Source organism: Physcomitrium patens, chromosome 1 (assembly GCF_059467195.1).
Source record: "Physcomitrium patens ecotype Gransden chromosome 1, ASM5946719v1, whole genome shotgun sequence".
In the NCBI taxonomy this organism is placed as follows: domain Eukaryota; kingdom Viridiplantae; phylum Streptophyta; class Bryopsida; order Funariales; family Funariaceae; genus Physcomitrium; species Physcomitrium patens.
This window is the reverse complement of record NC_143410.1, coordinates 18,867,114-19,155,471: the sequence shown is the minus strand read 5'-3', so window position 1 is coordinate 19,155,471 and position 288,358 is coordinate 18,867,114. Positions and strand designations below refer to the sequence as shown.

At 34.3% G+C, this 288,358-nt stretch overlaps 15 protein-coding genes and 4 long non-coding RNA genes across 43 annotated transcripts in view; 12 read left to right on the top strand and 7 right to left on the bottom strand.

Moving 5' to 3' along the window:
• Positions 1-27,511: 27,511 nt before the first annotated feature.
• LOC112279675 (uncharacterized) lies at positions 27,512-32,755 on the top strand. Of its 6 annotated transcripts, XM_090252398.1 has the most exons (7): positions 27,512-27,864; positions 28,247-28,346; positions 28,471-29,331; positions 29,471-29,854; positions 30,161-31,270; positions 31,423-31,818; positions 31,944-32,755. In XM_090252398.1, exons 3-7 carry the CDS (start codon positions 28,998-29,000, stop codon positions 32,663-32,665), a joined length of 2,946 nt encoding a protein of 981 aa, XP_090108524.1. In that variant the 5' UTR covers positions 27,512-27,864; positions 28,247-28,346; positions 28,471-28,997; the 3' UTR covers positions 32,666-32,755. The 6 variants fall into 6 exon arrangements, with proteins under 6 accessions (XP_090108524.1, XP_024370129.1, XP_090108534.1 ...); XM_024514361.3 differs by having other exon boundaries at positions 27,593-28,346; positions 29,519-29,854; XM_090252408.1 differs by lacking the exon at positions 28,247-28,346 and having other exon boundaries at positions 27,594-27,829.
• A 30,350-nt stretch (positions 32,756-63,105) lies between these two features.
• On the bottom strand, positions 63,106-66,390 carry LOC112280042 (polygalacturonase). 3 transcript variants are annotated; one of them, XR_012218071.2, is made up of 5 exons: positions 64,845-66,390; positions 64,554-64,672; positions 63,948-64,274; positions 63,627-63,782; positions 63,106-63,422 (listed from the first exon to the last, which is right to left on the bottom strand). XR_012218071.2 is itself a non-coding variant. In XM_024514977.3 (3 exons), exons 1-3 carry the CDS (start codon positions 64,924-64,926, stop codon positions 64,017-64,019), a joined length of 459 nt encoding a protein of 152 aa, XP_024370745.1. In that variant the 5' UTR covers positions 64,927-66,387; the 3' UTR covers positions 63,600-64,016. The 3 variants fall into 3 exon arrangements, 1 of the variants encoding a protein (XP_024370745.1); XR_016504425.1 differs by having other exon boundaries at positions 63,627-64,274; positions 64,845-66,387; XM_024514977.3 differs by lacking the exon at positions 63,106-63,422 and having other exon boundaries at positions 63,600-64,274; positions 64,845-66,387.
• Positions 66,391-70,611: 4,221 nt separating this feature from the next.
• Positions 70,612-73,290, top strand: LOC112288201 (uncharacterized). 2 transcript variants are annotated; one of them, XM_024532178.3, is made up of 6 exons: positions 70,612-70,797; positions 71,184-71,681; positions 71,842-72,119; positions 72,208-72,586; positions 72,768-72,820; positions 72,991-73,290. In XM_024532178.3, exons 2-6 carry the CDS (start codon positions 71,184-71,186, stop codon positions 73,091-73,093), a joined length of 1,311 nt encoding a protein of 436 aa, XP_024387946.1. In that variant the 5' UTR covers positions 70,612-70,797; the 3' UTR covers positions 73,094-73,290. The 2 variants fall into 2 exon arrangements, with proteins under 2 accessions (XP_024387946.1, XP_024387937.1); XM_024532169.3 differs by having other exon boundaries at positions 70,612-70,857.
• Positions 73,291-76,663: 3,373 nt separating this feature from the next.
• Positions 76,664-81,198, bottom strand: LOC112272726 (DEAD-box ATP-dependent RNA helicase 20). Its single transcript, XM_024500823.3, has 8 exons — positions 81,073-81,198; positions 80,512-80,720; positions 79,363-79,980; positions 79,036-79,127; positions 78,703-78,802; positions 78,124-78,378; positions 77,571-77,737; positions 76,664-77,132 (listed from the first exon to the last, which is right to left on the bottom strand). The coding sequence occupies exons 2-8, from the start codon at positions 80,659-80,661 to the stop codon at positions 76,841-76,843; spliced, it is 1,674 nt and encodes a 557-aa protein (XP_024356591.1). The 5' UTR covers positions 80,662-80,720; positions 81,073-81,198; the 3' UTR covers positions 76,664-76,840.
• A 1,059-nt stretch (positions 81,199-82,257) lies between these two features.
• LOC149989922 (uncharacterized) lies at positions 82,258-83,562 on the top strand. 2 transcript variants are annotated; one of them, XR_016504392.1, is made up of 3 exons: positions 82,258-82,764; positions 83,065-83,173; positions 83,417-83,562. It is a non-coding gene; the product is annotated as an uncharacterized LOC149989922 (long non-coding RNA). The 2 variants fall into 2 exon arrangements; XR_016504396.1 differs by having other exon boundaries at positions 83,036-83,562.
• A 16,350-nt stretch (positions 83,563-99,912) lies between these two features.
• Positions 99,913-110,390, top strand: LOC112283214 (protein TPX2). Of its 9 annotated transcripts, none has more exons than XM_024521677.3 (24): positions 99,944-100,076; positions 101,454-101,566; positions 101,746-101,923; positions 102,284-102,369; positions 102,791-102,926; positions 103,542-103,764; positions 104,229-104,337; positions 104,447-104,566; positions 104,702-104,797; positions 104,969-105,063; positions 105,412-105,490; positions 105,806-105,868; positions 106,118-106,201; positions 106,335-106,417; positions 106,566-106,644; positions 106,890-106,955; positions 107,064-107,135; positions 107,256-107,333; positions 107,652-107,771; positions 107,985-108,151; positions 108,523-108,631; positions 109,161-109,220; positions 109,533-109,627; positions 109,857-110,390. In XM_024521677.3, exons 3-24 carry the CDS (start codon positions 101,749-101,751, stop codon positions 109,924-109,926), a joined length of 2,265 nt encoding a protein of 754 aa, XP_024377445.1. In that variant the 5' UTR covers positions 99,944-100,076; positions 101,454-101,566; positions 101,746-101,748; the 3' UTR covers positions 109,927-110,390. The 9 variants fall into 9 exon arrangements, with proteins under 9 accessions (XP_090108493.1, XP_073391980.1, XP_073391975.1 ...); XM_090252372.1 differs by lacking the exon at positions 99,944-100,076 and adding an exon at positions 100,181-100,320 and having other exon boundaries at positions 104,972-105,063; positions 106,338-106,417; XM_090252369.1 differs by lacking the exon at positions 99,944-100,076 and adding an exon at positions 100,181-100,320 and having other exon boundaries at positions 106,338-106,417.
• A 2,640-nt stretch (positions 110,391-113,030) lies between these two features.
• On the top strand, positions 113,031-116,909 carry LOC112283246 (uncharacterized). The gene is made up of 9 exons (XM_024521720.3): positions 113,031-113,615; positions 113,727-113,941; positions 114,134-114,317; positions 114,449-114,608; positions 114,864-115,130; positions 115,257-115,427; positions 115,705-116,053; positions 116,168-116,331; positions 116,446-116,909. Exons 2-9 carry the CDS (start codon positions 113,782-113,784, stop codon positions 116,740-116,742), a joined length of 1,752 nt encoding a protein of 583 aa, XP_024377488.1. The 5' UTR covers positions 113,031-113,615; positions 113,727-113,781; the 3' UTR covers positions 116,743-116,909.
• A 596-nt stretch (positions 116,910-117,505) lies between these two features.
• On the bottom strand, positions 117,506-121,162 carry LOC112283253 (uncharacterized). Of its 6 annotated transcripts, none has more exons than XM_090252323.1 (5): positions 120,143-121,162; positions 119,000-119,881; positions 118,503-118,814; positions 118,246-118,339; positions 117,506-118,074 (listed from the first exon to the last, which is right to left on the bottom strand). In XM_090252323.1, the coding sequence occupies exons 2-5, from the start codon at positions 119,245-119,247 to the stop codon at positions 117,988-117,990; spliced, it is 741 nt and encodes a 246-aa protein (XP_090108449.1). In that variant the 5' UTR covers positions 119,248-119,881; positions 120,143-121,162; the 3' UTR covers positions 117,506-117,987. The 6 variants fall into 6 exon arrangements, with proteins under 6 accessions (XP_090108449.1, XP_090108453.1, XP_024377548.1 ...); XM_090252327.1 differs by having other exon boundaries at positions 119,000-119,772; XM_024521780.3 differs by having other exon boundaries at positions 119,000-119,312.
• A 25-nt stretch (positions 121,163-121,187) lies between these two features.
• Positions 121,188-124,133, top strand: LOC149989921 (uncharacterized). The gene is made up of 2 exons (XR_016504386.1): positions 121,188-121,498; positions 121,754-124,133. It is a non-coding gene; the product is annotated as an uncharacterized LOC149989921 (long non-coding RNA).
• Positions 124,134-137,350: 13,217 nt separating this feature from the next.
• On the bottom strand, positions 137,351-137,923 carry LOC112284686 (uncharacterized). The gene has a single exon (XM_024524778.1). It carries the CDS (start codon positions 137,921-137,923, stop codon positions 137,351-137,353), a length of 573 nt encoding a protein of 190 aa, XP_024380546.1.
• Positions 137,924-149,591: 11,668 nt separating this feature from the next.
• LOC112284592 (uncharacterized) lies at positions 149,592-151,188 on the top strand. The gene is made up of 3 exons (XM_024524513.3): positions 149,592-149,962; positions 150,134-150,334; positions 150,639-151,188. The coding sequence occupies exons 1-3, from the start codon at positions 149,678-149,680 to the stop codon at positions 150,966-150,968; spliced, it is 816 nt and encodes a 271-aa protein (XP_024380281.1). The 5' UTR covers positions 149,592-149,677; the 3' UTR covers positions 150,969-151,188.
• Positions 151,189-153,498: 2,310 nt separating this feature from the next.
• Positions 153,499-158,903, bottom strand: LOC149989920 (uncharacterized). The gene is made up of 3 exons (XM_090252356.1): positions 157,477-158,903; positions 155,420-155,616; positions 153,499-155,252 (listed from the first exon to the last, which is right to left on the bottom strand). The coding sequence occupies exons 1-2, from the start codon at positions 157,703-157,705 to the stop codon at positions 155,540-155,542; spliced, it is 306 nt and encodes a 101-aa protein (XP_090108482.1). The 5' UTR covers positions 157,706-158,903; the 3' UTR covers positions 153,499-155,252; positions 155,420-155,539.
• Positions 158,904-185,988: 27,085 nt separating this feature from the next.
• LOC112280535 (uncharacterized) lies at positions 185,989-187,428 on the top strand. The gene is made up of 2 exons (XR_002969348.3): positions 185,989-186,626; positions 187,041-187,428. It is a non-coding gene; the product is annotated as an uncharacterized LOC112280535 (long non-coding RNA).
• Positions 187,429-189,221: 1,793 nt separating this feature from the next.
• LOC141045704 (uncharacterized) lies at positions 189,222-193,007 on the bottom strand. The gene is made up of 3 exons (XR_012218067.2): positions 192,912-193,007; positions 191,820-191,880; positions 189,222-191,706 (listed from the first exon to the last, which is right to left on the bottom strand). It is a non-coding gene; the product is annotated as an uncharacterized LOC141045704 (long non-coding RNA).
• A 2,420-nt stretch (positions 193,008-195,427) lies between these two features.
• On the top strand, positions 195,428-200,786 carry LOC112278753 (uncharacterized). Of its 2 annotated transcripts, XM_024512469.3 has the most exons (8): positions 195,428-196,117; positions 196,843-197,036; positions 197,251-197,400; positions 197,672-197,734; positions 198,455-198,640; positions 198,950-199,300; positions 199,501-200,242; positions 200,429-200,786. In XM_024512469.3, exons 2-8 carry the CDS (start codon positions 196,845-196,847, stop codon positions 200,614-200,616), a joined length of 1,872 nt encoding a protein of 623 aa, XP_024368237.1. In that variant the 5' UTR covers positions 195,428-196,117; positions 196,843-196,844; the 3' UTR covers positions 200,617-200,786. The 2 variants fall into 2 exon arrangements, with proteins under 2 accessions (XP_024368237.1, XP_024368247.1); XM_024512479.2 differs by lacking the exon at positions 197,672-197,734.
• A 2,300-nt stretch (positions 200,787-203,086) lies between these two features.
• Positions 203,087-216,443, bottom strand: LOC112284630 (uncharacterized). Its single transcript, XM_024524657.1, has 6 exons — positions 216,336-216,443; positions 205,297-206,473; positions 204,826-204,905; positions 204,214-204,620; positions 203,702-204,017; positions 203,087-203,401 (listed from the first exon to the last, which is right to left on the bottom strand). Exons 1-6 carry the CDS (start codon positions 216,441-216,443, stop codon positions 203,156-203,158), a joined length of 2,334 nt encoding a protein of 777 aa, XP_024380425.1. The 3' UTR covers positions 203,087-203,155.
• Positions 216,444-271,982: 55,539 nt separating this feature from the next.
• On the top strand, positions 271,983-274,637 carry LOC112288629 (glutathione-independent glyoxalase HSP31). The gene is made up of 8 exons (XM_024533071.3): positions 271,983-272,102; positions 272,558-272,655; positions 272,830-272,921; positions 273,048-273,107; positions 273,392-273,469; positions 273,778-273,941; positions 274,064-274,180; positions 274,398-274,637. The coding sequence occupies exons 2-8, from the start codon at positions 272,564-272,566 to the stop codon at positions 274,494-274,496; spliced, it is 702 nt and encodes a 233-aa protein (XP_024388839.1). The 5' UTR covers positions 271,983-272,102; positions 272,558-272,563; the 3' UTR covers positions 274,497-274,637.
• Positions 274,638-276,502: 1,865 nt separating this feature from the next.
• Positions 276,503-280,341, top strand: LOC112289759 (putative inactive purple acid phosphatase 2). Of its 2 annotated transcripts, XM_024535335.3 has the most exons (3): positions 276,503-277,016; positions 277,579-278,659; positions 278,799-280,341. In XM_024535335.3, the coding sequence occupies exons 2-3, from the start codon at positions 277,877-277,879 to the stop codon at positions 280,077-280,079; spliced, it is 2,064 nt and encodes a 687-aa protein (XP_024391103.1). In that variant the 5' UTR covers positions 276,503-277,016; positions 277,579-277,876; the 3' UTR covers positions 280,080-280,341. The 2 variants fall into 2 exon arrangements, with proteins under 2 accessions (XP_024391103.1, XP_073391955.1); XM_073535854.2 differs by having other exon boundaries at positions 276,503-278,659.
• A 3,718-nt stretch (positions 280,342-284,059) lies between these two features.
• The window catches only part of LOC112286474 (uncharacterized), a 5,379-nt gene continuing 1,080 nt past the window's right edge, over positions 284,060-288,358 (top strand). Inside the window, exons 1-7 of the mRNA XM_024528389.3 lie at positions 284,060-284,874; positions 285,007-285,296; positions 285,538-286,276; positions 286,401-286,773; positions 287,085-287,164; positions 287,310-287,504; positions 287,687-288,358. The exon at positions 287,687-288,358 is cut by the window's right edge and continues 21 nt beyond it. Of these exons, the coding sequence (XP_024384157.1) occupies positions 284,632-284,874; positions 285,007-285,296; positions 285,538-286,276; positions 286,401-286,773; positions 287,085-287,164; positions 287,310-287,504; positions 287,687-288,358 (2,592 nt within the window). The 5' untranslated portion in view covers positions 284,060-284,631. The remainder of the gene's footprint in view (positions 284,875-285,006; positions 285,297-285,537; positions 286,277-286,400; positions 286,774-287,084; positions 287,165-287,309; positions 287,505-287,686) is intronic.

The following is a 288,358-nucleotide window of genomic DNA, read 5'->3' as shown; positions in this document are numbered from 1 at the left end:
TACAAGAAAAATTAAGATTATAAGAAATCCAATCTATTTGAGAATTATATTTTTTTAGCCATGATAATCCTAAAATAATTGAATTAAAAAGAGATCTAATGACAATAAATATTATTAAGTTAATATGACTACTAATTGGTACATCTAAAAGAACTTGATCTACTTGCTACTCTTAAGTACATAATTTTTTAGTACATACATTAAACTTCATTGTTAACTTCTTTTATAGGTGTAGAAATTATTAGACACCATACATAAGAGAAGGATTCAAGACCAAGGAATAGATCTAATTTGACATTAAAACAATAATTAGATATAAGGCAAGAAGGTCATGGCTAAACCACAAGAAGTGAATTTTCAAGACTAAGGATCTCCTAAGCATCGACTCTTATATATACTAAGTCCTAGAAAGCTTCTAGAAAAGTTTCTATGAAGCTTGAGAATAAAGTAAGCCTAAGTTCTTTTTTTAGTAACTTCTTAAATCATCTAAAGGCTCCTAGAACCTTCTAAAAACTCCTATGACCTTCTAGAACTTTCTTAGAATCTACTGGAACCTTTCAAAACCTTTTGGAACCTCTTAAAACCTTCAAGAGCCTTCTTAGAATCTACTAATACTTTCTCGATCTTTAAGAACCTTTTGGAACCTTCTTCAATTGTATGTCCATGACATGACATCTTCTTCTAGCTTTGAGGTCTCTGAGAAGCAATGTTACAACAAGCTAGTATATATGCAAGAAGTTGAAGATCTGTCACATAATATTTGCTATATATTGCAGTTGTTTTTTACAAGATAAATGCTTCATAGGTCCTTGTAGCCATTGATAGTACTCCAAGCCTTCTATTTGTGACTAAGCATGAACTTTGATATCTTTATTATAAAATTATCTAGTAAATACTCCTTCTACATGTCCTTCGTAGGTAAGTTTTATGTCAAACACAATTACTAGTGACCTATTATTAGATATCCTTTGACATCTTCATAATTCAAGCGGCTCTTTATCTCGGGGTTGTCTCCGCGAGCTACTTAGTTGAGTTGGTATGACCAATAAGACATCTATCTCTTAACTATTTATATCATATAAAGTAAATAAGACCAAAAGAATATAAACAGGCTATAGTTGTGAACTCAAACTATTGACTTATACTATTTTAAATATTTGACAACAATTGCCTCATCAAAGGTTGCATCTTCCCCTTCTTTATGAAGCGAAGAACTAAGAATCTTTATGATGAAGCTATCTTACCAAGCAACTATTCTTCATTTTTCCGCTTTTGGTCTAGATAGATATCATTGATGGAACCTTTGAACCTTCATTTGTATATTTATAAGATTTCTAGCTGGTTCCCACATATGATCGTTGATATCATATCCATGCCAATGGACCAGATATTCAAGCCTTTTATGTCTTAACCTTGAATCTAATACCTCTTCTACCTCAAATTTAACATGATCATTGATTTCAATTATAAGAGGTGGTAGTTGTCTTCGACTTGGTATGTTTGATTCTTTATACCTTTTCAAAAGTGAAATATGAAAGATTAGATGAATCTTTATGGATGAAGATAACTCCAAGCAATAAATTACGTAATTAATTTATTTTTGAATCACAAATGGTCCCAACCTTTAGTAGTCCAACTTATCATATGGCGTGTTGGTTTTTATATTGTACCAAAGAAGCCATAATTTGTCACCAACTTGGAATAGAGGATGTTCCTTCCTGAATTCATCTGCTAGTAGCTTATAACATTATTGAGCCATTTTTATGCGAGTCTTCATGGTTACTTGAAGTTTGGCCATCTTCATAGCAAACTCTTTTGTTGCTAGATTTTTTGACTTTGAAGGATCTATCATATTCAACTTTGGATAATGATTGTAATTTGAGTAGAATGGCATTTGTTGTATAGATGCATGGATTGTATTGTTATATGCAAACACTGCCAATAACAAATAGGAAATCTAATCATCTTGTTGATAGTTAATGGTACACCTCAAATATTGCTCAAGGATTTAGTTGATCCACTTTGTTTGACCATCAATTTGAGGGTGGAAGACAGAGGAAAGGTTGATGTCAACCTTAAGAATCTTGAAAAGTTCCTTTTAAAATCTTGATATAAATTGCGGCTCACGATTTGACATAATATTATTTCGTAACCTATGATAACAATAGACATTGTTAATAAAGAATCTTGTCATCTCTTTACTAGTAATTGACTTCTTGTAAGGTATAAATGTGCCATCTTAGTCAATCAATCATTAACTATGAAGATAGTGTCAAATGAGTTTGATGGTGGAAGATCTACAATAAAATCCATAGAGATAGATGATCATGGTTGTCTTGAAATAGGAAGGGATTGAAAAAGTCCATATGGACGATGTCGAGGATTCTTTGATCTTGAATAAGTATCACATGATAGTACAAATTTCTTAACGTCCTTCTATATTTTATGCCACCAAAAGTTTTTAGAATTTCTAATAAAATTTCTAATAAAATTCTAAAGACTTTAGAATTTCTTAACAAATTTCTTAACGTCCTTCTATATTTTATGCCACCAAAGGTCTTTTTGAATCCAAAGTATTCAACTGTAAGAAAATCATGGCATATTTGAAGAACGCGCAAGTGAGTTGGTCCTTTAGGAATGAACAAACATTCTTCAAAGAACAAGAGATTATCTTCATACTTGAATTTAGAAGACTCTTCAAGAACGTTGTTGGCAAGCTGCTTGATATTAAGAACAAGAGGGTCTATGTTTGAGGTTTTACGAACCTGATCAAAAAATGATAAATCCACAGGCATTGATACATTAGTTGCTTGAAGATGAAATTACTCAAGTTTGAACAAGGTTGCCCCTTATTGATCATATGTTGCCTCGCCTTCTTTTAGTTGAAGTTAGGAATGTCTTAATGATGCATCTAATAACCTTTGTTGACTCTCGAGTTGATATGTGATGTAAAAGTTAGATTATAATAAAGATATATTCTAATGTATTTGGCGACGATTCAATACTTGGGCTGACATGAAGTATTCAAGATTCTTGTGATCTATTTATACAATCATCTCATGAGAGGAGCCTTCAAGAAAGTGGCACCATTCTTGGAAAGAATCTACGATAGAAAGTAGCTCTTTATTGTGGATTTTGCAATTAATTTTTATTGTTGAAAATTTTCTAGAATAGAATGCAACTAGATGAAGTTTGTCATCTTCTCCATATTGCAACAAGATTGCTCCCAATGCAAAATTTGAAGCATCCGTTGTCGTGTTATAACATGACTATATGATAAAAGATGATAATATGGATCTTATTATAAAAGAGCCAAGTTAAAAGATAAAGTAAAAAAATATGAATAAAAGATAGGAAGGTAGTAAAATTTTTAGTAGTACTACTACTTTTTTACAAAAATAACTTCTATTTACTTTATAGGGCCATAAATAAGACAAAATAAGATAGATTAGAAAAATAAATGATATAAGTATCTTTAGGAGGAAGTTAAGAGGAAATTCTAACAAAAATTACCTAAAAAAACTAGATATTAATACCCGATAAAGGCCGGTTATTAACTTAGGTCGAAATCAGACCTTGAGGCACAAAACTGAGCACCTATGTCAACTTAGAGGTTCTTTTGCAGATTGAAGAATAGGATTTGATAGCAGACTAAATAGGTTTTTTATGAACATTGGTTTTGAGCAATTTGGATTTTTAATGATTTTATAAGAGCTTTACAAATTTAAGTTTTTTTTTGGATGACTTGGATTTTGTTAAATAAAATAGGATTGACGTTGTCGTGTTGTAACACGAGTATACTATGAAAATATAAAGAAAGAAGACTTTTATTAATGTTTAGTTACCTCAAATATTGGGAGCAACGACCAATTCCAGTGCAAATACTGAGAGGCTAGGTTCAGTCACCCCGTTACAGTCAGCCAGGGCATACTGAAATGCTTCGTTCGATTCCAATAACGGGAGTCAGCACAAAGAAAAAGGACCAAGTCAACGACGGGTGAGACTGGTTCGAAGAGCCAATTGGATCCAATTTCAAGACATCCAATCTAGATCCTATTACGGGCCTCTTATCCAATATGAGACCTGACTTGGTCGGCAATCCAATGAATCTAATTACGGGAACATCCAAGTCTTACTACATGCCTCTTAGAAGATATGAGACCTGAATTGGTCGGGCGATTCAATGTGGTCCTGATTATGGGACTCCTATTCTGTTTTAGGCTGTTCCGTTCTTTGTGCCGTTCCGGGAACGTCCTTTCAATAAAAAGATCTCTTAAAGGTAAAAACGGAGGAGAAAGCTCTAACGGCAGGAGCCAATTTCGGATCCAAGACGGAAGATTGAAGAAATTCAGAGGCTAGGATTTGAAAGAGGAGAGAATTAGGTTTAAAGGAGAGGATAGGTTAAGAAATGAGGGGGAGAGAATAAGGTTTTTTTTGGGAAGAAGGGTCGGAGAGCTAGCTTCATGCTTCGGGGCGAGGAAAAAAGACAGAGAATTGGGGTTTTATTTCTTCATAGGATTTTGGAAAGACTGAGGCAATCATTGCTGAAGTCAGTGTTGTAGTAGTAAATCAGGATTTTAATGAAGTGGGTGTGATTACTCTTGACTGTTTTGTGAAATCGAGTTACGTCTATGATTGAAGAATTAAAAGGGTGTCTATAAGATTAAGTATGCGGAGTGAATGAAATTTATTGGGTTAATCTAACGAGACAGTCAGTGGATATAAGATCATGAGTATAAAGCGGTATCGAAGATTAGCAGTTTGGGTTGTTCGGGGTTCTCTGTAACGTCTAGAGACCTACTGACCGGGACAAAAAGGACTTCGGCGAGCAGTCGAAGGGCATCCGTATAGATTTATGGTATATTCTTGCAGTCGTTTATATTCCAACAATCAAAAATTGATAGACTGCTTGACTATTGGCGAATCTCCATACTACCTTCTACAGCCAGACGTCCAGCGCATTCTCGAGCAGAAAAGCACGTAATACGACATAAGTGGTGAACCTGACGTGAAAGCTTGAGGTGGAAGGTATTGGATTTTGTTTGATTTTATTTTTATTTTTATTTTATTGAAAACGAAAATAAAAATTTTGAAGGATTTTTGGCAAGAGTTTCTGGTGGGGGTTCTTCTAAAGGACAAGGTATGCACATGGATCCATCTATTGCTAGTATGTTTCAAGCCTTCTCATTATCAATGCAGCAACAGCAAAGCAATGATCGAAAGGAAGCTTTGGCAACCAAAGCATTGCAAGCAGTGGTCAATAAAATTGATCAATTTGATGGAAAGAATATTTCAAGGTATTTAAGATGTTATGTTCGTGAAATAGAATTAAATCGGGTTTCTGAGAAGAAAATGGTTGAATTATTTGGACTTGCCATGATACCGGAGATAAGAGACCATATTACATCGATTATGGATCGTTATGGGAATTCATGGGAGATTTTTTCACATGCATTGAAAGACGAATATTTCTTGGAAGATGCAGATCGCATTAATAAGAAGTTGTTTCTGAAATGGATTCAATGGCCCAATAAGAATTTGCAAGCAACAGAGCTACTAAGGGAATTTGAGAGGCAATACTCTTAATTGTCGAAGGTAGAAAAATTGACATTGGAGCCGAACAAAGTTGATCTATTTCTTCAAGCTGCTGATGGAGAATTGCAAAGAAAATTAGAACTCCTCCTTGAAGACAAAGAAGAAGATGAAGGATTGACAACAAAGTGGAAGAACATTGAAGACGCGGTGGGATTACTTACAAAAAGAGAAAGGAGGAAGGATAGGAGCAATATTCCGAAAACAGTACAAGCACCCAAATCTCTAGTACGTACAAGACCACCAACAATACCTACAGTTCAACCTTCGACATCCTTATCAAAGAAAGCAAATATAGGGATGGAAGAAATTATACGAGAAATGCGAGATCTTCAAATCAAATTGGCAAGACTTGAAGAGAATACTTCTATAAACAATTCGAAGAATGTTTCAAAACAAGGATATGTACAAAGATGCATTTGGTGTGATGATGCTTCACACACTAGAAAAGATTGCAATGAATTTAATAATATGATTAGGCAGGGAATTATTTGCTAGAAAGATGGAAAGATAGCATTGAAAGATAGGGATGATCTTCTTCAAACCAATTTTGGCAACAGAGGAATGAAAGCATTGGTTCAAGATTACCTAAAAGAGCATGAAACAGCAGCATGAGAAAGTACAAGTTATGGTGCTAGAGTAGATGATGAAATTGGTGGAAATACGGAAACTAGTGAGTTTTGGGCTTCTGTCGTTTCTACAATGCAAGAAGGGAAATTACCTCGAAAAGCGTTATTGAGAACTGTAGCTACAATACGAGGTAGAACAGGTTAGGAGGATCCTGTTGAGTCTCTTTCAGTTCATGCATATATTGCTAAGAGCCAACATGAAGCCTTGATGGAAGAAAAGAGACGAGGAAATTTTGATGATACTAGAGAAGGAAATTCTTCTAAGAGGCAAACTCGAGGAGACAAGGCTCGGGACGAAACTTCACAAGAATTGCTTGTAAAAGATACCTCAGCATCATTGGGAGAAAAAACAAAGGAGACAAAAGATAAGGGCAAATCAATTGCTTATAAGCTACTTTCTGACATTGAAGATGCAACAAATTTGAAAGGGGTGTTGGAAGAACGTATATTAAATGATAAGGTGGAATTCACATTGAAAGAAGTCTTGAGAATTGCAAAGAAGGAGTTTCATGATGTCATCATTTACAGCATTAAGCGAAAGAGGTAATTAATGAACGAAACTGGAATGAGTCATGCTATTGATGCAAGAATATATAAAGATGAAGAAGAGGTTGATATTGGTTACAAGCAACCAATAAATGAAAAGAATGGGTATAATCAACGAGTACCTTTCGAAGATTTTAGTGACAAGGAAATGGGAACTTTGAGCCATTATACTCGAAAGCATTGGGCAAGGGCAACTACTGAGGTATTGGTGAAAGTAGGAGATATAGAAGAACCAATTGTTGCTTTAGTCGACCATGGTTCTGAAATAAATCTCATGTCTAAAGATCTTTATAAGAAGCAAAAATGGCCGATTGATATGGAACATGGATGGGCAATTCGAGCAGCTAATAATACACGGGGCGAATTATATGGAGCTTGTCCTGATGTCAAAATTCAGATTGGGGATGTTGCGACGGAGTAACATTTCTTTGTTCAAGATACAACGTCTTATCCGTTGATTTTAGGACAACCTTATATTACGGCAACACGGATGGAAACAAAAGTACTGGACGATGGTTCTTCTTATGCAAGGATACAGAGCAAAGATGGGAGGAAAGCTATACAATTTCTAACAGTACCTCCTAACCATGAACGGAATCGAGATAGGTTGAGGGAGAAACCATTGCCAAAGATTGTTGAAGGATTTAAGGATTTTGGGGAGGTACCACTGTAAAGCGAGATTATGGAGGTACAAAAGAGGAGGTACTCTCGCGAGATGAAGGTGCCTTTGATGCCAGTTTTATTGGTATATCGGAGAATGGAATTATTATGTATAAGAAAGTTGATGATTTTAAAAGAAAAGAAAGAAAAAGATTATATGATATTGAAGGACAATTATGCAAGTTAGGTACATTGCAAGATGATGAGAGGATTTTAGGTGTTTATGAAGAAAATGGACTGGAAGATTCATTGGAATTGATTACATCTATTGGGTTAGGGGATAATGATAAGATTGTTGAGATTCATTCAAGAGAGGTTTATACCATGCTTGAATCTTTTCAAGCACCAGAAGTCACTGTAGAGACGAGATATAAAACAGTAGATAAGAAGGTAAAGCCTGTTGCCGGACCATTACCAGAAGATTCTAAAGAACAAATGGGAGAAGCATCAAAAGAAGCAAGTTTAAAAGATCCAATGAGTATTGGACATCAGTTTACTAAAGAGACTTTTGAAGAATTGAAGATTGGTTCTGATGGTTCTTTATTATGGGAGGAAATTACTTGCTTCAAAAAGATGTTGGCTAAACAAGGTAGATCGTTTGCCTTCGAATCTTATGGAATTAGGTGTGTGGATCCAAATATTATAACACCTATGGTTATCTTCACTGTACCGCATGTACCTTGGAATCTAAGACCGATTCCAGTACCGAGGGCATATTTACCTAAATTGGTGGAACTATTAAAAAAAAAAGATAAAGATGAAAATATTGGAACCTTCATTTGTGTCGTATTCTAGTCGATGGTTTACGGTACCTAAGAAGAATGGGTCACTACGGTGTCGTATTACATGCTTTCCTGCTCGAGAACGAGCCGAGCGTCTAGCTGTAGAAGATAGTATAGAGATTCGCCAATAGTCAAGCAGTCAATCAGTTTTTGACTGCTGGAATATAAACAACTACAAGAATACACCGTAAATCTATACGGATGCCCTTCGACTGCTTGTCGAAGTCCTTTTTTGCCCCAGCCGATAGGTCTCTAGACGTTTCAAAGAACCCTGAACAACCCAATCTGCTAATCTCCGATACCGCTTTGTACTTACAATCTTGTTTCCACTGACTGTCTTGTTAGATTAACCCAATAAATTTCATTCACTCCGCATACTCAATCGTATAGACATCTTTTTAATCCTTCAATCACAGACATAACTCGATTTCACAAAACAGTCAAGAGTAATCAAACCCACTTCATTAAAAAATCCCGATTCACCATTACAACACTGACTTCATCAACGATTGCCCCACTCTTCTAAAAACTCTATGAAGAAAAAAAATCCAATTCTTCATCTTTTCTTCTCCGACCCGAAGCATGAAGCTCCTCTCCAATCCCCTTGATCTTCAAAAAAAAAAACCTCCCAAAAACTTATTCCCCCCCTAACCTTATCCTCTGAATTTCTTGAATCTTTCGTCTTGGATCCGGAATTGGCTCCTGCCGTCAGAGCTTAGATCCGAAATTGGCTCTCGCCATCAAAGCTTTCTCCTTCGTTTTTACCTTTAAGAGATCCATTTACCGAAAACAACGTTCCCTGAAACAGAGAATAGAACAGCCTGAAACAAAATCGAACCCCGTAATCGGGACCACATTGAGTCGCCCGACCAATTCACGTCTCATATTGGATAAGAGTCCAGTAGTAAGACCCGGATTTTCTCGTAATCAGACTGCACTGGGTTGCCCGACCAATGCAGGTCTCATATTGTGTAAGATACCCATAGTAACCTGGATGTTCCTGTAATTACTCTGCATTGGGTTGCCCGACCAATACAGGTCTCATATTGGGTAAGATGCCCGTAGTAACCTTGATGTTCCCGTAATTAGACTGCATTGGGTTGCCCGACCAATACAAGTCTCATATTGGGTAAGAGGACCCATAGTAAGACCTGGATTTTCTCGTAATTACACTACATTGGGTTGCCCGGCCAATACAAGTCTCATATTGGGTAAGATGACCCGGATTGGATTCTCGAAATTGGATCCAATTGGCTCTTCGAACCAGGCTCACCCGTCACGTGAATTGGTCCTTTCCCTTCCTACTGACTCCCATTATTAGAATCGAACGGAGCATTTCAGTATGCCCCGGCTGACTGTAACAGGGTGACTGAACCTGACCACTCAGTATTTGCACTGGAGTTGGTCGTTGCTCCCAATATTCGAGGTAACTGAATATTAATAAAAGTCCCCTTTCTTTATATTTTCATGGTATACTCGTGTTACAACACAACAACGATTTATTCAAGATATGCAACCGGTGAATGCAGTAACTGTCAGAAATGCAGGAATTGAACCTATTGTGGATGAATTTGTTGAGACGTTTGTTGGAAGGGCGATCTATTCAATAGGTGACTTGTATTCAGGTTATGATCAATTTCAACTTGCCGAAGGAAGTAGGGATATGACAACAATGAGGACACTACTTGGATTGGTTAGGATGTGCATTCTTCCTCAAGGCGCGACCAACTCAATTGCGCATATGATGAATGGGATGAATAAGGTATTGAGAGATTTTATTCCGAAAAAGACTATGCCTTTTCTGGATGATGTTCCTATAAAAGGATGCAGAGAAGGAGACAAGGATGAAACTTTAGATACAAGGGGGTGTCGTAGATATGTTGTTGATCATATACAAGATTGTGAAAAGATTTTAACTCGGCTTGGAAAAGTTCATCTTACATTATCGGGTATGAAGTCCGTATTTGGAGTACGAGAGGTTGTAATTGTTGGACATTTATGTGGATCTTACGGAAGAAAACCAGATCCGACTAAAGTTGATGCAATTGGAAGGATGAAAGAGGATTGTGATTCTTTAACAGAGGTTCGCAGGTTTTTGGGTGCATGTGTATTTTATCAAATCTGGATCCCTCATTTTGCTCACATAGCGGATCTATTATATGAACTGTTACGCAACGATTACCGATTTAAATGGGAAGAAAGGCATATTCAGGCAATGCAAAGATTGAAGAAATTATTGATGTCACCTCTAATATTGAGGAAGGTTGATTATAAGTGCAATAGACTAGTGATTCTTACTGTGGACGCTAGTCCAATTGCCATTGGATGGGCTGTGGGTCAAGATGATTCCAGTGGGAATAGATTTGCAGTTCGATTTGGGGCTAAAGTTTTAAGTATTCGTCAGCGTGCATATTCGCAAGTCAAAAAAGAACTTTGGGGAGTCGTTTTGGCTATGAAAGCTGAAAAGGACTATTTGATTGGAGCAGTAGTAGTAATTGAAATAGATTGCTTGCCATTGCTTGGAATGATTATTAACTGTTCAATGCCAGATATTGCAATGTTGAGATGGATTGCTTATATTAAGTCACTAAATCCGAAATTTAAGCATGTTACTCGGAAGGACAATTTAGTAGCAGACATGCTATCTCGAGCAAGATACGAGAGGGAGGACGAAATGGTTGAAGACATTGATGACGTCGGATTAAAATTCTATTCAATATCAAATCTCAACAGAGAAGACAAGCTATTTCTTGAAGAATCTTATGAAGGAGAATTATTGGATATTGGTCATTACTTGAATACCTTGACTAAGCACGGGAATTGGTCTACAGAAAAATTCAAATAAATAAGAAATAAAACATATGGATTTTTACTTCGAGATGGATTCTTATGGAAGAGACCGAAGAAAGGAATTGGGATGCTACAATGAGTGATAGGCAAAAAGGAAGAAAGACTAAAATTATTAAAGGAGTTTCATGATAGTTTATGGGCAGGGCATAGAAGAATCTGGGCTACTTTTGCTAAACTCAAGGAACGATATTGGTGGAAAAATATGTATCGAGATGTGCTCTCAGTTGTAGAGTCATGTGTAATCTGTCAATCGTATTCTAATATCCGACACCGAGATGGTCTTCATCCTACGTATCCTCTGGCTTTTCATTATAAATGGATTGTTGATTTGATTATTATGCCGGTTGAGTTATGACAGATGAGATATTTGGTTTTAGCTCGTGAAGATTTATCAAATCAAGTAGAAAGAAGAGCATTGAGGACAAAATCTACAGAGGGGATTTGTAGGTTTTTGCTTGAAGATGTCATTTGCCGCTACGGATGCGTAGGAAAAGTCACTGCAGATCGTGGAGAATTAAATGCACAAGAAGCTCGTAAGTTCTTTAAAAGATGTGGAGTTAAACTATCACTGACTACTGCATATAATCCGGAAGGGAATGCAAAAAGCGAATGCGGTCACCCACCGATTGTGAAAGCATTAGTTAAAGCTTGTAATGGGAAAGTTAAAGAGTGGCCACGGCTTTTGTCATTTGCATTATGGGCTGATCGAACAACACATAGTTCGGTGATAGGATATATGCCAGTAGAACTTATGACACGTCAAAAACCAATTATACCGATTGAAGAAAAGGTACTTACTTGGAGTATGTTACCATGGAAAGATGGATTGACAAGAGAAGAACTTCTTGCTATTAGGATTCGACAATTGGAGCAAAGAACGGAAGATGTCTACATAGCATTGGGAAGGTTAAAAAGAGCACGGTTACAAAACAAGGCGCGATTTGATAAGCAACATCGATTGAGACCAAAAGCAATCGAGGAAGGTGACTAGGTGCTTGTTTATGACAATAGTCTGGATAATCAACATAGTACTTTGCAAAAATTTTCAAAACGTTGGTTTGGACCATATGTAGTAACAACTGTTCATGATAATGCGACTTACTCATTACGGGAGTTAGATGGTACAAAATTGAAAATACCAATTGCAGGGAAGCGAATAAAAATATTTAAACGAAGACACGCAGAGATGAATATGGAAGACCTTAATGAAGGTATGGAGATTCCGCAGCAAGAAGATGAAAGTGATTTGGATAATGAAGGTGACGAAGACGAATTCGACAAAGAAGTAGAGGATATATTCTGAATCAAACAGCAATTGGGTAAACTGGTGCATACCGGAGGATGCACAAGTTCAGAGGGGGTGGATGTCGTGTTGTAACACGAGTATACTGTAAAAATATAAAGAAAAGGGACTTTTATTAATATTTAGTTACCTCGAATATTGGGGGCAATGACCAATTCCACTGCAAATACTGGGAGGCCAGGGTCAGTCACCCCGTTATTGTCAGCCGAGGCATACTGAAATGCTCCATTCGATTCCATAAACGGGAGTCAGCAGAAAGATAAGGGACGAATTCAACGATGGGTGAGCTTGATTCGAAGAGCCAATTGGATCCAATTTCAAGACATCCAATCCGGGTCATCTTACCCAATATGAGACCTGAATTGGTCAGGCAACCCGATGCAGTCTAATTACGAGAAAATCTAGGTCTTACTACGGGCCTCAGCCAATCTGACGCGAATGATCAATTTGATCCAATTACGGAAACATCCAGATCTTACTACTCGACTCTTACCTAATATGAGAACTGAATTGGTCGGGCGACTCAATGTGGTCCCGATTACGGGGTTCCGATTCCGTTTCAGGCTGTTCCATCCTTTGTGCCATTCCAAGAACGTCCTTTCGGTAAAAGGATCTCTTAAAGGTAAAAACGGAGGAGAAAGCTTTGACAACGAGAGCAAATTTTGGATCCAAGCTTTGACGACAGGAGCCAATTTTGGATCCAAGACGAAAGATTGAAGAAATTCAGAATTAAGGTTAAGAAATGAGAAGGGGGGGAGGGAGTTTTTTTTGGGTTTTGAAGGATCAGAGAGCTAGCTTCATGCTTCGGGGCGGGAAAAAAAGATAGAGAATTGGATTTTTTTTTTTCATAGGATTTTGGAAAGACTGAGGCAATCGTTGCTGAAGTCAGTGTTGTAATGGTGAATGGAGATTTTTAATGAAGTGGATTTGATTACTCTTGACTGTTTTGTGAAATCGAGTTACGTCTGTGATGAAGAATTAATAGGGTGTCTATAGGATTGAGTATGCGGAGTGAATGAAATTTATTGGGTTAATCTAACGAGACAGTCAGTGGATACAAGATCGTGAGTATAAAGCGGTATCGAAGATTAGCAGTTTGGATTGTTCGGGGTTCTATGTAACGTCTAGAGAGCTACCGGCCAGGATAAAAAGGACTTCAGCGAGCAGTCGAAGGACATCCGTATAGATTTATGGTGTATTCTTGCAGTCGTTTATATTCCAACAGTCAAAAATTGATAGACTGCTTGAGTATTGGTGAATCTCCATATTACCTTCTACAGCCAGATGCCCGGTGCATTCTCGAGCAGGAAAGCACGTAATACGACAGCGGAGGATGACCTTTCCCACATAACCACCCAAAAGCAAGCCTAGTAGAAAACCCCAAATAGAGAAATCCTTATTCATTGGAACAAGAGCGTTTATAAGATCGTCCAAGGAAGGCACACCGTTTGTCATTTATGCAGCTCTAACTACTAGGGAGAAGATCTCGACAGCAAGTATACCGGAGCAATATAAGGATTTTAAAGACGTATTTCAAAAGAAAAATCCTGACATGCTACCAGAACACAGACCATATGATTGCGCCATAAACTTACAGGAAAGAGCACAACTGCCTTTTGGCCTAATCTACAATCTATCGCAGACGGAGTTGGTGAAGTTGCGGAAGTACATCAATGAGAATCTAGCCAAGAACTTCATCCGTCATTCAAAATCATCAACTAGAGCACCCATCTTATTTGTGAAGAAGAAAGATGGCTCATTGCAGATGTGCGTGGACTATCGAGGCCTCAACAAGGTAACAAAGAAGAATCGTTACCCGTTACCTTTGATTTCTGGTCTCTTAGAACAACTTGGACGTACAAGGATCTTTACAAAAATTGATCTAAAGAGAGCTTATAACCTCGTACAAATCAAGAAAGGAGATGAGTGGAAGACAGCGTTCTATACAAGGTATGGCTATTTTGAGTATAATGTCATGCCCTTTGGTCTTACTAATGCTCCAACGGTCTTTCAACATATGATGAATGACATTTTCCGAGAGTACCTTGACAATTTTGTTGTCATCTATTTGGATGATATTTTGATATTCTCCAAAAATGAGGAAGAGCATGAAAAGCACATTCGTTTGGTCTTGGAAAAACTATGCAAGCGAGGACTATATGCGAAGTTAGAGAAGTATTTATTTCACTAAATATAAATGGAGTTTTTGGAATTTGTTGCGACTACGGAAGGCTTGAAGATGGATCCCAAGAAGGTGGAAGCAATCATGTCCTGGGAGGTTCCAAAGACGATGAGAGACGTACAATGCTTTCTTGGCTTTGCCAACTTCTATCGAATCTTCATCAAGAATTACTCTCAAGTTGTTGCTCCTCTCACTCGATTGACATGCAAGGATAAGCTGGAATGGAGACCTCTAGCGGAAAAGGTGTTTCAAGACCTGAAAATCACATTTACTACGGCTCCAATCTTGGTACATCCAGACTTTACAAAGACCTTTTATTTAGAAGCTGATGCTTCGGATTTTGCTTTGAGAGCTGTACTTTCATAAATGAGAGAAGACAAGAAGCTCCATCCGTTTGCATTCTATTCTCAAAAGTTCTCTGCTGCTGAAATCAATTATGAGATCCACGATAAGGAACTTTTTGCTATAGTAGATTCTTTCCAAAAATGGCATCATTTTCTTGAAAGAGCTGCACACCCAGTGACCGTATACACAGATCACAAGAATTTGGAGTATTTTATGTCGGCTCGAGTTTTAAATCGACGTCAAGCTCTGTGGAATATGTTGCTATCTAGGTTTGATTTTGTTATCACTTATCGACCTAGAAAGTAGCAAGGACTATCTGATGCCTTATCGAGGAGATCGTATCTTGTACCAAAGGCTAGAGAAGCAGCGTTTGATCAACAATGTATGACGTTGTTGAAGCCAATTTTGGCTTTGCGCTATTATTGTACCAATTGATGCTGACTTCTTGAATCAAGTCCGTGCCGCAACCATTAAAAATTTAGTAGCCACTGATATCAAGCAATGTACCAATGATGACAAATTCAAGGTGGAGGGAGATCTTTTATACTTTGAAGAGCGGTTGTATATCCCAAAAGGACCAGCACGACTCCGAGTTCTTCAATCTCGCCACGATTTTCCAGCTGTGGGGTATTTTGGATTCAACAAGACATTGGAACTTATTTCTCAAGATTTTTGGTGGCCCCAAATGTGGAAGGATGTGAAAGATTTTTTCCTCTCCTGTGACATCTGTTCAAGATCCAAAAATCCTCGGCATCGCCCTTATGGACTACTACAACCATTATCGATTCCACGTCGACCATGGTCTTCAATTTCCATGGGCTTCATCATGGACCTTCTATCATCGAACTCATTTGATAGCATCTTTGTCGTAGTAGATCAGCTTACAAAGATGGCGCACTTTGTTCCTTGTAAGAAGACATCGTCTAGTGAAGTCACAGCAAGGCTCTTTTTTGATAATGTGTATCGATATCATGGACTACTACATGATATCGTATCAGATCAAGGAACTCAGTTCGTATCAAAGTTTTGGAGATCTCTCTTTGAGATACTGAAGGTGGATATCAAGCTTTCTTTGGCTTTTCATCCTCAAACTGACAGCCAAACGGAACGGGTGAACCAAGTCTTTGAACAATACTTACGATGCAGCATCAACTATCAGCAAGACGATTGGACCACATATTTGTCGCTAGCCGATTTTACATATAACAACACCCTCCATGCGTTGACTTAATATACACCATTCTTTTCCAACTATGGGTATCATCCGAAGCTTGATTTATTGAGTCCATCAACAAATAACAATCTAGCAGCTGAGAGATTTACGAAACAATTATCAGAGCTTCAAAATATGTTGAAGCTTCAATTACAATCCGCTCAAGAATCCTACAAGGCGTCTGCAGATAGATTTCAGAATCAAGCACCTACTTTTAAAATTGGAAATAAAGCATGGCTTCTTTGATGGAATATCAAGTCCAAGCGACCATGTGATAAGTTGGACTATCAAAGATTGTGACCATTTATCATCCAGAAGCAAATCAATCCAGTGGCATACCGTCTGGAATTACCGGCTTCTATGAAGGTACATCCAGTCTTTCATGTTTCTCTATTAGAGCCTTATCGAGAGTCGTCTTTTCTTGGAAGAGTACAATGTCCGCCACCTAGTATTGAGATCGAGAACCATGAAGAATATGAGGTTGAAAAGGTACTGGATTTACAATGAAGGTGGGGCAAGTTGGAGTATCTTATTCATTGGTGCGGCTACGACATTAATGAGCGAAAGTGGGAGCCAGCTGAAAATCTTGCCAATGCGTCGCAAAAGGTACAGGAGTTTCATCAACAACATCCTCATAAACCTAAGCCGGTTCGACGATAGCTTCCTTCTGAAGCTTGCTCACCCAAGAATATAAGAAAAGAGGAGAGCACCACCAAAATTTGTAGTTGATGTAGTTATTTTCTCCAAGATAAAATAGAATTTTTTCAGTAGCCATAGTTTGATCTTCTGATATGGATAGCCAACAGATAGATACTATGCCAGTCAGATTATCTCAACTGACTAGTTCACGAAGGCGACCCCGAGATGAAGAACCACCTACACCATGATGACGACAGAGGATACCGAATAATCGATCACTGGTGATTGTATTTGAGTTCGAACCTACTTACGATGGTCACCCAGAAGGCGTGTTTGCAAGAAAATTTCACAATGAGGACATAGAAGTTCATGTTTGGTCAAAAATTGAAGGAGTCGACCACTATCGTTGGCTTCAAGGGCCAATGAACCACTTACCTTGTGAACAACAATTGGAATTCATAGTAGACGTTATGTGACAGATCTTCATTTTCTTGCGTTGGTACTGATTAACAACAACATTGCTTCTCAGAGACCTTGAAGCTAAACAAGGGGATGATGTTAGGGACATAATCCTTAGAACCTTCTAGAGATAAATTTCTAGAATCTTCTAAAAGCAAGTCTCTGGAACCTTCTAGAAGCTTCTTAGTTGGTAAAAGATGTTAGAGATATAGTCTTTAGAACCTTCTAGAAGCTTCTTACTTGATAGAAGATGTTAGGGACATAGTCCTTAGAACCTTCTAGAGATAAGTTTCTAGAACCTTCTAGAAGTAAGTCTCTGGAACCGTCTAGAAGCTTTCTAGTTGATAGAAGCTGTTTGAGAAGCTTCCTAAATAGGAGTATATATTGGAATCGAGGTTGAAGAGTTCTTCAGTCTCAACAACACATCTCTTGGAGCTCTAGCTCACCTCTCTAGTATAATTCTCATCTGATTAATCTAGTTCATGTCAATTCTTCTTGAACTTCTTGTTATATCTCGAGTCTGTATTTCTGTGTCCGTGACAGGACCAAAAAATGGAGTTAACTCGATATTAAAACAACAACTAGATACAATGCAAGAAGATCATGGCTAGACCATAAGAAGTGAATTGTCAAGACTAAAGATCTCCTCAGCCTCGACTCCTATATATAGTAGATCTTAGGAAGCTTTTTGAGAAGTTTCTATGAAGCTTGAGAATAAAGTAAGGCTAAGATCCTTCTTCAGTAACTTTTTAAATCATTTAAAGCCTCTTAGAACCTTTTAGGACCTTGTATGATCTTTTAGAACTTTTTAGAATCTATTGGAACCTTTCAAAACCTTTTAGAACCTCTTAAAACCTTCAAGAGCCTTTTTAGAAGCTATGAGTACATTTTAGAACTTTTTGGAACCTTTTGGAATCTTCTTCAATTGTATGTCCATGACAGAAATAGTACTTCTATGATTTATATTAAAAATATGTTAGATTTCTATCCTAAGAGTATCAATAAGCTTATGAAGATTTACAATAGTTACAAATTTATTCTTATTTTGACTAAAAGTAGTATCTATAAATTTTTTTTCCATAGACAACTCAAATAAATTCAAAAAATTAAATTAGAAGAAGATAATCTATAATCTTTGATATTAAATAAAAAAATTACAAATAAAAATAATATTTTTTTAAGAAAAAAATTAATATAAAATAATTATAGCTTAATTTAAAGATTATCATCTACAACCTTTAAAAATACAATAATAGAAGTAGAATAATCTACTCACTTCTAAAAAAAAATAAGAATAATGAATTAGGAGTCTTGTCAAATTGTCAAGGACATAGATCTTAATAATAAAAAATCTCAATATACTCTTATGTTATTCAAAAAGATTAAAAAAATATTCAAAGATAATAATATACTAAATTAGAATGACTATTACTAAAGAAAAAAAACTAAAAAGTCTTAAAAGAAGACCATGGACTACAAAGGCATTGACAAGAATAAAAGAAGCTTCAATCTTGCGTCCATATATACTATCTAGTTAAAAGCTATATAGTTACATTCTATAAGATCTCTAATACATCTCTAAATTCCAAGATACATATCTTAACTTGTAAGGCAATTTTTTTTATATGTGTGCCATATAATTAACTTGTTCAATATGATATCAATACATGCAATTTAAGACAAACTTGTTGACCAAGTTTTTAATCTATCAATCAACTATAAACATGTGTAAAATTAAAGCCACATCTATGAAGCTTCTTTATAAGATATTATTTAATTAATCTATTTTTATCTATTTTTACCTAATTATATAGGAATTTATTAGAATAAATATTTATATTTGTGATATCTAATTATTTTATTGCTTATCATATATATTAGAATCTATTGATGTATGGCTTTGTTATCTCTAAATATAACAAAGTCTATTGATGAAGACTACCTATGTTTTCTCTTCTTCTTACATTAATTAAAATTGAGCTTGAATTTCCTTAAAATTAATGATGTATCCATGTATCTACATGTCTCTATATTTTCTTAAGCTATTTTGGTGTAGATTTGTTCCCTTCATCTTGTTGAACTTATAAGCCAATACACATAACATTAAGTTGGTATCATAATTTATTACATAATCATTCTTTATGGCACAATGAGAGTAAATATATAATATATTGAAGAAGTATGGTTTAAGTTATAGAAATCTTATTCTATACTATAGTTCATTTTTTACTTTGGTATTATGATGAGGTAATGAATTCTAAATTTGAATGCCATTTCTTTCTCATATATGGTTGAAATTGGCCAAGATAATATCTTAATATCAAATATAAGTTGAAGGTGCTTGATTCTAGTGCATTAATTATCCATTTGATTATTAAGATTGATATTATGTTAATAAAATTAAAAATATTAATTTCTCCTTTATGCATAGATTGACGATATTATAGTCATGCAAGTTTGGTGTGGACATGTTATGTAGTGCTACTTGCCAAATAACTCCCAAAGAAGGTTTTAATATTTATTATGTCTCTCTTTATTTCTTTCTATAAAGCAATAAAAAAAAAGTTATAGAAAGTAAGATAATATTGATAATAATTCCTTTGCTTGTTACATTAACCATTAATAAATTCTAATATTTAAGTTTTTTATCATATTTTTTCTATAAAAAACTATTGAAGATTATAAATGTAATTGAGAGCCAAATAGTGCTCTTAATAGCTTGCTAATATTTTCTTTGTTTTTCCATATAATATCCATTTTATTAGTCTATGAGAGGCAAGTAATTATCTATGGATTTTTTTAATACTTGCTTCATTTTATCCAATTTGAAATAAGGCTTGAACTTAAGAAAAAGATTTTTAAGATACGAATTGCACAAAATATATTTTTTTCTATACCTAATAGAGTTAAAGAAGTGTTATCAGCATATTTATTGTTTACACATCTTAAATAATTGTATACCTTACGTATCCTCCCTTTCATTTCTTTTTATGATCATAGAGTTGAAAACTACTACCATAATAAGAAATAAGTATGGTACCAATGGATAGTCTTATCTTATGCCTCTTTTAATCACAAACAATTCAAAGAGTAAGCCATTGATCTTTACATTAGCTTTAGCATTGATAAATAATAGTTTTATCATAAAATTAAATTTCCTATAAAATTATATTTTTTCTAAAATTATAAATAAGAAGCTCTATTCAACTATGTCATATATTTTGAAAAAATCTAGTTTTAAGAACAAAAGAAGTTGACTTGATTTCTTTGTCTATGCTATAGTTTTATGTATTAAAAATAAATTATTTAAGACATGTCTATTAGGTAAAAATTTCAATTGATCTATGCTAATCATATGCATGAATACAAGTTGAAGCCTAAATTGCAAAGCCTTTTTATATATCTAATCTTCAATATTTAATAAAGTGATTAGCCTCCAATTGAATAAATCAAGCTGAAGTTTGTTCATATGTATCAATGTTATCAATCCTTGAGTTATCTCTTGAGATAGGTGGCCATTAGATATGTTCTTATATATCATGGCTAATTAATTTGGACCGAGTATATCTCAAAAATATTTATAAAATTTCAAAATAATTCCATTTGAATCAAAGGATTTTTCACATGCATATCACTTATTCCTATTATAAGTTCTTTTAGTATAAGTAGTTTGCTTAGCTTATATTTCACCTCTAGATCAAGCATGTCGAAAATGCATATCTTAGCTTGTTATCTTACTTCCATGGTTGTTGGTCTAATATCACAAACTCAATATAATTCATTGTAAAAATTTCTACATATGTATTCCATCATTATGGAATCGTTATGGTCCTATTCACATTCATCTATTGATTTTGTAATGTAAGAAGAGATGGATTGTTTCCAATGTACCTAAAAAAATTTCTTTGTAAAATCATTTTTTATCTTCTTCTACTTCAGCTATAATTACAAAGCCTATCCTTCCATATTTTTGAACTTTGTAAGTTTGAAGCAATTGGCATGATTGACTACCTTGATTTGGTAGCTCTTCTCTTTTAGATTTTATTACAATTCTTCTATTGAGGTATGAAGTTCTTATTAGAGGCAATTCTCTTAAGCATGTCATTTTATTACCTTTTGTACATAATAGGTTTTATAAAATTAGATGCATATATACAACTTGCTATAAAATAGAAGTATAGTGTATATCCTTCAAATCTAGCTAATGTGCCTCTATACATCTTCTAAATCCAAAAATTGTGCACTCATTATGTATCTCAATTTTTTGTGTGGTTTTGCTTATAAATTCAATTGTCTCTATATTGCCATGTAATTAGAGTGAGCACTATCTCCTAAGATGCCATCTAATCTACAAGTTGTTAATTGAAGGTCCATGAATATCAAATATATAAGTTAGATCAAGGTAGGCCATGATATATAAGTCATTCTTCTTTTTATTGTCTCAACTATATCTTAGAATATGTGACAATAAAAAATTATCTACAATTTGTAGGTTAGATAGTAAGATATGAAACAATTTATATTCTTTATCCATGAGTATTATTTTTTGTCTATTTGATTTATCACCACTACATTCAATAAAATTTTAGTTCTTTATAAACATCCATTGATAGTCTTTGAGTAAAATATCAATTAACTCATATCATAGTATTTACTATTTTCGAGTAATATGTAATATATAAATATTCAAGATGGAAATATCTTCCTTTGACACAACTTAAAGCCAAATCTATTGCATTCTTTCAGATCTCAAATAGCTTAAAGAAGTGACCAAATGTGCCAAAATAGAGAAGAACTACATTTTAATCCCTCCTTTGTCAACTCCTACTTCATCTACTATGTGATTATATGTAATATGTACCTCTTATCTAAAAAGCTAGGCTTTCAACTAGATCTAGTTTTTAATTATTATTAAATTGAGGCTTGTTAATTTGTGCTCTTATAAACACAAAATATCAATTTTGTATCAAAGTTTTGTAAAATAGCTGTAATTTTTTTTTTTTTATCTTAGCTAGATCATTGAAGCTTTGAATATTTTGTATGAGTATATATAGCTTCATGATTTGGATTAAAAGAAAGGAAACTCAAGACTCTTGGCTTATTATCTTGTAGGGCCGAATGTAGTTTGGGTGTCTCTTTCAGTTGTACAGAGTTGCTTTTTGATTTTTTCTTGTTCTTCATTTCTTTTCTGTTATGATTTGAATTGAAAAGAGAGGTAGGTCATTTTCCTAGCCTTATCTTCTTAGCCACTTATTGAAAGAGGGTACTAAACAAATAGTACACTTTCTATTTGTTTTATTTATTTTATAAATTATCTTCATAGGTGCACCAAGAGATTAAAAAGTTCCTTCAAACCACACCTCATTTGTATTCTATTGTGCCAAGTAAGTTGTTCCTAATTTTTTGTCTTAAGAATATAGTTATATATCTAGTGGCATTGAATATGATGAGTTTTCTTTCTTGAAGTCAATATCAATTTGATTGGATTGATATCGTAATACTTCAATTGTTTATGCATGTGATGGTTCTTATACCATGATGGTGATGGTATCATTATACCCTTAATTCTTTTGAGCCTCTATCTCTATTTGTCCACTCCATCTAAGCCAAGGTGAGATTATGGTCCATGTTTGGTTTTTTTTTTTTTTTTTTTTTTTTTTTTACTTCAATAAAAATAAAGTCAACCATAGTGGACTTATGTAATTCATGTTAGTTTCTTTCTATAATATTTACTTAGTATAAATCAACTAGAGTTATCTCTCTACTTTCTTTTGCTTGATTTTGGTTTTTTTTTTTTTATTCACATAGGGGAGCCATAATCAAGAAGTAGATTCAACTAGCTTGATTTGTTGATTGTTGATTGTTTATATTCAACTTTGTCATTCTTCATTTGGACCAATCATTTTTTACCTCACTTAATTCATTAATATATGAAAACTTTGAAGTATTGGGAGATGACTCTTTGGTGCAATCATGTTATTTGCCAAGCTACAAGGCTCAATCTAGGCTACTTTGGTATGAGTTATTTCTATTCACTCTATCTCCTATGATTGGATTTTCTTGTGTACTATATAGATAGCCTCCTTACTCCAATTTGTCGGAGCTAGCAATTGATTCAATTATTAGTATTTGAAAAAGAAAGCTTGTTATCTCTTTTTTTTTTTGATAAGTGGAGGTAAATTTTTGATACAATAGAAGCCATCCTTGCCATATTCTCTATTAGCAATCTTCTACTTTGTATTATAAGTTTGTTTGGATTTGATATTTTTAGTATGTATCTCCCATCATGGTCTTTTTATCATTGGCTAGATAGTGAGGGATAATCTTAGACAAGATGTACTATGGATAAATAGTATCTACACCCAATGGATAGATTTTTTATAGTCCACAAAAATATGAATCACCTTTCCTATCATCATATTTAAATATCTCGATTGTAAGAATATATAATGCTCTACTTGTTAAAGCTACAAAGAACTTCTACATATATTACCATTATGAAAGCTGATTACCTATCTTCATAGCATAGCCATTGTGATGTAAGATTACACATACTTATACTGAAATCCTAAAGTATAGCATAGTTCCAACTATGTGTTTCTTTTGTTGCAATTGTCGCAAAAGGTAGTAAAGAGTAGATCCGATTATATTCACACTTTTTTTACACATGTGTTTGAAAAATTGATTATCTAAGGACTCCAATGTATGAAGGTGATTATTCTTCAAGTTCTCCTTCTTTGTGGAATAAAGTGCTTTGGAGCGTCATTGTGTCCCTCTAAAGCTATTTCATTTTGACTAATATCACAAACTTCTAACTCCTTCTTTGATAAGGTGAAGCATCACATCTCTTAATTATTAATCCACATGATCTAAATATCAAAATCCTACTAAACTTGTCCTTCAAAATTTTGATATCAAAAAATATATATATATATATATATCAAACCATAGAGGTTGATGTCTCTCAATATATTTACACAAATATAAGAAGCATTTTTTCTGCTTAGAGTCTTTTTGAAAGAAAAAAATAAAATAAAATAAATAATACTAGTAGGTCATTGTGACTTCTCTATGACAAGTGTCATTATTGAGATGAACAATCTACATAACTCACAAGTCTATATAATAAATTAAACCATTGATTTGAAAGAAGTCCCATGTCTCCACTCATTCATCCATTTCAAAAAAATTCATCTATTATCATACAATGGGTTTCATTTGTGTTATACGACATACAAGATAATTGTTGCACAATATTATAATGCACTTTTTATTTTTATTTTTTTATGTTTAATAGTCAGTTTTCAAAAAGAAAGTATAGGTATCACTTTAGGGTTTAGTGAAATGAAATGTTAGGTGCATAAAATTAAAAAATTTAGAGGTTTGGAAATATCGAGATTTGAGTCTCTAATGTTGTGGTTTTTAACACACATATATGTCTATATATATATATATATATATATATATATTCAACTTATAAGACCAATTTGATAATAATAACATACTTGAAAAGAAATGTGGGTTTAAAAAATAGTGCAATAATACCAAATAAACACCATCAACAAAATATGTCTACACTATAATTCTGTATTGTATAATAATAAGTTACATGTTTCGATGATTTGAAGGTTGATTCAAACTTTTAAAAGTAACACACTTTTGGTAAACTGAAGTTTCACAAAATTTACTAAGTATCAAATGGACATTGGCACCATTCTTACCATAATTTTTTCGTGATATCTTTTGGTTTTCATTCTAATAAAATCTGGTTGTAACAATTTCAAATCTGATTTTTACTCAGACTTTTACAGGGAAAAGCAGCAGCAGTTGCACAAGCTTCTCAAAGAAATAATTTACAAAAAAACTTAATAATGTCCCAAACCTCAACTAATTTAGCCATCTTTGGTTCTTAATCTTCATCATTTACTCATAAATACTAGTCAACTGCATAAACTACTAATTATAAAATAAATAAATAAAATTAGAGCAGTTGCATTCAAACAGTGAACAGTCTGAATTGAAAGATGCGTTGTATAGGATTAGAAACAAGGGAAAATGAGTGAGGTCAGTCCATCCACTCTTTCCCTGGCCCTTCACTGCTCCAGCCCACATGCATCAGTACCCTACAGGAACCAGAAAAAAGCAACTCAGTCTCAAAGCCCAGCCCAGACACACAGAGACACACACACACAGAGAGAGAGAGACAGACAGACAGACACACAGACAGAGCATTTCTGCCTAAACCCTATTCACACAGTAACAACAAGCCCAAGCAAGCACAAAGTGCGACGAACGTTCTGAATTCAGCACGGAGTTCATTCGTTCGATCACGGAGGGATGAGAATCATTTGGAAGTGGGAGAGTGTGTATATGTGTATTTAAGTATTTTTGTTAATGCGTAGATACCATGAAAATGGGGTATTGTACACAACCCCACATTCTGTTCACACTGACACCAAACCCTATGATTGAAGTCCTGCATGGTAAGATTTAGTCAACTTGTCCTTTAACTGCACACAGAACTCTGTTTACTCCCAATGCCATAGTTCAATAAATAAATAAAATCCAATATAATTTATTTCAATCTACCTTGATAGTGTAGTAACCATAAATTTCTCTTCATGGAATTCTTTGCTTTGGTGCAAGTGTATGAGATTGAACTAAAAATGAGTGAATTGAATTGCGTCTTCATTTATACATCAATCATGAGAATTGAATTATATTATGATTACTCTCTATTTTGTAAAAGAAAAAAAAAAGGACCCCCCAAATTCAAATCCAATCCAATCCAATCCTGCCCTCAATCAGTCAATCACATGAACGCTTAAATAACTGAAAGCGTCTTCTGCATTACCACATTCACTCATTTATTTTAATTAAGGCTATTACATATGGCTGAATTATTTCTTTATTTTTTACTCTTCGCCAATTATGTGAAAGTTTGTTTTGACCACCAAATTTATGTTGTGTTTGTATTTGCTTAAACTTAATTGAAAAAATCAGCACAATTCAATTTCCACTACAACAATGTGCTTTTTGAAGTGCTTGGTAAGGTTTTTTTTTAATCAAATATTAATTCCATATTAAATCCTACACAAAGAAAATGTAAATTTGTCTTAAATTGTTAAGTGACTTGGTTTTCAAGATAAAACAAAAGACAAAGGTAGAGAGAGAAGTAAAGCACGGCAATGCAATGAATATTCTTAAGACAAAACAACAAAATTGAAACAAAGACAAAGAAATTTATTTTTTGACTCTTACTTAAATTTACTTATTTTCATATTTGCAGTCATTGTCATTGAGGTGTTGAGGAAACTTCACTTAGATTTCATTGAAAAATAAAACACACACACATACAAACACAAAAAAAATGATTTAAAAGTTTGTTTGTAACTGTAGACAGTAGTAGAAGCAGTTGTCAATCAAGAATAATTTATAAAATTAAACCCAGTAAAATTTTGTGCTTAACAATGTAAAGTTTGGCTTGAAAACATATATGTATACAAATGAATGAATGAATGAATGAATGGGATTGAATTAATGGCACCCCTTATTACAGTTGGTTGACTCTAGCAAAAGCAGTACTTCCCGAAGAGTCCCCTTTCCCTTTCATTATAAAAACTGAGACATTTATGGAATTTAAAGAAGGGAAAGGGAAGGAGAGATTGAGGCTTGCCAACCACTTTGCACCCACAATGCACGGACCTCATGCTCTTCTACTCCCCCTATCCCTATCCCACTTGCTCACATATACATATTCACAAATATATTTCTTCTTAGCTACAGTGACTATTCATAACATAAGACACATCTAATCACATACCACTGGGGTGGTTGTCATGGACAACAAGTTTTTATCATGTGAACTATTTTATTTTATTTTATTTTATCATGGATGTTAATTTAGTGCAAAATTATCATTGTTGGTGGAAATTATAATAACCATGATAGCGAAATCAATCATTCAAAACAAAGACGTGATTTACGGTTTGTTTTTAGTTCCTTAGAGGAGAAGGAAATGCCAACAGACTTAGTTTTATGTGGAACAATGCACCAGAAGTTTACAAAAATAAAAAACAAAAGCAAGGGGAATGAATTAGACCAACGAAAACCTTAAATTAATTAAATGTAAAGAGGAAGTTAGATGAAAGGAGACCAAGCAAACCTGGAACAACAACAAAGAGGGGTACCACCCACAAGGAGGGGAAACAGCAACGGTGAACATTCAGAGGGAATGTGGAAACATGCGGCGCTAGGCTCCCTAAGCTTTCTAATCAACGCCATGTAATTAACACCGCTAATTGGATTGCACTGGATCTTTTGCTTTGACTACCAACGCCTGAGCCTCTGTCGCACTCTGTCCGTCCGGCTGTCTGTCTATCTGTCTGTAAGTTTGTGCGTAACAGTGTGTGTGTGTGTAAGACTGTGTGTGTATGTGAAAGACTGAGTGTGTCTGAGCTCCATGACACTGGCAGCATCCGGTCGAGGTTTGCAGTTATTCAAGTTCGAAGGAAGCTCAGCAATCCAGTCGTGGCGCGCAGCAACTCTGCAGGTGGTCTGATCCCAAGAGTATCATTCCAAACGGACGTGGGTCACAGCTGCAGCATCAGCATCAGCTGCAGCTTTGAGGTTTGCTTGCCGCATCTCGGGGCTCTCGCCTTTCGGTAATATCTAGATCTCACATTCCGCATTGTTTTGTCGCAAGTGTGCATCGCATATGTGTGTGTGTGTGGGTGTGTTTAGGATCGAATAAGCTGCAGTTTTCTACACTGGTTTAGCTAGCAGCTGGTTTTTAGCTAGCTTGTGTAATGTGTCGGTTCCGGGGTTGTCTCGGGGTGAAACGGAGAGTTAGGTGGTGGGTTGAAGAGCGATGGGGCACAGAAGATTGTGGCTCTTCGCAGCTGGTCCCTTCCGAAATGCCTCTCGTGTTTACTGTTCGACTGTTGCGGTATTGAGCTGAGAGCTTTAACATGCAGCTTTGCTGTTTATGGCATTCATCAGTAACGTCGCATTGTTTTTCGTTGTGTTTTGATGCACACGGTTCAGGTAGCTAGATCTGCTGAACAGCTAGAAAGGGTTCGTGTACCGACATTGGTCAGTCAAAGCTGTGGCGCTACGATACTCAATTTCATTCGAGCTTCAGAATGTAGGGTATTTAAACACTACGCAAAATTTGTAAATTACGTGCGTCGGTCAATGACGATTTAATTCCGGACATGCAGTTGTCAAGTTGGTATAGCTGAATCTTAGTTTTGCGGTTTTTGATGCAGTGAGAGCTCGACGGAAGTGCTTGCTTCTCGGCTGAAGCTCGTGCAAGAATAGGATGACTGGGTTCACAAGATGGACAATGCGGCAGAGAAGCAGTTGCAGAATGTTCAGCCTGGCCGTGCCAAGAAGATTAATCCAAATCGCTGGGAGCGCTCATCATCTAGATATACAGCCCCCATCTGACGATTTGGATAATTACAGTACAATATTTTTCTGAATGCAGTCAACAGTAATATCGTTAGGAGTTTCTTGTGATTTGAGAATAACCTTGCTGTAGCCGCCATAACTTTCAAGTTGCATGATCGGGATTGTTGACTACTGCTTTCAACTTTGAACCTCACAAGCTCGACATCCTTCCTGAAAGCAATTGTCCTGACATTGAGACATTGAAACTTCTGAGACGAAAAAATATATCCGGAAGCAGCCCTCGCCCTCATTTATGTGGACATGGATCACCTACAACATCTCACTTCTTAAGGATGTGCTATGGTAACTCTCTGATCAATGAGGGTTTCTTCAAGCTTCAACCATGGGGAAGCCAATCTCTGGTAACACAGCTCAAGCGCCAATATCTCTGTCTGGGGGGAAGCGCCAGCAGTCGCTCTCGATGGTCTCCTTGCAATTTGAGCAGCTTGGGCAACTTGGAAGTATCGATTGCGGGAAAAGAACGTCGGTCAGCGCACTTAACAGTCCTAAGGTCATCGACAAGTCTCTTTCATCTTTTCTCGGTGCTAGACAGGGTTTATGGAGAAAGCCGTCGTCTCTCAGTGGCACCGAAGAATTTTTGAAAGGTCTTGAGCTTGATGGTGGGGCTTCGTCTACGGATCAAGACATGAAATTTCCAAGCCTTCACATATTCCGAGGTGGGTTCAATCTTAACCCTATCTTCCTCAGACTAACAATTTTTCCCGACCTCTTCTTGTGAGTTGGAGTAGTTAGTCGTTGGTTTTGCAGTTCTGAACTTAAAGTCTAAACTATGGAACTGGACAAATGACCCACCAGATCAAAGGGTTGGTTCAAATAACATCGTCAAACCTTTTATACCTTCAGAGTCGCCGAAGGCAAAAGTGTCAAGCTCGTCTCCAAGCAAGCTTCGCAAAGACGCAGATGCCAAAATTGGAGGCCCACATTTCCACTCTAGCACAATGCTTGAGCGCTCCTCCTCAATGTCGAGGATAGCTCAACAAGACAAAGCAGATGTGGAGAAAAGACGACACTCCGGACCTTTATCTGTAGAGGAACTCATTCTATCTGGCAAGCTACAGCGAGGATCATTATCCCTGCAACTAGATTCTCAATTGACACCGAGCAACGAATTACAAAAATCCAGAGCTGTAGACGGTGGCAACGAAGGCAGATCTGATGCTTTGGCTGTGGACATAGATGGTAAAGTATACTTCCCTGCATGTGTAGACCACCAGAAGTTGAGAGATTCGCGAGGAGTTTCCAAGGTAGGGAAGCATAATTAGCATCAAAGAATTGCGGTAACATCGGAACAAGAATGGGGACAATACAGTACTATGCAAAGGGCTTGGGTTCATAGATTGTAAATTGGAATCAATTCGATTTTCCTATGAGTTATCATCTGCTGATGGAGAGTTTGCCCGTTTTGTCGAAAACGCACCAGAACCACCTACTCAGACTACCCCTAATTCGTTGAGGTGTTCATTTCTTTATTTGCTGTCTTCTCAGAGCCAACAATCTCTCTGACCACAAACGCTTCATCTCCCCAAACGTTGAAGGACGAGGGAGAAGCAAATCAGTCTACCAGCGCAGTTGAAGATGCTCTCACTTGCTCAGAAGATGCTTCGAGAATATCTTCAACTCATTCTCTGTCGGCTGTTGACGACACTGAAGGCAAACCCATTATTGAAAGAGATTCAAGTGATCAAGAGGTTTCGTCTTTAACCAAAGAACCGTCTTCCTTAGCCACACATAGCCCACAGAGTTTGACGTGGCCAGAGGAAGATTATCAACCTTGTGACATCACGTCGAAATCCAAGTTTCTGCCTTCTATAGCGAGCCCTGCATTGGGGTCTTTCCACTTTGAGCCAGGGAAAATCATATTGCCTCAGGAATTTGATTCTCATGACTGCTCTGCAACATCAACAAATAAAACTGTTGCCGAGAATTGTACAATCAAAGGCATCCGATCGAGCCCTCTTTTTGTTTCTGGTAAAGTAACTGAGGAAGAACTCACAGAGGCTGCAGTATTGTCCAGCCTTATGAGCGAAGATTCAATGAATAATGAGGGGAAAAACATCTTATTAGAATCACCAAGCACATTTAATGAAACGGATTCGGAGATGACATGCAAATCTGATGATTGTCTGGCTAACAGCTCCTTTGAGACTATCGTGGGAGGTAAATCTGACCGCGCGCAGTTGAAGCTTAAACGAAAGAGAAGACGGAGTGTCTCTGCCTCAGGATTTGGAGCCATGCTACTGAAGGTCGTGCGAGTCGCAGACTCCGGATCTGTGGTGATGAAGAGAATGCCCACAGGGGGACCTGAAATGATGTCTAGGGTAGATGCATCGCGGGCTAGAAAGTTTGTTCTTCAGAAAACAGCTCAATTTACTGTAGGACCTGCTCCTGCTGGTTCATTTTCTTCAGCTTCTGCTCACGACGGTGTGGATGGCATGGGTGAGTTTGTCATAAACACTGAAGCTGAAACCCAGTCAGAAAAAGTTGGGTTCTCTGTCGTGCAATCAGTTGAACTGAAGAGTGGCACCCAATTTGAGCACATAAATGGAGATGAGGATTTGAAGCAATTAGATTTATCTCCTGCAGAAGTCACCCTTGGTACGTTGTTTAAATGCCAGTTCGACCAATCTGCTGCGCTGTTTGCTACAAATTGCATAGTTATTCTTGTTGTAGGTGCTAAGAAAAACAATTGTGTTCGCCTCTTTAGCTTCTTCTCACATGTCCAATATTTTTGTGACGATGTTATGAAGGCCTTCAAGTAGCTACAACTCGTGAAACTGGGAGCATTGACCATCAAGCTAAACCACAGCACCTATCAGAGATATCGTCACGGCAACTTCTCGGCTTGGGTAATAAGATCGCCGAAAACACTTGCACACATGAAGAGCCAACTCCTACTTTGACGAAGGTGGAGAGTTGCGCTCAGGAGTTAGTGGAACAGGTAGACTCAAAATTTCCCAGGCCGACGGCTGGTGGCAAAAGTGACAGCCAAACCAAGTCTGGTATTGAAACCGGAGTCGACACAAACATATCCATGAACAACGCAGCAGGAAATAATGAAGATGGCAGGCATGGTGGAGGGTCGGGTGCTAGGAAGAAGTCGTCCAGCAGAGGAAGAAACTCCTACGACCTGGACTCTTTGGCAGGTGATGTTTCGTTACTGATACTGTGTAGGCTGCTCAGTCAGAGTGACTAGAAAACACAAACGTCATCCCAGTCGAGGTTAGACAATCAACAAAGTAACTGATTCTGGACATTGATACTTGCGCAGGGTGTCTTCAAGCAACGAACGGGAGCATGGGTGCACTGGAGCAAGCCCCGACGAGGACCATAAACAGAACCCCCATAACACGAGAGAGATCACGAAGCTTTGTATCCAGGCTGCAAACTCCTTCCGGAGCACTGCCCTTTGTGGACGTGTACCCTGTGACCTCGTCCGTGTCCATTTTGGCCAACCCATCGTACTCCAGCTCTCAGTGCCAAGACAGAATCTGGGAGGAGCAAGCAGAGATCTACTCCAGCGGCGGACGCGGCACTCCCGGACGTGAAGACGAAACCACGACTCCAAACTGTATGCTTCATTCACCATCTCCTAGAGCTGGTGCTATCTCCTCCGAAGATCATCAGGTCCCTTCTGCATCAGTGTCATTGAGGAGAGGTCCCTCCCACTCCACCGGCAGACTTCCCTCGACAATCCTCGGAGCCAAGGAAGCACAACAGAAAGGCAAGAAGAGAGGCCGATCACCTCGGACACCGCTTCAAAGCTTGTTGGGTGATGGTGCTCACAGCAAAGCAGCAGCAGCAGCAGCAGCAGCAGAACCAGGCTGTGCAATGAGGTCACCAAGGTCACCCACTGGTGCTCATTTCATACAACAAATCATGTCTAGAATCCGAGGCAACTCTCCCAAATCCTGCAGCTCTTCAAGCTTACAGCCTGCCATCGCCAAAAGACGCAACACCTGGAGCAGCTGCATCTGTTTTTCCATCAAATGAAAGCCTCACTTCCTGTGCAGCTTCTGTCTGTCTGTCTGTCTGCCATGAACCATGTTTGTTGCAATGAACCAAGACGGGATTTGCCACTCACTCTTTTGTGTCTTTCTCCTTTGTTTTCTTCATTATGAATGCTTACTATGGGCTTTATTTTCCACCATGAATGTATGAATGAACACAGCCAGTGTTGTTATTGTTGTTGTTGTATGTGTCCTCAGCTTCTGCAGAGTTGCTTGAGGTTTCATGCTAGTTTTTTGCACGTTGTGTTCAGGTTTCTGTTGATGATATTTCTGTGTATATGTATGTATATACGTGGTACAGGAGGAATTGTACACATATATTTTTTTATTGTTCATCTGTGTCAATTGCAGGTAAGGTTTGTTGAGGTTATGTTTCTAGAATGAATGATTGACTGTTAGAGTATCAGAATTATAGAAGTTGTTATTATGGACCCATGTGCACTATACCTTTCTAGAAGCTCAGCCTTCACAGAATTGGATGAAGAGTTTATCTATGTTCTGTTTTTGTGCATTTTGTGCATTGTTGTCCATATGGAACCTCTTGGAATAATTTTTACATATGAAAAAAATGCAAATATAAATGAAAATGAAATGCAATAATAATTTTTCTTTTCTATAAATTTAAAGAATTGAAGATATTTTAAAACATCTTATATCAAACATTAGACACTTAAGACATTTGCCAATGTTGTATTTCATCTAAATGCTTTCTTGTTTTACAAATCTATTCTATTCATGTATTGTATTTTTAAAAAAAATTCTCTAATTAATCATTCATAAATATTCTAAATATCAATTTCTTCAAATTTTATATTTTCTTCAATTTTTTTGATTTTTTGATTTTTTTAAATTATAATTTTAAAAATCAAATCATTCAATGCATAATAAAAATATTTTTACTTGCTTAATTTGGTCATTGGATGGAAAAAAGAGCATACTAATTGGTGAGACAAGTAGGAATCAACTGTTGTTGGAGTTGATGGAGATGGTCGCCACTAGCATAGTAAAAGAACTCACACCAAGGATGAGGGCAATAACAAGCAACTACATAGCGGCTCCCATATTGAATTGGTCAAGGTGTAATGGATGCAAGAGTATAAAATAGGCTCTACTTTATCTATTAGTATTGGTTCCTTAGATGGAGAAAAAATCAAGTTGGCATCCTTGTCTATCTTATAAAGAAGAAAATTGTATGCCATCAAATAAAGTTTCAAGTTTGAAATTTATACTATATAAAAAGAATATAAGCATTGTCGTATTGTGGTTTGACTACCATGTAAAAATAATACATATATATATTTAATATACAATTTACTATACAATGTAGTAAGAACCATGTAATTAGATTTTAGTTGATTACAAAATATAATTAGATTATTACTTAAAAGTAGTTAGTTTAAAAAGGCTATTATTAAGGTTGATTTTATACCAAGAATAGTTTTTATATATTTAGAGCCATCTTTATTAAACATTGGTGACTTTTGAAATCTTGTTTTATTTTTTTATTTGATATTTAGGGCACATACTAAACAAAACTTATTAAAAAATGATTAGAAAATGATTTTTATATAAAAAAGAATAGTTATGCCAACCATATAGATGAATGGTAATGGATGATAAAAATCTCCATTTTTATTAGCCAAAATTAATATCCAATAGGCTCCAAGGAGCTGCTTGAGGCCTTATTAGGAATTAGGATTATTTTTTTGATGCCATTTGAATTTGACGAGTTAGAATCATGAAGTTTAGGATTTTGGCTATAGGTTTGATATAAATTTTGAGTGATTTGAAGTTTTCATGAAAGAGATATAAGTGCTCAAAGTTAAGGTACATATTTTATATTTATTGCCACTCTTTTGAACATAACACATGTATAGAGAAAGCAATGAAGGATCAACGATTGAGATTGAAGAGAAAACTTTTTTGGCTATACTTTTTACATACTATTTAATGGATTTTAAATTGGAATAAAGAAGACATAGGAAGTTGAAGTCAGTGCTTGCAATCTATTAGCAGTAGGTGACTTGATTTATTGGTGGTTGTATTTTGAACTATATCTTGAGCAATTTGACAAGATTTAGCTCAAAATTTTCAAAAATATGTACTATCATGTTTCTAAACTTCATACAAAAAATTTGTGGCATTTAAAATTTGGAATTTTGAAATATAAAGAAAATAGTATTTAGGTGCTTATAAATTAGGAATTAGAGCACATGCTAGAGTTTTTAAGATGACAAAGGATCTATAGTAGATTTATCATTCATTTTTTTTGTAATAAAGCTTAGGAATAAAATCTATATTATTTGGGAATTTAAAAAAAAAAAAAAAAAAAAAAAAAAAAAAAAAAACTAAATGGTTGAATCAAGAGATATAAATTTCTAAAATGTGAAGAAAAAAAATCTTTCGCAAGAAAAAAATATTTTGAAAGGCTTTTGCTACAATTTGGACATTTTATACAAAGTAAAGGGAGTTTTGGAAGCTAAGACTTTATATATATATGTGAAAGATGGAGATATAGAGCTATGACAAAATTATGATACAAAGATGGATTTTTAAAATGAGATTATAGATTTCTTTTGGCTTATTAAAAATCTATGTGACTTGCAGATATTTAATTATGATTTGGTATCATGGACATACTCATGTAAGCCAATAATTACATATATAAATAGGTAGAAGTAAATAAAAGTAGATAAAAGTAAGTTAATTCTATAGTATTTGATATAGAAGCTTCCTAGAAGTTGTATAGACGTTGCTTTGACTTTATAGGTGTCTTTAATTGACTTTTTGGATTAAAAACGTGGTCAATAAGTTGGCCATGTGCCACACATGTTGTTAGCTTGAAGACCAAGCTAACAATGTTGCCCACACATAGAAAAACTTGCCTTGTAAGTCAAGGCATTTGTCCTATAAAGTCAACACTTATTAAAGGTCCTATAGAACGTCGCCATGTACTCCCTAGTTAGATAGTATATATAGAGACAAGAGTGAAGCCTTCTTTACTCTTGTCAACTCCTTTCTTGCTTCTAGTCTAGCTTCAAGGATCTCTAGTTTTCTTGTCTTTTGGCAATAGCCATTCTAGTTTCTCTTTCAATATACATACTTGTTTATTTATATTTTGTTACCTTTTTTTGAGTGAAGGATCACTTATCTGAATTACTTTTTCATCAAGTTCTTGTCCTTAACAGATTGACAAGAGTACACCTACAATATCAGAGCTTTTTTTAATCTTGATTAAGAGTAGATTATCTCTTTTTTTTTATAAGATATAAGCATATTAGAAGTTGTGGATTACTCCCTTTTAAATAGATATTGTCTTTAGTATTTTCTTTGTTCTCAAGTCCTCTCTTCTATTTGTCTTCAGCGATATTAGACATCTTCTCTTTTCTAAGTGTTATCATAGTAGAACTTGTTGAAATGAAGAGTGCAATGGCATAAATGTAAGAACAATTGAAAAAATTAATGCTTGTGATGCATCAACTTAATTTACCACCACAAAGAGCAATAAGATTGGCAGGAAGTAAAGATATAGAAATGGTTGGAGCTGCTTCAACATCTGCACCTAATCATGTCTTTTCTCCTATGGTGGAATGCCCTTCCAATATTAAAGAACCAAGAATTATCCTACTTGAGAAGTTTAATGGTATCAGATCCAAGTTTCAAGATTTATCAATCAAGTGCAACTTGTGATTGAACTTCAACCCCACAGCTATCCAAATCTAAGATCGTAAGTTAGATTCATTAATACGCTTCTTTCAGGTTCAGCACTATTATGGTTTTCATCTTTTCTTGAACAACGAGATCTAATATTGGATAATCTAGAGGCTTTTTTAGCGGAGTTTCGATCCATGTATGGAAAACATGATGCAATTTGTATTGCAACCAATAAGATCTATATTATACGACAAGGCAATTGATCAGTAATTTTGTATGCTTTACAATTTTTATAACTTGCAACTGATATCAAGTTGGATGATATTGCACTTATTAGCCAATTTCTCTACGGATTACAATATGAGGTAAAAAAATTAATGCTCAACTTACTTGATCCTCAAACATTGAGTCAAGTAATTGACTTTGTTGTGAAGTGCAACAATCACCTTTTTGAATTTTGATCTGAGAATCGTATAAGTGTACCTCAACATTACTACAATTCAATGGCAATACCAACACCTCTTCAACACATACATTCGGAAGTAGAGGATATGCAAATTGATGCAGTACATTTCAAACTCTTACTGAGCAAGAAAAGACTCGTCATTGTCAAGAAAGATTATGTTTATATTGTAGAGAATCAAAACACACTGCTGAACATTGTCCAAAGAAACGACGCAACCACAAAATGAAGAGTATGGCTGTCAAAGAAGATAATATGTCAAAAAATGAGTTTGTCCAATTACAATAGGGACCGTGCCACTAAAATCTTGCACAACGTCTAATAAAGGTCCTATTCTCTCCTCAGAGCCCTCTCCTTATTTTACATTAAATATTATTTTAGGACCTAAATATTACAAAGCCTCTTCTTTGTTAGATTCAAGAGCCTCAACGTATTTCTTAGATGAAGAATTTACTAAAAGACATAGCATATCTTTAGTAAAGAAAACTAAAACTGTTCATGTAGAAGTCATAGATGGTCGTCCATTATCTTGTGGAGATATTACTTACAAAATCCTTCCTATAGAAGTAATAATCAATGGTCATAATAGCTTTGTAGTATTTAATATCATTAGATCTCTCTCTAATCCAATCATTTTAGGTTTATTATGGTTAAAAAAATACAATCTTCAAAGAGATTGGATTTCTCGGACTCTTACTTTCTCTAAAAGTATAACTAACAGTGTAGTTAATCAAGTAGAGAGTCATAAGTCCAGTTCAATTAAACTCGTATTTATAGGTGCAAAAGCTTTCTTATATACTGCTATGAAAGAATCACCATATATTATTTATGCCACACCCGTTTCTAATGGTGCAAAGTCTTCACATGGCATTCCATGCCAATATCAAGAATTTCAAGATGTATTTGAAAAAAAAAATGTGGATACACTTCCGAAACATCGTCCCTATAATTGCTCAATTGACCTTCAAGAAGTAGCACAACCGTCATTTGAACCAATCTATAGTTTATCACAAAATGAGTTGACTGAATTCAAGGAGTATATTGAAGAAAATCTAGCCAAGAATTTCATATGCCATTCTAAATCTCTGGCATGAGCTCCAATTCTATTTGTGAAGAAAAAAGATGGATCATTGCAGATGTATATTGATTATCAAAGATTCAACAAGATTACCATCAAGAATAGGTATCCACTACTTTTAATATCTGGACTTCTTGATCAGCTGAATCAAGCTAAGATCTATACAAAAATAGATCTTCGGAGAGTATACAATCTAATACGCATTAATGAAGGAGATGAATGGAAGACTACGTTTCAAACTAGGTATGGACATTTTGAATACAACGCCATGCCTTTTGCACTTACAAATATACCAGTAGCTTTTCAACATTTAAGGAATAATATTTTTCAAGAGTTATTGGACGATTTTGTGGTGTGTTATCTAGATGACATCGTGATCTATTCTAAAAATCCAAAAGAACATGAACCTCATCTTTGTCATATATTACAAAAATTAAGAGATGTGGGACTCTATGCCAAGATAGAAAAGTATGTATTTTATACTACTCAAGTCGATTTCTTAGGTTACATCATTTCAAACGATGGACTTATGATAGATTCTAAGAAAGTTCAAACTATTATAGATTGGAAGATCCCAAAAACGGTAAGAGATGTCCAATGCTTTTTGGGATTTGCCAACTACTATCAAATCTTTATCAAAGACTTCTCTCGAGTTGCAGCTCCACTTATACATTTGACTTGTAAAGACAAACTCCAATGGAATCAAGAAGCAGAAGTTGCTTTTGAATCTTTGAAGACAACGTTTGTTTATGCACCAATCTTGTATCGTGTTGATTTTTCCAAAGCATTCTTTATGAAAACAGATACATCAAACTTTGCTCTGGGTGTGATTTTGTCACAAATTGGAACAATTGACAAACTTCATCTTGTAGCCTTTCATTCAAGAAAATTCTTAGCAGCAGAAATCAATTATGAGATCCATGACAAAAAACTTCTTACAATTATGGATTCTTTTTAAGAATGGCATCATTATCTACAAGGCGCTTTCAATCCAGTCACCGTATATACGGATCATAAGAACCTCGAGTATTTCATGTCAACATGCATATTAAATCATCGTCAAGCTCATTGGAGTATGTCTTTATTAAGATTCGAGTTCATCATCACTTATCGACTAAAAAAATAACAAGGTTTGTTCGATGCCTTGTCTAGACATTCTTATCTTGCACCAAAAGAAGGCGATGTAGCTTTTGAGCAACAAAGAACAGTTCTTTTGAAGCGGGAGCAATTTCATCTTCAAGCAATAAAATCAACATTGACTGTTGATTTAACTTTTCTCAAGCAAGTCCAATTAAGTATGTCTTCAGATCCTCTTGTTTATGATATCAAGAATAATTCTTCTAAATCTCATGATCTCTCTAAATTCGAGTTCAAGAACAACCTACTCTATTTTGAAGGATGCCTATATCTTCCAAAAAGAAAAGCATGTTTATGTCTTCTTCAAGCTCGTCACGACTTTCCAAGAGTAGGACATTTTGGATACAATAAAACTTTGGAGCTGATATCCAAGGATTTTTGGTGGCCTCAAATGTGGAAGGCAGTCAAAGATTTTGTACAATCATGTAATATTTGCTCAAGATCAAAAACTCCTCATCATCAACCTTTTGGACTTCTTCAACCATTATCTATTCCAAAACAATCATGGTCTTCTGTTTCTATGGACTTCATCACGAATCTTTCAATTTCAGGTTCTTATGACTCTATATTCATAATAGTAGATCGTTTTACCAAGATGGCACATTTTGTACCATGTACAAAATCTATCACAGGTGAAGAAACAGCTAAGCTCTTTCTTGACAATATCTATTGTTATGATGGATTACCCAAGGATATTATATTAGATAAGAAAACTCAATTTGTATCAAGATTTTGGCAGACTCTTTTCAAGATTCTAAAAGTAGATATAAAACTATCTTCGGCATTCCATCCTCAAATTGATGGACAAACGGAGCATGTTAATTAAGTTTTGGATCAGTATTTAAGATGTACCATTAACTACCAACAAGATGATTGGACAACTCTTTTGCCATTGACAGAGTTTGCTTATAATAACATGGTACATTCTTCTATAAAATAAACACCTTTCTTTGTCAATTATGGTTATCATCCACGACTTGATAATTTTGATTTTTCAAAAGATGATAATCCTGCTGCAAAAGATTTGGCAATTCATTTGTCAAAGCTACATGCAACGATGAAGGCACAGTTAAAAGAAGCTCAAGAACAACAAAAGGTGAATGTGGATGTCTATCAAAAGGAACAACCACCATTCCACATGGGTAATAAGGTATGATTACTTCATCACAATATCAAGACCACTCGTCCTAGTAATAAGTTGGACTATTAAAGGCTTGGACCATTTTTTATTTTTACACAAATCAATCCAATTGCATATTGTTTATACTTATCAAAGTCAATGAAAGTCCATCCAGTATTCCACGTATTTTTTTCTTGAACCATACAAAAGAGTAGACATATCAAAAAGAAGACAAGCTCTACCTCCTCCCATAGAAGTAGATAATAATAAAGAGTTTGAAGTGGAAGAAGTTTTAGATTTAAGGCGGCGCCGAAATAAATTGGAATATTTTGTCCATTGGCATGGATATGATATTAGTGAACGCACATGGGAGCTAGTAAAGAATCTTACAAATGCAGCAAAGGCAATGGAAGCTTTTCATTGACAACATGCATCAAAATCAAGATAAAAACCTTCTTTATAAAAGAAACAACATCTAGGCAAAATAACATTTTACTTTCAATCATTGTTTATAGCTTCTTTGTAGTTGTGATGTTGAGGAGATGGAGAACCAACAACCATCGGATTCGACTCAAGAGGCTTCATTTGCTAACCTACCAAACGAGACATTATGATTGTCACAACCTTCAAGATGACGCAATCAAGATGAAGATTTTCAAGAATGACATATTTTTCATCGAATAGATGGTAAGATACAATGCGTTTGGTATCACAACTTGGGAAGGGACTCCCGATGTTTGGTATTTTTACTAGAGGTAGGAACAACTCCTGATGGTATTCCAAATATTCTATTCGAAAGAAGTTATGAAGGCCTCAATAATGATCAAATAATTTGGTGGTCTTTCTGCCCTAGTATGGGACACTATCAATGGTTGAGAGGCCTTATCAATCATCTTCAAAGAGAACAAAGATCAAAGTATGTGGCAAATATAATTCGTCGCATCATAGAATTCTTCAACATATGATGACCGCTTCTTATGGAACTCGTCTCTAGAAGGGAGGATAATATCATGGACATACTCATGTAAGCCAGTAATTACATATATAAATAGGTAGAAGTAAATAAAAATAGATAAAATTAAGTTAATTCTATAGTATTTGATATGGAAGCTTTTTGGAAGCTTCATAGACGTTGCTTTGACTTTATAGGTATCTTTAATTGACTTTTTTGATTAGAAACGTGGTTAACAAGTTGGCCATGTACCACACATGTTGTTAGCTTGAAGATCAAGCTAACTATGTAGCCCACACATAGAAAAACTTGCCTTGCAATTCAAGGCATGTGTCCTACAAAGTCTACACTTATTAGAGGTCCTATAGAACGTCGCCACGTTGTCAGGGTAGAGAGAATTTGTCTCAAGAAAATGTTGGGCTTCTAGCTGTCACTAATTATTCAATTAAGCTTGAAAATAAGAGAAGCCCTAAGTTTATATATAATTTTTCCCTTTTGAGTAATTACATCTAATACACAATCCTCAAGTAATCCACAACTTCCAAAATATGATAAAATCTTCTAAAACCTTATTTATTCTTGTGTGGAGATTTTCTTGAACTTCAACACCTCATATCTCCTAATCCGACCGTCCAAACAAACTAAAATTTTACATGAGATACTGATGTATTCTTAATAACTTCTACAACAAATTTCAACTGCAAATTCGTTGCAGATCTTGAGATATCTTGAAAATCCTAACAGTCGCTTCAAACCCTTGTCTTTATACATTTGCATACAATTTTCTTCATATCTCACAAAATATAAGCTCAAATGCCACGAAATTTGTATGTATAGCTATTTAACACAAAAATTTACATTCTCCAAAAATTTTGAGCCAAAAATTCATCCAAATACACAAATTATGGCTCCAACTATTACAACAAACAAAACCGCTTACTTACTACCTTTGATTTAGAAGCGCCGCCTTCAACTCCTTCCAACTCCTTCATATAAACCCCAAAAGAAAATAATTCTTTCGTGAAAGATGTAGGCCTTAAAATTGCCGTTCCAGTCACACCTTCCGATCTTCAAAAGCTACTGTAAAACTCCTCGTACTCTCAAAGGAGTAACAGTATGTCTTAAATAAACATCTTAACTTCAAATGGCTATAACTTTTTTATCCTAACTCCAAATCTTCTAATTTTTGCACACAAATTGTACTTCAAATCCTAAACTTTATAATCCTATCTTATAATCTCCAAATGCCCTCGAAAGAAGAACCCTAATCCCTAATAAGGCCTCGGGCAGCCTCCTTGAAGTCCATTGGGCATGGTATTCGACCAATAGGGATGAAGTTCTCCATTCCTTGCCTTCATCCGACCATGCCTTGCTTTCAATCCTTTCAATTAGCCTCCTACTAGTTTAGATTTTCATCCTTAGGTTTCCACCTTCTCCCAAGGCTTCATACTAAACATTTAGGTCCTATATATATATATATATATATATATATATATATTTTTTTTTAATATCAAAATCAAAAGAAGTAAAGAAACAAAGTAAAGTTTCTTATATCAACTCCTTTTAATTTAATATACTAGCCACTCTAATATACATTTAGATTTATCAACATATAATATGTTTTAGCTAATTTTTACATACTGTAAGTATTTACAGAATAACAACGTAGCCCCTAGTTAGATAGTATTTATAGAGAGAAGAGTGAAGCCTTCTTTACTCTTGTCAACTCCTTTCTTTCTTCTAGTCTAGTTTCAAGGGTCTCTAGTTTTCTTGTCTTTTGGCAATAGCCATTCTAGTTTCTCTTTCAATATACATACTTAGTTATTTATATTTTGTTACTTTTTTTGAATGAAGGCTCACTTGTCTGAATTGGTTTTTCATCGAGTTCTTGTCCTTGATATTTGGTATAGCAATAGATGTTAAGAAATTTTTAAAAGCTTTAGAAAGCCTTATATATAAATCTTTTTAAATATAAAATATTTTTATTATTAAAATATATTTCTATATTTCAACATTTATTTATCTTCTATAATAAGATTAAATCACTTATTGGGGCTTAGCCAATAGGTTAAAGCTAAACTCTCTACAAATAAGTACTTAGTATATTCCTAATTAGAAAATCATATGATATGATAGTATCAAGTCAAGGGTTTTAGCGATACATAATATTAGGCCTTGAAAATAAGAAATGAGGCAAAAATATATTTAGTTTTGAAATTTATTAAAATTTCAGGTATTAACGGGTAAGTTTCATGAGGTATGGATAAGATAATTATATTATTGATGCATAAAGATAGGTAATCGGAGCCATTTTTGAAAAGTTTCTAGAAGTTTTTAAAATTGGGGCCAAATTAGTGGTCTATGTGAGGCTCACTATGAAACATCCTAAAAGAACCAACGGTTTTTATCTAGGTGGGGTCTATTTCTAAAATCTTCTAGAAGGACAATTATCTTGGTGGAGTCTATTATTAAGGACATTCTAGAAAGTTCTAAGATAATTGGACAAAGTATAAATAAGACTAACCAAGGACATTTAGAGCATTTGATAATGTATGGCTTTGGTTTCTTTCTCTCAATAAGGTTTGGTTTATATTTTATATTTTATTTCTTTTTATTTCTTTTTATTTTTTTTTGCCTTTCATATTCTATTTTTTTTAGTTCTGTTTAATTTTGTTTCAATTCGTTGTCATGTTGTGGTTCGGCTACTATATAAAAATAATATAATTATGTATTTAATATATAATTTATTAAGTAACATGATGAAAGCCATGTTAGTAAATTTTAATTGGTTGTAGAATATAATTTGATTATTACCTTAAGAATAGGTTGTTTAAAAAGATTACTATATAATTTCTATAATTTTAATTTCTTTTTTTATAGTGGCTTTTAAGTTTGGTTTTGGTTGATAGTAACTTCTAAATATTTAGAGTCACCTTTGTTAGACATTCGTGACATTTAAAAACTTATTTTGGTTCTTTTATTTGGTATTTAGAGTATAAATTATATAAATCTTATAAGAAAAAGGATTGGAGAAGGGTTTTGGTAGCAAAGGAAGTAATTAAGGCACCAATATAGATGAATGGAGATGGATGATGAAAATCTCCATTTCGGAATCATTTGAGCTTTGAAGGCTAAGATCAACAAGTTTAGGTTTTTGGCTATAGTTTTGGTACAAATTTTATATGATTTAGAGTTTATATGAAGGAGATATAGGCACTTAAAGTTAAGGTGGTGATTTGGAAGCTACTGTCACTCTTTTTGACATAACGCACGTGTACAGATGGCAATTGAGGATCGGTGATTGCAACTGGAGAGAACACTTTTGCAGCTATACTTTTTATATACTACATGCTGGATTTCAAGTTGAAATAAAGGAGTTATTAGATTTTGAAGTCAGTGCATGCAATCTAAGGGTAGTAAGTGACCTGATTTACTAGTGGTTGTATCTTGAGCTATATCTTAAGCAATTTGACAAGATTTTGGCTCACAATTTCAGGAAATGTGTAATTCCATGTTAATAAACTTTGTACATAAGTTTGATGACATTTGAATATTGGATTCTTGAGATATTAAGAAAATAGTACTCAGATGCTTGTAAATTAGGATTTAGAGTATCTGCTAGGGTTTCTTAGATGCCAAAAGATTGGAAGTGAATTTGTAGTTGGTTTTTTTTGTGATAAAATTTAAGGATAATTTCTATGGATTCTATAAATTTGAAACAAATTGAATTATTAGATCAAGCGTTATGAATTTCTAAAGTTTGAAAAGAGAAAACCCTTTGCAGGAAAAAATTGTTTTGAAGGGATTTTGTTATATTTTGAGTTTTAGATAAGACAAGATTTATATAAAGGTTTAAGCTAAACTTTCTATAGCTAAATATCCAATTTATTCCCAAATAGCAAATCACGCCATAGGACAGACTTGGTGAACTCGACCTGAAAATTTTTGGAGTATATAGTTTTGAAGAAATATTTTTGGCTTTCTATTATGGAAGGAGGACAAGGAAGTGGTAATAAGAATTGCACTGAGAAATCTCCATTGCAACTTGATCTTGCTACAACTCAAATATTTTAAACATTTGTACTTTTTATGCAACAACAACAAGCAGTGGAACGCAAGGAAGCAATGGCTACTAAAGCCTTGTAATCTATTATTGGTTTATTGGATCAATTTCATGGTAGAAATATTTCTAAGTATCTTAAGTATTATTCTTAGGAGATGAAGCTCAATAAAGTGATGAAAAAAGATATGATCCTAATATTTGAGCTTGTAGTTGTACCAAAGCTTCGTGAACATATAAAGGAAATTATTAAAATTCATGGAAAAAAATAGGTGGATTTTATCCTTCAGCTTAAAAAAGAATATTCTTTCAAAGATACAGAAAGAGTGACAAGAAAATCATTTATAGAATGGATCAATAAATCCAACAAGAGGTTGGTTGCAATAGAATTATTTCGAGAATTTGAAAGATAATTTCTTCAATTGTCTCATGTGGAAAAAATTATACTTGAAAATAATAAGGTGGAGTTATTTCTTCAATCAACTAGCAATGATTTACAAAGTGAGTTGAAATTACTATTGGAAGATAATACAAAGGACAATGGACTTTCTATTGATTAGAAGAAAGTCTCTAAAGCTATGGACATACTTGCTAAAAGAGAGTACCAGAGGAGTAAGGTGGTAGTAAGGCAAGAGACTAGACCTTTACCAACTACAATATCTCGTAAGCAACTACCAAAATCTGCTATATCAATAAGTACTATTCCAATTCCTATGTCTACAATTACACTCCAAAAAGATGCAATTGATGAGTGGATAAAAGGAATGAAAGACTTACAAATCAAATTAACAAAACTAGAGGAGAAAGAAGGATTATTTTAGAGCAAATCTGTATGAAAGGCATGATATATACAAAGATATATTTGGTGCGATAGGATGGAGCATCCTCGAAAGAAGTTTAGAGATTTTGCTGATATTTTGCAACAAAGAGAAATTTTATGGAAAGATGGAAAAATTACGTTGCGAGATACAGGTGAATTTCTCAAAACCAATTTTGAAAAAAGATGGATGAAGAAGGTTTTGGAAGAACATTTATTTCAACAGGATATAGCATCAAAAGAGGCTATTACTTATGGCATTGAGGCTGTAAGGGAGAATGATGATATTTTTGAGAGGAATATAAATACATGAAATCTATAGAATCATACTATTATCAATATGAATAAAAAAAAAAAAAACAAGGTAAAAATTACTTAATACAGTATCAAAGACAAAAATATGATAAAAATAAATAAACAAGTGAGACTTTTCTCAAAGAAAGATGACAAAATAGAAATAACTTGATATGTATATTAAGAAAGAAACTGGAATGGCTGTTACCAAAAGTCAAGAAAACTAGAGACCCTTTAAACTAGACTAAAAGCAAGAAAAGAATTGACAAAAGTAAAGAAGGCTTCACTCTTGCCTCTATATATACTATCTAATTAGAGGCTACATGAGGATGTTTTATAGGACCTCCAATAAGTGTTGACTTTGTAGGACACATGCCTTGACTTATAAGGCAAGTTTTTCTATGTGTAGGCCACATAGTTAGCTTGGTCTTGAAGCTATCAATATGTGTGGCTTATGGCCAACTTGTTGATCACATTTTTAATCCAAAAAGTCAATTAAAGACACCTATAAAGTCAAAGCAGTATCTATAAAGCTTCTAGAAAGCTATCATAGGAAATATTATACAATTAACTTACTTTTACTTAATTTTATTTATTTCTACCTATTTATATATGTAATTATTGGCTTACATGCGTATGTCCGTAACATTATTCTACCTTTTAGAGATGAGTTCCTCGAGGAGCGGTCATCATATGTTGAAGAATTCTATGATGCAATGAATTGTATTTGTCACATACTCTGATCTTTGTTCTCTTTGAAGATGATTGATGAGGCCTCTCAACCATCAGTAGCGTCCCATACCAAGGCATGAAGACCACCCAGTAATTTGATCGTTGTTGAGGCCTTCATAACTTCCTTTGAATAAAATATTTGGAACATTGTAAGGAGTTGTATCTACCTCTAGTATAATCACCGAACATCGAGAGTCCCTTCCAAGGTTGTGATATCAAAAGTATTGTATCTTGCTATCTGTTTGAGAAAGAATATGATGTTCTTGAAGATCTTCATCTCGATTGCATCATCTTGAAGGTTATGACAATCGTAATGTCTCATCCAGTAGGTCAACAAACGAAGGCTTTTGAGTCAAATCCTATGGTTGTTGGTTCTCCATCTCCTCAACATCACAACTACAAAGAAGCTAGAAACAATGATTGAAAGTAGAATTTTATCTTGCTTAGATCTTGTTTCTTTTATAAAAAAGGTTTTCATCTTGATTTTGATGCATGTTGTCGATGAAAAGCTTCCATTGCCTTTGCTGCATTTATAAGATTCTTTACTAGCTCCCATGTGTATTCACTAATATCATATCCATACCAATGGACAAAATATTCCAATTTATTTTGGCACCGCCTTAAATCTAAAACTTCTTCCACTTCAAACTCTTTATTATTATCTACTTCTATGGGAGGAGGTAGAGCTTGTCTTCTTTTTGATATGTCTACTCTTTTGTATGGTTCAAGAAAAAAATACGTGGAATACTAGATGGACTTTCATTGACTTTGATAAGTATAAACAATATGCAATTAGATTGATTTGTGTAAAAATAAAAAATGGTCCAAGCCTTTAATAGTCCAACTTATTACTAGGACGAGTGGTCTTGATATTGTGATGAAGTAATCATACCTTATTACCCATGTGGAATGGTGGTTGTTCCTTTTGATAGACATCCACATTCACCTTTTGTTGTTCTTGAGCTTCTTTTAACTGCGCCTTCATCGTTGCATGTAGCTTTGACAAATGAATTGCCAAATCTTTTGCAGCAGGATTATCATCTTTTGAAAAATCAAAATTATCAAGTCGTGGATGATAACCATAATTGGCAAAGAAAGGTGTTTATTTTATAGAAGAATGTACTGTGTTATTATAAATAAACTCCGTCAATGACAAAAGAGTTGTTCAATCATCTTGTTGGTAGTTAATGGTACATCTTAAATACTATTCCAAAACTTGATTAACACGCTCCATTTGTCCATCAATTTGAGGATGGAATGCCAAAGATAGTTTTATATCACTTTTAAAATCTTGAAAAGAGTTTGCCAAAATCTTGATACAAATTGAGTTCCCCTATCTAATATAATTTTCTTGGATAATCCATTATAGTAATAGATATTGTCAAGAAAGAGCTTAGCTGTTTCTTCACCTGTGATGGATTTTGTACATGGTATAAAATATGCCATCTTGGTAAAATGATCTACTATTATGAATATAGAGTCATAAGAACTTGAGATTGGAAGATTCGTGATGAAGTCCATAGAAATAGAAGGCCATGATTGTTTTGGAATGGATAATGGCTAAAAAAGTCCGTGAAATCGATGACGAGGAGTTTTTGATCTTGAGCAACCATCATAAGATTGTACAAAATCTTTGATTGCTTTCTACATTTGGGGCCACCAAAAGTCTCTGGATATTAGTTCTAAAGTTTTATTATATCCAAAATGTCCTGTTGCTGGAAAGTCATGACAAGTTTGAAGAACATGTAATCGAGCTTCATCTTTTAGAACATATAGGAGTCCCTCAAAATATAGTAGATTCTTCTTGAATTCAAACTTAGAAGTATCATGAGACTTTGAAGGATTTCCCATAATATCATAAATAAGAGGATTTGAAGATATACTTGATTAAACTTGCTTAATGAAAGTTGAATCAACAGTTAGTGTTGATTTCATTGCTCGAAGATGAAGATACTCTGGCTTCAAGAGAATTGTCCATTGTTGATCGAAAACAAAGCTCCTTCCTTTGGTGCAAGGTAAGATCATATAGAGAATGCATCTGACAAACCTTGTTATTTTTTTAGTCTATAAGTAATCTTGAATTCGAATCTTGATAAAGACATACTCCAATAGGCTTGGCAACAATTCAAAATACATACTAACATAAAATATTTAAGGTTCTTGTGATCCATATACACTAAGACTCGGCTAGAAGCACTTCTAGATAATGGCATCATTCTCTAAATGAATCCACGATTGCAAGAAGTTCTTTGTTATGGATCTTATAGTTGATCTTGGTTGCTGAAAAGTTTTTGGAATGAAAAGCTATTAGATGAAGTTTATCATCTGTTCCCATTTGTGACAATACGGCCTCCAAAGCAAAGTCTGATGCGTCTATTCCATAAAAAATGGCTTAGAAAAATCGATGCAATACAAGATTGGGGCAGAAACAAAGACTATCTTCAAAGCTTCAAATGCTACTTTCGCTTCTTGATTCCATTGAAGTTTGTCTTTATAAGTCAAACGTGTAAGTGGAGCTACAACTTGAGAGAAGTCTTTGATGAAGATTCAATAGTAGTTGGCAAATCCCAAAAAACATTCAACATCTCTTACCGTTTTTGAGATCTTCCAATTCATAATAGTTTGAACTTTTTTAGAATCCATCATAAGTTCATCATTTGAAATGATGTATTCTAAGAAGTCAACTTCAGTAGTATGAACTACACACTTTTCTATCTTGGCATAGAGTCCCGCATCTCCTAGTTTTTGTAATACATGACAAACATGAAGTTCGTATTCTTTTATATTCTTACAATAGATTAAGATGTCATTTAAATAATAGACAACAAAATTATCTAAAAACTCCCAAAAGACATCATTCATTAGATGTTTGAATGCTATTGGTGCATTTGTAAGTCCAAAAGGCATGACGTTGTATTCGAAATGTCTATACCTTATTTAAAACGAAGTATTCTATTTATCTCTTTCTTTGATGCGTACGAAATTGAATGCTCCTCATGGATCAATTTTTGTATAGATCTTAGCTTGATTCAACTGATCAAGGAGTCCAAATATCAAAGGTAGCGAGTACTTGTTTTTGATAGTGATTTTGTTGAGTCCTTGATAATCAACACACATCCGCAATGATTCGTCTTTTTTTTTCACAAATAAAATTCGAACTCATGCTAGAGATTTGGTGTATGAAGTTCTTGGCTAAATTTTCTTCAATATACTCCTTGAATTCAGCCAACTCATTTTGAAATAAATTATAGATTGGTCCAAATGGCAGTTGTGCTCCTTCTTAAAGGTCAATTGAACAGTCATACGAACGATGTTTCGAAAGAGTATCTACATTCTTCTTCTCAAATATATCTTGAAAATCTTGATATTGGCTTGGAATGCCACTTGAAGTCTTTTCACGAGTAGAAACACGTGTGGCATAAATGACATAAGGTGATCCTTTTTTTGTAGCATGCAAGAAAGCTCTTGCACCTATAAATATAGGTTTAATTATACTAGACTTATGACTTTCTACTTGATTAATTCCACTCTAAGTTATACTTTTAGAAAAGTCAAGAATACGAGAAATCCAATCTATTTTAGGATTATATTTTTTTAGCCATGATAAACCTAAAATGACTGGATTAGAAGAAGATCTAATGATATTAAATATTACAAAGCTACTATGACCATTAGTTGCTACTTCTATAGGAAGAATTTCATGAGTAATATGTTTTGAAGACAACGAACAACCATCTATGACTTCTACATGAACAGATTTAGTTTTCTTCACTAAAAATATGCTATGTCTTTTAGCAAATTCTTCATCTAAGAAACATGCTGAGGCTCTTTAATCTAGCAAAGCAAAGGCTTTGTGATATTTAGATCCTACAATAACATGTATCATAAAACATGGAGAGGATTTTGAAGAGAAGATAGGACCTTTACTAGACGTTGTATAAGATTCCAGCCGCACGGTCTCTATTATAGTTGGACAAATTCATTTTTTGACATGTTATCTTCTTTGATCGCCATATTCCTCATTTTATGGTTGCGTCATTTTTTTGAATAATATTGAACAGTATGCTTAGGTTTTCCATAATATAAGCACAATTCTTCTTGACGATGATGAGTCTTTTCTTATTCAGTAAGAGGTTTGAAACGTACTGCATCAATTTATATATTCTCTACTTCCAAATGTATGTGTTGAAGAGATGTTGGTGTTGCCATTGAATTATAGTAACGTTGAGGTTCACTTGTACACTTCTCAGATCAAAATTCAAAAAGATAATTGTCACACTTTACAGTAAAGTCAATTGCTTGATACAATATTTGAAGATTATGTAAGTTGAGCATTAAATTTTTTACCTCATATTATAATCCATAGAAAAATTAGCTAATAAGTATAGCATCATCCCTCTTGATATCAGTTACAAGTTATCAAAATTATGAAGCATACAACGTTACTAATCGATTACTTTGTTGCAAAATATGGATCTTATTGGTTGCAATACGAATTGTATCATATTCTCCATATATAGATCAAAACTTTGCTAAAAAAGCCTCTAGATTATCCAATATCGGATCTTGTCGTTCAAAAAAAGATAAAAACTATGATAATATTGAATCTGAAAGAAGCGTATTAATGAATCTAACTTGCGATCCTAGAGTTGGATAGCTTTGGAGTTGAAGTTCAATCACAAGTTATATTTGATTAATAAATCCTCTAAACTTTGATCTAGTGCCATCAAACTTCTCAGATAAGACAATTCTTGGTTCTCTAATATTGAAAGGATGTTCCACCATAGGAGAAAGGATATGATTTGGTACAAATGTTGAAGCAGCTCCAATCATTTCTATATCTTCACTTCTTGCCAATCTTGTTGCTCCTTGTGGTGGTAAATTGAATTGATGCATTGCAAATATTAACTCCCTCAATTGCTCTTGCATCTGTGCCATTGCACTCTTCATTTCAGTAAGTTTTGCCATGATAACACTCAGAAAAGAGAAGATATCTTATATCACTCAAGAAAAATAGAAGAGAGGACTTGAGAACAAAGAAAATACTAAGAACAATATCTATTTAGAAGAGGATAATCTGCAACTTCTAATATGCTTATGTCTTATTAAAAAAAAGAGATAATCCACTCTTAATCAAATTTAGACAAAGCTCTGATATTGTAGGTGTACTCTTGTCAATTTGTCAAAGACAAGAACATGATAAAAATAAATAAATAAGTGAGACTTCTCTCAAAGAAAGATGAAAAAATAGAAATAATTTGATATGTATATTAAGAAAAAAATTGGAATGGCTATCGCCAAAATTCAAGAAAACTAGAGACCCTTTAAACTAGACTGGAAGCAAGAAAGAAATTGACAAGAGTGAAGAAGTCTTCACTCTTATTTCTATATATACTATCTAATTAGGGAGTACGTGGCGATGTTCTATAGGACCTCTAATATGTGTTGACTTTATAGGACATATGCCTTGACTTACAAGGTAAATTTTTCTACATGCAGGCCACATAGTTAGCTTAGTCTTCAAGCTATCAACATGTGTGGCACATGGCCAACTTGTTGACCACGTTTCTAATCCAAAAAGTCAATCTAAGACATATATAAAGTCAAAGTAGCATCTATGAAGCTTCCAAGAAGTTTTTACAGCAAATATTATAGAATTAACTTACTTTTACCTACTTTTACTTACTTCTACTTATTTATACATGTAATTACTGGCTTATATGTTTATGTCTGTGGCATACAGCTATAATAATTAGAAATATCATAGAATGGAATGACCCTGTAGATATTATGTGTGTACATGTTTATTTGGTAAAATTCCAACATGAAGCTCTAATGGAGGTAAAAAAGAGAAGAAATGAAATAGAAGAAAAATTTGAAGAGCCAACCAACAAGAAGAGTTCTCAAAGGCATGCAAAAATAATATAAAATAAAGAAATATCTATATCATAGGCTAATAGACCATCTAGGGTTGGACCATTGACATTGCACCTTGAAAAAGCACCACTGCCAAAAGAGAAATGGAAAGAAATGTTAGAAGTTGATAAAGACAAAGGAAAGAGTAAGCATGTTACTTATAAGCTACAAACACATATTAAGGCAGCCACAAATTTGAAAGGAGTGTTGGAAGAGAGAGTATTCAATGTCAAAATTGAATTTACTCTACAAGAAATTTTACGCATTGCAAAGAAAGAGTTTCATGAAGTCATTATCGACACCATTAAACGAAAGAGGTAATTGATAGGAGAATTTATTGTATCTAATGCTTTCAATACAATCTTTACTAAAGAAGAAGAACATAAATTGGCAGAACGTTGTATCAATAAAAAAAAGACAATTTGATTTGTATGAATACAATGATGATGACAAGGACCCTAGACACTATACCAAGGGACATTTGAGAAGAGCCACCACAGAGATTTTAGTAAAAATAGAAGACTTGTTAGAATCAGTAATTGCTTTCATTGACCATGGATTTGAAATTTATATTATGTCAAAAGAAGTCTACAAATGTGAAAGGTGGCCCATTGATATTAACCATAGTTGGGTGATTTGGGCAATAAATAATACGCGAGGAGATCTTTATGGTACTTACCCAAATATGAAGCTAAAGGTTGGAGATGTGACCACAGAACAAAATGTTTTTGTTCAAGGCACTACTTTATATCCAGTGATTTTTCGTCAACCATATATTACAGCTGAGAGGATGGAGACTAAGATTTTGGATGACGGATCAGCATATGCCCATATTAAAAGTCAAGATGGAAATAAGATAGTACAATTTCTAACAATACCTGCAAACCATGAGTGCGATCGGGATTATTTATAAAGTGATTTATTACCAAGGATTAGTGAAGAGTTTACGGATTTTTGCAGGGTACCACTATAGAGCAAGAATGTAGTAGTACATCAAAGAAGGTACTCTCGCATGAAAAAAAAAATACCTTTTCTACAGATGTTGTAAAATTATCTAAGAAAGAATTTGCTATATATACACAACTTAATGATCTACCAAAGTGAGAAAAAAAATTGTGCAAAGAACAAAAAAAGACCTAAAAAGAGTAGATGTGCTTGATAGAGATGATAAGATAGTAGGAGTATATATGAAAACTGGTTTAGAAGATTTTATGGAAGAACTTTTAGAGGTTGAACAAAGAAATGAAGATCAAGTGGTGTAAGTATATTCAAGAGAGTTCTACTTAGCTATACAAGAATTTTAAGATTACGAAGTGAAAGTTGAAACTAGATACAAAAATGTAGAGAAGAAAATAAAACTTGTAGCTATACCATTACCTAGTGATTCCAATCATCAAGTTCAATAAGCTTTGAAGGAGAAGGACTTACGGGATCCTAAAGAAATTGACTACAAGTTTATCAAGAATACACTTAATGAATTGAAAGTAGGATCTATAAATTTTCTATTACCTGTTGAAGAAATAGAATTTAGAAATATATTAAATATGCATGGAAAGGCTTTTGCTTTTGAACCTTTAGAAATTGGATGTGTCGATGCAAGTGTTGTGGCACCAATGATTATATTTATAGTTCCACATATTCCTTGAGATTGAAGACCAATTTCAGTGCCTAAAGTGCATCTACCTAAACTTATGGAGCTCTTAAAAGAAAAGATATAAATGAAGATCCTAGAGCCATCATTTGCACCATATTCCAGTCATTGGTTTACAGTACCAAAGAAAAATGGAACACTACGGTTTATTCAAGATATGCAACCAGTGAATCAAGTGACCATTGAAAATATTGAGATTAGACTAATTATTAGAGAATTTATTAAGGTATTTGTTAGTAGAGCTATTTATTCTATTGGAGATCTCTATTCTGGATATAATCAATTTCAACTAGCTGAAAGAAGTAAAGATATCACTACTATGAGAACACCTTTAGGATTGGTTAAGATGTGTACATTGCCACAAAGAGCAACAAACTCGGTAGCTCATATGATGAATGGGATGAATAAGGTTCTTCATGATTTCATTTCAAAAAAGACTATGCCTTTCTTCGATGATATTCCAATAAAACGATATATGGAAGAAGAAAAAAATGAAACAATGGATCAGAATGGGTGCTGTAAATTTGTATCTAATCATATTTTAAATTGTGACAAAATTTTATCTCGACTTGAAGAGGTTCATTTGACACTATCAAAAGCTAAATCTACCTTAGGAGTTCAAGAAGTTGTTATTGTAGAGCATTTGTATAGATGGTTTGGTCACAAACTTGATTTTAATAAGGTAGATGTCAAACAACGAATGAAGGATATTTATAGCTCACAAATAGAAGTACAGAGGATTTTAGGAGTTTGCATATTTTATTGTGTATGGATTCTTCATTATATACATGTAGCTGATTCTCTTTATAGTTTGCTACAAAAAAAAAAACAGATTTAAATGGAAGAAGAAGCAAATAGAAATAATTCAAAAGCTAAAGCAATTATTATCTTCTCGACATGTATTATGAAGGATAAGTTATGAGGATGGCAAATCGGTGATACTTATAATTGATACTAGTCCAATAGTTGTTGGTTGGACTTTAGGACAAAACGTTGAAGAAGGTAATATGTTTGCTATTAGATTTGGAGCTAAAGTATTAAGTGAACGACAAAGAAACTATCCACAGGTAAAACAGGAGCTATGGAGAATAGTTACAACTATGAAAAATGAAAGAAAATATTTAATTGGGACACTAGTGATAGTAGAAACAGATTGTTTGCCACTATTCAAAATAATTATCAGCTGTAACATCCTTGATATTGCTATGCTAAGATGGATTGCATATATTAAATCTTTGAATCTTCAATCTAGGCATATAGCAGGCAAAGACAATCTTATAGCAGATATGCTATCTCGAGCTAGATATGAACAAAAAGAAGATTTGATTGAAGATATTGAATATATAGGTACTACCTTTTATTCTAGGACACAACAAGTAGAGGATGAATATCCAAGACCATTTACAAAAGAATTATATGAAGAAGAATGGATTGATATTGAACACTATTTAAGTACAATATCAAGACAATCAGGATGGAGTGATACTCATTTCAAATAAATTAGACAGAAAGCTTATAACTACCTCTTACAAGGTGGTTACCTATGGAAGCAATGCAAAGAGGATACTGGAATGCCACAGAGACTAGTTTGCAAGAAAGAGATGCAAGAACAATTAATCCATGAATTCCATGATAGTTTGTAGGCTAAACATAGAAGTATTTATGCCAACTTTAACAAGTTCAAAGAAAAATATTGGTGGCGTAACATGTATAGAGATGTGGTGAAGTTTGTAGAATCATGCCAGACTTGTTAGATATACTCAAAGATTTATCATAGAAATGGATTACATCCTACATATCCACTTGCAATACATTATAAATGGATTATGGACCTAGTTACTATGCCTATGGAAATATGGCAAATGTGGTACTTGACTCTAGTACGAGAAGATTTATCTAACCAAATAAAACAAAGAGTTCTACAAATAAAATCTATTGAAGGATTTTGTAGATTTTTACTAGAAGATGTGATTTGTAGATATGGATGTATTGGAAAAATTATTGCTAATCGTTGAAAATTGGGTGCACATGAGGCTAGACAGTTCTTTGAAAGATGTGGAGTCAAGCTAGCTCTTACTACATCTTATAATCTGGAAGGCAATGCTAAAAGTGAGCAAGGTCATCCTCCTATTATAAGGGCCATTGTTAAAGCTTGAAAAGGAAGAATAAGAGAATGGCCATGGTTATTACCATTTATTTTTTGGGCTAATCGTACTACTCACAGTTCAATGATAGGATATACGCTGGTAGAGTTAATGCAAGGATAGAAGTCCATTATGCCAATTGAAGAGCAAATACCTACTTGGAGTATCTTGCCTTGGCAAGACAATATATCTAAAGAACTTCTTATACTTTGAATTCATCAACTAGAGAGAAGACTTGAAGATATGAAAAAAGAAATTATAAGGCTGAGGAAGTCGCACTTGAAGAATAAAGATAGATTTGATTAGTGACAAAGATTGAGGCCAAAAGATATTCAAGAAGGTGATTGGATTTTGATACATGACAACAGCTTAGATAATCAATATAGTGCTCTTAAAAAGTTCTCTAAGTATTGATTTGGATCTTATGTATTTGTACATATTTTAAATAATGCTACATATGCATTAAGAAAATTAGATGGAACAAGATTCAAATTTCCAATTGCAGGAAAACATATATAACTTTTCAAACAACAAGATCAAGAACTAATCCTTGAAGATATTGAAGAAGAGTTTGATCTATCTAAGTATGTGGAAGAAGAATTGGATTTTGAAGAATACATTATTGAAGAAGTGATATGAAGCCAATCAAAACTTTAGTTCTTCTTGGAGCATACTAGAGGATGCACAGGTTTAGAGGGGGTGGATGTCGTGTTGTGGTTCGGCTACTATATAAAAATAATGTAATTATGTATTTAATATATAATTTATTAAGTAACATGATGAAAGCCATGTTAGTAGATTTTAGTTGGTTATAGAATATAATTTGATATTACCTTAAGAATAGGTTGTTTAAAAAGATTACTATATAATTTGTATAATTTTAATTTCTTTTTTGATAGTGGCTTTTAAGATTGGTTTTGGTTGATAGTAACTTCTAAATATTTAAAGTCACCTTTGTTAGACATTGGTGACATTTGAAAACTTATTTTGGTTCTTTTATTTTATATTTAGAGTATAAATTATATAAATCTTATAAAAAAAAGGATTGAAGAAGGATTTTGATAGCAAAGGGAGTAATTAGGGCACTAATATAGATGAATGGAGATAGATGATGAAAATCTCCATTTCATATTGATCAAAGCTTTGAGGAGGCTACTCGAGGCCATATTAGAGATTAGAGTTAGATTTTCGGAACCATTTGAGCTTTGAAGGCTAAGGTCAACAAGTTTAGGTTTTTGGCTATAGTTTTGGTACAAATTTTATATGATTTAGAGTTTATATGAAGGAGATATAGGCACTCAAAGTTAAGGTGGTGATTTGGAAGCTACTGTCTTTCTTTTTGACATAATGCACGTGTACAGATGGCAATTGAGGATCGGCGATTGCAACTAGAGAGAACACTTTTGCGGCTATACTTTTTATATATTGCTTGCTGGATTTCAAGTTGAAATAAAGGAGTTATTAGATTTTGAAGTCAATGCATGCAATCTAAGGATAGTAAGTGACCTGGTTTACTAGTGGTTGTATCTTGAGCTATATCTTGAGCAATTTGACAAGGTTTTGGCTCATAATTTCAAAAAATGTGTAATTTCATGTTAATAAACTTTGTACATAAGTTTGATGACATTTGAATATTGGATTCTTAAAATATTAAGAAAATAGTACTCAGATGCTTGTAAATTAGGATTTAGAGTATCTGCTAGGGATTCTTAGATGCCAGAAGATTGGAAGTGAATTTGTAGTTGGTTTTTTTGTGATAAAAGTTAAAGATAATTTCTATGGATTCTATAAATTTGAGACAAATTGAATTATTAGATCAAGCGTTATGAATTTCTAAAGTTTGAGAAGAGAAAACCCTTTGCAGGAAAAAATTGTTTTGAAGGGATTTTGTTATATTTTGAGTTTTATGCAAATCAAAAGATTTTTGGAAGCTAAGACAAGATTCATATAAAGTTTTAAGCTAAACTCTTTACAATTAGATAGCCAATGTATTCCCAGATAGCAAATCATGCCATATGACACTATTTTATACTATTTTGTGATAAGATTTATATTACTATAGATTAAAGGGGTTTTAGATCTTTAAGAGAATTTAGTCCTATTTCATTGATATTAGAGCGATTGTTAGTTTGTTCTTTAATAATGTGTTAGTAGTCACTATCTAATTAGAGGCTAATTACTATAGTCATATCAATTATTGTTTTGGAGCTACTATGAGCTAATTTTAAAAAGTCAATTGGAAGAGTAGAAGGCATTACATTAGCAAAGTTTGGCAAAGAAATTGTAAGATGGGAGATATTGCAAAGCCATCCTGAATAGAGGCTTAGGTACAATACCTCGTAGATTAAATAGCTACTCTACAAAGATAAATGAAAGCTTCTAAGGCAAGATAGTTAACATCTGTTAGGTTAAAATTAAGCAAGCTTGAATCATATTCTCGAACTTCAAGGCAAGAAGATATATGTCAATGGCTCTTCAACATGCGACAATACTTCCAACTATTTGGAGCAAGCACCATTCAAAGAATTATGTATGCAGCTAGTTATTTGAGAGGTACAACATCCATTTTATAGCAATATCAAGCTCAAAATTATGGAGCTCAAAGTGGATTTTGTAACTAAGAGGAGTTTGAGACCAAACATATGAATCAATTTTGATCCATCAATGTAGAAAAATTACACACAATCAATTGGCTAACCTTATGTAATCCAGATCAATACAAATTTATGTCTCTTGATTCAAGTCCCTATGTCTTTGAATTCAAGTCCTTCTATCTCTGAAAAATCTACTTTCACTATGATAGCCTCTTACTTTGAAGTTAGAGTCATGTAGAAATTCATCCTGGAATTAAAGAGCATAAAAATCAAGGATTTGAATGTTGATTCTTTAGTGGAAATAAATTATCAAAGCCTCCTTATTTCCTAGTTGAAATGTTCTATACTCATGTCGAGGTACTTTTATAAGTAGTTGTTAAGAATATAAATCTCAAAGAAAAAAATCTCAATATACTCTTGTTTCACTTGAAAAGACTAGGCAATCACTCAAAGATTGTAATATATTAAACTAGAATAGCTATTGTCAAAGACAAGAAGACTAGAAAGTCTTAAAACAAGAGTAAGGACTAGAAAGACGTTGATAAGAGTAAAGAAGGCTTAACTCTTACTTCTAAATATATTTTTTAATTAGAAGCTATGTAGAGATATTCTATAGGACCTCCAACATATATTGACTTTGTTAGACACATGATTTAACTTAGAAAGAAAGTTATCTATATATGCACCTTATAGTTAACTTGTTCTATAAGCTACTAATATGTGTGTCACGTGGCTAATTTGCTGACCAAGTTTCTAGCCTATGAATTAACTACAAACATGTGTAAAGTCAAAGGAATATCTATGAAGCTTTTAGGAAGCTTTTTTAGAAGATATTATGAAATTAACTTATTTTTATCTACTTCTACTTAATCATATAGATGATTATTGGAGTAAATATGTATGTTTGTGACAATAGCTTGATTGTCAACTATTCAAATATTAAAATTGTATCAAGGTTATTCAAGGTTTAAAGAATACCTTCATAACTTTTGAACAATCCATTAAGTACGAACTTAAAGATGCTCTAATCAAAAACAACTTCTGCTATAGATAGAAGTTTATTTCTCATATTAGTTGTTTTTTTGACATAATCTTCTATAGACCTTCTTTTGCTATTTTCAATGTGTGAAGCTAACTTATGAGTATTAGCAATTGTAATTGATTTTCAAATATCAATTTTGAATAGAATCTAGCCTATATACAAGCTAGATTATTGAAAGTTGCAACAAAATCAAGAAGACTATTATTTATTAAGAGTTGTATTTTTGATAAGATAAGATTTTTTGCCTTTGTCATAGATTTTTTGATATACTGAGTGCCTACAATTGTTATAAGAAAACTTCTAGGTTGAAAGTGATTTTTTGTTAAGTCCTAGACATTCTCTTATTTAAATATGGCCTTCATTTTGAGTTGCCATATGTAATAATTATTAAGTCCTATTAGCTTAATGGAGTTTCTATGACTTGCGTATTTTGTCATCTTATCTCTCTAACCTCTAAACTATTAAACTATTAAACTATTAATGTAAGAATACTACTCGCTTTGTTATATATATTAGACAAATAATATAACTCATTTGTGTCTAAATCTTCTCTATTAGTTTAGGAACATTGCTCACTAAGACTATGTGCTTTAATGACCCCATCCTAAGACATCTTATTACTTTAATACCATGTCAATAATACTTCCTCAATAGAAGATCTGTATTAAATCACATAAAATAGAAATAGTTCCAATATAAGTAGAATACTTGAATTACTAATTTCTAAACATGATTCTATCTTCATGAATAATATAATAATGCAAGGTTCTATAAGTGGTGTTAATATTGATATATTTGTAATATTAAAAATATAGTGTCAAACTTATTTAATTTGATTTTGGACCAATTTAGTAAATATACTAAAATTCAATTTTTTTTATATTTTATTTTTTGAATTTAATCAATTTTATTTATTGGTATATATTAAAATTTATAAATTTTTTTTCTTAATTTTTTGAAGTATTTTTTACAAAATCTTCAAATTTAATGTTTGTACATCTATAAGCTATTATTATGAAATAACTATCTAAAACTATACATCTTAGCTATATTTTGTAACAAAAAAATTGTCAAAATAAAAAATATTATGATAAACAAAAGAAATTGGTGAACAAAATGTAATAAGTTAGATTTATTTTGAAAGAAATTTTAACATATATATATATATATATATATATATATATATATATATTGTTAAATTGATCCAAGTATTTATTGAATTGACTCACCTATCCTAACCACTATCAAAAAACTCTCCTTTGCTAGATTTGTATTGGTCAAAAACCAATAATAAAATGGTTGAATCCTCAACCAAAGATGATAGGTGGATCAATTTAGTAAATGCCTATGTCAATTTAACAATTTTATGTTTGTTCTTCATTTATTGGTAGATAATATCATAGTGAACACTTAGTAATTTTAAAAAAATATTTGTTTCAGTAACTTAAAACGGATGAATAAAACAAAGTCAGATTGAATGGTTAATCAACCAAGAACAACTTGTTGTTGGGTTTCATTTACTTGATTTTTCAATTCAAGAATGTCAAAATAAGTTTATTAAAGTGACACCAATTAAATTTAGATTTTTTATCATTTTAAATAGATTCAATAATAATAATAATAATAATAAAAGCAGCTATATTTACAATTTGATTTTGAATCATTCATGAAAATATAATAAATTTAATGCACAAGCTTACAGAAGACATTTCTTAAATTTAAGTAAACTATTTTCATCCTTGTATATACATCACAAGTTTGACAAGTGATAAATGACAGAAAACAATATATTGTTGCATTCATTAGTCAATTCTTTTAGGTTATATTATCAAGTATAAAAATCATCTTCACCAAAGGTCAAATAACAACTACTACCTTTTGAATCTCTGAACAAATGTGGTATAAATCTAAATCGGAGTAATTTTGAATTTTCAAAGCAACACATTACTTGCTACCAAATGAATTAAAATTATAAAATCATAATAATCAAAGTCATCAAATAATTCAGTGAGCAGAGTCTAGTTTAGCTGGGCTGTCTCGTGTCGGACTCCATGGACGAAATCCAACAATCCGACGGAAAACTGAACTTGGACGAACTTCAAAAACTGGACGAAACCCTAAATCCTGCACAGTCCCGAAGAGTCTTTCGCGACAGAGGATCGCAGTGGAAGCTTGCAGGCTGGAACTCGCGAAGTCGGAGCATCGAAAGGGTTGCAGATTCCGATGGGGGAATCGCCGTAACTCCCGCTGCCAGATACTCCACCACACGAATCTGCTTCCGGGAATATTTCTGCAGCATCACGCAACAACCTAGTCGCCCAATCCTCCACGCCAATATTCCCCGGACGGTGGGTGAATCGAACCTTTGTGCCATCATGGTTGATTTGTCAGTCTCGCATCATCTCTTTCACTCCCTGCGCTCTCTCCATCTATCCCGGTGCGGTTGGAATCCGCTGTTGTAATGAGAATCGTGATTTTCAATTTAAGTCGTGTTAGGGTTTTTGAGATTCCAGTGCCAATGAAACCCTCGATTCAATCTTACCTGTAGTTGGGTGCATGTGTGCGAGGCAATCATGCTCACGATCATGCTGTTCAATCACTGAAGCAGCTGAAAACTGTGGTCGCAAAAGCAACCCCTTGCAACGTGTTGAAGCAAGTTCAGGCAGCAGACAATATTGTCTCTGATTTTGCGAAGAGTTGGACTCTAGTAGTGGAAAGTCGATGATGGGCATGATTTCAAAGAGTGTTGTACAGATGGTAAAAAGAATGTGGGCTGTTGGAATTGAAGGGAATTTTTATTTTTTTTAAGTTTAAAAATAAATAAATAAATTCTGTTTTAGACACAGTCACGGTGAAGTTGAATAAAAGAAGTGCAGATTGGAGGCATGATTGTGTCAACAAGGGAGGAGCAGAGCACATTGACTGCCCCGATTCGTTTGACTTGGTCCATGCTGTGCAGTCCCGACGGAGTCACTCTGTTCCCTGATTGGGGTTGTCGTAACTGGGACGATGAATGCCTCAGTACAGCTTATTTTGTTGTGCATGTCTTCAAGCATTATTTGTCGCTTACTGCTCAGTACTGTGCACTGCAAAAAGCAGTTCCCATGAGTCACTCAGTCCACATTTGGAATCAACTGGGTTGCCACACTTCAACCAAATCAATGGGTTCGACCCGCTCAGTAGCAGACGCAGTGATGATCGTTCCAGCAGTGCATCATCACTTCGAATGCAAACCAAACAAGGCTGTACTTGCAAAACCAACCTGAAAGAAAAAAAATTGTGGCTCGTACCGTTAACTATGAGGTGGGAGTTTTGTTCACAACATTGACAGGCCCAATTTTAGGCATTGCCGCATCGATGCTGTACCCAACCAAACGACCTGAATATACATAGTATCTCTATCCGGAACTTGATGAGCATGGTGAGAACCATGAGCCAATCTATCCCTGAAACCCAAGCAATCCTTGCATCAGCTGTGCCCCAGCACATCTTTCGTATTCAATCTCAACTCCTTTACTTTACATACCGGATCGAACTCAATACTGTACAAATCTCTCAATGTCTACATCGTTTTTTAAGGCTAAACGTGGTGTTTCGGATGAGCAAATTACTTTGAAAAAGCTGCTCTTCAGGTTACAATGAACTGGAATTACAGGGCCGCATGCAGATGGCGACTGGCTCTAAGGCATGAAAAAATGGTTGCCGCATTTGCATCTCCAGACCTCGGGATAATACTCTTGCTGCGTGATTGACCCATGCGGACCGCCGAGGGAAACGTGGATTGGGCTGCAGGGAACACACACTCCACACTTCCCTTGGCAAGACGGGGGAGCTGAACCCAGCAAAATCCGGTGGCCGAAGATTGAACGGTCTCTGCCGACGACCTTGACGTTACCGTGACGAATATTGGCTCTTTGAGAAGACCATGGACTCAAATCCTGCAATAAACGCATGGCAGTGTTGACTTCAGCGGTCCAACTACATGTCTTGACGAGTGGAGTTACCCCGAGAAACAGGAACTTGGACTCAAATTCATCTTGGACACTAACCATGTTATTTTATGCGCGTGAGAATGGGCGTGTGTTCTCAGTGCTTAAAACGCTTACAGAAATGCCCTGAAGAATGTCAAAGGCGTTGACGGAAGAATGTTAGATCAATTTAAACACCGTACATTGGTAAATACCTGAATGGTTTCTTCATAAAGAACTGATATTCACCTGATATTGACGGTCACGATTCCAGATCACTTCTGCAATTTCCATTTCTTCCTCAGATTTTGGATCCCAAGTTAACTCGACTTGGGGTGTAGCTGTGGAGCTTGCAGTCAATGGTGGACCTGAGATCATGAACAATGACCCTCGCGTGTCAAATTGACTAGTGCTGAATGAGGCAAAACAATACCCCGATGGTCACAGCGACTTCTTCTGCGAGCTGTGTCTTAGTTACACCTCTCCAAACTCTAAACCATGCAAGTGAAGCGAATTGCTAGACCCAACTGCAGAGCTCACCAGGTATGAAGCGGCCGGCGACGGCCAGACGAGAAACCATTGTGAGAAGAAGAAACAAAATCTGAAACCTGAGAGTTCGCATTCTTCAAGTTGTTTCACGAAGCTCTCACACCAGCTGGTTCACGTTTGGCGACGGAATAGCTGCAACAACAGCTGCAGATCACTATAATCAATCACTTAAAAGAAAGAACGCATGCGCAGTACCTATCGGAGGTCATCATGGATTCTCTGCATGAAACGGCCTGGCTATCTTGGACAGTGAGGGCGAAGCAGCAGGCACAATCTGTTCCTGGGGCTGCTATTGCAAGGAGTAAATCATGCTGAGCAGATTCCAAAGCTCTTTTCAAATTACGTCACTCAGGAAAAAGTGATCACGTCATCCTGGAAATTATTCGCCTGAGTGTTCCAATCATCCTCAGAAATTGTTCCGACGAACCCTCTCGTCTCAGAAAACCTGCAGCTCCTAATGGTTGTTCAAAACCATGAGACTGGAGTTGCTCCGAATGGACTGGAATGTGGCAAGACAAATAGTGTTGTATCGTCGTGATCAAACCTCGCTCAAATTGCCACACACATCATAACCAAACAGCAGAAACGGATAATGTAATCACAACTCCCGTGGAGACACTTTGAAATCATCCCGCAGGCCATAACCAGCCATAACCAAGCTACCCCGCCGTCCTTCCCCTTCCGCTCACGTCCCCCTCCTCTCAATACGCAATCGATGCATGTGTCTGCCTGCGTCGCGTTGTCCAGCTTCTTATCCCAAGATCTTTCTCTCATCACTTCATCCAGGCTTTCCTCTCCTCAAACAGTGTCAGTCTCTAGTGGACTCTCACTCTCTCTCTTTCTCGCCCTCTCTTTCTCGCCCTCTCTTTCTAGTACAAAACATGCATGGACCTTAGCTGCACGCTACAATCCCACCAACAACATTCAACCGAGGACCCTTCACAATGCCAATCGGCCAGAATTTCCCATTCCAACTGCCCGGCTACTGGGTCCGCTCAGCTACGGTCCGCAATGCAGTCAGCCACCTGCAGTGATCGTCTGCTCGACTAGGCCGGCGCTTGCTCAAGGCCTGAGCTCAAGGGGAGAGCAGTACCGGATTGGAGGCTGTATCACTCATGGAACCAACCAGAACAGACCGCCCCTCTGTCTCTGACATTGCCCCACTCCAATCCTGTACTCTTGTGCTGTGGTACCAGCCAATACTTGTCCGCATTCTTGTCTACCGCTCCCTGAAAGTTACCTCTGCCTTCTCTCGTTTCACTTCTACCGCCCCCGGCGTCTATTTCACACGGTCTCTGCTGCAGCGCATGGGGTGCAGATTGCTTGTCCAGTCCGCTGGACGTTGAGCGCTCAGGATACCTTGGCGCAGCCCCTGATGTGGTGGTGCCCTTTCAAACGAGGAACTGGACAACGAGTTGTGCGAGTACACGAGAGCAACGCTTCGTGCAAGAGGGTGTTTTTTCTTCTTGTCTACTAGACAAAGAAAGATTAGAGGTCGCTTTCCCTACTGGAACTCGAATCCCCCCAACCTTGTCCAACCTTTCATAATGAAATGCATTTTCGTCCTGATTATATACTAACCGACGGCGTCCTTTGGCAATCTGGTAAGTAGATTTTTTTTTCTCTTCATGACAAATGCCCACTTAACTATCCAACAGCGTTCGGTGTACTCAACATTCGGTGATTGAAAATTGACCTAAAGCAGCGGTACTTATTGTTCTAGCTCCCTGATTTTCAATCTCCAATCTTCCATGCGCCCAGCTCCTTCAAACTTTTTCTTTTTAGTAACAATAATAAGAATAACAACAACAACAACAACAATAATAATTTGCTTTTCTGCTTTCTGCTGGGACCATGGGATCTTCGCGATGTGCCCAGTTCCTCGTTCATGTTCCAGGCTCTGATTTCTATCCCCAACGTTTTCAGTCCTCTCAATATATCACAACCATTGTTTAAAGCAGGTACACTAAAGCTCAAGTACTGAGAGCATCAAGCCACGCCTACATTTTAGAATTCCGGTCAAACAATGAAATCATGGGCATCGCATCACCTTCGCTCGCTTCTCCGTCATCAAGAATAAGTCGGTGGTTGGGTGAGGGCGGGGGCAGCACACCATTTGCGTGACCAACCCGACCATCATTTTGTTCCAAATGGTTGCAACTCCTGCAGTCCATCACTCGAGGATATAAGACCCCCCCCCCCTTTTGCATTGTGTGCTGTCTTAAAAAAGCTTCAGCATCCTCCCTCCCTCCATCCATCCATCCACAACACCGCACCGCGTGCGAAGAATCTCCTGGACATGGAACGGGACTCACATCAAGCCGCAGCCCTCACGGGCTACACCAGTCCAATCTCGATTCATACCTCCAAGCGCCTTCTGCAAGCCTTACAATAAAAATCATAGCCAGAACACCGAAACTCCGCTCGGTGTGATCAGTGGGGTGCCTGTGGTACTCTATTTGTTTGTTTGTTTGTTTGTTTGTTTTTTGTTTTGTTTGTTTGTTTTTCTTTTTTCTTTTTTTTTTTTGCAGTGTTTTCTCCCAGAATTGGTGGTGAAGCCCATGAGTGCAGCATGATGAAGCACTGATGGTAGAGGAAAGCTGAAGCTGCACAACAACAACACAGACACGACGACGATGAAGGTGAAGAAAATCATTGCAGCTCAGCGGGACCACCAGCACTCCATGGCCCACGAAGCTCATCATTTCACCTCCATTTCTAGACACAACCACCCACTCAGTTGTTGAAGAATCCGGCAGACTCCGCGAGACTCCACAACCTCTGCCGTTGCATGTGTTTATTTTTCCCCTTTTTTACTGTTCTTTTCTTTTCTTTTCTGTTACAAAACAGGGAGTTGTTGATTCTGTGAGGGTCCATAGAATAGAATGCTTCCCACCCGCCGTCGACAACAACGGGGCAGAATATACAGTTGGATGAGATTTTAAAATTTTAATCCTTTTAAACTTTTTTTTAATTCAGTAAAATTGAGTTCTGGTTTTTGGGTGAAATGGGTACATAAGTAAATGAATGGCCCTTTGAGCACAGCCTGACTGTGTCCCACCAATCATGTGCGTGTTGACCCTGTTAACAAAGTATGCTAATAGTGTGGCTCTTAGTGAACGTATTCCCAGGGATTAATAAAATAAATAAAAACGCCCACTCTATGGTTGGTTTCTTAGCTTTTTCTGTTTTGATGGCTATTTTCATGTTCCCATTGAACTTTCTTTGACCTCTGTTCTTTCTATAGTAATCGAATTTATGGTCCCACCTTCCACGGTGGTGGGCTATGACCACGTCCCACAACAAGTTTGTAAATGGTTAGGAATAAAAGAATTTGAGGAACTTCTGGGACAAATTGTTGTGGTTCATATGAAGGAAAAAAACTTGGTTAGAGTGTAAGTGTGTATGTGACATTCTCCATTTTATAATAAACAAAGATAGCAATGTAAAAAATGATGGTTGCATTTGATGCAAGTAGCATACTATATGTAACATTGATAAATATATAAATGTGTAAAAAGATGACCAAATTGAGAGAGTAAGTTAAATCTAGAACAAGTATTTCAACATTATTTAAATTTTCAAAAAAATTGATGCTGTACACTATAAATAAGGCTCAATTGTGTTATTACTCAATAATATGATATGCAAAAACTTTGTAAAATTCACATATATAATAAGAACAATAGTTAAGAGAATTTTTTTAAATACTATGCCAAAAGGAATTAAACTAATATGAGTAAAGATCTTATGAATTCGTTTCTCATGATTTAGCTGTTTAATAAAATTTTAAAAACTCAAAAATAGTAATAGTAATAATAGAATACAGTATTTTATAATATTGAAAAACGTATAAAAATTATCTCTAGGTTTTTCCCATACGTGAGATTAAAAAAGATACCAAAAAATATAAATAAATAAATAAATAAATAAAAACGCAGTAAAACAGAAATAAAAAGTAGTAATTCATTTGGTTGTAAATAGATGAAGACATTGCAAAGTAACAATATGGTTGGAAAGTGATGTGAATTTTACTACACGTGGCCTAAAATATGTAAGATGTCATAATTTAAAGCTAATTTGAGCACCAAAATCAACTATTCAAAAAAAAGATCACAAAACCATACACGTGTCTGATATGTTCTGAATTACAAAAGGGTTTAGGTTAAGTTTAAGGCTTGAAAGGATTATTTTGAATGTTTTTTATCATCACATTTTATGGGACTAAGTTGTAATAATGTTCTAAACACAGTGTTGAATTTGTGGACAAGAGATTATTTTGTTACTTCCTCTTCAAAGAAAACAACCATCATTAACAGTTACAATGTTTTTTAATATGTGATATTTTCAAAATTTAACTAATATATATATATATATATATATATATATACATATATATATATAACCATATATTTTTTTCTTTAATATATATATGTATGTATGTATTTATGTAGTTAAAAAAAACCTTGTTTTCATGTTTTTAAATTTTTTGTTTGGGAAATTAAGGTTTTTATTTTAACCGATTTATTTCATTTAAAAGTTCACATCTTAAATAATAATTAAATTTCCAAAATTTCCATGAGAAATGAATATAATTTCATAATATTTTCAATTTTAATTTCATAAATAAATTTTTTTAAAAAATGGTTGATTTTAATTCTATGAAAAAAGAGTTAGTACGGGTGCATCTCGTCGGGAGGAGCCGTACTTACTTACGATGGATTAACTGTTACAACGAACAGAACCTCATCCAAATATTAATCCATCCCGCCAAACCATCCATCCATCCACACATCCACACATCCATCCATCAACGAAACCATCCATCCATCCACACATCCACACATCCATCCATCAACGAAACCATCCATCCATCCACACATCCACACATCCATCCATCAACAAAACTATCCATCCATCCACACATCCATCCATCAACAAAACTATCCATCCATCCACACATCCATCCATCAACAAAATCATCCATCCATCCACACATCCATCCATCAACAAAATCATCCATCCATCCACACATCCACACATCAACAAATTCATCCATCCACCAATTAATTCATCTATCTATCCCACACATCCATCCATCCATCGACACGTATCCATCCATCCATCCTCACAGCCATCCATCCAACCACCCATCCATCCATCCACCCTTCCTTTCTTCCAGCCATTTATCCAACTACCCATCCATTCATCCAACTATCCATCCAGTCATCCACCCATCCATCCAGCCAGCCAGCCATCCCTCCATCTAGTCATCCATCCTTCCAGCCATCGATCTACCCATCCATCCAGCCATCCATCCACCGAAAATGTCAAAGAGATAGGCCTGATCCACATCAGCAGGTCAGACTTTACCCTGGTATCTGACATGTCACAGTTCGAGCCAATAGGACATCCGCGTCGCAAGGACACCCTGTCCTGCAAATAAGGTCCGCCCACATCAGTCTCCACGTCGGATTTTTCAGGGGGTGGGCATGTCTACAAGGACCACGTCGGCAGAAAGTATCGGAAAGTTCAAGAGCTTTTTTTTGCATGCTTTCGGGAATTCATCGCCCCGAGCGCGAGGGACGATGACCACAGATCGACGGTGCCTTTCGACCCAATACAGAGATCGACGGTCCTAAGGACGCTCACGGTTATAGGAGCCGGGGATGCGCGTCGCCCTTCGCCGGAAGTGGAGCGGAGAGTAGGGTTTGTTTATAATCGCTCGGCCTGACAGCGATCGCCTCTTCCTACTCTCTCTTCCTCGATTCCTTCACAATCTGCGTCGTAGGAGCTACGTTGTGTGTGAATTAGAACTCTTCGTCGTAGAATTTGTGTCGTATTGTCACAAAAATGGCCGCGTCTTGTTCTATATAGCGTTTTTGGGGTGTATCGGCGTGCGTGGAAGCGGAGCAGAGCTTTGCAGATTGCTGTGTTGAAGTCGGTGTGTCGTGTGTTCTCCCTCTTGCCGAGTGGCCCTGCACATTCCTTTTGTAGATCTGAGGTCTGTGATGAAGTGCTTCTTGTGCTTTTTTTTTGTCTCTTTTTGGGATTGTTGTTGAGCCTGTTGATGCATGAGCGGATGTGATTTTTTATTGCACATGTCTCGTAATTGGCGGGATTTAGATTGGATGACGTCTTGTTGGAATGTAGTGTTTCGGTATTTGGTGTTATTTCCTCTTGGGATACCGTTAGGTTACTGAAATGCGCTTTGTTGCCTAGATCTGAGGCTTGTGGTGATTTTTTGTTGTGGTGTTTTGGCTCGCGCTTGTGGAGAACGTAGGTATTGTGCTGTGCATTGATGCTTACGTTGTGAAATTTGGTTGTCAGATGTCCATTAATGACATTTCGACTTGCCTCAAAGGAGGTAAGAGCTGCGGCGGTGGACGAGAAGAGGATGCGAGCAACTTGCTATGGTGCCAGCATTGTGGTATAGCCTTATGCTTTGACTGTGACACATACTTGCATAACTTAAAGAGCTCCAAACACGGGCATCTTCGAGTTTTGCTGCCTGCTTCACGGACTGCGTCGGTGCGAAAATGTGAACATGGGCTAGATGGCGGCAGCAACGTGCGCATTGATTTGATTCAGAAACCTTCTCTCTCTAAGAAGAAGAACAAGAAGAGAGCTTCGAAAAGTAAGGTGAGAGGTTCCTCTGCAACCTCTAATCCAGAGACAGGACGCAGATCTGCTTCTTCTCAAACCGATATATCAGATGGGGGGTTTGCGATCACGTTATGCGATGTTGGAGATCTTACCGTCCAAGAGTCGGAAACATCTGATTCCTCATCAGATGCGCTCTCTTCGTATTGCGAGAAAACGGCGTCGGTAAGCGTTGGTTTCTTCCTTGTTTTCTGAATAACAACGGAGATCCGCTTTCATATTGTAATGCATCTAGCTCAGTGTTTTCTTCAAACATGTGGTCTAACATAGTAGGATGAGGTTTGTGGGCGGTATCCTTACTTAGAATGGTTACGTTGATGTGCAGAGCTCGTTGAAACTTCGAAGGTCTGCCTTACGAGGTGGGCATGAGGAAGCCGGTCTGGGGCCACGTCCAAAACTGTATGTGACTTGGCATCCAGATGTAACTGATCCTATATGCAGTATAGTTTCACATACTGTTGGACATAGACATGGTCCTGCTTTCTTGTCACGTCGAAGTCAACAAAAGCACATGCGTCAGAAAAACAAATCCTCGTCGAAGTCTCAGGCTCGAGCGAAGAAGCAGGAGAAAAAGCTCAAGAAGAGCGAAGTTGTACATACTGGGTACGTTGTTCGTCGATACCATTTTCGTCTCTTGCTGTAATAAAAATCACCTGATTTGTAGTCTTTGACACGCCACATTATGTTGCAGGTCTGAACTGCCATGCGATTCCATGATGAACCGGGAGACAGAACCTGAATCAAGTAAAGTATCAAGCCCCTGTACCAACGAGAAGTCGACTGATTGTACAAGGAGCTGTTGTGCATATTGTATAGACGGACAGAGCTTATGTGATTGTGTACATATGCCCTGCAAGAGCAATGATCGTAACCTAAAACCCACACTTCCTAAGGATGTCATAAACTCAGAAAATCACACCGACAAAATTGTTCAAGATCCGAGCACGATGGAAGTGGAAGAGCAGAAGTCCATGTTAGCGACTGAAGATGGGAGTCGTAATGAAACTCTCCCAGAGGACTACCGCCGACTGCTTGCAAGCATGCTTCATGCTGCCACATCGCTCGGACAGGTATTGGTTTGGTCAATGTAAACATTCACGGATTCTTCTATATGTTTGTAAACCGGAGTGTCCAAATGTCCACACTAATTGTGTTCGAATGAGAGGAATTTATTGTATTTTGGTAGGTTTTGACCTTGTGCTCCATAGATTCTTCGGAATACTAGTTGACATCTTTGGTTTGGCTCTGCAGAATCAGTCATCCAATGCTAATACGAAATATGAAGCAGTTGCGGGGCTTTTCAGGTTAGTAAAACCTTACCTTTTTACGATCATCAAGTGATCATTGCTAGTTATAACTGCTTTGGTGCAGCTTTATTTGTTTTTCTCACTCCTGGTCCTCGTAAGATTTTTTTGTCGCCTACGTCATGTGATCATCAAGTGATCATTGCTGGTTGAATGCTTTACATATGCAGGGACATGGAGATGCATGCTTCTGGTGCCAACTTGTCCAGACCTGAAGTGGTGTTTAAGCAATTAACACGAGACAAAATCTCAGCGTGGATCTCTGTTGTCTGAGTGGGTGGAGGATTGTGATTACTTTCATGCGACGTAGATTAGGATGCGGGAAGTGCAGGTGCTAGCAGAGGAAAATACCAGTAGTATGCATTTATATTTCGATGTATACAGGTGAATGCAGCTTATACTTTGCTAGCTCGGAGTATCACATATATGGACACATTCTCCTTTTCAAGTATTCCACAAATTCTGAATGATTTTTTTGATGTCTCCCTCCAGTCCCGAACAGTTGCTGAAAAAATGATGTGGCCTTGAATCCATGATCTTGGTTATCCTGGATCCGAATAACCTTGGATCGCTAACTGGATTGATACCTCTGGTTCCATTTCTATCCGAATACGCAATTGCACCAGACCTCGGATGCAACCATCTATCACTTACCGCCCCAGTGTGATTTCGACTTCGGGTGGGCCCCCTACGCAATGTTTTAGTTTAGGTTGCTTGGCTTTTTGTATAACAATATAGGATCGGCTCACATAGTTTTCTCTTAAAGGAGCTGCCCTCTTTTTAACAGAACTCATTTACACAAAGAAACACTAAATCCTCTTTCTCATGCTCTTGAAATCCGTGGATACAAATAGGCCGGGTATACTCTTCCTGGCTGGATCATAAATGTGTGCAGACTCCCAAGGAATCCTACTGACAAAGCGTCAATACTTTTAGCATGAGGTACTGATGCGCATCTTTTGTGGAATCAGAGTCCCATGAAAAATGTGAATTGCTTGTCCCGTTGGGGCCATTTTTAGAGGAAGGTATTTTTGGAGAAAGTAGTGCCTGTTTTCGTGGTAGGATTTGATGCTCTCCTCGGCTACGGTTCAACATTTAAAATTCAAAAAGGTCGTGACTGTAATAAGATATATTGATGCCACTCTGTTTGAAAACCCGTTTTATCCTTATGCCGGGATAATGTGGAATTTTTGCAAATTTTGTTTAATTATTTCTAATCCTTTATTTAGACTCCATGTTGGTTATTAATTGGTCTTTACAATCCAGTCACTAACCTCGTCTAGTTATCCATTGGCACATCATTCACTCCTCTTTTATCCCATATATACCGTTGTTTTTGTTTTGACGAAGATTCTAGTGTTACTTTGTTACTAACTAAATTTTATTTTTTTGTTTGCTGAAATGTTTTGTAGCTAAAGAATAAAGAATAGTTTTAACCTTTTAAAGATGCCCAAGTTACTCTAAAACCAAATGCAGATACTATAAAATATATTTGAGAACTTGAAGTTGTAAAGCATAATGCACAAAGATATAAAGTATGAAACACAAAATGAAAACATCAATCACTAAATGATTTCTCTTACATGCACCTTTTTTTGACACTGATATATATTGTTCAAATCAAAATAAGAAAAAAAATTATTATATGTTTATTCATGTTTTTTTTTTTTTTTTTTTTTTTTTTTAACATCATACGTATTTTTTAATAATTAAAAGAAATCATTGTAACATTGAATTTATACATGACTATTTGCCTTACTTTCATGGTCATGAAATTAGAAAAACTTGTATGGTCAGATACTTTTTATTGTCTTATTCGAAAAAAATTATATTGAAAATTTATATTCAACATTTTATTTATTTACAATATGTAAATTTGTATATATGATTTTTCATCTATATATGTATGTATATATGTATATACACAAATGTAAATATTGTTGTATAGTATTATATATATATATATATAATTTTTCAATCTGAAATTATTAATAGTACATTGAACAAATTAACTTATTAGATATTTTTGTTTGTTTTTAAATGATACTAAAATATTTCTTACTAACAACAAGAATTGCAGTATACCAATTTCATCTGGAAACTTTAACCATGCAAATTATGTGCTGGGAGCAATATGCTAAACTTGTTGATCATACTTTTAAAAATGATGTAGTTTATTGTTTTAAAATCTTATAAATTAATGTAATAACAATCCATTTATATAAAAGTTTACACACTTGTTTAAAACCAAAAATGAAAATTTGGGTATTGCAGGACTTTTCTTATTCACTGTATAAACATGCTTTGATCAATGCACATTCAGTTATTTTTAATAATATTTGTGTATTAGACTAACACTCCAATTGTAAATTTCTTTACTTTTAATTATCTTTGATATTGTTAGTGTTTCTACCTTAGATAATAGTTCATTTAGAGAGTCTTTATACTTTCGAGAAAATTTGAAAAACCATAATTTTAAAATTTTTAGATTGACCAAAATCTAGAGATTTATTTAGTTTCAGCAAATTAAAAGGGCTTAAAAGTTGCACCCTTTCACCTTGTCTCCTTGATATAAAGACCTCTTTACTCTTTAAAAATCATCAAAGTAGAATATTTCTGTTAATTTTATTCTACATACAATCATATGTTTAACCTCTTAAATAGCTCAGTACTGATGCAAAAACTAACTTTAAAATCATTTCACAAAAATTTCCACTATTGTATATCTAAATTGAACAAGATAGTTATTTCACACAATACTAAATTTTAATAAATACCTACAAAAACGATGCAAAATTTAGCGTCTTTTATATATTATCAACCTACCTTATTAACCTATTAATCCTACAATCAATTCAAAAATACATGTCACATTCCACAACTAGTGTATACAATCCTCCCAATTCCCGCACAACACATCTGGACTTTGTAGGTCTTAGAAGCCTCAAATGTACAACGGTTTCATTATAATGCACAACAAGCCTTTTAACGGTTTCATTATAATGCAAACCAAGACGATCTGCATGTTATTTCTCTTTTCTAGTTAAAACCATTATCAAAGGGTTCAGGACAACAATTCCCAAAATCTGGACGAGGCAAATGACCGTGTCATGGACAGTTGGTAGAGGCCCCACCCAACCGACAAATTCTGATACGCCAAAGAACTTTTGTTGACAAGTAAGCAACCTTCCAGAAGCATGCGAGGGTGACGGACATATTCAGGCTAATGAACTGAAGTTTAATGGTTCACTACACCCATGAGCAGACCCATCTCGGTGGTCCTAAGTTGAGGATTTAGAGTTGCTCAACAGCGACTTCCACAGTACAACGATAGAGTCCCCACACACAGTATACTAATTTCGTTCGAGGCTTTGTCGTCTTCAAGAATCCAGATACCACCAATCAGGCTGTTTTACCATGCACGTATATCATTGGCGTCCCAACTGCAGTCAATAAAAGTGTAGTTCTCCTTCACAACTTGGGAAGCACATATCCAAGCAATCCAAATGGATGTAAAGACAGCGTCTGTGGTTTCAAGAGTCCATCCATTCTCAAATTGATAGGAGGTTGGGTTGATCCATTCAAGGATCTTTTCAGTTCAAGCATTCAATCCGTCGAATGCTGAAAGTGGCAGTTTCTCCAATGTCGAGTTCGGATTCCTGTGAAATCTAAGCCTACTGCCCCAGTTGAGTTTCACAAAGAACCTGAGCTAAGTAAACAGAACATTAGCCGTATCCTCCGTGTTCCATAAGCAAAATGAGCTGGTAGTCAAACAATCTCACTCGAGTTTTCACCAATACTCTACTTGCAGGATGGACGTAGTCAAGACGAAGGACAACGAAATACAAGAGAGTCAAGAAATCTGTATTTGCTGATAGAGATGGGTTAGATTATAATTACTCTTTCTCAAAACCCTTGATCACAAATTTTAAGATGTGACAATCATTAAACTCGCTTCAGGATGTATAAACCTGAAAAAAATCATCCAAACAACTTCGAAAATTGGGTCTATAGTACACGTCATTTACGTAAGAGGGCGGCTGCTTGAGCGAGTAGAAGCAAAGGCCTGGGCACCGACTGCCCACAGGTCTCCAATATTTCCACCAAACTATCAGCATGTAATGCAGCCGCTCCACTGCACAATGTCTCAATCCTGCCCTTCACACTACTCCGCGCCATCCCGGTCAAAATTTGTGTGTAATGATGTATGGGCCAACTAAAATCGTAATTAATGGCCACTTCTACTTTTGACAGCACTGATGGCTCAATTTTATCATCAAATTTTGCAACCATTATACTCCGTTTTTGTTTCCTGTCATCACGAAAATCGTGACACCTTGTTATTAATAAATATCATGGTGCTGAAGAGAAAATAAGGAGCCAATCGAACTTAGAAGGCGAGACTTAATTGGACCCTCTCCTGATGACTCCTACAATAGAGATTGAAACCATTCCTCCTGTTAAGCATGATTTTAAGGAAAAAAATGCGAACGAAATCTACATATTGAAACATTCACAGGAAACACTGTATAGAACAAAGATGCATCTTGCTTGTACAAACTTCAAGAGAGAAAATAGAAAGGAATGCTATCACCCAAGAGAGCCACATCGGCTCTGAAAGCATCAAGTGCAAACCACTTCAGACCATGTTTCATCTGAATTTTACCGGTGAAATTAACTAAATTTCTGAGGAAAGGGTCGCAAAAACGATCAGGTGATTAAAAAATTAACAAGAGAGAAGTATTTTTACCTTGGTACACCAGCAGATTCGTTGATAAAATGCGGGGTCAACTTGTGTTTTAAAAGCAACTCCTTCAAAACTGGAAACTGTTCACTGCCCTTTATAAGAATTAACACACTTCCTAGGATGTGGTTATCCTCTAGATTCTTTCGTATCTGCTCAAGAATCTTGTTGAACTGGATCAATAAAATGGCATAGATGAGATTAAATTCATAGAAGCGTAGCACTACTTTCTCATTTAGATCTGAGCGTTTGGGATTACTAGGAGACGATCAACGTTACTAAAACAGACATTTAATGAACGGGGATGTCCAAATCAAGAATAGATAAGTATGCTACAAATCAAGTTCACAACAAAATTCACAGTAAAAGAAAAGAATTGTTGATATCCTTGTTTGAGAGGATACATGATGTGAAAATTTGTCCACATTGTGATGACGGAGATGCTCCTATAGTGATGGCTGGCAAAGTAACCTCTAGTTTCCTAAATCACTTGAGATTGTCCAAGACTAATGACATAGATATTAATACAATAACATTCAGTCCATGACGTGAGTATTACCTTAGTTAACTTCGACTCCTCCGTCGTAGTAACAGAGACTGACTGTAAAATACAAGCGCTGCTAGCTGGCACATTTTTGTCTAATACAGCTCTGGCAACAGGGTGTTGAAGCCAATTTCCAGCGGCACTAACCACATCCGCCGAGAACGTTTTACTGATAACGCCAACTTGTACGCCCTTCTGGAGTTGTTGCTTGATGTTATCCAGTTGTTCTCTATAGCCTTCATTGATAAGGTCATCTAAGCTATCCACGACCTGAGACATGAATATTATTCTGAAATAAGTATCCCGGTGTATTGACATTGACGACAGTGGGGACGACCAGTCAACCCATGTGCACTGGTTTTCAAGAAGTAAGGAAACTCTCAGAAGAGACGGACAATGGCAGAATGTACGTACAACGACTTTACCAGAAAATTCGAAGAGGAAATTACACAATAGGTGAGGGCAAGCGCTCACCATCCTGTGCAATAATATATTTTGAAGCACCTATTCTTACTTAAATTGGTAATAACTCATTTCCGTTCAAGAACACAAACAGAGTTGACAATCAAAAAGAACAAGACATATTCCACGTACCACATATGAAACTGACGAAAGGCTGAAAACGCTGAGGGTGAGCAGCTGACAAAGACGGTCAGGCGTTGCTACTACGATTCCTGGTGTCTGCATAGCGAGCCTGATTCCCAAAACCCAAGGTATGAATCTCATGATTGGTCACATCCTGCACTCTCCAGCCCAAGTAACTAAGAGCTCTGTCACCCTCTCACACACCAATCCTGACAGGTAATTTAAAGGAGAAAAAAAGAAAAAAGAAAAAAAGAAAAAACTGAATAGAAATCTGCAGAATCATAATTCCGTTTCAATCAATACTTCATTAAAAAGAATAGATGATATGATAAGTTGACCTACCCATTAACTTGGAGCTCGATGGATTTCTCAGAGTGCAAACTAACTGTGTGAATGTTTAAAACCTTCTTCAGAAGTTTGCAAATCTGGCGCACCTGCAAACAAAGAGATAAGGAAAAATAAATGACATAGCGTATAAATTGAACACAAATCTGTCTATAATAGAAAGACATTCAATCGATACGGTCACAACTGAACACCTATAACATTCTAAAAACATTGTAGGAAGTCTCCTAAAAAAGTAAACGATTGCATTTAACTCTAATAACCTGAAAGCTTATTAGAAGATACAAACGGGACCCAAAGACGGATCATGATTAAGAGACTCACAGACTGAGCTTGGTCCTTTGACTTCACTAATATTAAAGCAAATGGACCCTGCGCCAACCCAGAAACCTTCTTTTGAACAGCAACATGAGGAGCAGCCCCAACTGTGTACGCTTTGATGCAAGGAGTGCCACAACCAGTTCCAAGTACGTCTACTCCTTGTGCACATGCTTGCCACCATTGTTGCTCGAAGTTGGTAGCTGCAGCTGCACGCGGCTTTGAGGAACTTCCTTCAGAATATCTGTCTTCAAAAAGGGCGGAAACTGCCAACTGAAAGGCATTATTAGCTGTACACAATGCATCACTGATCCCGGCTTTTGGTTCCGATGATTTGCGATCACAGTTTGGATCCCAAACAACTTTCTTCAATGGTGCTGAAGTGAACTTATTAATGTCTTCCTTACGAGAGCCATTGGCTTGAACTTTTTCGGGTTTGACAACATCAGTACTCCGCGACATCACGTTCTCTGTGGATTTCTCGTGTTTACGTTCAGTATCGCTTCTTCGTTCCTCAACTTTCCAATTGGCAGAACCATTTGTCTGAAAGGAGTCATGATTCTTACGGTGTATCTTCCTATCCAAAAATGGGTCGTCTGGCGTGGGGAGTGAGTAGCACATTGACTGCAGATAAACACATGCAAAATCTTAGACGTGACGAGCTTCAACTGAGTTTTTTCTGGTTTAAAAATGTGACTCCACAAAAATTTCTAATTCAATACATGGGATATAAGATAACATGCAGTCTAGGTTTCGAGATAACAACTTGGGCACACGAAGAATTGCGGTAGGGACCAAATAATAGTTTTAACTTTGAGGATTCTTGAAGACCAAACAAATAGTCATGTTGTTCATGGCAACGAAGAACTCGTTTGAGATAACAATTCTTCCAAGTTTTCCCAAAGATCTAGTGCATTTCTAAGCTCAAAAACTTGTGGTTTCGGCCAATTACGGGACCAAGAAAACCGACGTCTACTAGTCAAAAAATAATCGCGCGGCTCAATTCTCTTCTATTACAAAACACCAATACCATGGTTAAAGTGCAATAAATCCATCCACATCAAGCAATAACAATAATAATAATAATAAAATTAATTAACACGAGGAACGTAATTCTATGTTTAAACCGCAATGGGATGAAAAGCGTGTAGGTACCTCACACACTCGACGAGTCCCGGCTTTCCGACGGCGTTTGTGAGACTGGACTCCCTCAATAGCCTCAGTCGTGTTAGCTCCAGCTCTTCGGTTGCGCTTACGAATGGCCTTATTCTTCTTCTTCGCCAAAGCATCGTCTCCTTTCGCCATCTCTACTCCCTCCTACGTTCAGTACTCACCCTCCTTGTGTGTCCTGTGACCTTGGCCACCTACATTTGCCCGAGAGCAAAAAAACATATCTTATTCCTTGAACAAACAACAAAACGCAAAAACGTTTTGAGACCTAAGAGGATACACCCAATCCAAAATCATCACCTCCACTGACTCTGACAGCCCTAATTACAGAAGAAAAAAAAACGGCAACCGCCAACGCATTTCATGAATTAAAAAGCCAAAACCTCGTGTGTAGATAACCTGGTGTCTAAACTTCCCCTAGAAACAACGCAACTCCGTTCTCTTCGTGTAGTTAGCGAAGTCTAGCAGATAAACCAGATGCAATATCTTCATCCTGGAAAACGAATCAGTAAAATTATGAAGAAAGGTATAGCAACGCTGCATTACCTCTTTTGTGATTTCAAGTGAGCTTCGTAAGGTGTCCAGAAATCCAACAGAAGTTAACAGCTTCAGAAATTCACCGAAGATACCGATGTAGGTGGTGCTGAAACAGAGCCTTGTGCCCTCGGAGACAAGGCCACAAACCCTAAGTGCTAAACCCTAAACCCTAAACCTCCATAGACCTGTTCACACCTGAAGTTCATTGCAACTTCTGTTCTTTTTCAAATGTCTAATATTAGGGGGTTATATGTCTATATTATTAGGTGGGTACATAAGGGACCTTCTTCAATAATGAGAATTTTATTTTATTTCATTTTGTTTCATTATTTCATTAAATTAAACCATGCTACACAAAGCCAACAATAAATACATAAAAAAAAAGTACCTTAACGAAAAAGTGTTTTATTTTTTAAAAAAACTCAGATTGAATTTTGTGTGCATAACTATGATTCAAATGCATTTTATTTTAAATATTGAATTGGAAGATTGAAGTAGTAAAAGAAATAGAAATAAATTTAGGAATGAGAAATGGGTAAAAAATAGTCTAATCAGGAATACTTCTAAAATCAAAATAAAAATGAACAAGGATTTGATGTGACAGATTTAATTTACGTCACAGAATCCATGATACTGCATTCGTTGTTTTTAATATTGTAATTCTTATACAACTTGCACTGTTGAAGGAGTATTCAAAACATAGAGTTATAAATAATAAAATATTAGATAAATAAACAAAAAGAAAAACTTCATAGTATTCGTTTAGAGTTGAATGATGGATATATTTTCTCTGGTGCAAATGATGTTTCTCTTGGACATAATATGAGCTATAAATTTTTAATAAATTAGAAATAGATTATGTTGTAATTATATTATAAAGTGCTAGTTATTTATTAAAATGTATAATTTTAAATGTTTTTCTCATGGAAATAAAAATAATGTGCTCAAATTTGAACTTATATATATATATATATATATATAAATATATATTAAGATCGCTCAACTAGACAGGTGCGAGGAGACAAGTGGTGGCTCTCCTTCACCGCATGCTCTCATTTCGTTTTCATCAAAAAAACTTCACTTTATGTGGAGAAAACAAGACCTTAACAGAACTAATAACTTGCTATTTCGGGATAACGTGTTGTGTCAATACGTTCCGTGTGCCGCCTCCTGTACTCAGAGCATTCTTCTGCATTCTTCTTCTCGAGTGAATGGAAGAGCAGGTGGTAGTCGCTACGCGTTGCAGATGAGTAGAGAGCTTTATACAACGGTATTGAGCTACTGCGTTCAGGTGGCTGGTTGGCTGGACGTCGTCGTGTGTGGTTGTGTGGCAAAGCACTGAGGCGAACTGGATGGATCGGAGCAAGGCCGGGGAAAGATCCATGGCTTGATGATCCTGAATGCTGGTGCCGCTGGGAGTGGGGAGCCGCTAGGAGTGGAGAATGCAAGGGATTCATCACAATGATCTCGGTGGTGGGTAGAGAGCTCTACACGACAGTATCGAGCTGCTGCGTTCGGCTGGCTGGTTGGTTGGATGTCGTCGTGTGTGGTCGTGTGGCAAAGCACTAAGGCAAACTGGATAGTTCGAAGAAAGGCCGGGGAAAGATCCATGGCTTGATGATCTTGAATGCTGGTGCTGCTGGGAGTAGGTGCAGCTCCAGCTCTTGCCAGCTCCAGCTAATCCAGTGCACACCTCAAGAGGTAAGCCGTGTTGCAGGTGGATCGACGGTATAAAAAATTGACAATATGAAAAATCGATCCATATATGCATATATAGGAGGTAAGCTACGCGTTGCAGGTGGATCGACGGTATCGAGCTGCTGCGTCCGACTGGCTGGTTGGCTGGATGTTGTGTGTGGTCGTATGGCAAAGTACTGAGGCGAACTGGATGAATTTTACGAACTGGATTATTACGAGTGAATTTTATTGCTTGAATTTTATCGCTTGCTGGTACCGCTGGGAGTGGGTGCAGAATGCTGGTGACGCTGGGAGTGGGTGCAGAATGCTGGTGACGCTGGGAGTGGATGCAGAATGTTGGTACCGCTGGGAGTGGGTGCAGCTCTAGCTCTTGCCCCAGTGTTGGAAGCTAATCCAGTGCATACTTCAAGAGGTAAGCCACCGTAGGCAGAAGCCACACCTGAGGAGGTAAAACACAAGTCGTGCAGCTCTAAGTCTTGCCGCGATGTCCACTGCACACCTCAGGAGGTAAGCCGCCATAGGCAGAAGCCACACCTGGGTAAAACACAATTACACCTGAGGAAGTAAAACACAAGTCGAGCAAGTTTCTAAGTTTTTTATTTTTATTTTTTACATTAGTTTGTTTTATGGGTACTGATTTTGTTCGTGCCTTCAGTTGTAGGTTTTATCAGATGATGAGAAGAAGCCATTGTATATGATCAGTATCATTTTACAAAGAATTAAGTTTTGGGCCATCTTGTTCTAGAGCAAGCAAATGAATTCATTTGCAATATTTTTATGACAATCAAAGTTAACTTTATGAATTCATTTTACTACGAAAAAAATATGAGATTTTTTATATTCAACTTCATATGTATAAATATATACATATATCTATTTAAATACAAAAGTAAGTAATGATATAAAATGATATAATAATAAATATTTATTATTGTACTTATTCATTTTGATTCATTTTGATTCATTTTGATTTGTGAATCTTCAGATAATTCTTCACATGAATGGTGCCCATTTGGAAACTGTTTAATCCAGGAATGCCATGTAGGTCATTTGGAGGCATCAATATTTATTATTCTACTTAAATTCATTTTATTACAAAAAAAAAAACTCTTTGATTTTATTATGATCAACATTGAGTTTCATTATTGGACCATCTTGCTCTAAAGCAAGAAAATGAATTCATTTGTAATATTTTTATGAAAATCAAAGTTCACTTACTCTAGCTATGTCAAATTTATTTTTAATTCATGCCAAAATTATACTTTACAAATGACAAGCTGCTGGTAATGGAAAGGATAATTGAATTGCAAAGCCGATTGGAAGGAAAATTCAAGCAATTATTATTTTTTAATCCTTTGAAGTATAGGCATGAAGACTAAAAAGTTTGAATCACAACTTTTTGCAAGCCTTCAGTAAAGAAACCATAAATAGAAGAATTTTTTACTTGACTTTTTTGATTCTACACTACACGCATTTCACATCCTTTGGCTATTATCTTTCTTTCTTCTATAACAAAAGCTAGGATATTATTGTTAAACACAGATTTATATAGGAATTTTCAAATAAATAAAGTCATTTTAATATTTTAATAAATTTTATCTTTATAGTTGTATTTGTAATTTTTTATTATATTATATTTCATATTATATCTTCATTATAAATATGGGTTCTTGATCAACAAAGTTTTATTGGAATTTTACAAGTATTTTTAACTACAACAAGAATTGCTATACAAAAATTAAATTATAAGAATTTCATTTCTTCATCTTATATGAGATTTTTTATATTCAACTTCATATGTATATATATATATATATATATCTATTTGTGTATATAAATAAATAATAATATATTTTTTTAGTAAATATAGAGGTATAATTTATAGAGGTACAATTTTATAGAGGTATAATTTAGATGATTCCAAGCTTACTCCAATTCTCTAGTGAAACCCGTGCAGTTGTGAATGATCCGACTTTAACAATGAATCAAAGAGCAATTGCTCATCAACAACGTAGGAAACATGAGAGGGCACAAAGAATAGCTGAAATAGTTACAAGTACTGAAGCCATCCATGCTGTTATGAATAGTCCAGCTTTAATAATAAATCATAGAGCAATTGCTCAACGACAATGTAGAGGATGTGAGAGAGTACAAAGAAAAGCTGAAATAGTTATAAGTACTGAAGCCATACATAATCTAGGGAAGATGAATGTTTTATGTCCTCATTGTAACGCATTGCATTAGTTTGATGAACATTTAGCCCAGTCGCCAAGAAAGTTGCCATTATTTGGACAATGTTGTCATCAAAGAAAAGTTTCTCTACCATCTCTACATTCTTTGCCTTTGCTTTTGAGACACTTATTCGAAGACCAAGATGCAAGAATAATGGAGTTCTAAGAAAATATCCATTAATACAATGTTGCACATGTGTCTACGTCCTTAGGTGCAAATATTGATCAATCTATGCTTCAAGAAAATGCTCCATATAGTTTTAGAATAAATGGAGAGTTGTGCCATTTAGTGAGAGGGTTGTTACCAGAAGAAGGTAACGACCTGATTTATGCACAGTTGTATATCCATAATGCATCATTTGTACAAGATAGAAGAATGAGACATAATTGTGGTTTATTGAGTCAAACTAAATAGGAAATTGCAGAAGTTTTGAAGAAAATTAATCCGTTTATTGGATTATATAAACAGGCACATGAAATACTATCTCACGTGTAGAATGAAGGAGTAGTAGAAGTAGATCTTATTATTCCTTTTCATTTTATGAATGAAAGCAATAGACGCTAATATAATCTTTCCACCACTTTTGAATAAATTGCTATTATATTACTTGGAGACGGATTGGAGCATAATGCACTTCATATTATTATTCACCTATGTAGTAATGGATTATTAGAAAGGATTCATGAGGCTCATCTAGCTTATTTGCTCCTTTCATTATGTTCTGTTTTTTTTGCATGGAACCTTTGGATGGCATCCTAACCTAAGGGCACAAAATGTAGTGATGGATATTGTTGAAGAAAGAAAAGATGCTGGATGAGAGGATTAGAGAGGCAACAACCTTATATAAATGGATTATTTTTCTTATTGACTTTTTTTAAGGCCTACTAGATATTCCACAATTTTGAGTAGAAGAAAGCTATTACAAGAAGTTATGGTTGACAGATAGATAATAATTGAGCAATCACGTTTGCAATATCTATGTTACAATCAAAGAAATCTATGTGCTAATTTATACCAAGGATTAATGGATGCTATTGTAACTTATCAAAATATTGGGCATGAAGAAAGATGACATGAATTAAATAATTTAGGATGTAAGATCTTACTTCCATCATCATATATTAGAAGTGCAAGACATATGATAGAAATACTTTAAGATTCTATGATAATTACAAGGTTTTATCAACATCTTGATATTTTTATGACAGTGATAGCAAATCTAACATGGTCTAAAATTCAAAGTGAATTGCTGTCACAGACATATATTTATTATAATTATTATCTAGGTCATATGAATAGGTAGAAGTAAGTAAAAATAGATTATTTTCATAATATCTTCAAGAAAAGCTTCCTAGAAGCTTCATGATGCTACTTTGACTTTACATATGTTTATACTTGATTGGTAGGTTAGAAACTTGGTCAACAAATTAACCATGTGCCACACATGTTGGTAGCTTGCAAAACAAGCTAACTATATGGCGTCCACATAGGAAACTTACCTTGTAAGTTAACATACATGTTGTACAAAGTCAACACATTTTTGGAGGTCCTATAGAATGTTGCCACATGGTTCTTAGATAAGTATATATTGAGGCAAGAGTGAAGCCTTCTTCACTCTTGTCAACTCCTTTCTTGCTTCTAGTCTAGTTTCAAGGATCTCTAATTTTCTTGGCTAGTGACAATAGCCATTTCAATTTCTTTTTTAATATACATATTTAGTTATTTTTATTTTGTCATCTTTTTCACTTATTTATTTGTTTTAATCAAGTTTTTATCTTTGACAGATTGACAAGAGTGCACTTATGATATCAAAGCTTTATCTAATCTTGATTAAGAGTATATTATCTTTTCTCTTGATAAGACATAAGCATATTAAAAGTTGTGGATTATCCTCTTCCAAACTGATATTGTTCTTAGTATTTTCTTTGTTCTTAAGTCCTCTTTTATATTTATCTTCAACGATATTAGACATCTTCTCTTTTTTAAGTATTATCATCGTAAAACTTGTTGAAATAAAGAGTGCAATGGCACAAATACAAGAATAATTGAGGAAATTAATGCTTGTGATGCATCAACTCAATTTACCATCACAAGGAACAACAAGATTGGCAGAAAGTGAAGATATAGAAATGATTGGAGCTACTTCAATATCTGCACCAAATCATGTCCCTTCTCCTATGGTAGAATACGCTTCTCGTATTAGAGAACCAAAAATTACCCTACTCAAGAAGTTTGATGGTACCAAATCAAAATTTAGAAGATTTATCAATCAAGTACAATTTTTGATTGAACATCAATTCCAAAATTATCCAACTTTAGGATCGTAAGTTAGATTCATTGGTACGCTTCTTTTAGAATCAACATTATCATGATTTTCATCTTTTTTTGAATGATGAGATCTAATATTGGATAATCTGGAGGCTTTTTTAGTGGAGTTTTGATCCATGTATGGAAAACATGATGCAATTTGTGTTGCAACCTAGAAGATCCGTATTTTATAACAACATAATCCATTGGTAATATTGTATGTTTTACGATTTTGACAACTTGCAATTAATATCAAGTGGGATGATGTTGCACTTGTTAGCCAATTTTTCTAAAAATTATAATATGAGGTAAAAAATTAATGTTCAACTTATCTGATTTTCAAACATTGAGTCAAACAATTGAATTTGCTATGAAGTACGACAATCATCTTTTTGAATTTCAATATGAGAACCGTACAAGTAGACCTCAACATTACTATAATTCAATAGTAACACCAACATCTTTTTAATACATACATTCGGAAGTAGAGGATATGTAAATTGATGCTATATGTTTCAAACCTCTTATTGAGTAAATAAAGACTCATCATCGTCAAGAAGGATTGTGCTTATATTATGGAGAATCTAAGCACACTACTCAATATTACTCAAAGAAGCGACATAACCATAAAATGAGGAATACAACTATCAAAGAAGATAGCATGTCAAAATATGAATTTGTTTGGCTACAATAGGGACCGTGCGGCTGGAACCGTGTACAACGTCTAGTAAAGGTCCTATCTTCTCCTCAAAATCCTCTCCATATTTTATAATAAATATTATTCTATGACCTAAATATCACAAAGCCTCTTCCTTGCTAGATTAAAGAGCCTTGACATGTTTCTTAGATGAAGAATTTACTAAAAGACATAGCATATTTTTAGTGAAGAAAACTTAACCTGTTCATGTAGAAGTTATAGATGGTCATCTATTGTCTTCAAGAGATGTTACTCATAAAATCCTTCCTATAGAAGTAGCAACTAATGATCATAGTAGCTTTGTAATATTTAATATCATTAGATCTCCGTCTAATCTAATCATTTTAGGTTTATCATGGCTAAAAAAATATAATCCTAAAATACATTAGACTTCTCGTAGTCTTGAATTTTCTAAAAGTATAACTAAGAGTATAGTTAATCAAGTAGAAAGTCATAAGTCTAGTATAATTAAACCTATATTTGTAGGTGCAAGAGCTTTCTTGCATGGTACAAAAAAATGATCACCTTGTGTCATTTATGCCACACTTATTTCTACTAGTGAAAAGACTTCAAGTGGCATTCCAAGCCAATATCAAGATTTTCAAGATGTATTTGAGAAGAAAAATGCGGATACTCTTCCAGAACATTGTTCCTATGACTGCTCAATTGACCTTCAAGAAGGAACACAACCGCCATTTGGATCAATCTATAATTTATCTGAAAATGAGTGGGTTGAAGTCAAGGAGTATATTGAAGAGAATCTAGCTAAGAATTTCATACGCCATTCCAAATCTCCAGCAAGAGCTCCAATTTTATTTGTGAAGAAAAAAGATGGATCATTGCAGATGTGTGTTGATTATCAAGGACTCAATAAAATTACTATCAAAAGCAGCTACATGCTATCTTTGATATCTAGAGTTCTTGATCAGTTGCATCAAACTAAGATCTATACAAAAATAGATCTACGAGGAACATAGAATTTGGTACGCATCAAAGAAAGAGATAAATGGAAGTCTCCGTTTTGAATAAGGTATGGACATTTGGAATACAACATCATACCTTTTGGACTTACAAATGCACCAACGGCATTCCAACATCTAATGAATGATGTCTTTCGGGAGTTTTTAGATGATTTTGTTGTCTGTTACCTAGATGCCATCTTAATCTATTCTAAGAATACAAAAGAATATGAACTTCAAGTTGGTCGTGTGTAACAAAAACTAAGAGATGCAAGACTCTATACTAAGTTAGGAAAGTCTGTATTTCACACTACTCAAGTCGACTTCTTAGAATACATCATTTCAAATGATGGACTTATGATGGATTCTAAAAAAGTTCAAACTATTATGGATTGGAAGATCTCAAAAACGGTAAGAGATATCCAATGCTTTTTGGAATTTGCCAACTACTATCGGATCTTCATCAAAGACTTCTCTCAAGCTGTAGCTCCTCTTACACGTTTGACTTGTAAAGACAAACTTCAATGGAATCAAGAAGCGGAAGTAAGATTTGAAGCTTTGAAGACAGCCTTCATTTCTGCCTCAATCTTGTATCGTGTCAATTTTTTTAAGCTATTTTTTATGGAAACACATATATTAGACTTTTCTTTGAGTGCCGTATTATCACAAATGAGAACAAATGATAAACTTCACCTAGCAGCTTTTCATTCCAAAATTTTTTTAGTAGTTGAGATTAACTACAAGATCCATGACAGAGAACTTCTTGCAATCATGGATTTATTTCAAGAATGGTACCATTATCTAGAAGGTGCTCCTAATCCAATCACCATGTATATAAATCTCAAGAACTTTAAATATTTTATGTCAGTATGTATTTTGAATCGTCGCCAAGCTTGTTGGAATATGTCTTTGCCAAGATTCGAATTCAAGATCACTTATCAACCAAGGAAACAACAAAGTTTGTCAAATATACTCTTTAGATGATTTCACCTTTCACCAAAAGAAGGAGATGTTGCTTTTGATCAGCAATAGACAATTCTCTTGAATCCAAAGCATCTTCATCTTCAACCAATGAAATCAATACTAACTGTTGATTGAACTTTTATTAAGCAAGTTCAATCAAATATGTCTTCTGATCCTCTTATTCATGATATTTAGTGAAATCCTTCAAAAACTCATATTACTTCTAAGTTTGAATTCAAGAAGAATCTACTATATTTTGAGCGACGCCTATATGTTCTAAAAGGTGAAGCTCGATTACGTGTTCTTCAAACTTATCATGACTTTTCAGCAACAGGACATTTTGGATACAATAAAACTTTCGAACTAATATCCAAGGATTTTTTGTGGCCTCAAATAAGGAAGGCAGTCAAAGATTTTGTACAATCTTGTGATATTTTCTTAAGATCAAAACCTCTTCATCATCGACCTCATGGACTTCTTCAGCCATTATCCATTCCAAAACAACCATGGTCTTCTGTTTCTATGGATTTCATTATGGATCTTCCAATCTCAAGTTCTTATAATTCTATGTTCGTGACAATAGATCGTTTTACTAAGATAGCACATTTTGTACCATGTACAAAATCAATCACAAGTGAAGAAACAACTAAGCTCTTTCTTAATAATGTCTATCGCTATCATGGATTATCCAAGGATATTATATCAGATAGGAGAACTCAGTTTGTATCAAGATTTTGGAAGACTCTTTTCAAGATTCTAAAAGTGGATATAAAACTATCTTTGACATTCTATCCTCAAACTGATGGACAAATAGAGAGTGTTAGTAAAATTTTGGAAAAATATTTAAGATGTACGATTAACTACCAACAAGATGATTGGACAATTCTTTTGTAATTGGCAAAGTTTTTTTATAATAACACAATACATTTTTCTACAAAACAAACATCTTTCTTTGCTAATTATGGTTATCATCCACAACTTGATACTTTTGACTTTTCAAAAGTTGATAATCTTGTTGCAAAAGATTTAGTAAATCATTTGTCAGAGCTACATGCAGCAATGAAGGCACAATTAAAAGAAGCTCAAGAACAACAAAAGGTAAATGTGGATGTCTATCGAAAAGAACAACCACCATTCTACATGGGTGATAAGGTATGGTTACTTCGTCGCAATATCAAGACCACTTGTCCTTGTGATAAGTTGAACTATGAAAGGCTTGGACCATTTTCTATTACTGCACAAATCAATTCAGTTGCGTATTATTTGTACCTACCGAAGTCAATGAAAATCCATCCAGTATTCCACATGTTTCTTTTTGAATCATACAAGATAGTAGACATATCAAAAAGAAGACAAGCTCCACCTCCTCTTATAGAAGTAGATAATAATGAAGTGTTCGAAGTGGAAGATGTCCTAAATTCAAGGCGGCGCCAAAATAAATTAGAATATCTTGTCCATTGGCACAAATATGATATTAGTGAATGTATATGGGAGCCAGTAAAGAATCTTCCAATTATAGAAAAGATAGTGAAATATTTTCATCAATGACATCCATTAAAGTCAAGATGAAAACCTTTCTTATAAAAGAAACAAGATTTAAGTAAGATAACATTCTATTTTCAATCCTTGTATGTAGTTTCTTTGTAGTTGTGATGCTGAGGAGATAGAGAACCAACAACAAGCGGATTTGACTGGAGAGCCTTCGTTTGCTGACATATCGGACGAGACATTTTGATTGTCACAACCTTCAAGACAATGCAATTGAGATGAAGATCCTCAAGAATGACATGTTTTTCCTTGAATAAATGGTGAGATATAACGTGTTTGATATCACAACCTTCGAAGGGACTCTCGATGTTTAGTGATTTTATTAGAGGTAGAAACAACTCTTGATGGTGTTTTAAATATTTTATTTGAAAGAAGTCATTAACGCCTCAACAACGATCTAATAACTTGGTGGTCTTCTCACCCTGGTATAGAATACTATTGATGGTTGAGATGCCCTATCAATCATTTTCAAAGAGAACAAAGAATAGAGTATGTGATAAATATAATTTATTGCATCTTAGACTTCCTCGACATATGATCACCGCTCCTTGTGGAACTCGTCTCTAGAAGGGGGGTTAATGTTACGGACATATATTTATTGTAATTGTTATCTAGGTGATATGAATAAGGAGAAGTAAGTAAAAGTAGATAAATTTCATAATATCTTCTAGAAAAGCTTTGTAGAAGCTTCATAGATGCTACTTTGACTTTATATGTGTTTATATTTAATTAGTAGGTTAGAAAATTGGTCAACAAATTAACCACGTGACACACATATTGATAGCTTGTGGAACAAGCTAACTATCTGGCGCCCACATAGAAAACTTGACTTGCAAGTTAACATACATGTTGTGCAAAGTCAACACATTTTTGGAGGTACTTTAGAATGTTGCTACATAGCTCTTAGGTAGATAGTATATATAGAAGCAAGAGTGAAGCCTTCTTCATTCTTATCAACTCTTTTCTTGCTTCTAGTCTACTTTCAAGGATCTTTAGTTTTCTTATCTTTTTGGCAATAGCCATTCTAATTTCTTTATTAATATACATATTTAGTTTTTTTTTTTTTTTTTTTTTTTCATCTTTCTTTGAGAAAAGTCTCACTTAATTATTTGTTTTTATCAAGTTTTTATCCTTGACAATTGCTTTAAAGACAACAAATAAGTGACCGGCCACATTTGGTAGCCTGTGTATTTGAGCTCAAGAGATGTGCAATTATGGAAGATAAAAAGAAAGGAGTTGTCTTTGGTTATGTTTTTGTACATATTTATACCATTGAGTTTCAAAAGAGAGATCTATCTCATATGCACATATTGATTTTTTTGGATAGAAAAAATGTGATTAGATACATAGGAGATGTGGATTGTATGGTTTTTATAAAATTTCCAAATAAAGACAATCATCGAGAGTTATTTGAAGTTATTCTATAATGCATGGTATATAATCTATGTAGAATGTGAAATCTTCAAGTACTTGCATGGAAGATGGTCGTTGTACAAAGAGGTATCGAAAGGTGTTTGTGGAAGATACAACAATGGATGTTGATGAATATCCTTAATATTGATGAAGAAATGATAGAAGAATATTTGAACTACAATGAATGGTTGTTGATAACATGGATGTTGTTCCATTTTGTCTACAACTATCTCGGAAGTATAATTGTCATATTATTGTTGAAGTTTGTCTATCTATTTGTGCTCTTAAGTATATCCACAAGTATATATATATATATATATATATATATATATGGGCCATGATCGCATTACAATGGAATTTGAAAATCAAGAAGACGAGATCAAATAATATTTGGATGCAAGATACATTGGAGCTCCGAAAGTTGTTTGGAGACTATTTGGCATGTGGATCCATGAAAAAATGCCAAATATTGTATGTTTGGCCGTTCATCAACCAAAAATACATCAAGTGGTATATAATCCAAATGACGAGGTAGCTATAATTTTAGAAAGTACTGAAAGACAAAAGACAATAATAACTTCATTTTTTGAGATATATAGAGCAATTTTAGTGGCTAGATATTATACATACCAATAATTTCCACAACATTTTATTTGACATAAGACTAGAAGGATGTGGACGTTAAGAAAATGTGGATTTGCTATTGGAAGATTATATTTTGTAAATCTTGCAATGGAAGAAAGATATTATTTAAGGCTTCTCTTAATCCACATTAAAGAGCTACAATCATTTGAGCATTTAAAGACTATTCATGGAATTTTCCATACAACATTTAAAAGTGAATGTACAGCTTTAGGATTGCTTGAAGATGATGGAGAGTGGCAACAATGTTTAAAAGAACCATCAAGAATACAAATTGGATCTCAATTGATGGCATTGTTATTTTGCTATTGCATAGAAATCCGCTAAATACATTAAACCTATAAGAAAGATTTAGAAAAAGCATCTTGAATGATTTCAATGCCCGTTTGGAAAGAAAATATGGAATTAACAATCTAACAAAGGAATAAATTAAAGATTTTGGATTTTTTTTGCTAGACAAGATTTTACAAGACTCCAATAGAATGCTTGCAAAATTTCCTCCAATGCCATTATTAAGAAACAATTGGAATGCAACAATTAATAGAAATCAATTTATTGTTGAAGGAAGAGCATGGAACATTCAAGAATTATAAGCAAATTTGGAGTAGTATGTTTCACAATTGAATCTTGAACAAAGAAAGTCATATGATGATATTATTGCCTCTATAATGGAAGAATATGAATGCATGTTTTTTTCTAAATAGACTTGTAGGAACTAGTAAGATATTTGTTTACAACATTGTGGCAACTAAAGTTTGATTGATGCAAACTGCCCATTCTATGTTCAAGTTTCTATTCAATTGTAATGAAGTCTCTTTTTTTTTAATTATTAAGAATTCTGACCATGCTCAGTTTATTTGCCAAACTTCTTTTATTATTTGGGATGAAGTTCCAATTCAACATCGTTATTGTCATGAGAAAATTAATTGTTTCTTTAGAGACATTCGGAATATTGATCATCCATTTAGAGGAGCTACAATAGTTTTTTGGGGAGATTTTTGCCAAATATTACCAGTGATTGTGAAAGAAACTTGAGAAAAAATTGTAGCAGTAGCTTTTTGACATTCAACACTTTGGCCTCAAATAAAAATCCATAGATTAAAAGAGAATATGAGGTTGAATTCAAGAGCACTTCAAACAAATATTGAGTTTACTAATTGGCTTCTTTAGGTATAGAATGAACACATGTGTTATATATATAGATGGTGGTGCATTTGATTTCTTTATGGTTGCATTATTATTGACTAATATTTCTATTTGCCACTTGTCAGATTGGAAATGGTACAAACTTATTGTCCAATAATATAGTTAAGCTTCCCGATCATATGATTATTGATTAACAATTAATATCTTTAGTAAATGTTGTTTATCTAAGACTGGCAGAAGACATTGTAGCAAATGATGCCTTCTTTAGAAATAGAAATATTTTATTTGCTCAGAATGATGATGTAGAGGATATAAATGAGAAGTTTATGGCCATATTTTTTTTAGAAAAGAACAAGAATATCTAAGCACTGATGAAGTTGTTGTTGAAGATGGTATCAACAACAATAATTTTTATTTAATCAAATTCATCAAGTTGCTTATTCCATCTGAAATGCCTAGATCGAGGCTTTGTCTTAGGATTGAAACTCCGATGATGCTACTAAAAAATATTGCTCCTCGCCAAGGACTTTGCAATAAAACTCAATAATAATAATGGAACTCGATAATAATTAATGGATCAAATTTTTGAAGCAAGAATTCTTAGAGGAAATTTTTTTGGCAACTTGGCGTTTATTTCGTAGATTACATTAACTTCTACAACAAAAAAACTTTATTTTATTCTAAAGAAAAAGTAATTTTCCATCCGTCTTGCATTTGCAATAACAATAAATAAATCCTAACGGCAATCCGTTAAGCTTGTTGGTTTGGATCTATGACAACATATTTTTTTTCCATGGTCAACTTTATGTAGTACTATCTCAATGTACTTTCTCCCATTCTATCAAGATTCTTCTTCCTAGAAACGATAATTTAAATTCCACATTGAATATTGTTTTTCTAGAAGTTTTAATTATATAAATATTAGTAATTTATTTTTTATATTTTATATTTTAATTAATTTATTTATTAACTTTCATACATCTTTGAATGTCTTATTATACTTTTATGATTTAATGTTTTATAATTTAATATTTTTTTTATATTTTCACAAGTAGTTCTTAGAAAAAAATTAAATACTTTTTTTGTATATTATCCACGACAATGGCATAGATTTATCTATCCTACTTCATACCTAAAATCTCAATTGTGTATTTTATTTCTTTTTATTTGTATTATATTATATTTATATTTGAAAAACATTCTTTGGCTTACAAACATATCTTTTAAAAATAACTTCATTTGAGTCACACTTTCCATGAAAACAACACAAGTTTATGATATAGTACTTTGTTTTTGTGTTTTTGTTTAACTTTTTGACTTTGTTTGTTTGTTTATTATTTGTTTTTGTTTTTGTTTTTATTTTTATTTTTTTTTGATGTTTGGATTTATTGTTGGATTAATATAATGTGGATTGGACCAAAGTAGTGTACATAAAATTGGATTTTTGAATTTTATTATTTTCAAAAACTATTCATTATTTATAATATTTTATAATTTTAAGATTTTAATATTTATAATTTTTAATATTTATTTTTATCTTTAAGAGAATATTTTATTTTATTATAATTTTGTTATTCTAAAATAATATCCTCTTTTTTATTATTTTATTATTATTATATTTTATATTTTATATTTTATTTCTTTTTTATTTTAAAGAATGTTTTAGTAACAATTAATTTTTTTATATTTTTTATCTTTATAGTTGCATTTATAGTTTTTATTCGTAACAACAACATGGATTTATTTATCCTACTTCATACATGAAAGCTCGATTATGTAATTTTTTTCTTTCTATTTCTATTGTTTTGTATTTGAATTTAAAAAATATTCTTTGGCTCACAAAATAGCTTCATTTGAGTCAAACTCTCCATGATAATGACACAATTTGATATAGTATATATATACATATACACAAACACAAAGATGTAATTGAATACTTTTGGTTAACAATTAAAACGTTCTTACAATATAGTAGTTTACAATCCGAATTTTTAATGTTATCAATTTTCAAAACCATATGATTTTTATTATTTATTATAATCATCTTGATACAATTCAAATATAATTTGATTTATTTAAATATCAAGTAAACATAATTACATATTTGATGAATCTTGATTCTAAGTAGTAGATTGCTATATTAGTGGTTTATTTAGAAATTAAATTAAATATGGTTTTGAATTGATAGTTTCATATAATAATGAATTATTTGAAATATGTTGGATTTTATAAAATATTAAAAATATTACTTGTATGTCCACTTATTTTTGTTATTTTTGTTATATATATATATATATATATATATAGTAGTGGAAACCTATGCTGTTGGCTACAAAAAAGGTGTAAAAGTTTAGTTTTCTATTTTTAAGTAAAAAATTTACTACTTCCAAAGAAATGTTGACCAAAAAAAAAGAAAAAAGAAAAAAAGAAAAAATGTATGCATAATAGTAGAACTATTTATATTTCTTCTCTATAATTGATAAGCATGAATTTTATTTATTACAAAAATAAAATAGCTAAGTTAAAAGAACTACTAGATAAATTATATTTATGGTAATACTTTTGTCTTAATTATTTTTAGGATATAGGATCTTGATCATATTTAAAGACGTTTATTGTGAAAGGGCAACATACAAATATCTTTATACAAATAATGAGGTTCTAAGATCTATCCCTACATTCTTCAACAAGAGTCATTGAGATTTATTAATGGTTATTGCAAATCCCACTTTTATTAGAAGTTGCCTTTGCTGCAACTTGAATGAAATCTTTGTAGATGATGGACATAATGTGATTCTTGAAGAAAAGCCAACTATTCCATGTAGTCTCCAAATAAAGTTTTTGTCTTTATAATTTGATTAGTGAGCTGTATAATAATTAGGTGTGATCCATTAAAAAGTCCTTGACATAGAGCAATATTTTGCAACAACACAATAGAACATCTAGCTTTTAACTTCAAGCTAAATGTTGGCAATCTAAATGAACTTAAGCTATTCAAATACTCTGTTGGATAATTAAATTATTCAATAAAACCATATTCCTCAAGGTTACATAGTACATGTGAAATAAAAATCAGCATATACAACTTAAAAATTATTTACTGGTTTATATACACAAATAGATATATGTATATATTTACACATATGAAGTTGAACATAAAAAAATTTACATGAATGATTGAAATAAAATTCTTATAATTAGGTTTTTTTTTACCATAATTGTTATTATGGTTGACAATACTTTTAAAATTCCAATAAAACCATATTACTTAAGAATATTGGTGAAATTTTTGTTTGTAATTATTTCATGAATATTTAAAATAAAGATATAATGAATTTTTGTAGCTTAAATTAATATTGATTAAGTTGCATGATGTTTTGTTTCTCTCTTGCTAATGCATTTGAGAAAGATATCATTGCCATTTAAGGTGAAATAATGCACCATGAATGAAAAATAAAATGTACAAAAATAAATTCAAAAATCTAGTTTTTGAAATACAAATGTGCTTTTTGATTACTAAAGTCTCATGTTGAAGTAGCAAAATGAATGCTGCAACATGCTTAAAGAGCAATTAAGGAACTCAAATACACTATGAAAATTTTGCTTGGATTGCATGAATTCTACATCACATAGAATTTCATAAGCTCAACACGGGTTTGTTGTATACAACATGGGCTCAATAATTTCTTTAATAAAAACTTCATTACAAATAAAAATGAGTGCAAGACATAGCTATAAATTTTAAATAATTTAAAAAATATATTATCTAACTTTCTTTTTTAAAGATTCTAACATGTTTTGGTCCACTCAAACCCAATGAAGAGACTAACATGTTTTGGTTTGTCCATTAATAGCTATGATAGTTGGAAATTCATACATCCTTACAGTGAGCTTGGAGATACAATCTACAAAAATAAAGCAACAAAAACCAACATCAAAAGACCACAAAAGATATAATTGATCATTGCATTGCAAACATGTTAGTATAAATAGGAAGTGCAAATCATGATATCAAAATGCAATGGGACAATTTTTATATTGTTGATGTCTATTTTTTTGTAAAAGCCATTAAGTAGATAATGAATCAACTCCAATCCTATCGAATTTTTTGGCATTTGAGTTGTCTAAATATACTGCTGCCATCGATACTTTGCAAAGGCTTAGCTGTTAGAGAAATAGAACCAATTGCTTGATAAAGGTTCATTCCTCTCTAAAGAAGCATGCAAAGACTATTGCCAACTACTACATGAGGAATTGTTAAATTAATCCAAGCATTTACTAAATCAATCCATCTATCCTAACCATCATTAAAAACATTTCTGCTATCAAATCTGCATTTGTCAAAAACCAATGAACAAATAGTTGGATCCACACTCAATAATGATGGATGGATTGATTAAATGCATGGGTCAATTTTTAAATTTTCTTTATGTATCTAGATATGTGTATATATATATATATCTTTAAAATTTATGTTTCTGATTTTTTCTTGAAAATTTCCACTAATTGAACAATGATACCAATTGTTCTTGCCCACATTCACAACCAACTTGTCTGATTGACATAAGATACAATTCTAAACTCAAAAAGTGCTTATTAATTACAAAATGTACATTGCTTTTTAACGAAACTGAAGGGGGTTCTGGTTATTCCTTATTCCAAATTTCCCAGTCAGATATTTGTTTTCGAATTCAAAACCATGAGAAAAGTGCGGTTATTAACAAAAGGTCTAATAAATCAAAACTTGTCGGTACGCCATCACAAATAAGAAGACAAAACTGAAGATATCTCCATAGCGACAACCCTATTCACACACATCCGCACACATACTTTTCAGAAGGGGTTGATTGTTCGACCTACGTGGCAAGCACGTATTCCCGTGTTTCAAGTGTTCAAAATCGCACGGGCGAGTCAGGGTCCGGGTTCTCCGCCCGGCCCGCTCCCGCACCCCGTTTGAGTTTCGCCACTCGATAGGGCTCCCGCTTGCTCTCATGTTGAACAGGCGACTTCGTCTCCGTGCTTTCTATGTTTCTCTCTTTCTGGCTCGTTGGGAGGGATTCGGCATGAATCTGTCAGAGGTCGCTGGGCTGTCGCGATTCTTTTGTCAGAAGCGAGCACATGTGATGCCAAAGGAGCTATCGACGATGGTGATATTCGGGGGGCAAATCCAGAGCACGGTGCATTATTATCATTGTCATGGGAGAGCGTGTCCGGAGGCGTGTAGGCACTGTCTAATCAGATTGTTAGCACGTTGTCGTTATGGCATCCATTGATTGCGGACATTCAAAAGTGCCAAGGGGACTTTCATCACGGTGTCAAGACGTTTGAAATCTGAAGAGAGAGAGGGAGCAAAGTGGAGCGGAAGTTGTCTCTCTTGATGCCCGTGTTCACGCCGTAACAAGTATACGGTACGAGACGGGGATGCACGGCCGACAAGTAGCTTGCTGTGCTTGTATAGAGGTGGTATTTGACATGACTAGGTGATGATTGTGAGTCGTGCTGTCCGTGTCGATGCGCCGCGGGTTAATTGGCGAAGTCTTCGAGCGGATTGCGCGTTGCTGGTGATATGGAATTCTAGTGTGCATTGCGTCGTAGTGACGGGGATTATCTTGGAGCTGCACTTGTTTGGAGGTTAATTTGTTCAGGAATATTGTACGTGAATCGGCCGTTTTTTTCCTCCGGGTCATAGAACACAGTGTCATGTTGCGAAGCTGGTCAGGAGCTGTGACTGTCAATTTTTACTTGTCGTTAGGCTGCGGGCATTCATATAATAATTCTCTCTCTCTCTCTTTTTTTTTTTTTTTTTTTTTTTTTTTTTGTCTCGTCCTTCTGCGTTTCATGTTCACACATCGAGGTGTTGGTCTCTCTCAATGTGCTCAAAATTCCTATGGAAAGTTTAAGCTGATTGTGTAATTGAGAGCCTTGCAACTGTTAACTGTTTTCCTAGCAGGGTATTTGACATCTTAACACTATTAGCTGCGCACTTGGTAGATAACTATCGCTTCAATTACAGTCCCGACTGCCGACTTTGAGCGTTGCCGATGTTTGCCGACCTAACTCGTCAAAGACTCATCACCTTGAGGCCTCAATTCTGCTTAATCACATTCTCCTCGCATTCTCCTGTCATTAAATGTACGCGGTCGGATGTCGATATCTCGCCGGAATCGTCGTTGTCCCATAGAACGATGGAGATCAAACTCGCGATTACAGCAGTTACAGCTAGAGGAACTATGTCAGCTATAATTGCAGGTGGAATTCAGGCGGTGAAAAATAAGGCGGGTGTGTATTATCCCCACGAAGTTAATGCTCACCCAAGAGTACGAGAATGTCGCAGCATGACGCCTCACTCATTGGAACTCCATGTCATCGCGGATATTAAATCATAGATATTTGTACATTTGCTTCCTTGTGTGTGCCTACACATTGGCCGTGTTTGAAACTCTCAGCAGTTACGGATAAATGCGATCGTGAGTGTACCTTTCAGCGTAAATTGCGTTATTCTAAGAGGCATAAGTATTAACCAGATAGGTCGGCGAATGCAAGGTTTCGTGATGCAAGGCATTTCGATGATAAAATACACATCTGCTGTTTCCTAACATGCTTATGAAGCACACGTGTTTAAAACGATCATTTCTGTGCATACTGTTTTCTTTTTCAATGGTGATTTTAAAACACCATTCGGATCGTAAGGCGCGTGAGCCAACCCAGAGTCTGAAGCTCCTCAATTGTTCTTTTCACTTGGGTCCAAGGAAGATTTATGAAATATTGTGTGCAATGTCTTACAGGGGTGACTTTTAACAGCTGAGGTTGAGCAGTTTCTAATGTGATTTTGACACTAACATCATCGACCACAGAACTAGAGGGAACAGGAAAATTCCTTCAAGCGAGCCACAAGATTGTTAGTAAACGATGTCATCAGCATTGATGTGTACTTGTGTATCGATGTTTTCTTGTACCTTTATCGCCTGCGGAAAAGTAGACAATAGGATCCAGAGTTACTGGAAATCAGTTTAAAGGGATTATTTTTGTTCCTTGGTATTGTCCTCGAGGTTAATTCATTCATCATGTGCCATTCAGGAAATGATGGACTATTCGAATGAGGCAGAGGCTTGTGCAAAAGACCCTTCTAAGAACATTGACTGGTCTTACGAATTCTCAGCTCCGAAGTACCATGATTTCACCTGTGAAGAGTCCGAAGCAGTCATATTGGCAGCAGAAAGATGGTTCGACATTGCGATACCTTGTGAAGCATCTCGTACGTGTTCATGCTTTTCCTATCAGTTCGTGTTATTGTGATCTTTTGTGTACTTCTGAACTGTCATTGATAGATTATCACGTTCAACTTTAGAAATGCAACCAAATTTAAATATTGAGACGGAGTGACGGTCAGTGGGAATGAGTGTCATGTTAACATGTTTGAGCGATCCAAGGATTGAATAACTGGCACACCAGTTGCATTCCAACTTGCCAAACCTGTAAGACTGCACTGGAAACTGCCACATTGCAATGAGACATAAATTTAAATTCTTCTGATATTGTCATCAGTTTATGTTACTTGTGATAAGAAAATCGAGGTAACAGATCCCTTCTCACTGTTTATTGTGCGAATTGGCAGCTCATGTTTCCAAAACCAATTCCATAGCGGAGTTACGGTCAACTGCAATGGGTAAAAATCATGGAAGCAAACTTGAGGCGTTGCAGGTCCGCACTCTTTTCTCATTTCACCCTTCCTCCCTCACATGTAGACATGCCTTGGGTCACAATATGCCAACATTTCCCTTTTTTCACTTCAGGTAAACCAGCAGCAAGTTCAACTTGTTTACCCCAGCGAATGCATATCGGCTAAAGGGTTATTGAGATGTCTTCTGAATTAAAAGATGTCAGTGATTACAAGTTATAGTTTGGCGATGACCTGAATGTAAAAAAGATGCCTTAAAGTCTATATTTGACTGTTTTTTCAGGAAAGATAATTTGTTCAGTAACACTTTTAATCTGTGTTCGCCAGACGAATATGTTCCAGTCTGTAGTAACATCGGACTTCGTTTTAGTGATAAATCTATGTTTCTTAGATAATCTACTGTGAAAGTCAGCTGATGTATGAATGCAATGCAACTGATGACAGATTTTAGCTCATGTGTCACCACTGCCAGCCAATAGACATGCATTCAAGGACGCCGAAGAACTTTCGGCTGGTTGCGAAGAGGAATTCAACCAAAAAATTGAGGATTGTGAAGGAAATACTGATATGTCATATGAAGGTTCGCAATTCTTCACGTAATCCCTCATTCACATGAAATCTGCCAAGTCGGGACTCGTTACAAATTTGAAACACCTAGTAAAATCGACTGGTAATTACCATCACGGTGGGTTGCCCCACACTATGACGTTCTGAATCATTAAATACATCTCTGGCGGATCCATCTTGCTTTATCTAGATTTCATGAAGTTTGGAAGCTTAGTTGCTTAGCCGCTTAGCTCTTAAAACCATCAGCCTGCATGTAGATTTATCGCTTGGTTCGAATTTCGTTCAGGTTGCAATTTTCTCGGTTTTGAAGAAATATTATACTTGCAGAAGACTTCGTCCGTCTGTACCATTTATGTGGTGGTTCAAGTAAACCACTGTTGATCAGCTTGCTGAAGCCTTGATGGGTGCAGGATAGTTAGGAATAGTCAGGGCTAACTGTTTTTCCGGCTATGGCTAGTTGTTAAGGTTTCAAGTTTTTGTTCAGAATTCCATTTGCAATGGACTAATTTTGAGTAGTAATAGTTCATCTGCTGCGTGAAACCTTTCCCCTATACACGTTGTTCTGAAATCTGATACGATGCTTCTGAACATTGACACCCGGTTCATCTATTTGAATTTGTTGATTCAGTCCCAAGTACTAAATGCTTGCAAGGAGAACCTTGCACACCTGTGGGTCGCGCAATTACTGGGGCGATCGAGAACACTATCAATCGGACACCTCCTTCTGCCTTGGCCGCCCTTGTCATATCTCCAGGGAGTTTGCCAGCTAAACGGCTGTATTCAGATGCATGGAAGGAGGCATCTCCTCTTGAGCAAGAACCTCGCTCACTATCGAAGAAAAGGAATTCTAGGTTAGTCGTTTTCTTCTTCAACTTCATTAGTCTAGGCTGTGTCGTGTGATACTTGTCGTTGTTGGCTTGTCTTGCTCTGCAGTACACAAAGGTGAGATCCGTGTTTGCCTCTGAGTTACTCTTAAAACATACCCGCAATCAAGAAGTTCAATCCATACTAAGTATTCATTTCTATCGGGGTTCTTCTAAGATGAATTCTGCTTCTATCTTTGTATACATTCCAAAACAACTTCTAGTATTTCTCGGTATTCGATAAGAGTGCGGAATCTCCTTGTTCTTTGATTAACCATGTGTTCATGCCTTCTTCTAGTGTTCTGTCATCATAGCTCTCTTACTCGTAGTTGATAAAAATTTGGACAACTTCTTTGAATACTTGGTTTGTAAGTCTGATGTTGAATCCGTGGCAACTTATTCTCGACCGAATAACCTGAAATTTTTTTTGAATGTTCTTTTGAACGCAACAGTCGCGGTGGTGTTAAAATTTCAACCAAGAAAAAACCCATCTTTGCTAGCTCGAAGCGTGGTAATCGAGCCGAGAAGAAGCAGAAACTAGAGGGAGGGAAACCCCAACAGGTATCCTCTGGTTTTTGCGGATGATCATCTCTTGAATGACTTTATCTGTTCAAACGAAATTCGTTGCTGGTTGCCACTTGTTAATCCTGCTGTATGTTACTACCTGCAGATATCGTACATGAAAGACAGGTTGCCAAGACCAAAGAATCTTCTAACTCTGACAGTGCCTGATAAGTTCCAGCTTCGGACAGAAACAAGGGCGCCTATTCACCACGAAGATTCTAACAAGGTTCACCCCAAAAATTGAAAAGTACTTGTGTCTACATGCTTCATTTTTCAACCGTGTTTGATATTCAGGAAGTGATGAATCATGCACATTCTGTCCATACTTAATATTTATTCGAATTTTTCACTATTTGTTCAGAGTTCACCCTTTATTTCCATGGCGGAAAGAGTTCGAAGATTTCATATGAAGTCTTCAAAACGAATCCATATCCCCAGCATGAATGGGGGTACCCAGGTAAAGATTTGTACAGTTTCTACAGCTGCATTATTAGTTACATCAATGCTGGAGCGCTTTAAAAATCATATTCAAGGAAAGCCATTAAATTCAATTTTTTGGAATTCATTGTTGATGCTGTTTTGTTCGAAAAGTGAAACGAACCTACATTAAGTGAAGGTAATGTTTTAGCAGGAGAAAATGCACGACAATAGCAAAGGAAGACCGAAGTTAACAGTTGCTAAGTCTCCGGCATTTGGAACGTCTCAGAGAGTTCGACCTCCAAAGTTTGTTACCATTCATCAACTATTTTGTTTTTGTCTGAAGAATGTACTGATATCTTCCTATCCACTTTCTGATGTTCTCTCAAAACCATATTAAAAATGGATGCTTGCCATGCTAAAGCAAAAATCTTAAATTTAAATGAATACTTCATAAATGAAAAGTAGAGTAGAAGCTGATGTTGTGGACATTGCTAGCAGCAACTCCTGTATGCATCAAGGAAGCAAGAGCGCGACTGCAAGATTATGCAGAGAAGGATATTCTTTCACTCAACATTTTTCTCACAATTAGGATAATTAGGTGTATTCGTCAGTTTTTTACTGGGATTCGGTGTCGTTGGATATGCTCAACAGGGTCAAAAGCGCTGCAGAGCTTGAAGAGGAAATGCTCGCTAAGATGCCCAAGTTCAAGGCTCGCCCACTACCAAAAAAGGTGACTGGTTATCCTACAGTGATAAGGGTGTTTTATTTCCAGTCGTCTCAGGAACTTACTCTCGTCATAATTGGTGAAATCACAGTTTCAAATAATTAACTGCTGTTGATAATGTCCAAGATTTTACAATTTTACGCAGCGAATAACCTAGCAAATGTCTGTAATTTTGATTGAGCTTCAGAGTTCCTTCTTTGTGAGTATATTTTGATACCTCGTATTAACACGTAAGCAGAAAAACGTCTCGAGGGATTTTTGAAAAAGACACAAGTTTCCTACTCTTAAACCGCTGTTTCTGCATTGATGGTTTTGATGCAGATTTTGCAGGCACCTGTGTTGCTCACCTTTACGAAATCGACTCCGCAAGTTCAAGAGTTTCAGGTACTCTTCCATCTAAATTCAAATATATTAGGTTCCTGAACCGAAGAATTTCTCAGAGGTTTAGGACTTGATCAATGTACCTTCGTCGTGTCCAGTCGTTTTAATTGGTAGTCGCTTTTTCAAGGTCTGATTTTGTATCCTGATTCTTGCGTTCATCCCACATAGGTGAAACTATTATGCTGTTCCGTAATTATTTGATTAATTCTAATTTTCCAGTGATGTCTCATAGTTGACCTCTATCATCTACAGGAATTTCACTTGCATACCATGGAGCGGGCACAGCATCATGCAAGCTCATCATCTATCCTATCTGCGGACTCTCTCTCTACCTCGGTGTGTATCGAAACTCGTGTATTTTAAACACTAAAGAGTAGAAGTTTGAGTTCCATCAAACTACTGCTAGTCTCTTTTTCCAAGAATGTGTCGTTGACTATGACGTGCTGACAAATAGCATGAAAATGTGAAGCAGAATGTGCCGAAGGTAACAAAGGAGATTTCTAAACCGCGACCACCGCAATTCGAAACAGCTAATCGTGCGCGACCTTCTACGTATGATCAGCTACCGTCAGTGGTTGAACTTTGATTGCTATTGATGGACCTTTAGGGGACCGGAATGGCTGGCATTTTTCCTCCTGTTGTGTTAATTTTCGTTGTGCGACCTTCCACTGACCAGTCTCCGATCTGGATTTATATGTAGGGTAAAAAGCCGGGAAGAGCTAGAAGAAGAGGAGCTTGCAAAGATACCCAAGTTCAAAGCACGTGAACTCAACAAGATGGTCAGAACTCTGCAATACACTCTTCCTGACATGTCGTCAAATTGATACAATCAACCTGATCCTTCTTTTCATAGAAATCACAATTGCAAATGAGCTTCCTGATATGTGGAATAGAAGGTATTAAAGAATTTGTAGTTCAATTAATGACTTTCCAGCAATAAAATCATCAAGTTATGCTTCAAATTCTGCTCAATTTAACTCGACACCTGGTTTTGAATATTTTAAGTTCATTTTTGTACTTGCAGATTTTTGAAAGCAAAGACGATCTCGGTCTTTATCGGAATCAGAAACGAGAGGTTACTGTACCCCAAGTAAGTTGTTAATTAATAAATTCACAAGGTTGTGGAGGCAAAACTTGCACTGGCCGGGGTTTTGGGTGTTAATTTCAAAATAGGCTCGGATTTATTTGTTCATTTTAGGAGTTTCACTTCAAGACCGATGAACGCGCACACACCCGTGATCCAGACGTTCTTGTCGACCAAATATTGAAAGTAAGTCCTTATTTCAGATTCAAAGGGTGCGTTTGATACGTTGAAGTCGCAAGTTGTGAGCTTCTCAAGCATATTGATAAAGGTACTAATTGTCTAACTTTGACTGTTTTGCACACGTAGCTTTCCTTAAGCAAGCCGAATGAGAAGGACGCAAAATTACGACCAACGATACCAAAGCCTTTCCGTTTGGCTACCGATGTAAGCCTATTTCAAATTCATTCCCATACACCAGTGCATTTTTAAAAGAAAGAATTAGTCCAATGCTCAGGGACCACCTACTTTTTGTGCTTCTATCTTGTTAACTATGACTATTGATTGCTCTTGTGTGTATTCCGTGTATTATCTTTATACAATGCAAAGGTACCTTTTCTTCATACTCTAATCCTACTCAATATAGAGTTACATTGATTGTGTAACTTCTTTTTAGAGCTTCGACCGTAACTTGAAAACCTTAGATGCAGTTCGAAGAAATGTCCATGTATTACGGCTGATATAGCGATTTCATGGTTTCAATAGGACCGAGGATTGGCAAAGGAAATGAGGGAAATTCAGGTGAGAATTCAACAACAACAGGAAGAAGTAAAGGCCCGCATACCGATAGCCCACCCGCTTCCTTGGACCACCGAATTCCCAGAGGTAAGTGTAGTCAAAAGACATTCACTATTGAATACTCGTGATTCCATGTCTATGTAGATGCGTCAGAGATCTTGAAGTCGCGTGAGACTAGTTTAGCGCTCTTTGACTGCTTCGTATCCTGGATGTGCTTCCGACATTTATGGTACTTGTCAGAACTGTTTTTATACCCCGGCAGTTGGATTAGGAGGTGATATGTTTGATCCTTCCTTCCAGGTACCTCCGAAGCCCCTTCCCAAAGAATGTACGAAGCCGGAGCCGTTCTACTTAGAAAGCTTATTGCTTCATAAGCAGGAACAAGAACGGATGATGCGCCAGCAAATGCAAGCTGAACAACTCGAAACAGCACTGAGAGAATTCCGTGCACAGCCTATCCTCTCCAAGTAAGACCTGTAGCGAATCTCTTGGTCACTTTCAATTCCTCCCTCTGAGCCACATGTATTTTGGCGCTAGTTCGCTTTAAGTCTTCCTAACTTTTCATGGGATAATCAATATTGGGAATGATGAATGAGTATTTGTGTTGATGTTAGATCCTCCAGAAGACCAGTTATTAAATGATTTCTTGAGCCCAGCTCTGTCAGTTTTTTGCTACGGTCAAAGTTTGCAATATTTGATGGGTGTATTGTAGGATGGCATATGAATGACATTCTTAGTAGTTTTCTCTGTGATGAACTCTTTTGGTGACGGTCATCTTTGATCTCTATTACCTGCATGTGTACCTAGAGAGCTAACGTGTCTTTTGGTCGGGGTGCAGCGCACAAAGTGTTTTGCCAGAGAAACGGAGAAAGCCTCTTACTGTTATTGAAGATTTCCATCTCAATGTTGAGCAACGCGCTATGGAAAGGGCAGAGTTTGAAAAAATGGTAAAGCTTAACGTTCTCTTTATGCAATGTATTTTTGTTGTAAGTTTTAAATTTCTTTGATTCATGTGCAGTTCGTATGATCTTCAGAGTTTTCTATACTTTTTCTTAAATACCTGTACAGTGTTGCGATTGGTAGCGCATTTCATAACTTGTGCGGGATATTAGCGTAACACTGCACAGGTCATTGGTCCATTTCAATACCAAGGTCAAAGTACTTTTTGAATAGATTTGGGAATCAGGTGGACTCAACTCGTAAAGTACTGTCATGTTAATGGCATGAATGAACCTAGTTTTATCTCTGGTGAAAGCAGAAGTGAAAGCACTGTGATGTCGACCTTCACAATGAACGCTTATGACATCGCCAAGATTCTTTATGCAGGCTGTGTGCTAGATTCGTGAAGTTCTAACAGTTACTCCCAGTGTAGCTGAGTTTTTCTTACAACTACTAACACGTGAAGTTGATTTTGAAAGAACAACGAATCACAAAATAACTGATTGCTAGCTATTTCACTTTTCCTGCGTCTGACAGGTGGCTGAGAAGCAGAAGCAGTACAAGGCTTATCTTGAAAAATATGAGGCTGGAAGAAAGGTAAGTCTCATTCCGCCTTTCTGGCATATCTTTGGGCAATGGATCCATTGGATTGTCTTGATAAGTGTACAAAATTCAGTATTTATATTTTCAAGTTATAAATGATCAAAACTTCGGGTTATTTTCTAGATCTCCTCTTGGATTGACTTGTGATGTTGACGAGCAATCCTGATTTTCCTCGCATCGACTAGAAATAAAATCAGTCTATTGTACATTCACTAGCGTTTAATATTTATCATTATGAAGAGCTAGCAAGACAGTTGGTGTTTCATGTGATTAACAGCATGGAATTTGAATAACTTTTTTAAACAGGCTGAAGAGGAGAGGTTCTTAAAGGCCATGAGGAAGGAAATGGTACCAACAGCCCGTCCTGTGCCAGCATTTCCTCGACCACGTTTACCATTGCGGTACACTCCAAGTCCTCTTTTAATTTGAAGAGTATGAACACCTAATGGATGCACCTCTCCATGTGATGTTTTTACTATTTAAAACTCATAATATTGATAGACCACTCTGGGATCCTCTTGATGTGATTTGAAGGATGCTTTTTTTTTCTAATTTTTAATTGAGTCTAGATCAATTGGCGTAATCATACCATGTGAGAGGTATATATTAGTTGGGTTTCTACTTGTGCAGGTCAACGAAAGTACCCACAAAACCAGTGTCTCCTCAATTTTCAAGAAAACCACTGCTGCTGGAACGTTGACATTAAATGCTTTTTTTTTTTCAACCCCAGCATGGTCGGTTGCACCTTGAAACGATTTTTTTCAACAAAAAAAAGAAAACCATCATATTATGTTGTACAATATATTTGATAAGCTTCAAATTGTATGCCAAACGTCGCTCCCCTCAATGTAAGTTGGCGCATCCGGAAAATTAACTTTGCCTTTGGCAGTCGCGTTGCGTTCATGAAATGCAATCATTCATCATTTTTGAGGATTGTCATGTACAGGCCTCACACTACATTGGCAGGAACTGAGTGATCCTTTAGACTTGAGGAGAGGATCTCATCCAGCTAGTGGGTTCGTAACATCTGAGCACTTTCTTACGAAGGATTTTGTAGACTAATAATGTATGGAAGTTTTAATCTTCGAAACTGATAATGTAACTATTGCAATGGAAAAGATGCTGAGAATAACTCAGACTTCTTCAATGTTCATTCTTTGCGAATCCGCGTAAGTGTATTGTGAAACTGTTGCGTCAGTGATTGCCTCAAGGTTGTATATTCCAATGCAAGAGTAGGTGGAAACTGACGAATTCGGTGCTCGAAGACAGCGAGTGCAAATTACATGGCCGCCACGTGGCAGCACAGGCGCGCTTCGAGGCTCACCGAGTCCTTTCGTGGATTCGGCAGACTGTGATTAAAAATTGGGTCGATTCTGGTGCAACCAGGTGGCCGATTCCGAGAACAGGTGGCTCGGATTGGAGTCTGAGCAAATCCTTGTTTTGAATCCGTCAAGCTGCTGCAGCAGCAGCGATCGGATCAATCACTATAGCGGAAGAATTAGCAGCAGGCAAGAAGGAAGGAGTGATGGGAGCGGGAACGATGATAGAGTGACGATGGCAATTTCAGCTTGCGACGAGAGACTCGCGGGTAGTTGCCGAACTGAAGCTGAGCATGGCGACGCAATCTCGTGCACATGATCCTGGCGTGGCGCCGAAAGCGGGACACTCGTGGCGCAATAATTTTTGGGACAATTTTACGGAGACGGGATGCTTGGAGAAGAACTGGCGGCATCCGATGGGGAAGGGGAAGTGGAAATGGGATGCGAAGTCGAACAAAGAGATTCACTGGGAGCCCGCGTGCGCGCAGGTGGTGAACGATGCCCGCTTAGGGAAGTCGGTTCTGCGCGTCTGCGTTTTCTCGGATTGGTTCCACAGAATTGATCGGCTGGCCACTAAGGAGAAATTTGGGTATGGATATTACGAGACGCGGTGCCGGTTCCTGGGAGCGGAGGGAATGCACTGTGCGTTTTGGCTGCTGCCGGATGGGATGTGGGACAAACCCGTGCCGCCAGGACAGATTGACGGGGGAATTGAGATCGATGTTGTGGAACACCGGGGGAGGGATGGGAGTGGCGCGGATGTTTCCCGGCAGGGGAACACGGCGGTGCACTGGGGCGGCTATGGCGCGAATCACAAGTCCGTCGCGTACAAGCAGATGAATCTTCCTGATGAGCCGTCTGCGTGGGCGACGTATGGTTTGTTACATGAGCCGGGGGGTTTGAAGTGGTATTGGAACGGCAGGGAGGTGAATTCTGCACGCGTGTGGTCGCCAATGCCGAATGGTATCTATTTCTCGACGGAGGTGAATGAGAGCGGGGGTTGGGCGGGTCAAGATTTGTCGAGCTATGGTCCGCTTCAGAGTCCCGCTGGGTACATTGAAGTTGACTACTGCGGCTTCTGGGAGCTCTGTGATTATGCTACCCAGTTAAGTGCGCCCCTCCCTTGCGAAGACACTGCAGTTTCGACAAATTCTGGAACTAAACAGTCATCTCATGACCTTTTGTCGCATACTTTTACAGTGCGCCACACATTGCGTTTCGACGATCTGGAGCGCCTTCGTGGGGAGGGCGATGGCGAGCAGTTCTGGTTCGTGCCCTTTCCTGCTGGTCGCACTATTCGTAATCCGCAGAAAGCGCAAACGCTCCTCTCGGTTGAGACGAAGCATATCGCGTCTTTGATTACAGAATGGAAGGGAATACAGTTCGCTCACGAGGATCACACCCTTGAGGTGAAGGAAGTGTGCGTGGATGGCTTGCAGTTGAGGTATGCTAAACGAGCGTATTCCAGTCCGCATATCCTCGTTATCAACGTGATGGTGCACGATAGTGGCGCCGCGGAGGAGGAATCCAGACAACTACGCGACAAGGTAGCCGAAGTTGAGCGGCAGGGCCGTGAGACGGCGAACCGGTTGCAAGATCGCATTGGCCATCTCGAGCACCAGCTTGCAACGGAGTTAACTCAATTAAAGGAGCTTGTGCAAAGCTCCGTGTCCACTACGCAATCGTTGCACGAGCATGTGTACCGGGATGATCAAAATTTACCCGATGGCCTTAGCTCCAAAATCAGTGCCGTTAGAGAGAACGTCAGTAAGCTGTATCGAGGTGTGCATAAGTCTTGATCGGAGGTTTATCTTCGTTCCAACGACACTAGGTAGCAGTGGAGATTTGCATCAGGGACCCTGCAGCCGCGTAATAGGTCGATACTGTTTTTTTCACGGCTGCACATTATATAAATTCATACCATAGTTTTAAACTAAACCCTCTCGTAATTGCACATAGTATATTCTGTGAAGCCTCACTTAAATATCGTCCACTTGACAAACATCTATTTTTCTCTCGATCTGTTAGGTTCAAATTTTGAGTCAGCGACTGGTAGACAGTCTTCAAGTATTCCTCGACGATTGGATTTCTATCGGTGTACTGCTGAAATTAATACATTGAAAAATACATTTTCCGAATCTAGACTTAACTTTCGGTGTGGCGGCCTTGTAGCCACCTACTTTCAGAAGCACCTCTCGAACGGCGACAGTCGCCCATTTCTTTCTAATTTCCTCGGGATCAATGCTTTTGTACCTTAGTTTATTCTGGAATTGTGCAGTCTTGATCTTATCTGCTTATCCATCATTCGTGTGGGGTGGACAATTTTGTCACTCCGTTATTCTTTCCACTGTGGAAGTCCTTGAACAACGTTTTACAATTGTATTTTATCATCGAAGGGTTGGGTGATGCCTTTTCCGTCAAACAGGTGTGAACAAGAAACTAGTATTTTAGGCGAGAAATGAGTGATAAATACAGTTCGAAGACTCATCTCATTTTCTCAATATTCTTGGAATTGTTGGCAAAGATCCCCTTTTCTGTAAATAAGGATGGAGCTTTTTCTGCCTTGTTCAACAAGACTGGGTGTGAAGCAACCACACCGACGAAGCTGGGAATCTCCTAGTTTGTTGGTCCTGGATTACACAAATATGAGCTCATTGGTTTAGCATGGGGGAGTTTTCGTTAGTCGGAGGAATTGATGCTGAGCGTCACTCTCACCGAGAAGAACTTGCATTATTGAAAGTAGGATTCATTCCGCACTGTCTGAGATCACAACGCGCATGTTTAATGGTTGTAGCTTCTGACACCTAGGTGTCGTTTCCACAAACTGGTAGCCTCGTTTTTCGTCAGTGTAGACCTTCAACAGATGTAGTACGGTGATACAATTGCAGTCACACGATTCTAGTTTCTGACTTCCGCACTCGAAATTCATTTTGCACCGGATTCCAAAAAGAAGCAGTGTGCAATTGAGGCAAGGATTGTGGCAGTGCGCTAGCAAGGGTGTAAGTCGGGATGCTTTAGGAAATTGTACAAAAGTGGCAATTCTAAGGTGTAAACAACAGATATCTCTCAGGCAAGTGCACTGTTCATTTCTGGCGCTAGTCGGTTCCAGCTGCAGAGTTGCACTGCAATCGAGTTTCTCAATGATTGACACTAGTGTTGCAAATTTTCCAAATGTGTGCAGACCACTACAGCATCTGTACTAGAACTAGTCTTCCTTGGAACAACTTGGGAGCGCCATGAGTGGACATTGGGTCACTCTGCTCATGGTCTGCATCATGTTCCTGGAGTGTTCACTTTTAGTGGCCGCAGATGAAGGGAGTGATCTTTTGGATGCGACAGAAATCGATGTTGCGAGGATAGCTGATCAGGGAATTATAAACTTCACTCAGCAGTGTTGTACGTTTTGGCACATCTCTGAGCCATTCTATTCAAATTTTGCTTCATACTGGAGTGATGTTGAGTGTTCCATTTGTTGGTAAGCGCCCCATGCTCGAAAGTCGAGCTCATAGTTGAGCAGAGGCTGACCAGCAGATCGGTTTTTCTAGAATCTTCGAGCCCATCTGAACAATGATCGTGTGTATTTCGCAGCATTGCTCGCAACTTGTGATGCACCTTCAAATTGTTCGCACGATGCTTGTTTGCTGCAATTCAGCGAAAGAGAAGGGGATTTCCACTGTATGGCTGTCAACAACAATAAGCATTGCCACCTTCAAGGATCGACCAACGACACCTGCCACAGAATGAACCTTGATTACAGTGGGGGCTATGTCAGGTTCTATCAAACTCGACAGTTGTCAATTGAGTTTACCGTCTGTCGCTTGTTAGCCCTAGTTTTTGCAATCTTCAGCGGATGAGAGTTTAGTTGTCTGATGCACACTCTTGGTGGGCTACTCTTCTCGGCAGACTGGGACAAAATACGGATATAAAGAGCATCGACACAATGCTGGCTATTTGCAGTCAAAGAATGCTCGACCCTTTGTTCAAGAATTTGTCCAAACCCAATGTTCTCTCTCGGGCATTCTTTGCTCCACTGGATGGTAGCTGGCGCATATTTCCAGGATCGGTAACATCCTGAACTCTCTGTACCGTGTCTCCTCTATTAGTATTTCTCCACAGCTGAGCCTCTTGAGTAGCCTGGCTGAGGCTTTTAGTGCGTGCAAGAATGCCATTCCTCATTCTCATTGCAGACAAGATCACTTGCATTTTGAGAGCATATGAGTGCAATTTAGACACACTGATCACTGACTTCGCTGGAAGGTATTGAGATACTCAACGATAATTGACTGACGAGAGAGTGTGTGTTCCACGTCGTGAACAGCCGCAGAATGCCAACGACTGCAGATTATTTGATCCTCGTGTCCGGCCATGGTTAAGGACATCAACGTCGGTAACAAAGGTCGTTGTGGTGTTAATCGACGTCGGTCCAACCATGCTCAACATTCTCCCTCCAGACATCGGAAGCGGGACGATATTTCAAGCGGCGAAGAACATGACAAAGCAGTTGTTTACGACTATAAGTGAGACAGACTACATGAACATAATTGTTTTTGATAGTTCAAGAGCCGAACCGTTGTCTCCAGCAGCGGTAAATGTCAAATCGCAGACCCCCACCTCGATCAGATTTATTGGTTGAACCTCGTCGCTCAGAAGCTAGTATTAGTCCCGTTTTTTACATTTCGACATCTTAACATGGACTGAGATATTGGGACAGGTATTGGTCCACCGCAATGGCAGTGGCAGTGATGAGGATCCCGGATTAGAGGGTTTGAAGGCCAAGTTGGATCAACAAACCATCGAGGGCTCATCCAAGCAGTCAAATATTTCTAATGCTATTCTGACGGCCTTACCAATGTTCGAGGCTGCAAATTCGCAGGCTGCCAGGGTATAGTCTCGATTCTTACTACCCTCATCTTTACCAATGTCTTCAAATCTAAAATTCAGTTTCCATTGTCTACTTTCCGAATTGCTGCTTAGGAATGGTCTCGTTAGATTTAAAATGCTGATCCCATTCACCTGATGCGTATTCCGTTCGCTAGGATTTCCGAAACACGTGGTCTTGGAAATCTCTAGTTTGCTTTTTTCCAGCAGAAACATCAAACCTCAAAATTTGTGATGTGCAAGCCCAGAACTGATGATGTAGGCATCGTTGTTCATCGCAGGTGATCATCGTGCTCACGGACGGTGTGTTCGCAACCTTAGGAAACGTCACTCTCCCAACTGCAGAGCTGAGTAGCAAGAAGGTTAAAATCTTCCTCTACAAATTGAAGCCTTCCAACGACAACGATGTCTTTCTGGAAAAAACTACTCTCCCACAGCAGCTCTGTGACGTCGGAGGTCATTTCGAACCCATCCTAAAGAACGTAAATAATGGGCTCCTGGCGTTCGCCAAATACTTCTCGTATTTAGCGAATCTGAGGAGAGTTATAACCGGAGGGAAACCTCAGTACAGTTACGTGTATCGAGACTTCGAGCAGATCGGTGGTAACATCATCACCATCTCTAAATCAGGTACAACGTTAGTCCACCGCAGCTCACAACTCACTTTGTTTTTTGTGCAGTAGATGTGTGGATGCTACAAGCTACACATGATGATGCTCACATTGAATCTTCACGTGCGTGTAGCTTTCTACCAGGGAGAGCTCATCGGTGTTGCCGGGATTACAATATACATCGACCTGCTTGGCCCCCTCACGGATGCAGTGAACGTCGCATTGGGAAACAGGGTAACTGGTTACTCTGTGAATCTAGATGTGAATGGATACGTCAACCTGACTTGCAGCGTCACGGTAAGTGATCATCTCCAACTTTTGAAATCGGTTCGTAGCACTTGTGCAGTTCCAGTTTGTCGATGTTTGACTGTGTACCTGTGCTGATGGACTCACCTTCTTTAACCCCCTCAGAATGAAACATTACAACCATGTGGATCGGATCCCAAAATCATGCCTGCGAACGGAGGACTCTGTCCCAAAACTGATGCTCCAGTGCACACAATCACAGACGTCGTGTGTTGTGATACCTGCAAGGCGCCGCCTCCGCCACCAGTAAAGCGCATTGTTGCCACTACAGTTGGCTCAGTAGCTAGTTTGATTATGTTAATCATCGGTGTTTTCTTTATCAAGAGATGGTGTGACGTAAGGGAGCAAAAAAAAAAAAAGAATTTAGAATTTCTTCACTTCCAAAGGCCTCCCGACGAGTGAAAGAGTGGGAAAAGAGCTAGAAATGATGGCGATCTCTAGAGGGGTGTTAAGAGTGCTTGGATATGGCCTTCTGAAGTGGCTCTTCACGCCTTAGCAAAGCTTCTTTGCTCTTGCAACATAGCAACTTCTTAACAAAAATTCGTCCACATCGTGATTATTTCAAGTCATTTTTTCAGAGGGATCACATTTATAGATCGATGAATGGATGGATGCCGTTGCAAAATTGCCTCAAGAATTTCATTTTATGATGAGAATAGTAATGGTACTATCTGTGTTTTATAAATTTATATAAAATAGATTTAAAGGCTGTTGGAATAAAAGGCAATTGAAGAATTTAGGTGATTTCTTTAACATAATCCCATTCAGATTGTTAAACCCTAAACATGAGTTATGTTAAAGACCTTGCACAGTGGGATTGTTAAACCCTAAACCCTAAACAGATTATGTTAAAGACCTTGCACAGTGCAGTCATACACAATGTGGATGCGGAGAGTTTAACCTGTGTTTGGATATTCTAAAATCTCTTGTGGCTGCAGCCACGGTACTCATTTGCGAGTCTGGTTCTCAACTCAGCTTTGCATCGAGTCAATTGAAGGTAGTCCTCTCCTGTGTGTAATTCTTCCCAATGAAGACAAAATTACAAAATAAAAAAACTTACTCTACCCCCATCACAGGAGTTAATTGAACTTGACTGCGACTTGGCTGCTCTGCGTTATGGAATGAATGTGCTAATGCAGAGTTTAAACTCAGACACATGTCAAGATATTGCAATGAGTGTCTCTCATATTTATTATACCAAGATACAGTCCCGAGATCAGAAACTTCATGGTAAATTTTACCAAAGCCCCAGTTCTCATTCCTTGAGAATGACTTGCCCGAGATCTTCATTAAAGAACATAAAAGCAACACAAATAAGGCAGTACTCTACAGGTTCAGTCCTCAAACTTACCACACGGTAATTGAAAAGCATCTACAAAGTGGGAATCCAAAAACCTAAGAGGGTTTCTTGAAGTGTACAACTTCGAGAACAATCTCAATTTGTTCGTGGTCTATCCAATGGCGTCCCTCCAAATTCAGAGAAGAAATGCGGACTTGAGTCCACATAGGACTAGATTCGGGTGCACAATGCTCGACAAAATAGGTCATAGATTCTGAAGCTGAAACTGACTTACATTAATTACGCTTGGAGCGCTTCACAAAAACTCCACCCTCAAGACTAAGTCTGCGGGGTGAAAGATCAATGTCTCATAGTTCAGTCCTAGCTCCAACCAAGTGATCGGAAACTTCATTGCCGTGGCGATGCCACAGGTAATTCCTAGCCTCACCTCGGATCTGCAGAGGAATTTGTAAGTTTTATAACTTTTAAAAAAATCAACCGTCTTCACATCTTTTGTGGATTTGAATACTGTAGGTTGCAACACAAATAACCAAGGTGTAACACGAGAAGGTTCATTTGCGTCCAAGTCATGTTGGAGGTCTAAGAAACAATAGAATGTTGCGCACCTTGTCAACTAGGACTCGAGACAACACTTCATTCCACGCATTACGCTGAGAAAGGGAAATCCAATACAAACCTAACCGTGGCTCTGCTCGCACCCTGCACGTACAGCACACTAATTATCCTTGAATGAGAACAAAAGAAAGCTCGTGAGAAATATATAAAAAAATGCCTATAAGTTCCATCAATAATTTGTGAGACAGGGAACTTTTCATCAGTTATGGATGCAAGGTACCCATTGCATGATACAAATGAACGTTACCCGATGAGCATAAAGTGAACGTTCTCTGCGTATTTCTTGATCAAAGCCAAAACAGCAGAGTTGCGAAGAGATCCCTTCTCTCCAATCTCTTCCTTGCTCAAAACAGCTTCCATCGGTGCCAAATTGACCATAGTTAGCACAGCTTCCATCTGAGCTTCACTCGTAACATCTGATGCATCGAGCTGCTGTTTAACATACACGGACAGAAGGTGGCGGTCCTCGTATGGAACTACCGTCTCTGCTATTACTACTGTTTTGAGCTCCAATGTAGAATGCTCGTTCATTGTCCTCATCATTTCAGAGTCGGTATCTCTACGCACGAAAAAATGAAAGTTGCAGTCATGAACATTACATATCACATACACTAACCACATACATTCGTAGCACTGAATATTAGATCACAAAGATTTCAGTGCACCGTTATCTAAATTAAGGAAAACCAGTTCTTTAATAAAAAATAAAATGAAATAGTAGAGGCATCATAGTAGCATACTTACAACATCTGTACTCCCAGCGTTTGCCCCTTAAGCAGGTCTTGTAGTGGCGAAACGCTCACAGAGTCGTTATTTGCCACCATCACACGGCCAACTGTGCTTCGACAGGTTGTATGGGGTAAAAATAGCAACGTCGCGCACAATAGGCTCGTCAGCAACATCAACTTCATTAGGTGCCAGATCAGCCGCAAGAAGTCATGCGAGAGGGAACCACCCGAGCTCACCATCTTTTCATCCTGTACGTGGCTCATCTTCGCTGTCTAGTGAGTTGAATGTTTTTGTCAGAAATTGTAGCGTAGACCGAAATTAAGTGACACTGCAATCGTGGTTACAGTGATTAACAATGGTGAGAATACTGACATGAGCCTGAGTTATTCCAACTAAATGTCGAAGACGAGTTTGGTTCAGGACAACCTTCGCTGAGCATTGGTTTTCCTAAAAGAGACTGATTGCTCTTCTCATTTGTATACAATCCAAATTCTGTGGTTCGAATCGACTATGTTTAAACAGAGAAGTATGAATGAGACTGGCATTTGGTCGTCTTTCAGCAATCACAGCAATGACCCAGAATTAGAATTGAAAACTGTTTTGCAGAGCTCGAGTTGTGGTTCAAGTTGTCAACTTAGGCCACATACTGATAGGATCCACAATTTTCAGGAAACCTTTGAAAAAGGACTTCCCGGGCGGCTTCAAAGATAGTCACAATGCCAGCGAGCGCTTTTAATAACAGGGAAAAAACCCTCGACAAAGACAATACTCCCAATTGAATTTAAAGTCTGTGGCAAAGACAGAAAATGCATAGGGGATGAGGGTGATGGTTCCAGAGTTCTTCGCAGCAAACCAACGAGAAAATTGACCCATTTCGACCAACAAAACCCTCGTAATCTGCGATTCCAGCAGGATATTTGCTAAGGTACAAGAAAATTACAGCAGACGGGAGCTTGTCACGACAAGCAAATAAAACATTCAGTCTAGATCTGAACGTAACGCCAAATTCCCATCAGCTGAAGACAGCATGACAGAAACTATATGCCTTGGAAAAGTTACAACATTTAAATATTTGGAAATTTCAATTAAGAACAGTTTAATAGCAAGAGGAAACGAGTCCATCAGTGATTTCACATGAAACTGAGTTGAATCACCAACCTAGTAGTTATGTAACCGCTAAAGGTGTAGTGCACATGAGCAGGGACAGTATAATTCAATTCGAGTACTTTCTGGATAGCCCCAGGCAACGCCGAAGCTTCACGAATACGGCACGGGAGGCAAGCAAGTGGACAGGGAAAGGGAATCGGTATAAAATTAGGACCGAGTAAGGAAGAGTCGGTTAACGATATTTGATTCCATGATCAAATGGTTTCTAACATGAGACGTTCACTATCTCAAAGGATGTTGAAGATCGAAATACTCAGTTGGCTTAAAGATGAAGAGCACAGTCCAGAGATTTCGCAAACCCAAAAGCTGCACATTCGAAAACTGCTTCAAAGATCAATTCAAGTTTTTCACTCCGCTATATCTTGAAACCCTCGCCATTATGCGTGCCACGATTCGTAGGAAAACTCAAGAAAAACCGAGAAGGGATCCTTGTTGAAACAGGAAAGTACCAACACAAGAGGCACGAGCCGCATTGCTGGTGACAACTTTCTCAAGTAAGACATCTGTTCAGACGTGAGAACTACAGGCGATAGTCCAATTGACACATTTAGGAGACTCAATTCGCTGCTTGCATGAGAGACCTTATACTTAGACCCCCGAAAGACCATGAAAAACGACCAGCGATTTCCGAACCACCCTTTCAACACCCTCTAAACAAACGCAAACCTCAGAAAACCATGACCAGAGACGGCCACAACGACAAACGACAGAAAAAAAACACAAAAACATCACAAACAACGTTCACACGATTAGAATCGCAACTACACGCACACATCAGAGATACAAATCGCGGAATTCGCCAACATTTAACAAACAATTGGGAAACTCGAAACACTGTAAATTACATCTGAAAAACTCGGGAAACCTCCAATTCAATCGATTTTCCCCTTCAGAAACAACGCAGGAGTCATGAGATCGGCGCGATCAGCACAGACACAAGCAAAGTTGCTCGCAATCGGACGACTCGCACCACAAAATGTCGACGCAGCAGGCTGGGATGCATCGTGGTCATGAACGAGGACGAGCCCACGGTCATGCGCGGACTTGTCGGTCTTAGGCTCTCTCTCCGGCGGTAGCCCACCACCACACCTGCATTGGGGTTGAAAACCAACACTTGAGACCCTTTTTTTCTCCCTGTTTCATCCATTCTTTCTTTCCGTTCTAGTGCCCTTAAAGTAGAGTTTGCTGAAGTAATCTTTGCCATTGAGTTCAAGCTACTGTACCAAAGTATTCTATATATGAAGATCGCTCAAGGAGACAAGTGGTGGCTCTCCTGCACCGCATGGATGGGCCTTCGTTTTCATCAAAAAGGTTCATGTTTTGTGGAGCTCACAACCCGTTTTACAGGTGATCGGGGAGTTCTACAGGGTGTTTTTCATGGTGTTTCACACTGATTTTCTCCTCCTCAGATTCATGCACTTCATACTGTAATGCAATCATATAGACGCTGGAAAGGCAAATACATCGGGGAAGGCTCAGCATGTGTTTAAGTTATGTGTTTCGAGTAAGAGCAATGTGTTCTGTGTGTTTCAAACATTGGTTTCGAACATTGGTGTTTTGTCGAATTTATGAATTATGAATTACATTGTGCTTTGCAATCAGAATTTCAGAAGAAATTCATCGTGGATTAACAAGACGGGTTCATCGTGGATCCTGCTTTTGGGAGGTTTCTTTGTTATCCCATGAGGGAAGAAGCAACAGCATGGGCTTACGATCTTGCTGCTCGAATCAACTTTTGTACTTATAAATTGCTGTTGTTATGGATGTATTCATTTACTCCAATTGTCTGGTGGAACTTTCTTCGAGGAGGCTGGAGTTGTAATTTTATGATATTTATGATATTGCAGTAAAATATTGCGGTGAGTATTGCTGAAATATTGAAAAATTTGAAAATATGTAAAAATTTGTAGGGATGTAGAAAGTTGTGCCGTTTAGCAAGAGCATTGTTATCAAAAAAAAGAAATTGATCCAAGTTATACACAATTATATATCTACAATGCATCATTCGTGCAAGATAGAAGAATGAATTATAATTGTAGATTATTGAGCCAAACTATGTGGAAAATTGGAGAAGTTTTGAGGAAAAATAATTTGTTTATTGGATCAAATAGACAAACACATAAAATACTATCTCAAACATGAAATAAAAGAGTAGTAGAAGTAGATCTTGTTGTTTCTTTATACTTCATGAATGAAAGCAATAGACATCAATATAATCTTCTCACCACTTTTAAAGAATTTGCTATTATATTGCTTGAAGATGGATCAGAGCATAATCTACTTTGTGATATTATTATTTGCCTATGTAGTAATGGACTATTAGAAAGGAGTTATGAAGCTCATCCTGCTTATTTGCTCCTTCATTATGTTCTTCTTTTTCCACATGAAATCCTTGGATGGCATCTTGATCTAAGGGTATAAAATGTAATGATGGATATTATTGAAGAAAGAGAAGGTGCTAGATAAGGGGATTGGAGAGGCAACAATCTTACATAAATGGATTATATGATAATTTTTCTTCTTCAATAAGATAATTTTCATGCTTTTATATCAATTTAGTATTTTGAATATGAGCGATAATAGTGATTCATTATACATGCTTTCTTCTATTTGCACTTTTTAGAAATTTTTTTATTTTAATGATAGAAGATGTATTTCATGACCTTGGTTTGATTCACAATTATGAAATGTTCTAATGTTTTGTAATCTAATGCTTTTTGCATGGTCACAAGAAACTCACCATTACTATTTCTATTATTCAAGCTACATTTTTGGAGCAAGCTTGTCTTATAATTCATTATATTAAATCACCTCATAACTCATATTATACATATGCATAACATACATAACCTCCTAAAGTCCAGTTCCATGTTTTCTTAAAGAAAATTAATGCTTGTAAGATCACCATCCATCACAAATACTATTACAGTAGAACTCTCGAACAAGTATGAGCATATCACATATAATTTTTTTGGGCCAAGTATCACAACAATCTAGAAATGATGAGATTCTATTGTCATCTACATTTGTTTTGAAATCCAATTCCAACAATTTTTTGCTTCACTTGTAAGAAAGATGCACATAAATTCATAGATACTTAAATTTAACCTAGAATGATTCTTTCTAAATAGCCAATTAAATGTCACAACCAAGTTATTACAACTACAAATTGTGATGAACCCAATCTAGATGAATTCAATATAATGTAAATTATTCACTAATTTAGATTAAATTGTTCATCTATTATAAATTGTTCACCAAAAATTCACAATTGCCTTGAGTTTTGAGTACTACGTGTGAAATTTGTATTCTTTAGTGGCCAAAGGCTCTATCCTATTGTATAATTACAAAAGAAAAACAAAGAAACAAATTAAAATAAAAACAAAGAAGTTAGTTCTAAAATATTTGCAGGAAGTTAGTATGAAGTGAAGGAAAACAATTTAGGACAAGGAACACCAAAATTGCAAATGAGCATGATAAACTTTGAATCAACAATACCAAAATTGATAAGCTTTAAATTTTTTGAATCAATTAGTAATTAAAAAACTAAGACAACTAACCATTAATCAAAGAACAAATGTAATTAAAAATCTCCATTTCAATGCGCTATGTTGATCTATGCCTTTCATTCCTAATATTCATTTCAAGTACTTGATGATAATTTCAACCTTAACATCTTGGATGTACTTAAATGTCTCCAAATGTTTATCGAGAAGTTTCAACATAACTTAGACTCCATCAAGCTAAGCTTGAGCAAGTTGAAGGATAGCATTAATACCTCATACTTACAATCTATACTCAAATCTCGTACATCAAAGTCCATTACACAATCAAAACCACCAGCAACCAAACCACACCTAAGAAAATAAGCCACTATTGTGGCAAAGAAAATTTGCCTTAAGAAAGTGCCGAGCTTCTAGTTGTCACTAATTGCTCAGTAAAGCCTCTAGATAAAAAAATAAATAAAAAAAAAACAAAAAAATACCAAGTCTATATATAATATTATCCCTATAAGAGAAATTACATCAATACATAAGCCTTAAGTACCATAGATCACCAAAAATGTAATAAAATATTATAAAACCTTATATATCCTTAAGGTGAATTCTTTCTAAATTTCAACAACTCATATCTCATGATCGGACTATCCAATCAAATCCAAATTTTTTATGAAATATTGATATATTTTTAACAACTACTATAAAAAAATTTAATTGCAAATTTGTTACAAATCTTGAGATATTGCCAAAACCCTATGTCACGGACATACATATAATTACCTATATGAATACATCAAAGTATGTAAAAATAGATAAAAGTAGGTTAATTATGTAATATCTTCTAGAGAAGCTTCTTAGAAGCTTTATAGACGCTGCTTTGACTTTATAGGAGTCTATAGTTGACTTTTAGGCTAGAAACTTGGTCAATAAGTTAGCCATGTGCCACACATGTTGGAAGCTTAAAGAACAAGCTAACTACGTGGTCCATCCATAGAAAACTTGCCTTGCAAGCAAAGGCATGTGGCCTAGAAATTCAACATATATTGGAGGTCTTATAGAACATCGCCACGTGGCTTCTAGTTAGATAGTATATATAGAGGCAAGAGTGAAGCCCTCTTCACTCTTGTCAACTCCTTTCTTGCTTCTAGTCTAGTTTCAAGGGTCTCTAGTTTTCTTGTATTTTGGCAATAGCCATTCCAGTTTCTTTCTTAATATACATATTTCTATTTTGTCCTATTTCTTTGAGAAAAGTCTCACTTACTCTTTAGCTTTCATCGAGTTCTTGTCCTTGACAGATTGACAAGAGTACACTTACAATATCAGAGCTTTGTCTTTTCTTGATTAAGAGTGGATTACCCCATTTTCTTGATAAGACATAAGCGCATTAGAAGTTGCGGATTACCCTCTTTTAAACTGATATTGTTCTTAGTATTTTCTTTGTTATCAATTCCTCTCTTCTATTTGTTTTGAGCGTTATTAGACATCTTCTCTTTTCTAAGTGCTACTATGGCAGAGCTTGTTGAAATGAAGAGTGCAATGGCACAGATGCAAGAACAATTGAGGGAGTTAATGCTTGCGATGCATCAACTCAATTTACCACCACAAGGAGCAACAAGAATGGTAGGAAGTGAAGATATAGAGATGATTGGGGCTGCTTCAACATCTGCACCAAACCATGTCCCTTCTCCCAGAATGGAACACCCTTCGAGTGTTAGAGAACCGAGAGTGGCCTTGCCCGAGAAGTTTGATGGTACCAGATCCAAGTTTCGAGGATTCATCAATCAGGTCCAATTAGTGATTGAACTTCAACCCCAGAGCTATCCAACTCCAGGGTCACAAGTTAGATTCATTGGTACACTTCTTTCAGGTTCAGCATTGTCATGGTTTTCATCTTTTCTTGAACGACGAGATCCAATATTGGATAATCTGGAGGCTTTTTTGGCAGAGTTTCGATCCATGTTTGGAGAACATGATGCAATTCGTGTTGCAACCAACAAGATCCGTATTTTGCGACAAGGCAATCGATCAGTAACATTATATGCTTCGCAATTTCGACAACTTGCAACTGATATCAAGTGGGATGATGCCGCACTTGTGCGTCAATTTCTCTACGGATTACAATATGAGGTAAAGAAATTGATGCTTAATTTACCTGATCCTCAAACATTGAGTCAAGCAATTGACTTTGCTGTGAAGTGCGACAATCGACTTTTTGAATTTCGATCCGAGAGTCGCACAAGTAGGCCTCAACGTTACTACAATTCAATGGCAACACCGACGTCTCCTCAACACATACCTTCAGAAGTAGAGGATATGCAAATTGATGCGGTACGTTTCAAACCTCTTACTGAACAAGAAAAGTCTCGTCGTCGACAAGAAGGATTGTGCTTATATTGTGGAGAACCTAAGCACACTGCTCAACATTGTCCAAAGAAGCGACGTAACTACAAAATGAGGAGTACGGCTGTCAAAGAAGACAGTATGTCGGAAAACGAGTACGTCCAGCTACAATAGGGACCGTGCGGCTGGAATCTTGTACAACTTCTAATGAAGGTCCTATCCTCTCCTCAGAACCATCTCCTTGTTTTATAATAGATGTGTGTTTAGGACCTAATAATTACAAAGCCTCTGCCTTGATAGATTCAGGAGCCTCAGCTTGTTTTTTAGATGAAGAATTTGCTAGATGTCATAGAATATCATTAATACAAAAAACTAAATCTGTACACGTAGAAGTCATAGATGGTCGCCCGTTGTCTTCTGGAGATGTAACTCACGAAACACTTCCTGTAGATGTAGTAATAAATGGTCATAGTAGTTGCGTAATTTTTAATATAATTAGATCTCCCTCTAATCCAGTAATTTTAGGCTTATCATGGTTAGAAAAGTATAATCCTCGAATAGATTGGATTTCTCGTAAACTTGATTTTCCTCGGAGCATTAGTAACAGTTCTATTAATCAAGTAAAAAACCATGAGTCTAGTATAGTAAAACCCGCACTTATAGGTGGAAAAGCATTTATACACGCAGCAAAAGAAGGATCAACTTTTGCTATTTATGCTGCACCTATTTCTGAAAGCGTAAAGACTTCAAGTGGCATTCCAAGTCAATATCAGGATTATCAAGACGTTTTTGAGAAAAAGAATGCAGATATTCTTCCTGAGCATCGCCCATACGATTGTTCAATCGATCTCAAGGAAGGAACTCAGCCACCATTTGGACCAATTTACAGTTTATCGCAAGATGAGTTGGCTGAACTCAAGACATATATTGACGAGAATTTAGCGAAGAATTTCATACGCCATTCAAAATCTCCAGTAGGAGCTCCAATTTTATTCGTAAAGAAAAAAGATGGATCTTTACGAATGTGTGTTGACTATCGAGGACTCAACAAGATCACAATCAAGAACAGGTATCCATTACCTTTGATATCAGGACTCCTTGACCAGTTAAATCAAGCTAAGATCTATACAAAAATAGATCTAAGAGGAGCATATAATCTAGTACGGATCAAAGAAGGAGATGAATGGAAGACTGCGTTTCGAACCAGGTACGGACACTTTGAATACAATGTCATGCCTTTTGGACTCACGAATGCACCAGCTGCTTTTCAACATCTCATGAATGATGTATTTCGTGAATTCTTAGACAATTTTGTCGTCTGCTACCTAGACGATATCCTGATTTATTCTAAGAATGTTGAAGAACATGAAATACATGTTCGTCAAGTATTACAAAAACTTAGAGATGCAGGATTGTACGCCAAGATAGAAAAGTGTGTATTTCACACTACTCAAGTTGACTTTTTAGGATACATCATTTCAAATGATGGTCTTATGATGGATTCTAAGAAAGTCCAAACAATCATGGATTGGAAGATTCCAAAAACTGTAAGAGATGTCCAATGTTTCTTGGGATTTGCCAATTACTATCGGATCTTCATCAAAGACTTCTCACGAGTTGCAGCTCCACTTACACGCTTGACTAGTAAAGATAAATTTCAATGGAATCAAGAAGCGGAAGCAGCATTTGAAGCCTTGAAGACATCGTTTGTCTCTGCACCAGTCTTATATCGTGTTGACTTTTCCAAGGCATTTTTTATGGAAACAGATGCATCAGATTTTGCCTTGGGTGCAGTTTTATCACAAATGGGAACAGATGACAAACTCCATCCAATAGCTTTTCATTCAAGAAAATTCTCAGCAGCCGAGATCAATTATGAGATCCACGATAAAGAACTTCTTGCGATCGTGGATTCCTTTCAAGAATGGCGTCATTATCTAGAAGGCGCTTCTAGTCCAGTCACTGTGTATACAGATCACAAGAACCTCGAGTATTTCATGTCAGCACGCGTGTTGAATCGTCGTCAAGCTCGTTGGAGTATGTCTTTGTCAAGATTCGAGTTCATTATCACTTATCGGCCAGGAAAACAACAAGGTTTATCCGATGCCCTATCTAGACGTTCTTATTTTGCACCAAAAGAAGGAGATGCAGCTTTTGAGCAACAAAGAACGGTCCTCTTGAAACCGGAGCAATTTCATCTCCGAGCAATGAAATCAACATTGACTGTTGATTCAACTTTTCTCAAGCAAATCCAGTCCAGTATGTCCTCAGACCCTCTTGTTTATGATATCGAGAATAATTCTTCCAAGTCTCATGATCCTTCTAAGTTTGAGTTCAAGAATAATCTATTATATTTTGAAGGACGCCTATATGTTCCAAAAGGAGAAGCACGTTTACGTGTTCTTCAAGCACGTCATGACTTTCCAGCAGCAGGACACTTTGGATATAATAAGACTTTGGAACTCATATCAAGAGATTTTTGGTGGCCACAAATGTGGAAGTCAGTGAAAGACTTTGTACAATCATGTGATATTTGTTCAAGATCAAAAATTCCTCGTCATCGACCTTACGGACTTCTTCAGCCATTACCTATACCAGAACAACCATGGTCTTCTGTTTCTATGGATTTCATCACAGATCTTCCAAGCTCAAGATCTTATGATTCTATATTTGTGATAGTAGATCGTTTCACCAAGATGGCACATTTTGTGCCATGTACAAAATCTATCACAGGTGAAGAAACAGCTAAGCTTTTCATTGATAATATCTATCGCTATCATGGATTACCTAAAGATATCATATCGGATAGGGGAACTCAATTTGTGTCAAGATTTTGGAGGACCCTTTTCAAGATTTTAAAAGTGGACATAAAGCTATCTTCGGCTTTCCATCCTCAAACTGATGGACAAACAGAGCGCATAAACCAAGTCTTGGAGCAATATTTAAGGTGTACTATCAACTACCAACAAGATGATTGGACAACCCTTCTGCCATTGGCAGAGTTTGCTTATAATAATACGGTACATTCTTCCACGCAACAAACACCTTTCTTTGCCAATTATGGCTATCATCCACGACTTGATACTTTTGATTTTTCAAAAGTTGATAATCCTGCAGCAGAAGATATGGCAAATCGGTTGTCAGAGTTACATGCAATAATGAAGACACAATTGAAGGAAGCTCAAGAACGACAAAAGATAAACGCAGATCTATATCGTAAGGAGCAACCACAAATCAACGTGGGTGATAAGATATGGCTACTTCGTCGCAATATCAAGACTACTCGACCTTGTGACAAGTTGGACTATCGTAGGCTTGGCCCCTTTTCTGTTTCTGAACAGATCAACCCAGTTGCATATCGGTTACATCTACCGGAGTCAATGAAGATCCATCCTGTATTCCACGTATCTCTTCTTGAACCATATAAGACAGTGGATATACAAGGAAGAAGACAAATGCCACCGCCTCCTATAGAAGTAGATAATAATGAAGAATTTGAGGTAGAAGAGATATTAGACTCAAGGCGGCGCCGAAATAAGCTGGAATATCTTGTTCATTGGCGCGGATATGATATTAGTGAGCGCACATGGGAGCCATCCAGGAATCTAGCAAATGCATCAGCTAAAGTCAAAGTTTTTCATCAACGACATCCATCGAAACCAAGATGAAAATCTCTCTTATAAAAGAGACAAGATTGAGGCAAGATAACATTCAATTTCCTATCCTTGTTTGTAACTTCTTTGCATTTTGTGACGCTTATTAGATGGAGAGCCAACAACCAGCGGATTCAACTCAAGAACCTTCGTTTGCTGACTTACCGGATGAGACATTGCGATTGTCACAACCTTCAAGACGACGCAACCGAGATGAAGACCCTCAAGAACGACATGTTCTTCCTCGAATAGATGGTGAGATACAACGCGTTTGGTATCACGACCTTGGAAGAGATTCTCGATGTTTGGTGATATTATTGGAGATAGGAACGACTCCTGATGGTGTTTCAAATGTATTATTTGAAGGAAGTTATGAAGGCCTCAACAGTGATCAAATAACAGGGTGGTCTTCTCGCCCTGGAATGGGACACTATCGATGGCTAAGAGGACCCATCAACTATCTTCGAAGAGAACAAAGATTAGAGTATGTAGCAAATAGAATTCGTCGCATATTAGATTTTCTCAATATATAATCACCGCTCCTCGTGGAACTCGTCCCTAGAAGGGGAGGTAATGTCACGGACATACATATAATTACCTATATGAATACATCAAAGTATGTAAAAATAGATAAAAGTAGGTTAATTATGTAATATCTTCTAGAGAAGCTTCTTAGAAGCTTTATAGACGCTGCTTTGACTTTATAGGAGTCTATAGTTGACTTTTAGGCTAGAAACTTGGTCAATAAGTTAGCCATGTGCCACACATGTTGGAAGCTTAAAGAACAAGCTAACTACGTGGTCCATCCATAGAAAACTTGCCTTGCAAGCAAAGGCATGTGGCCTAAAAATTCAACATATATTGGAGGTCTTATAGAACATCGCCACGTGGCTTCTAGTTAGATAGTATATATAGAGGCAAGAGTGAAGCCCTCTTCACTCTTGTCAACTCCTTTCTTGCTTCTAGTCTAGTTTCAAGGGTCTCTAGTTTTCTTGTATTTTGGCAATAGCCATTCCAGTTTCTTTCTTAATATACATATTTCTATTTTGTCCTATTTCTTTGAGAAAAGTCTCACTTACTCTTTAGCTTTCATCGAGTTCTTGTCCTTGACACCCTAATAGTAACTTCAAATTCTTGCTTATATACACCCATTCACAATTTTCTTCATATCTCATAAATTAATTATTTAAATATCTTAAAACTTTAATATATAGCTTCTTAACCTTATAACACATACTTTTAAAAGTTTTGAGCTAGAAATTCATCTGAAAACTTAAGATATGGCTCCAATCATTACTATCAACAAAACAACTTGTTTATTGCCTTCAAACTACATGTACTATCTTCAACGCTCTATAACTTCTTTACACAAATTCTAAGTGCAAAAATACTTTATAAAAAATATAGATCTTAAAATCACCTTTGCAATTACATCTTTCAATCTCCAAAAACTATCATAAAATTCCTTGTATTTTCAAAATAGCAACAATATATCTTAAAAAGACATCTTAATTTCAAACAATTATAACTTCATCACCTTAACTTCAAATCTTCTAAAATTTATATACAAATTGTACTCCAAATCCTAAATCTTACAATCCTTACTTTAGATTCTCAAAATGCTTCTTTTGAAGTTGTCAAAACCCTTATTATAGTTACAGATAGCTTGCTGAATGCCTATTGGACATGGCATTTGACCAATATGGATGAAGATCTTTACTTTTAGCCTTCATCCATCCATATCTTACTTTCATCCCTCCAAATAAGTTTCTTAGAGATTTGGATCTTCATCTTTGAATCCCAATCTTCTCTTTAAATTTTATATTAAATATCTAAATCTTATATATTTTAAAATTATAATCAACATATGTAAACCTCAAAATAAATTTTCTTACATCAAGTGCCTTTAAATTAACTTACTAACCACTTTAAAGTACATCAATATTTATAAATATAATATCTATTTTAGTTAATTTTTACATACTATAAATAATTATAATATAATATTGTTATAAAAAAATATCATTGAATGGAATTTAACCACATCAATGAATGGAGTATCTATGCTAGATGCAATCATAGAATAAGCAGAGAGAGGCACGCCATCTTTGTAGTTTACTATTTACTTAATAAAATAATTAATTCTTGACAAACTATAAAACACTCTAATTAAACTGCACTCTTTTATTTTTTTAATATAATAATTAGTTTGTAATGAATTATAAAATATCTTTATTGAATTATAAAAGAAATTATGCATTCTATAAAACATGAAGTTTTTGATGAAAACAAAGAAAGATTCATGTAATAAATAAAAGCCATCACTTGTTTCTTTGAGCAATCTTAATATATATTTGGATTTAAAGAAGAAAAATATGAATTAAATATTTTAGAATGTAAGATCTTGCTTCTATTATATATTAAAAGTGTAAGACATATGATAGAAATACTTCAAGATTCTATAGTAATTATAAGATTTTATCAACTTCTTGATATTTTTGTGACAATGACAATAAATCCAAGATGGTCTAAAATCCAAAATAAAATACTTCAAAGACAAAAAACAGGTTATTGGCTAAATTTGGTTATTCATGTATTTGAGCTCAAGAGACATACAATTAGGAAATATATAAAAAAAAGAAATTGCCTTTAGTCATGTTGTTGCACATATTTATACTATTAAGTTTCAAAAGAGAAGTCTATCTCATATGCACATCTTAAATTTTTTAGATAAAAAAGTAAGATTAGATACGTTGGAAATGTAAATTATATGGTTTCTATAAAATTCCTAGATAAAGACAATAACCAAAAGCTATTTGAAGTTATTCTACAATGCATAGTACATGATCCATGTGGAATGCAAAATCCTCAAGTATCTTACCTGGAAGATGGCCATTATACAAAGAAATATTTAAAGATATTTATGGATAAAACAACAATAGGTGTTGATGGATATCCTCAATATCTATGAAGAAATGATAGAAGAATATTTGAAGTTTGATGAATGGTTATTGACAATAGAGATGTTGTTTCATTTTGTTCAAAATTATCTTAGAAGTATAATTGTCATATTAATATTGAAGTATGTGCATCTATTTGTATTTTTAAGTATATCTATAAGAACATCTATAAGGGCTATAATCGCATTATAATGCAATTTGAAAACTAATAAGATGATACCAAATAACATTTGGATGTAAGATACATTAGAGTTTTAGAGATTTTTTAGAAACTTTTTGGCATGCAAATCCTTAAAGAAATACAAGGTATTATTTATTTGGCCGTTTATCTTCCAATAATGCATCAAATAATATATAATCAAAATGACAAGGTAATTGCAATTTTAAAACGTGCTGAAAGATAAAAGACAATATTAATTTTATTTTTTGAGACAAGTGCAGTAATAGCAATGGCAAGACAATATATATACTAGTAGTTTTTATAATATTTTATTTGGTGCAAGACAAGAAGGACGTGGATGTTAAAAAGTATAGATTTACTATTGTACGGTAATATTTTATAAATCCAACAATGAAAGAAAGATATAATTTGAAGCTTCTATTAATTTATGTTAAAGGTCTATAATTATTTGATCACTTAAAGATTATTCATGGAATTTTTTATCCAATATTTAAAAATATATGTATCACTTTAGGATTGCTTAAAGATGATAAAGAGTGGCAACAATATTTAGAAGAGGCATCAAGAATATAAACTAGATCTTAATTAAAGATATTGTTTATTATTTTGCTACTATACATTAATTTGTTAAATCCATTAAATCTATAAAAAAGATTTTTGGAAAGCATCTTAAATGATTTCAATGCCCATTTGCACAAAAAACATGGTATTAGCAATCCAACAGAGGAATAGATTAAGGATTTTAGATTTTTTTTATTAGATAAGATTTTACAAGACTCAAACAAAATGCTTGCGAAGTTTTTTCCAATGCTATTACCAAGAAAGAATTGAAATGCAATATTTAATAGAATTCAATTTATTCCTCAAAAAAGAACATAAGACATTCAACAATTAGAAGCAAATTTGGAGCTATTGATTCCATAATTGAATCTTAAACAAAAAATATATATAATATTGTGGCTTTTATAATAGAAGAACATAGATGCATGTTTTTCTTAACAGACCTAAAAAAATTGATAAGACATTTGTTTATAATATTTTGGAAACTAAAGTTTGATTGATGCAAAAAATTGTCATAAATATTGCATCATTAGGAATTGCTACATTGCTACTTAATGGAAGAAGAATTGTCCATCCTACGTTTAAGATTCTACTAGATTATAATAAAGATTCTTTTTATTCAATTACTAAGAATTTTGACCATGTTAAGTTTATTTGTTAAATTTTACTTATTATTTGACATGAACTTCTAATACAATATTATTATTGTCTTAAAGAAGTTGATCATTCTTTTAAAAACATTGAAAATAGTGGTTGCTTATTTGGAGGAGCTACAATAGTTTTTGATGGAGATTTTTTCCACATATTATTAGTGATTGTAAAAGAAACTCAAGAGGAAACTATAGTACCATCTTTTTGATGTTCAATACTTTGGCCTCAAATAAAAATCCATACATTAAAAGAAAATATGAAGTTGAATTCAGAAGCAGTTCAAGGAGATATAAAGTTTGTTAATTAGCTTCTTCAAGTATAGAATGCACACACATATTGTATATGCAAATGGTGGTGCATTTGAATTCTTTATGGTTATATTATTATTTACTAATATTTCTATTTTCTACTTGCTAAATTAAAAATGGTATAAACTTATTATTTGATAATATAGTTATGATTCTCAATCTCATGATTTTTGATCAGCAATTAATATCTTTAGTGGATGTTGTTTATCCAAGGCTAGCAAAAGACGGTGTTATATTATATGTCTTATTATTTGAAAATATATTGGATACATGGCTATGGAAGGTGAAGTCATATGTTGTAATTATCTAAAAATTCGTAATAGGTTTTAACCATTAAAAAATAAGAAATTTGAATTCTAATATAAAAGAATTTAAGGCCAATGCAAAGTAGTCAAAAACAAGCTTTTTAATTACCTCAAGCAAATACAAATCCTAATTGTCTTGTTATTTGTATTTCTTTTTAATTTCTAATTTTTTTTCCAAATCCTAACTCTAGGTAGTAAGCACCAATTAATTATAATTCCTAATCTAATTATCTAATTGACATAAAATTTTACATATTAGTTAAATAATATATCTTCTATATACTTAAAAAATTTCAATCTAATCGAATGTACAAATTATAAAATAAATGCAAAATAATTACAAAGGTATTCCTTTACCGCCTATTTGAAGGTTGATAATGAAGTTTGAGCAACTATTTTTTAATCTTCAATTTTTAAATTTAACTCTAAATTAGTATATACCTTGACATATTAGTCTTCTAAAACCATGCCAAATTTCTCTTTTTTCCAATAATTAGATCTTCAAATATTACAAAAATCCTATCCAATCCTAAACTATTAACTTCTAGTACCTTCTTGTACTAATAACTAAATATCTTCTAATTGCACTATTAGAATAATACTAAATTTTATTCATTATTAGTACACCTATTTAACTACATATTAACAAAATTTGAACTATAGATATCATATGCATCTTACAAACCAATTGATAGTACTAGCTTTAATTTTATTGCATAAATCCAAAGTCACCAATATAAACCTTGAATTTGCACAACAATTGCAAAGTCATCTCAAAACTTATGAAACAAGCTTTACAACTTTGGAACGAGTTTTAAGCCAATTTTCTAATCCAACTCTCTAATTTCAAAAAATCTCTCCTACTTTGTCCTAAGCAATCGCTTTAGTGGCTAGATGTTTGATTTTGATCCTGATCTACAAATTGTCATCTCTCAAGTATCAATCCAACCTTTCCTAAGGATTTTTTAGCACAAACCTATCTTTAACTTTATTCTAGAATTTTCTATACTAAATATTTATCTAATCTATTTCATTTTTATCAATTTATGGCCTTTTTGAGGTACTAGAATATTTTTTTATAATCTAGAAGATATATTTGTTAACCAAACTTTAATCTATTAGATATTAAAATAAAAAAATAACTAAGAGGCTTTCATAAAAGCCTTGCTTAAATTTTTAGAATTATTTTTAAACCAAGACAATAGAATAAAAATCATAATATCATTTTTATTCATATTTTTATTATATAGTTGTATTATAACACGACAATGGTGTAGCAAATGATACCTTCTTAAGAGATAGGATCATTTTATTTGCATAGAATGATGATGTAGAGGATATTAATGAAAAGATTATAACCATATTTTCTAAAGAAGAACAAGAATATTTAAGTGCTGATGAAGTTATTGCCAAAGATAGTATCAACAACAATAATGTTTATACACTCAAATTCATTAAGTCCCTTAATCCATCCGGAATGGCCAAATCAAGGCTTTGTCTTGAGATTAATATTTTAGTGATGCTACTAAGAAATATTGCTCCTTGCCACGGACTTTGCAATAGAACCAAATTAATAATTATATGACAGAGCATCTCCAACGCTGGGCTATTCCGAGGTCTATTCTATATAGACCCGCCACGGAGTTCCCCAATGTAGTTCTAAAAGCTATCTATTCGATAGACCGTTCTATTTTTGAAGGAAATAGACCGCTGGCTATTCAAAGGTCTACGGAGTTGCATGAGTGTCGGGGCTGGGGTTCAATTCTCGTAGGGGTAGAATAGAGTAGTTTATTTTTTTTGCGAACTGTAGTTTCATACTTCGATATTGTTCTTCCTGTCTGCAATGCTGCATCGATAAATGCCATTGGACGCGGGAACAGCTGGAGCTCCGATGAGGACATGTTCCTTGCCCGCTCAGTGGTCCATGTGAGTCATGATCCTATAGTAGGTGTTGACCAGAAGAGCTCCAAATTCTACTACCGTGTGTTGTAGCAGTTCCAGGTATTCGTTCCTGATTCCAAACGAACCTCTGATGCACTGTGCAACCGCTGGAAAGAAATTCAATCGTCTTGCTGGAAATTTACAGGACATTTCGCCATGTCATTGGCGGATCCAAAATCGGGACAGCAAGAAGACTATTATATTGAAGAGGCCCTTGAAATTTATGTCAAGATTGAGAAATCTTCCTTTAAATTCCGCCAGATCTGAAAATACCATTGAAAGCACGTTCCAAAGTTTGAACATGGACTGACTGTCAAGGCTAATCGTTCCAAACACATGCGGCCAGACAAAGATGTTGTGGATTTATCTTCAGATGAGGGTCAACCTACTCCATTGAAGCGTCCTATGGGAACCAAAAAGGCTAAAGAGATCGTTCGAAAGAACGTGGATGAAGATGACGAGTTAGCTGGTATTCAGCGCTCTTACGTGGTTGAAGCACGACGTCTAAACGATTTGATTGAAGCACAGAATAGGTTGGCTCTTTTCTCGGTAGATCTGATAGCATTAGATGATATTGCCCGCTAGTTTCATGACGTGAAACGAAAAATTGAGTTGAAAAAAATTAAAACAGCAAGCCCAAGAAATGGGAATTTATCCAAACTAATACATCAAAAATGAGATTTCCTATTGTTCATTTCCAGCCTTTTGCCAGATGTGATGACGTCTAAATGATTTTTAGCCCTTTGCCATTTGCGTGATCATGAATTGTTTGCATACGAGCCACCTTGATGGCAAGAAACTATGCGGGCAGATCTTCAATGGCAGTACGATAGATCTCAATTGGTTGCACTATCCTTCGATGGCAACGGCATCGGCGAACCGGACGAATCTCGCCTGTCTCAAACTCTTGGTCTGAGGCAAAATCCGGAGAGTACCTTTCATCTTCAACAATCATGTTGTGTAATATAATGCAGGCCCTCATGATTGAGGACAGTTTCTCTTGATACCAACTACGGGCTGAGTTCCTAACAATGGCAAATCGCTTTTGTAAGACACCGAAAGCTTGTTCGACATCTTTACGGCACGCTTCTTGCACCATTGCAAAATGTTTCCTTACGGCTCCTTGAGTATAGGGAATGGATTTCATGAAAATCGGCCAGTTTGGATAGATTCCATCAGCTAACCAATAGGGCATGGAGTATGGACTTCCGTTGACCACGTAATTGACTGATGGCATCTTGCCTGTGATAATAGAATGCAGCAATGGGGACCGCTGAAGAACGTTGATGTCGTTCATGCGACTGGGCATGCCAAAGAAAGCGTGCCAAAACCAAAGGTCATGAAAAACGGCAGCTTCGAGCACAATCGACATTCCTTTGATCCCTCTATATGAGCCATGTCAGGCTTTCGGGTAGTTTTTCGATTTCCAATTATAGCAATCGATGGAGCCAATCATCCTAGGGAATTCGTGTGCACCGTTTTCTGTGAGAATTTGCTTCAAATCTTCCTCTGTCGGCGAGCGTAAATACTCTGGGCCGAAGTGTGCTTCAACTGTCGCACAGAAATGCTACAGACAATCGCTCGCTTAAGACTCACTGATTCGAATATAATCGCCAATTATATCATAGCTACATCCATAGGCAAGCAATCGAATTGCAGCAACCACTTTTTGGAGCGGGTAGAGACCTTTCTTTCCAAGTGCATCGGTTTTTTGTTCGAACCAAGGATCTTGAGCCTTAATGCCATTCATGATTCTAAGATATAGCTCACGGCGCATACAAAAACGTCGCTTGAACAACTTTGAAGAGTAAATTGGATGATCAGCAAAATAATCTTGAAATATTCTTCTATATCCTTCTTCAAAGTCACGGTCAGTGTTGGCCGCTCGACCTGGACAAGAACCTCCGTGATCAGGCTCGTCAGGTGTCTTCTGTTTGAGACTGAACAACATTCTGGACTCCTCCAAGTCATCGTCAAGCAGATTTTTACGTCGGGTGCGATCAAACCAGTCTCGAATGCTCGGGATCATTGCAGTTTAATTTGAACGATAGACGGTAGCGCGCATGTGTATTGTACGGGGTTCTATATAGAACCGTTCTATATAGAACCGTTCTATTTCAACTTCGTGGCGTAGAAAATTACCAATAGACCTTAGATTAGACCCTACGCGTTGGAGATGCTCTTATAGATCAAGTTCTTGAAGTAAGAATTCTTGGAGGAAAATTTGCTAAAAACTTGGTGTTTATTTTGTGGATTATATTAACTTCTATAATAAAAGAACTTCTATTTATTTTTTTAAAAAAGCAGATTCTAATCCATGTTGCATTTGCTATAATAATAAAAAAAAAATCCAAAGACAATTGGTGAAGCACATTGGTTTGAATCTACAACAACCTGTTTTTTTCGGTAGTCAACTTTATGTAGCACTCTTTTGATGCACTTCTTCCCATTCTATCAAATTCTTCTGCTTAAAAATAATAATTTAAATTTTACATTGATTTTTTTTTAAATTAAATAAATAAATATTAATAATTTATTTTTATATTTTGTATTTAAATTTTTTTATTTATTGAATTTAATACATCTTTGAATGTCTTAACATATTTTTATGATTTTTTAATGTAATTTGATGCTTTTTCAAAATTTTCACAAGTAGTTCATTGAACAAAATTAACTTCTTTTTTTTGCATACTATCTATGACAAAGGGACAAATTTACCTATCCTACTTCATAGTTGAAAGCTCCATTGTGTATTTTATTTCTTTCTATTTTTATTATATTATATTTATATTTGAAAAATGTTATTTGGCTTAAAAAATGCTTCATTTGAGTCACACTTTTTGTGACAATGACATAGGCTCATCTAATCTCTTATATAAAACAACTCAAAGGAATAAAACAATAGGCTAAATCAAATGAGACAAAAACCACCTTTAATTGGTTACATATTATATTTCTTTCATCAAAAGTAAAACAAAAGTAAAGCAATAAGTCAACTTTTGATTAATCAAAGATCAAAATTTGCATGTTGTAGCTACAAGTTGCTAAGAGTAGTACTATAAGATTATTGGGCATAGAATTTAGAAGCTTCCAAAAAATAAATAAGCTAACAAATATTTGTTGTTGGCCACTTTTTTTGTAGCCAATGGCATGAGTTTCTACTAGTATATAAATAAATATGTATATTAACTATGGCTCTTTTTCAAAAAAATGGCATTTATATCTTTTCCAAATAAAGAATAATAGTGATATAATATTATTTCAAAATATTTTTTATTAGATTTTTTTATTTATTTCAATCAATTAGTGTTGTATTTATGATGAGATTTTTTTATTGGTTTTAAAGATTGATTACTTGGTACAAAAAATTTAATATATTTTATAATATTAATATTTATGCTTTAAAAAAAAATTAAGTGAATATTTTCATAAAAGTTTTGATACCATGGTTGTACTTAAGATTTAACATTCATAATATTATTTGTTGTAAATAGAGAAATAATAAATAAAAAAAAAAAATCTATTAGTTTGAATTTTTAATGGTGGAATTTTTGAACATTTGTATGTAAAATCTCATTTGAATTATTTTAATATCACTCTTATAAATTATAGAAATAAAATTAGTAAAAAATTAATAACAAAACCTATAAACTATTTAGATAATGAATTAAAATTAAAAATATTACTATAAGTACATTATTTATTTGTAATTATTAAAGTATGTTTTTTTAATTATTAATTTTATTTGAAATTTTAGTTACAATTAATTTGGCTTATAAAAGATACCTTAAAATATAATACTAAAAATTTCAAATAATTCATACAACACATTTTTGTTTTCAATTAAGCTGTACATTGTTAGAAAATTGAAACATAATCTTGAAATATTTTTTTATTAAACTTCTACTAAAAGTATATAAGATAAAAATTACTACTAGGAACTTTAATTTATGATTTGATTTAATTTAACAAACCGTAGTAAGAATTATTATAATAAAAAAGATCATGTTTTTTTAAATTTTATTTACTATATACATATATATGTATAGAAAAGATGAACAAGTTAAGAATTGATTTACAAAGTCAATGTTTATAAGTATTTAACAATCCATCTATTTTTATAAAATTATAAAATATAAAGATAATTGAAAGAAACTAAAATAAAAAGAAATTTTTAAATGGATCTTTTCAGTTCTATAATATCCTTTTAGATCTTGATAAATGATTTTTATTTTTTTTATTAAGTTTTAAATAGATTTAAGATTTCATTGATGGTATACCATGTTTGTATAAGTTAATAATATGCTATCTTATAGAATTATGGGTAATATTTTTTCAGAATTGAAAAAGGTTCATAAAAATATTAAATTTTTTTATTGGTTATTTTTATATTAGCCAAAGTTCATTATCAATTTAAAAGTAGTACTTACTATTTTTTGAGTATAATATAGGATGTACACTCTACTCTCTTTAAAAGCTTAGAATGATATAAAATAAATATAATGATATTGACAAAGACTATTGTGCCTATTATGAATAAAGAGACATATTATAAAAAAAATAACTTTCAATTTATTTAAAAACACAAAATACTACAATATTGTTCTTTCTTTAATGTATGTTATATTATTTCTATTTTTAACTATTAAGGATTTTAGTACACAACAAGTTTATAAGAGATCTAATTTTTTTTAAGAATTCACATTCTATATACTAAAGAACTTTGTTATTTTATTCCCTCATTGAACTTTTATTCTAATTAATTTTTCAACTAGATAATTAAGCTATTAAAAGTAGAAATATAATATATTTTATTTCTTAAAATATTTTGCAATGGCAAAAAATGCAATGGCAAGCCTACAATGAAAATATTTATTTGTTGTTACTTAATATTTGTGATATAATAACAAAATCTTTATTGCAAGTATTCTAAGGTAATATAATATACATAGCATATAGCCCTACTAAGTTGAAAATATCTAAGATTATATAGTGGAGAACTCTTCTATTGACAACTTCAATAAAATCTCTATCACTCTTTAATTATATTATCAATTAAAGAATCATAATTCTCAATCAAAGATTATATAGAAGATTTGAGCAACTATCAAATCAATTATCCATTCTATCTATGAAGTTTGTAACCAACTTTATATCTCTTACTTATTGAAACTCAAATATTATATTGCCATTATAGACTTGTGGAATATACTTTATACTCTGAATTCAAATTATGTTAAAATAAATTAAGCTATATACATTGTAAATTCTTGACTTTCTTATAAGCTTTTGCTAACAAATAACAATACTAAAAAGACTATTTTATACAAAGAAAGAAAGAAAAGGTATGATATGAATCAACTTCAAACTAATTGAGATAGTAGTTAAATTAAAAACAATACTATTCCTTAAGAAGAAAAAAATACCTTAATAATAAATGTAAGATAGTATTTGAAGAAATTCCAAAATGTTCTTTTGAAAGGAGTTTGTAAAGTATAAGTCTTTGATATTTTTCATTATTAAATACTAAAATATGGTTTAATCCTTGATTTAATCATTACACAAACCTTTGATATTAAAAAAATCAAACAATGAAGGCAGTAAATTTCTTTATCATGACAATCTTAGTGGAAGTAATTATTACATATATAAATATAGTAATTAATTTATATATATTTAACTACAAATTGTAGCATCTCTCTTCATCAAGATTGAATAAAAAAAAAAAAAAAAAAAAAAAAAAAAATCTAATCAAATTATCAATTAGATTTGTAACTCCTTACTCATTATAAAGTTTTTAGATAACAAGATTGTATTTTATTTAAAAGACTAAAGCCAAGACTAAGGACATTCTATTTGAAGTTAATAAGATAATCATAAAGATGCATTAGTCTTTAAAGATAAGAAAGGCATATGGATATTAATTTAAAAAAAATGCTAGTTGTATACATTATAAGGTAGGAGCAAATACATATTGTTTAACATAGAAATAACTACCGCAAGTGATTATTAGTTGAATCCAACAATGTCAATACATACATAGTTTAAAATTTATATATGATATCAATGCTAAGAATAAATTTTAAAAAATAAAAAATAAAAAATAAAAAATCTACAAAGAATGATTTCATTTTTTTCATTAGAATATGTACATCTTTATTTGTAGGTAGTTAAATAAAAATATTATTTTAGCATTGGCTAAAATTAAAGATGCAGAAAATTGGCTTAAAAATAAAAAAATTATTCAATAATTATTAAAAAAAAATTTAATAACGTCATAAAATATTGCATTTATTTTTTGATTTTTTTAATATCAAAGGTTTGTATAAAGATTAAATCAAGGATTAAATCATATTTTAGTATTTAATAATAAAAAATATCAAAGACTTATACTTTACAAACTCCTTTCAAAAGAATATTTTGAAAATTCTTCAAATAATATCTTACATTTATTATTAAGGTATTTTTTTCTTCTTAAGGAATAATATTATTTTGAATTTAACTACTTTCTCAATTAGTTTGAGGTTGATTCACATCATACCTTTTCTTTCTTTCTTTGTATAAAATAGTCTTTTAAGTATTGTTATTTGTGTAACAATATATCAAGATGTTACTATGTCAATAGTAGTGAATCTTTAAATTAAAAATTGAAGTCACTAATAAAAAAAAATTACAAGTCTTTTATTTCTCACAAAAAATAAAAGCCTGACTTACTTTTATATATATTTATACCACATTTTTTGCTTATTTATTACATATTTTTATTTCATTGCTTATATATATGTATATATATATATATATACACATAACTATCTTTGCAAGAAAATATTTTTATAAAAATGAAGAGTATTTTCAAAAAAAAAAATCTAAAATTGTCTATTTGCTTGGTTAGATGTTGTTCCTTGATCCCCTCCCCTCTTCTTCCTCTTTATAATCAATTGGCTTCTTAATGATCCTATAAGCTAAAACTTTGGCGCCAAACTTATCCTAAATATTTTTGGATACTATAAAATTGGTAGAAAGTAATTTCCACTTTGCTCTACAACAACAATAAAGTGGAGATGGATTGAATATACAATTGTGCTAACAAAGTTGTTTAGAAAAGATAAATTAACCAAAAACAAAATAATAAAGATAAAATTGATCTTAAATGAGATGATTTAAATGAAGACAAAAATACAAAGATGATATTAATAAAAAATAAATTAAAGATGAAAATTTTACTTTTTAAAAAAAATATTAAATTAGCAAATATAATTAATTTTAACCTTTTGAAGGAACAGACATCTTATGAACAAATTTTGTCATTTGTGTGCAATCAAATGTTTGATTACTTATTTTTTAATGAATATATACATATAAAAGTGATATGAAATAAAAAATCATTACTAAAAAATACTTAGACATATATAATTTGTATATGATATTACAATAAAGAATTATATTATTGTAGTTAACAACATCTTAAAGAAGATGCTAAAAGAAGAATAGTTGCAACTAAATGATTTAAAAAGAAGAATAAGTCTTATTCATAAATTTCTTTTTTTAGTAATTGGTGGTATAATTTATTTAAGATTTATATATATATTTTTTATAGAATTCAATTTAAATTCTTCTCAATTTTTACTTAAACTAAATATACATGTATATATGTCTTTCAAATTATATAAGTTAAATCTAATGTCAATTTTTAATTTTAATTTGTATCAAATCATTACAATTCATAATGTGCATACAATACATCATAAAGTTATAGTAACTTAATGGTATTAAATAATTAAAAAATAAAATATTTTCTAAATATTAGAATTTTCTATTAATTTTTTTTGAATTGATGTCTTTAGAAAAAAATATAGATTCTTAATTAAAAATAGTAATAGGAGCTAATCCACTAAATAAAAATTAGGTTACAAATTTTTTAAATAATATTCTCTTGACAAATTATTTTCTTTTAACATCTTGTGTTGTACTATGAAATAAAAGCATTTGTTGACTAACATGATTTTTTCCACTAATGTAATATAGAATTGAAGATTTGTAGATACAAAGCCCTTTGGTACTTATAACTTGAATTATATTTCTTTCAATAAAATTTAGTGAAAACGTTATTGTTTAGATAATATTTATATTACATTATTTAGATTTTATAATGTTGTAGAAATAAATAGAAATATTGATTCTGCTACAAGTATATTTTTTAAAAAACCAAAATATCATTAAAATATAAAAATTAATCAAATTCTTCAAATAAATGAGACAAGAAAGCATATTTGCAAAGTTTTTTGTGTGAACATTCTTATGTGAACAACTTAGCTACGACAGCTTCTAGAATTAGAAAACATGGTAATGGTCGCAGCCTGTTGGAGGCCAAGGTTGCTCCTTATTCTTTTCAAAGCCATGTGAACGGATTCAAAACCAGTGGACATTTGGTTGAACTCAGAAAGCTTCAATGCAATGTCTTAAGGGACTTGCAATCACGCGGTTGAGCCTTCAGATGTCGATCACCTTCATTCAAACCATCTGGTTTTAAGATGATTGGTTTCTATGTAGGTGTGGTTGCCGCAATACGATCTAAGCTGGATCAAATTGGTAAGCAAAGATTCGGATGAAGACGTTGCAGAGACCAAACAAAACTGCATTTGAAGAAACTACTAGAAAGTGGCATGCCGAAGTAGATGACCTTCAAGACCGCCTGGGGAAGATCATGACCATCCCAGACAAAAGATCATGCAGAGTTGAGGCGTGTTCTCATAGAAGGTTGTGGTCGCGCACAGACGTCTGACCGAGCGGATACTCACAATCCGGACCTTCTCAGAAACTAAAAATGCGTTGGCGATGAGCTGAGCGTGATTGACGAGGACCAGGACAGGAGGCAATCTATCTGGAGAAGAAAAAAAAAAACAAAATAAAAAAAAAAAAAAAAAACATCAGAGCTTGGTGAGAGGACTTTAATGGAATACTGTGGGAGAATGCGCAGTGTGAACATTGTACCCAGAACCCATAACTATACATGTTGAAGAGGATGGAGCGGCAAGATCCGCAATTGAAATGTTTCGACTTTGAAACAAAGCCACCTGAAGTTACAAAACACTATCTAGGTTACGAATACATCTTCCTCTTTATGAGAAGAATTCTGCTGTTTCAAAGTAGCTTTGCTTTCACCAGTAGTATCATATAAACAAGGAAGCAGGGCAATGAATTCCTACCCGTGGATTTCAATGGCGATCTTCTTTGTATTGAATAACACTGTTACTGGGTATGTCCAGCATTTGGAGTCTTGCCTGGGATTTGAGCCCCACGACCAGGAATTGCAGGAGTGATTTTTTGATCAAATGTGGTTGAATCCAAGTAAATAATATAAGAATTTGTAGGCCTATATTCTAACAATATTGTTAGAAAAACTAACAATACAATAAATAAACTAGAATTTTCTACAAGTGTAAAATATGATATATTTTAATTTTAACATTTTTATTTTTAAATGGTAGATATATTCTAATATAAATAGATTTTTTTAGTAAACAATATGACTAACTATTAGATATTCTTGATTTGATTTTTCTCTAATTCATGAGCCACCAAACTTATGCACCACATATATTATCAAATTAATAATTATCTATCATATAAATACGTTTTAATAAAAACATATTTGTATATTATTATTTCTAGTAAAAATTATTTAAAATTCTAAAATTCTAAAAAAATTATTAAATTTTTATTAATTATAAATTAATAATACAAAAATCAAAATCTTTGAATTTAGTGTTTTAGATTTTATTTTTATTTTTATGTACTGATCCTGATGTAATTTTGAATACAAAACTTTAATTTTATGTATTTTTTTAAGAAATTTGACTTCAAAATATCAACTATACAATCATATTTTTTTTCATATAATAATATTAATCTTATTAAAAATTTATTCTTTGGTTTATTTTAGAAAAAAAGTTGGCATTTGGATACACAATCACCAAATATGCTATTCCATGTTTATATCAAATTTTTATTACAATTTCGACTTTTATATCTATCTACAATCTATTATCAAAAGTTTTGTCTTTGTATGCTCCAACATTCAAATTGATTTGTATAAATATGATTTAAAATTGAATATTTCCTTTATTTTCTAATCTTCTCTCATATATATATATAAACATTAATTGTATGTATAAAAATTATAAAGAATAAGAAAAATATATGAAACCTTAGAGATTTTGGACAAATGTTTATAAAAATATTTGTAGTAGTAAAGATTAATTATTTGTGAAACTATTGTATTTGTAATAATAAACCAAAAAAATTAATTACAACATAGGAATCTATTTGAATATCGACAAAAGCAACAATTAAAAGTAATCATTTAGAGAATCCTTCAATTGCAATAGCATCAATTAGGTTCACACTACTTCAATTTTTTACTTTAGTTGAACTTAATAACATAATTTTCAATAAAAAAATATTTAAAAATTCTTAATTGCAACAAGTATTGATGCAAATGGAAGCATTATTGTCTTTGCATTTGCTAATATTCTTTTGTAATCAAGAAAATATAACCATACTTAAAATTTTACATAAAATCTATATTCTTTATTGATGTATGATAAAAAGATATTCAATATTAGTGGTTACAATGAAAAATTAAAGAAAACATGATCACAATTGTTTGTGCATTTAAAGCAAGTCTATAATTATTTCTTGTATCTTATTAAAAATGAATAGTAGAACCGTAGTTTTTTTTTAAAATAAATGCTATTCTAAAGCTAGCATAACATAAGATTTTAGAAATATAATTTACATACAATAGAGTACTTTTGAAGTTTCTTTATAAAACTTTGGATAATACTTGTATTTTTGATTGCTAACATTGGCCATAGTTTTTTTAGATATTATCAAATCTATAGAGAACATTTAAAGTAAGGTTTGTGAATTGCCAAATCTTCTACTTACAATAAAAAATTACACATATTATACAACTAAGGTGTGTAATTTTTGTATAAAAATATATATATATATATATATATATATATATATATATCACCAATTTTTTATCACATCCAATTGAATTTGGTCTTTTCTAAAACCATCTCAATTGTTAGAGATGAATCCAAGTACTTTCAAATAATAATTTGTTATAAATAAGGATGCATCCACTTTTTCTATGAATCTAAATATAACTAATAATCAATGCATTTAAACAACTAATTCATTACATATTGTTTCTAAGACTTAAGGCTATTATTTAAACATGCTTGCAATTTAAACTTTATAAATAGATTACTTAATAATATCTTATTACTACATACAAAAGTTTATATAGAGCTCACACGCTTCCTATGAAAGAAGAAGATATTAAACAAAAAGATAGTTATTTCATACTTTTAGTGATGCATCTACAAAAATATGCAAAGAAATAGCAAGTAAAAAACACCACAAAGTTTAATCAGACAATTAATGTATAAAAAAGTAATTAAAACGTGTAAGGCATGTAGTAGAAAGAAATGGAATTGTTATACATTTAGAAGAGCTCATAGTTAAGCAACAATAACATATATATATATATATATATATATGTTTACATCTTTTAGATAATGATATTCAAATAATTTTGATCTAAAAAATTAATATTGTAATATATTAATAAATCATAAAAAAATTAAATTTACATTGTGAATTTTAAAACTGATTTACCAAAATAAAATAATTTTACTAAAGAAATTAATGTATTTAAATTTTCCAAAATAATCCTAAATTAATAAAAACATTATATCTTATCATAAGTCAAAACATGTTTTAAATATTTATTTTTAGATGAATATCTATCAAAATCCCAATAAAATCTAAAATATCTATATATTTATAAAATCTATCGTATCTTTTATATATTTTAGTTAATAAGAAGATTGTGTGCAAATTACTTAAAACCACAAAGTTTTCAAAACAAGTGTTCAAATTGTGGAAGGGTTCCATTGTAGTTTTTTAAGATTTAAGAAATTTTTAGAGGAAGCATCTTTTACCACATGCATATGCAGTTTACAATTCAACATGCTACAGAACCAAACTACAAGTTGATAATTCATTAGACAGGATAATTTAATGTTCAAAACCAGAGTTGGTATTTAAACATCACAGAGAGACAACCACAAATATAATGAAGATTGAATTTGAACTCACTTCAACTAAAATATATTATGTCTCTCTGTTGCAATTACAAAAGTGACCTATGCTTGATTAGGGATGCCAATCCAACCAAAACTTCACATACACATCCATCTCTTTTGTATTCCCATACATTTTGTGGAATAAAGTAGCCAACCCATTTCCAATGACTTATGCATTTTAGCATATTTTCCATAAGTGTATACAAAATAATAATAATAAAATCTCTATGTAGGGAAATAGAAATCAAGAGGATTCTAGGTGTTTTCACACAATTTTGTGCAAAAACAGAATTTATATTAATGTTTTAGCTGAAGATTCTCTTTGACTAAAATCAGACACATAGGCCAACCTAATTCTGACCAGTGGTTGGTTACAAAATCAAAAATGCTTGATTCCAGCCAAATTTCTTGAGTAGGAATAAAATTCTTAATTTCTTACCAAATGGTGCCATGGGGTTGAGGCGAAATGTGAACTAAGTAATGTGAAATCATAAAATGTCAAAACTGATGAACATTATCATGGTAAGTTGATTGGAAATACATCACCCCATAGATGAGGAAATGGGGAGGTTACCTGATTGGTATTTCAGTTTAATGCTTATTTGAGATTGTATTCAGCTCTCTGGGCAGAAACCAGAGGGTGAACCCAACGAGGTGGGGGTGGGGCTTCAAACCCAGCGTGGGTCGCAACATAAGAGGCCCACGAGCTCGTCGTCCCTCTCCTCTGTGGTCCAGATAAGGCAACGCTAGGATAAGGCCTTGCAACAGGCAGGGTCTCGTTTCTGTTTTTTCTGTTCGTCGTCGGCCATCGCTCGCGATTGCTCGCGGGCACCCTTGATTGAGTGGCGCAGTCGCCGACCTTCATTGGTATTGGGTTTGGGTGTGCGTGGTGGATTTGCGTTGCAGCTCACCCAATTAGTGTGAAAAAGGAAGGAAGGTAGAGAGGGAGAGAGAGACTGGAAGGTATGGCAGCTATGGCGTGCACCTCTGCGGCCGCTGGCGCCTCGGCGTTGGTGGCCAGCACCAGCGCCTGCAGCAGCAGTGCGTCGTCGGTGATGGGCACTCGCGTGGCCATGGCGCCGCTGCGAGTGAGCCGAGTGGCGTGTCGGGGCTTGGTGGCAGTGTCGGCGTCCGCTGCCGCAGTCGAGAAGCAGGCGGAGGAGAAGACCGTGCAGCGGTTGTTGGGAATTTACCAGGAGAAGGTGGTGCCTGCCCTGCAGGAGGAGTTCAAGTATGAGAACAAATTCGAGGTTAGCATCCACCTTAGTCGGATATTGTTTCTCTTTTTTTCTGTTTTTTTTAATGTATCTAATGTAGCGTTTTCTTCATAGGACGAGAGCAGGGTTGTGGGTTGGCGTGTATTCCAGTCTAAGTTTGAAGGTTTGAGCATCGTGGCGTTTGCCATTGGTGGGATTTTGCAGATTCCAGCAGTGAAAAAGATCATCGTCAATTGTGGTGTTGGAGAAGCGTCGCAGAATGCGAAAGCCCTAGAAGGGACAATTCGAGATATTGCCTTGGTAACGGGTCAGAAGGCTGTCGTCACTCGCTCCAGGAAGGCCATTGCTGGTTTTAAGCTCAGAGAAGGCGTTCCTGTCGGAGTCACCCTCACATTGCGCGGTGAAGTATGTACCGAAGTCAATCTATAAGTGATTCCTGGGATTTTGAGTGTCGAAACTGCATCGCAGAATAATGGAGAATACATGACATAATTCTTGGAGGATTCTCGCACCTTACAGCCGAGAGGATTAGAGTGTGTGCAATGTGCCATGAATTGCGCTGGTGTACTGATTCTAGGTCAAGTTTAACTGTTCGTTTACTGTTAATTGTACGCAATTCAGATGCTGCAAACAACCCGGGATTAAAAACTAACAAACTATATTCTGGGATCAATTTCTCGGATCTAATTGTGACACTGAATGTTGGCAGGTTATGTACGCGTTCTTGGACAGGCTTTTGAATCTGGCACTTCCACGTACTAGGGATTTTCAGGGAGTAAATCCCTACAGCTTTGACGGGAAAGGCAACTATACATTGGGCCTTCCTGAGATCAGCGTATTCCCTGAAATCAAGTTTGAGAACATCGACAAGGTTCGTGGTTTAGATGTTTGCATTGTCACGACTGCAAAGAACGACGCGGAAGGCCATAAGCTGCTTTCATTGATGGGTATGCCTTTCAAGGAAATGGGTGGCGGACGCATGTCTGCCTCAGCTGCGAAGAAGGCCACTCGTGTAACTTTCAGGGGAAGGAGAAGGTAGAGGTAATAGTTAGGTTAGGTGCAGCTTTTTATGCGACTGGTGATCCACTACCTGATCCCAAGTTTTAGGTTTTGATTTGCCGATTATTATGATCTTCGTCAATTTTGCGAAAGGAAGTCTACAATGTCGAAGAATTTGTCAATCAGACACTCATGCAAACGTGAATCCATCCTGATCTGAAAATGTGCGATTGATGTTCTCTCAGCACTGGTTTTATGCAGACTGTGACCATGTCGCCGTTTTATGATTGTGATACCAGATCTTTGCCACCCCCACCACGAGAAAAAAAATGTGTTATGGACTTCCACATCTCATCATGATCATCAGTAGAACAAATTGGGAGTTATAATTATCTTAGTGGTATAAACTGTATTCGAACTTTTCACCCGACACATTTGCCATGTTTCAATTCTGAGGACCCAAATTAACACATGATGTGGATGGCAATATTCCAACTCCCCACACCCGATGTTGCACTAATCCTATACGTCAACTCATTGGATCATTCTAGCATCGAGGGATATGGAGGATCTATCCTTAACCCACTATCAACTTAGTTGGTCAGCAGAATCCTCTTCCCCAACCAAAGCGTCTACTCCGCAGCATGATTCGTTTTCGCTCATTCAAGAAGCATCTGCGCTCGAAATCAGCCACTACCGATGAAGGTCTACATTCTTCCGGGAATGTAAACATGCCTCATCTGCATGAGCGGAACACAATCCTTCGATGGCGACTTCGGCCACCTGCAGATTATCCTAAGAGCAGCATGCCTGCACAGTGCACAGCCACACACAGTTTCCATGAGTTTGAACAATCAGTACATAACGAAGGGTAATGAGAAGCTGAGCTGGTCTTATACAACCTTGAGCAAAAAGCCCCCCCCGCAGTAATGACAATATCAGGAAGTTACTGCGACGAGCGTCAATCGTATCCAACGCCGATTTGATGAGTCCAGCAATCGTCATCAGACCTATTCGTGCATCGTAAAGATCGACGGAGCGCGAAGGAACTTTGCACAAGTTGGTGAATGCAACAGGACGCTGAAGAAATGGTGGCAGTAGTGAGGTTGATTCCGAGAAGAAACTTTAGCACTGACCACGTTACTTTCGCACAACAGAAGGATGTGAACCCGACAGGCCATGAATGTTACAACATGCACTCAGTCCACTACTTTTCCTCGCCCTGGCTGCTAATGACGAGATGCTACATCGTCTGCGGTGGATGTACACAAGCGGTTCCATCCCTTCATCCCTCGAGATGCAATTAGATACTGTCTTGCTTAGAAAAGCTTGCCGATCAAATTGATGATCATTGAAACAGTGTTATACAAGGGAAAATCGAAAAATTGAATTGTTGTCACATAATGAAGTAATTTGAGTTTTTTTTTTTTTTTTTTTTTTTTTTTTGTATCAGCAATCTGCTGAGGTCAGTGGTGGTGGAAAGCGCGGTGATGTTGCTTGGGTGCCATCCTAGCGCATTCTCCAAATGGAACTCCTCCAATCTAGAAGCCCTCTTGTGTGTCTAAACTGTGTTACCATGCTTGAGAATCCATCTGCCACGTGGGAACTACGTCTAATTGCAATCATTCGAGCGCAGATACGCTCAAAACTTATACGTTTCTCATTTCGTTTCGAAATTCACAAGAGTGCACAACATCAACACCACCGTGCGTTATGAGAATTGCCAGAATGTATGGTTTCATCCATTCGGGTGAAAATGAATTACATGACTTGAGTGATCCAATAATAAGGTGTATGTTCATGGTGCGGGTGATTTGCTAATTAATAGCATGCATCCAATTCCCCCCGTAGAGAACATTGGTGCAACAGCTGTAGCCAGCAACAATTTATTCATGACCACAGCGTATCCAATTTCAACATGCAGACATATGGTAATGAAGGTTAGTCTGTGAATGTGAGCAATCGTTCCCGAGATTCCAACTAGCAGGCAAGTTGTCTGCATGGGGGCTTGAAGTCCGACAGGCGAAGGACTGCAGTCCTCACAAGCATTACAAGCCGGTCACATGTTGTGGCATTCGACAAGATGAGTGGAGCTCGTCCAACTGGGAATTATATCTCTGCCCAGCTTTGGATGTACTTCAATAAATCCTATCACTGACCGAAAAAAAATAAGAAAATTCAAATTGCCAGTGTCAAATTTGAAGTCCTCCGTTCTCATTTCATTGACTTTCAAAGGTTGCGTGATCTTTATCGCATCGTAAAACGCTCATGGCATGATAGCTGGAAAAAGTGCATGAAGAGAAATGGCAAGTATATCAAGCAACGACGACTCCCAAAAGACTTTCTAATCTTCACTGAAAAAGCTAACATGGAAAGCAGCGGGTACTTCAAGTTCATTTCTTCCAAAGTGCTCATCTCAGCAGTGCCCAAGGATCACTTTCTAATGAAGGCTAACATCTGAAACTATTATCTTAAAGAGCATTCAAACACTACAGATTCTTCCCAAAGTACAACAGGCATATGAAGCTACGTGAAGAAACTGACAAAGCACAAGTCTCAACTTCCTCCAATGACATACAATAAAATGGTATTTCTCTTTCAAAAGAAGTGTCAACTGCATTTACTGTTCAGAAGGAGAACATGTGTGACGCAAAAAATGCAGTCCGCTGTTTTCACATGTTCCGCGTTTAAGAGACTACCAAAGAATTGTAGGACAAAAAGACTTAAACTGATCTCTTGGACCATAAATTGTCATCGACTTCAGCCCTACTCAAGGCTAAACCAACGGCAGATTGAGTCATACGCTACAATCGACCGAGAATAATCAGCTTTCAAGAACATGTCATCGCAATCACTGCTGCTCCTTGTTCATAGTAATCACTGCTAACATTTGCAATATCAAAATCCCTAACAGATGAAGATTCCTCACGCCGAACTGGGAGACGCATCCAAGCCAAAGGGCAGGCGAGAGTTCTACAAGCGTCCGATTATGTTCCTCCTGCTGCCATCCCTGTTGACGGAAGCTCTCCTCTTCGGCACAACTTCCTGGATGCTTTCGGCTCCAATGTGGCTAAACATTGAAGACTTCACTGTCCTGCTTGTAAGGGGCTCGCCGTCATCACCCAAAGACACAGCCCGTTCTTCAATAAGAACTAACTATGACCCATGGTCGGGAGAAATGCTTCGATAGCAATGCTCAAAGCATCATTGAAATTCAGTCACTCCCTGGTCTATTGGATTTTCAAACTTTCCCTGGAACTTTTGAGGTGCCACCAACTAAATATCTCTGTTCTCGGAATAGGAGATGGCTGCAAGGGACCATCGCCATCAAGGCGGAGGAGATTGCAATCGACAGACCTCAGGAGGAATAGCAAGAATGGAATGTTGGTGTTGTTGCGAATCATACAGAAAGGCACACGGCATAGCGCCTGTGATGGTGTGTAAATCAGCAGACGCGGAGCAATTAAAGGGACCGCAACTGACAGTCACTTTGACTGACGCCATGAAGTGAAGAAGAGAGGTAATGGAGATCAGATTTCTAGTGAAGCCACAAGCTTCGTTCAGTACGAAAGGCTTTGTCTCAACCAAGTTGTCGATAAAATGAGGAAAAATAGATAGAAAACGTGACTAATTCCAGATTTTGAACAAGGGAGAGACAGCTCGGAAGACTATGGGGACCCGTCTTGGAATAGAGCACCTCAAACTATCAAGCTGAAGTCGAGGTCGTAGTAGGTGTAATTAGAGGTAAAGGAAGATAGAGAGTATAATTCAGCATAATGAGTCCAGGCGTCTCCAACAGCCAGAAACAAAACCACGACAAGGAAGAAGAGAGATAATATGTACGCCTTGAGCATTAAGAATGAAACTTCCTTCTTCGACTCGAACGCACAAGCAACAAACTCCATCATGTTCCTATCCTTGAACCCAATTCTTCAATTGCAAGCGCACCCAACTCGAAAAGGAAGGCGGGAAAGAACGAGAAGCTCGAACACCCTGCGCTATCTGGGAGAAGAAAGCAACGCATACTCAACCTGTTCTTCCACCATCTATATCTAAACAATTCCAACTGCGAGAACTAACATAGCCAAAGCCATCACCGTTCAAGTTGCCTATCAGCTTGAAACAGAGGCCACTTGACGAGTGCCGGAGACCTGGACTTACGTCGAGCTAGGGCTATGTTGACCAAAGCATCAACTTAACTTGTGGGTTCCCTCCTCCAGCAATAACCCTACGCACCCTCCTTTTACATGCCATTTCCAGTACGGATTTTGTCAGCATCCCGCTCATCTTTCGCCGTTCCTTCAACTTCCACAACGGGTTCACTCTGTAATGTATCCAAAACTTATATGAACCAATCCAAGAATCCGTAAAGTCTTAGAAATCAACAATATTCAATAAACATTGTCAAATTATAGTAGAAAGAAAATCGAGAAAACAGACAGAGAGTCCCAACATGAAAAGAAAAGCAACAATGGTGGGGACAGAACAGACCATAAATAGCTTTTCTCCTGATTAAGAGGAGGCTGCTGAAGAGTGTGGAGGGTTCCGTTCCTCGCCGGTTCTTTATCCAGGCATCTTCGTTTGCAACTTCTCACGCGAAACCCTGGGACCTTAAATCCAGATGAAAGCAGAACGTAGACGTTGGTTAGCCGACGATGCTTCATGCTGGGAGTGTTGTTGGAGAAAAGCTGCACAAAACAGAGGGAAAGAAGACGTTTCTCATCCAACTGCATGGTACACTACCATCGGGCATTCTGCCGAAACAGTCTGGGCTCAGGTGACACACGAGGTTTGGTCTCTGCCATGAACATTGATTATCAAGGACTCTAGATCATGATGTCCACGAGTTCCTAGTCAGAGACACCAACGGAGGTGCAATCAGCAACCTCGACGGGGCCCACCCCATGAGATCACAGTGGCTAGCTGCCTGTCAGAGACTACGCTTTTTCAGCCTCCCCCCACTTGTGTTTTGAGCTTTATTCCGAATTCCACTGCTTGGCTATTCCTGCAACCTTGCATTGGGATCCCTCTTTAGCTGGGAAGTAGCCTGGTTGCCCATACCCGAGTCAGCTGATGTGGTCTTTCTTCGACGGGCTGGAATCTCGCCCATGGTGGCCGTGGGCCCAGACTTCCAAGTGCTTCGGATTACTAGCTTCTAGAGCTGGGGTTCGGTAACGTTCATGTTGCTTTATCGATCCTCCATGACTTGCAAAATGTTTGTAGATAACCTCGATGGATATTCCAATCGAAATCTGCCCTGCCTACTTTGGAAAGCGCACCCTAATTAAATAATGTGTGTGTGTGTAAAATTTACCCATAATCTCATGGGATGGCAAAGTGTGCATTGCGAAGTTGATATGGCTCGTTCCACGTTCGGTCGAAGCTGAAATTTACACCAATTGACCCATAAATTTTTTTTCCTACCCTTGAAATACGTTTCACTGTGCACCCAGTTAGTTTTATTTGTGCCGCTTTCATTCTACTGAAGCGGATCAAACGAAATTCTTACCCACAACACCTAGTGCAATCAGAATAGTAAAAATGAGCATTTTGGCATACCTTCAGCAACCATTTAATATTCGTTTTTGAAAAAAACTTGGTGAGAAAATCTATCTTTCACGTGATATACCTCTACGGAAAGGGTCCTTTATTGGCATAGCCACCAGCCTGGCTTTTGTTTCAGCAACCCCCCCCCCCTCCCCCCACTTTTCTGTTCCTATTCCGAAGCATGCAGATCACCCCAGAGCTTGGTTCAATATGAGAGTGTGTCAGAGTGATACCAAAAAGGTTCTATTTGAGTGCCACTCTGACACCACATTTCTCTTTTCTCAAAAAAAAAAAAAAAAAAAAAAAAAAACAGAACTGCTCAGGATTTTGACTACCCACTACAGCATTCACCATGAAATAAAGTGAATGAACTACCAAAAAAACAAAAAATAATAATAATAAAAATAATAAAAAATGGCTACGTCACCACAAATCGTAGCTTGCGAAGAGGAGCATGTACAAGGATTGGAAGGTTTGTGTGTCTCCATTCCAGCCATCCACCTTGTAACCAGACCCTCTAAACAACAAAAATGAAAAATAGAAATAAAAAGTGCAGAATGGAATACTAAAATCACCATGAACAGTGTACCATGCTGCCTTCGTGCACAAGTACGATACAGTGCCCTATGAGGAATGCAGGTACCGAGCAATTATACAGCAACGGTCTACTTAGTGAGCAAGTCAGATTATTTAAGATTCTTTCAGAGGAGCCTTCCAAGGTTTAGGTGGAAAAGTACTACCATTGTGATCCAGAATCATGTGGACACGAATTAAAACACTTTTGTCTGACGTTTATTGTTCAATGTATCTGGACAAGCCGAGGAAGTTGGAAATCGATGGAGGTATGTGTAGGTTTTGTGTTAAGATTATGCTATAATAACCTCACTCAACACCCTGATATCAGAAACTGGCCCAGTTTGATTTGATAAAGAGGAGGAAGTAGAATCAGTTTGGGTTGGACAAGGGTGTAGGAGATACTTGTTTTGTCCCCTCATTCATACCTTCCTCTCGACGGTTGCTCTTTGAACATGCCAAGAGACTCAATTCGCCATCGCGACTGTTAAATTCATGAGAAGGTTTGGAAAATCCCGGCACGCTAACCACGGACGGACTACATTTCGCCATGTGAATCTGACTCCAACGTGTTCCCCGCACAAGCGTAGAACTAACACTTCGGTCATTCCTGGATCTCCTCCTTCTCCGAACTCTGTGCAAGTCTACATCCTCCATAACCTCCTTTCGGACCGTGTTATACTGTAGTCGATGAATCAGGGCGTTTTTTCAGTTGTTAGACAGCGGTCTCCATCCGAACTGTAGTGAGTTAGTGAAACCCTTGACCTATCATCACATGCATCGTCAATCTGGAAATAAGATACAAACAGAGCCCTGAAACCAAACAATGCTTCCAGACATGGCTGATTGGGACTTCCTCAAAACATTCGACAAACAACTACTTCATGAGGGAGATCTATACTTGACGGAATACAGATGCGATCACAGTGACCCCCTAAATAAAAAAGAAAAAGAACAAATCCGAGAGAAGAACGTGACATCCCTGAGACTTCACAGAGGTATTCGAAAATTGTATCCGGAATGTATTTACGAATCAGTAGCAATATGGTACAATGGCATCCCGGTAGAGCCTCGATGGAAGCTTTGAAGCATGCATTCTGTGTAGAATCTACACTAAATCAGACCAGGATGTTTGGGCAAGGACCGGTGTGATCCAGAATCCAGCATTAACAGCGGTGTCGCAATGTGCTTACTTCGCCTGGTTCTGTTTCTACAGAAAAGAATAAAAACTATGATTATCAAATATTGAAGCTTAATCGTATGGAATCAGAGAAGCCATCTGTGAACATGGTTATGGCTCCGCAGCATTGAGAATACTGGCACCATGCATCGCCTACAGACCAGATCAAGGCCAAGCTGAGCACGAGACACGACACAGTGTAAGCTTTGATCACCGTCGTGGACGACACACCGTCCTGCGAATCCCGTCTCCACGAAATGGACTTCAACGGCTTCATCTCGAGATACATATGTATCCCCCTCTTACAAAACTGCAACTATCTTGAGATCAACCCACCAGGGGGCAAGCAACGAATTAGGTTACTATCCCTCCGTCCCCGCCGATCTCAGCTACTCACAGAGAACTCTTCCCAAGCCCTCCAACTGACATCAAACCAGTCTTCTGTCGCAAAAACACAGACGAGGTACACGACAGCGCCGGAGTAAGCTCGCAGATTCCAAAGGGACCCCCTGCAACACTCCTCACAGGGAAAACGATACGGCGAAAAGTCCGACTTCAACCACCTGGCTCAGACATCCTTCGGCACACCCGATGCATCACGAGCAGAACTAGCACTCCGCTCTATCAACACCCCAGCATGTAACAGAAACCAGCAACCAAGTGAACTCTGTTGCTTTGCTTTGCAGCAGCAGCACTATCTTCAAACCTTGTTTATATAATTTTGTCTCACTTTCTCATAGTTTATTTTAGCAAGACTGTTGCAACGGACGCCGGCGGAAGTGGGGGTTTCATCAGATGGATCCCGTGTTCCGCGATCGCTCGCTCTCCCCCCGTCCCCTCCATGGAGATCAACTCGTCTATGTGTGGACCTCACACTCCTTTAGTGTTAACTTTATCTCCTTTTTTTCTTTTCTTTTTTTTCTTTTTTTTTCTTTTTGTTTCTGCCTGCAAGTGGGCTGCGTGCTTCCAAAGTCAAGGATAGCGTCGCCGCGACAGGCGGCACTCTTCCGCGCGCAGTCTAGCTTTCTGAAAAAAAAACTCCGATTCTCTGTCTCGTGAACATTCCCCTTCATCTTCTCCTACACTAGGATTAGCCAGCCCATTGTTCCCACTCCCTCTTAACCCATCTTCCTCATTTAATCCACACTGCAGTTAGGTTGTGATGTTACCATTTCGGTGCAATTCCGTGACCCAGATGGGCACCGATGGTCTGTTTGTTGTGTTTTTTTTTTGTCGTGTTTTGGTGGTTTGTTGTTGATTTATCCTCTGGGGATGGTTTTTTAGGGATTTGTCACCAAGTCTATGTGATCTTCGTTTTTTTAACAAGAATTTGTTTTGTCAGATGACAGTGATGAATGGTATGTGTCGAGGCTGTTTAGAAACAAATGTGGGCTGTGGGGAGGTTAGACACTTTGTTTATTTAGAAAAGGGTGGCCACATCATGGGTTTCTTTCTCTCGCGTGATACCTCATGACGGTTTTGCTTACAAACTAAATTTCTGTATGTTTTCTATTTGTTTGTTTCAACAGAGAGGAACCCCATGATGTGGCATATAACAATATCACTATTGTCAATGTTCGTCACACGATGTGAGGTTGAAATTTTTTTCACACAGAATATGTAACTGTGGGTCTTACCTATACCCAAACAATGTTTTCTTTTAACGAAAATGTTCCTAAAATGGTGCAAATATTTTACCCAAAAATATTAGAGTGAAGAAACTTTCAATTATGCTCCTTTTCTTTTATGCATTCTGTTTGTTGTTTTTCTTTTCTTATCCCAAATTATAACATATCAAGTTCCTATTATTTAAGAAACCAATGTGAATGTTGAGGTCATCAACACCACAGTGCCTTTGTGGGACGTCTCAATTTGGATTGACTGCTGACCTGGCATCACCGCCCTCCATACTCATTCATTCATTAATTCATAAACAAATTACACATTCTACACATTATTACATTATTTTATAAACAGATTATATATTTTTATGTTTTTCATAATTGTCACAATTAAGATATTAAATGTTACAATTAAAACCATTTTAAAATAGAATGATTTGGTCTGCATTATGGCCTCCCTCTTTTTATACTAAGTTTAAAAATGCAGGCTTTTATAGGTCAACTTTTTTCCAGCAAGCTTTTGAATCAATGCTTTTAAAACAAACTTTTATAGATCCTTCAATAGATCCCCTAAATGTTAGACAATCTTTAAAATTTAGGTAATTGTATAACTATATTTAATTGTCTATCTCAAACTATCTCCGTTGATTATTTTACAATCCCACCTTAACAATTAAAAGCGGATAAGGTTTAAAGACTAGTTTTACACTTGATTAATTTTGTAGTCTTCTTTTTGAACTTCAACTCGATTTATTGTAATATAGAGGCAATAACTTGCAAAATCAAAGAATTTATCAGTGAAGATAATGCATTCTTTACAATTCAATATAAACACATGTATCTAATGTCCAGTTGGTCAAAAAGCAAGAGTCTTGATAATTTTCTATTAAATGTTTCCAAAATTATGTGTAGAACAGGCTTTTTGATTTACAGGACTGAAATGGATGGGTACTAGACTTTTGAACTCCATCCAAAGCAGAAATTTGAGAAGTATTAGTGTTAGACTCATCTTGTATGAAGGTATTTATGTTCAAATAGTTCCATCATTTCACACTATGGCAACTTAGGTCTATTGACTGACAATGTAACAATCTTGAGTTTGAATGAATTGTCATTTTGTAAATTTGGAGTTTGTCACATTTTTATGAAAATACAAGAGACTTCAAAGAGATACACTATCTGAAGTTCATTTATGAAAATTATGGAATAACATTTATAATGAAAATATGCTAGATTCATTTGTAAGCAAATAGGTTTATTTCATAATATCATTAAAAAAAACAACAACAACAATGATCTAATTTGGTTTAGGAAATGAAAAAAAAATCAATTGTTTCATTAGAAGGTTAACAAAAGTAATTTTCTATTTTTTAAAAAATTAAATAGAAAAACTAAAAACATATATATTACCTTGAAAAAATGGTAATATCTGAAATTTCAAAACATGCATGTATTGACAAGAATTTTTTTAAAAATTAGTAAATGCATTATTATGTCAAGATCTGAAACAAAAATTATATATATATATATATATATATATGGAATGCATCCAATTTTACAAGGAATATTTCAAAGTTTCAGCAACCTTTCAACATAGCTTTCTATAAATTATTATTTTCAAAGATTTTTTTTTTTTTTTTTTTTTTTTGACTAGAAGATAATAACTCAATTTTTTCAAAACATAAATTGAAGAAATTTTAAAGTTTATTGGGTATATATAAAATAAAATAAAAGAATGCTAAATTGGCCCCATGAGATGTTATTTTGAATGTCCTTAAATTAGATGTAATTAGATTATCAATGTACAATGTATCACAATAAATATTATTGGCTTTACAATTGAATTAATCATAGGCACTTGTTTTATTAAATTGTTTTTACCAAGGATATTTTTCAAATATATTTTACTAGGTTTAAACTATAGTACCATGCAATAAGATCATGCTCTTGCATCCAAGGAAGTTGCAAAAATCTAGAGGAAACAAAAGAAAAAAAATAAAAGCATGAAAATAAATATGTATAAGAATTGTTTTTACCATATAAAGCTCCAACAAAGTATTCTATTTTTTTGAAAGCCATTACCTTGTATTCACTCAATTAATCAATTTTCTATCCTCAATTTCTATGAATGTGCAATTCTCTAGCTATTAATCAAGTATATATGGATAATGTGACTATTGTGAATGCTTCTAAATTAAATCGAGCTTTCAAACTAATGTTGAGTCAAGCTGTACATAGCATTAGCCCAATACTATAAACCAAAATTACATCCATAGTTTTATATAAATTTAAATAATGCAACAACATTAAAGTAAGCTTTGGTGTCCTTCACATTGCCAAAGTCACTTGATTATGATACCCTTGACTCAACCAATATCTATGATGTCTATAATTCATTTAAATTGAAATTTTCTTGATGTCCACTTATTAGCCAATATCCACAAAGTCCACAATCTTGTCAATTCAAGTAAACTAAAAGACCTAAGATTTAGTTGGATGAAAAGACAAAATAGCAAGGAATTGATGGCACTAATTTTCTTTCCATTTTTCTTGTCTTCATCATCGTAAACCTTGATATTAAATGTAAGAAGGAGCAAGAGATCAACTTCTAACATCATGCTACTTTTTCTTTGTCATGTTGCTCTTGCATTATTCTAAACTCTTGCTATCATCTACCATTTGTCATTGAATGTCTTAAGTATACAATCTTCAATAATTTTAATAGCCAAATAGTAATGGCCTTATGTAATATTGTGATGACACAATTTGATGCTAGTATATGATGAGTTTAAGGATAGAATGCAGTATTGTATCTTAATAGGCAAGTTTGCATTCAAGTGAATAAGCAAAGAAGTTTGTGTCTTAATCCAAGGTGATATTATATAAGATCCTACTAATAAGAAGGTCCAATTTGATCAATCAAATATACAATGCCACAAGCGTATCTATTTGTGTTAATAGAATTGAGTGTTGGCTTGTATTGCATACAATATGATATTATAAGTTAAAGCAACTTTTTATTAGATGAAGTTTTTGTTTTAGTATAGGATTCCTAGAAGGTTTGAATATGTATATTTATAAGATTATGTTAATAAAATATTCCCTTGTTATAGTTACTAAATTTATTGCTTTCAATCATATAGATCATTTTTTGTGAAACACCTCTAATATCTAACTTTGAATTAGACAATTGTTAAGAAGATAGTGCAAGAGAAGACTATATGTACAAAGAAGACCATACATACAAGAGTTATTTAAGGTATAAAACTCCAATAGAAGTTTTTTTTTTTTTTTTTTTTTTTTTTTTTTAAAGAAAAATTAAATAATAAAATTTGATCCATGAATAATTTTTTTAGTTTATTTGAAAACCTACCTAATAAACTTACAACTTTGAAGAAAGTTTTTGGAGTCAATCTTGTATGTATATGTTTTATTTAATAAAACTTGATTTTTTTTAAATGATTGTATTTTTGAAAACTACATATTATGTAGCCAATTACTATGGATTGAATTGACAAGAATTATATTAATTCTTTTGCATATTAAAAAAAAAGTAGCAATAAATTTTACAAATGGCAAATTTTATGCATTTCTAGCACAGAATAGGATTAAAGGCATACATGTGGATATTAAAAAATACTTGCGGATATTAAAAAATGATCATAGATACTAAGAAATAGTTGTAGATATTAAGAAAAGTGGTAACAATATGAGAGAGCTGATGTAGTTTAGTAAAGTATTAATATAATTTATGTATATTCAAACAAAAATCATATTTTTTTACATAAGCACACAAGTTTCTATTAACACACAAATACAAAACAAAGTATATTAGTTTACTAGTGTAAAATTCCATTACAAAGTTTTATTCAAATTATTAGCTAGTAAACCACTCCAAACTTAAAGTGTACTCAGATGAACTTGCAACATCTCTACTATTAACTCAAGTCTATAAAAAAGAAACTTAAGTTGATTGATGATGAATTGAAGTTAATTGAAAATAAATCCAACTTAGTTGGTAATTTAGAGGTGGAAGGTTGTAAAGCATGAACATTGTAAGAAGGACAAATAGAAATTTTATGCCCTATATCTTTGTAATTTTTGCAATGGTGCTTATTTGCACCTATGCCTTTAATAAATTTAAATTTTGATGGAATTTTATTTTTATAGAATATATTTTTCTTATATTTTTTGAGCCATACAAAGAACCTTTTAACAACTTATTGGAAGATTTTTCAAATCCATATTCATTATTGCTAGCTTCAAGAGCTTCTTGTATACCTTATATTTTTAAAAGAATGCGACAAACTTATATATTCAATCAACTTCGTTTAAAATAATATTTAATTTGATGGCAACAACAATCCTCTTCAGACTTGATAAAGCCATCAAAACTGATAAGTTGACCAAGGAATATTGGATATAGAAATCATTGACCTTCAAGTTTTTTTCATGATTCAATATCTTTATGATTTCATGTTGACATTGACAATTGAGTGTGATTGTAAATATCCTAGTATATTATGTGAAGTCTGCTTGAGAATACATTAAACACTTGGCTATAGAAAGAAAATGGAACAATTGAAAGAAAAGCTCTCAAAACTTCTAAGTTATTGGCCGCTTTCCTTCTTTGACTTGAATATTGATCTATCAATACCAATTTTTCATTGCTGGACTGTTCAATCATATCAAAAATTGAATTGTGTATAGATATTTAAGTCTTAAATACTCTGACCAATTTTTTCTTTAATCCAATTGGAAAATATTGTTAGATCTTGGAATTGCTAACTAATCTTAAATCTCAAATTTTCAAGACCATAATCCACAAAAATCTTCATATGCTTCAATCTAACTATTTAATTGACCTCAAATTTTTTACACATATTTATAATAAGAGTAAAAATAGATTTCCTAAATTTTACCTATATACATGCTATAAAATTCAAGAAACCGTCAAATTAATAAACATATGTTTATTTCTCAAAATATAAATCTACCAAGTACATTGTTAATTTTAAAAATTTCTCAAAATCTTAATATTAATTCAAATGACATGAAATTAATATTTATAATTCTTCCTTAAAGTTTGCTCTCAAATTTTACTCTTTAGTTTGCAAAAGAACCTTAAAATTACCATATGTGCTTGATTTTGTGCTTTACGATCTAATTTCAATCCTGATTAGCAACAGATCTTCTTTGAGTATAAATTCTTGTCTTCTTGAGGTAATTTTTGCTAATATCAATTCCTAACTTCTTTCTACATATGTCTATATTTTTAATTTTTTAGTCTATCTTATTTTGCCTTATTTATGGCTCTATAAAATAAATAGAATCCATTTTTATAAAAGATAGTTTTAACTTTAATAGATTTTACTACTTACCTATCATTTATTTATATTTTTTTAATTATATGTTTTTAATTAGGCTCTTTTATTATATATATATATATATATATATATATATATATAACCTAATATCTATTTTAATACATGACATCCACCTCCTCTAAATCTATACATGCTCCAACATGTATCAATAATTCTTCAATATGTTGATGTAGGATGCTCTTTATCTTAGTCAAATTTTTGGTCTTTAATTTAATCTTCTACTTCTATTTCAATTTTATTTAATAGATTTATTTATTTATTTATTTATCAAAATATGTGCATATATCTCTTTGTCTAAATAATTTGACTCATTTCTCTGGAATGAGTATTTTTAATTTTTTTCCATTAAGCTATTGTAATATGTATTTACCATTGTCATGAAAGTATTTCTTTAAAACATCTTTCTTTATCTCTTATCAAAAATTTCTCAAATCCAACTTTTAAACCATCTATTGTTAATTCATCCTTAAATTCATGATCTATTTTCATTAGATTTCTTAAATTGGGTTGCATAAAAGCCTTTTAACTTATGAAACATCTCCAAAAATTTCCATTTCATCTTCTTCATCTACATTACATTTCATTATCTTTGCATCTTCTACATTTGATGTCATATTATATGCTATAGATTGTTTATTTTTTCTTTATTGTATCAACAATAATTTCATGAAATTTATGCTTTTTAATCTCTAAAATTTCATCAATTATAAATTCGACCTTTCCACCTTAAATCAATTCTTCTAATATCTTCTTCAAATTTTTAGTAGCTTCAGTATCCAATTATAATTTATAAACAGGAGTCTTTGTATTTTCTTTCACAATTTTTTTTTCTTTGTAGAAATATTCTATGTTTCTTCTTTGTATGTAAGATTCTTTTATTATTGTAATTTTTCTCCTCTTTAAGTTTTTTTTTCATGGTGCTTAATTAATTTCATGTGTTATTTGTTTTTCTTCTATTAATGCTTTATATTGATTCTTTGCAACATGAACATGAATCAATAATCTATTTACTAAATCATTCTACCTAATAATTTATTAAATACATATTATTGCCAATATATTTTAAATCATTTGTAGTTAATTTTTTCTTTTCAATATAATTCATTGTACTTGACCATAAAGAATTAGATTCTTTTAAAAATTTAAAATTTATGATTAAATATTTTCTAGGATATTCTTCTACTCAATATATTGATATTTTATTGCTTGAGATTTTAAATGTTTTTTTTGTAAGTATTTTCATCATTTCTTTACTAAAATTTATCTTTAATTTTTCTCCACTCTCTTTTAAGTGTACCATACCATCTTTGAAAAAAAAACTCCTTTGTATAATGCCTCTATAAAATCTTTACATTTCTTTCTTAAATAATCTACAATATTACACCACATGTACTTATACACTACATCTTCTATTGGTCCTGATTTTTGTCTTGTTGATATTCTTGATGATTGATTCTTTTCTTCTAGTTTTATAAATTTTACTTATAAAACTCTTATTTCTCATATAATTTCATCAATGTCCATTTCTTCTTTCTTCGATATAACTATTTAAGGTTGAATCATAGATATAAACTGGTTAGTAGGCATTTTTACCTTAGATGTTTGTACTGGTCTTTGAATACCTACTCTATCCTTTTTCTTTTCTTCTTTCTTTCTTTACAAGAAATTCTATTGCTTCTTTCACTTCTTTCCATTTATTTATCAATCATTTTTTTTTTATTTTTTATCTTTAAGTAAATTTTTCAACTTCTTTTGCAATTTTCTATCAACGGCTTAAAGAAACAACTCTACTTTACTAGGATTTAGTAATTATCTTTTCTTCTTTGATAAATGAAAATATTGTCTTTCAAAATCTTTCAATAATTTTTATGCTTGAAGAATCTTCTCAGATCTTTCAATCTACTTAAAAAATCACTTCTTTGTAATCTAATGACTATCTTCTATGAAAAATTCATCCTTCAATGCTTAAAAAGAATTCTTCCATGAACCTCCAAAATGTCCTATAATAAACTTTATTTCATTTCTTATCTATAGTGCAAAAGCTAATTCAAATAATTGAACCATCTCTTTTTCAAAAACATGCTTTAATTCTATTTTTTTTACATAATACCTTAAATACTTTGTAATATTCTTCTTTTCAAATAGATCAATCTTATCCACAACTACTTTTAATAATTTGTTTGCCATATTCTCTTTATAACCTTTAATATATTATTATTGCATGAATAGAAAAAAATCCTCAAATGTGCTTATAGAGTTAGGATCAAAATATATACTTTAACCTCTACTTATAGCTTTACTTCCAACTCCACTTGAAGCATCAATTGAAGTACTATCGAAAGTTCTTCCTTCCATTTTCTTGCTTTTTTTTTTTTATAATTCAAATAAATAAAAAATTTCTAAATACCTTCTACCTTAAGCTTTTCACATTAAGTTCACAATATTATATTGTATCATGTTAAGTTTTCTTGAGAATATATTGGACATTTAAAAATAAAAAAAATAAAACAATTACAAAAAAAGCTTCCAAAACCTCTCCATCATTGATTGCCCTCCTTCTCTAACTTGAATGTTGATCTTTCAACACTAATTTTGCCTTGCTAAATTACTCAATTGCTCCAAAAATTGGATTTTGTATAGATATTTAATTCTTAAATACTTTCACCAAATTTTGGTTTAATTCAATTAGCAAATATTTCTAGATCTTGAAATCACTAAATAATCTTAAATCTCAAATTTTTGAGACCATAATCCATGAAAACTCTCATATGCTTTAATTTAATTATTCAATTGACCTCAAATTTCTTACACATATTCATAATAAGCATAATAACAAACTTTTCAAATTTCACTTATATATGTGTTACAAAATTCAAGAAATCCTCAAATTAATAAATATATTTTTATTGTTTAAAATCTAAATCCACCAAGTAAATTATTAATTTTGAAAATTCTTCAAAATTTTAATTTTAATTCAAATAATATGAAATCAATATTCAAAAATCTCTCTTCAAGTTTGCTCTAAAACTTTGCTCTTAGATATAGGAAAAAGAATCCGAAGTTGCATAGATGCTTAATTTTATGCCTTAGAATTTGATTTCCATCATGATTAGCAACCGGTCTTCTTGGAATATGAATTCTTGTCTTTTTGAGATAATTTTTACCAACATCAATTCCTAAATCTCTTCTATATATGGATATATTCTTTATTTTTCTAATCTATCTTATTTTTTTTTATTTATGGCTCTATAAAATGAATAGAATCTATTTTCATAAAATACAATTTTAACTCTGATAGATTTTACTACTTACTTATTATATATCTATATTTTTTATCACATATTTTTAATTAGGCTCTTCTATAATATATATATATATATATATATATATTTCTTAATGGATCTATTATTACTTGATATAGCTTAGACATGTAGTATTATTACTATCTTAAAGTATTATAGCTAATTCAAATTGCTTAAATACAAGTTTGAATGTATATGTTGACACCTTTATAACAACACTCTTCAAAAAATTGATGTTACAATGGTGGTATATATACATATGCTTAAAGCTCTCTTGAGCTTTGATTGTTTTGATTTCTTTTTTTAAATAAAGAAAAAGAATTTTGTACATCACCAAGATCTTTTGTAAAAACTAAAAACTTTAAGATGGCATAGAAGAGGTTAGAAGGGCCACCTTCTTCACTATAAGGTAAACTTTGTGTAAAGATACAAGGTGGGGTACAAAATAAATTAGTAATCAAAAGTGAATCTTAGATACTATTTAGACAGGCACAAGATTGACTTATCTTAAAAGTCTGAATTTTGATTTAGACTTAGTTCAAGGTATTAGAAGTTGGTTTGAAGAAAGAAAGTTAGCTGTCAAAATGATCTCTTTTGTATTGTAGCTAAGGTGAGTATTAAGACATAATGTAGAGGCACTGACGTGAGATAGTGGCAGATCTAGACTAGAATTGAAGTGCAACATGACCTTCAATTGTAATGCATCTCAAGTTCACTACTTATGTCGTATTACATGTTGTCTTGCTCAAGAATGCATCGGGCACCTAACTGTAGAAGATGAGGTTGTATTTCACAAATATCCAAGAAACCCTGATAGGTTTCATCCATATGAGAAGAATATAATCTGAATTTTAATTCAAAAGTTAAAAAAACACTCTTCTTAGTAGCCTTAATCATACATAAATCCCAATTACCTTATTACTTTCATATTTAAACAGTTTAGATTTTTCTTGTAAGCCCCAATTCTAATCAATGAGCTTTAACAAGCTATAACATCCAATCCAACTATTCACTTGATGTAAAATTTTGCATGCAATTGTCAATGTAAGTCTTCTAAATGCTTAATAATTTTTAGCCCAATCCAACTTATAAATTGTGAAAAAACCTCCAAAAAGTGCACTAATGTCACTGGGCCACCAACTTGAAAAGTGAAGCAGAAATCCTAGTAGTGATTTCTCCCTTTCCAATTGTTAACTTTGACTCAAAATTGGTGTGTAGCTTGATCTTCAAGTTCTTCAATACCATACCAAATTTCACCTTAATCCAATTAATAGATCTCTAGATATCATAGAAATCCTACCCAACCTCAAACTACTAACTTCCAAAATCCTCTTGTCTTAAACCCTTGATATCTCTAAACCACGCCATTAGATTATAACAAAATTTTGTATACACTTAGCACATCTAATAATCCAAACAGTATCAAATTTTCAACTATAGATGTTACACCAATTGCATAAACTAGCCAAAATTCCTAACTCTAATTATATTATATAAAACCAAAATCACCAATACAAACCTTGACTTTGAACAACAATTACTAAGTCTTCAAAAACCCTCCAAAAACAATTCTTATGCCTTTGAAAAGAACTTCAAGCTAGCTCTTAAACTCTATCTTTTGATCTTCAATTGCCTCCCTATTTTGCCTTAGACCATCGTTTTAGTGGCTAGAGGTCTAATTTCAACCCTATTTCACAAACGGCTAACCTCTCGGTATCAATCTAATCTATCCTAAGGAATTTTTAGGCTAACCTTACTCTCAACATAATCCTAGTATCAACTATATTAATTATTTACCTCTTCTAATCTGATTTTATTAATTTATGGTCTTTCTAAGGTAATAGAAGACTTTCTACAACCTAGAAGGTAAAATTACTAACTAACTTTCAACTTATTAACTATTAAGATAAGAAAATAACCTAAGAGGCTTTTATAAAAGCCATATTTAGATACCTCAAATTATAATTGAACTAAGATAATTAAATAGTAATTTGAAATCTAATTTTGATTATAATTTTATTATATAGTTATATTACATCACGACATCCACCTCTTCTTAATTTGAACATCCTCCGGCATGCGCCAAATGAACTGTATGTCATAATTGGCATCACACCATCTCTTCATTTTCTTCATGAAATCCTTCATTTCTATTTTCACCATCCTCTTCAAAACAATTGTCTTTTCCAAAAATATTGATATGTTCAGCATGATCCTCCATATTGATTTCTCTATCTCGCCTTTTAAAAATCTTCGCTTGCTTCTTAGCAATAGGTATTTCCAACTTGGTACTATCTAACTCCCTTAATGAATATGTGGCATTATCATGAACCGTTACTAGTTCATATGGTCCAAACCAACGTTTTGAAAACTTTTGTAAAGTACTATGTGGTTATCTAAGCTTCTATCACAAACAAGTATCCAATCACCTTTTTCAATTGCTCTAGGCTTCAATCGATGTTGCATATCAAATCGAGTCTTATTTCCTAACCATGTTTTTTGTAACCTTTTTAATGCCAATTCCACATCTTTCGATTTTTATTCAAGTTGTTAAATTCTAAAGGCTAACAATTCCTCCCTTGTTAATCCATCTTTCTATAGTGGCATACTCCAAGTTAGCACATTTTTTTCAATTGGCATAATTGGTTTTTGACCTGTCATAAGTTCCATTGGCATATATCTTGTCACCAAACTATGTGTTCTTCGATCAATCCATAATGCATAAGATAGAAGTCAAGGCCATTCTCTCATTCTTCCATTGCAAGCTTTAACTAAGGCTTTTACAATTGGTGGATGCCGACGTTCACTCTTTGCATTCCCCTCTACATTATAAGCAATAGATAATAATAATTTGATCCCACATCTCTTAAAAAAATTATAAGCTTTACGTGTATCTAATTTTCCTCGATCTGCAATGATCTTTCTTACATATCCATAGCGACAGATAACTTCCCCAAGTAAAAACCTACAAATTCCCTTTATGGACTTTGTTCTTAGTGCCCTGCCTTCTACTTGGTTTGATAAATCTTTACGAGCCAAAACTAAATATCTCATTTGCCATAGTCTCATTGACATAACAACCATTTAAAATGAATAGCCAAAGGATATGTTAGATGTAATCCATTTCAATGTCGTATATTTGAATACATCTAACAAGTTACATAAGATTCTACAAACAAAGTTATATCTTGATACATATTCTTCCACCAATATTGTTCCTTCATTTTAGCAAAAGTAGCCCAAATTTCTCTATGTTTCGTCCATAGACTCTCATGAAACTCCTTGAATAGTCTTTATTGATCTTCTTTGGTACCTACTATTCATCTTGGTATTCTAATTCCTTTCTTTGGTCTCTTCTATAAAAACCCTTCTTAAAGTAAAAATCCATAAGCCTTTTTTCTGATTTGATTAAATTTTTTTGTTGACCAATTCTCTTATTTAGTCAAGGTATTCAAATAAAGACCAATTTCTAGTAATTCTCCTTCATAAAGCTCTTCAAAAAATATCTTGTCTTCTTTATTAAGATTTGATACAGAATAGAATTTTATTCCAATATCATCAATATCTTCAACCATCTCATCTTTTCTTTCATATAGTACTCAAGATAACATATCTGCTATCAGATTGACTTTCCTCACAATATGCCTAAATTTTGGATTTAGTGATTTGATATAAGCAATCGATCTCAACATCACAATATCTGGTATTGTACAATTAGTAATCATTCCAAGTAAAGGCAAGCAGTCTGTTTCAATTACTACCATAGTTCCAATCAAATAATCCTTTTCAACTTTCATAGCTGAAACAACTCCTCATAGTTCCCTTTTCACCTATGAATATGCATGTTAGTAAGTACTTAAAACTTTAGCTCCAAATTGCACTGCAAATCTCTATCCATTCAAGTCATCTTGACCTACAGTCCATCCAATAGCAATCAGACTAGTATCCACAGTAAAAATTGTATTTATAATCAACTTTTTTCAACACTAGAGGCGATATCAATAATTTCTTTAATCTTTGTATTGCTTTAACATATTTTTCTTCTCATTTAAATCGATAGCCTTTGCATAATAATTCATACAATGGATTTGCTAAGTGAGCATAATGAAGAATCTAAATATGATAAAATACACATACACCTAAAAACCTGTGAATCTCTATCAAAGAACTACAATCCTCTTTTATTTTCTCAATTGTATCAACCTTAGTTGGATCTAGTTTTCTTCCATAAAATCCATACAAATATCCAACAATCACAATCTCTTGTACTCCAAATGTAGATTTTGTATCCGATAATGTAAGATGAACTTCTTCAAGCCGAGTCAATATTTTTTTACAATCTTGTATATGATCAGCAACATACTTGCAACACTCCTTATCTAAAGCTTCACTCTTGTCTTCTTCTTTGCACCCTTTTATAGAAACATCATCTAGAAAAGACATAGTCTTCTCAGGAATAAAATCTCTCAATACCTTATTCATTCCGTTCATCATATGTGCAACTGAGTTGATTGCATTTTGAGGTGAGTACACATTCTAACTAATCCAAGTGGTGTTCTCATCATTGTCATATCTCTATTTCCTTCTGCAAGTTGAAATTGGTCATAGCTCGAATATAAATCATCCATTGAATAAATTGCCTTTCTTGTAAATGCCTCAATAAATTCATCTATTATAGGCCCAATTCTTGCATTCATGATAGTTATCGCATTCTCTCATTGCATATCTTGAATAAAACGTAATGATCCATTTTTCTTAGGTATTGTAAACCATCGACTAGAATATGGTGTAAAAGAGGGCTCCAAAATCTTCATCCTCATCTTTTCTTTTAATAATTCCACAAAGCTTAGTAAATATGCCCTTAGTACTGGAATTGGCCTTAAATTCCAAAGTACATGTGGTACAATGAAAATAACCATAGGCGTTACAATATTTGGATCCACACACCCAATTTCATAAGATTCAAAGGCAAATAATCTATCCTGTTTTGCCAACATCTCTTTGAAGTAGGTAATTTCTTCTAGCAATAAAGAACCATCAGAATCAATCTTTGATTCTCCAAAAGTCTCTTTAGTAAACTTGTGACCAATATTCCTAGGATTTGTCAAGTTCATTTTTCTTGATGCTTCTATCATTTATTCTTTAGAATCTTCTGGCAAAGATCCAACAATCGGTTTAACTTTCTTATCTATTATCTTATATTATGTCTCAACTATAATCTTCGATGCTTGAAAAGATTAAATCATATCATAAACTTCTTTTGAATGAATTGGTATAACTTTATCATTGTTATCTAATTCAATAGATGCAATCAATTCCAAAAGATCTTTCAATCCATTTTTTTCATAAAGACCAGTATTCTTTTTATTATCTTCTAATATTCCTAATCTATACAATTTTTTTTCAATAGTACTTAATTACTTCATTTTTTTCTTTTTAAATCGTCAATCTTCTTACTTAATTTCTTTTTTTTTTTTCTTTTTAAATCATCAATCTTCTTATACATAATGCTTCCATTTTCAAAATACTAATAAATCTTCCATTAAAGGCACCTACATTGTACGAGAGTACCTCTCCTTCTATACATCTATAATCTCGCTTTATAGTAGTACCTTCAAAAAATCCTTGAATTCTTCAATAACCCTTGGCAATGGATTTTCTCTCAATTTGTCTTGACTCCGCTCATGATTTGGAGGCATAGTCAAAAACTGTACTACCCTCCTCTCATCCTCACTACAAATTCATGCATAAGCTAAACCATCATTAAATACTTTTGTTTCCATCCGAGTTGCAATAATATATGGTTATCCCAAAATAAGAAGATAAGATGTTGCATCTTGAACATAAAAATTCTCTTCTATTGTAACATCACCAATCCAAATTTTTACATCCGGGTAAATACCATATAATTTCTCTCATGTATTATTAGCAGTCCATATTATCCATCCATGTTCCATATCAATTGGCCACCTTTGTTTCATATAAAGATCTTTAGACATAAAATTTATCTCTGAACCATGGTCAATCAAAGCAACAACTGACTCGTCCATATCTCCAATCTTCACTAATGCCTCTGTAGTTACTCTAGCCTAATGCTTCTGAGTATAATGACTTGAAACCTCTCTATCTTTATTACCTTGATCATCAAAACGTACCCTTTGATTATGACTCCTTCCTTCACTTGTTGATTGTTTGTAACAATTATCAAATACATCTTCTTCACCTTCATATATGTGTGCATCAATAGCATGATTCAATCTAGCTTCTCCCATTAATTGCCTCTTTTGTTTAATACTGTCAATAATGATATCATGGAATTCTTTCTTGGCAATTCCTAAAATTTCTTTCAATGTAAACTCAATCTTAGCATTGAGCACAGATTCCTTAAGTACTCCCTTTAAATGTGTTGTTGCTTCAATATCAGAGAATAGTTTTAAGTTGTCAATTTATCTTTATCTTTCATCTCTTTTGTTTTTTCTTCAAATATTGTTGAAGTATCTTTTGTGGGTAATTCTTATGAAGCTACTTCACGAGCCTTATCTCTTCAAGTTTGCTTCTTAAAAGAATTTCCTTCTCTTATATTATCAAAATTTCCTCTCTTCTTTTCTTCCATTAAATCTTCATGTTGACTTTTAGCAATATATGCATGTACTGATATAGATTCTACAGGATCCTCCTAACCCGTAGCACCACGAATTGTTGCAGCAGTTCTCAATAAAGCTTCCTGTGGCATCTTTTTTTTTTACATTGTAGAAATGGCATAAGACCAAAGTCCACTTGGTTGAACATTTCCAACAAAATTCTATCTACCATCAATATTTTCCTTAGTTTCATAACTTATAGCTTCTATTGCCGCAATTCCATGTATTTTCAAATAATCTTTAAGCAATGTTTTCATGCCTCTTTTACCAAAGTTAGTTTGTAGAAAATCACTAGTATCTTTCAATACAACCTTCCCATCTTTTCAATAAAAAATGTCTTATTGTACCCTCTCATCAAATTCACCACAATCTTTTTGAGAATGAGAATCATCATCACATCAAATACATCTTTACACATATCCTTGTTTAAAAATAACTTTTGATTGTCAAAAGATATTATATCAGATAGGGAGAGTTAATTTGTATCAAGATTTTTAAGAATCTTATTCGAAATTTTAAAGGTAGATATAAAGCTTTCTTCAGCTTTTTATCTTCAAACTAATGGACAAACGGAATGGGTGAATTATATTTTGGAAGAATATTTGAGATGTACTATCAACTATCATTAAGATGATTAGACAACTCTTTTACCATTGGTAGAGTTTGCATACAATAATTTGGTATATTCTTCTATTCAAAAAATATTTTTTTTTGTCAATTATGGTTATTATCTACGACTTGATACTTTTGACTTTTCAAAAGTTGATAATCCTATGACAAAAGATTTAGCAAATCATTTGTTGGAGCTACATACAATAATAAAGATACAATTAAAAGAAGCTCAAGAACTGCAAAAGATGAATGCAGATACCTAAGGCAAGGAGTAACCACAATTTAATATAGGTGACAAAGTATAGTTACTTCGTTGCAATATCAAGACTATTTGTCCTTGTGATAAGTTGGACTATTGTAGGTTGAGACCTTTTTTTATTTGTGAACAAATCAATCTTCTTATTTATCAATTACATGTATTGGAGTCTATGAGGATCCACCTTATATTTCACATATCTCTTCTTGAGCCATATAAGATAGTGAATATTTTGAGAAGAAGACAAATTCCACTTCCTCCTATAAAAGTGGATAATAATCAAGAGTTCAAGGTGAAAGAAGTCTTAGAATCAAGGCAATGTCAAAATAGGTTAAAATATCTTGTTCATTGGCACACATATGATTTAGTGAATGCACATGGAAGCCATCAAAGAATCTTGTAAATACAGTAAAGAAAGTTAAAGCTTTTCATCAACAAAATCTATGAAAATCATGATGAAGAAAAAAAATCTTTGTTATAAAAGAAATAAGATAAAAAAAATGACATTATATCTTCTATCTTTCTTTGTAGCTTGTGTGTATTTGTGACACTTAGGAGATGGAGAATCAACAACCAACGGATTCAACTTAAGAGCTTTCATTTGCGGATTTATTAATTGAGACATTATAATTGTCACAACCTTCAAGACGACAAAATCAAGATGAAGATCTTCAAGAATGACATGTCCTTTCTTGAATAAATGGCGACATACAAAGTATTTGGTATTACGACCTTAGAAGAGACTCCTACTTTTTGGTGATTTTATTAGAGGTATGAACAACTCTAGATGGTGTTTCAAATGTTTTATTTGAAGGTTGACAATGATCAAATAACAAGATGTCAAATAACAAGTTGGTCTTCTTGCTGTAGTTTGGGACATTATTGATGGTTGAAAAGGCCTATCAATCATCTTTGAAGAGAGGAAAGATTAGATTAGGTGAAAAATATAATTTGCTGTATCTTAGACTTCCTCAACATATGAAGATCGCTCCTTATGGAACTTGTCCCTAGAAGAGGGGATAATGTCATGGATATATACATTTACTCCAATAGTTACTTATATAATTAAGTAGAAATAGATAAATATAGATTAATTTCATAAAGTCTTTTAGGAAAGCTTCTTAGAAGCTTTATAAACATGATTTTTTACTTTAGATATATTTATAGGATAGAAACTTGGTCTATAAGTTAACCATGTATTAGTAGCTTATAGAATAAGTTAACTCTATATAATAGCTTATGGAACAGGCTAACTATATGGCACATACATAGATAACTTACCTTGCAAGTTAAGACATGTGGCTAGCAAAGTCAATGTATTTTGGAGGTCCTATAGGACATCGCCTTGTAGCTCCTAGTTAAGAGTATATATAGAGGCAAGAGTGAAGCCTTCTTCACTCTTGTCAATATTTTTCTAGTCTTTAGTCTTATTCCAAGACTTTCTAATCTTCTTGTCTTTGACAATAGCCATTCTAGTTTAATAATATATTATCTTTAAGTGACTTTCTAGTTTTTTTTATTGACATAAGAGTACATTGAGTATTTTCTTTCTTCAAGATTCATGTCCTTGATAATAGCAACTAAAAAGACATATTGAGAAAGAAAAGTCATTTCCACCAATATAAATAATATTTTTGCTTTGGCCTCTTAGTTAAAAATGGAAGAATAAGAAGTTTGCCATAGTGAACAAAGGACTATAATCAAGACTCGAGAAAGGAAGTATAACTCCAAAGGTAGAACTAAGTCCTTCCTCAACAATAAGAAATCTCGTTTTTCAAAGAAGAAATTTGAAAAAAATGGTCATTAATTTTTTAAATTCAAAACTAAAGAAAACTAAGGAAATAGTTCTAAGAAGATAAAAGCAAGCTCACTTAATGTGACTTATTTTAAGTGTCAATAAAATAGATACTATGCCAATGATTGCAAGAATGAAGAAGTCTTTAGAAAGGTAAGTGAATTTTCTAACACTTCTTTTTTATTTGAAACTTATGTAATTGAAAGACTTTAAGTCATGAATTTTAGTAAGAGGATCTTAGTAAGAGAAGATAGATTTGAAGGAAAATTTATCTTAACAAGCTTGCATAAGAAATTCATCTATTTAAGTTCTAAGATTAAAAATATTGAAGTTTCAATATCAATTGATACAAGGGCAATCAACTTATTTGTGAGTCAAATTTATATCAAGAAATTAGAGTCGGCTTAAGAACTAACCAAAGAAATAAGAACGTCTTTTTTTTTATGGTTTAAAGACAATTAACTTGGTTGTAAAAGATGTGAAGTTCAAATCTGAGAAAAAAAGTTTTCAAACAAACTTCACAGTGTCTAGCCTTAATAGAATAGATGTAGTATCAAAGAATACTTTCTTAGACTTCTATGGGGTGGAACTTTGATAGAAGCCTAAGTTAATAGTAGTCATGGTTGAAGAGAATGGAAAAGTAGAACACTTACCATTCACAAACCTTTTCATGTTATATGAATTTAGAATCTATATAGTTTCTTGAAGTGAGTTAGAAGGAGAACAATTTTTTTTGTACTTGAAAAGTAATGATTTTATTTTGAATATGAATATATAGATGATTTTCTTAATAATAAAAATAATTTAGTAAAGACCACTTTATATTTTATAAAACTTATGAAAAATCTTATATTAGAATTTGAAGATATTTTGATTAATGAATTATCAAAAAAACTCCTATCTAATAGATTAATGGATCATAAAATAGATCTAGTTCCAAAATCACAACCATTAAGTAAATTACTTTATTTATTGAATTAAGTAGAGATAAAAGAACTCAAAAATAATTCAAGGAATTGCTCAAAAAATGCTACATTAGATAAAGCAAATTTCCATTTGGAGATTTAATTCTTTTTGTACAGATAAAAGATGATAAATTGAGGATGTACATTGACTATAGAGCTTTGAATAAGATCACTATCAAAAATAACTACCCACTTCTAAGAGTTGATGACTTATTGGATAGATTGAGTAGTAGCAAGAGTTTTAGTAGAATTGATCTTAAAAGTGGTTACTATCAAATAAAGATTATTTAATAAGACATAGAAAAGATTTCTTGTAGAACCAAATATAGTTCTTATGAGTTTGTGGTTATGCCTTTTGGATTATATAATACTTTTGTTATTTTCACTACATTGATGAATTTTATTTTTCATAATAATAAAGAGATACTTTAATTTCAAATATGGTGCTATTTTATCCTCAATTTGATAAGAAATTTGAAATCTATATTGATGCAAGTGACTTTGCAATTAGTAAAGTCTTAATGCAAGAAAAAAGACCTGAGGCTTTTGAGAGTAAGAAGTTAAGCAAAAGATAGCTGAGATGGCCTATACATGAAAAGGAGTTTTCTATAGTAGTACATTATTTGAAAGCTTGGAAACATTGCTTGAGAGGTAGGAAAAACAAAGTGTACACTAACAATATTTCTTTTAAGTATTTTATTTTAAAAGCTTAAGCCTCTCCTAAAAGATTGAGATAGTATGATGTGATAGTTTCAATGGACATTAAATTCATTCACAAACTTGAAAAAGATAATTTGATATTAGATGCACTAAATAAAAAAAAAAAAATCATGGAAGAAAAATTCCATGACACAATGTGACTAAAGATAATAGTGTATAGTAATGACTTTCTATTTATCAAAGACATTAAAAAAGACTATAAAAAGTATGAGAATGTACTTAAAATAAAAATATATATTTGCTCAAAATAAAACTATGAGAGAATAAAAGGGATTTATAGAAGTCTTTTCTATTAAAGATGAACTTATTTGGTTTAAGAAAACTAGACTTTATGTACCATAAGAGAGATAGAAAAAAAAATAATGTATGAAGTACATGATTTTTCATGCAATGGATATAGAGATGTTAAAATCACATTGAAAGATGTGACAAAGTCTTACTATTGGCCTTCTATTAAAAAAGATATAGAATAATATATAAGAAGTTGTTTAATGTATCAAAAAAACAAATATTCTACACAAGTAAATGTAGGATTTTTAGAACCACCACCTATTTCATCTCTATTATATAAAGATATTTTAATGGACTTCATAACTAGCTTACCAAAGTATGGTGAAGCTAACTCCATATCAATAATTATAGATAGATTTAGCAAGTTTGTTAGATTCATATCAATGACAATATTTTTAAAAGAATCAAAAGAAGAATTAAAAACTGCCCTAAATATGATAGTAAGTCTCTTATTTGATGGATGGATTTCTTTGTAGGAAGTACCAACTTCAATTGTAAGAAATAGAGATGTGAAATTCTCAATTCAATTTTGGTAACACATTATGAAGAAAATAGGATCCAAAATAGTATTTACCATTGCTTGGCATTCACAAAAGAATGGCTAAATTAAAAAAATAAATGGTATTCTTTCAATGTACCTAAAGTACTATGTGGTAAGTAACCATAAGAATTGAGTTAAGTGGTTTTTTATAGCTAAGTTTAGTTATAATACTATTCAGAGTGAATCTTTAGGAAATACATCTTTTCAAGTGGTTCATGGCTTTGATGTATTTAAGTCAATTAACTTGATAAGAATTAGGTAGAATGATGAAACTACTTTGGATTTTTATTAAATTGAAAGAGCAAGGGGTGGCCAAAAGACAAGCCATAATGAAAGCTACCAAAGCTAGATTAAAGTTAGCTCAAAGTACATATAAGAAAAAATTAATAAACACATGAAAGATGTGCATTATAAAAAGAAAGACAAAATAACCTCACTTGTCTAATACATCTCACTCCTAAATAGATCCAAAACTAAACATGTCTTTATGAAATTGAAAGAGTGTTATACAAGAATGTCTATGTATTAGATATACTAAAAAGATTGAAGTGGCATCTGATTTTCCATGTGCGTATCCTTAAAAAGTTTATAGAAAATGTAAAAGGCTTTTACAAAGAGAAGGCACGAGTTCCATCTCAAGAAGAGGTTTGAAACTAAACCATGGCTCAAATAGAAGCAATACTTGACAAGAAATGGATGGATGTTAGAGGAATTTAATATTTGTGTACTTTTAAAAGTTATCTTCTACATAAGTTTCAATGGATCAATGAAAGGAACTTGAGACATGTGCAAGGATTAGTCACAAATTTCAATAAAAAGAATAGATGATTATAAAAGACTAAGGACTACAAGAAAACAAATTAAGAATCATTAAATTGAATCTATCGCATGGAAGATAAATAAAGGTGATCAAGAAGGTGATGATATCTTCACTCTAAAGTAGAAGAAGGTTACAAAATTCTATATAATACCAAAAAGAACAAGTTGGTGATAAGTCAAATGTGTAGAAAATTCCTTAATTATTACCTAAATAGACTAAATATAAGATGAAAGAAATACAACTTTGAAATAGTTTTAGGATATAAGTGCCAAAAAACTATGGCGTAAGAAGTTTTTAATAGATGAAGGATTTAAAAAGATTTTAATCTAAGGGGGCATTGTAGAGGAAAACCTTAAGAAGCTTGTATGAAGCAAATACAAGTCTTCGAGCAATTAGGCCAAACTGATTAGTCTTTCTTAAATAGGTTTCTCATTGAATAATTGCAAGCTACTTCTGTAGGGTAGGAAAAGGTACTAAGGCGAGGTAAGTCTTAGTTAAGGAATTCAAAAATTGTGACAAAGTCTAAGAAAGGATGCAAGTCTTTATGATTCACATTTAGAAATCTAGACTTTCAAATTTAAAAATTGAAAGAAATTAGAAAAATTGACGATAAGAGAAATAAATTACACAAAGAAATGCAAGAAGGTAGTAGTATTCCATCTCAAAAAAGTAAGATATATATAATAAAATCTCTATTTTTTAGTGAAGGCAAGAAGCAATGTAATGTTAGGTAGTGAAGAGCCTTTAAGCTACTTAAAAGAAGGATGTATAGTACAAAACATCGATTAGGAATAAGTTCTTAAAAAATCTTACTTCTCAAATATCCAATTGTATATTAATGAGGACATTGACTCTCTAAAAAGCAAGAAGATATAAGAGTTGAAAGGAGTCAATTCTTTTAATTATTTAAAAAATAAGTGTAAGCTAAAAATTATGTGATGCCCAAAGGGAACTTGTGGCAAGGTGGCATATGAGAGGTTGGGAGGGCCACCTTCGTCACTCCATAGGAAACCTTGTGCGAGGATATAAGGTGGAATGCAAAATAAGTTATTTACCAAAAGTGAGTCTCAGGTGCTTTTTAGACGAACACAAGACTCATCTCCCTTAGAACTCTAAATTCTAATTTAAACTTAATTCAAGGTATTAGGAGTCAGTTCAAGAAAGAAAATTAGCTCCCAAAATGACCCCCTTTGAGTTGTGGCCGAGAGTAGTGTCAAGGCATAGTGCAGAGGCACCAACGTAGAATAGTAATGTGCTTAGACTAGAATCAACGTGCAATGCAACCTTGAATTGCGACACATCACAAGGGTGTGGCATGACTTTAGGCCGCAACTCAACAATGTCTAAAACTTGGTTCTAGAATAGAATTGTTTTTTGTTATGGATGATTCAAGGATTTGAAGGGACTGTTTCAATTTGCTTTTAAGTGTATTTTCAAAGGAATAACCTTGCCTTGATGGAAATTTCAAGTTTGATTGAAAGGTCAAGTTAAGACAACGTTACAAAAACTTTGATAAAGTTTCAAACTTCTTTTGTAATATCAATTCTAAATTCAAATAACATGAAATTTGAAGTGATTCTGCTTATGAAAAAAATCTTATGTTAATGATTATATGGATCTTCAAAAATAAAATGTATTGAAAATATAATTCCAAATTATCAACTTCATGATAAGTTGATCTTCTGTAATATATATCAACCAATATTCTTTAAACTATATACATGCCTGTTTATAGAAACAACTTAAAGTAAATATTGCAATTTTTATACCACTCAAACTTTCTCTAGAATATTTAGTCATTTTTTCTTCGAAGTTCTTCTCACACACGTACATACAGTTAAGTATTTATATATGAAATTATGAAAGGTTTATTTCAGGGTCTAGATATGTTTGAATCAACAGTCGATCAAGTCTCACCTAAGAAATACTGTGATTTCGAAGAAGCATTTTGTTGCCAATCAGTCCAGCAATGTTCACTACTCAAAAACTAACTATCCAGTGCACAGGAGGTAGAGAGCAATTGATTGGGGGGGTGGTTCCTGGTGTTGCCCCGCGTTGATTGCGAAGTGGTGAGGTATGTCGGCACATTGCTGGAATGGAGGCGGCGCTGCGTTTCCCCGACAGAATGGCGACGCGTATCGTCGCCCGCGGAACGGCCCCAATGCGAGGCGTAATACTCGGAGGGAGCGGCACTGCTGCCATTCTGGACCACCTGCCAGTAACACTGATGCCCGTGGTCGCCTCATCTGGCCTCCATCGCCCGGGCATGGTCTCTGTGTGAGCCCATACCACGGACTCACGCTGCATTCCCATCTTCTAGCTTGACTCAGTTTGGGTTTGTTTCAGCGCCAATCTGACTGGTCATGTTCGGCTACGTAGAACAGTGCAACTGATGTGGTCACAGCGGCACCGCGCCGTTCTGGTACAAGATTCGTGCAGTGCATTCTTTTTGTATTGGAATCGTTCTTTCGTTCGGGACGTCGTCAAAACAACACCGATCGTTGTTCCCCAGAAGCGAAAAGAAAAAAAGACAAATAAAAGTATATTAGGCTGAAGGATGTTGAATGTGTGAGCTTACGGTGGCTATCGTGTGGTCTCCGCTATTAAGCATGTTTGTATTTCAGGTCAGTCAGAGTTGAGCAGGAATATCGCAGTCCGGTTTCTCCAGCATGTCCTTAGACAAGCCGGAGCAAGTTGTATGCAATACTGAAAAGTTTAGGTGAGGGGATAGTACACACACTGGATGCCGATTTTCTGGAAGTGTGGGTGCCATGATTCCTACGTATTCGCCCGAGATTCTTAGGTATATACGAAGTATAGGACTTATCTAACATATATCTTCAATTGACTCCGACAAGCTCTTCAACTTGTGTTGCTGTGGCCTGTCTGGATCGATCAGATCAGTGCCCTTTCACACTGGCTTTGAAATGACAATCCACCACGTTCACTTGATACTTAACCAAATCACCCTACCATTAGTACTGCTATCATTGGATGGAGGAAGATGAGGGAAATCTTCCGATGAGCATCTGTTCCCTTGCTTTCAGTTTGAGGGTTTCCTCACATTAATATGTGGCGTTTCATTGCACACTGAAAATTGATATGTTTTGAAAACTACCACAATAGAGGTTTCAAGCACCTCCTAATAGTGGGTTTCGAACATGGCACTTTTGCAAAATCAAATAACTAGGATTCAATGCCTGATATATATTTCCTAGATCACTTAAAATATCAAATCCAAAATGTCACCATTCAAACTAAATTACCTCCTAGTATGGAGTCAAAGAGAAGAGAGTTGAAGCAATGACGCAGTTTTTGATATTTGACCCACCCTCCTTTGATATTTCAATTTCAATGGGTGATTTTGAAATTGAAATATCAAATTCAAAATCACCCACCTCGTGAGATGGGTGATTTGGTGAAATATCAAGTGATATTTCAAAATATCATGGGATACTTCAAGTTTACATCATGGATAAAATATCACCCAAAAAGTCCATATTTGAAACCCCCTCATGGTTATGGATGGGACTATGTTGATAGAATTGTGGGTGATGTTATATTTGCATCCGTGTACTGGAAACTTAATATTGAAACATGACCAAATGGTTATAGTACACAAAAACATGGAATTTCAACAAAAAGAACACATGAGAAACTTTTCAGTTGAACTATCTAGGCACTGTAATTTTCTGAAGAACTCATTTGTAACTACGTTTTTTCTCTTATTTGCTGCACTCTTGCTAATCCAAAACATATATATATATATATATATATATATATATGTAACAGTGGGCATTTTTTTGGTTTGAAAGACGTCTAAGTTGATTTTACATATTATAGTCCTGTTCATTTACTGCTGCTTTTCACGACACAACGTGGTAGATAGAGAAACTCAAGAGTAAAACAGAATGAAAAGAAAAGTAAATGGAAACACGTATTGGAGATCATGAAATTATGCGACGATTCGACAGTCCTTAATAAAGTTCGCTGTGCTCCAAATCTTGCTGTTTTTTGTTTAGTTTGTTTTGGTTTTTTGGCACAAATAATAAAATTTTATTTCAGGGGGGAACCGGTACAAAGTGTTTGGCCTAGACAGGACTAAGAAATTCCAGCCAAGCAACGACTCAACAAACAAACGTAATAATACAACCCCACCTTATTGGGGATCTACTCTACCTTGGGTCCTTGGCTTGTTGGGCTGCCACCTGATCTTGCTGTTTCTTAAATACCGAGGTTAGTCAGGGCACCAATGAACATCAAGATACGGTTCTATCGTGCACTTATGTCCCTGATCTTCCCTCCGCAATTGTCGCTTGCCATGCTGGTTTCCCTGCTCAGTCCGGCACTGAGGCCAGTCATTCAGCCATCGGATTCTTGTGGCAACGTACCCTGTAACATTAGCTTCCCACTTGCAGAAGTTGGAAGTGCTCGAAATTGTAAGGAAGGCACGTGCCACTGCAGGAACTTCCACAGATCCACTTGCATAGCGATCCGTAGAGGGTCTGATTGACGTGGTGCTGACTTAGATATCGAAAGATTGTTGGGGACAGAAGAAGAATCGCTGGTCACGGAGCAGGCAGTACACGACGGTGTCTGATTCCACACTACTGGTGGTGGTGGTTGTTCATCCGGAGAGAGATCGATCTTCAGTGGAGCCACACTGTCGCCGTCACAGTAGGAATCTAGTTGTCAGTGCGGATGTGAGGTGGTTGATGTGCGTGGACATGTTTTGGCAGCAGTGGGTGGTGTGTTAGGACGGATAGAACAAGGCCTGTTGTTGTTTGGCTGCAGTACCGGGGATATGCAGTGGTTTAGACATTTCTGTGCGAGTTACATTCCTGGGGCTTGTTGTAAGTTTTGTTACAATGGAGCTGGCGGAGTTGGAGTTGGACTCCAGGAGCATGGTTTGGTCTGTGGTGCTCAAGGCTTATGTTGTGTCGCTTCTACTGCTTCTTTCAGTGCTGGTTTGGTCCGTGGGCGATGTCTGGTTGCAATACGTGCAGGATGTCTTCACGTCAGCCTGCGTTAGTATCCATTACAGCTTGTCGCGGTCGAGTTCATCGTCGTAACTGTGCTCCCTTTCTTCTCGAGTTTTTCGTAAGTTAGCCTGCATCAGTGTCAGAAAAATTGTATTCCTGGCTGTTACTGGTTTCTCTCAAGAGGAATCATGGTAGTGCACTGTTCATGCCAAGAGGTATGGCGGTGAAACATCTCCGATTCTTATGACGCTGTCACAGATCCTGTCATATAGGCGCTCTGAGAATGTGGCTTGCATTCTCTGTAGAATACTGTCTCAAGATATAGGGATATTGAGCGGGACATTGATTGAAAGTCTCAACGATCATCAAAATATGGTTGCCATGGTTCTGTCCGCAAAAAGTCTTTTGCATGCTTCTAGTAAGGACCCTGAAGGAGATGAAGGTGACTATAAGATCCTACCCATGTAAGTTTACGCCAATTTGGTATCACTTCGTTAGATTTCAGAATTTCTAATTTAGGTCTGACCATCTGCCGGAGATTGGGTGCCAGATGAGGATGCAAAGGCCTGTTCATGCGCACTCGAGACTGTTTAAACTGTTGTTAAATTTTTCAAAATATTAGCAAACCAACCCCTTTCCAACCTCATCAGATGGCTTCATTGCTGTTAAGATATTGTCTTGAAGATTGATGCTTGTTCTGGTGCAGTTTGTGTGTTCCCCTGTTCTAGTTTAAGGCTTGTAAGCCTTCAACCCTATCTGGCTTATTAATTTTACTTGATTTTATTGTCACTGACGAAGGTGTCTGCACAGAAATTATGTCCCAAAGCTAAAATTGTTTATCTACACTGTGTTCGTTGTTCATGTTTGTGTTCCTTCAGCAAGAGGACCTTGGTTCCCTCGCATAAGACAAAACTATAAACAGAATGCAGTAGCTCTTGGAGGAACGAGGAGGCTGCTACATGTAACATGTAGTGTCTGCAGAGACCTCTTCTGATGCTGTTGCAAGAGAGAAATTATTGTACAAGGACTGGGAACTTTTTGAAGAAATCAAGGTTCCTTCAAATATATTTCTGTCATGTTAACATCGTGTGTCCAAGGGAAAGACCATAGTTAAGCTTGATGGGGTTGCAATTACTGTGTGGGTGTCACCATTTTTCAAAGAGATTACAATTCGTGATTTTTGTGAATGTCACCACCATAGTTTGTACATCAATGTTCACCCTTTCTTGCTCTCTTTACAAAGACAACAATGCTCAACTTGTATAATTATATATTCCTCTATTCCTCATCTTCCTATTATGTGCACATCCAATGTTGCATTAACAATATGGAGGTATTGCTTTAGCAAATTCTTTTAGTATATTATAAATCTTTCAAATTTTATTAGTTTTATTGCATATATATATATATATATATATATTACTAGCATTTGAAATGTTTTATAAAAAAATCTATTTTTCATTATATAAATGGAAATGCTTAAAAAGCTTTTGTTGAAGACTCCTTATTTGAGGTTTAAAACAATCCTAAGGATTTAAAGAACCATTGTAGAGAGAGTTGAAAAAATAGGTTTTTGGTCCATTTCCACACCTTTTAAACTTTGGAGTGTTATGAAAGTAGAGAGAATTTGCCTTAAGAAAGCACAAGGCTTTTGGATGTCATTAATTCTTCAATCAAGTTTCAATATTAAAAAAAAAATACCAAGTTTATATATATAATTGTTCTTATAGGGGCAATTACATCAATACATAAGCTCTAAGTATCAAAGATCACCAAAAATGTGATAAAAATAATATAAAACCATATATATCCTTAAGGTGAATTTTTTCCAAATTTTAACAACTCATATCTCATGATTGGACTGTCCAAAAAAATCCAAATTTTACAAGAAGTACTAATATTCTTTTAAAAACTACCACAAAAAATTTCAACCATAAATTCATTATGAATCTTTAGATATTGCCAAAACCCTAACAATAGCTTCAAATCCTTGCTTATATACACCCATGTGCAAATTTCTTCATATCTCACAAACCAAATATTTAAATACCATAAAACTTTGATATATAACTTCTTAACCTAATAGAACACACTTTTAGAAATTTTGAGCCAAAAATTCATCCAAAAACTCAAGATATGGCTCCGACCATTACTATCAACAAAATGACTCACTTATTGCCTTTGAAATACATGTAATATCTTCAATGCTCTATAACTTCTTTATCCAAACTCCAAATGCAAAAATTCTTTTACAAAAGATGTAGATCTTAAAATCGCCCTTGTAGCTATACCTTTGGTTCTCCAAAATCTATCATAAAACTTCTTTTATCTTCAAATTAGCAACAATATAACTTAAAAAGATACTTTAACTTCAAATGGCTATAACTTCATCACCCTAATTCCAAATCTTCTAAAATTTGTACAAAAATTTTAGCCTAAATCCTAAACCTTACAACCTTTTATTTTGATTCTCAAAATTCCCTTCTAAAGTTGCCAAAATCCTTGTTGTGGTCGTAGAGAGCCTACTAAATACCTATTGGGCATGGCCTTTGATTAATAGGGATGAAGATCTTTACCTTTTGTCTTCATCCATCCATACCTTTCTTTCATCCTTCCAAATAAGTTCCTTAGAGGCTTGGATCTTCATCTTTGAGCTCCAATATTCTCCTTAAATTTTATATTAAATGTCTTAATCCTATATAATTTAAATACTATAATCAATATAAGTAAATTTCAAAATAAATTTTCTTAAATCAACTTTCTTTAAATTAACCTACAAACTACTAAAATTTACATTAAGACTTATAAATATATTATATTTTTTAATTAATTTTTACATATTATAAACAACTACAATACGACAGTGTTTCTAAAACTTATGAAGGATTATTAGTAAGATTACAAGAAAGAAAAACATGCAATATTTAATAATTTATGCACTTATTTTAATCTCTCGGCATTTATTATAATGCTTCTATGTCATATGAACAAGTTACAAGTAGGTTTATTCTTGGTTCTAGTTCTGTACCAAAAATCATTTAATACAAAATTAGAGATTTAAGAAACTTAACCACCTAATATCTTGGATTTAGAATAAAAAGTCATGGTTTTTTAAGGATTTTTCTTATTAAATTTAGTAGTATGGATTCTTAATTTACATTTTTTTTTTTTCATAAAAAAAAAATAGAAAGTGGTTCTAATTATCTAAAGAAATCATAACAAATAAGAGATGTGTCATTGTAGGTTAAAGGTCATTTTTCTCAATTACTCTATATTAGAGAAAAAAATATATTATTGTTTAATAAGTTGTGATGGAATTGAAAGCTTTCTAAAGATTTTTTTTATAAAGAATGAATCTACGTATAGAATACTATAAATATTTTTTGAATTAGCACACTTTGAAGTATAAACAAATCTACATTTTTTTCTTATTGTTTTTTTTGTTCTAAAAGGTTTTAGAATAAAAGCCATTTCTTATTAGATTAGATTGATATATATATATATATATATATATAATCAATCATCAACTTTAAAAGAATCAAGGCCATTAATTAAAATTAAGCTTTATGAGGTTCAAAGACTTAAGATTATAGTTTTTTATAATGTTTTATCCATAATATTTAGTTTGTATGGTATATAAACTCTTGAGTGTATAATTTTGTATTAGTTATTATCTTGTGTTTACAATGGTTGTTTATATTATGTAGTATGTGCACTATAATAAATTCCTCAAAATTCTATTAGTCTTGACATGATTCTCCTTGATATTTACTTACTTAAAGGAACTATCTCTGTACAAATTACCCATTATTCCTTCTATTGCTTCTTTGGCTAGTTTTAGCTCCATCTTGAATTTTTGTTTGTTTCTTCTTAGATTCTTCTAATATGGTACACTTTTTTAATTCTATATTTTTTATTAAGATAAAATCTACACAATATAGGTAGATTATTGTAGTCAATTAGAATTAACTTATTCTTATTTATGATTAAATTTAATACTTGCACTTCTAGCTCTTAGCCATCTCTAAAATTTAGAATCACATAGAATCTAAGTTTATGTATTTTTTGATTGTTGGAAACAATGCCAAGACCTTAATTTGAGCAGGTTTCCACTTAAGGGGTCATTTTTTGAAACTTGTCAAGTAATTTTGTAAGAGTTATTCAATTCGAGACTTTGATTGTCTCTATGCAATTCAAAATATTAAAATTCTATATAACCTAGGATAAGTTTAGGTCCCAACTTTAGAAAGTATAAAATTTTATTGAGGGTCTATAACGTAAGAATAATAAGACATTTTCAATTGTTTTAGTGGATTCTAATTGAATATAAAATTACCTTTTATCTATGTTTTTTCAATTTGAATTTACCCTCCAAGTTCTTTCTCTAGTTGTCTTATGTAAGACTCAAAATAAATAAGGAAAGGTTATCTCCCATAAAATAAGTAATAGTAACATGATTGGAAAGGTATTTGATTTTAACATGTACAAAGTTATTGTTGACTTCAATTAATCTAGGAGTGATTTTTACTTAAAAAAACTTAAATAGCTCCTTTTAAAAGTCTTAAAGAAGAATCTCTCCTTCAAATTGCTGTTTTAGTTGAAGTTTATTGGCATGTTTGTGGGTACCTAGTGTTGTGAATAGATCTTCCTCTTTTCTTGGACTTAGGTACTCAAGTAAACCATCTCCCACATCTAAGCCACTACTCCTCTCTTTGCTGTCTATGGACCCCCAAGAGTACAAGTTGTTCATTTAACTGCAATCTCACCCTAAGCCTCTCTCTCTCTCTTTTTTTTTTTTTTTTTTTTTTTTTTTCTTCTTTCTTTCTTTGATAACAACAAATCTACTTCCTTTTGAACTAGTTTCTAAACCCTTAACAATGTTAACAATATTGTCCCTACACCAATCAAAAACACCCTGCATGCTATGTTTGTGGGACAATTTTAGTGTCAAACACGACCCAATGGGCACCTGTATCATTTGCAGCTCCACAAGTGTAGAATTATACTCTGAGCAAGGCGGAGGCATAGGCTCTGTGTCTCTTTTGCAGTCCCTAACTTCCACCAAAAAAGCCTCTCAACACTTACACGCAGATCTCATCTGTCCAACTAGGGTCTGGCGTGTGCTCTTCCTCTTATCCACAGTGCAAGCCATGTAGCCTATCGCACAAAAGTATCCAGACATTGTATTGTGTGGCAAGGATGGCTCATATATACCCATACATTGTGGTTGACCATGCAGTCTTCCATATGTGGAACTAAAAGTTTGCCAGGAGCAAGACCAGCTTTTCTGACAAGGTCATTTCGCAGACCTGAATAGTTTGGACAGTTTGAGATGGAGGTCAAGATCCTGCCCCAAGTGCTTGATTACACAGGCTTTTCTTGTACAATCTTTCCCTAGGATAGTGTGGAATTGAAGAAAGTCTCAATATGCTCTCTATTTAAGAAGTTATGTCAGCTTGATTTCGACGCGTCAGAAAGATTCGTCTCATGTTGACAAGGATCTTCTAAGGCATCCGGAACCCCACAAACCTGGAAACCTAGTCACTGTTTCAGCAAGCCCAAGGGACATCAATTACAAGCTTCTAAGGTAGATTTTACAGAAAAATAATTCTTCAACATTCTATTTGCGACGTTCATACATATAACGGGTGACTCACTTCGAAAGTAAAGGATGATTTCTGCTGCAGTTTTGCGTGTGTCGAAGCAAGATTTTACCGCCTAGAAAAAACAGGAGTATAGTCAAAGCAAAAACCATAAAGATCCAATACGAATGTTTCTGTAACAAAATTTGTGTGAGCATGACAAGATCAAGAATTCGAGGGAAACCACAGCTGAAGTGTCTTAAATGTATCACGTTTCGCTTATATGTGCCCAAATCTTTAGCACAAATACAAAGTACTCTACAATTTTAGCTTCTGCTGCTAATGTAATTTGACCGAAACTCTGCGCACTGTTGCTCCGAGCCTAAAACGTCCCATTATCCTACACATTGCTCCAATGTAATTTTAACCCCAAAGCATGCCCTCGCATCCTCCTCGGGCCCCTCATGAAACAGCCTTCTTGAAGTTGTTGCGATACGCTTTCGATGCGATAAATAACACTGGCCATAGAGCTGTCATGCTAATCTTCGTAGCTGAATTGTCAGCATACGTTGTCTTCTTAAAACCAGAGTAAAACCTAAACGCTCCCGCGGCATACACTATGAAGAGCAGAACAGGATTGAAGACCGCATTCGCCAGAGGCCCCAAAACAGGCACGCTTGAAATGACTGGCAGTCCTGCTCTAACCCCTCCGAGTCGCCTCACTACAACCCTCCCCCTGCACTCCGCTCGCTCCCGTTGTGAGCTCTTTCCGCTCAATTTCAAATCACGCTTCAACCCAGAACATGGGCGACCAAGACTCACAAACGAGCTGCGGCTAGTATAAGAATGCCCCAAATCTGGTCGATGAGAGCCAGGCAGTGCGACGGTCACTGTGCTTGGGCAACACACAGCAGCCATATCTACTTCTCGCTAAACCCGAAACAATTCCCAGAAAAGAAAAAAGAAGAAAACAATTGAAAAACGTGTAATCAAAAACAGAAATCTACAATACGTCGGACCATTTCACAACAATACTAGCCTTCGCGTCTGAATGAGACCCTGCGCGTCAAACCAGCACCTGAACCCGCTGTGCATGCAACAAAAAAGCATGCGCTATCTGCTCGACATGTGCTGGAGCTGAGAACAGGGTTTACGCTCGGCACCCACACATTCAGCCTGCACACGTCTCATCCATCGCGCATCGGATAGGCCTCCCCACCCGGCAGGCGCCGCGGACTCGCGGTGCGCAGGCGTTCGGCCGCGTCGGTCGTTACGTCACCACGTTTGGATTTGGAGTCGTTCGCGACCCTTCGACGCGCTCCCATTTCTACTATCATGAGCATTCGGTCCTTGCGCCTCTTCCAGGCGTATTGTATTGAGTTTAGAACAGCTCAAATTTAATCGAGATGCAACAATTAATGATTTTTTTTACTTAGTGTTCACGTATGTATTATTTAGAAACCTATAATGAGGTAATATGGTATTTGATGAAATAATTCCTAAGCATCTAGCAAAATTAGATAACTTTGGTTTTTAGTGTCTTAATTCTGGTTGTCTTTGTGTGTCACAAGATATTGGAAGGACTGAAACATAGAAAAGTGCTATTTATTATTATTACTATTATTTTTTATTTGTCAGTTCGAATAATCTACTTTGTACCAATAACACAGTATTTGGATCCAAAATGTTTAAAATTACCAATATGCTTTATTTTGAATTGACCTTAATCCAAAATTAATGTAAAATTAATGGTAATTTTAGATATTTTTTAAGTTTTTATTCTCTAAAGATGATAAATGAATAATATGTAACCATTGTTCCATATTTGAGTATACTTCTAAAATACGAATTTAACTTGCTCTAGTTGCTTCTAATTAATTTTGTTCCTTCAAGTGATGTAGATGTCTTTGGCACTGCATGCTTGTATGTATATATATATATATATATATATACATATATTCATTATAATTTTTATAAATTTTTTATAAAATAGGATTTTGTAAGGGACATAAAAATTAATTAAACTTGGTATATAAATTTAAAATAATATTTTCAAAAAGTCATATAATTACTTTACAATTGGAAAAAATTATATTTGATTCTACTTCTACTAAAAATATCAATCCAATATATGAGAATATAATATAAGATTGTAAATTTCTATTATTTAACTGAATAAATTAGTTAAAAATTAAAAATAATTTTTAATTTAGAAAATAAGACTTTGTAAAATTAGAAAGTAATCATAAAAATTCAATAAACCAAGAATAAGATAATATATGATATATTTTATTCTAATATTTTGCATTATGTAAATATAGAGGAAGTCTTGATTTATTTTTAAAGTATCATGATTAAATTGCAATAGTCTTGATAGAATATTCTAAACTCACATGATACTTGATTGAGATAATTTTACAGCTTTGACTGTAGATTTGGCCATAAGGATCTTAATTGTACCATATATATAATAATAATAATAATAATAAAATCTAAAAAGACCCTTCAATAATACCAATTGAGGTGTTTTAATCTTTTCTTTGCATCTGATTTTTATTTTTGTGTTTTTTAAGACAATTTGGAGTTTTCTTGGTATTCATCTTATAAAAATTTGGAATTGAATATGGAGGAAAAAAATATAAATCACAAATAGGAATTGCAACACTTTATAATAGAATTATAAAATTGCAATCAATATACTTGAGGTTTAGCATGACAAAGTGTAAAAACTTGGTTTGATCAGTATCTCTCGCCTTAAAAAGGACATTACAGGACTAATTAAGCAAATTTACAAGAATGATGATCACATAATCTTAAAAGTGTTATCAAATGTTTTTGGATCCTTCCAAAAAAGGTTTATCAATTATTTAATTTGTTTTTTGGAAAACAGTAAAGAAATATCTTGGTGCTCAAATTTGAATTGTAGATAATAATTTAAGAGTAGTATTATCTTTTTTGTGAAATCAAAGTTAAAATGACACAAAAAATGAATAAGTTGGCTAGAATTATTAATTGTTATTACCTGAAATAAGTTATAATATGCATAATTAAGTAAGCTCAAAACTGCCAACCAATATATATGCATATGTTGACATATGTAGATTGTAGAATGACACTTGTTGAGTTTTGAAGACGTTGAATATAAATATGAATAGTGTTTAAAAATAAAGATAGAAATTAAAATCATTAAACACTAACATTATAAGCATTTGAAACATAATTTTGAATTGCTACTACTTTGATGGAACTTATTGAAATAGAGCCTACACTATCTCTATTTTATCCTTTACTGTTTGAAATGTAAATAGCAATTGCAAAAATAATGAAATACAAAAAGAAAAACAAAGAATGAAGAAATAAAAAATGAGAGTCCGAAGTCTATGATTGCTGAACTCTTTGAATTTAAAACACAAAATGTACAAATCCATTTAAATTATATTTTAATCACACTTTCAAAAATGATTTTTCTTTAAAATAATTTAAAATTCTCTTATTCCCGCTCATACATTCTCGTGGAAAAGAAAAGAAAAAGATCCAATGTTGCGTTTAAAACTTCACAAGTTCTTCTTCAATTTCCTAGATTTCTTGCTGGTTCTTTAAGAGACACAGGCAGTGAAATGGCAACATCTCCAATGGAAGTTTCACATAGTACACCGAGGACATGAGGAAAACAAACTTCTTAAATAGCATGTTACACTCTCTCTCACACTCCCACACACAACTTGGTTTAATAAGTATCTCGCGTCATGGGCAAGCAGCGAACCCTAAAATTCGAAGGTTCAGCAGGTGTACCGCCGTCGCGACGCAAGCTGGGTCGTCGTCCGTGGAAGGCCCGCTCGTGGCCCGTACACGGCCCGCAATGTGCCCGCTGGCTGGCGCGAACGGGCGTCGCGACGGGTCCGCACCAGCGCCTGCTCGCACCCGCGCTGGGGGGTGTGGAACGCGCAGCGCGGAGACAGGGGCGTAAGCAGCCACCCGCGCGCGCGCGTCGGCCCGCCCGCCTCGTCACTCCCTCGCTCTCGTCGCTCCCTGCCTGCCCCCACTCGCTGGGCAGCGCCAGCGTCATCGCATCACACGAATCCTGCGGGCTACAACCGGCGCTCCACTGCCCCAGCTCCACTCATGTGACCCGTCGCATCGACCTGCCGCTTCCAGGTGACTGACTCTTTGTCGCTACGAACCGTCTGTTGTGCCGCTCCCCACCCAACCCTCCCCTGGACGCGCTGAGCCTACGCTTCTCGCCTCTCGCCACCAGTTCCGTGCTCGTCTCGCCTCGCCTCGCCTCGCCTCGCTCGCACCTGGTGGAATGGACTTGCTCATCGTTTGAGAAGCTTTTTTCTCGCGCCGGTGCCAGGGTTTAGGAGAGTTTTAAGGTTTGCCCGCTTGTGTCCCTTGTTTTGTGTTGGTGCTAGTTTGGTTGTTCATGCGAGTGGTTGGGGATGTCTTGATTTTGGTATATTTTTTTTTAAGTAACTTCGAGGCTGGTGTATGTTTGGGTTCTGTTTGGTTTGAAGTTGTAGCACTGCCGTGGTTGTATAATGCATGGGGTTATTATGCATCTTGATCTGGGGAGTTTCTAGTGTGTGTCGTGGATGCGGATGATTTTGTGCATGGTTTAAATGAAGTTTAGGCGCCTCGTGAGGCCTTTCGGTTGTTTGGTACCGCAAATCTACCTGAATTTTTTCTCAGCTTTGTGGCGTTTTTCTGAACTTTGGCTTGACCTGTATGATTTCAGAACAGAGCATTCCGGTAAAATCTCCTGAGTCTCCCCAGTACGTGCTCTTTAGCATAGCATGTGTGAATGGCTCTTACAGAAGCGTCCATCTGCTGCCATAATTACATCCCTCCCAGGTTGCAGATGGTATCGCTTTAGAAATTTTATGGTGGTTCTGAGTTTTGATGTCCTTCCGTGAACGATACGTAGTTCTGTATATTTTTGAAGTCTTTGGAGTACGTAAAATTGCGTTTCCGTGAGTCTATTTTTGCAACTCGGAATTGCGTGTAAGTCGTCCCTCTAGATTCTCATCCATCATCGCGCGTTTTTGTTTATGTTTAATTTAATTTTTTTCCTTTCTTTTCTTTTCCTTTCTTTTTGAAGCCATGGATAAGGGTTCTACACCAGCAAAGACAAAGCCCGTTCCTAAGGACTCAGATGACGAGTCAGAGACCAGCGATGAGGAAACCGAGGACGAGGAGCAGGCCGAGGGAGGGTCTGAGTACGAATCTGAGAGTGACGAAAGCACCGATACTACTAAGAAAAAGCTGACTAGTATACTACCTACTAAGCAGCAGGTACATTTCTTTTTTCTACATGATTCAGTATGATAATTCTTGTTGAACTTCTCAAGTAGTTCTCTAGTGTCATCTTCATCACAGGCACTTGGATCAGACTCTAGGGGATTTTGTAATGGTGTACCCTTGCATCTTGTGATGTGCGTATATTACTGCAATCAGTAGCACATATTTAAGCTCTTCAGTTCCGGTTTAATTGGAAATTCTGGAACAGTCGGCCATCAAAGCATCTGCTCCTGGCGCTCCCGGTAGTCCTGCGAAGAGGACACGAGAGGCCAACTGGAAGAAAGACAAGGAGGATGAGCCTCTAATTAAGAAAAAGAAGCCCGAGGTGGCAGCCTCTGCAGCGAAATCAGCATCTAAGGTATTAATTCACGACTTTGTTTTCATGATTTTGATTCTCATTTGACTGCCGTATCTCCCTAATGCTGCGTGGACTCGATTCGGGATTAGAACCGATTTTATCCCTATGAACTTGAGAGGATGTTCTAAATTCTCTTTCACTTGACATATCCTGCTTTATGTAGTATATTTCTTCCTTAACATTAACATACTGATCAATAACAAGGAGGTCCGAGTCAATACTACTGTAGGGGTCTAAGGCCTCTGCATTTACCCTATCTTACTTGTGGCAGATCTCCATTATTCCATTGATGCAATACAGTAAAGCTCTCATCGAATTGTATCGTAGATCAATGGTGATTAATCTGGACTCAGCACCTCTTTTAAAGACTACAGGCTACTCAGATCTGTTGAAAAATCTTTATTCGAAGATCTGCCATCTTGGGTAATCCTGATGGTAAAATGATCCACCAGATCTGAGTTGGGGTCTCTGAGGAGTGAGTCAAAAAGTTTTGTATAGGATTTTAGTGTGGTATTCGTGTAGTGGAATCAAAGGTTCGGTCCATGGAGATCCACCACAAGACATCTTCAATTTGGGTCGGATAGACGACGTCTTAAAAGTTCTTATTTATGGGCTGCATTTATCACTGGTGGAATCAGCTGGGACAAACTAAATATCCATTATAATCGGCTGTATCACGTAAAATCCTTGGTCCCATTTGTGCTTCGTGGATGCCCCCAGCTTTCAAAAAAAGTTGGAATCTTTTCGGGGTGTTAAAGATCTCTGTTCAGAACTTGGTCAAGTTTGTTCATTGTTTGTTTACTGTTTACTGTACTGATGTGTCGATTATTGGGATTCAATTCAGTAAGTAGATTTCCTCTTCGTTTATCTGCTGAGTGATTTTCTGATCGGATGTGCTTACCCTGAGCAGACAGTTTTATGTTCCGATATTCACATATGTTCCGATATGTTCAGAGCCCCATTGGTCTGGGATTTGCTGTGAGCGCACTAGCCTTAGTTTTTCTCACCATCCGCTGAGTTTTTCCCTCACATATTGCTGCAAATTTGTTTCCAGCCAGCAATTACTCAGACAGAGAAGAAGAAAGAAATTGCTTCTAAAACAGAAAGAGCCAAGTCTGCACCAAAAGAAAAACAGTCGAAAGAGTCTGCGGAGAACGATATGAAGAAGTCGGCGAAGAGGAAAGCTCAGAGTCCTGCCGCTAAGTCCGACAGCGCAAAGCCCACGTCGAGCAAGTCTGATGTGAGTATTATGTGAATTGCACCTGTAGTCTGGGCACTTTTTCAGAGCTCTGGTGACATTTCTCTGGATTGTTGAAGTGGGTTAAAGACAAATCTAATGAAACGCCGCTTTGGTGTTTAGACTGCTCGCACCTTAATTTTTTCAATATTTTCAATGTACGTCTGCAATTCTTGGGTCTATTCCTTGATTATGCAAGTCAATCTGCGTTTCCTTGATTGCTAATTGTATTCTCCGATCTACGGTGCTTCCCAATCGCAAACCTTGCTGTACTTCTGAGTTGTAACAGTTGGCACGACTTTTTACTTTTAGGGAGAAACACCACAGAAGACAGCTAAGCCTTCTCGACCATGGTTGCCTGAGGAGGAAACTACCCTCTCAAAGGAACTTCAATTGGATCGCGTCAATAATGTTTACGGAAATACTCTTCCAGCTGCTCGGGCAGACCCATATTGGGAGAAGCTAATGAACAAGCTTTCGTTTATGGACAAGTACGATTCTAAGGAACAACGAATCGAAAGACTTTGTGAAAAGGTTAGGCGCATGAGATTACGTTATGAAGCTCTCTCACAACGCATTCAGGCGGGTGAAACAAATGTCTGGAAGAACGAACATGAAGGGACGTTGTGGCGAATCTGGCATACCATTTGGGGCCCAAACAAGGTAGGTCTCATGTTTTTTGTGCAACTAACCCTGGTTGTGTTTGTGGAGCATGTAAACCATTGTTTGAATCATGTTTGATGCTGCTATTAGTCATCTCAGTAATAAATCTATATGTCTGGGTCTGTATCTGTTTCTCTTAGTCACTTCTTAGTTTTGGCACCTCACATACTCAATTCTTCTGTTATGTAAAATCTGCTCAGGCCACAGCGGGGATGCTGAATGGTGATGACGATGACGATGAAGAGGAAGAGGAGGATGACGAGGACGAGGAAGAAGAAGAGGAAGAGGAAATTGAGCCGACGCAGATCAAAGGACGTCAACCTACTGCAGGTAATGCCACTGCACAGAAGAAAGCTGTAAGCAAGAATAACGAAACTAGTCTCAATGGACAGCCTTCAGTGAAGGGAACTCCACCAGCAGTACCAGCAGCGCCAGTTGCGTCGGCACTTCCTGCAGATCGTGCAACAGAAGCTACCGTCGCGGCAGAAAAACAATCCTCAGCCTCAAAAGCTGTTCCAGTTAAGGAACCTGCTCCCACTGCAATGGAAGTGGATTTGAACACGTCTGGAAAAGACAATTCAAATCGAGGTGCAACGCCCAATGGTCACGTAGTAACTCCTCCGGCTGAGCAATCAGCTAAAGTAGTCCTTAGTGATGAGTTACGGGCGGAGAATCTTGCATTCTTACGAGATATGAGGAGCACCTGCATAAAGATGGTCGAGGAAGCCAGGACTCAAAGCTTAGTCATATCTGAGAAGATGCTAGTAGAAACTCGTGCCAAGACTACTCAAATAGTTGAGGAGGCTAGGGAGAAGAGTTCCCAGATTATGGAAGAATTGCGCTTGGTTGCGGAGAGACTTGGAGCAGTTGCTGGACAGGGTGGACGGATGAAAGGTTCAGGAATGGGAAGCTGGACTGACTTTCCTGAGACCTCGTTTCCAGGTATTATGATGGTTTTTCTTTTAGGTCTTCGTTCAATATTGATTGTTTGACACTAGATTTGTAAAAGGCATTTGAAGTGATGTTTTGTTGCTGGTTGTCTGCACAAGGTAACATCATTTCAGGACTTTCACTCCTGCTTGATTAGTGGCAGATAAGTATTCTTAATGACGTTGCGTGTGTGAACAGCCCGGAATCTTCTTTGGTTACCTTTGGGAGAGCAGAATCCACTGGAGGACAAGTGGCATGAACAAAGCGAAGCTGAACAAGTCCTGCTTCTGAAGAGGTTGCAGCTTGTACAAGAACAGGCACGAATTCAGCAAGAAAGCATCCGGTTAAAGATTAGTCTACAAACTCAACAGAGCAAAGAAAAGTAGCTTTTTCTTTTATTGCTTTTTTTCATTTGAGATCCAAATGTACGGCTCCATCCCTTGGTTCATCGAAGCGAGCCTTATTAAATTTGGATCTATATATCCTGCATATTTTTCTGGTTTGTGTGATACTAAGAGCAAAAAGCAGCAGGCTTATAATTATTTTTAACGCCTCAGCTCTGATCTCCAAAAATGGGGCATTGTCGATGCTTTCTGTTGTTATTAACGAGTTGCAGCTTTGATATTTGACCACTAATGTGCCTCAGCGGGCCTCATTACGTTGGTCACCATCAAGATGACTTGGTTTTGTTTTGTGGTGTTAGTTTGACAGTGTCTCTGCTTTCTTTACAGATTTTCGCCCTTGCTATGAACATGTTTCCCGTGAGTCATCCACTTTGTTGTAAATTTGGGATAATATCTCAAGGTTGTTTCTCGCCTTGGTTCCGCACTACAATTCAGGGTGGAAATACCATGCCTCACTTCATGGCGCTCATAATTCTCTTTCGTTCTCTAAAGCAATAATCTTTTTTGATCTAATTCCTCGTCAATAGTATGTTCTACTTCACCAGAATGCATCTTCTATTTAGTCATTTTAGAATCTTAAATTTGGAGTCTTCGATTTTTATGCAGTTAGTATTTTAAACTCCTTCCAGTGCCTAAATTGTTTTGCACTCTAGTGAATATAATCTTTTATTTTACCATCACACGAGTTGTATGATCGTTAAAGAATATATAGCCATGGGTGAATTTCACCCCCCTTAAACATATTCTTTTGTGTCATTCCTTGTTTATACATACACTAAAATCTTCTCATCACGTTGTGTATTACTTCTGTCCACTGCATAACAATCATCTTTTGTGTCATCAAATCACATTGTCTTTAATACTAAATCCTCAAGACGTTATGTACATATAAGTACACATTTATAAATTGTAAATATCAATTTTTTAATTTACTTTAGCTTTCATAATATATCGTATGAAAAGCTTTTTATGCATTTATAGTTGGCAAAAATTTCTATCCTTGGACTGCTACCAAAAATAGTTACCAAATTCACAAGTGGACACTAGTCAAAGTAGAAAACCTGTTCTCTAATCTATCTCACTTATTCTTCAAGTGAAAAATTTACTAAAAAGATTTCACGTAGTAGATGTGGATCTCTAGAACCCAAAGGTCACCAATTCAAAACTAACCAATTGAAATATGATAGCAATATACTACTCTTTCTTATCACATTGTTTTAATGCACAGCATCTTTTCTTACACTATTTCCACCTTAGGCCCTTGTGCTATACTTATTATTTTGAATTAAAAATAATAAAAATAAACAAGCAATTTTTTAAAAATTAAATTAAACCTAAACTTAGACAAATATTCATTTAAAGAAACCATCTTTCAAAGTACTTGCTGGGTGACAATATTAGTACTCTAGGTGGAAATATCAATTCCTTCATGTGATAGCTTATGACACTTTAGTGTACTAGAACTGAAGCATTATAGTACATGTAATAACCAAGGATTTTTTCAAAAACTAAGTCGAGAAACTTGTATTTCTGGGCTTCACCCCAACCGGATGCAGAAATAGATCTCTTCGGAAGAATCATGATTCCTCTTCTACCACCAAAGAGATGTACCAGACTTTCGCCATCTCTATCTCCCTGGCATCTGTCCCTTAATAGCTGGAGCCTGACATAACCAAAATAACGCAGTCGCAAGCAAAACCTAAACGAGAGATCAAGCGCTCGAGTCCTCAACTTCTTCATCGACTGCAACGAAGACTCAGCGGTGCATAAGGACGGAAGAAAAGAACTTTGCTTAACAAAGATCGTAAAACAAAGTGCAAGTGCACGTACCTGCAACAGCCGTCCTTTTGTTGACTTCTATTCCAGCAGCACACTCCATTTTGTCGATAGTCACGCCCAAACCCATTGCCTACAAGTACTCCACCAGTTGGGCCACAAGGAAATCGACCATGGAAACCTGGTTAATGTCTGAACACCAGATAATACACAGCTTTCGGATGAACAATAACTTCTAAGAACAAAACCGCGAACACCAAAAGAAGTATGGTAAATAGAATATTGCAATTTGAGCTTCATTTGCAACGGAAGTTGAGCTCAACCTGATATAACTTCTCTCAGGGGGAGGATCTTGTCTGCCCAAGTCGAGCAGCTGGAGCAGAGCAAAGCTCACAGGAGTGCGAGGTCTGGAGAGCAATGATGTTACACAAGCTTGAAGACCGTTTTACCACAAGTTTGAGCTGCAAGTAGAATTATATCAATATAGCAATTTGTATAGTCCTTATCAGTATCCTCCCCCGTTGAAAGTTGAAGTTAAGCGGCAGTGGAAATAGAGCTGTTAAATGTACCTGAATCCACAAGTTTCAAAACGTACAGCAGAAAGTGGAGGTGAAACTCACAATGTGGAATATATGAAAGATTACCTCCCTCACACACAGAACAGTAAGCCGTCAACTTTAGTAACGAGTTAAACCAATTTATTATTTACCATGCCAGCTACTGTACACGAGGACTTTACGAGAAGTCATCCCAATGATGACTGCTTCTGAGTAAATTTAAATGCTACAATGGACAAATTTTCATTCAGTGCAGTAAAGCCTTCTAGCACTTTTTCAAGCTTGTGGTTAACACGCTCTAGAAGGTAAAGTTGGGGTTGCCGACCATCATCTAAACTGTTTACTCTTCTCTCCACGTGCTCCATATGTTGCATCAAGAGATCCATCATGAGCTCTGCACGGAACTTCATGGCCTCCTCTCTCTTCTCGGAAACCTGTAGGGCCAAGTACCACCAAATCATTTCGTAAGGCTTCCACATTTTAGAACATTGTGCTCGAGTACAATGTAACTTAAATGGAGCTATAACATGTCCTCTGGGAACAATTTGAAGGCCCTTAACAACGAAAAGCTCATTTAGGTCATGGATGTACGCGGCTTCTTAGAAACGATATACCCGTATACAAGACTTGTAAAAACAGGCGAAAACTGGCTATTACTTTCGTAATCTTACAACTAATACAAATCCACGAGCAGCAAAGAAGCAACTTCAGTTTATCCTGATTGCAAATCTCACCTGAAGCTGCGCTTGCATAAGCTGCTGCATATCCCTTAGTGCATTGCCGCAATCTTCAACTTTGTGTTTCCCCGGTTGTCCATCCTTGCCAACAACTTTCCACGAGAAGTTAGGGCCTGATGCCTTCGGGTCACGGGAGGAGGCTCCCCAATCTTTGACACCACCAGTCTTTGTTGAATTAGAATTTGTCACGATACCCTGTTTCTTCCCAGAGACCTCAAACCAAACATCGTAAAACTTCGGCTTTAGAAGTTCTCTTCCTGCTATGCTGGGATTCCAGGACGGATCAGAGCGAGCAGCTTTGGCAGACATGTTCCTGTCATCAACAATTATCGAACAAAGTTAACACATAAATCTGTAACTCAATCCAGGACAAACCTTCCATAACTTCAATATCAAGAAACAGAGAGGAAAACGGAAGGAAAAAAAAGAAAAAAGAGAAAAAAAAAAAAGAAAAAAGCGCATCCAACCAGCACGATTTTAAAATGGATCACATTGCTGGATTTTATTACCTGTAATCTGCACACTCACGCCTCACGCTCCAATATTTGCTTTGGCATTGTTTCTTAGAAAAATGCCTTCCGAATTTATCTTGCATGGCCTTCAGTATAGGTGTCCATTTCTTCTGATACTTGACATGGCCATTACTTTCTTTCCACAGCCTTTGGTGTATGGCATCATACGTTTCAAAAAGGAACTTAACAGATTCATCTGTCCATGTGATGTTTCCATCAGCATCCTGACCGGCACGCTTTCTTTTCTTATTCCAGCCCTCCTCGTCCTTGTCTGAATAATCACTGCTAAATCCAGAGTCTGATGAAGATGCCAGGAACTCCACGTTTAGATTCTTCTCCGACAGCCCAGCACCACAAGCTGCAGAACGTTCCCGCCGGCTGTGTTTGTGCTTTTCCTTTCTCATCTGTGAATGCCAAAAGATTGTGATGAGAATGAATGTAAAAAATACCAAGAACATGACCTTTTCACTTTTCTCATTCTGTTCCAACTTTGGAATTAATCCCCAAGCCACGATGAGAAGATAACAATGCTAGATTCAAAGGAAGACACCAAATACCGACGCTTCGATATCTAATGCACTATTACGATTTCTGGTAGGCATTTCTCACCTTGAAACCATTTTTCGACGAATTCGATGGCTCTCCATCAGCCCTAAACAAGTCACTTTTTTCTTCTCCCTTCTCGTTGCCTGAATTCACAAGACGACGAAGTTATGATTCGAAACTAAGTCAGAGTACTCTCGACAGGACAGCATTCTTGTGAAGTCGCCTTCAACTCAACACTTCGTCGGCATGCCTTCTGGGACTTAAGGAGAAAAAAAAAAAAAAAAAAAAAAAAAAAAAAAAAAAAAACTCTCCTACAATTTGAAGGAAAAAGGGAAAGATCTTTTGAAGACACCCCACTGTTAAGAAAACTGCAATATGAGACACAGAATATACACTAAGCACTCGGAGTACTACACAGAGTGTTATATACCGCTCTTGCCCGATAACTTTTTTTTACCAGTAATAGATTGAAAGCGCTAGAAACCCGACGAATGAGGATTTTCGTACATGAAATAGGAGGTCCTGTCGGCATACCTCTAAATTTCTTTCGAAACTTCTCTCCGGCATTCCCTCCTTTACGCGATTTCTCTTTCCTTTCCCGTCGACGACTCCCTTCCCCCTTACTCGAGTAATCGCTTTCACTCGAATCCCCACTCACAGACATTTCACCGTTCCGAATACCATCCCCATCACGCCCTATCCAATTCTCTTCTGCCGGCACTTGATGATGACCTAACGAATTCGACAGCGTAAGCCCTTGGTCTGAAATAAACCCAAGCCCCTGCAAAAGCGCTTGCGACTGCACTAAGCTCTGTTGGCTACCCAACATGTTCTGCCACCCACCAAGACCCGCCCCAAAACTCTGCATCGACTGCTGCCGTTGCTGTTGCTGCATTCCCACAGCATGCTGCTGCGGCGGCTGCTGCGATCCGAACATCTGCATCCCCGAGAACAAAGACGAATTACTGCCCCCATATGCACCACCACCTGAAAGCAACGCCATGAATTGGTCCCCCGACGACCGAGGCGCATCGCTCAAAGCTTCCACACCAAAATTATCCTGCCCTTTACCACCTCCGCCACCGCCACCACCACCGTTACTACCTCCCCACATCCCACTCCCCGACACCTGACGATCACTCTCCGTTGCAAACCCTTCTTCAAAGCTACTCCCGAATGCAGGATCCAGTACGAAGCTTCCCGACGCGACAGCTTCTGTATCGACACCCAACGGCCCGACCGCCCTCCGTCTGCGCGAGCGCGCGATGGAGTCATTCATGACGTCCCACCAACGCCGACTGTACTGCAATCCGGTCAAGTAGGCACGTCGTGGTCGCGACAGAAGTGACCCTCCGTGCACATCCAGGTGATGCCCACTGCGAGAGACACACACAGAGAGAAAGAAACAGGGATAAGGGGGCAATACAGGGAAGACAGAGAGTGACCGACAGTGTGAGAGAGAGAGCGTGTGTGAAGAATGGAGAGAGATAATAGCGTACAGCAACGGCCACCATGCAGCAGCACCGGTAGCAACAGCAACAGGCAGGGGGGATGCAAATCGGAATGCCGCTGCGGAATGGCTGCCGAAGCACCTCGCGATGTGCCTCCCTCCCTCCCTACCTCGCGCTGCCCCCTCTCCCGCTGCCCCGCCCTTTACCCTTCCTACCTTTGGTCGCCGCCCTCCCCTTCCCCCCTCGCTTTGCTTCTTCGCCTACGTGGGCCCTTCGTTCCCATGCACGTTTGACGCTTTTCCAAGTTGGAGGATCAATGTAGCTACACAATTCGTATATAATTAAAATTATATTGTTTACGAATATTATTATAATGTTTTTTTAGCCAAATTTTGGCTGTTTTAGCGTTCTGAGAATTTTTAGATCATTCATGGTTTTGAAAATTGTAGGGGAGAGGGAAGGGGGTTGTTACTTTGTGAAATTGACTAAAATGATTGTGTTTAAACTTTTGGGTGTGTAAAACCTCATAAATTAAAATATCCTCACTAAATGGAATCTCTTTTTTATCAATATAATTTTTTTTATTATTATCAATTATCATTATTTGTAATAATAAATATTTATCATTTAAAAAAAATCAAGTTATTGCATCAAAAATTAGATTTATTTTCTTAATTCATATCTGTGGATTTTTTACACTATAAAATTATATATATATATATATATATATATATTCATTGAATTTAAATGATTGCTTTTACATCTGCAATACAATAAAATTCTAAAAGCTCAAACACAAAATTATATATTAGTGATATAGAAATATCACTAAATGATTGAATTAAGCTATAATTACTAAAAGCACTATGAATTAAAGTTTAAAATATCAAATTACTTATTATTTTTCTAGTTGGTTTGGTAAATTTGAGGCATCATAAAAAAAATCGTGTTTGTCAATTAAAATTGATTAAACATGATAAGTTTGTATTTATTTACAAATAAATAAAAAATTTCCACCAAACATATTAAACAAGACTTGTAAATCCTACTGCAACTTTTTTCCTTGTTATTTTTTTTAGATATGTACTTCATGCCCTATCTAAAATTAATATTCCTGGAATTTCTTTGATGTTGTCAATGACTGTTTTTCAACAGGATTTCAATCATAAAAACTTGATAGGTTCCTGAAAAATTGGAGAACCAACATATTTGACTTACAAGGGTTGAATTTGACAATTGTGTTTCGTTTCAATTTATTTGTATTTATTTACATGTGTGTATATATATATATATATATATATCCGCATGTTTTGAAAATGTATAATGACATATTTTGTTGCTAAATCTTACATCTTTTAGAACTACGATTTAGAATACATGGGTAAAAAAATAAAAATAATACAATGTAAGTTACAGTGGTCCTGAAGAACAACTTTCATTTTGAAAAACGCCCTCCATGACTTAATTGGATTTTAATCATTGTAGACAGTAATGTATGAAAAATAGTACGTAGTTTAAGGTTTAAATAATTATGGGCTCCATACAATCCAAAAAGACTAGGTTCAATATGAAGAAGTTGTAGTATGAAAGATATACCATTTGTTTTTGAAGAAATTTTGTACATATAGAACATTAAAGTAAAAAAGACAAGTTACAAAGAGTTGTGACAAGTTAAAACTTTATACATTTTTCCAAATACAATTTTATTTATTAACAACAATTAAATAAATAAAACATATAACAACATATAATATATATAGATATAGATATACATATTAGTATAAACTTGTTCTATTGAGCACATAATAGTTGTAACATTTCAATTTGTCAAGTCACAAATCAACAACTCTAAAAGAAATATGAATCCAAAAACAATAAAACAAATAAAATTTTGAATAACAATGGAACCATTAAAATTTCTTCAATATTTTTGGTAAAGGAATTTTTTAATTACTTCAACAACTTAAATAGCTAATATTTAGAGAATTTCATTAAGAAAAGTCAATATATAACTTTTTCTATTATCTTAATTATCTAATGAGAAGGCTTCTTTGTCTCAATGAATGATTTTTTAATCTATTTATCTTACAACTAAGTACAATTAGAATTGCCTTGTTATTGTAAAGATTTTTATCAAACAAAAACGATTATATATATATATATATATATATATATATATATATATATAACTATTAAAAAATATTTAAGAATATACATCAAAAAAATTTATTATGAAAAGATATTATTATATTTCTATTAAATTAAATAAAAATATTAGATATTTGATATACAATTATAATCCAAAAAAATTACAAAAAAAATTATTTTATAAATATAAAAACCAACACTTATATTTAAAAAAAATTATTTTAATAAGTACAAAAATTAAAATAAATGAATTTAAATAAAATAATTTGATATTGATATGATATATTTATGTGAATATATATGTATATATTTTTTGATCTTTATTTTATTTTTGAAAACTATTATATTTTAATTTTTTAAAAATAAAATACATAACTTAAAAAAAAATTCTTTAGATGTAATAATTGTTGTTGTTGTTGTTGTTGTTGTTGTTGTTGTTGTTGTTTTTTTTTTTTTTTTTTTTTTTTCTTTTTTCTAATTAAGATTTTGTTACCTTCTAAGTAAAGTCTTTAGATTCATTAGACTTTTTATATTTGAATAATTGGATGTCCTTGTGTAATAGAAGTGTCTAAGCAAGAACTTTCTAAAATCCTAATTCTATTGAATTTCTAGAATGGAATAAATTGAAATTAAAAGAAAAAAAAAGACAAGGATAAGGGATTTAGAATCAACACATTGATGCCATACTATAGATTTGGAATTTATCCTTGCAATGGAATTTGCATCTATAGAACACCTAGCAATATTTTTCATAATGAAATTAACTAAATATAATCAAATTATTAGCTAAATTAAGTATCCTTAAGATAATTATATAATATGAATGAGTGATATTATCACCATCTATAGTAACACTCTTATTATGTAAATAAAGATTATTACACACAATATATAAAGTACTACAAATCAATCACAAAGTGTACAATCTAAATCAAATATAAATGCACAATCAATACACTTTCAAAGAAAGATGATAAATCTACACACAAATAAGTGAAGTTATTTCTCAATACAATGGATGAATCTAAAAGTACAAATGTAAATAGAAAAAAAAATCCTAAAGCTTTATTAAATAATTAAATTACCATAGCTAAGTATACTCTTACAACACAAGCTTTTTCTCTCTCAAAATTATTCTTAAGACTTGACTTGATAAGAATGTTAAATCAAGGGAGTTTTTCTATTTAAGTCTTCAAATCTTAGTCAATTTCAACAAAGACAACCAACAAAAAAAACTAAGTAGATAGAAAAATACTAAATTAAAGTAAATTATAAGGTAAATGGCTTGGTTGAACTATAAGACAATACATCCTCAATGCAAAGAATTGTGAGTCTTGCCTTAATATCAAATATTGAAGGCACCTCATATTACAAATACATATAATTTCATTTGGAGAATTTCTACAATTGAGGTCAATAAGCTCTACTACAAATGCAAGCATATTATAAGGTACCACAATGTTAAGCAATAAATAAATTTTTTATAGCCATAAGTATGGCTTTCTTAAAAACTCTATTTCATCTTCTAAACATTGAATCAAAATATTAAGGTCAATTAAGTTTATAATTAGAGCTAGCTTCACATGCTTTGAACTTAGTAGAATTTGCTTTTATCCATATGATGATTGATAAAGACTATAAAATGCCAAAGATATTTGCCTACTAAAATAATAATCAATTGCAATCTATGGCAATATCAAGTTTCAATCAAGCTAGTTGCTATGAAATAATGTATATTTTCATATGTCATACTTGTCAATTTGAACAACCCGTTGTCAAGAAGGTGAACCTCTTCAAAAGAATATGGAGTCTTTGATTACAAGTAGATTGCAAGAAGGTACAATGTTGTCTCAAATTAAATATAAAAGGCAGCCCAAAGACTAGGTACAATTTATAGATTAATTTCTTTCTTGTACTAGGATGTACCTAATTCTTATTCTAATCTTAAATCCAAACCTCTTTTCACTAAAATATCTATAATTTACTTATTATTAATTCAATTTAGATAAAGTTTATCTCATTGAAAATTAAAAAAAGAAAAATAATGAAGAAGAAAATCTAATAAATAGCATAAAAAACTCCAAACCAATCTTGAAATTTGCTGTTCAAAAATTCTAGCAACCTCTTCCCACAAATTTGCTTGAATCTCCCTCATCATATCTTTATTTTTTGCATGCTATAGCTTGTTTTTTGCATGCTATATCACAATTAGATCTAATTATCCTCTAAATATCAATATAAAAAGATAAAAATATAAGAAGTAGTATAGAAAAATCCAAATCGATGTTGAATCTCTTATCTCAAAAACTCCTATGAAAAAAAGATCCTACTTGATTCCAAAATCCCTGCCCTAAATTTCTTCCAATACCAGCCTTAAACCACTATATAGTTGGATATCTATCCTAAAAGATAATACCTTCAAGCTCAAATAATTCATTTAAGCCAACAACTTCTTATTCTAAATTCCATTAAAATTTGTAAATATATTAGTATTATTTTTTTCTTCTCCTACCAATGAAATTAATTACCTTCTAAATAACTTTGATGCACTTAAATTAAGTGCATCACAATATTCATCTTCTCTAAACCTGTACATACTCTAGTATGTGCCAAAGAATTAGACTACAACACCACTATCATCTAAATCAAAGTCATTGTAAGTTGTATCACTTTTGAATCATTGATCAAAATATTGAGGCTCAAAAGCCTCTAAATCTTATATATAATTCATGTCATCTTATTGCTTAAAGACTTTAATTCATTTTTTTATAATTCTAATCTTTAATTGTATTCCATCTAATTTTCAAAGAGAATAAATTGTATTATTATGGACTTCAAGTGCCATATTGGATTCTAACCAATGCCATAAAAACTTATAAAAAGTAGAATGTTGGTCCATCAAACTACTATCATAAATCAAAATTCAATCATCTACTTTAATTGGCTTAGGCTTTAACCAATGAGTTTTATCAAACTTCTCTTTGTTATTCAATCTTACTACCTTAAGCTTCTCTGTAGCAACTTCATGATCCTTGAGCAATCTTTTTAGTTGGTAAATTTGAAGTTCTAACAATCTTTTCTTGTCAATGTCATCTTCTTAAGACAAAAACAACGAAGAAAGAATAGACTCCTATGTAGGTATTAAGGATTTTTGTTCCAATATCAACTTCACTAGTATATAGGCAATAACTGTGCTATGAGTGGTCCCATCTGCCTATAAAGTAAATGACAAATTCTTGAGCTATAATCTTATTTGATTCCTACATGCCTTGAACAAAGCTTGAATGATTGGACAATACATCCTTTCATTCTTACTATTGGCTTTGAGGTTGTAGGAGGTTGATAATTTTAATTGCACCTTATATCTTGTGAAGAAATCATGTGCATCTATTGTATCATATTCATCCCAGTTTACTTTCATTCTTCTAATGCTTCTATAGCAACATATAATATCTTCCAAAATAAATCATTACACCACTTCTATAGACTTTGACCTCAATGCCCTTTCTTCTACATAATTAGAGAGTTCCTTTCTTACCAAAAGTAAATACTTTATACTCTAGAGTCCCATTGGCATGGCAACCAAATCAATTATCCACAAAAAAATAAATGGCAAGTAAATATGTAGGCCATAAATCATCTCTATATCTCATCTTGGATTATAATTGAGACTCTTTATAAGAGTTCACAAACTCTTCTACATCCTTGTATAAGCCCTTCTATCAATAGTGTTCTTTGATCTTGATATAGGTAGTCCAAATTCCTATATGTCTAGCCCATAATGTATGATGAAACTCACCTATTATTTTAAGTTTGGTCCCTAAATCATTTACTCTTTTGAATAGCATACTATCTCTTTTCTTTGATTTCTTCCACAAGGACCCATAATGTAAAAGATAGTTATAGGATTGGTGCCTAATATCCTTAAAGGTCTTATTCAACCAACCTTCTTACCTCTTTATTATACTTAAATATAAGCCAATGTCTCTCAACCTCTTTTTATACAAATCAATTTTGAAGGGTAGAATCTCATCACCTTAATTTTTTCTATTTGTAGCAAATATAAAGCCTTGAACCAAATCTCAATCTTCTTCTTATGCAAGCATTTTTTTCCTTCTCTTTTGAGTACTTAGTCCTAAACAATGTATCCACCATCAAGTTTTTTTTCTATGATATACATCAAAATAGGATTTAAAGACTTAATGAAATTAATTATTTTAAGCATAATAATATTCAATGTAGTATAATTAAAAACCATTCCAAGAAAAAAAAAGCAATCAGTCCCTAATACCACATGAGTACCTATTAAGTAATTTTTCTTAGTCTTTAATGTAATAAGTGCACCTCAAAGCTCTTTTTTCACTTGTGAATAAGCTCTTTGACTCTAAGTGAGAATCCTTGTTCTAAATCTAATTACAAATCAATTATCTTTCTTATTATCTTATCCAATTGCCCACCTAGTGGCTAGGAGACTTGTGTCAATTGTCACTACCACCAGTCTTCCACAATTATAGTCTACTTGCCTTAATATTGATGGTGATTTCAAAACCACTTTTAATCTATCTATGGCCAACTCTTCTTCTTCATTTCATGCAAACTCTTTTCTTTCTGTCAATAATTAATACAAAGGCTCTGCAATATGAATATAATGGAAAATCCATATATAATAAAATATACAAGCATCAAAAAATCTTCTTATCTTTGTGCTACTCATACATGATTTCATCTTTGTTATGGTATCTATCTTATCTAGGTTTGATTTTCTTCTATAGCTTGTGTATAAATGTCTAACAACTATAATTTTTTAAAATCCTAATATGGACTTTTCAAGAAATAAAGTGAGATTTATTTCTTTAAGTCTTTTTGAAATGTATTCTACATCTTTAATATATTCTTTTATAAAATGTACAGCATCCATCATCTTCAAAAGTCAAATCTTTAGTCTTATCCTTACAATCTTTTACTGAAACATCATCTAAAAAGAATATAGTTTTTTTGGTGCAAATTTTTTTAAAATTTGATTCATTGTATTTTATATATAAGCCACAAAATTAAATGCACCTTGTGGCAAGATATACATGCGTATTAGATCTAAAAGAGTCTTTATAGTGATTAAGTCTCTACTCTGCTCTGCTAATTGAAATTGATCATAATCCGAGTATAAATTCCTACTAGAGTATATAACATGCCTATCAAAAGCTTTTGGTACTTGTGATTGCTAGTTTTACTTATTTCAAATTAATCTAATGGAAATAAACCCGTATAGGGGGATTCAAACATGGGGAATGACTAATTGCTTAAGCATTCATGTTAGGGTCACACAATCAATTACCTCTTGAATGTATCGTCTCTATTTCCAATATCTGAACACATAAAGAAACTATAATCTCTTCCTTCACCTTATCGGTCCCTTCCTTACAACAATTTAGTCATACCAATAACTGCTATTTCTACCAATATATTCACCCTCATAATCTCCAACTGTAATACTACGTCCTCATAGCTTTCAGCACACAATTACCCTCATTCCAATCACTCGAATTCTTCACATAGAACTGCCATTCACATTACGGTGTTTCACACAAATACAAACTCATTCTCTCTACTGAACTACAATCAGATTTCAGCATTCAATCTTTCTTCTTTTCAAATAATACTAATCACATTTTCATTCCATAATTCACTTCACAATATTCAGAAACTCTCAATCCTCTTATTCAAAGAAAATAACAAACAAAAGAAAAGAGGTAGTACCAAGCTTACCTCGGCTCACACTATCTTAGCAATGGTCCTCGGTTCATGACTATCATAGTCTGGCACCTTAATTAATTTCTACAACTCCTATATATTTTCCCCTGATTCTCCAGATTTTAACTGTAATTCTATAATTAACCACTTTTAAGAACTAAATCACTCATCCGTCTTTCTGAATTTCTTATTATATGGACTATTAATATATTTTATCAATATCTTTCAAAAACGAATTAATATCTATTCTACATAGCCCCACTCCTATCTGTGCATCGTCCTCGTAAACACTCAATTGATACCTATCTAAAAACTACTTAACAAATTTCCACAAAATTACTAGTTCCTCTGGCCTATCTAATTAATCAATTGTCGCAGTATTTGTTATTGGTTCCATCGATTCCGGTTCCAACTGCAAATCTTCGTCCTCCTCCAATCTTTCTATTAGCTCTTGCCTCAATTGAGCTAAAAGGTCTTCATTGTATTCGCCCAGTTCACGGACTTGAGCTTCCAATTTCAGGATCTGGACATCCCGAAGTTTCAATTGTTGCTGCTGCTGATTCATCCATTCTAGAATATCTTCAATCGACACTTATGACCGACTCCTCACTATTAACTCTTAATTGGAACTACTACTCTTGAAAACACAAGAAATATAAGAAAATGGCACTCTAGTCAACCCAAAACAATACCATAGAATGACTTTAACTGGTGCCCCACTCCTATTCTTTTACTACTTGGTGATAATGACAACATGTTATCCATACTGTCTATAAAAGGTAATGAGAAGTAATCTTTCGTGGTGGCTGCATTAAGTTTCCGGAAATCTTGAAAAATTCTGATTTTTTCATTCTTCTTTGGTACCATCACGATTGGCGACACCCATGTATTATGCGAAACAGGATAAATAAAATCCATGTCAAGAAGTTTATCCAATTCCTCTTTCACTAAAAGGAAATATTTTGGATTAAGCCGGTGTTATCTTTGATGAACTGGTGTAATACCCTCCTCCAAAATAATCTGGTGCTCACACACGTCAACTGGAATCCCTTTCAAATCCGCATACGACCATACAAAGGTAGATTTGTGATGGACGAAAAACTATTTTCAACCATCCAATTCTGTACCTATAATATCGGCATATATTTTAATTAGTTGTGGTATTTTGTTAATACCCAGGTTAATAGATTGACACACAAGGTCTTCAACAACCTTTGATTTAATTATCTTCTCCTGATCTGAATATCTTGTATTATTCGACATATGGAAACCATCCAAATCTGGTTCCAATGTGCTGACTCTATTGACTACAGAATTATTCATCCATTTGGCAATAGCATGATCCGAGTTAGTCGCATCCTTCTGATGCAGTAAATATTCATCGGGACCTCTACATTGGTAGACTACTGTCTTTGTTGTTGAAGTGTTTTGTCCTACTTCAAATTGCGGTGAATCTATAGCATCGTCATCTTCCTCAATCGATTGACTCTCGTTGTCTGATGTAAATTCTAATTCTGGCAATTGAGATTCTCCATGATATTGTACTGGATACATCTGTAAAATAATCTGGTCACGACCTTATTCAATTATCAATGTGCCTCGGTCCCAATCATTCTTAGCTTTGGCTTGATAAAGCCAAGGTTTGCCCTATAAAATGGGATATGATAATGTAGAACTCTGTAATTGAAATATAATATAATTGATTTTGTATGTCAATCCTAAGATTACAGTGGCAATATTTCGTAAGATTCCCATTGGCTTCACCCAACTATGATCTGCCATTTGCAAGACCAATGTCGTAGGTAGCAATTGCTTTAGATCCAAGTCCTCCATTGTATCCGCATTCATTAAATTCACACTGGAGCCACCATCGACTTGTACCCCTGGAATTAAAATGCCATCGATTGATACATCGATTGTTGGTGCTCTCAGATTTAGGATTAAGCTAACTTCATGAATTTCTTTAGTGTAGAATCTTCGTCATATTAGCGCTAAATTCAATTTAGATCGACATTCCGGTGCTACAGCCAAAAGTTGTTTCATTATAATTGAAGGCTGAATAACATCAAAATCGTTCAGAATGTCATAGGATTTCATATTGAGAATAATTCCAAATGTTCTTTTACATTTCATTGGTTTGAATTTAACTCTGTGAGGTAAGATATTCTTCCGCCCTATAATCAAAATTGGAACAGCAACTGGAGCTTCCTTGGAATTCCCGCCTACGAGAGGATCTTTCAACAGGTAGGACATTTCTTGGAACTGCGTAAAGATCAGAACTGCTTGGAATGAAACCGAAGTCTCTGTAATTGGAACCTCATTGGGTTCTGCCATCGAGTCAGGTTTCATACTAGGTATGAAGCTCATAACAAGACCTGGATTGGATGGTCCCCTAATTGGCACGTCGAACCAAATTGGATTCCTTAGTCTGTTGAGGTCTCAATATTGGGATACGTCCCAATACTCATATTGGTTCATTTAGCACCGTAGATGGTGCTACTTGCTCTCTTGCGATTAGTTCATCCATGTCCTGAATTGGATTCTTGTCTTTTTGTTGGCCTCTAGTAAGCATTGCGTTCACCACCTCGACACGATGTACTGGTGAGTCTCATTGAATAGGGCCTTTGTCCTCCGCTGGTTGGCTTGTTTGCATTTGCTGGTGCCGATTATTATAATTAAAGGGCGCATTACACTGTTGATAAGTGTGACCAGATTGCTTACAATTTCCACATATTAGAGCATAGTGATCACTAGCCCTTGGATTAGGACATTCACTCGCATAATATCTGATTTGTCTGTAACGATAGCAACGAAGTGGTCTCTTGCCAACTCCTTCAGGGATAATGGGTGTCTCTACTGGTATATAACGGCTAAATCTGTTCCATGTCAAATGATTAAAGGATCTAGGTTGACCCATTGTTACTGTAGAGTCTGGCATTGGCTTCATCATGGGTGGATATTGATGGTATCTTGATTGGTTCATCGCCAATCCGTGAGTATTGGATACACCTTCTTAGTAAAATTCAGAGTTGAGGAAATTAGAATAATTCCTATTTTGTTTATTCGCTCGATGTCCATTCCAACTAAACATATTATTTGTTTGTACTTGATTGACATCCCACGAAGTTGGTTGAGTCATTATCTGGTTACTGAGTTGTTGTTGCTTCCGTAAATTCTAACAGTTGGTGGTAATATGCTTGCCCCCGCAATAGGTACATTGTACAGTCATTTGGGGAGGTGAAGGACATTCTATTACTAAATGACCTTGCCCCTTACAATTGCTCCACTAGACATTGGGACGCACATTCATTGGTTTATGCCTTTTTTCTTTATCCTTGGCCAGATTCATAGCCAATTCATCCATTTTTTTTGTCAATGTTAACAGCAATGACTCATTGGGATCCCTTGATACCAATGCATTTGGCAATTCCTTTGTAGGTATTGTTTTCTCATACGCGGAATAAGGTGCATACGGATGTGATGATGATGGTAGTACAGCTTATAATGGAACGACATCCACTATTCCCTGTTGAATTGTACGATAATCATTCTTTCCCAGATAACTTCTCGATGCGTCATTCCAATTTGTCATTTGATAACCTCCTTGAGATGGAATCATCGTGGCTCCAACGGTTAAGTTCTGGTCATAGTGACATTCCTCCCATACTTTTGCTCGCTCAAGAGATGATGCAATAGTGGCTAATTGGGCCTCCTTTACAAACATCTTCAATTCTGGTGGGTGTAGTCCATTAATCAATATGGACAATACAAACGATTTTGACATTTGGTTATTTGGCCATTTTTGAAGTATATCTGCTACGTGACCATTATATGATTGTACCACTTCCCTTGGTACCATTCTCTGTTCATTAATTTTTCTCTAAGACGTTCTTCAAAACCAATTGATCGAAAATGGGCTAAAAATATATTTTTCAATGCCTCCCAAATGATAAATTGTCCCACACGTTGGCGGTTATACCACTCAAACGCTGTGTCTTTCAATGTCGCTAGCAGCCATCTCAGCCAAATATCTTCTATTTTGCCATTATTAACTACACATGCTATAAGAAATTGAGACAAATGTTGATCGGGATCCGCACCCAAAAATCCTCGAAAAGTAGGTAGTGGCATGACACTAGTCATATGATTGCCTAGTGCACCCATTTGTACTGCAATTGGAATGGTTGATCCTCCTGACGCCATTGAATTTCTTGTTCTGCTCAACTTCATTTTAAAATAATCTCTGCTTTCCCTTATTCTAATTTCTGAGCTCTCCATGCTCCTCGATTTACTGTTATTTTTTGCAATTAGTTTTATTAGTTGAATTATAGGTGAAAACGTCAGATTTTGAAATACAATATAGTTATCTTTATTGGCGACCAATTTGTGCCAATCTGAAGAGCCACTATTGCTCGTTTCAGCAATACACACTACTAAAAAAATATCCAATGGAGTACCAAATTCTTCTACACCTCCTTCTCTTTTAGTTAACGGCCTCAAGATTTCCACTAAAATGTTAACAAAATTTTCTACAAGTGTTCTTGGCAGTTTTTCTAATGGTACATACAATTGTAGAATTAACAGTTTGTCCAGTTCTTGATATGTTCGGATGCACCGACAAGCTTGCAACCATAGTTTAATCCAATTCTATCGATGCTTTCTTTTAAGATTATGTTCTTGCTCCTCTCTAAGCAAGATCCTTCTTTGCGCTCTTCCCTGTCTTTCTCTCAACTGATTTATTTTCCTCGATGCAATACTCTCATTCTTATTAACTATAATCTTGCTTCAAACACTACTAAAATTTTCTTCCATTGCCTATTTTCTTATATGCTTGGTAATTAATTCCTTACACTCAAAGCTATTATCACTCCCCAGCAGCAGTACTAAAATGTGATTGCTCGTTTTACTTATTTTGGAAGAAATCTCTCAAAATAAATCTGTATAGGAGGATTCGAATACGGAGAATGACTAGTTGCTTAAGCGTTCACGTTAGGATCACACAATCAATTACTTCTTGAATGTATCGTCTCTATTTCCAATATCTGAACACACAAGGAAACTATAATCTCCTCCTTCATCTTATCGGTCTCTTCCTTATAACAATTCAGTCATATCAATAACTGCTATTTCCACCAATATATTCACCCTCATAATCTCCATTTGTAATACTACGCCCTCACAGCTTTCAGCACACAATTACTCTCATTCCAATCACTGTAATTCTTCACACAGAATTACCATTCACATTACAGTGTTTCACACAAACACAGACTCATTCTCTCTGCTGAACTACAATCAGATTTTAGCATTCAATCTTTTTTCTTCTCAAATAATACTAATCACATTTTCATTCTATAATTTACTTCACAATATTTAGAAACTCTCAATCCTCTTATTCAAAGAAAATAACAAACAAAAAGAAAGAGATAGTACCAAGCTTACCCCGGCTCACACTATCACAGCGATGGCACTTTAATTAACTTCTACAATTCTTATATATTTTTCCATGATTCTCCAGATTCTAACCGTAATTTTGTAATTAACTGCTTTTAAGAACTAAATCACTCATCCATCCTCCTAAATTTCTTATTATATGGACTATTAATATATTTTATCAATATCTTTCAAAAATAAAATAATATCTATTCTACAATTATATTCATCCATGAAGATTCATCCAGTCTTTTATGTTTCACTTTTAGAAAGGTATAAAGAATTGAACATATCAAGTCAAAGACAACCACTACTTCCTATGGTTGAAATCAATGATCATGTTGAATTTGAGGTAGAAGAGGTATTGGATTTAAGTATAAGACATAGAAGGCTTGAATATTTAGTCAATTGGTATGAATATGATATCAATGATCATACGCAGGAACCACTTAGCGATCTTATAAATACCCAAATGAAGGTTCAAAAGTTCCAATAACAACATCCATCTAGACTAGAAGAGGAAAAATGAGGAACAATAGCTTGATAAGATGACTTCACCATGAAGATTCCTAATTCTTTGTTTTATAAAGAAAAAAAAGAGGCAGCTTCTATAAAGGCAAGTTTTTTTTAAATATTTAGAAGAGTATAATTTAATAGTTTGAATTCTTGACCATAGTATATTTATATTTTTTTAGTCTTATCTACTTTATATGATATGGATAGTCAAGAGATAGATGCCCTGTTGGTCATACCATCTCAACCAAGTAGCTTGTGGAGATGATCCCAAGATAAAGAGCGACCTGAACCATAAAGATATTATAGGATATCTAGTAATATTTGAAGTAGAACCTGCCTATGAAGGACGTCCAGAAGGAGTGTTTGTAGGACAATTTTATAATGAAGATATTGAAGTTTATGCTTAGTGACGAGTACAAGGCTTATGATACTATTGATGGCTACAGAGACCTCAAAGCTAGAAGAGGAAGTAATGTCATGAACATACAACTAAAGAAGATTTAAGAAGATTCTAAAAGGTTCTAGAAGATTTTAAGAAGATTTTTATATATCCTAGAAGGTTCTAAAAGATTAGAGAAGGTTCCATTAGATTCTAAGAAAGTTTTAAAAGATTATAGCAGATCTTAAAAGGTTCTAAGATGCTTTAGATTATTTACGAAGTTATTGATGAAAGATCTTAGGCTTCTTTTATTTCCAAGCTTCATGGAAACTTCTCAAGAAGCTTTATAGGACCTAGTATATATAAGAATCGAGGCTAAGGAGATCCTTAGTCTAGACAATTTATTTCTTGTGGTCTAGCCAAGACCTTCTGTCAAGGACAAGAACTCGATGAAAAAACAATTCAAACAAGTGAGCCTTCACTCAAAGAGAAGTAACAAAATATATATAAACAAGTATATATATTAAAAGAGGAACTGGAATGGCTATTGCCAAAAGACAAGAAAATTAGAGATCCTTGAAACTACACTAGAAGCAAGAAAGGAGTTGACAAGAGTGAAGAAGCCTTCACTCTTGTCTCTATATATACTCTCTAACTAGGGGCTACATGGCGACGTTCTATAGGACCTCCAATATGTGTTGACTTTGTAGGGCACGTGCCATGACTTACAAGGCAAGTTTTTCTACGTGTGGGCCACATAGTTAGCTTGATCTTCAAGCTAACAACATGTGTGGCACATGGCCAACTTGTTGACCACGTTTCTAATCCAAAAAGTCAATTAAAGACACCTATGAAGTCAAGGCAGCGTCTAGAAAATTTCTAGGAAGCTTCTATATTAAATATTATAGAATTAACTTACTTTTACATACTTTTACTTACTTCTACCTATTTCTATATGTAATTAATAGCTTACATGATTATGGCCGTGACATTACCCCTCCTTCTAGGGACGAGTTCCACGAGGAGCGGTCATCATATGTTCAGGAAATCTATGATGCGATGAATTGTATTCGCCACATACTCTGATCTCTGTTTTCTTCAAAGATGATTGATAGGGCCTCTCAACCATCGGTAGTGTCCCATACCAGGGCGGGAAGACCACCCAATTATTTGATCATTGTTGAGGCCTTCGTAACTTTCTTCGAATAGAATATTTGGAACACCATTAGGAGTTGTTCCTACCTCTAACAAAATCACCAAACATCGGGAGTCCCTTCCCAAATCGTGATACCAAACGCGTTGTATCTCACCATCTATTCGAGGAAGAACATGTCGTTCTTAAAGATCTTCATCTCGATTGCGTCGTCTTGAAGGTTGTGACAATCGTAATGTCTCGTCCGGCAGGTCAGCAAATGAAGGCTCTTGAGTTAAATCCGTTGGTTGTTGGTTCTCCATCTCCTGAGCGCCACTACTACAACAAAGCTACGAACAAGAATTGAAAGTAGAATGTTATCTTGCCTAGATGTTGTTTCTTTTATAAAAAAGGTTTTCATCTTGATTTTGATGGATGTCGTCGATGAAAAGCCTCCACCGCCTTTGCTGCATTTGCAAGATTCTTCATTGGCTCCCATGTGCATTCACTAATATCATATCCGTGCCAATGGACAAGATATTCTATTTTATTTCGACGCCGCCTTGAATCTAAGACTTCTTCTACTTCAAACTCTTCATTATTGTCCACTTTTATAGGAGGAGGTGGAGCTTGTCATCTTCTTGGTATGTCCACTGTCTTGTATGGTTCAAAAAGAGACACGTGGAATACTGGATGGATTTTTATTATCTTCGATAGATGTAAACGATATGCAATTGGATTGATTTGTACAGAAATAGAAAATGGTCCCAGCCTTCGATAGTCTAACTTGTCGCAAGGACAAGTGGTCTTGATATTACGACGAAGTAGCCATACCTTATCACCCACGTTGAGTTGTGGTTGCTCCTTACGATATACATCTGCGTTTATCTTTTGTCGTTCTTGAGCTTCCTTCAATTGCGCCTTCATTATTGCATGTAACTCCGATAACCGATTTGCCATATCTTCTGCTGTAGGATTATCAACTTTTGAAAAATCAAAAGCATCAAGTCGTGGATGATAGCCATAATTGGCAAAGAAAGGTGTTTGTTGCGTGGAAGAATGTACCATATTATTATAAGCAAACTCTGCCAATGACAGAAGGGTTGTCCAATCATCTTGTTGGTAGTTGATGGTACACCTTAAATACTGCTCCAAGACTTAGTTTACGCGCTCTGTTTGTCGATCAGTTTGAGGATGAAAAGCCGAAGATAGCTTTATGTCCACTTTTAAAATTTTGAAAAAGGTCCTCCAGAATCTCGACACAAATTGAGTTCCCCTATCTGATATGATATCTTTAGATAATCCATGATAGCGATAGATATTATCAATAAAAAGCTTAGCTGTTTCTTCACTTGTGATAGATTTTGTACACGGCACAAAATGTGCCATCTTGGTGAAACGATCTACTATCACAAATATAGAATCATAAGATCTTGAGCTTGGAAGATCTATGATGAAATCCATAGAAACAGAAGACCATAGTTGTTCTGGTATAGGTAATGGCTGAAGAAGTCTGTAAGGTCAATGACGAGGAATTTTTGATCTTGAACAAATATCACATGATTGTACAAAGTCTTTGACTGACTTCCACATTTGTGGCCACCAAAAATCTCTTGATATGAGTTCCAAAGTCTTATTATATCCAAAGTGTCCTGCTGTTGGAAAATCATGACGTGCTTGAAGAACACGTAAACGTGCTTCTCCTTTTGGAACATATAGGCGTCCTTCAAAATATAATAGATTATTCTTGAATTCGAACTTAGAAGAATCATGAGACTTGGAAGAATTATTCTCAATATCATGAACAAGAGGGTCTAAGGACATACTGGACTGGATTTGCTTGAGAAAAGTTGAATCAACAGTCAATGTTGATTTCATTGTTCGGAGATGAAATTGCTCCGGTTTCAAGAAGACCATTCTTTGTTGTTCAAAAGCTGTATCTCCTTCTTTTGGTACAAAATAAGAACGTCTAGATAATGCATCGGACAAACCTTGTTGTTTTTCTGGCCGATAAGTGATAATGAACTCGAATCTTGACAAAGACATACTCCAACGAGCTTGACGACGATTCAACACGCGTGTTGACATGAAATACTCGAGGTTCTTGTGATCTGTATACACAGTGACTGGACTAGAAGCGCCTTCTAGATAATGATGCCATTCTTAAAAGGAATCCACGATCGCAAGAAGTTCTTTATCGTGGATTTCATAATTGATCTTGGCTGCTGAGAATTTTCTTGAATGAAAATCTATCGGATGAAGTTTGTCATCTGTTCCCATTTGTGATAAAACTGCACCCAAGGCAAAATTTGATGCATCTGTTTCCATAAAAAATGCCTTGGAAAAGTCAACACGATATAAGACTGGTGCAGAGACAAACGATGTCTTCAAGGCTTCAAATGCTGCTTCCGCTTCTTGAATCCATTGGAATTTGTCTTTATTGGTCAAGCATGTAAGTGGAGCTGCAACTCGTGAAAAGTCTTTGATGAAGATCCGATAGTAATTGGCAAATCCCAAGAAACATTGGACATTTCTTACTGTCTTTGGAATCTTCGAATCCATGATTGTCTGGACTTTCTTAGAATCGATCATGAGACCATCATTTGAAATGATGTATCCTAAAAAGTCAACTTGAGTAGTGTGAAATACACACTTTTTGATCTTGGCGTACAATCCTACATTTCTAAGTTTTTGTAATACTTGACGAACATGTATTTCATGCTCTTCGACGTTGTTAGAATAGATCAGGATATCGTCTAGGTAGCAGACGACAAAATTGTCTAAGAATTCATGAAATACATCATTCATGAGATGTTGAAAAGCAGCTTGTGCATTCGTGAGTCCAAAAGGCATGACATTATATTCAAAATGTCCGTACCTGGTTCGAAACGCAGTCTTCCATTCGTCTCCTTCCTTGATTCATACTAGATTATATGCTCCTCTTAGATCTATTTTTGTATAAATCTTAGCTTGATTCAACTGGTCAAGGAGTCCTAATATCAAAGGTAATGGGTACCTGTTCTTGATTGTGATCTTGTTGAGTCCTCGATAATCAACACACATTCGCAAAGAACCATCTTTTTTCTTTACGAATAGAATTGGAGCTCCTGCTGGAGATTTTGAATGGCGTATGAAATTCTTCACTAAATTCTCATCAATATGTCTTGAATTCAGCCAACTCATCTTACGATCAACTGTAAATTGGTCCAAATGGTGGCTGAGTTCCTTCCTTGAGGTCGATTGAACAATCATATGGGCGATGCTCAGGAAGAATATCTGTATTTTTTTTCTCAAAAACGTCTTGATACTCCTGATATTGACTTGGAATGCCACTTGAAGTCTTTACGCTTTCAAAAATAGGTGCAGCATAAATAGCAAAAGTTGATCCTTCTTTTGATGCATATATAAATGCTTTTGCACCTATAAGTACGGATTTTACTATATTAGATTTATAATTTTTTACTTGGTTGGTAGAACTATTAATAATGCTTTGGAAAAAATCAAGTTTACGAGAATTCTAATCCATTCGAGTGTTATATTTTTCTAGCCAGGATAAACCTAAAATAACTGGATTGGACGGGGATTTAATTATGTTAAAAGCTATGTAGCTAACATGACCGTTTATTGTTACTTTTATAGGGCGAGTTTCATGAGTGACATCTCCAGAAGACAAAGGACGGCCATCAATGACTTCTACATGTACGGGTTTAGTTTTTTGTACAAAAGGTATTTTATGACTTTTAACAAATTGTTCATCTAAAAAACATGCTGAGGCTCCCGAATCTAATAAAGCAAAGGCTTTGCAATTCTTAGGTCCTAAATATAATTCTATTATAAAACAAGAAGAGGGTTCTGAGGAGAGGATAGGACCTTCATTAGGAATTGTACAAGATTCTAGTTGCACGGTGTCGTATTACGTGCTTTCCTGCTCGAGAACGCGTCGGGCGTCTGGCTGTAGAAAGTAGTATGGAGATTCACCGATAGTCAAGCAGTCTATCAGTTTTTGACTGCTGGAATATAAACGACTGCAACAATGTACCGTAAATCTATACGGATGCTCTTTGACTGCTTGTCGAAGTCTTTTTTTTTTTTGTCCCAGCCGGTAGGTCTCTAGACGTTACAGAGAACCCCGAACAACCCAAACTGTTAATCTTCAATACCCCTTTGTACTTACGATCTTGTATCCACTGACTGTCCTGTTAGATTAACCCAATAAATTTCATTCACTCCGCATACTCAATCCTATAGACACCCTTTTAATCCTTCAATCACAGACGTAACTCGATTTTACAAAACAGTCAAGAGTATTCAAATCCACTTCATTTAAAAATCCCGATTCACCATTACAACACTGACTTCAGCAGCGATTGCCTCAGTCTTCCCAAAACTCTATGAAGAAGAAAAATCCAAATTCTATGTCTTTCCTTCCCTGACCCAAAGCATGAACACCCAAAATCCTCTCATCATCTTGCAATGTACCTAACTTGCATAATTGTCCTTCAATATCATATAATCTTTTTTTTTCTTTTCTTTTAAAATCATCAACTTTCTTATACATAATAATTCCATTCTCCGATATACCAATAAAACTGGCATCAAAGGCACCTTCATCTCGTAAGCTTACCTCCTCTTTTGTACCTCCATAATCTCGCTTTACAGTGGTACCTCCCCAAAATCCTTAAATCCTTCAACAATCTTTGGCAATGGTTTCTCCCTCAACCTATCTCGATTCCGTTCATGGTTAGGAGGTATTGTTAGAAATTGTACAACTTTCCTCCCATCTTCGCTCCGTACCCTTGCATAAGCAGAACCATCGTCAAGTACCTTTATTTTCATCCGTGTTGCCGTGATATAAGGTTGTCCTAAAATCAACGGATAAGACGTTGTATCTTGAACGAAGAAATGTTGCTCCGTAGCAACATCCCCAATCCGAATTTTGACATCTGGACAAGCTCTATATAATTCGCCTCATGTGTTATTAGCTGCTCATATTGCCCATCCATGTTCCATATCAATTGGCCATTTTTGCTTCTTATAAAGATCTTTAGACATGAGATTTATTTCAGAACCATGGTCCACCAAAGCAACTATTGGTTCTGCTATATCTCCTACCTTCACCAATATCTCAGTAGTTACCCTTGCCCAATGCTTTCGAGTATAATGGCTCAAAGTTTCCATACCCTTGTCACTAGAATCTCCAAAACATACTCGCTGATTATATCCATTCTTTTCATTTGTTGGTTGTTTGTAACCAATATCAACCTCTTCTTCATCTCTACATATTCTTGCATCAATAGCATGACTCATTCCAGTTTTGCTCATTAATTGCCTCTTTCGCTTAATGCTGTCAATGATAACATCATGAAACTCCTTCTTTGCAATTCCCAAGACTTCTTTCAATGTGAATTCCACCTTAGCGTTTAATATACGTTCTTCCAACACCCCTTTCAAATTTGTTGCCGCTTCAATGTCAGAAAGTAGCTTATAAGCAATTGAATTGCCCTTATCTTTTGTCTCCGTTGTTTTTTCTCCCAATGATGCTGAGGTATCCTTTACAGGCAATTCTTGTGAAGCTGCCTCCCGAGCCTTGTCTCCTCGAGTTTGCCTCTTAAAAGAATTTCCTTCTCTAGTATCATCAAAATTTTCTCGTCTTTTTTCTTCCATCAAAGCTTCATGTTGGCTCTTAGCAATATATGCATGAACTGAAAGAGACTCAACAGGATCCTCCCAACTTGTTCTTCCTCGTATTGTAGCTGCAGTTCTCAATAATGCTTCTCGAGGTAATTTCCCTTCTTGCATTGTAGAAACAGCAGAAGCCCAAAACTCACTAGTTTCCGTACTTCCACCAATTTCATCATCTACTCTAGCACCATAACTTGCACTTTCTCGTACTACTATTTCATGCTCTTTTAAGTAATCTTGAACCAATGCTCTCATTCCTCCCTTGCCAAAATTGGTTTGAAGAAGATCCTCCCTATCTTTCAATGCTATCTTCCCATCTTTTCAGCAAATAATTCCCTGCCGTATCATATTATTAAATTCATTGCAATCTTTTCTAGTGTGTGAAGCATCATCACACCAAATGCATCTTTGTACATATCCTTGTTTTGAAACATTCTTCGAATTGTTTATAGAAGTATTCTCTTCAAGTCTTGCCAATTTGATTTGAAGATCTCGCATTCCTCGTATAATTTCTTCCATACCCATATCTGCTTTCTTTGACAAGGATGTCGAAGGTTGAACTGTAGGCATTGTCGGTGGTGTTGCACGTACTGGAGCTTTGGGTGCTTGTACTGTTTTCGGAATATTGCTCCTATCCTTCTTCCTTTCTTTTTTTGTAAGCAATCCCACCGCATCTTCAACGTTCTTCCACTTCGTTGTCAATCCTTCATCTTCTTCTTTGTCTTCAAGAAGGGGTTCTAATTTCTCTTGCAATTCTCCATCAGCAGCTTGAAGAAATAGATCAACTTTGTTCGGCTCCAATGTCAATTTTTCTACCTTCGATAATTGAGAGTACTGCCTCTCAAATTCTCTTAGTAGCTGTGTTGCTTGTAAATTCTTATTGGGCCATTCAATCCATCCCAGAAACAGCTTCTTAGTAACGCGATCAGCATCTTCCAAGAAATATTCGTCTTTCAATGCATCTGAAAAATCCTCCCATGAATTCCTACAACGATCCGTAATCGATGTAATGTGGTCTCTTATCTCCGGTATCGTGGCAAGTCCAAATAGTGCAACCATTTTCTTCTCAGAAACTCGATTTAATTCCATTTCACGAACATAACATCTTAAATACCTTGAAATATTCCTCCCATCAAATTGATCAATTTTATTGACCACTGCTTGCAATGCTTTGGTTGCTAAAGCTTTCTTTCGATCATTGCTTTGCTGTTGCTGCATTGACAATGAGAAGGCTTGAAACAAACTAGCAATAGACGGATCCATGTGCATACCTTGTCCTTTAGAAGACTCCCTACCAGAAACTTCTCCCAAAAATCCTTTAAATTTTTTATTTTCGTTTTCCATAAAAATAAAGATAAAATCAACCGAAATCCAATACCTTCCACCTCAAGCTTTCACGTCGGGTTCACCACTTATGTCGTATTACGTGCTTTCCTGCTCGAGAACGCGTCGGGCGTCTGACTGTAGAAAGTAGTATGGAGATTCACCGATAGTCAAGCAGTCTATCAGTTTTTGACTGCTGGAATATAAACGACTGCAACAATGTACCGTAAATCTATACGGATGCTCTTTGACTGCTTGTCGAAGTCTTTTTTTTTTTTGCCCCAGCCGGTAGGTCTCTAGACGTTACAGAGAACCCCGAACAATCCAAACTGTTAATCTTCAATACCCCTTTGTACTTACGATCTTGTATCCACTGACTGTCCTGTTAGATTAACCCAATAAATTTCATTCACTCCGCATACTCAATCCTATAGACACCCTTTTAATCCTTCAATCACAGACGTAACTCGATTTTACAAAACAGTCAAGAGTATTCAAATCCACTTCATTTAAAAATCCCGATTCACCATTACAACACTGACTTCAGCAGCGATTGCCTCAGTCTTCCCAAAACTCTATGAAGAAGAAAAATCCAAATTCTATGTCTTTCCTTCCCTGACCCAAAGCATGAAGCTCCTCTCTCTAATTCCCTTGATCTTCAAAACCCTCCAATGAAAACCGAACTGGTAACCTTGCAAAAGCTTGAAAACTAGCTCCCCCTCGATTCCCCCCCAAAAAAAAACCTTCCCTTTCAAAACTATATCCCCCCTAACCTTATCCTCTGAATTTTTTCAATCTTTCGTCTTAGATCCGGAATTGGCTCCCACCTCAAGCTTGGATCCGAAATTGGCTCTCGTTGTCAAGCTTGGATCCAAAATTGGCTCTCGTCGTCAGAGCTTTCTCCTCCGTTTTTACCTTTAAGAAATCCATTTACCGAAAACAACGTTCCCTGAAACGGCACAGAGAACAGGACAGCCTGAAACAGAATCGAACCCCGTAATCGGGACCACATTGAGTCGCCCGACCAATTCAGGTCCTATATTGGGAAAGATGCCCATAGTAACCTGGATGTTCCCGTAATTGGGTCAAATTGGTCCTCGCGTCAGATTGGCTAAGACCCGTAGTAAGACCTGGATTTCTCGTAATTAGACTGCATTGGATTGACCGGCCAATTCAGGTCTCATATTGGATAAGAGGACCCGGATTGGATTATCGAAATTGGATCCAATTGGCTCCTCGAACCCGTCGTGTGAATTGGTCCTTCTCTTCCTGCTGACTCTTGTTATTGGAATTGAATGGAGCATTTCAGTATGCCCCGGCTGACTGTAACGGAGTGACTGAACCTGACCACTCAGTATTTGTACTGGAGTTGGTCGATGCTCCCAATATTCGAGGTAACTGAATATTAATAAAATTCTCCTTTCTTTTTATTTTCACTGTATACTCGTGTTACAACACGACAACGGTCCCTATTGTAGCTGGATGAATCCATTTTCCAACATGTTGTCTTCTTTGACTGCCGTACTCCTCATTTTATAGTTACGTTGTTTCTGTGGACAATGTTGAGCAGTGTGCTTAGGTTCTCCGCAATATAAACATAATCCTTCTTGACGACGACGAATCTTTTCTTGCTCAGTTAGGGATTTAAAACGTACTGCGTCAATTTGCATGTCTTCTACTTTCGAATGTACATTTGGCGAAGATGTTGATGTTGTCATTGAGTAATAACATTGTGGTTCCCGTGTACGATTCTCGGATCGAAATTCAAAAAGTCGATTGTCACATTTTACCGCAAAACCGATTGCTTGTCTCAAAGTTTGAGGATCAGGTAAGTTGAGCATCAATTTCTTTACTTCGTATTGCAATCCATAAAAAAATTGACTGATGAGTGCAGCATCATCCAACTTGATGTCAATTACAAGTTGTCAAAATTGTGAAGCATACATTGTTACTGAGCGGTTTCCTTGTCGCAGAATTCGGATCTTGTTTGCTGCGACACAAATTGCATCGTGTTTACCATACGTAGATCAAAACTCTGCCAAAAAAGCTTCCAAATTGTCTAATATTAGATTTTGTTGTTCAAAAAAAGACGAAAACCACGATAATGCAGAACCAGCAAGTAGAGTGCCAATAAACCTGACTTATGATCCTGGAGTTGGATAGCTTTGCGATTGAAGTTCAATTGCCAATTGTACTTGATTCATGAACCCTTGAAACTTTGATCTTGTACCATCAAATTTCTCGGATAAAGCAATTTTTGGTTCTCTAGTGCTTACAGGGTGTTGTACAATTAGAGAAGGAATGTGATTTGGTGCAAATGTTGAAGCAACTCCGATCATCTCTATATCTCCACTTTCTGCTATTCTTGTTCTTTCCTGTGTTGGTGAATTGAGTTGATGCATCGCAAGCATTAACTCCCTCAATTGTTCTTGCATTTGTGCCATTGCACTCTTCATTTCAACAAGCTCTGCCATAATGATACTAAGAAGAAAAATTTGTCTGATATTGCTCAAGACAAAAGAAAAAGAAAAGACTTGATAACAAAGAAGATACTAAGAACAATATCAGTTTAGAAGTGGGTAATCCGCAAACTTCTAATACGCTTATGTATTGTCAAGAGAAAGGGGTATTCCACTCTTACTCAAGAAAAACAAAGCTCTGATATTGTAAGTGCACTCTTGTCAATCTGTCAAGGAAAAGAACTCGATGAAAAAACAATTCAGACAAGTGAGCCTTCACTCAAAGAGAAGTAACAAAATATATATAAACAAATATATATATTAAAAGAGGAACTGGAATGGCTATTGCCAAAAGACAAGAAAACTAGAGATTCTTGAAACTACACTAGAAGGAAGAAAGGAGTTTACAAGAGTGAAGAAGCCTTCACTCTTGTTTCTATATATACTCTCTAACTAGGGGCTACGTGGCGACGTTCTATAGGACCTCCAATATGTGTTGACTTTGTAGGACACATGCCTTGACTTACAAGGCAAGTTTTTCTACGTGTGGGCCACATAGTTAGCTTGATCTTCAAGCTAACAACATGTGTGGCACATGGCCAACTTGTTGACCACGTTTCTAATCCAAAAAATCAATTAAAGACACCTATGAAGTCAAGGCAGCGTCTAGGAAATTTCTAAGAAGCTTCTATATTAAATATTATAGAATTAACTTACTTTTACATACTTTTACTTACTTCTACCTATTTCTATATGTAATTATTAGCTTACATGATTATGGCCATGACACCTTCTTGCCTTGTAATTAGCTATTGTTTTAATATTGAACTAATTTTATTTCTTGTTCTTGAATCCTTATCTTATATATGTTTTCTAATAGCAACTAATTTCAAGTAAGATATTACTATATTAATCCTCTCTTCAGAATCCTCTCTTTGTTTTATATTAAATATTGTTTTAGGACCTATACATTACAAAGCCTTTGCCTTGTTAGAACCAAGAGCCTTGGCATATTTTTTAGATGAAGAATTTACTAAAAGATTTAAAATATCTTTAGTAAAGAAAAATAAACCTATTCACATAGATATCATAGATGGTTGCCCATTGTCTTTTAGATATGTTACTCACAAAACCTTTTTTATAGAAGTAATAATTAATGGTCATAATAGCTTTGTAGTATTTAATAGCATTAAATCTTCTTTTAATCCAATCATTTTAGATTTATTATGGTTAAAAAAATACAATCCTTGAATAGATTAGATTTTTTGTATTCTTGATATTTCTAAAAGTATAACTAAGAATGTAATTAATCAAGTAGAAATCACAAGTCTAATACAATTAAACCTATGTTTGTAGGTACAAGAGCTTTCTTGCATGTTACAAAAGAAGAATCACCTTGTGTCATTTATGCCACACCTATTTCTAAAGTACAAAGACTTTAAGTGGTATTTTAGGCCAATATTAGGATTTTAAGGTTATATTTGAGAAAAAAAATGCAGTATTATATTACGTATTATCTTGCTTGGGAATGCATCGAGTATCTAGCTATGGAAGGTGAGGTTGTGTTTCACAAACATCCAAGAAATTCTAATAGGTTTCATCCATATGAAAAGAATATAATCTAAATTTTGATTCAAAAGTGCTAAAAAACACTCATCTTACTAGCCTCAATTATACATAAACCTCAATTACCTTCTTACTTTCATATTTAAGCTATTTAGATTTTTCTTGTAAGCTCCAACTTTAATCAGTGAGGTTTGACAAGCTATAACTTCTAATTTGACTATCCACTTGATATAAAATTTTGCATGCAATTGTCAATATAAGTCTTCTATATGCTCAAGAATTTTTAGTACAATTCAACTAACAGATTGTAATAAAACCTCCAAAAATTGTACTAATGTCACTTAGCTGCCAACTTGAAAGGTGAAGCAAAAGTTCTAGCAGTGATTTCTTCTTCTCCAACTATTAAATTTAATTCAAAATTGATATATAGCTTGATCTACAAGTTTTTCAATACCATGCCAAATTTCACCTTCATCCAATTAGTAGATCTCTAGATATCATAGAAATCCTATCCAACTACAAACTACAAATTTCTGATATGTTCTTGTATCAAAGCTCAAATATCTCTCAATTGCATTATTGGATTATCACAAAATTTCAAATACAATTAGAAAACCTAATTAAATAAGGATTGTCAAAATTTGAATTATAAATATGACACCATATTTACAAACTAGCTGAGAGTGCTAGCTCTAATTTCATTGCATAAATCCCAAGTTGTCGATATAAACCTTGACTTCCAATAATAATTGCTAAGTCTCTCTATATTCTATCAAAATTAACCTTATATCTTTGGTAGAAGTTCTAACCTAGTTCTCAAATTCTAATCTTTGATCTTTGAATGAATTCCAATTTTATCCTAAATAATTGTTTTAGTAGCCAAAGATTTGATTTTGGCCCTATCTCACAAATGGTCAACCCTCAAGTATCAATCTAATCTATTCTAAGGATTTTTTTAGTCCAATCCTACCCTCAACTTAATCCTAGTATGAACTATACTAATTATTTATCTCTTCTAACCTGATTTTATCAATTTATGGTCTTTCTAAGGTAGTAAAAGAGTCTCTACAGTCTAGAAGGTAAAATTACTAATTAACCTTCAACCTATTAACTATAAAGATAAGAAAATAATCTAAGAGGCTTTTATAAAAGCCATGTTTAGATACCTTGAATTATTATTGAACCAAGGTAATTAGATATTAATTAAAAATTTAACTTTATATAGTCATATTACATCAGGACATCCACTCCCTCTTAACCTATACATCTTTCGGCATGTGCCAAATGAACCATATGCCATAATTGATATCACACCATTTCTTCATTTTCTTCATCAAATCCTTTATTTTTATTTTTTCCATCGTCTTTAAAATATTTGTCTTCAAAAATATTGATATTTTTAGCATGATCTTTCATATTGATTTCTCTCTCTCATCTTTTGAAAATCTTCACTTTCTTCCTAGTTATAGTTATCTTCAACCTCATACCATATAACTCCTTTAATGAATATGTACATTTACTATGAATTATTACTACCACATATAGTCCAAACCAATGTTTTGAAAACTTTTGCAAAGTACTATGTTGGTTATCTAGACTACTATCATAAACAAGTATCCAATCACCTTCTTCAATTGCTCTAGGCATTAATTGATGTTGCTTATCAAATTGAGTCTTATTCCCTAATCTTGCCTTTTGTAACTTTTTTAATGCTAGTTTTGCATCTTTCGATCCTTGTTCAAGTTGTCAAATTCTAATAGCTAATAATTCCTCGTTTATAAATTCATCTTTCCATGGTAGCATATTCCAAGTTGGTACATGTTCTTTAATTGGCATAATTGATTTTTGACTTGTCATAAGTTCCATTGGCATATATTATATTACTAAACTATATGTTATTTGATCACCGATAATGCATAAGATAGAATTTGAGGCCATTCTTTCTTTCTTCTATTGGAAGCTCTAACTAAGGCTTTTACAATTAATGGATGTCTACATTCATTCTTTACATTCTCCTTTAGATTATAAGCAATAGTCAATGATAATTTAATCCCAAATTTCTTAAAAAACTCACAAGCTTCATGTACATCTAATTCTCTATGATCTGTAGTGATCTTTTTCATACATCTATAGTGACAAATAACATCCTCAAGTAAAAACCTACAAATTTCTTCTCTGGACTTTGTTTTTGATACCTTGTCTTCTACTTGGTTTGATAAATCTTCACAAGCTAAAATTAAATATCTCATTTATCATAGTCCTATGGGCATAGTAATCAAATTCATAATTTATTTAAAATGAATAGCTAAAGGATATGTCAGATGTCATCAATCTCGATTTCGTATATTTGAATACATTTGATAAGTTACATAAGATTCTACAAATGAAGCTACATCTCGATACATATTCTTCTACCAATATCGTTCTTTCAATTTAGCAAAAGTAGTCCAAATTCTTCTATGTTCCACCTATAAACTATCATGAAATTCCTTGAGTAGTCTTTGTTGAACTTCTTTAATACCTACTACTTGTCATGGCATTCTAATATTTGATTTTGGCCTCTTCCATAGATATCATCTTTTTAATACAAACCTATATGCTTTTTTTCTAATTTTTTAAAATTTTTCAATTGACCAATTAGTACGCTTGATTAATGCACTCAAATAATGTCCAATATCTAATAATTCTTCATAATTTTCTTCATGAAATGGCTTATCTTCCTTGTTCAATTATGCAATTGAATAAAATTTTGTATCCACATCATCAATATCTTCAATCATTTCATCTTTTCTATCATATACTGCTCAAAATAATATATCTGCTATTAGAATTATCTTTCTCTATAACATGCTTAAATTCTCAATTTAATAATTTGATATAAGCAATCCATCTCAACATTGCAATATCTAGTATTGTACAATTAGTAATCATTCTAAGTAAAGGCAAACAATCCGTTTCAATCACTATCATAGTCCCAATCAAATAATCTTTTTCAACTCTTATAACTGAAATAACTCTCTATAGTTCTCTTTTCACCTGTGAATATGCATGTTGGCAAGTATTTAAAACCTTAGATCCAAATCACACTACAAATTTGTGTCTATTTGAATCATCTTAACCTATAGTCTATCTAATGGTAATTGGACTAGTATCCATTGTAAAAATTAGTGGTCTATTGTAATTATAATGTATTTTAATCAATATTGGAGGCAATGTCAATAATTTTTCCAATCTTTGCATTGCTTTAATATGCTTTTCTTCCCATTTAAATCCCTAGCCTTTGCATAACAATTCATACAATGGATCTGCTATATGAGCATAATGAAGAATCTAAATATGATAAAATACACATACATCTAAAAATCTACTTACCTTTGTTAAAAAACTATAATCTTCTTTCATTCTCTCAATCACATCAATCTTATTTGGTTCTGGTTTTCTTCCATAAAATCGACATAAATGTCCAACAATCACAGCTTCTTGTATTTCAAATGTAGATTTTACATCCAATAATATAAGATGAACTTTTCCAAGCCAAATTAGTATTTTTTTATAATCTTGTATATGATTAACAACATACTTGTGACACCCCTTCTTATCTAAAGTTTCATCCTTGTCTTTTTCTTTGCACCTAATTATAGGAACATCATCTAGAAAAAGCATAGACTTCTCAAGAATAAAATCTCTCAATACCTTATTCATTCTGTTCATCATATGTGTAATTTAATTAATTTTATCTTAAAGAAGAGTATACATTCTAACAAATCCAAGTGGTATTCTCATCATTGTCATATCTCTACTCCTTTTTGCAAGTTGAAATAGATCATAGGCCAAATATAAATCATCCATTGAATAAATAGCCCTTCTTGTAAATGCCTCAATAAATTCTTCTATTATAGGCTCAATTTCTACATTCCTGATAGTTATGACATTCATTGGTTGCATATCTTGAATAAATCATAATGATTAATTTTTCTTAAGCACTAAAAACCATCGATTAGAATATGGTGCAAAAGAGGGCTCCAAAATCTTCATCTTCATCTTTTTTTTTAATATTCTACTAAGCTTGATAAATGTACCTTTGGTACTCAAATTGGCCTTAAATTCTAAAGTATATGTGGTACAATGAAAATAACCATAGGTATTACAATATTTGGATCCATATACCTAATTTTGTAAGATTCAAAGACAAATGATAAATTATATTTTGCCAACATCTCTTTGAAGAAAATAATTTCCTCTGGCAATAAAGAGCCATCAAAATTAATCTTCAATCCCTGAAAAGTTTCTTTAATAAACTTGTATCCAATATTCCTTGAATCCCTCAAGCTCCTTTTCTTTGATTCTTCCTCCATTTGTTTTGTAGAATCTTTTAGCAAAGATCCAGTAATAAGTTTAATTTTCTTATCTATTGTCTTATATTTTGTTTCAACTATAACCTCTAGTGCTTGAAAAGATTTAATTATATCATAAACTTCTCTTAAATGAATTGATATAACTTTATCATCGTCACCTAATTCAATAGATGTAATCAATTCCAAATGATCTTCCAGTCTATTTTCTTCATAAATACCAATAATCTTTTCATTATCTTTAAATATACCTAATTTATATAATTCTTTTTCAATAATACACAATTCTTTTTTTTCTTTTCTTTTTAAGTCATCAATCTTTTTATACATAAAACTCCATTTTCAAAAATATCAATAAATCCTCTATCAAAGGCACTTACATCTTGAAAGAGTACCTCTTCTTTTGTACATTTCTAATATTGCTTTATAGTAGTACCCTCAAAATATCCTTGAATTCTTCAACAACCCTTGGCAATGGATTTTCTCTCAATTTATCTTGATTTTGCTCATGATTTGGAAGCACAATCAAAAACTATACTATCTTCCTCTCATCCTCATTATAAATTCGTGCATAAGCTCAACTATCATCAAGCACCTTTGTTTCCATCCAGGTTGCAATAATATATGGTTGCTCCAAAATGAGAGGATAAGGCATTGTATTTTAAACAAAAAAATTTTGCTCCATTGCAATATTATCAATCTAAATTTTTATATCTAGGCAATCACCATATAATTCACCTTATGTATTATTAGCTGCTCGTATTTTCCATCCATGCTCCATATCAATTGGCCATCTTTGCTTCATATAAAGATTATTAGATATAAGGTTTATCTTTGAACTGCGGTCAATCAAAGCAACAATTGGCTCATCTATATCTCCAACCTTTACTAATGCCTTTGTAGTTGTTCTAACTCAATGCTTTTGAGTATAATGACTTAAAACCTCTCTATCTTTATTACCTTGATCATCAAAATATACTCTTTGATTATGACTCCTCTCTTCACTTGTTGATTGTTTGTAACAATTATCAAATACATTTTCTTCACCCTCATATATGCATGCATCAATAGCATGATTTAATCTAGCTTCTACCATTTATTACCTCTTTTGTTTAATATTGTCAATAATGACATCATAGAATTCTTTCTTGGTAATTCTTAAAATTTCTTTTTATGTAAACTCAACCTTAGCATTGAATACATATTCCTCAAGCACTTCTTTTAAATTTTTTGTTGCTTTAATATCAAAAATTAGTTTATAAGTTATTAATTTATCTTTATCTTTCATCTCCTTTATTTTTTTTTCTAATATTGTTGAAGTATCTTTTGTGGGCAATTCTTGTGAAGCTGCTTCACGAGCCTTATTTCTTCAAGTTTGTCTCTTAGAAGAATTTCCTTCTCTTGTATTATCAAAAAAAAATCTCCTCTTTTCTTGCATTAAAGCTTCATGTTGGCTTTTAATAATATAAGCATATACTAACAAAGCTTCTACAAGATCCTTCCAACTTGTAGCACCATGAATTGTTACAATAATTCTTAATAAAGATCTTTGTGGTATCTTTTCTTTTTGTGTTGTAGAAATGACAGAACACCAAAGTTCTCTAGGTTGAATATTTCCAACATAATTCTATCTGCCATCATTATCTACCTTAGTTCTATAACTTGCAGCTTCCATTGCTGCAATTCCATGTATTGGTAAATAATCTTTAACCAATGCTTTCATGCTTCTTTTACCAAAGTTAGTTTGGAGAAGATCACCAGTATTCTTCAATGCAACCTTTCCATCTTTTCAATAAATAATGTCTTATTATACTATCTCTTCAAATTCACTACAATATTTTTGAAAATAAAAATCATCATCATATCAAATACATTTTTGCACATACCCTTATTTAAAAGTAGCCTTTGAACTTATTATAGAAGTCTTTTCTTCAAGCCTTACAAGTTTGATTTGAAGATATCACATCCCTTGTATAAACTCTTTAAGTTCCATATCTTCTTTCTTTGGTGAAGCCAATGGAGGTTGGACAGTAAGCAAAGTCAATTGTATAGTAGAGATTGGGATCTTTGGTACTTGTACCATTCTTCGAGCATCAATCCTATCCTTTCTCCTTTCTCTTTTGGCAAGTAATCCAATAGCATCTTCAACAACCCTCCACTTTGTTGTCAATCCTTTATCTTCTTCCTTGTCTTCAAGAAGAACTTCCAACTTTTCTTATAATTCTCTATGAACAGCTTGAAGAAACAATTCAATCTTGTTTGATTCTAATGTTAATTTTTCTATTTTAAATAATAAAAAAAATTACCTTTCAAATTTTCTTAATAATTTTGTAGCTTGTAAATTTTTGTTAGGTTGTTCAATCCATTCTAAGAATGATTTCTTAGTAACTCGATCAATATCCTCTAAAAATAATCATCTTTTAATGCATGTAAAAATATCTTTCATGAACTTTCAAATTATCTTATAATAGACCTTATATGCTCTTTTATCTTTAATATCATAGCAAGCTCAAATAATTGAATCATCTCCTTCTCAGAAATGTAAATCTATTTCCTGCATATAACATCTTAAATATTTGAAAATATTTCTTCCATCAAATTGGTCAATATTGGTATACATTACTTGCAATGCTTTGGTTGCCAAAGCCTCTTTTTGATCATTGCCCTACTGTTGTTTTATAAATAATGTGAATACTTGAAACATTTTTGTAATATTTAGATCAAAGTACAAACCTTGTTTACTAGTAAAAAATCCACTTGAAGCTCTACTTGAAGATCCACTTGCAACTCCACTCAAAGTTCCATCAAAGATACCAAATTCAACTTTCTTGCTTTCTAGCACCATCAATTTTAAATAACCACAAATACAATTCAATACCTTCCATCCCAAATGTTCACGTCGGGTTCACCACTTATGTCATATTACATATTATCTTGCTTGAGAATGTACCAAGCACCTAGTTGAAAAAGATGAGGTTGTATTTTATAAATATCCAAGAAATCCTAATAGATTTCACCTATATGAGAGGAATATAATCCGAATTTTAATTCAAAAATGCTAAAAAGTACTCTTTTTAGTAGCTTCAATTACATATAAATCTCAATTACCTAGTTACTTTCATATTTAAGCTATTTAGATTTTTCTTGTAAGTCCCAAGTCTAATTAGTGAGCTTTGATAAGTTGTAACTTCTAATTTGACCATCCACTTGATGTGAAATTTTGCATGTAATTGTTAATATAAATCTTCTATATGCTCAAGTATTTTTAGTGTAATCCAACTAATAGATTGTGAGCAAACTTCCAAAAACTGAATTGATGTCACTTGGCCGCCAACTTGAAAGATAAAGAAAAAGTTCCAATAGTGATTTCTCCTTCTTCAACTATTAACTTCTATTCAAAATTGATATGCAGCTTAATCTACTAGTCCTTCAATATCGTAAGAAATTTCACCTTGATCCGACTAATAGATCTCTAGATATTATAAAAATCCTATTCAACCTCAAACTACCAGCTTCAAATATATCTTTGTACCAAAACCTAGATATCTTCCAATTGCATTGTTAGATTACCACAAAATTTTATATATATTTAAAACACCTAATTAATCAAGTATTTTCAAAATTTAGACTATAGATGTGATATCAATTTTATGAACTAGTTGAGAGTGCTAGCCCTAATTTTATTGTATAAATCTCAAGTTGCCAATACAAACCTTGACTTCTAACAACAATTGCTAAGTCTGTCTAAATCCTACCAAAACCAACCTTATGTCTTTAGAAGAAGCTCTAATCTAGCTCTCAAACTCTAATCTTTGATCTTTGAATGATTCTCTATTTTGCCCTAGGTGGTCGTTTTAGTGGCTAGAGATCTGATTTTGACCGTATCTCACAAATAGTCAAGCCTTGAGTATCAATCTAACCTATCATAAGGATTTTTTAGCCCAAATCTATCCTCAATTTAATCCTAGTATTAACTATACTAATTATTTACTTCTTTTAATCTGATTTTATCAATTTATGGTCTTTTTAAGGTAGTAAAAGAGTCTCTATAGCCTAGAAGGTAAAATTATTAATTAACCTTCAACCTACAAACTATTAAGATAAAAAAATAATCTAAGAGGCTTTTATAAAAGCCATATTTAGATACCTTAAATTATTATTAAATCAAGATAATTAAATATTAATTAGAAATTTAATTTTGATTATAGTTTCACTATATAGTCGTATTACATTATGATAGTGGATACTCTTTTAAAACATCGTTTCTATGTTTGTTTAAATGACCTTCAAGAAGGAGCATAATCCCTATTTGTATCAATCTACAATTTATCACAAAATGAGTTGGCCAAATTTAATGAGTATATTAAATAGAATCTAGCCAACATCTTTATATACTATTTCAAATTTCTAGTAGGAGTCCTAATTCTATTTGTGAAGAAAAAAGATGGATCATTGCAGATGTATATTGATTATTGAGGACTGAATAAGATCACCATCAAGAATAGATATCCATTACCTTTAATATCTAGACTGCTTGATCAGTTGAATCAAGATAAAATCTATACAAAATAGATCTATAAAAAAATATAATCTAGTACACATCAAAGGAGTTGAATGAAAGATTGCATTTTGAACCAAGTATGGACATTTTGAATATAATGTCATGCCTTTTAGACTTACAAATGCACCAACAACTTTTCAACATCTTATGAATGATATTTTTTTAGAGTTTTTGGACGATTTTATTGTCTCTTATCTAAAAAATATCTTGATCTATTTTAAGAATATAAAAGAATATGAACTTCATATTTGTTATGTGTTACAAAAATTAAGAGATGCAAGACTTTTTGCGAAGATAAAAAAGTATATATTCTATATTAGTAAATTTGACTTCTTAAATTATATCATTTCAAATAATTGACTTTCGATGGATCTTAAAAAAGTTAAAATTATTATGGATTAGAAGATCTCAAAAATGGTTTGAGATCTTGAATGTTTTTTGGGATTTGCCAATTATTATAAGATCTTCATCAAGGACTTCTTTCAAATTGTAACTCTACTTACATGTTTGACTTATAAAGACAAACTTCAATGGAATCAAGAAGTAGAAGCAATATTTGAAGCTTTAAAGATAGCCTTTGTTTTTGTACCAATCTTGTATTGTGTTGACTTTTTGTATACAATAATTTTGTGGAATTAATACCTTGAGATTTTTGATGGCCGCAAATATGAAAGGCTATAAAAGACTTTGTTCAATTATGTGATATTTGTTCAAGGTCAAAAATTCCTCAGCATCAACTTTATAGACTTCTTCAACCATTACTTATTCCAAAGCAACCATGGTCTTCTATTTCAATGGATTTTATTATGGATCTTCCAGTCTCAGAATTATATGATTCTATATTTATGATAGTAGATTGTTTTACCAAAATGGCAAATTTTGTACCATGTACAAAATCTATCATAAGTGAAAAAATTACCAAGCTTTTCCTTGACGATATCTATCAATATCATAGATTACCAAAACATATTATATCGGATAGGAGGATTCAATTTGTATCAAGATTTTAAAGAAATCTTTTTAAGATTTTAAAGGTGGACATAAAGCTTTCTTCAGCCTTTCATCTTCAAATTGATAAATAAAAATAGTACATAAACCAAATTTTGGAGTAATATTTAAGATATACTATCAATTATTGACAAGATGATTTAAGAATCTTTTTGCCATTGATAGAATTTGTTTATAATAATACGATGCATTCTTCTACATAAAAAATGTATTTTTTTTGTCGATTTTAGTTACCAACCACAACTTGATACTTTTAATTTTTCAAAAGTTGATAATCCTATGACAAAAGATTTGGTAAATTGTTTATCAGAACTACATGAAACAATGAAGATGCAATTATAGGAAGCTCAAGAACTACAAAAGGTCATATGAAGAAGAACATAAGCTTGACTTCCTCCTATAGAAGTAAACAATAATGAAGAGTTTGAAATAAAAGAAGTTCTAGACTTAAGGCGACACCAAAATAAATTAGAATATCTTGTCTATTGGCATGAATATGATATTAGTGAATGCACATAGGAGCCAATAAAAAATCTTACAAATGCAACAAAGGGAGTAGAGGCTTTTCATCGATGACATCCATCTAAATCAAGATAAAGAATAGTAAGTCTTTGTTATAAAAGAAATAAGGTCCAGAGAAGATTACATTCTACTTTCTATCTTTTTTTGTAGCTTCTATATATTTATGATATTAAAGACATGGAAAACCAACAACCAACATATTCAACTCAAGAATTTTTATTTGTGGACTTATTAGACAAGACATTGCAATTGTTACAATCTTCTAGATGAAAAAATCGAGATGAAGATCCTCAAGAACAACATGTCTTTTCTTGAATAGATGGCAAGATACAATATGTTTGGTATCATGACCTTGGAAGAAACTCCCGATGTTTGGTGATTTTATTAGAGGTAGGAAAAATTCTTGACAGTGTTGAAAATATTTTATTTGAAGGAAGTTACAAAGGTCTTAACAATGATCAAATAACAAGGTGGTTTATTTTCTCTGGTATGAAACACTATCGATGGCTTAGAAAGCCTATCAACTATCTTCAAAGATAACAAAGATTGGAGTAAATAGTAATTATAATTTGCTACATCTTAGATTTTCTTAACATATGAAGACTGCTCTTTGTGAAACTCGTTCCTAGAAGAGAAGATAATGTCATGGATATGTACATGTAAACCAATAATTATCTATATAATTTAGATAAAAGTAGATAAAAGTAGGTTTCTTCCATAATATCTTTTATAGGAACTTCATAGATGTTGCTTTGACTTTATAGGTATCTATAATTGACTTTTTAGGTTAAAATCATACTCAAAAAGTTGGCCATATACTACACATATTAGTAGCTTGAAGAACAAACTAATTATATGGCCCACATATAGAAAACTTACCTTATAAGTTAGGCATGTATCTTGCAAAGTCAACATATATTAGAGATCATATAGAACATTGCTACATAACTCCTAATTAGATAATATATATAGAGTCAAGAGTAAATCCTTCTTCACTCTTGTCAACTCCTTTCTTGCTTCTAATCTTGATTTAAGAATCTCTAATTTTTTATTTTTTATTTTTTTATTTTTACAATAACCATTCTAATTTCTTTTTAATATATATACTACTTTATTGCTATTTTGTCACTTTTTTTTAACACAAATTTTCTAAGTTTATGCATCTTCTTTCAGTTAATGTTCTTGACAAGAAGAGGTAATTTTTTAGCAAAATAATGACCCTAAACATGATTCAAAACTAAAATAGAAGTGATTTGATCATCATGAGATTAAAGTAATGGATTAGCTTGCTCAATTTCTTAATCTTTATTCCATTGAAAATCTTTGGAAGTACCTTCAATGCCAACTCAATAATTAGAAGATAAAACCAAATAGAGATTAGAAATTTTTTAAAAAATAGTTATTGAATAAAATAATATTAAAATAATTTTATACAAGAAATTTATAGAAAGTATGCTTAGGAGGTTGGAAGTACTTATCAAGGCCAAAAGAGGTCCTACAAAGTACTAATATGTAATTAAATACCACTCTCAAAAAAATATTTCAATACTAGTCCAAATTGGATTAGTTATAGTTTCACAAATACTTAATGGATTTTTTTCAACTTAGCCTCATTTGGAAGCTATAAAAGATTATTTTATTTGCTATACAAATCTCATGTTATTATTTACTATAATTCATCTATAATATACTATTCTTTCCAAAATATGTTAATATTGAAATAATTTTTTGAGTTATTGTATCTCTTAGTCCTTCATCTATTACTTGCAAGAAGAGCTTGGTCTTCTTCACACCCAATAAAAGTCTCAATAAAGATGAGAGTTGAGAGAATTTTTTCTCAAAGTCCCTAAAAAATTTGTTGAGGGCCTTAAACTTCCTCGGTTGTTACTCAATCCTTTCCAAAAATGATATCTTTGTTGCTTTATCTAAATATTCATTAAAAATTTAATCTCTTAACCTTCCTTCAAAGTCATTAAAGACTTCTAAATTATTTCCATATAAATCCTTCACCCTCTTTTTTAATTTCAAGAATACATGCCAATTCAAAAGTAGAGATATAGCAAGACTTTGGGACTTAATGTTCTTCCATCTTTTTGACATATGCTCAAAAAAACTTAGTGATGTTCCTCCTTTCAAACCTCCCGTGTTTGTTGACCATGCCTTGTAATTCCTTGGTCATTTCTTTTTCACTTGATTGTTCCTTTTGATGTCTCTCTATGAATATATTCAAAGCTAAGATCAAATCATTAACACTTATTCTTCCAGTGCGACTTATACTAGCCCTTCCAAAATCACCGATTATCTTTGAATATCAAAAATATCTCATTTCTCTCATTTTAGCTCATGAATTCTTTCTCATACTCTAAGCTTGCAACTAAGCTCTATAACTCTATTATATTCTACTTGCACCTTCAATTGTCTAAAGAATACTCTCAATAGAAGCACCAAATTTTTGTCAAGAAAGGGAGCCTCCTTAAAAGAATATAGAATCTTTAATCACAAGTGGGTTATAAAAAGGCATAATGTTGTCTCAAATAAAATCAAATATATAAGGCAGCCCAAAGGCTAAGTACAATTTATAGATTAATTTCTTTCTTGTATTAGGATGCATCCAATTCTTATTTAAATTTCAAATCCAAACCTCTTTTTACTAAAATATCTATAACTCACTTATTACTAACTCAATTTAGGTAAATTTTATTTCATTGAAAATAAAATAAATAAAAAAATAAAAAATCTAATAAATGATATAAAAAATTCCAAATTAGTATTCAAATTTGCTACCTAAAAATTCAAGCAACTCTTTTCTATAAATTTGCTTGAATCTTCTTCTTCATAACTCTATTTCTTATGTGCTATAGCTTATTAGAAAGCTTACAATCAGATCTATTTTCTTTTTAAATATCAATACAAAGAGATAAAAATACAAGAAGTGGCATAGAAAATTCCAAACCAATGTTGAATCTCCTGTCCTAAAAACTCCATCAAACCCTTTTCTACAAATTTTCTTGGATTGCCTTCCTCAAATCTCCATCTTTTTGCATGCTATAGTTTAATAGAAAGCTCAAAATCTGATCTAGCTTCTTTCAAATATCATCACAAAAAGATATAAATGCAAAAAGTAAAGTAAAAAAATCCAAACCAATATTGAATCTTTCTTGCCAAAAATTCTTGTGAAAAAAAAAAAAAAAAAAAAAAAAATCCTATTTGATTCCAAAACCCCTATCCTAATCTTCTTCCAATATGTACCTTGAACCATTATATAGTTGGATATCTATTCTAAAAGACTATAATTTTAAGCTTAAATAATCTATTTAAGCCAACAACCTCTTAATCTAAATTCTATTCAAATTTATAAATATATTAGCATTATGTTCTTTCTCTTCTACTTATGAAATTAATTATTGTCCAAATAACTTTGATGCACTTAAATTAAGTATAGCACAATATTATTCAATAAATCCATCTATCTTTAAAATATTTCTTATATAATTTATAATTTATTTATTTTATTTTATTCTATATAGATCATGATATTGCTTCTACATTTGATAAGAAAAAAATTCCATTAGTTAGAATAATAATGTTAGTTTTTAATGAAAAGTCACCATTGTAGAATATTTATATTAACATTAATATTCTAAAATTAGTAAGAGAGTGAAGTAATATTTTAATATAATATTATTTTTTCTTAATAATTACAAATAATAATATTACTTTGAATTCTTTATATAAGAAATCATACTAAATATTCTATGAGAGAAAAAATATAAACACAATAGCATATTTATTAAACATAATATTTTATAAGATAGATGAATTTATATATAGAAGATAATATCTTTTATATTATTTATATAAACTTATATTTGTCTAATTGACCTTGCATGTCACTTCCAAGCCTTAGGCAATATTTGCAATACCACTAAACATATCTATGATGTATTTGATGTGTTAGTATTGATTGATATCACATATTTTTAAAATTTAGTCATTAAAAAAAGTACCTTATTCCTAGATTTATAAAAAGACAACTTCAACCCTATCTTCTTTGGATATTTTTTACTTCAAGAATTTATTAAAGAAGTCTTTCAAATAGAGATAATATGTATTTTTTATTGAATACATGATGTACAATAGATACCTTCTCACTTCTAATGTTAATACCATATATTACTTCAAGAAGTATATCATCTAAAAAGATGCTTTAGTTCTACTGACATATTGCAGTGAGAGTGCTAACAAGTTGTACTTCTCTAATTTTATATCTTCTATCATGTTTATGCTTGCTTTCTTGCAACATTCATACTAGCTACTTATCCTTTCTTCCTTTTTTGTTACTAAAACCAATATACATATATATATATATTTTATCTACAATTATTAATTTAAGTCTTGATCGTAATATCTCTAGATATAACGAATCATTGAATTTGTAATCTTGAAGAAAGACATCAACTAAAGAATGAATATATGGTTCAAAATTGAAATCAAGATTTTATGTTATACCATTCTTAAACACATACTTTAGCTTCAATAAGAATCTTCTTTGATTGTCATTTAGGTTTTTGTCTTTATATAATATAAAGGTCAATATTTAATCATAATTAAATCCTTCTAATCTTAAATGGTTAAGGTCTAGATCTATTTGAACTTCAAAATATTCAAGAAATATTTCAAACTTATCATTTGTCTCACAAATTTTTATCTTTAGTTCTTCTTTTCTATATATTTTAAAATAAGATACAAATAGCTTAAAGTCTTCTACATCATAAGCTTGAGCTTTAACATATTGTCATGATAAAATACAACTGCATGGTGAAAATATAATCAAAAATAAATTTCTAATTAATATCTAATTATCTTCGTTCAATAATAATTCAAGATATTTAAACATGTCATTCATAAAAGCCTCTTAGTTTATTTTCTTATCTTAATAGTTAATAGGTTAAAGATTGGTTAGTAATTTTATCTTCTAGACTATAGAGACTCTTTTATTGCCTTAAAAAGACCATAAATTAGTAAAATCAGATTAAAAGAGGTAAATAATTAGCATGGTTGATACCTGGATTAAGTTGAAGGTAGGTTTTGGCTAAAAAAACCCCTAGGATAGGTTAGATTGATACCCAAGGGTTGACCGTTTGTGAGATAGGTTCAAAATCAGACCTCCAGCCACTAAAACAACGATTTAGGGAAAAATAGGATTTCATTTGAAGATCAAAGATTAGAATTCAAGAGCTAGCTTAAAGCTTGTTCCAGAGATATAAGGCTTATTTTTTTAGGTTTTTTTTCGACTCAAAAATTATTATTCAAAGTCAGGGTTTATATTGGCAACTTAGGATTTATACAATATATTTAGAGCTGACACTCTCAACTAGTTCGTAAAATTGATGTCACATCTATAGTTCAAAATTTGATAATACTTGATTGATTAGGTGTACTAAGTTTGTGAAAAAATTTGTAAAAATCTAATGGTGTGGTTAAGAGATATCTAGATTTTGGTACAAGATGGTATCGAAAGTTGGTAGTTTGGAATTGGATAGAGTTTCTATGATATCTGAAGATCTACTACTTGGATCAAGGTGAAATTTGACATGATTTTAGAAGACTTAAAGATCAAGCTACAAACCAATTTTGACTCAAAGTTATTATTTAAAGAAGGAGAAATCACTACTAGGACATTTCTATCAACTTTCAAATTGGTGGCTGAGTAATATTAGGGTGGTTTTTGGACATTTTCTTACAATCTATAAGTTGGATTGAGGTGAATTCTTTTTGAACACATAAAAACATTTGTAATGACATATGTGTATAAAATTTTGTTCCAAGTAGATGGTTAGATTAGGAGCTACAACTTGCTCAAGCTTGCTAATTAGAGTTAAGATTTACAAAGAAAAGTTAAAATTATCTAATTATGAAAGTAATAAGACAATTGGAATTTATGCATTGTAGAGATTACTAAGAAGAGTGTTTTTGAGTACTTTGCATTGGATTTAAGATCTTTTGTATTAAAATTCAAATTATATTTTTCTTATAAGAATGAAACATATTAAAATTCTTAGATATTTATAAAATACAATCCTACCTTCTACAGTTATATGCTTAGTGCATTTTTAATCAAGACAATATATAATACAACAACATTTTACTTTTGGTGTCATCATAGATTATATTACTTCTTACACTAGCCATATATGAGATAGATATTGTACTAACTATCAATATCTCTGTCTACTATTCCATACCTTATATTTTTTAGATTTGAGTATAAAAAATTCAATAAATCTTAGAAAGTAGTCTCCAAAAACAGATGCTTTTGAACAATCAAAGTTGTATCTTTCAACTTCATCCTTGTATGGACTGTCTTTATTATTTATTACTAGGTTGTTGTTAAATGAAGATATTTTTACTCTTTGTCTATCTTAAAGCTTTTCAAGTATCTTTTCATTATAAGAATCCTATCTGTTTTATACATATATTATTTTTTTTATTGAATTTGTTTCATAATAAAGATGATATGATGGATTAAAGAAGTCTTTAGGATTTCTTCTACTCGTTCTATTCTCTTCTAAAACTTCATTGGATATTTTAGTTGCAACTTGTGACAATACATATAAAAGACTTCTTTTTTTTAGCTCTTCTTCATATGCTTTTATCTTAAGGTCAATAATATCTTCTTTTACTTATTTATTTGTGGTACTCTTCTATTTATAGTTATTTTCTATTTTTCATTCTTTTTACAATTAGATATGGATTTATAGTTTTTTTTTTTTTCACAATAACAACCAATAGATACTATAGTTTTTCACTCACAAATATGAAGATAGTTAACTTGATACTCTTTAAGTGAGTCATGTTTTTTTTGTAATATCATAGTTCATATGGCACTCTATGCTTTTTCAACATAACTACTTGGTAGTATATAATATATCTTTGCGCTGACCATTCTACATTGTATACCTCATATCTAGTATAATAAAGGAATCATCTCCAATTCTTTAATTTTTCTTATCTGTTCCTCAATAGGAGGTTGATCAAGAAGAGCTTCTATTATATTTTCTTCTTCTTCCTTCATCTTTATAACTATTCTTATCTCTACAACTTCTTGTTTTATCTCTCTAGGTAGGTTTTTCCTACCATGTTTAAACATATCTAAATCGATTGATGGTATTGCTATACAATCACTAGATATAAGCATATTCATTTTTTTTTTTTTTTTTTTTTTTTTCCAGTCTATCAAGATCAAATTGAACTTCACAAGGTTTTTTCATGGACTCATTTCTATTGTGTAAAATAGAAAATACTTGAGAAACTATATTTACACCATTAGGATAATAGCTTTTGTCAATACTACAATTTAATAAACTTAGTTTTATAAGATATTTGTATTGTTTCTTGTAAAGTATGTAGTTATAAACTATTGCTTTGAAGTGTATTAGTTGTTGCACAACATCTTTTTTATTGATTGTAATTGCTCTTTTATGATGACTATAGAAGGAGGTATTGTCTTTTGGCTTGTTTGGACTTATTATAAGAGAGATGATACAAAATAATGGATATAGACTTAATAGTGATACAATTGAATCTAAAGAGATGATGGATCCTTATGCAAGACAAGAAAACAATCTTATGGTGTTAATAGCAAGAAATTTTGTCAATAAGAATCTGTTTGGAGGAAATACAAATGCTTTTACAAAAAAGGATATATCAAACTTTACACTTGATTACTATAAATCTGTACAATAGGATGTTATAGAATTTGTTACAATAATAATAATAATGCCATCATATACTCTTAATACTTCTATATTTGAAGATGATATCTTTGTGCATGGTATGACAATATTCATTAGAGAAGAGTTCATATTTAATCCTACATATAACATGCTTGTTTCAAAGCATTGTCTTACATTAAGTATTGAATTACAAGAGATGAAGAAAAAATAAATAATTCATGATCATTTACTAAAAATATATATACTAGTATGAATCACTAAATTGACTTACTTGGACATTTAGTATAAAAAATACACTTATTGTGCTTAAATTCATAGGTTTTTTAAATTAATAGGGAGTTAATAGTAGAATTTTTAGAAGAAATAGAAAATAGATTATCAATAGTAGATATTCAACCTAGGATAGAGTTTAGTGAGAAAAATTCTACAAAGAATATGTTTTTGGTTATCTAATATTAGATGAAGGACCAAAAGAAGTAGTCTTTGTATAAAAAAAAAATATATATATATATATATATATATCATTAAATAAATAAATAAAAATTAGAAACAAATTCAAAGAAGGAAAAGATATATATATATATATATAGAGGCAGCCTCTTCATCGATAGGGTCCGGCCGCTCGGATCCTTGACTCTCTTGTTTATGTTTTTTTTTTACTTGTACGGATCCAGCTCCAATCGAGATGGAGTTTGCCTTTGAATTTTTTGACGTGAGTGTATTGTATGGAGTTTGGTATGTCCAAAGCATTGCGAAAGTTTAAGGGCTGCACTGTGATCAAGCTCTTTCTTCTGTTTTTCCCTGTGTTCAGTGGAGCTCTGAATTTAGCAGACGGCGCAACCTTTCTTTTCCGTTTCCTGTCTGAGTGGGATTTTTCTGAACGTCGAGCCGAGGGATTAGTTGCAGTTGGTGTCGAAGGGCCGCCAGCATCTTCCAAAGCAGTGCATTGACTGTCTTTTTTTCTCTCCGTTTTTGCTGTGGTGCAGCGACCCATCTCTCATTTTTTTGGTTTTTTGTATTATTTGATAGAGCTCCAATTGCAACTATGGCAGTTTTTTTCCCCTAATCCCAGTCTTGGTTGGTCTGCGGGAGGCCAAGCCATGTTTTAGGGTGCTGCGGTCAACAGTCCATTTTTCTTTGTTTTTCCCTTGTTATTGTTGTTTCGTTGTAGAAGAGCTTCAAAGTCGGCGATTTTCCACTGGTGGAAGAGGCCGTCAATGTTGTTGCCGGGTTGTATGGCTTTTTATCGAGGAAATGTTGGAGTCGTCATTCCAATGCGACTTGAACCTCCAGTTGCTAATTAGTTAGAAGAGGAGTGACTGGAGTTTTGAAGCTAATGGAGAGCTTTACCCAATGAGATTAAGGCATTGTCTAGAGTGCGGAGTTGGAGTGGTTGTGGTTCTTCTACTTGTGGCGGTGTAGCAATAGTGCATGCCGCACTGGTCTAAGCTCTCCTTGCATTGGTTGCCTTCGACGTGGTGGTTGACTAGTCGAGGCAGCGCGGCTACAAAAACTTCAATCATCAATCCTCTCGTTTATGTTTTCATTCACAATCATTGACGAACATCGATCGACGGCTGAAGCTCAAAGTGTCGGTGGTGCTTGGAGAGAAGAGCACTAGTTGTTTATGCTTGATACAAGCCTTGCAGTTAGAGTATCTTGGGGTTGATTCTATACAACACCCTTGTCTGTTCCCACTCTTGCACGGGCGGTTGCAAGTGCATAGAGCAGTTGTCCATTTTTTTTTGTTTTTTGTGTCCTTCGTTGCGGAGCAGCGGTCTGCGGTGTCTGATTTTTTAATTTTTGCGATCAAGGAAAAATGCGTCATGCTATTAAGGCCCAGCCTAACACGCAAAAAAAAAAAGCAAAAAAAAAAAAAAAAACAAAACAAAACAATTGCCGGCACCGCACTTTGGTTGCTATCCAATCCTTCATGCGAGCCGAGATCTTGGAACCAGTCTTGTCCAATCCTTGCACTGGATTCATCACTGACCGGCATTCAAATGTTTTAGAGATTGCTTGCCTCAAGGAAATTCTCTCGCCCACCTTGATCAAGAAGGTGGAAAATTGTCTCACACAAGCTCACGGCAGCAAGACACTGAATTTTTCAACAACTCCCTATAACGAAGTCGATTGGTGATTATTGGCCGCCCTCTTCCTAGTTCAATTAGAATCTGATCCATCTAGTGGTGGAATTGGGAAGCGCTGCACAAGTAAAAGCCGAGGGTGAGCCCTCATCTGGAGCAGGTCGGAAGAGAGTTGCAAGATTGTAGTCGAGGAGGAGTGCCCTGTAAAAAGGGACTCTTTTGCAATACCCCTGGTCGGTAGCACATTGCAACGTGACTCACGTTTCGGAGGGAGGTTAAGGATAAAAGCAAGGTACTCACTCAGGGTTTGATTACATTAGGTGTTGGATGATAAATATTAAATATTGGATGAAATTTAATCAAGGGTGAAATTTGAGATAGATGATAAGTTATTCAAAGATGATAAATTATTCATGGATGATAAATTATACTTGGATGACCTTTTATTAATAGATGAAAATAAATAAAATAAAATAAAATAAAATAATTAATTAATTGAATTAAGTTAAGAATTAAGAGAAGAATTTTTTAAGCATGCATTTTGTAGAAGAGTTATTATTATAAGTGTGAATTATTGATAGAAGTTGAGCTTGGTTACTTGAATGATAAAGAAAATTAAAGAGTGATTAATTAGGATTTAAATAAGAATTACAACTTGTGAATTTGCATAGTAGATACAATTGTGGTAAATTAGAATAATTGTACATGTAGGGGCAATTATTTTATCTCCCACTTAGAAGATTTAAGGATTAAGAATAAATTGATTAAAAGTTCAATAAGAGCTATAATTTCTAATAATTAAATAGTTAATTCACAAATTATGAATTAGAATAAACTTCAAACTAGTGGAGGTTCATTTTAGTTCATAGCTGGAAATTGAATATATAAGTGGTACAATTTTAAAAGAAACAATATTATAAGAATAAAAAGAGATTATTATAACAAGATTTATTATAAAGTAGTAACATAAAAATATATATATATTAATATAGAAAGTTAATTTTTGTGCTTGTGTGTACTAATGTTATATTTTGCAAATGATAATTTGTAGATATCAAGAAATATGGACTTATATATGATATAAGAAGTAGTATTAGTATGGCCTATTAATAATACCAATAGAAACATATTTTTTGATACTATATGTATATCTAAGGATGTTCCTCTTATTGAAAGATATATCAATGACTACCAATGGTATAAACAATTCCATTTTACAATAGAAGTTGATAACATATTAGAAGATCATAACATATTTTTTATTATATTTATAATATGTTTGAGTTTCTTCCTTATTCTAAAAGATGTAATGGCTTAAATAGCATTATCTTTTTATTGCTTTTGTTAGCATCAAATATATCTTGTATAAACTTGTAATAGTTAGACTTTGGTCTTTTAAAATAATCTATAGTATAGCAACAAGGAAGTAACTCAAACATGTCTTTATTAGATAATTGGTTCTTTATTAGTCCTAAAAAGAATCCTACATCACATGCATATATTCTCTAATAAGGACATCTCCATGATATCTCATGGTAGGTCTTTCTTCAAACTTATACTTCTCATCTTCTAATTTTGTAATTATTGTTGACTTAATAAAGTACTCTCTTACATATCATGATATAAACAATTCTAGAAATTCTTCCTTAAAAGAATATATTCATATATAGTATTTAAACACCTTCTCTTCTTCAACTTTAATATTGCATAATTTATTAAATTTATCTTTTACTTGTTAGTAAAAACAAAATAAAAGTAGAATCTGATCTATAATAACATCTATATACTCTTCTTTTTTGATATTTGATACCATAATAGTCTTATTATCTCTTCTTTTGAACATAAACCTTTAGAAGATAATGTGTTATATAAACCTGATAAGAGTAGGTGTTAAGAGAGATAAATCTTCAATATTGTATTCTTTGCTTTATTATATTTCAAGAGAGAACCTAAGCTTTTCTCTTCATATATGCCTTCAACAACTATAGTATTTAATAGAAGAAGAAATACTATTGAATAATAGAGACAATACTATATTTTTTAATCCAACACTTTATTGTAGGATGCTAGAGCACATCTTTTCAACAAATACATATACATATATATATTCTTGATATTTTTGATGATACAAGAATAAAGCTATCTATATCATATAATAAAGAACTATACATTTGGAAACATGAGTATAGCCAATCTATCATCATTTTGTGCTATAAAAATTTGTTTCCATATCTCTAATGCAAATTGGTAATAGGTCATTGGAATGATATATTAAAGCAATTTTAGATGCAAATAACTATCTGTAAGAATGTACTAAATCCAAAAAATTTATAAAACAAAAAAAATAAATAAAAACAAAAAATGTATATCTGTACTAACTAGGAACAAATGAATCCAATGTCTTTGGAGACTATTGGAATAAAAACAAGCGAGGTATTGCACTCTGCCTTAATATATGCTCAAAGACTTAGAGCCTATTTTATATATGATTTGTAATTCATATGTAAGTACTAGAATGTCATCAACATTAAAATTGTTAGAGCTAATGTCTTCTTTGTTCCTAAGATAATGAGAGAAGTATTCTTGAAAGCTATTGAATTTATAGAATATCATTCATCTAAGTACCTTTTGTTGTTTGGTAGTGGCATTCTAAAGATCACTCAAGAGACATATAACAAGCTAAAAAATTGCTATGAAGACTCAATGGTACTTTTTCTAATAGTATATCCAAAAGAATTTATTAGATGAAGAAATAATATGATTACTATTGTATATAATTTAGATAGTGAGCAAATAAAGATTGATATTAGTAACTGAATTATGAAGAAGTGGTCTTGATTGAATATTGTCATTCTATCAATGTAGTACTAGTACCAATTTATAAATATATGGATTAATGTGATAGAAGTATATAGCCAATCTATGAATATATGGATTAGTATGATAGAGATGTCAACAATTGTAAGAACAAGCATTTAAAATCTCTATACCAAGGATCAGCAGATAAAAATGAAGTCTCAACTATACAAAGAATGTTACAATTAAAATGTATTGTATTTAACAAGACAGAATTACTACTTGAAGAATTTGAATATAATGAAGCTATAATGTCAAATCCTACTTTTAGAATTTAGAAGTGGTATTCTTTGCTTGACTTATCAAGTTTGCATCCTTTTATTATAATAAATCATAATATATATTACTCAATATTTATTAAGAAGAACTTTAATCAACCTTGTTTCACTATATATGTATCTGATAAGAAGTCTTATATTTTTGGTAGAAAGCTTCTAGAATTAGTACCATCTCTATTAAAAATACTAATATTAAAGAGAAAAAAAATTAAAATACAATCTATTACTTCTATACATATAGAAATGGTAATTCTTGAAGAAAAAAAAGCTTGCTCTAAAGATATCTGTCAATTTTGTATATAGATCATATAGGATTTGTAATTCTTCATATCTATAATTTATAGAAGGTACAAAGTCTATATCAATAATAGATAGGTTCATACTTATGCATGCATTGAATGTCATATTATTTAGGTATCTTATAAATTTGATATATAGTGATATTAACTTGTGTATATTTACATCTCATACTACTTAGGATTATAAGTCATGCAAAACATTAGGTATACATATATTTAATGAAGTATCAAAGAAATTTCTTTCTTCTATGAAACTTAAATTTGAAAGTATATTTGAAACATTTCTTCTAATAATAAAGAAGAGATATATTGGACTCATGGTTGATAAATGTAAAATGATATATAAAGAAATAGTTATATCCAAAAGAGATAATTATATGATCTTGAAGAATATGTATTCATCATTAATAGAGATGATTATTAATTTAGTAGCATATGAAAAAATAATAAGATTTGTCAAAGGTGAGTTCTTGTCACTAATAAAGAATTATATTTCTTTAAAAAGCCTAATAATTATAAAGATATTAGAAAAAAAGTACTCTAGTGTTACTATATCTTTATTTGTATTTAGTATCAAATTGAAGGATCTAATGATAGAAGCTAGATGTAGTAACTAACTTAATTTTTTGTTTATTAAGACCAAAAAGAAATTTAAGAAAATATTTCCATATAACAATATTAGAAAAAACATGACTATTTTATACTTTGTAAGCCAAAATATGTGCCATGTCTATAACATTAATTTCTCTATTTTGTGTTGAAGTAGAAATAGAAGGCCTTACTACACAATTAATATCTACAAGGCTAAAAAATAATGGAAATTGCACATAAGCATTAGCATCTCCACAATTGCTTTGATGACTTTGCAAGGTTTTTGGTACCTCATTTGTGGTAGATGCCATATTCTTGGTTGTTATTTGGACATAAGTAGCAACTGCAACTACCATTTGATTTGATGTATCAAACATATACCTCTTCAAAATAAAAATAAAAAATATCATTATAAACTTAACATAATAATGAATTTACATTCAAATTTCTTTTGCCTTTATTAAAATTTTTAATTTTTTAATAATTAGTTGCAACTACTAAATCACATATTTAAATCTATATTAATCTCTAAAAAAATCAAAGAATAATTTTTTAATATATACTTTGATTTTCACACATATAAATTATATATTTTTATATCAATATATTTTGTTTCATATATCTAATTTTATTAAATTTTATTATAAATTTATTTATTGAATAAATCTCATATAATTTATTTACGATTATATTTAAGTTATATACATACAAACATGTATCATATAAAAACATCCATATCTTATAATAATTTTATTTATGAATAGATTAATTAACATCTAACATCAGATTTAATATTAAAATTTAATAAAAAAAGAATTAAAAAATTTTTATTTAAAAAAATTAATTATGTTAAAAATAATTATTTCTTAATATTATTATTTTTTACTCACTCTTAATATAAATGTTTTACAATCCAACTAAAAAATGATGATATAAGATCTACAATAATCTCAAACCACCATAAAAAATGGAAAAAATTAAAACTAATAATATAGTACTAAAAATTTAATAATTCAAATTATTATTATAAAATCTTCAATTGATACTTGCATTGATATATTGACTCTAACATTTCAAATATATAGATACACAGACATATGTGTGTGTATATATATATATATATATAAATATATATATATATATATATATATATATATATTTAATGTCTAATGTCTAATATATTAAGATTGCTCAAGAAAATAAGTGGTTGCTTTCATTCACTGCATGCACTCCTCTTGGTTTTCAACAAAAAACTTAATATTATTTGGAGCTTGAAAAAAAAAAACAAAAGTTTGACCAAAACTAAAGCAAAGTTCATACAAAGTTTACAAGAAGTTTATATAGAGTTTATATGGGATTCATAGCTATTTTATATAGAGTTCATAGAAAATTTATATAGAATTCATAAGAAATTAATAGAGAGTTCACAAGATTCTTTTTTTTTTTTTTTTTTTTTTTTTTTTTTTTACAATTTGTAATTTTATAATTTTGTGATTGAATGCAATTGAAAATATGATTGAAGCTATATTATTTTTTTGTGATTAAATTTAATTAAAGGTGAAGTTCAATAATTTAGAAAAAAATAGCTAATCAAATACCAATATGATGAGGCACAAGCTGTGAGGGGGAATTGAATTTTGTTAGGTACACATTTGATTCTGATCTTTAATTATGCCAATAAAAACACAAATGGCAATGAACCATGGCCTAATACACAAGCTATTGTATAGTACATTGTTTCCAACTTAATAATATTGGAAATTGGTTGAATGTGCTAGATGATTACTTATTTTTGATGTTATATTTGGATACAAGGTAATGAAAATGTATTGGCAAGTAATATTTGAAATGAGGTGGATGTTTGACATGAGTATAGAGGTTGTCTATTGCAACTATTAATTGTACATTCTTCTATGTGATAGGATTAGAAACAATATTTCAAATCATATAAAATTTTATTTTAAAACCATTTTTCTTCAAATCAAACTCTCATACAAACATTGTGGATCAAATTGTTTGTCCTCAAGTCATTTCATCATACTATAAATGATACTTTAAATGAGATGAATCTTTGTCTACATTGTTGTTAATAATATTATAATGAACGATATCATACTAACAACATTGATTATTATCAACAACATTTTATTATTACAACAATCATATGGAGTTCATAAGGTTTTTTATTTTATTTATTTGTAATTAAATACAATTGAAGGTGAATGTGCAATTGAATGTGAGGTGTAAGTTGTGAGAAATAAAGGACAATAGGAGTGTTGTATGATAAGAATAAAAATTTATTTTAATTTATTCTAACAGGATTATTTTTCAAACTCAAGCATATTGCATATTATAGATTCAATCAATTTATAATGAACATAGAGAGCCAATATTTGTTGCTATATTATCTCTAATGTTGCAGATTTTTCAACCATATTGATATAAATTCATTGTTGAACTATATCAATGTCATTATCAAATCATATTGACTTGGTTTTAAAAGAAAGATATTTTACTCTTATCAACACCGTTCTAGTCGTTAGTCTTACTTCAAGACTTTTTAGTCTTCTTGTTTTTGGTAATAAGCATTTTAGTTCAATATTATATCATCTTTGAGTGATTTTTTTAGTTCTTTTTAATAATACAATAATGTATTGAGGATTTTCTTTCTTCAAGATTCATATTCTTCATAGTTTGATAAGAATGTTAATATACTATTTTATCTTATTTTAGAAAGGAGTGAATTATTCTACTTCTATTGTTGTATTTTGAAGGTTGTGGACTATCCAGCTTTTAAATAAAAAAATCTTCTTTTCTAACATTGATCTTTCTTTAAAGAGAGTGGATTACCCCTCTCTGTGGAAATTTTTATAAGAGGTTGTGGATTATCCTCCTCTAATTTAACCTTTTGGATTTGTTTGAGTTACCTATAGAAGAAAATATTATGGATGGTACTCATAGCAGAAGTGAGAATAAATTTGCAACTATTGCAAATCTTCATGAGCTTGTCAATACTCTTAGAGTGAAAATCTCATGTATTTCTAATGTGAATCATAGAGGTACTATGTCTACATCTATGGAAGAAGTTTAGAGTCTATGATAAGAAGTTGTACAATTGAAAGAAGCAAGTAGATCAATTTCATAACCAAATCGAGGAAGTTTTGCTTCTATAAGTATGACGGGAATAAGGATTAGTATGCCTAAGAAGTTTGATGGAACAAGATGAAAATTTCAAAGATTTATATAAGAAGTCAAGCTCTATTTAAGATTGCACCCTTTCTAATTTCAAGTTGGATTCATAAGCGGACTTCTATCAAAAAGTGCTCTTTCTTGGTTTGGACCTTTAATAGAAAAAGATTTGCGACTCCTTTATGATTTGAATTCATTCTTAAAAGTGTTTATGGCCACATTCGGAAGAAGTGATCAAAAACAAGTAGCAGAGACCATACTCTTATCTTTACGACAAGGATCACGATCAACCACTACATATGCTATTGAGTTCCAAAACCTTACTTGTGATGTAGATTGAAATAATAAACCACTCATCAATCAATTTTGATATGGATTAAAAGATAGTGATAAAAATTTATTATTAATAATATCAAAAGCAAAATCTTTAGAACAATTTATTGCTCAAACTATTGCATGCAATAATCGATTATGTGAAAGGCATTAAGAACAAAGACTTGGCTGGAGAGGAACAAGACAAGTAATGGCGATGGCCTCCAAATTCTTTGAAATAAATTCATCAAAGCCGGAACCAATACAAATTGATATGATACATTTTAAAACTCTCACAAAGCAGAAAAAGACTTGATGTCACCAAGAAGATTTGTGTTTATATTGTGGAGAAGCAAAGCACACTGCTTAATATTGTCTAAAGAAGCAACGCAATTGCAAAATAAAAAACACAATTACCAAAGAAGATAATATGTCAAAAAATAAGTTTCTCCAGTTAGAATAGAGATCATATGGCTAGAATCATGTGCAACACCTAGTAAAGGTTTTATTCTCTCCTCAGACCCCTTACCTTATTTTATAATAGATGTATGTTTAAGACCTAAAAATCACAAAGTCTTTGCCTTATTAGATTTAAGAGCCTCAACCTGTTTTATAGATGAAGATTTTGTCAAAAATCAAAAAATACCTTTAGTCAAGAAAACTAAATCCATACATGTAGAAGTCATAGATAGCCGTTTGTTGTCTTCTAGAAATGTTATCCATAAGACTGTTCCTTTAGATGTAACAATTAAAGATCATAACAGCATAAAAGTATTTAATATAATAAGATCTCCTTCCAATCTGGTTATTTGAGGATTATCATGGCTAAAAAAATATAACCCTCAAATTGATTGGATTTTTTCTAACGTTAATTTTTTAATAGTATAATTTAAGATCAAATTACTGAAATAGAGGTACAAAAGTCTAATTCTTTCAAACCTTTATTAATATGAGTGAGAGCTTTCATGCATATTACGAAAGAAGGATCATCTTTTACTATATATGGTATGCCTATTTTTAATAGTAAAAAAATATCAAGTAATATTCTTAGCCAATATGAAGAATTCCAAGATGTTTTTGAAAAGAAGAATGTAAATATTCTTCTAAAGCATCGACCTTATGATTGTTCAATTGATTTGCAAGAAGGAACTCAACCACCATTTGGACTAATCTATAGCTTATTGTAGAATGAATTGGCTACATTAAAAGAATATATTAATAAAAACTTGGCAAAGAACTTCATATGCCATTCTAAATCTCTAGCCGGAGCTCCTATCTTATTTGTGAAAAAGAAAGATAGATCTCTGCAAATGTGTGTGGATTATTGAGGACTCAATAAGATTACCATCCAGAATAGGTATCTTTTATCTTTGATTTCAGGATTTCTTGACCAATTCAATCAAGAAAAGATCTATATCAAAATAGATCTACAATGAGTATACAACTTAGTTTGTATCAAAGAAGAAGATGAATGGAAGACTACTTTTTGAACTACGTATGGACATTTTGAATATAATATTATGCCTTTTGGACTTACAAATGCATCAGCCGCTTTTCAACATCTTATGAATAATATTTTTGGGAATTTTTTAGATGATTTTGTCGTTTGTTATTTAGATGACATTCTAATCTACTCTTAGAATACAAAAAAATATGAACTTCATGTTTGTTGCGACTTACAAAAACTTAGAGATGCAAGATTATATGCCAAGTTGGAAAAAGTGTGTATTCTACACTATTTAAGTTGACTTTTTAGAAGACATTATTTCCAACAAAGGCCTTATGATTGATCTCAAGAAGATCCAAACTATCATAGATTGGAAGATTTCAAGAATACTACGAGATGTACAATATTTTTTAGGCTTTGTTAATTAGTACCGAATCTTCATTAAGAACTTTTTTCAAGTTGCAGCTCTATTTACTTATTTGACTTGTAAAGACAAACTTAAGTGGAATAAAGAAGTAGAAGCATCATTTGATGCTATAAAGAAAGAATTTACTTTTGTACCACTCTTGTATTGCATCAACTTCTCTAGGATATTTTTTATGGAAACAGATGCATTGGACTTTGTTATAGGTGTGGTATTGTCAAAAATAAGAATAGAATACAAACTATATTTAGTAGCTTTCTATTCCAAGAAATTTTCAACAGCCAAGATTAATTATGAGATCCATGACAAAGAGCTCTTCCAATTGTGGATTCATTTCAAGAATGGCATCATTATCTAGAAGGCGCTTCAAGTCTAGTTATCATGTATATGGATCATAAGAACCTTGTAACTTCATGTCAATACATGTTTTGAATTGTTGTCAAGTCCATTGGAGCATGTCTTTATCTAGATTCAATTTCAAGATCACTTATCAACCTGGAAAATAACAAGGTCTATTAGATGTTCTTTCTAATCATTCTTATCTTACACCAAAAGAAAGAAATATATCTTTTGATCAACAAAGAATGATCCTATTAAAACTTAAGCATTTTCATCTTCGAGCAATAAAATCAACATTGACTGTTGATTCATCCTTTATCAAGAAAATTCAATCAACTATATCCTCTGATCTTCTTGTTCATGATATTAAGAATACTTCATCTAAGTCCTATGATACTTCAAAGTTTGAGTTCAACAACAACCTACTATATTTTGAAGATTGCTTATATATTCCAGAAGGTGAGGCAAAATTACATGTCCTTCAAGCTCATCATGATTTTTCAAGAGTCAGACATTTTGGATACAATAAGACTTTGGAACTAATATCAAGAGATTTTTGGTGGCCTCAAATATGGAAGGCAACCAAAGACTTTGTATAATCATGCAATATTTGTTTAAGATCCAAAACTCCTCGCCATCGACCTTATTGACTGCTTCAACCATTACCTATTTTAGAACATCCATGGTCTTTTGTTTCTATGGATTTTACCACGGATCTTTTAGTCTTAAGTTCATATGACTCTATATTCGTAATCATAGATTGCTTCACCAAACTGGTACATTTTATATCATATAAAAAATCTATTTTAGATGAAGAGACAACTAAGCTTGTTATCAATAATATCTATTGTTATTATGGATTGCCAAACGATATTATATTGGATAGGGGGACTCAATTTGTATCAAGATTTTGAAGAACCTTATTCAAGATTCTAAAGGTGGATATAAAGCTTTCTTTGACTTTTAATCTTCAAACTGATGGGCAAATGGAAGGAGTGAATCAAATTTTGGAACAGTATTTGAAGTGTACTATCAACTATCATCAAGATGATTGGACAACTTTTTTGTTATTAGCAAAGTTTACATATAATAATTTGTTGTCATACTATAATTGCTTATAGTATGTAAAAATTAGTTAGAACATATAATATATTCATAAATTTTGGTATATATTAAGATGGTCAATAGATTAATTTAAAAAAGTGGATTTAAAAAACTTTATTTTGAATTTTATCTTTTGAATTATAACATTTCAAAAATAATTATAAGACCTAAATATTTAGTATGAAGCCTTGATAGGAGATTAGAGCCTAAAGAAAAAAATCTTAACTATTAGGAAGCTTATTGAAAGGGATGAAAGTAAAGCATGGTTGGATGAAGGCAAGGAATGGGGATCTTCATTCCTATTGTTTGAAGACCATGCCCAATGGACTTCAAGGAGGCTACCCGAAGCCTTATTAGGAATTAAGGTTTCTCTTTCAAAGTCATTTGAGCTTTGGAGGCTAAGATTAGTAAGTTCAAGATTTTGAATATAATTTGGGTGAAGAGTTTGTGTGATTTGGAGTTTTTTTGAAGGAGATATAGGTGTTCAAAATGAAGGTGTTGAATTTGTACCTACTATCAATCTTTGAAGTATAACATATGCGTACATAGAGCAATGAAAGTTTAGCAATTAGAATTAGAGAGAACACTTTTTTGGCTACACTTTCCATATATTTTTTGACAAATTCCAAGTCTAGATGAAGGAGTTATGGGGCATTGAAGACAACACATGTAATTCAAAGGCAATAAGTGAGTCATTTTGTTGATAGTAATGGTTGGAGCCATATCTTGAATTTCTAAAGAAATTTTTAGCTCAAATTTTTTGTAAGTATGAGTTATTAGATTAAGAAGCTATAGATCAAAGTTTCATAGTATTTAAGTATTTATTTGTGAGATATGAAGAAAATAGCACGCATGTATATGTAAGCTAGGGTTTAAAGCTACTATTAGGGTTTTGGTGATATCTCAAGATTTGTAATAAATTTCCAGTTGAATTTTTTTGTAGTAATTTTTGAAAGTATATCAGTACTTCATGTAAAATTTAGGATTTTTTTGGACAATCCGATCGTGAAATATGAACTATTGAAGTTTAGAAAATATTTTTCATAAGGATATATAAGGTTTTAAGATACTTTATCATATATTTGGGTGTTTTCTTTTATACTTAGGCTTATGTATTGATATAATTTTCCTAAAAGAAAAAATATTATATATATAAACTTGATACTTTTATATCTTGGACTTAATTGAGCATTTAGTGGCAGCTAGAAGCTTAGTGCTTTCTTGAAGCAAACTCTCTTTACTCTGACATCAATATATTCTTCTATTCAAAAAACACCTTTCTTTGCGAATTATGGTTATCATCCACGACTTGATACTTTTGACTTTTTAAAAGTTGATAATCCTATGGCGGAAGATTTAGCAAATCATTTGTCAGAGCTACATGCAACAATAAAGATACAATTAAAAAAAGCTCAAGGACGTCAAAAGACCTATGTAGATGCCTATTGTAAGGAGCAATCACAATTCAACATAGATGACAAGATATGGTTACTTTGTTACAATATCAAGACTATTCATCCTTGTAATAAGTTAGACTATCGTAGGCTGGGAGTTTTTTTTATTTATAAAAAAATCAATCCTATTGCTTATCAATTACATCTATGAGATTCTATGAAGATCTACTATATATTTTACGTATCCTTTCTTGAGCCATATAAGATAGTGAATATTTTGGGAAGAAGACAAATACCACCTCTTCTTATAGAAGTAGATAATAATCAAGAATTCGAGGTGGAAGAAGTTTTAGACTCAAGGCAATGTCGAAATAGGTTGGAATATCTTATTCATTAACGCAGATATGATATTAGTGAATGCACATGGGAGCCATCAAAGAATCTTGTAAATGCAACAAAGAAAGTTGAAGCTTTTTATCAACAAAATCTATCAAAATGAAGGAGAAGAATAGCAAATCTTTGCTATAAAAGAAACAAGATCAAAGAAAGATAATATTCTACCTTCTATCTTTTTTTGTAGCTTGTATGTATTTGTGATGCTAAGGAGATGGAGAACCAACAACCAGTAGATTCAAGTCAAGAGCTTTTACTTGTGGTCTTACCAAATAAGAAATTATAATTGTTACAACCTTCAAGATGACAAAATTGAGATGAAGATCTTTAAGAATGACATATGCTTCCTTGAATACATGGCAAGATACAATGTGTTTGGTATCATGACCTTGGAAGAGACTCCTGTTGTTTGGTGATTTTATTAGAAGTAAAAATAATTTTTGACAGTGTTCCAAATATTTTATTTGGATGAAGTTACGAAGGCTTGAACAATGGCCAAGTAATAGGGTGATCTTTTCGCCATGGTATGAAACATTATCAATGGTTGAGAGGGCCTATCAACCATCTTCAAAGAAAACAAAGATCAGAGTCTGTGGCAAATATAATTCGCCGCATCTTGAATTTCTTCAACATATGAAGACTGCTCTTCATGGAACTTGTGCCTAGAAGGGGAGATAATATCAGAGACATATATATTTACTTCAATAATTACTTATATGATTAAATAGAAGTAAGTAAATATAGATTATTTTCATAAAGTCTTTTAGTGAAGCTTTTTAGAAGCTTCATAGGTGCTGTTTTGATTTTAGATGTGTTTGTAGATTAGAAACTTGGCGAACAAGTTAATCACGTGTTGGTAGCTTGTAAGAGAAGGTAATCATGTGGCACATATATAAATAACTTATCTTGCAAGTTAAAACATGTGGCTAGTAAAGTCAACATGTTTTGGAGGTCCTATAGGACATCGCCACATAGCTCCTAGTTAAGAGTATATATAGAGGCAAGAGTGAAGCCTTCTTTACTCTTGCCAATGCTATTCTAGTCCTTAGTCTTGTTTCAAGACTTTTTAGTCTTCTTATTTTTCACAATGGGCATTCTAGTTCAATATTATATCATCTTTGAGTGACTTTTTAATTCTTTTCAATAACATAAGAGTATATTGAGGATTTTCTTTCTTCAAGATTTATATCCTTGATAGTTGATAAGAAACATTTATAGTGAGATAGATATTTGACTTGAGTATGAAGGTTATTTGTTGCAATTTTTAATTGTATATTCTTCCATATGTCAAGGCTAGATATATTATCTCAAGTCATATAAAATTACATTTTGAAATTGTTCTACTTCAAATCAAACTTTGATGCAAACATTATAGATCAAATTATTTGTTATCAAATCATTTCATCACACGTTAAATAATGTTTTAAATAAAATGAAAATGCATCCACGATCTTATATTAATCAGCTATATCTTTTGTATTATATTAGTTTCTTTTATAGATATTGATTTTAATTAAGCAATAGGAGAAGATAAGGTTGGATATTTCAACTTTATTATTTCTTTATTTACAATATGTATGGACGTGTAATTTGAGGAAAAAGATGTAAGCCTACTCAATATTACATCAACATTACATTTTACTCAAAAGAAGAACATGTTATATTACTCAAGCTTTAACAAAAGGGATTTTCAAATAAAAATTTGTTATAAATTATAACATATTTATATGATAAAAATATAACTAAAAATAAAATTTTAATTAATATCTAATTATCTTGGTTTAATAATAATTCAAGTCATTTAAATGAGGATTTAATAAAAACCTCTTAGTTTATTTTTTGTCTTAATAGCTAATAGATTAAAGATTGGTTAGTAATTTTATCTTCTAGGTAGTTCTTTTACTATCTTTGAAAGGCCATAAATTAGTAAAAATAAGATAAAATATTAATTAATTAATATAATTAATACTAAGATTAAGTTGAAGATAGGATTGGGCTAAAAAATTTCTAGGATAGATTAGATTGATACCCAAGGATTAACCATTTGAAGGACATGATAGAAATTAGCCCTCTAGCTATTAAAAAAATTACCCAAGACAAAATATGGAGGCATTTGGAGATCTGAAAGTAGGATTAAAGAGCTAACTTCAAGCTGATTTCAAAGGCATATACTTCATTTTATAGGATTTGAGATGATTTTGCAATTATTGTTTAAAATCAGGGTTTATATTAGTGACTTTAGATTTATGCAATTCAATTAGGACTAGCAATCTTAGCTAGTTTGTGCAATTAGTGTCATATCTTTAATTAAAAATTTGATAGTGCTTAATTCATTGAATATGCTAAGAATGTATAAAAGTTTATACTAATCTAATAATGCAGTTGAAAGATATTTGGTTTTTGGTACAAGAAGGTTATTAAAAGTTGGCAATTTGGAGTTGAGTAGGATTTTTATGATATCTCCAAATCTACCAATTGAAACAACGTTAAATTTGGCATGATACTAAAAAACTTAGAGATCAAGTTACATACCAATTTTGAGCTAAAATTAATAGTTAGAGAAGGAGAAATTGCTAATAGAACATCTGCATGAACTTTCAAGGTGGTGGCCCTGTAATATCAATGCAGTTATTTGAATATTTTTTGACAATTTATAAGTTGGATTAGACTGAATTTTTTTAAGTATATAAAAGACTTAAAGTGATATTTTTATAAAAAAATTGTACTAAATAAATAATTAAATTATGAGTTATATCTTCCTAAAGCTCATTGACTAAGATTAGGGTATGCAAAAAGAAATCAAAATTGCTTAAATATGAAAGTAATAAGGCAATTGGAATTTGTATATAATTAAGACTACTAAGAAGAATTTTTTTGAATATTTTGTATAAGCTTTAAGTTTTTTTGAATTAAAATTCAAATTAGATTATTTTTATATAAATGAATCATATTAGGATTTTTTGGATACTTATAAATACAACTTTACCTTCTACAGCCAGGTGCTTGGTACATTTCCAAACAAAAAAACATGTAATATAATACTACTAAGAACCATCAATTCTTGAAGCTACACTTGGTAAGATAATTTTGTAATGTCTATATCCTATATCCTTCATGTTGGAGTTGATTTGTTAAACTTTGCACAACAAAGTAAAAAAATAGTATAAATGCTTATCTAAAAAATAAATATTTGTAAAAAAGATAAATGTATCTTAATATATTTGATACTATTTAAATTTTATTATATTTATTTATTTATTTATTAGATGTAATATTTTGTATATAATGTTTGTTTTAAGGCATGTAATATTGCATGATGCAAATTTACTAAGAACAACTCGTATTTCATTTGTGATGAATTAGAGCTATTGTTGATTAAATTCCAGGCTTTAGTAAATGTTATTTTCTTCTTTTCATCAAATTCTCTTTTCCATGCCTATTCCACATTTTTAAATAGAAATAATACTTTATAATAGGAATAATGTTTTTAAGTCATGTTCTCTTTCAACTAAACCATTCATTAAGTCTCACTAATATTCCACTAGAAAATGCAATATGACATGCTTTTCTTAAATAGATAGTATATGCTTTGCTTTGACAAGGTAAAGATCTACGTGGGCTTTGGATAATCAGATTTGCTAAAGTTTACACAGTTCTTTAGAAAGAAGCCTATTGTCCTAAGAGTGTAGGACTTAGAGTGCAATGGAATTGATACTAGATGTTGGGGCTTAATCTTGAACTTCAAATTCCTGAGATTTTGTGACAACATCACAAATTCAATTATATATAATGTTATATTAATGTCCTCATATTATGTATTGATATATTAATATTATAACATGATAATATTAATATATATCATATTATAATATATTTTTATATAATTATCATATATTATAATATATTAATATATATCATATTATAATATATTTTTATATAATTATCATATATTATAATATATTAATATATAATATTATAATAATATATATTATATTATATTATAGAATATAATTATATATATATATATATAGTAAGATTGCTTAAAAAGATAAGTAGTGGCTTTCATTCACCGCATGGATTGGTCTTTGTTTTCATCAAAAAGATTCATAATTTGTAAAGTACAAAATACATTTTACAGCTCACCATTGTATTTTGCAGTTGATGGGAGAGATCCATAGGGTTCAAGTAGTGGTTCTCAATGGTTGCATGGATGGATATTTATTTTCATCAAAAAAGTTTACCTTCTTTGAAGTTTATAGGGTGTTATATAGGACATTTTATCGATGATTAAGACATTCTACAAGGCATTTCATAATTAATCAAGGCATTTCAAAAGAGATCATAAATCACAAGAAAGGGCTTGAAGCTTTAAGAGATGCTCTGACAAATGAGCAACAATAGCTTTTGATTTACATAGCCTCAAAATCTCTCCAAATAATATCTAAACAAAAGTGTTTAACAAAGAATAGATCTATCAAGAACTCAATTGTTTCAGATTTGAGGCTCATAATATAAGTAGCACCATGCGATGCAAATTCAAGATAAATAGATAAGAAAAATAGTGGTTTTCATTTGCTTTATGGATCTATTATTGTTGAAGTTTAAATAAATGAAAATATTGGAATTTAATTGAATGTGGACGGATTTAGCAACAAGTTATTTGTTACATGCATGCAATGCAATTGAAGGTGTAGTTTGATCCTTAATAGACTATAAACATGGTGCTACTTAGAAACATAGTTGCAGTTTTTTTGTGCTTTCTTGAAGTTGCACTCTACAATTATAATAGACATCTATGAAAAGTTTTTATTTGTTATACCTTGGATATTTATGCATAGTGTTTGAGCTTCTATCAAAGAATTTTTCAAAAAATTTATGAGTGAGAGTATAGAATAAGAATAAGTTTATGGTCTAGCTTGAGAAAAAAAAACTTGATAAAACTTCAAGATTTCAAAAACCATGCTCTTCATTCTTTTAAATCATATTACCAAGCTTTGTATTGCAAAATGAGTGTATTTTTAGATATTTCAAAAGATTCAAAAATTTATATGTGTTTACATTGCATTACATTTTAAAATTTTCATTGTACTTTATATTGTAGAGTATTATACAAAAAATTATACAAAAAAATAAAATTATATAATTTTTAAAATATACAAAAATTTCATTGTGCTTTGCATTATAGAATGAGTGTATTTCTAGAAATTTTAGAGTAAGTTTATTAAGGTGAAATGATTTGAGTGTTATGTGCTCTGTCATTTTGGTAGTTAATTGTTGAGATTTAAAAATAATATATGAGCAATGAAGTAAAAGGTAATTGTTGAAAGTCACTATGGCATTGTAGAAAGTTTAGAAATTATTTGATTGTTAATTTAAGATCTTTTATTTGAGGTGTTCAAAGTAGCTTCATATTGTGTATCTTTTTGTGTAAATTGACTTACATGAGAAGTGCAAGGTTAGAAGCATTTCAAGATATTATGTGTAAAAGTAATAACAATGAATTTTATGATTTGAAACTTACAATTTGTTGACAATTGGAGAGGAAAGGACTTGACAATTGAAGAGGAGAGCTTGATTTTTTTTATTTTTTATTTTTATTTTCTGTTTTACTTCAACTTCTATGTCATCCTTATAGAATTGAATACAAGCTGAAAGAATTCATTGTCTTGTTGTTATAAGCAATGGGCTATTATTTAGGAGTGAGGCGATCAACTTCATTCATAGTGGGCCAATGCAAGAGATATCATGCAATTCATTCAATTTTGAATTATCCTTGGTAATAACATAGTGAGGTGCAATAGAATAAGAAATTATCTGAAATTGTACCAAAGAGCTATGGTGAAGCAAGTGTTGTTTTTTGGCTTAAACTCAATCAAGTTTACTTGAATAGACTACGTTTACACCATATAGATATTATTTTCACAAAGACAAACTAATTTCCAAACTCTTACATGTTTCCAAACTATTGTAAATTATTCTTCAAGAATTATTATATCTTAATACACTTTTATGATTTTTCAATATAATTTAATATTTTTAAAAATATTTTGACAAGTAGTTCGTAAATCAAAATTAACTACTTTTTTTGCATATTATCTATGACAATGGCATAGGTTTAGCTATCCTACTTTGTAGCTGAAAACTCCATTGTGATTTTTATTTTATTTTTCTAATAAAAAATTAAAAAATATTCATTGGCTCACAAACATAACTTTCAAAAAAAATACTTCAGTTGAATCACACTTTTCGTGACAATGACACAGGTTCATCTAGTATGTATATACAATATGTTTTGAACACACACGTGTATGGATATGTATCTAAATAGTTGAAAATTGGATCCAAAGACTTCATGCCATGTGGATCCAAACGCCATGCACCAATCCCGCCACAGCCCTAACACCGCGATGATAAGCAACGTGCTGCGCAGCTCGCAGTGCCACCGTTCTTCTAGAAGGAACAAGTGTCTATTTGCCTCCAATCGACAACGCTGAGCTGCTGCTGGATGGTTTGTGTGCATTGCGATCGAGAGAGAGCTGAGATCAGTTTTTTCGGAACAAACTTTCGGCAACAGAATTGTTGATTGCGTTGCGGGAAGGGATCACGCCGAGGTGGGTTGTTGTTGCTGCTGCATGGTGTCCGTTTTTGCGGGCTTAGTGTGGATTCCGATTTTGCTGCCCAAAGTTGGAATGGCTCGGGTTCGGAGCACCCAGACGTGACCCATATGAGCAGTGTCATTGTAATCAGGAATCGTTTTGCAGGTGGAAGTGATCGTGGTAGTAGACGAGGTTTTTGTTGGTTTGGTATATTCTGAGTGGAATGTCTTGAATCAGCGTCATTGGTTGAGGGGATTTGAATGCGATTTTTTGGTATTTCGGAGAGGGTGAAGGAATAGTTACGATTGCGCAGACTTTTTTTTTTGTGAGTGGTGTGAATTTTCCTAGTGCTTACTTGGGTTGAAGCTAGGGAACAGTCTTTTGCCGCATGTTTGATCTCTTATTTTTTGTAGTTTGATTATTCATTCATTTATTTACTTATTGAAATTCTTTGTTTGTTTGATATACAGGTAGCCATGGAAGGTCAGGTTGGTGCAGGGAAGCGCATTCTGATTTTGGCGACCTCTCATGACAAGCTAGGAAATACTAATCAAGCCACTGGATGCTGGTGGATTTTCTACACCCCGCATTTGTTACATTCAGTATATAATTGTGTATGTGAATTATCAGTCTATTTGGCTACACATCACGTCTTGGATGCTACTCCTGTTTTTAGCCTTCTTGTCAGAGATATGAACAGTGTCCAATGGATTGAATCTTGCCATATATTTTGTGTTTGCAGGGCTGAGGAATTGACGGCTCCATACTACATCTTTAAAGATGCGGGTGCCCACGTCGATGTTGCAAGCATCAAGGGCGGGAAGATACCAATGGGTAAGCGACCTTGCGTTGTCGGTATTCTCAAAGTTGGCCAAGTTATGATGTAGACATATTCATGGTTTACCAACTCGTACGTGGTGATAAGGCTGTATTAATAAAATGAAACGTGTCGTTTTACAGATGAGGCAAGTTTTTCGGAGGGTTTTGTAACCGATCATGTGAAACGCTACTTGGAAGATGGTAACTTGTTGTGTGGATATTCAGTTTTCAATGTATTTGAGTCAATGTTATATTTTGAGAGCCATGACGATTGTTCTTTGCCTGTATATACTTTGACAATTTCTTTTATACTAGGAATGTACAGCATTCGCAATTGCGTGAGTCACGAACTTACTTTGTTTTAAGTCTCTTTAACTCAATGGTTCGTATATTGTTTGAATGCGATTTTAAATTTTCAGGTAATAACTTGTTAGGAATAGTTGAAATTCGCATCAGAAGGTGACATATTCTTTCCATTGCTGCAGAAGAGCTGAAACAACGTGTTGAGCACTCTCTTTCTGTGAAGGATGTTTCCGGAAACTACGATGCACTTTTCGTTCCTGGTAAGAATTGGATCACACTTAAGAACTCCATGGATTTGGTGTCAACCACATATGCAGTAGAGGCAAGTTCTAGGTGTAGAATTTGTTTTTCTACAAGCATGCCTGCTTTTGTTGTATCGACGAGATACTTGTGTCCAGGCGTATGATCCTTCGTTGAGCCCTAACATGTGGCTTGGGGTGACCCTCTTGTTATTTCTTTAATTGGAGTTGGCAACTGTAAGCCCAAATTATTCTTTTGAAGTTTGTCTGCCCTTTGTCTTGAAAAGCAGTTTTGTTAAGTACTGAAAATATGATTCTGGTCCCTGCAGGTGGACATGGTATTATTTATGATGGACCAGTGGATCAGGATTTTATTGCATTGGGCAACCGGTTTTGGGCAGAAGGAAAGATTATATCATCTGTGTGCCATGGACCAGCTGGTCTAGTGGGCATGACTGCCCCAGATGGTACTTCCATCTTCAAGGGCAAGAAGGTAACTCTTTCTGTGAACGGGCGTTCCAGCTTCAGCTGCACCTGTTGCTCACAAATACAAGGTTTTCTTATTGAGTATACCAAGAAGAATAGACTAATCGTTTGTGATTGCTTGCTGTCCAGGTGTGTGGATTTTCTAACGCAGAGGAGGAAGCTGTTGGAAAGACTAATGTGGTGCCATTTCTTCTAGAAGATAAGCTCAAAGAACTCGGTGGATTGTACGAAGCTGGACCTAACTGGGTATGTTCTTCTCATCACTAAATTTGTCTTTGATACTTCTGGATTTCTTTCATAACTTAATTTGCTTCATATTAGCATGTGGGTGATACCTCTTCTACACCACATTGGTTGCAATTTCCAGCATGCTTCCAGGTATTGGTTTTTTCACTTACTAAGACTGCTTTTCTGTTATCATTTTGGAGCTCACTAAGATGTCTTGTGCGTGATTGCAATGTAGCATCCGAAAGCTGCTGCAGACGGACAGTTGGTTACTGGACAGAATCCAGGGAGCTCGGCTAAAGTGGCTGAATTGGTTCTGGAAGCTTTGTCCAAGTAAGCGTTGTTTCAGTATATTGCAACCTGGATACTCATAATTGGAAGTTGTATACAAGAGATAAACTTATCTTGGATAATACCTGTATGTTTGTGCCTTCCTGGTGCATTTGTGATTATCAAGTAACGATTTGATTTTAGCCTATATGGTTGCTATTTTTGCTATTCTGGGATTGTGATAAGTTGCTGCAACTGAATGAAAATATGTTGGCATTTGCGCTTTCTTCTCCCGCAACTCTCTCCCGCAAGGGGCAACTTACGGAGTGTGTACTTTTATTCGAAATGAATTCAACTCTATTATTTGGTTTATTAAGATTGTAGAGAATTGAAAATTTGTTAAATGCTTCATATGTCCACAATTCTATTCTACTTGATATATGCTTGGAGAAATAGTGCTCTCGTAGTAGAATTGTTTATGATTTAAAGCTCCAGCCAATGACTTGTTGATCTATTCCTGATAGTCATAACATGGGCTAAATCGCGATTGCGAATTTCTATGAGGTTTTATACACAAGTGCAGTAGATACCGAAGCGAAGTCTACGCTTCGAACTTCTACAGACACAGACATTCAGTGGCTATATCCGAGATTCCTTATTAAACCTTGAGCAATTCTGTGAAGAAATCACCCCAGCTTCTAAAACTCCTTTACATGCAGAACCCCGTTTTCATTCGTCCTGTTTGCCAGCCTCTTGATTTTACACAGGATGCGTATTACTTCGGACAAAATAGCACCTTTCGAGTTCTAAATTTGCAACACTATGTCTGAGCTGCTTTGGCAAAATACTAGCTCATCCGAAGTTGAGGATGAAAAGAGTTGAATGTAATTGTTGGTAGCAAGAGATACTTTTTATTTTTATTATTTTGACTCAGATCAAGTGACAACTTGTTGATGGTCTTTTGGTGAAAATGGGATTTGATAGATAGGGTTTGAACCTCAATCCAATCTTTCAGGAATATTTGTTTTACTTTTAAATTTATGTTTAAAGTTAATTATCACATAGTAGTTTAAGATTATTTTGGACCAGAGAATGAGCAATTTGAAAGTGATAGAGTTCTTGTGGATACATAAAATTTACAAAGAATTAGAATAATTTGGAAAACTCTTTGGAGGAATAACTTATTTTAAGTCACTTTTATAAATTAAGAGATGTTAAGATTTATAATTATGATGTAAGGTTTGTTGTTTCTACAAAAAGTTGTTCTTTGAAGTTTCATTTGTTGTATTTAATTATTAGACTTAAAATTGTTATTGAGGAGTTTTGTTCAAAATTGTTTCAAATTTTATTAGAAAGAATACATATCAAAATAAACTATACATATATACATATAACTTTTAAAAGAACTTTGATAAGATAAAGAAGGTATTGTAACAAGTAAAGTAGTACTTCTTAAATGACTTATTTAAGGAAAAAAATAATATATATATATATATATATATGTATATATTTTTTGAATTGAAAAAATAATTTAGATACAAAACCAATAAAATATTATGATTATTGCATATTTAATTTTTAATATTGAATATCATTGCATGTTGGATATTCAATTAGGAATAAGATTTTTTTATTCAACTTTAAGGTCTTTATTTGTTCCTATGTAATTATTACTTTTAAAAAATTTTAAGTAGTGATTACTATCATTATTATTATTATTATTATCATTATTTTAATATCTATTCAATAAAATTTACATAACATTAAACTTCATCTATAGAAATAGTCTTCATTGGATTATAAATTTGTACAAAATCTCAAATATCTAAGCAATACCTTCTGTTTTCAAATTCATATTACTTATAATATTTTAAACCATTATTAATTTCATGTCAAGATAATTCAAATTATGTCTTGATTGAGTATAATCTAAACTTACACCACTTTTTTTTTTGCTTTACTTATCTTCTTGCAAGTAACAAGGTGAAAGTTGCAATCTTTTCTTTCAAAGACAAGTATTTTTTTTATTGCTCTTTTTTAACAATGCATCCCAAATTGATTCACATTGTGTAGCTTTTTAATACAAGTTTAATGACCAAGAATAATCCTAATTGTATTTTAGATATTTTAAAGAACATCTTTAAAATTAAAATAAAAGCTTTATTTTTACTCAAATTCCTTCTATCAATCTCTTAAAAAATAGAGCCTATGCATGTGGCATCAAGTATAACAATTCTTAATAAATAATTTTCTAAATAAAATATTAAAACTAATGTACTAGTTGAATTAGTATGTTTTCATTTTATTACTTTATCAAATGGGTTTTTATATGTTTGCTGATAATATGTTGCTAATAAGGCCTTGATTCAAGCCCCGTAATGTAACACTTATGTTCACAAGGAATTCCTTCTCAACCGAAGCATAGTTGACATTTCATCAGCTTTTTGAGATGGAATCTGGAGTCTCGCTACAACTGCAACAAATAAATGAGAGGATTACGCCTCATGAAGTCCATTTCCAGGACCCATTTTGAAACATGAGATTTCACAAATGCTGAGGGTGACGGAGGCTGTGTTCTCACATGATGGTATTTTCTGCACTTTGGATCGTATCGCGTTGATCTATGCAACTGAGAGAGAGAGAGAGAGCGAGGGAGCAAGCATCTCATGCTTGATTTTTGAATGTGACATGGATCTCACACATTCACATTTTTGGGACATGTGGGTGACGTCTCAGAGCTGGTATTAGTGGAGAGTTTTGAACCAATTAGAGGTTTTGCATCGATGCTGTGTAGCTGCGTGATAATGTGGGAATTGGATCGTATCGGGGTTATTTAGGGTTTGAAGAAGAGAAGAAGTCGTTTCGCCCTCACAGTTTGGACTCGATGTTTCTCAAGCTATTTCCCGTCCTAACAAGCTCTCAGATTCTCTCACTTGCTTATAAAAACGTGAGAATGTTTGTAATAGAGGCGTGCATAAAACTAGCACCGTCTATCTTGCCCTAATTGTTGTACTTCAGGGTTTGCTAATCCCAACCAAATAGTACGTAACTCAAATAATTTTCAGTGTTAACGTGGACGTATGTAGTTTTTGAGTGTCCAAGTGTGGAGTAGAATCATCATGGCCTAACATGTGGCAATTCTATGTCAGTTTGGACGTAATTAAAATGCTGAGGTGAACCACTTGGTACAGCAAATTTCAGTGTTTAAGAGCAGTTGAAGCTTCGTTTCATGCTGATGGGTGACGTTGCAAGCTGAAACTAAAATGCTTGGAACGTTTTATTCCATCATATTAAATTCTTCAAGACACATTTCATATTCTGCAATGCCCTGTAGCATTCTACCTTCGCAGGAAAAGAGATGCAGTTTTAGCACAGAATCCACTGATTTTCTTTCATGGACACAGAACGGCTGTGTAGAATGATGAGCTTAAAATAAGAGTTACTGCAATGTGTTTTCTCCCGCCTGGTTCACTGGTAATCATGGAATTGCACGTAATTCTTCTTCTTCAAGTGTGCCTCGCATGCGAATCCTTTGTACATAGACATTCAGTAGGAGCTGCAGCACCAAGTTTGGACGCAAGACCTTCAACCCTGAAATACTCTGGAGATAACGTCACTATTGCTTGGAAAGATATAGATTCACCATCAAAAGACGACTGGTTAGGTATATATTCTCCTCCAACTTCTGCGAATGACCAATACATTGGTTTCATCATTCTCTCGACTTGCCCAACATGGTCCAGAGGTGCAGGCTCCATGAAGATTCCATTGGTCAACATGCGAGGTCCTTACAACTTCCGGATTTTTAGAGGTATTTCTGTAACCCTAAACGCTACAAGCAGCAGGAATGTGAATAGATCAAACAACAGGAGCACTACTACAGCGTTGGATAAAGAGGGGAATCCACTGCCAGATGTGTCGACACTGCTCGCCATAAGTCAAGATATTCATTTCTCAAACTACAACGAGCCAACACAAATACACCTGGCTCTGACTTCGAATGAGACTGCCGTAAGGGTAATGTTTGTCACTAAAGATCCCGTAAGAAGCAAGGTTAGATTCGGGAGCGGTGAAGATAACCTAGAGACCACGGTTGAGGCCAATTTTGTGACGTATTCACAAATTGATATGTGCGATGAACCTGCAAGCTCTGTGGGGTGGAGAGATCCTGGATACATACACGATGCTGTAATGGAGGGACTAATATATGGTGGTCGCTATTACTATCAGGCAAGTTATAGACTAAAAGCTCTTGAATCTCATCTCTTCTGTTTACTCCAGTTAGTGAGGTGTAATTTGATGTTTGATTGTTTATGCTTTGTAACAATAGAATTTGTTTTCTCGGTTGCTCACATTTCATTTAATTCAGGTAGGAAGCAATGTGGGAGGGTGGAGCACAACCTATACCTTCATTTCTCCGAATCCTCGCAATGAGGAGACAAATGCTCTATTATTCGGCGACATGGGTACTTCTGTTCCTTACTCAACGTACCATTACACACAAAGCGAGTCTAAGAATACCCTAAAGTGGCTCAAACGTGATCTGGAAGAAATAGGTGCAAGACCAAGCATTATAGCTCACATCGGCGACATAAGCTATGCTCGAGGTTACTCCTGGCTGTGGGATTCTTTCTTCACACAAATCCAGCCCATAGCCGCAACAGCACCATACCACGTTTGCATGGGCAACCATGATTACGACTGGCCTGGACAACCATTCAAGCCATCATGGTCATCTTACGGCACAGACTCTGGTGGTGAATGCGGTGTGCCGTATAGTATGCGGTTTATAATGCCAGGAAGCTCTTCCTCCTCAACTGGATCCTCTCCGGACATCAAAAACCTTTACTATTCCATCAACGTTGGCGTTGTGCATTTCCTCTTCTACTCTACTGAGACAAATTTCCTTCCAGGCTCTGACCAGTACGCTTTCATTGCCAACGACTTGAGAACCGTTGACAGGATTAAGACGCCCTTTGTTGTATTGTTAGGCCACAGACCACTTTACACAACGGATTACCGAGCCTTTCTGGACATTACAACGCAGAAATTGGTGCAAACTTTTGAGCCGCTGTTGATAGAAACCAAGGTCACGGTGGCCTTCTGTGGCCATGTCCACAAGTATGAGCGGATGTGTCCTTTGCAAAACTCCACATGCATGAATCCCTCCAAGGCACACGGCGAGCTTCCAGTTTATATGGTTATAGGAATGGGAGGCCACAGTCACCAGCCCATTGATATTCCCATGGAGGGTCATCCGGAGGCATCGAGGTTTCCACAGCCGGGGTGGTCGACTTTTCGAACTTTTGAATGGGGATACGTTAGATTACGTGCCACCAAGAATTTCATGACAGTATCATATGTTGGCAACCATGATGGGAAGGTCCATGATCGAATTGAGATACCTTCTCCTGAGGAAATAAAAGCTGGGTCTTATGTTGAACCGCAGCAGTCTATTTTTGATACTGCCTTCAAAGAGCCACTCCCGTGTGGGAGAACGGGTAGCACTTTGTCATTCTTGTTTGTATATGCGTTAGGGTGTGGATTAGGAGTTGGTGGTGCGGTTTTCAAAGTTCGGAGGGAGCAGATGAAACAATGGCAGCTTCTTGGATACGCAGAGGGAACTTCTACTTCTGATTCTCGTCTGTAATCAGTTACTTTCAATCTTTTTGGTGGTGTTTGAGGTTTGCGTACGGGTAGATACGATTTAGGGTTTGGACAGTGAAACATATAACCAGAATTATGCTTGAATTCGTGGTTCTTGCAAATGAGCATGCAGAAGAGCATAGATTGTTGCCATACTCAAAACATAGACTTTCACAGCTTGACTTTGTAATTATGTTAGACGATTGTACAAATTTCGTGAATAATGATTTGCTAAGTCAACTGCGACACGTCTGACATTTTGTCAATGCTATGATACAAACTGTTTAGGAATTTCGATGTGCGGTCAACAACTAAAACTGTTGAATGTAAACAAATGGGTTCACCCTGTTTGAAGAATGTAACCTAAGCTCATGATTTCGAACGGACATAAATAGTCATGCTTACTTATCCGCTTCGATCATATTCTAGGTGAACCAAAGCTCTTCTAACAGTGCACACAACTCTGGCATGCAGTTCTCTGGGATAGAATCCATTTTATGGACTGCTCTTGCTCTCCTCCTAGTTCTATCTTTCGACAATCCTATTGGCTTTCTTCTACCAATTCTAGCTCGTCGCTTACGACTCCCTCCTGCTCGCCTCCAAGTGTACACTCTCAAATCCCATGGCCCTGCACACAAGTACGTTCCCCAAAGCATGCAACTATCATACATGAGCTCCAGAAATGAAGCTACCTTGACCACGAAATCGGCTTTAGCAAGGCGATTCCAACATGATCCTACATCCATCTTCTGACAACCCACTCAAACAAAATCGCTCAAGAATCAAAACAGCTGCACGCGTCATATAGCTGCCTTCAGATTCAGAGCATCAAAGTTTTCGACGATCCTGCTACTTAAATCAGCAACTGATAACAGATGCAACAGAAAACTTAATGATCAAGTTAAATACGCAAGCTGAAGGTGCTAGCTTCTCTCAAAACGCCGCTATTTTTATTTTTATCATTCACTAGTTTTTAAGTTATCCAAGAGTTATCCACTTTCTTAGTTATATATTTATATTTTCACAACGTTATCTTAAATTTAACTTGATGTTTTCCTAAACATTTGTCCATGATCTATCATTTTGGTCATGTGTCGTAAACTCGAAGTCAAGTGTGTCATCGTCTATTATGAAACTAACTACGTGTAGTGCTCTCAGTCGCCCGCACCCACAAGCTCGGGTTTGCATGTGACTACCGTTTCGGAGGAACGTAGCAGTCAAGCACAAGAAACGTGACCGGGAACGCAACCACTGCGGATGCGAAGATCGGTTTTTGTGTACAATCAGAGCAGTCATGAGCAATCGGTGGTTGGTGTGTTAAAGGGACCAGGACTGAGGACTAAGACTCGATGATGTCTGTGTGGGTTGTGAGAGCAGGGTATGGATCTCAATTGTGCAGGATCCGAAGCAGCTTTGCATCGCCGCTGCATAGTTGGGTTCATCGCTACCCACAAACAAGTTCGGCGCTCTGAACGAGATTTAGAACCTGGCGCCGTGGGAACTGAAACCACACCATATTGTGACCTGTCTCCGCTCATCACTTTTGGTGCTCTTGCTAGAAAATGCCGCATTATGGGATGTGGGTTCTGCTATGACCCTATCTACCTAGCAGTTCATGTCAAATTGAAAGCTAAAAGACTCATCTTGTGAACTTGTTTTTTCAAATGGAAACAACAATTGTTAGTAATAGAGAGAGCGGCAGGTTGCAAAAAACGAATGCAAATTTGCAAAGTAGTGTAATTTTTTATGGTGGAAATTTAATCATGATTACCGAAACTTAAGCATGATTATAGAGAAACATATAAATATAAATAAAAAATCTAATCTTATAGATTAACTTGAGAATAAAATATTATGTGGTACAATACAAAACATGGACAAAAATTGGCTTCTTAAGAATCAAATTGTGCAAAACAATTATTAGTATATTAATAAAATGTGATAAAAGATATTTGAGAGTTAGACCAAAGAATTATCCTCTTTAGTATAAGATAATCAAGATCAAATTCAATAAACTAGATTTTTTGCCTTTCAAATAGTTGTTATTTCATTGCTTTATTGAAATTAAAATACTTTGTTATTGACATCAAGTTATGTTTAGAAAATTCTTAAGTTAGTTGAATATATTATTAAAAATATTAAACTATACAAAATATATATATATATATATATATATATTCTTCAATTATTTTTGAAATATATATACACATTTTTTAAATTATATTTTTAAATTAACTTAAAAAAAACTACAAAAACTTGATACATTTTGTAAATAGTTTTTGTATAAAAATGTTTAAGTGCAAATATTTATAACACTACAATCAGATAAATTTAAAAACATCAATTAAATTATTATTGTATTGTATATTTTTTGTTGAATAATCTCTTAAAAATTAAAACCCCTAATAATTATTTAAAATTTTGATAACTAACTCTATTATATGGTGTACAATTAATGACTTTTGATTTCTAAAAATTAATAGATTTTCATCAAAAAAATTAATTAAAAAAATTAATTAACATAAGCCATGGCTAGTAGGGCCATCTTGCTATACATAATTGGGCAAGGCAAGGTCAAATAGGTAGGGCGGGCCATGTAGCTACCATTATGGAAGCAACCAACCTAGATTGTTGAAGCTTGATAAAGATGGTTGTCATCTTGGCTTCAATGTGCCACCTCGGATAATTAATAGCATTTGATCATTAATATTACTGTGTGCAACAAATGATATTAATTAACTAGGAGAACAATATATAATTTTCTTGTCTAAATTTTGTATTTATTAATAAATATAATAGTTATTATTTTTTAATACAAATCAGTATACTACTTTAACAAAAACATGTTCTAAAGTTGAAAACAAAAGTTTTAAGCTATACATACCACACATCTATATGTTTAAACATCAAATTCCACATTTTTTTAATCACTTATTTTTAAATATTTTTCTTTGATTTTTTATTTTGAATACAAAAATAGATTGGATGATAGACTTTGAAATATCCTATGTTATAAAAGGTAGCTTTCCATGTTCCAATTCTCTAGAAAATTCATTACGTGTTAGAAAGAGAGAAATATATACATACATATATATATATATATAGAGAGAGAGAGAGAGAGAGAGAGAGAGAGAGATATATATATATATATATATATGACATCTCCTTGATTTTTTCAAAATTTAAAATTCTTAGTATTAAATTTTGTTGAAGCATCAATGATACTGAACAGTTGTAGGGCACCCCTGATCTATAGCCTACATGTTGGATCCTCAATATTAAAAAAAAATTGTAAAGTGTCCAAGGAAAGGTATTAATAAATACCCAATCCCTTTTGAACACATTGAATCACGAGTATTATTCTTTTCTCTTTTTTTCTCTTTTCTCTTTTTTCTTTACCCATTCTTTGATCAAACACCCACAAAATATATAAAAACTTTATACAATTGTGTGAAACTTAATGAATAAAAACACAGCACTATTTTTCTCAAAATAAATAAGTCTTCAACAACACAGTCTTCATCACAAACTGCTAGCTCTAGTTTCAAATCTGTGGTTGCAAATATGCCAATACCACATTAAACTACTATACTAAAAAAACTAAAAACTAAAAACTAAAATAAATAACAACAATTACAAATTCCAGTAACTTATAGTACTAACTTTCTTACTTACAATAGCAAAACCTTCACCTAATTATTAAGATTCTTGTTATCATGATACAACTTCCTTTCTCTATATATTGAAATATACACACGCACACAGAGAGAGATATAAAAATACACACATATATATCTACGTGGCCGAGTCTCCGTGGCGGTGATGCTTTCTAGGCCACTGTGAATGTGCCACGGTGGCGTTCGGGCACAGAAATGTGACAGTTGGCGGAACTGCTGGCTAAGAACCTTCCTTGCAAATTCCTTTCGATTGATTCCCTTAATTAAGCGCCGGAATTTGGTATTTGAATTTCTCACTCTATGTCTCTCGTAAGTTTGTCTTGCAGTGTGTTTCTCACTCACTCTACCGATCTTTCTACACCGAGGGGTTGGGGATGAATTGAGTTGGAAACTAGCTGCAGTTGCATTTCTTTTTTGAACCTGATTGTTACGCCGGGACTACCACTCTGTGTTGAGGAATTGATGATGGTGCGCAATTGCTGGCTCCGTGGATGAGTGACGGTGGATTGTTGTGGTTAATTGATGTTTAGCTTTCTCCCTAAACTAGCGCTCCATGTCGGGAGGAAGCGCGTGGGAAGAGACTGGAAATTAGTGCGCGTGCAGCTATCCGGCATGTTTTGGTTGTGAGTTTGATTGATTTGGTGTCGAGGTGACCATGGCGGAGAGTTGAGGCTGGGGGATTTGAGTTTTGAGTCCCTGAAATTGGTGGAAGGAGAATCGTAGGGAGGAATTTGAGGGGCGTTTAGGGTTTCAGGGGTTCAAATTTTGCAGCTGGAGTGGTTGCCGTGGATGACGCGTATGTGAATTACGTGGTGCATGCGTAAGATATCGCTGGATTGATGCTGTTGCATTGTTTCACCTCAAGAAAGCATCGTGCAGATGGGGGATTTGTGTGATGCGCCCGCGGCACTTTTGTCGGTGTCGAGGCCACTGGATTGTGGTTGTGGTGTGTTTCACTGCTTGCCCTCCTTCTTTAGAGGAATTTTTGTGCTGGCGCTTGTGGAGATTGTGTGTGCATTTTATTTCATCAGCAAATTGCTGGCAAGAAGAGCAAGCCATCCGCGCTCCACCTCGTCATTGGAATTGAAAAGTGAAGCTGACTCCTTCAATTTCAGCCTTCAGGTTGTTAATTGTACACACACACACACACACACAATGCTACAAAATGTGGATTCTGATCAGTGAAGCCGTTGCTCTATCTCTACGCTTAACGAGCTAGTTTGAGAATCTGACACATGTTTGATCATTGAACAGGGGGCTCTGTGGGTTTCACCGCTTCCTGAAGGAGACTTGAGCAAAGCTGTGTTACTCAAGCCCGGAAAAGACAAGAAGAAAGAGAAGGAAGACAAAGATGGTTCCAAGGAGAGTGCGAAGCGGGTTGAGGCCACGAGAGATGTGCCGGAAATCACTCCTGTGTGGAGGCATGTCGTTCTGAAGGATGGAGTTCTGTTTATGAAGGGAGCTGATGGTGTTGAAGAACAAATCTCACTTGAAAGCTGCGAAGTTTTGTCGGTCTCATCCAGCTCACGTCCAGATGGGAAATGGTACGTGTTATGATCTTTATCCTCTCCTATCTGTGCCGCAGAATTGACTGTACTTATTCTTCGGTTTTAATACTTAAAATATGGGATCAAAGACTTCATGTCTATGGAATATTAAAGGTTTTCATTTCTCACAATATTGTGTTGGTTATGTGCCTCTTATAAATTTTCTTTTTCCAATTCGCGTATGCGTGTATGAGAAGATTAACCTTGATTTTTCATGGCATGAAAACGTGGATTACAGGGCAAGAAGGTTTCCTATCAAGTTGTACCATACTACTCGCACAATATATCGCCAGTACAAAGGTTGCTTATTCTATGCTGAATCAGGGTATGAGAAGGAAGCCTGGTGTGAAGTTCTTCGAGCGACCGCTAGGGCAAAGGGCTATGATAAGGACTGGTATTCTAGTGTGAAGAAGGAATTCTTGGAATATACCAGTGCAGCTGAGAAGCACGTGCCTTATCTGACCAGGTTTCACTCAACAACAAAAATAAATCATCGTGTCGCCAAGCCTACGGATGAGCAGTCAGATGACCACAAGCAATCGGACGAAGGTGTATCGAAGAAACGTTTGATTTTGAACAAACTCTTGCGACGTAATGGTTCAAAGGGAAAAGACGTCAAAGATTCCAAGGATGAAGGAAACAGCAGGAAGGGGAAAGGAAAAAGTCTCGTCTCGGATGACCATGAGGATATCAAAAGTACATCTAATGGAAGCCATTTGAGCAATGAGAGCCATACTCGAAGTGAATCTACATCTAGTGACAGCGATGGAGACAAGTCGATTTTGGCAGTTTCTCAGAAAGACAATGAAGAATCTGACGAGGTGCTTCCGTCACCCCTAGTACACGGTCATGACAATGTAAGGGATGAGAAGGAGATTGACCAAGGACAACTTTGTTTGAACATGATCGTAGGCAGACTCTTTTTTGATTTCTACCACAGCAAAACACGGGTTAAATGGTTACAAAACCAGTTCCAGGCAAGTTTTCTTCTTAAGAAAATTTATTCTGTGAATGGGGTTTTTTACTTTTTTTTACTTTTTAATTTTAAGTCGATTTTTTAATCAAGCTACGCTAATATTTTGGCTTCTTTAAGTTTTTCAGAAATTAATTTCACGAATTAAGACACCCAACTACATCAAATCCATTACAATCAAAGAACTTGATCTTGGAAAAGATCCTCCTTTCGCAACAGCACTTCGCATGCTGCCTGCGGATGCAGCTGGGGCTTTGGCTTTGGAAGTCGATCTGGAATGGCAAGGCGGATGCTTCATCACAATTGAGACCCGAGTCGATGTGCGGGATCAAATTGCACAAGATAAAATTGCTTCCCAAATGGCGGAACCAGGGTCGGCAGGGGCTGCTGCTGCGGCAATTGTATCAGGCATTGGGGAGGACCTTGGGACTCCAGGATCATCAGATACGTCCGAAGTGGTGCAGGCTAGGCAAGCTAGTATCGCCAAAAACTCTGGAGCAGGTGCTACGAGTATTTCCTGGAAAGTGTGCTTTTCGTATAACATGTGATAAAACGAATAGTAATATTTTTTTGATCTGTTGTTTTAATGAAATTAGAATGCTCAGAAAACCTTTGGATGACTTGAAGCAATATTTAGTACAATAATTTAGGTTTATGGTTTCACATTCTTCATCAAATCTTGATGAATCCTGAATTCTTTTTCGAATGCTGCATTTCAGTACTCTAGAGAACGTGTAAAAATTTAAAACCAGGTAATGATATACTGCTAGAGGTTCGTTACTCAGTGCTAGCGATCCTGTCAATTTAAGCAGGTGATGACAGTAGCAAGAAGGGAGGATGGATGAACTCGGTGAAGTCCATGATGTCTCGTGTTGCTGTTCAGGTCTCTCAGGTCTGTTGAGCTTTTTCTGTATACTGCCCATTTTATTCGTAATTTCATTTACATATTTTATTAGTGGATATTGCATCAAGTATATTGTTCGAGTGTGTAGGTATTCTCTGCATTTCTAATTTTTTGATTGGGTACGAACGGATAGGTGCCGCTTCTGCTGAAAATCAGGTTGGTATCAGTAAAAGGCACTTGCATTGTAAGCTTGAGAGCACCACCTTCCGATCGCTTATGGTTTTCTTTCAAGGAGATGCCAGATATCCATCTCGAACCCGAGCCATGTATTGGTGATCATCGTATCAACAGCGGGCTTTTGGGTAGCTATATTGCCAATCAAATAAAGGTACTACTGCGTTCCCCTACATATATTTCCTCATGTTTCAGCTTTTTTCCTAATGGAAATTATGCTCTTTTGGGTGAGCATCAGCTCTTCTGGTTCACTAAAGGTTTGGGGTGACAGAAACTTATATATTTGTAAACAGGGCGCTTAGCTCTGTACTGAGGTTTTTGCATTCCCTTGTGCAGGTGCAAATTCGTGAGCAAGTCGTCATGCCATATTGTCAAGACCTCTTTCTTCACTGGATGATGGCTACACAAGACGACTGGCTACCGCAAAGCGCCATCCCTGTTGCGTTCGCTGCTGTAGAAGTTTCTGAAAATGAGCGTCAAATTTCAAAACAGAATATTGGTGTACAACCTAAACCGATTGAAGAGAACAATAAAAACGGCCAACCAACTCCTTGCACGCCGAGTGTCAAGAATGAACAGACTGACAACGGACAACACAATCTTCACACGCGTCAGATTTCAGTTGCTTCTTCCGGCAGCGCTAGCTATGGTTCTACTGTCTCGGAATCGCCCCACATACAGAGTTCTCCACTTGCACCGCTCATCACACGGATGCAATCTCCTACAATCCCTACCCCTGAAAGTAGTCTTCGAGAGACTGCAGCATATTGGAGCCAATCACAATTCAGACATTCGTTTCCCACTCGCCCACCAGGAGCCTCAACACATTCATCAGCAGTTTCGTCAATACGAGATGTCGATCAATCCGACTTGACAAGACCTTCGCTGAATCGCAAAGAGAACAGCAAAGACAAATCTTTGGGTTCGAGTGCCGGTAGTGAAACAGCCTCGGGTGCATCTGATAGGGAGACGGCTGAACACTCAGAAGCCTCATCTTCAAAAAGAGAG

Coding starts and splice junctions, on each gene's coding strand:
- LOC112288629 (XM_024533071.3), top strand. CDS start 272,564: ATGGAAGGTCAGGTTGGTGCAGGGAAGCGCATTCTGATTTTGGCGACC. Junction 273,470..273,777: donor CGATGCACTTTTCGTTCCTG/GTAAGAATTGGA, acceptor TGGTCCCTGCAG/GTGGACATGGTATTATTTAT. Junction 274,181..274,397: donor ACGAAGCTGGACCTAACTGG/GTATGTTCTTCT, acceptor ATTGCAATGTAG/CATCCGAAAGCTGCTGCAGA.
- LOC112288201 (XM_024532178.3), top strand. CDS start 71,184: ATGTCCATTAATGACATTTCGACTTGCCTCAAAGGAGGTAAGAGCTGC. Junction 71,682..71,841: donor ATTGCGAGAAAACGGCGTCG/GTAAGCGTTGGT, acceptor GTTGATGTGCAG/AGCTCGTTGAAACTTCGAAG. Junction 72,587..72,767: donor CTGCCACATCGCTCGGACAG/GTATTGGTTTGG, acceptor TTGGCTCTGCAG/AATCAGTCATCCAATGCTAA.
- LOC112283246 (XM_024521720.3), top strand. CDS start 113,782: ATGAGTGGACATTGGGTCACTCTGCTCATGGTCTGCATCATGTTCCTG. Junction 114,318..114,448: donor TACAGTGGGGGCTATGTCAG/GTTCTATCAAAC, acceptor TCTTCTCGGCAG/ACTGGGACAAAATACGGATA. Junction 115,428..115,704: donor CAAATTCGCAGGCTGCCAGG/GTATAGTCTCGA, acceptor TGTTCATCGCAG/GTGATCATCGTGCTCACGGA.
- LOC112272726 (XM_024500823.3), bottom strand. CDS start 80,661: ATGGCGAAAGGAGACGATGCTTTGGCGAAGAAGAAGAATAAGGCCATT. Junction 77,738..78,123: donor AGGAGTCGAAGTTAACTAAG/GTAATACTCACG, acceptor TTATTGATCCAG/TTCAACAAGATTCTTGAGCA. Junction 77,133..77,570: donor GAATCTGCTGGTGTACCAAG/GTAAAAATACTT, acceptor TCGTGATGACAG/GAAACAAAAACGGAGTATAA.
- LOC112278753 (XM_024512469.3), top strand. CDS start 196,845: ATGGATAAGGGTTCTACACCAGCAAAGACAAAGCCCGTTCCTAAGGAC. Junction 197,735..198,454: donor AATTGTATCGTAGATCAATG/GTGATTAATCTG, acceptor ATTTGTTTCCAG/CCAGCAATTACTCAGACAGA. Junction 200,243..200,428: donor TCCTGAGACCTCGTTTCCAG/GTATTATGATGG, acceptor GTGTGTGAACAG/CCCGGAATCTTCTTTGGTTA.
- LOC112279675 (XM_090252398.1), top strand. CDS start 28,998: ATGGGGAAGCCAATCTCTGGTAACACAGCTCAAGCGCCAATATCTCTG. Junction 29,332..29,470: donor AAGCCTTCACATATTCCGAG/GTGGGTTCAATC, acceptor ATGACCCACCAG/ATCAAAGGGTTGGTTCAAAT. Junction 31,819..31,943: donor CGACCTGGACTCTTTGGCAG/GTGATGTTTCGT, acceptor ATACTTGCGCAG/GGTGTCTTCAAGCAACGAAC.
- LOC112289759 (XM_024535335.3), top strand. CDS start 277,877: ATGTGTTTTCTCCCGCCTGGTTCACTGGTAATCATGGAATTGCACGTA. Junction 278,660..278,798: donor GTGGTCGCTATTACTATCAG/GCAAGTTATAGA, acceptor CATTTAATTCAG/GTAGGAAGCAATGTGGGAGG.
- LOC112283253 (XM_090252323.1), bottom strand. CDS start 119,247: ATGAGCCACGTACAGGATGAAAAGATGGTGAGCTCGGGTGGTTCCCTC. Junction 118,815..118,999: donor ACGCTGGGAGTACAGATGTT/GTAAGTATGCTA, acceptor TTTCGTGCGTAG/AGATACCGACTCTGAAATGA. Junction 118,340..118,502: donor GTTCACTTTATGCTCATCGG/GTAACGTTCATT, acceptor CTGTACGTGCAG/GGTGCGAGCAGAGCCACGGT.
- LOC112280042 (XM_024514977.3), bottom strand. CDS start 64,926: ATGCGAACTCTCAGGTTTCAGATTTTGTTTCTTCTTCTCACAATGGTT. Junction 64,673..64,844: donor CGCCGGCCGCTTCATACCTG/GTGAGCTCTGCA, acceptor TCATGATCTCAG/GTCCACCATTGACTGCAAGC. Junction 64,275..64,553: donor ATCGTGACCGTCAATATCAG/GTGAATATCAGT, acceptor CGTTTATTGCAG/GATTTGAGTCCATGGTCTTC.
- LOC112283214 (XM_024521668.3), top strand. CDS start 101,749: ATGATGGACTATTCGAATGAGGCAGAGGCTTGTGCAAAAGACCCTTCT. Junction 103,765..104,228: donor TCGAAGAAAAGGAATTCTAG/GTTAGTCGTTTT, acceptor TGAACGCAACAG/TCGCGGTGGTGTTAAAATTT. Junction 104,798..104,968: donor GCATGAATGGGGGTACCCAG/GTAAAGATTTGT, acceptor GTAATGTTTTAG/CAGGAGAAAATGCACGACAA.
- LOC149989920 (XM_090252356.1), bottom strand. CDS start 157,705: ATGGAGGATGTAGACTTGCACAGAGTTCGGAGAAGGAGGAGATCCAGG. Junction 155,617..157,476: donor GAGCAACCGTCGAGAGGAAG/GTATGAATGAGG, acceptor TGTTTTGTGCAG/CTTTTCTCCAACAACACTCC.
- LOC112284686 (XM_024524778.1), bottom strand. CDS start 137,923: ATGTCGATTGTGCTCGAAGCTGCCGTTTTTCATGACCTTTGGTTTTGG.
- LOC112284630 (XM_024524657.1), bottom strand. CDS start 216,443: ATGGCAGAACCCAATGAGGTTCCAATTACAGAGACTTCGGTTTCATTC. Junction 204,906..205,296: donor GTTTCGAAAGAAATTTAGAG/GTATGCCGACAG, acceptor TTGTGAATTCAG/GCAACGAGAAGGGAGAAGAA. Junction 204,621..204,825: donor CGTCGAAAAATGGTTTCAAG/GTGAGAAATGCC, acceptor TGGCATTCACAG/ATGAGAAAGGAAAAGCACAA.
- LOC112284592 (XM_024524513.3), top strand. CDS start 149,678: ATGGCAGCTATGGCGTGCACCTCTGCGGCCGCTGGCGCCTCGGCGTTG. Junction 149,963..150,133: donor AGTATGAGAACAAATTCGAG/GTTAGCATCCAC, acceptor GGGATTTTGCAG/ATTCCAGCAGTGAAAAAGAT. Junction 150,335..150,638: donor CCCTCACATTGCGCGGTGAA/GTATGTACCGAA, acceptor GAATGTTGGCAG/GTTATGTACGCGTTCTTGGA.